At 44.2% G+C, this 261,785-nt stretch overlaps 11 protein-coding genes and 3 long non-coding RNA genes across 16 annotated transcripts; 7 read left to right on the top strand and 7 right to left on the bottom strand.

The window, feature by feature from the left end:
* Positions 1–15,671: 15,671 nt before the first annotated feature.
* On the top strand, positions 15,672–38,990 carry lamb3 (laminin subunit beta 3). Its single transcript, XM_007899567.2, has 23 exons — positions 15,672–15,736; positions 16,234–16,295; positions 17,692–17,855; positions 23,439–23,565; positions 24,551–24,624; positions 25,267–25,452; positions 26,158–26,221; positions 26,904–27,097; positions 27,569–27,689; positions 28,403–28,591; positions 28,991–29,146; positions 29,740–29,936; positions 30,510–30,621; positions 31,596–31,965; positions 32,463–32,632; positions 33,877–34,085; positions 34,479–34,670; positions 35,285–35,429; positions 35,694–35,901; positions 36,474–36,615; positions 37,347–37,523; positions 38,016–38,166; positions 38,745–38,990. The coding sequence occupies exons 2-23, from the start codon at positions 16,271–16,273 to the stop codon at positions 38,879–38,881; spliced, it is 3,510 nt and encodes a 1,169-aa protein (XP_007897758.2). The 5' UTR covers positions 15,672–15,736; positions 16,234–16,270; the 3' UTR covers positions 38,882–38,990.
* Positions 38,991–42,545: 3,555 nt separating this feature from the next.
* On the bottom strand, positions 42,546–55,100 carry LOC103182509 (calcium/calmodulin-dependent protein kinase type 1D-like). The gene is made up of 12 exons (XM_007899568.2): positions 55,038–55,100; positions 54,341–54,459; positions 48,605–48,736; positions 48,409–48,483; positions 48,014–48,152; positions 47,582–47,705; positions 47,216–47,291; positions 46,615–46,727; positions 46,164–46,242; positions 45,557–45,644; positions 43,199–43,635; positions 42,546–42,645 (listed from the first exon to the last, which is right to left on the bottom strand). Exons 2-12 carry the CDS (start codon positions 54,427–54,429, stop codon positions 42,546–42,548), a joined length of 1,452 nt encoding a protein of 483 aa, XP_007897759.1. The 5' UTR covers positions 54,430–54,459; positions 55,038–55,100.
* A 16,187-nt stretch (positions 55,101–71,287) lies between these two features.
* LOC103182510 (specifically androgen-regulated gene protein) lies at positions 71,288–79,509 on the bottom strand. The gene is made up of 4 exons (XM_007899569.2): positions 79,341–79,509; positions 76,395–76,566; positions 74,041–74,245; positions 71,288–73,588 (listed from the first exon to the last, which is right to left on the bottom strand). The coding sequence occupies exons 2-4, from the start codon at positions 76,479–76,481 to the stop codon at positions 72,210–72,212; spliced, it is 1,671 nt and encodes a 556-aa protein (XP_007897760.1). The 5' UTR covers positions 76,482–76,566; positions 79,341–79,509; the 3' UTR covers positions 71,288–72,209.
* A 5,301-nt stretch (positions 79,510–84,810) lies between these two features.
* On the bottom strand, positions 84,811–92,714 carry yod1 (YOD1 deubiquitinase). Its single transcript, XM_007899570.2, has 3 exons — positions 92,665–92,714; positions 90,101–90,314; positions 84,811–88,297 (listed from the first exon to the last, which is right to left on the bottom strand). Exons 2-3 carry the CDS (start codon positions 90,306–90,308, stop codon positions 87,594–87,596), a joined length of 912 nt encoding a protein of 303 aa, XP_007897761.1. The 5' UTR covers positions 90,309–90,314; positions 92,665–92,714; the 3' UTR covers positions 84,811–87,593.
* Positions 92,715–93,139: 425 nt separating this feature from the next.
* Positions 93,140–111,120, top strand: LOC103182513 (6-phosphofructo-2-kinase/fructose-2,6-bisphosphatase 2). The gene is given in 15 exon segments (XM_042342091.1): positions 93,140–93,324; positions 96,974–97,099; positions 97,194–97,290; positions 98,518–98,584; positions 98,907–98,981; positions 100,366–100,422; positions 100,819–100,943; positions 101,139–101,251; positions 101,254–101,345; positions 102,459–102,605; positions 103,103–103,207; positions 106,417–106,546; positions 106,968–107,030; positions 108,162–108,226; positions 110,845–111,120. Coding segments are annotated over 15 exon segments (1,362 nt in total). The 5' UTR covers positions 93,140–93,293; the 3' UTR covers positions 110,914–111,120.
* A 6,628-nt stretch (positions 111,121–117,748) lies between these two features.
* On the top strand, positions 117,749–132,005 carry LOC103182514 (membrane cofactor protein-like). Its single transcript, XM_042342028.1, has 10 exons — positions 117,749–118,188; positions 121,507–121,695; positions 122,153–122,249; positions 122,812–122,885; positions 123,134–123,316; positions 123,792–123,977; positions 124,313–124,501; positions 126,189–126,266; positions 127,062–127,091; positions 130,338–132,005. Exons 1-10 carry the CDS (start codon positions 118,119–118,121, stop codon positions 130,385–130,387), a joined length of 1,146 nt encoding a protein of 381 aa, XP_042197962.1. The 5' UTR covers positions 117,749–118,118; the 3' UTR covers positions 130,388–132,005.
* A 9,688-nt stretch (positions 132,006–141,693) lies between these two features.
* LOC103182520 (C4b-binding protein alpha chain-like) lies at positions 141,694–146,713 on the top strand. Its single transcript, XM_042342250.1, has 7 exons — positions 141,694–141,772; positions 142,463–142,651; positions 143,192–143,288; positions 144,074–144,147; positions 145,601–145,783; positions 146,206–146,391; positions 146,688–146,713. Exons 1-7 carry the CDS (start codon positions 141,694–141,696, stop codon positions 146,711–146,713), a joined length of 834 nt encoding a protein of 277 aa, XP_042198184.1.
* Positions 146,714–146,822: 109 nt separating this feature from the next.
* LOC121850432 lies at positions 146,823–148,152 on the top strand. The gene is made up of 4 exons (XR_006085596.1): positions 146,823–146,914; positions 147,019–147,036; positions 147,537–147,566; positions 148,012–148,152. It is a non-coding gene; the product is annotated as an uncharacterized LOC121850432 (long non-coding RNA).
* A 2,206-nt stretch (positions 148,153–150,358) lies between these two features.
* Positions 150,359–182,924, top strand: LOC103182519. Its single transcript, XM_042342251.1, has 21 exons — positions 150,359–150,755; positions 152,253–152,441; positions 154,480–154,576; positions 155,139–155,212; positions 155,457–155,639; positions 156,389–156,574; positions 157,416–157,445; positions 158,362–158,433; positions 159,051–159,080; positions 160,292–160,370; positions 161,235–161,322; positions 168,209–168,509; positions 173,139–173,330; positions 174,009–174,105; positions 174,419–174,492; positions 175,393–175,578; positions 176,328–176,471; positions 180,069–180,212; positions 181,054–181,098; positions 181,375–181,456; positions 182,636–182,924. Exons 1-21 carry the CDS (start codon positions 150,659–150,661, stop codon positions 182,736–182,738), a joined length of 2,493 nt encoding a protein of 830 aa, XP_042198185.1. The 5' UTR covers positions 150,359–150,658; the 3' UTR covers positions 182,739–182,924.
* Positions 182,925–185,579: 2,655 nt separating this feature from the next.
* LOC103182516 (membrane cofactor protein) lies at positions 185,580–193,054 on the bottom strand. 2 transcript variants are annotated; one of them, XM_042342029.1, is made up of 10 exons: positions 192,785–193,054; positions 192,269–192,475; positions 190,582–190,678; positions 189,469–189,542; positions 188,695–188,874; positions 188,047–188,229; positions 187,548–187,730; positions 186,765–186,950; positions 185,990–186,086; positions 185,580–185,676 (listed from the first exon to the last, which is right to left on the bottom strand). In XM_042342029.1, the coding sequence occupies exons 1-10, from the start codon at positions 192,846–192,848 to the stop codon at positions 185,595–185,597; spliced, it is 1,353 nt and encodes a 450-aa protein (XP_042197963.1). In that variant the 5' UTR covers positions 192,849–193,054; the 3' UTR covers positions 185,580–185,594. The 2 variants fall into 2 exon arrangements, with proteins under 2 accessions (XP_042197963.1, XP_042197964.1); XM_042342030.1 differs by having other exon boundaries at positions 192,269–192,469; positions 192,785–193,053.
* A 1,563-nt stretch (positions 193,055–194,617) lies between these two features.
* Positions 194,618–196,806, bottom strand: LOC103182521. 2 transcript variants are annotated; one of them, XR_488325.2, is made up of 4 exons: positions 196,376–196,806; positions 195,754–195,850; positions 195,224–195,673; positions 194,618–194,871 (listed from the first exon to the last, which is right to left on the bottom strand). XR_488325.2 is itself a non-coding variant. In XM_007899584.2 (4 exons), exons 1-3 carry the CDS (start codon positions 196,393–196,395, stop codon positions 195,334–195,336), a joined length of 426 nt encoding a protein of 141 aa, XP_007897775.1. In that variant the 5' UTR covers positions 196,396–196,806; the 3' UTR covers positions 194,618–194,871; positions 195,224–195,333. The 2 variants fall into 2 exon arrangements, 1 of the variants encoding a protein (XP_007897775.1); XM_007899584.2 differs by having other exon boundaries at positions 195,224–195,642.
* Positions 196,807–196,811: 5 nt separating this feature from the next.
* On the bottom strand, positions 196,812–203,166 carry LOC121850433. The gene is made up of 3 exons (XR_006085597.1): positions 202,980–203,166; positions 197,550–197,712; positions 196,812–196,992 (listed from the first exon to the last, which is right to left on the bottom strand). It is a non-coding gene; the product is annotated as an uncharacterized LOC121850433 (long non-coding RNA).
* A 27,626-nt stretch (positions 203,167–230,792) lies between these two features.
* Positions 230,793–232,157, top strand: LOC103182522. The gene is made up of 3 exons (XR_488326.1): positions 230,793–230,932; positions 231,538–231,658; positions 231,895–232,157. It is a non-coding gene; the product is annotated as an uncharacterized LOC103182522 (long non-coding RNA).
* Positions 232,158–235,508: 3,351 nt separating this feature from the next.
* On the bottom strand, positions 235,509–255,646 carry LOC103182523 (mucin-5AC-like). The gene is made up of 5 exons (XM_007899586.2): positions 255,397–255,646; positions 244,463–244,591; positions 243,655–244,007; positions 237,266–237,409; positions 235,509–236,216 (listed from the first exon to the last, which is right to left on the bottom strand). Exons 1-5 carry the CDS (start codon positions 255,473–255,475, stop codon positions 236,037–236,039), a joined length of 885 nt encoding a protein of 294 aa, XP_007897777.1. The 5' UTR covers positions 255,476–255,646; the 3' UTR covers positions 235,509–236,036.
* Between the last annotated feature and the right edge of the window lie 6,139 nt (positions 255,647–261,785).

Below are 261,785 nucleotides of genomic sequence, written 5' to 3' on the forward strand. Positions count from 1 at the left end.
CATCTTTGCTTCGGAGTGTCAGCCTGGACTGTGAGCTCAACGTCCAAATGTGAGAGATAGTCACTTCTTGTTTCTTATGGTTGTGCCCATCTAATGCCATTCCACGAGAACATCATGTACTCAAAAGTTTCCGGTCAATTCTGGCATCCATTCCAATCGGATTCCTCTTTCAGTTCCTTATCAGTAGCAGTGAGGCTGTTTCACAGAAAGTGCTACACTGAGCAAGGCTGGAAGAAATCTTTGCCCGCTGCACTATTGTATTGTGAATCTCTGCGATAATCTCCCTGTGTTGGTAGAGAGCGGATCAGGAGTCGACTGAAGAATTTACAGTCAGTCAAGTCCTTAAAAGAAAGAGATTCAGGAGTTCAGAATGCACTGAGTCCTCCTTCACAAGGGCACAGAAATGGACACATGAGAAATCAGAGATAAGAGGGAAACTGGGTGAAACCTACTTTAAGTTATCAGTTTATTCCTGAGGCAAGTGCAGTACTGGACAAGCCAGCACTTCACAAGGGCAACCCAGCTGTCGACCCCACAAACGACCCCACAGCTACTCCAAATAGGATCGTAAATAGAATGGGTAAACTCCCAATGCAGTCTTACTAATGGGTTTACGAGGAGACTGCAAACTCACTCGCAAGAACAAGTCATCAATTGGGCTGTCAAGAAAATCCTCCCATCCTGAATATCGTAGAAGCCAGGAAAGAAAATCAGAAAATACATCAGACAAGTTTTATACAAGTTGCAAAGCTTTTTCCCTCCAGTGTTTGAATGGCAATTTAATGCATTTTCATGTATCAAACCATTTAATAATACTACTAATAATCCTTGTGTTTGATATAGTGCCCTCTCACGTCTTTGAGACGTCTCAAAGCGCTTCACGGAATATACTGTGAAGTGAATTGACTGTATTTTGTGGGCGAAACAATATTATAATATATATTATAATATTCATATTAAATTGTAATATTCAATATTGGAAGTGAGCCCTAGGAGGGGAAGTGGAGTAAGTACAGTGTAACCCTCCTGATTGGAAAGAAAGGGCAGTGTGGTATTATCCTGTTCTCCTGTTTCTCATCACTTTCCAACGCAGAATTCCCTTCCTCCTGTAGCTCAATCAATGCACAGCAGAGACTAACAAATGGCTATCTTACGATTAACATCTCATCTCCTCAATTCTCCAAGTTACAGTAAGGCACTGGGGACAAGGAAGTTTGTGAGTGACGAAATGAATTCCTCACTGACATGTGGTAAATCAACAAAAAACCAACCAACCAATCAATCATTCAATTTTTGTTGAGGCGTCAACAAGAAAGTCTGCACAACAACAACAACAACAACAAGATTCCATTTATAAAGCGCCTTTCACGTCAGGAGGACGTGAAAACATCCACTAGAAACTTCAACTCTGTTTTACTGCAACAATGACAACCAAGTTTTGGGATCAGGGAGGGTGGAGGGCAGAGAGGGTAGGAGGGTGGCTGAAGGCACACTGTTGAAGAGGAGGCTCTTGAGGTGTGCCTTGAAGGCGACAAGGGAGGGAACGAGGCAAAAGGAATGTGGGATGGAGTTCCAGAGGACGAAGAGGATGAAGGCCTGACCGATGATGGTGGGACCTGTTGGGCAGGGGGACATGGAGCAGGTCGGAGCTTGCTGAGTGGAGGGAACGGACAGGTTGATAAGGGGTTAGCGGGTCGGAGAGGTAGGAGGGGGAAAGGGCATGAGGGGCCTTGAAGGTGAGGACGAGGATTTTAAACTCGATCCTCTGAACCAGTGGAGCCGGGCTAGGGTGGGGGTGATGGGGTCACGGAGACTGGTGCGGGAGAGGGCACAAGCTGCAGAGTTCTGGATGAGATATCTCAACGACATGAGAAGGCACTACACCAAATGCAAGGATTATTATTGTATTGACTTTGTGAATTTTCACACATATAAGAATCCATATATCCTTATACTTGTTTCATGGTTAGGGTTTGAGACTCAACCACTAGAGCAACACGTTTGAGCTGGGAGCGGATGAGTTACCAGTTACGTGAAATGACAGAGGAGGATAATGCAATAATGAGTAAGTGGTGTCACAAGCGAGAAAACGTTGCCTTCTGAGAGACGTAATGAATAGTAGAAGCTCTTAGTAATACACGGTGAGCGAGTCACCACAGGCAAACATCTGACTGAATTCAGGACTTTCCTAATTGCTCAGTGGGAAAGTAAATGTCGCACTCGTCTATCCAAATCAGTGAGATGTGATCCCTGCTCAGGGCTGCCTGCCGATAATAATAATAATAATAATAATAATCCTTGATTTGATATAAAAATAATACTTGCATTTGATGTAGCGCCTTATCACATCTTCGAGACGTCTCAAAGCGTTTCACAGAACATACTGTAAGGTGAATTGACTGTATAATTGTGGGCGAAACGCGGCAGCCAATTGCGCACAGGAGCGTCCCACAAACAGCCGTGGATTGAGTGACCAAATTTTTATCTTTTTTTGAAGGAATTATTATCCCCCAAAAAGCAATCCACAAATCGACCAACAACCGGGTTCCTACTTGCTGCTGGGTAAACAGAGGTTTGTGGAGTAAGGAAACTTGCCCAATGTTTCGCCCCCTGCCTGGGAATCAAACTCAGGTCCTCTCGCTTGCAAAGCAAGCGATCTAACCACTGAGCTACAGGAACTCCTCACCTCACTGGCAATGACAGTTCAGAAAGGACAACTGACCTAAGGTGGGCTGTGGGACACATTGGTCGATTTCGAGATGCTCACACTCAGACATAAACCGCTTCATGCCCTTCATGGCATCTCCCTGCCTCGCCGACCTATTTACATCCCACTCCTCCAGCCGCCCCCCTCAACTCCAGCAGGCCTGGAAGGAGACATGGGAGGGAGCGAGGCGAAGGGACTTTGGGATGGAGTTCTAGAAAGGTGGGGGGCAGGGAGGCTGAAAGCTCGACATGGTCGACGGTGGGGCCGGTGGACAGGTGACGTGGAGCAGGCCGGAGGAGGGCAGATCAAACCTAAAAAGTAAGGAATATGATGATTGTTAATAATAAACTTGTGATGGAATTTCCGCTGTGACAGTTAATCATGAGACACACGTAGTTCCCGAGGCCTGTTCATTAATTGTTCCACATACACAAAACTATTTCCATAGCACGTACTGCCTGCCCTCACCGCCAACGCCAGCTACACCACAAGTACTCCCGGAGTGATGCAAACGCACACACAAATTGCAGAAGAAATTGCACAAACCCGGGAGCAAATTCTTCGTGACAATGACTGATAAGGACTGTCCGAGACAGATAAGCCGAGGTTTCCTGTCTGTAAATTGACCCGTGAACAGAATATTAAATAGGAAATCAAACAGAACCTTTACCCCCGAATGGTACGTTGCAATAATTTGCTGAACAGCCCAGCAGCATATCGTTTTGTAGAGCATTTCTTAATCCTCTATGATAATAATCCTTGCATTTGATACAGCGGCTTAATCACGTCTTCGAGACGTCTCAAAGCGCTTCACAGAATATACAGTAAAGTAAATTGACTGTTTTTTGTGGGCGAATTGTTCCATGAGAGGATTATGAGGAATAATTTGAAAGTAGGCACTTTTCCCGACTAACTGTATACCTGGAGATTGTCTTAAATTGTTGCAAACTGTACCTAAAAGTTCTCCACGTCGCTGCCCCTCGGGAAGGATGCTACAGGAATGCAAGTTGTTGTTGCAAAAGTGTAAATGCCTATGTTTTATAAGGAGAGAACTTAAGTGTTTTTTTATATAGCGACCCACATTGTATGGAAATATGTTGAAATAATAGTTTTACAGAAATGATTGATTTGAGGGGCAAACACAGCAGACATCTAACCCACAGCAAAGTCCGACAGACAGCACTGATTTTTCTTTTCTGTCAGCCGGGTGTCTGACACACGCGGAAACCCATCACCGTGATTAGGAGCATCCAAACCGAGCTGAGAATTCCCTGCATCCCACCTACACACGGAAATCCCAGAGAGAGATTGTTGGAATGGAATGCGCTCTCTCTCTCTCTCTCTCCCTGGAGGGATGCATCCTGCTTACTTAACTCCGCAAAGTATTTGGCGAAAAGAGAAGGGAGTTTCTCCCAGTTGGTCATTTATCTCATGGCTGTTCGTGGGACATGACTCTGTGTAGCCACTTTTGCCTACAAAACATAGTCACCTCACTTTACATTAAATCTTATGAAGCACTTGGAGATGCCGCACTGACGTGAAAGGCGCTATGGCAAATGTAAGGATTATTATTGTTTTATTATTATTATTTTATTATTTTTATTATCATTTTTAATCACTGGCTCAAACCTCACCTCCTTCTAGGTCCTCTACAGCTAATTTTCCACACTGCAAGGTCTGATCAATAGTCCTGCCTACATGATCTCGCCCTCTAATCAGCTTTTCGTACCAAATATCAGATTGCATCAAGAAGGTGGTGACTTTTGATTGATTAACAATAATAATAATAATCCTTGCATTCGATACAGCGCCCTATCACTTCTTTGGGAAGTCTCAAAGTGCTTCACAGAATATACCTTAAAGCGAATTGACTTTATATTTTGTGGGTGAAATACATTAACACACAAAAAACAATGAACTCACAAATCACCCACAAATAGCTCTGTTGACCTGCTGAAAAAGCCATCTGATTACATCAGAAACCCACAGGTAACGGCGAAAGATTTAACTCCTGATTATTCACAATCTGAATTTCTCACTCGCAGCCGTTAGAATACAATGGATTTGTAGCATCAGTGCTCCTGCTTACATGCAAAAAATACAGTCACTGCACTTCACAGTAAATCCTGCGAAGCGCTTTGAGACGCCCTCCCAACATGAAAGGCACCGAATGAAACATTGCCTTAGGTTCTACCTGTGACCAAGCCGAATACAAAGTAGAAGAATAATAATTCTTGCATTTGATATAGCGCCTTTCACATCGGCAGGACATCTCGAAGAGCTCACAGCGCTTTTGCTTTAAGTTGAGGCGTGCTCTCAATTTATTATACTGAAAACACAGTGGCGGATAAGTTACAGACACAGAATTTCAGCTACAGAGAGTGACTGCGAGAATATTTTCAGCCTCCATAAAACTCCCAACTCCCCCATACCCCCATTCCCCATAAATGTTTACTTTGTTACACCGGTTTATGGATAAGTCCCTGGACTTAGCTGGCAAACCAACTCACAACACGCTTTGAACTAGATCAATACGTTTTTTATTTTAAAAAAATCTCATGGCATAGCAAAAAAAATACACAAATTGTGAAACACACCGCGTGTAAAATTCACAGTATAAAATGTCACAGTATATCAGAAAGTGTATGGGCTTATACAAAACAAAATGCTGCACAGCAGCAAAGTAAAATGTTCAGGGTCTTTGAGGTGGGAGAGATGGCAATTGAAAAACATTCCCAATCCTCAGAGATAAGAGTCTTTTGCAGTTCCGATGCGAGTCCGCGGTTTGTCACGAAGCATGCTTCCTATATATTCCGTTTCTCACAGCCGGGCACTGCTCGCTCTTTTTCTCCACTCTTTCCTCGTCTTTCTTTAACTCTTTGGGGAGCTTGGCCTCTGGCTCGCTCTCGCTTTCGATCTCGTTCACGTGGGATATGAAGGGCTGGCACACGGTTTCCACGAGTCCTATCACCACACCAAAGAATGTCAGCACACTTCCCACAAGATAAAGCTTCAGCATCTTTCGGTTGGGTTTCTGGCTCAGGAGCTCTTTGGCGAAAGGGATGATTTCGTTCATGGTCTCCATCTGGGCTCGCACCTAAAATGAACATTAATATAAAAAAAAAGATTATTAAAAACTTGAAGGAACGAGAGAGAAGGCGCAGGAACTCAAAAGTCCGCCTCAGTAAACACATCTCCGCTTTCGCCATTCAACACAAATCTTTTTTATGCGCAAAAGGTTAAAAGTTAGGTCTGCTTTACTGCTCATTCGAGTGGGCTTTGCATTTACGTTCCGACAATTAAAATGACAGTAAAAATAGAAATTAACAGTGCTATTAAAAAGTGCGATTTCACCGCGGAAACCAGTTAGGGCAAACAAAAGAATTATCCTTTCTAGGAGCTGCAGAGTTATGATCACTGCACAAAGGTAGCAAATACTGAATGGCCTTACCCTGTTTTCTGTTCTCTTGTGTTAAGAGCATGCAACGCAATGCAAAGACCTTGCGGTAGTTTCAAGGGCTCTGTGTGTTGCTCTGGTAACTTTCAGCCAGGCAAGTCTCTGAGTGAGTGAGCGCGGTTAGAGGAGAGCTTGCCCTTTTTATGGCATCGTCCCCCTCACCCCCCTTCCCTCTCTCTCTCTCTCTCTCTCTCCCACACACACACACCCACAAACACACACAGAGGCCCTCCACGTCGCCACGAATCATGTCATTTCAATGTTTAGGAACTGCTGCCAAATCCGCTGGCTGATCACGCAGCCTTTTCATGTTTCCACCGTGCATTGCGCAAGAGAAGCTGTTTCTCCTCCCAACTGCAGGGAGCAGGCGGAGAATTTCCGGCAGGGGGCACATGATAATGAATAATAATAGATAATAATGATAGTAATAGTAATGATAATAATAATCCTTGCATTTGATGCAACGCCTTATCACGTCATTGAGACGTCTCAAATACTGTTCACAGCCCTCACAGAACGAGTCACTCTCCGCAGCGATAACAGTGCGATTATCAGAGAAACGGAGAATAGTTACAGCACAGAGGGAGACACTCAGCTCACTGTCTGTCTCTGTGAAGTTGCCCCTTTCTCTCCCCCCCACGACCACCCTCCTCTAGAACGATCCACTGTAAATTCCATTTCCCTTGCTCTTTCCTCCACCGCGCGCCCCCCCCACACCCCACCCCCCCACCCACCCACACGCACACCCCATAATATTTTTTCCTTACGGTAATTACCCAAATCATTTTTAAATGTCACCGTGAACTGAGGTTGAAGCTCCGCTTGTAGTGAGGCCTCCTCACAGTCTCACATTCCATGATTCCTCTGGGATGTAATTTGTGGTGTGGCTTAAGAATTCCCCACTTCCCCTCCCCCCCCGCTGCCCCCCAAATAGGGGTTCATTTACTTAACCTCAACAAGGAATGCCGCAAATTAGTGGGTAAAAATATTTCTTCCAACCTCCCGGCTCTTTTGTTACAGTCGTTAATAGAAGATGTAGGTGAAGTGGAGATTATGGCTGCATTTGAGAGGAAACTCGATGCAAATGTGGGGGAGAAGGGAATAAAGAGACATAGGAGAAGAGGAATAGCAGGGTGGAGACTTGACGGACTAGTTGGGCTCAATGGCCTGATTCTGTGCTGTAACAGCATATGTAATTCCATGTGAAAATAGAACGTTGATGTGCTATTAGCCACCTAGTTATAGGACTGTCCTTACGATCAGGGTTAAGTTTAGCGGACGATTTTCCTGGCCTCCCCTGACTGTTCATGTGCCGTTTGATTGTGACCTTCATTTCTCTTTCCGTTACTGTCCTGCACTCCTGAGATGAATCGTGTTGAAGGGACATACAGTTCCGTAGACTGACTACGTGAAGGCAAACTTGTTTACCCTGGAAGTGTTTGTGTGTGCGGGGGCCGGGGGAGGTGTGGGGAGAGTTTGCGGTGGGAGAATGAGTCTGCATGCGATCATATGGCAACAGCTCTCTAGCCTATGTGCCGCTTCCAATTTAATTCATTTCTGCGGTTCAATTCCAAACCCCAAGAAGAGACGCAAGATCCCACAACACCCCCAACCGCCTCCAACCCCCCCCCCCCCCCACCCCCGATTCGCACAAGGACCTAACATAGCTTTCGGAGAACAACTACCATTCAGTTTAGCCCTCGCCCATCAGAATGCAATTTGTATTTATATAGCACCCTTCACGCTGGATGTCGTCTCAGAGCGCTTAATACATTAAACTCCTGATAACCTGGTTTAATTTGTCACTACCACTTAAGTCATCGCTGCTGTCAATATCCCGGGGCACATCTATTTGTGTATTTGTACCTACACCTAACTTCACTACCCTAGAAAACTCGTCACTGAGCCCTTGGAATCAATGATGAGTTTAACTGCTACTTCAGGGGATCAGAATTCTAAATGACAAACACCAGGGGTCTGGGGAAAGCGAAACGATAAGGTTCTTAGCTCTCAATGTCAGTGGTTTTTATTGTGGCCAATGTTACGTGTAGAAAAATAAACCCCAAAAGGGCACTGCAACAACAGCACAACATTTTACAAATCATTAAACTTTACCTGTGAAGTGCTTTGAGATGCTCCCATTTTCTCACCGCGCCCCACCCCCCCCCCACCCCACGTGAAAGGCACGAGATGAAGTGCGAGGATCAGTATTTATTTGGATTAGAATTTTTTTTCGTTTTATTTTTGCTCCACCGTTGTGCATGCGAATTCGGCCCTCAATTTGCACTCAGCAAACGTCCCGCGAGTACGTATGATTTCAAAAACATTTCAGCGAGTTGAATTGCGGTTCTTTATCTGCTAGACAGAGTGCCGCACTCTAAGGGCGTAAAGCATTTAAGCCAAGCCGAGCGATAGCGGGCACTAACGTACCACTGTGTCAGAACTCTTTAAACATCTGTAGCGGAAATTTTGTTCAGGTGTTACCGAGACGTTCCCCTGCTTGAAGGGTGCTACGTAAATGCAGGTGGTCGTTGTTGCTTAGGCACACGTTAACAACACTGGCTTCTTCTTGATTTTTTTCAGTATTTTGGGTGCATTGAAGAAGCCCTCAGCAATCTAGGTTAAAGTTGACTGGCTGTAGGATAAATCACAACAGTGGAATTTAGTACCAGTGTTCTTTTGCTCTTCCACTCTTTCACCCTTTCAAACCGGGAATTGTACATGAACCCACTCACCTAATGGGCAACAGGTTCACAAACCTTCAGCTTTTTCGGATAAATCGTTCGACCACTAAACACAAAGTCACTACACTTTACGCGTCATCCTGCAAAGCGCTCCGAGACGTCCTCTGGGTGCAAAAGGCGCTGTGTCAACCGCAAGGATTATTATTATTACATCAAGACGAGAAGCGTTTCAGAGGCTTTTGAGGGTTCCGTCTTGTGATATTTCTTAACTGTGTTTAATGCAATAAGAAATCTCATTATAATTCCTGTTGAGCTCCAGGAGCTCCGTTCTGGAGTAGATCAGCAACTCTGCTCCTGAAGCTGATGAAGGAACTCAAAACTACTCAGGTTTCATTCTCCATTACCAAGTGTTGCTCATACAAATAATAATAATCTTTGCATATGATACAGCGACTTATCTCATTAAAATGTCTCAAAGCACCTCACCGATTTTTCTTTGAAGTGTAGTGACTATATTTTAGGCAAACGCGGCAGCCAATTTGCTGACAGCAACATTCCGCATTGGCCAGGCAGTGGAATGACCAATTTATTCACCAGGACACTGGGAATGTACCTGATTCTTAAACAGTTGCTTTACCCGCTCTTGTCCCTCATCAACACGTACCTTGTCCTCAAAGCCAATATAGTGACTGCTTCCACAGTGGGTGGGTTTCGCGTACCCATCTCACTGTGAGGTGAAAAGGTCCCAAATGCTTGGCGAGTTCGAGCATTGAGCCTTAAAACCGTGTACCTACAGTCGCTGAACTATGGAGTCCCGTAGTGTAGTGGTTAGTGCGCTCGCCTCGCTAGCGAGAGCGCTTGGGCTCGATTCCCAGACGGAGCGAAAACTTAGGCAAGTTCCTTACTCCACCCGCCTCTGTCTACTAGTAGTAAGTAGGAAGCCCGTTTTTGGTCGATTGGCGGATCGCTTTCCGAGGGTAATAATCCCTCAGAAAAAAAGTGGGATTATTCAATCCACGACTGTTTGTGGGACGCTGCTGTGCACAATGGGCTGCCACGTTTCGCCCACAAAATACATGGCCAATTCACTTTACAATATATTCGGTGAAGCGCTTTGTGACGTCTCAACAACAACAACAACAAGATTCCATTTATAGAGCGCCTTTCACGTCAGGAGGACGTCCCAAGGCGCTGCACAGTTGGGTCATGACCCGAGCAGGGGGGAAATGGTCAGGGTGAGGGGAGGGAAGGGAGGGAGAGAGGGGGAAATGGTCAGGGTCAGGGGAGGGAAGGGAGGGAGCGAGGAGGAGGAAGAGAGTCGAGAGGGGAGCTGAAGGCACGGTCAAAGAGAAAGGTTTTGAGACCGGCCTTGAAGGAGGAAAGGGAGGAAGCAAGGCGAAGGCACTTGGGGATGGAGTTCCAGAGCCTGGGGGCTGAGAGGCTGAAGGCCCGGCCACCGATGGTAAGGCGGTTGGGGCGGGGGAAGTGGAGCAGACCGGAGCCAGAGGAACGGAGGGTACGGGCAGGTAGGTAGGGGGATAGTAGGTTGGAGAGGTAGGAGGGAGCAAGGCCGTGAATGGCCTTGTAGGTGAGGATGAGGATATTGAAATCAATCCTCTGGGGGATGTTGTAAGGCCCTATATCAAATGCAAGGATTATTATTATTATTAATTGTGCCCGGATTCTACAGCGCATGAACTGTGACTTTCTCCCAATTTCCTGATGTTACCATTTAGCGCTATACCATGAGGAAATGGGTTACCCTTTCACCCAGTTTGCCATGGAACACAAGTTTGACATTTGTACATACAATGTGCTTGTTGTACAAGATGCAAAGCGAATGGGTTACCTTTGACCCAATTCAGAAACACATGAACTGTTATTCGATATGGGGTATCAGATGTGAGTGAAATGACTCACATTCCCGACCGATGGACAGATGGTTCCTACATTGATTTGGACATAAGCACGTTCGCCTCTCGAAACCGCATTACGGTATTCAATTGCATTTTGTTTCTCTGAGATTACTGGCAGATTACACTGTTTGAACGCACTGACCGTTGAATAAAAACACCAACCAGAGAGTTAGCAAAAAGCCTGTTGGTGTACAAAGGAGTTATTATGGTTCACCTTATAACTGGGAGTTTTGTATGGAATGGTTGCAGCATAAAAATCAGGTCAGAGATGTAGAGATTCCCTACTGGAGGCTGCCTGCCAGCAAACCAATCTGTAAGGCTGCTTTCTTTCAGTCCTTCAAGTGTAAACAGGTCTTGTCGCCTGTCTGCTGGAACAAGGAGTGTCAGCTCCCAGTTTACACTGTTGAAGTGACTTGTTATTGTTAATACTTCACTTTGGAACTTGCATCGGTTCAGGGCTGTGGAGAGCTCTGTGCACAGTTAGCGAAGAGCCAATGCACACAGCCAGTGTCAATTAACTCAATTGCCGGTCGGAAATGAACCTATAAATCATAATAATAATAATAATAATAATAATAGTAGTCCTACACTTCACAGGTCATTCTGTAAAGTGGATTGACTGTGTAATTTGTGGGTGAAACACGGCAGCCATTTTGCGCACAGCAAGGACTAGCAACCAGCCTTGGAGTGAGTGACCGATTTTATTTGGGGGATTGTTGGCCAGGGACACCGGGAGAGAAAACTCCCTTCTCTTTTCGAATAGCCCCGCAGGATCTTTAACGTCCACCCGAACAGGCAGACGAGACCTCGGTTTAATGTCTCATTAGTGAATCATCAAAAACAAATAGTCTCAGTCGGTAGCACTTTTCCGCTGCGTCAGAAGTTGTGCGTTCAAGTCCTTCGTTGGGACTTTGTGCTCAGAGTCAATGCAGCGCTGGGGGAATGCTGCACTGTTAAAGCTGCCATCCTCTGGGTGAAATGCTAAACCAAGGTTCCATCTCTCCAGACTATGTGCATCTAAAGTCCCGAACTGGATCTTGAACCACAACCTTAATAATAACCATAATCCTCGCATTTGATGTAGCGCCTTATCATGTCATTGAGACGTCTCAAAGGGCTTCACAGGATAGAACGTAAGGCCATGTTTGACTGTGTGCTTTGTGGGTGAGATGTGGCAGCCAATTGCGCACAGCAGTGTCCCACAAACAGTGAGTGACCGACATGGGGCTTGAACCCACAAGCTTCCTACTTAGAGAAATGACAGCGCTACCAACTTGAGCCAAGCTGGCATCCAAACCCGCTGGTTATCATGGCCAAACAAACCTTGTTGTTTATGGTGCAATGAGAAATTAAGGAATTGAAAGGAAGCAGAAGTCCACACGTTTCCTATAACCCCAGAGTTAGGTTAAGGGTCAATCAACATAGGATAGATAAACCCACGAAGGACAAATGCTGAACCATTAATAATCAGTCAATATGCATTTTTTATTTATTTTTTCCCTACTTCTGAAAATAAGCCCGAACTTTGGCCCTCAACTGTGCTGAGAAAAACAGTCAACAATTTTTTTTTCTTGACTCCCAGTGAATTTGTGTGTTTACCAGGGTGAGAGATGGCAGTCCTAGGATCTGTATTTAAAAGTCCCTTTAACTCCGACATCAGGGTCAAGCGGTACCAAGTCAGGTATTTCACGAAAAGGCACACACAATGTAAACCCCACGCTGCTTTGCCCACCCCCCCCCAGTTCAGAAGTCACATTGCTCCAGTTTAGTTGCATCTCGTCCACAAAATATTAATAATAATAATAATTCTTGTGCCAGCACTTACTCACCGACTTTTGCATTATTCTCCTCTGTCATTTCATGTGACTGGTGACTCATTCATTCTCACTTCAAGGTCTAGTGCTGAGTCTTCTAACCCCAACCACAAAAGAAGTAGAAGGATGTGCCGTCTGATTTGGATGAAAATTCACAAAGCCCATAAAATAATAATAATAATCCTTGCGTTTGATATGGCGCCTTATCATGTCATTGAGACGTCTCAAAGCGCTTCACAGAATATATTGTAAAGTAGATTGACTGTGTACTGTGTGGGCAAAACGCACGGTCAACACCATTTTACAGTGTATCCTGTGAACATAGGAACAGGATGAGGCCATTCAGCCTCCCGAGTCTGTTCCGCCATTCTATTAGGTCACGGCTGAGACATCTCGACGACGACGTGATAAGACGCTAGCTAGATCAAATGCAAGGATTATTATTATTATTTATCTTCACTTCCCACCGCACCCGTTTTATAATAATCTCCCTCGGGGGACGTTTCCCCCAGTTGGTTGTCTTTGGCTGTTGAGAAGCAAACTGGACATTACCCCAATCGCTTCAGAGGGAACAGGCACCAAATCCCACAGCTGTCGACCATCCAGACCAGAAGCCTCAGATTTAAATGTGTTCACCTCTCACAAGGCAGTAGTGCCTTGGATTAAGGGGGGAAATCAGTCAATGGTTCCTACTCATCATCGCTGTCCAGAACCATTTCTGAACCTGGATGGGAAGGTGATGACACAATCCGTCTCCACGTTTGTCGAACGTTGCCGCGTGTAAAATGGCGGCTGCGTTCGCCCACGAACACGCGCTCACGACACTTTGCAGTAACTTTGAGACGTAAAACAGGAGCTATTACCAAACACGAGAGCTATCGGGAACTCCATCTTATTAAATGGCTGGAATTATTAAGTTTCTTGAGCGCCCTCTTTTGTTTGAAATGTACTATTGCAAACCTCTGGAACTCTCTTCAAAACAGCGCGACGACACCTCAAAATAACAATCCTTGCATTTGATACAGCTCTTTATCACGTCTTCGAGACGGTTTCTTAGCGTTTCGCAGAGTACACTGTAAAATGTAGTGACTGTGCATTTTGAGGACGAAATTCACACGTTATTATCCTCACCGCAAAACAATATCCTCAAATCCTTATCCTCAAATAATAATATAATGTGCAGGGAGAGGAGAGGGGGCACCCAAGACTGATATGGGGTGAAGCCGTTTCCTTACTCCACATACCTCTGCTTACCTAACAGTAAGAAGTAACCGGGTTGTTAGTCGATTGGCCGATCGCTTTCCGGGGGTAATAACCCCTCAAAAAAAAATTGGTCACTCAATCCACGACTGTTTGTGGGACACTGCCGTGTGCAATTGGCTGCCGCTTTTCTCCCACAAAATACAGAGTCAATTCGCTTTACAGTATATTCTGATATTGTGAGACATTGAGACGTCTCGACGAAGTGATGAGGCACCATATCAAATGCAAGGATTATTATTATTATTAAAGTAAATTGACTGTGTATCGTACGGGCAAAACACACAGTCAACACCATTTTACTGTGTATCCTGTGAACACAGGAGCAGGATTAGGCCGTGTAGGCCACTGTAACCGTAAATCACTATTCCTCCATTTGCTACAATATCTCACCAGCCATTCTTCCCAGTGAACAACATGCTCGAACAACAAATGAATAACCACCTTGTGTGGCTCCTCATTCGTAGACACTTAGTCATCTTGGTTGCCTGGGTGAACGGCTCAGATGACAAATTACTCACACGCTCCAAGGTTCTGATACATTCCTTGAACATTTTCAAGGCTGAGACTGATAGATTCTTGAAAAATAGAGGGATTAGGGATATGGGGATAGGGCAGGTAATTAGAGTTAGGTGAGAAGATCAGCCATGATCTTATTGAATGGCGGAGCAGGCACGAAGGGCCGAATGGCCTACTCCTGCTCCTAATTCTTATATTCTTATGTTCTCATGAATGTTGGTTAATAGGAGCAGGAGATGGATCGTACAGAGATGAGGGTGGTCTCTGTTTAGGTCGTGTCCTTGAATTGTTTGGTTTTCCATCACCTACTCAAGTAAATGTCCCGGGTGAAGATCAAAGAAGATCCCGAAGATCAATTTCAAGGGCTGTAGATGCGGAATGAGTTGCACAAGAGTGGGAAAGAGCTTTTTTGGTTGTGTAGTCCCATCATAATAATGCTCGTTTCAAAGGGTACAGCAGTAATTAGTGGGCATCAACTAAGTTCCATGAAGTAGATTGTAAATAACCAGCTGAAAGTTCCCACTCACTGTAGTTACCCAGCATCAGCTGATTTGCTGTGACCCGACACAGAGTTTTTCCTGGAGAATATTTCCAATTACGTTCTCGTATCTTCGCAGGAACCTTCCCCAAACAAGTTGTAACGTTTGTAAAAGTGGTTCAGATTAGCCCTAATAACAGGGCGGTGGCTTGTTTTCATGAGTAAAGAATTATTAGACACTAACACTTCCTGGGACGCTGTCTGGACAAGTTCTGCAGCCAACTCACGGCGAATCATAGCCATAGAAATAGTCAACAACAGAACCCAAACACACTGAAATCATCTCGACAGTAAACTTTACACAGAGAAGGAAAATAATTTTTTAAAAAATGATTAATACAAAGTTTTGAGCAAACCAAAATTGGCCAGAAACAAAGATGGAAAGTTTTTTTAAAAATTATTATTCTAATCCTGTTCTGACACGATTGAATAAGGAGCAGAAGCCAATTTCACTGTATTTAAAAGGAAAGTTGACTTTTAAGGAAGGGTGTTCATGATTTGTTTGCCAATCAATAAGAGAAACTTTGAAATAAAGACTACTCGAAACAAAATTGTCGAAGTCTTGTATTCTACATTCTGTACATTTCATAACTCGTTCAGCAAAGTATTGTAAAAGAGGACCAAAGGGTATTTCAGAGCACTAAAAGTTTTGTAATACATTAACGTAAGTCGCATCCCAAGGGGAATGATACAAACGGGTGTTGTGTGGGTGGGAGGAGTGTTTATTTCTGAGACATTGTGTTGTCACCTGCGGACTCATTCAAGGCAAAACACTCCCAGGTGAGGTTGGCAGTTAAAAGGGAAAATCCGTAACCTGGAGTCAGACACAGCGCTGACACAGGTAAGAGCAGCCATCAAGAGAACAAGTTCCACTTGGACTGTTATTATTATTGGCAACCGCTCTGGTTAACGCTCGCAGAATGAGCGGGAGAGAATGTCTGATGCATTTGTGAACTTAACAGGAGCTTTGCTTTAAGAACGAAATCACTAAAGTATAAAATTGTACCGGGGTTTTTGGCAGTTTGCTGAGTTACGGGGCAATGATAAAATTGTTAAACGTTTACACAAAAAAGGTGAACGTATGCTTGGATTAGATGATCGAAAGTGTGAGGAAATGTTTTTGTCTCTTTTGCCTCTCCCCGGCGTGGAGGGCACTATATAAATCCAAGTTGTTGTTGTTGTTGTTGATTTGCGATCGATTTCAATTTCTAGTGCGATTAAAACTGTAATCGTTGCCAATAAGAAACTGAACTGATTTTTACAGAGTCAACAAAGTTGGCTTCAATGGGTGACAGAAAATCATTGAAGTTATTAAACTAAGTCTTTCATTTCCTACAGATTTTCCATTTATAAGCAATTCACTTCCAAAGGATAGATGTTTCTATTGCTCCTGAGTCTGGGTGAGTTTTGCCTTATTTTAAAAATATATATATAACAAGCACAGAATTGAAAAATGAAAGTCAATTTGGACAATAAAGAGTGTAGTAAAAATTTAGGACAAAACGATCTTACAATTAAGACTAGAGGAAATTTCAGATCTTGGGTGGGTTTATTCAGTGTATCGAGGGTAACACAGTGAGTGTGTTGTATGATATTTTTTAGGGTGGGGAAGGGAAAAGCTGGAGTTGAACGGACTCCAAGGTAACATGTCTGACAAATCCAGTTAAGTCTGCAGTAACAAAGGCAATGCTGATAGCTGAGTAGCCAATCTGTTCCATCAACGAGCCATCAGCTGAAGCATATCACTGCTGGTTGGGTGGTCCTCGAAATACAAAATTACATTTGGATAGCGCCTTTCACGTCGGGAGACCGTCCCAAATGTACTTGTGTTGATGGGCTGTGTGATTGCCCCTTTTTTTTAATTCCCAAATTGAACGCGTGAGGAAACTGCTGCAGTGTCTGATTCCTGCGTTGATCGGGCAGACACTGTGTTTATTCCATGACCACAACCCTTACATTTTCCTTAGCGCCTCATCCTTACAAGGCAATGTCAGAACGCTAGAGCTGTGCCCATTAGCACAGATGTGCTGGAAACCAACTTGCCTGTCGTCAGTTCCTACAAAATGTAAACCTCTTGGAGCCAAAAAATTCTCCTGATCTTAGCTTTAAGACCAGTGACTTTATTATCATTATTATTTCTAACAATAATAATGATCCTTGCATTCGACATCACACCTTGTCACGTCGTTGAGATGTCTCAAGGCGCTTCACAGGATATGGAGTCCTGTAGCTCAGTGGTTAGAGCACTCGCCTCGCAAGCGAGACACCTGGGTTCAATTCCAGGCAGAGGGCGAAACCTTGGGCAAGTTTCCTTACTCCACACACCTAATAAAAATCCCTCCAAAACAAAACAATAATAAATTGATCATTTTCAATCCACGACTGTTTGTGGGACATTGCTGTGCACAATTGGCTGCCGCGTTCGCCCACAAATATACGGTCAATTCACTTCACAGCATATTCTGTAAAGCGCTTTGAGACGTCTAGAAAATGTGAAAAGCGCTATATCAAATGCAAGGATTATTATTGTTATCTTATTATTATATTATTATGTACTGTAAAGTGAATCGACTGTATATTTTGTGGGCGAAACACGGCAGCCGATTGATTTAAAACATTTTAATTTTGTCCGTTCGCTTACAAATTATGAGGGGAATAGGAGGGGGTGAAGGCTCGGGTGGGTGGAGTGTAAACAAGAGACGTGGGTATTATTATCCCAGTTAAACACGGTCCATTATTTCACGGTTAGTTCTCCTTTTGGATCTCCGTTTACTTTTCCATCCTTTTTGCTTTCAGCGGCTGCCAGTTGCGTGGCTGTGCAGGGAGACTGTTCTCGGGCAGCCTGTTACCCTCCGTCAGTCGAGCTGCTGTTGGGAAGAGCCAGTCAACTCCGTGCTTCATCGACATGTGGTCTACACGGTTCACAAAAATACTGCAGCCCAACCTTCATCTACGGACAGGTCAGTCCTGTTATTACAGCAATGCCCAATCTCTTGTCTAGCAGTTGGTCTTGAGCACCATCATTGATCAGCACCTCGTTGATCTAAATACAGGGCACGTACGATAGAGTGCTACAGGCACTACATAATGCAAGTTGTTGTTGTTGTGGCATCCTGGGTGCCACTGTTCTGAGGGTTGAAGACAAAGGCCAGGCAATGGTTGTGGAACGTACCGTACCCTTAGTCCAGTCCAGTCATGCTGATTAGTCAGTTACTGTCTTGTCTAGTTTCTCACTGTTCGGGGTTCTCAACTGAGCGATTACTAACAGTAGACAGGACCTTGGGTGTGGCTTCCTGTTTAATCAGCGTAGAGGTGAGTCTTAGTGATTTACCTGAAAGGCATGTTTTATATTCTGGCGTATGCTCCAGCTTAACCCTTTTAGGACCACAGCAACATGGATTTGAATTGAATCTACAGTATTAATAATAATGATCCTTGCATTTGATATAGTGCCTTATCACGGCTGTTGAGACGGCTCAAAGCGCTTCACAGAATATACTGTAAAGTGGATTGATTGTCTATTTTGTGGGCGAAACGCGGCAGCCATTTGGTTTGATGCTTTCAATTACAGGAACCTTCTGGTTAATTATATCCATGTATTCTGATCGTATTTGAAGGAATAATGACAAAAAAAAATACGTGCTCGTGGAAGCAATTTAGCTTGCATTTTTAAAGATGTCTATTCAAGTTGAAGCAACTCAAAATGCTTCCCAGTAATTGTTGCCAAGTGTAAGGACCGTTTTTTTAGACAAAAGGCAGCAGCCATTTACCCTCAAACAACCCTGAGCTGAACAAGCAATTAACTTGGAGGTCTTTTTTGGCCAGGACTACTGGGAGAAACTCCCTTTCTCCTTTTGAATAGACCTTTAACTCCGACTCAAAGGACAGGCAGCCTGTCAGGGACCTCGGTGTAAAGTCTCGCTGCCTGTGACAAATGAAGGAAATTTCCTTGAAAGGGTCACTTGAGGAAAAGCTTAGCGGTGAGGCAGAACTTAAATGTGCCACTCTTCTCTAAAATTAGCTTACGGAGCAGATCGTGTTCTCTTGCACGCTTATTTGTCAAACGATTGGCTGACCCTAAATGATGCTCAGCCAGATGTGCCTCAGTTTTGTCACAGTGCGAACTTGTGCAACTCGCCGCTGTGTTGAAACTGATATATTTCAGCCACTTACAGTGGAACACAAGCCGTCACCTTCAGCGGGGTGATGTTCCTTGCACCTATATATTTAGAGAACTTGGGAAACGTGTGCTTATAATAGGCAGGGAGTGACCGAGATAGCTTTTTGGTAGAGGTCAACACCCAGCCATTGTATGGCCACACTGTCCCATAAAGGAGTCTCGTAGAATAGTGTTTAGCACCCTCATCTTGCAAGCGAGAGGACCAGGGTTTGATTCCCAGGCAGGGCAAAAAGTTAGGCAAGTTTCCTAACACACAAGCACACACTTCTGTTTACCTGGCAGTAAGCAGCAACCCGGTTGTTAGTCGATTGCCGGATGGCTTTCCGTGGGTAATAATCCCTGTTTGTGGGGACACTGCTTTGCGCAATTGGCTGCCGTGTTTCGCCCACAAAATACACAGTCAATCCAGTTTACAATATATTCTGTGAAGCGCTTTGAGACGTCTCAATGATTTGATAAGGCGTTGTAGCCAATGGACCAAGGGGGGAAATAAAGTTACAGCATTGGACCACTAAGTTATAGCATTGGACCACCTAACAGCTGAAAGTAAAGCTGCGCAGGGAACTTTGGTTCTACCACCAGCAGAGCTCCTGGTCAATCCTGGAGTTCCCCAGGTTGGAACAAACATGCTCAGTGGTAATGGAAAGCCACAGAGTATGAAACAGGACTCGATTGGAGCAAAGCCAGTGCGATGCTGAGAACAGGTTATGCCAAAGTCCTTCGTGACTGTGAATGTTTAACAGTCCAACACACCTTGAACCTTTGGCTTTAATCTGATCAACATATAGATCTCCTGGGCAATCGGGCAATTGCTGACTTTGGCGTGCTAAAGGTTATTCATATCCAGCCTGATATACCATGAAACAGCTGCTTGCTTTTCAGAGGAGAGCGCTGCATTCTTTGCCAGCACAATTGCCACTTTAACACAGTTCTGTTAACCTCCTATTAGCTAAAAGCAGATGATTAGACATTTTAAGGCTAAATAGAATTAAAATAGACCATTGCAGCACAGAAGCAGGAATCAATGAATCCACATTTATACTCCACGCAAGCTTCTGTCCCTCCTCGCCAACTCTCCCATAGCCTTCTTTTCTCTGCACTTTCAAAGTATGTGCTGAAAGATGTAATGAGCAAAACGCTAGTTACCATGGTTCATCTTTTTTGTTAACAAAAAATGACTTTTTGTAATGGCCACTACAGTATCTCGTTATTTTAAATTATCGCTTAACTGTGGTTCACCTGATGCAATCACTTCTACGGTTGAGAAGGCAAGTCAGTTCAGCTCGGATTGTTTCAGCTATGGATCTCAGTGTGGCATTGCAGCCATTTCGTAGCAGAACATCAATAATGTCACAGAAACTCACTTCTAAGCAACTAAGTGAAGGCTCTGACTATTCATTCCTAGGTCAGGAGATTTTGCCCCAAATTTCCCTCCTCAGTCGCAAGCCCTATGTTAGGCATTTGGGGGAGAAATTTCACCAGGGATTAGATTTGCTCTGTTTCAGAGCCAACAGAATTTGGCAAATTCTTAAACGCAGCCTTGATTTTGAAGTTGGTCTCTTTAATGAAAGTTGAGACTGAATTCAACACGTTGCCAAATCCTGGACACTCTAAAATGGTACTTTATAGAGTAGGCCCAGTGGAATCTCTCCCCATGTAGTGTTTGCAAGGAAATTATTGGAAATAATAAATAATAATTCTTGCATTTGGTACTGTGCCATATCATGTCCTCGAGTCTTCTCGAAGCTCTTCACAGGATTATTCTGTAAAATGGAGTGACTGTGTACTTTGTGGGCGAAACGACTGCAGCCAATTATTCACAGCAATGCCTTGCAAATAGCCACGGAGTGAATGACTAACTTATTTGGGTGGATTATTGGCTAGGACACTGGGAGAGAGAAACTCGCTTCTCTTTTCGAATAGGACCACGGGATCTTTAACGTCCGCCTGAACATGCGGACGGGACTTCGGTTTAACGTTTCAAGATCCTCATCCTCACCTACAAGGCCATTCATGGCCTCGCTCCCTCCTACCTCCCTGACCTACTATCCCCCTACTTACCTGCCCGTACCCTCCGTTCCTCTGGCTCCGGTCTGCTCCACATCCCCCGCCCCAACCGCCCTACCATCGGTGGCCGGGCCTTCAGCCTCTCAGCCCCGAGGCTCTGGAACTCTATCCCCCAGTGCCTTCGCCGCCTCCTCCCTTTCCTCCTTCAAGGCCGGTCTCAAGACCTTTCTCTTTGACCGTGCCTTCAGCTCCCCTCTCGACTCTCTACCCCCTCCTCGCTCCCTCCCTTCCCTCCCCTCACTCTGACCATTTCCCGCACTGCTCGGGTCCTGACCCAACTGTCCAGCGCCTTGGGACGTCCTCCCGACGTGAAAGGCGCTCTATAAATGGAATCAGGAGTTTGTTGTTGTTGTTGTTGTTCATCCAAAGGGCACCTCCGACAATGCAACACGCCACCCCCAACACTGCATTGACTCAGAGGCGAGAGCTCTAGCACTGCACCAGGCTGACAAATGCTGAAGTGTTACTGAGGCTTACGATTCCACTTGTATGATTTTACTGTCAGGGCACAGCAAACGGGCAACAATCAGGAGTTTGCATTGAAACTGCTTTGCTGCAGCAGAAAGAAGGTCAAACCCGGTGACAAGCATAGGATTTCTTCACCCCAAAGTTTAAAGGGGGGAAAAAAAAAATTTCCAGCCAAAAAAAAAAAAAAAATTCCACTTTATTCAGCACTTTTCGTCGGAGAAAAAATTCTGGCTGCAAATTCTGTCTGAAACCATTTCATTATCAGCAAAACTGAAACCTACTGTAGATCAAAGGGGAGTGAACTGAAAAAGTTTAACTTCTAGAATTGGGTAATGACTTCAAATTCTAAATTATTTATGGGATTGATAATTATAATAATAATAATAATAATAATAATAATGATAATAATAATAATAATAATAATAATGATAATAATAATAACAATCCTTGCATATGATGCAGCGCCTTTCATGTTGGGAGGATGTCTCAAAGCGCTTCACAGGATACACTGTAAGGTTTAGTGACTGAGTGTTTTGTAGGCGAAAGTTACAGCTTTTCCATTTCCACATCAACAGCAACAAGAGCTTGCATTTACATAGCGCTCTTCCTGCAGGGCAGCATCTCGTTCTCGCATGTTGATAGGAATGTGCAACATAGGAATGTGCAGAGCTGGAAAATACCATTAACTTCGCACCTTCCGGTCTCATTTTCAAATACCGTATCTCCCTTTTTCATGTATGTCCCAATCCCCCGGTTTGGATACTCTTCAGCACAGCACAGCAGGTTTCTGCGTGTGTTAGTCAACCAAAACAACAACTTGCATGTATATAGCGCCCTTCGCGCCCGGAACTCTTTAAACAACTGCGTGACCAGGAAAACTCCAATGTCCTTGGCCATCAAAAACCGAACCTATCCAGATTTCTATAGAAACAGCCCAAACTAGTCGTCTCCTTTCCCCTCTGCTGTTCCACATGTTGAGCAACCTTCTTGTGGACGCCCTGACCACACTGAACCTGCTATTGGAATCGATACCACTTAGGAGCGATCCTCTCTTTACATAAGGCTTCACAGGATGTACAGCAACCGGCTGAAAGAGAGCGAGGAAGATAAATCAGTGACACAGTAACTTCCCACCAATGAACCACTTTGCAGAGGTTTGGTGACCCTGTTCCTTCTTTTGTGCTGCAAAATGTCAGCCACAGGAGAAAGCTGATGATACAGAGATTATAAAAGGCCGATTCCACTGAGGCAGTATGGGCCACACAGTGTTAGTTCCATTTCCTTAATTCGTGATATGTGGGACCCTGCTGTGCGCAATTGGCTGCCGCGTTTCGCCCACAAAAGACGCAGTCAATTCACTTTACAGTGTATTCCGTGAAGCGCTTTGAGACGTCTCGACATTGTGACGAGGCGCTTTCTGAAATGCAGGGATTATGACTATTAGAGGGACACAGGAATATCCTTTCGAGAACCATTCGCTCCCGTTTGTTGGAATACGTTTGACAAGGTGTCTAATGTATGAAAAATGTAGGTTTCAGGCAAATAAATCGAGGAAATTGGGACTTTTGGACTTCTAACACTGAGCAAATAGTTGTGCTAGTTTAGTTTATGGTGTAAGGCTAGTTGGCATCAACGAATTCCTATTTGCTGTGTTGCACATATTCACTGGCTGACAGTTCAAGGACCAGAGTATCAATTTTTGTTCTAATAACTAAGGCAAAAAACGTTCGGATAGAATGTTCCATCTGTTAAACGTGGAGATCTGAAACAAGTTCTTTTCTAGCTAACGACAGTGAAATCATTTTGGGTTTTTTTTTGTCTCTTTCAGTGGATGTTGCAGTGCTGTGTGTGCGACTCGAGAAACAGCCTAAGCTCCAACACGCAGCGAATCAGCCACCGGATAGAGAACGTGCTTCCGTCAGGTGATGGAAAGACCTGGTGGCAATCGGAAAACAGTAAGATCAGCAATCTCATCCTTTTCGCAAGTGTATTATCGACCCCCTCGAAAAAAATAGCACTTCAGGTTAAAGGGATAGTGGCACTGAATTGAGGAAACAGCCAGTCGTGGCCAGTCAGTGTAGTGGAAGGCATTACGCCAACTTCGCAGGTGAACTTAAATCACTTTCAACTTTCATTTTTTTATTTGCGTTGTCTTGGCCGATTTAACTTACCTTGTGTTTGGAGATGGGTTCCACAGGTTTCCTGAATAACAGCCGCCTTCAAAAACTACATCAGGAAAGCAGCATTGTTTTATTTCTCTACCCAGAGGGGAATTAATGACTGGGACTGGGGTTTAATTGCCAGGATCCGGTGGTGCGGGTCAGTTTGTGTAACAGCTTGTTGCTGTGATGGGAGGTCGGTAAAGTGGCCAATGCCTGGCACAGCCTGGCAAGCTTCCCACTTGGCCAAAGGGGACTTCTTCATCCGAACCTCTCTTGTGATCTTGTGACCAGCTCAGGCATGACGAATGCGCATTTTGTTGAAGAAAGTTACGGATAGAATTATAGCACAGAAAGAGCCCATTCGGCCCATCGAGCCTGTGCCGGCTCTTTGAAAGAGCTATCCAACTAGTCCCACCCCCCCGTTCTTTACCCATAGCCTTGCAAATACCTCATCCTGACCACATTGGAGCGGTAGGTGGGCTGAACGATGGTTGAAGACTCTCACTCCTGAGATGGGTCAGGACAGCTGGAGAAGGGTGCCATCTTGTCCACCTGCTGTTGGCTGGGAATGGGAAGGGATTCACAGAGCAAGTGGTCAGCCTTAGTTGGGAAAGAGGAACAGCTTAGCGTCTAATAGATTGGAGGAAAGGGGAGAATAGATGGGATAATGGAAGAAAAATGTTAGTGATATTAGTAATCAAGCAAACTTCACTCGATAAGTCCTATATTGCCAACTATCAGCCAACACTTGTTCTCCCTTGCCCCTTTGCTGTTACAGATCGGGACCAGGTGACTATACAGTTAGACATGGAAGGAAAGTTCCAACTTAATGATGTCTTTCTAAAATTCAAGGTAAGAAGCATTTTTTATTGATTGTCGATGAAGAGGTATTAGTCCTCTTCGATTTATTCCTTAGTTTCTTCACTCTGATCAACAAAGTCTTCGTCCAGGAGACTGGGATAGTCCAGTCTACAGGGATTTCTATCAGCAATGCCCACATCTCCCTGTGATCTTCCAGCTCAGCGTGAAATGAAACCCATGGGGGTATTGCCACTCAGCTCCCGTTACCACTTCAAGCCAAAGCCCTATTGGGTAGGATGGTCCTAGCTGGACAAGCAGCAGGAAACTTGCCAGGCAGTGCTCTCACTGGCAAGCTATGTGGTTTTAGCCAGTCAGTCTCAAGCAGTTACCCCAAAGCAGACCCTGGGAACCCCAAGCCTTGGCTCTTGCCAACCTACCCCTAATACTCGCCGGAACAAGGCGAGCAGGGTGCGTCCATCCAGGGAGAGGGTGCGCATTCCATTTCCAGACACAGAGGTTGCCATCTGTAGGCGGCATATATACATGGAACTATCAGTCTGGTTTGGAGACTCTTAAGCACGGTGATGGGTTTCCTCATGTGGTAGATTACAGCAACTGTAGATTTTGACCCTCCTGATTTCTGTGACACACTTTTTAATGTGCTTTGCTCTTCTTCTCCGTTCGTTTCCCCAGACTTCACGCCCCGCTGCCTTAATGATTGAACGCTCCACAGATTCCGGACAGACTTGGAAACCGTACAAGTATCTCGCTGAAGACTGTGCCCTCTACTTCCCCCAGATCAGCACAAATCATCCGCAGAACTTCAACGATGTGTTCTGTGAGTTCATGCCCCTCAGGCAAGATGCCTCTGATAAGCAGGTACAGCCATCAATATTGCTTCACAAGTCAACATATTTCAATGGTATCAAAACTCCACTGATAATCCTGTACAAGAGATCACTGGATTGTGAAACTTGGCAGATATGAAGGTTCTGGGATTTGAAACTGAGGGATTTTTGAAACACCCTGCCCTGGTTGAGACCAGCTAGCTAACTGAGCACAGAAATCTCACCTATTCTTAGCCTATAGCTCCAAACCCCCCATCTTAGCGGTTCTTTAAAAGTGTTTTATCTTAAATCTTAAGATCGCGCAGAATTGTGGAAAAGAAACAATCGGGTTCAGTATCATTTTGGAAACCGGTGTTACGGAATCCTGAAAAGGAAGCCAGGTCCTGATGCACTCGTCTCCTGTGGGTTTTGGTTTGGTTCATCCTTGGAAATTCACGTCGGGAGGACATCCCGAGGCGCTGGACAGTTAGGGACTTGGACCCGAGCTGGGGGTTGGTATCAGGAGGGGTGGAGGGCAGGGAGGGTTGGGGTCGGAGGGTGGCCATGCAAAGGGATGTGGAGTGAGCGAGGAAGAGAGAGGGATGGGAAAGGCAGGAGAATGGGACTGAACAGTTTGCTCTTTCAGAGAGCTGGCATAACCACAGTGGGCTGAATGGCCTCCTTCTGTGCTGTAAATTTCTAATGGATCTAAGTGAGGCTGTTTGTGACTGTCGAATCTTTCCATCTTTCATTCCAGCTGACATTTAGCCCACTCAAACAGGCTGATTTCATCGGAGCCTACAACAGCGACAAGATCAACAGTAAGAGACGCCTGGGGATCATTTTGTTTTGAAAACGCTCTGTGGGTCAAAATTGCACCCGGATCTAGATTCACTCCGTTAACGTAACGCTTCCGAAAGCGCAGATTTCGGCAGATAGTTGAATTCGTTTTTATCGTCTAAGCCAGTCCTCGAAAAGAACTTGACAGGCAAACGGCTTTCAAGGGCTTTGAGACGTTTCGAAGCAATAAGGCGCCACGTCAAAATGCAAGGCATGTTATTAGCAAAATTAATAACCAGTGTAGTTGTGTCCTGCACACTCAGCACACACTTTGTTTGAATGTCTCGGGTTACAGCCTTGATCCTTCAATTGTGGTTAAATGCCACTGTTTAATCTGGATTGCCAATGTCAAGTTCACAAAACCATGATGTTCGGTTGGTGCTTTCCTTTTTTGGCAGTAGGGATATCTGGAGCATTAGTGCCCCCTGTTGGACAATTAAGAATAAAAATAATAATAATAATAATCCTCGCATTTGATACAGCGCCTTAACGCGTCTTCGAGGCGTCTCAAAGCGCTTCACAGGATGTACTGTAAAGTGAGTTGACTGTAATTTGTGAGCGAACGCCTTTTTAACTGTTAATTATCAAATAATTGAACCCCCTCAACCTCTCTCTCTCTCTCTCTCTCTCTCTCTCTTTCTCTCTCCCTCTCTCTCTCCTCAGATTTAACACCATTTACAAACCTGAGAATTAACTTTTTGAAACCCCAGAAGCAATCCGACTCTTTCTATCTCCGCAACGCTGACGCGTACTATGACGTGTATGAAATGAAGGTGCAGGGCAGCTGCTTCTGCAATGGACACGCAGATCGCTGTGTTTCACAGTCGATTTTTAATCCCAGAGGACCCAGGCCATCGGTGAGAATTTCACTTGTATTGTTTCAAGATCAAACACGTTTGCAACATGTCTCCGTTAATCTTTGCCCCACACCCTTATATTACATATACACCGTGTATCTCCACGTTGCAACGGGTGGGTGTTTATAGATCCCGTGGCACTATCCGAAAAGAGAAGGGAGTTAGCCAACAATTAAAGCCCTCTCCACCACACACACCCCCACCCCACCCCCACCCCGATAAAATTGGTCATTCACCTCCTGGCTGTTTGTGGGACGTTGCTGTGTGCAGACGGCCTGTCGCATTTGCCTAAAAAAATTCAGTCACTGCACTTTACAGTAATATCCCGTGAAGTGCTTTGAGACATCTTGACAATGTGATGAAGCGCCGTATCACACATAAGGATTATTAATACAATAATAATAATTATTATTATTATTAGCTATCTCCTCCAGTACTTTGTCTGAAATTCACTGTTTCATTTTCCTTTAGGTACCAGTGCAATGTGGTTGCAGGCACAACACAGCAGGCAAGAACTGTGAGATGTGTATGGACTTCTACAATGACCAACCGTGGAAACCAGCGAGTGACCACAATACCAACGAGTGTAAAAGTGAGTGATGGTCGGGGAGCAGCCTAGTCTTTGGGATCTACCGACTCTCACAGAGGGGATTGAGGCTCACTTCGGAGTGGCTGGTACATCAATATACAGTGGAACCTCGATTATCTGCCTCCTTGATTATCTCCCGCAGTAAGGGAAGCCCCCCCCCGCCCACCCACCAAAAAAAAATCACTCAGCTCTCTGATCCCTTCCACAGATCACTCTGGGTTCGGAGCTGAATTGACTGTAATAAACTGACTTCATTCGTGGAGGCCCTATAATGTGCTCTCAGAGAGAGGGAAGGCATCAGATCATGAGAAAGGAATGGGCGATGGAAGCCCTTTGTGTCCCTTTGATCTCATCCTTCCAGAATACTCAATCCGCAGTCTTCCCATTAAAGCATGACTCTGTTTCTTAATACCACCGACAACAATAACTAGTGCCCTTCGTGCAGGAGAATGTCTTGCAAGGGACAGGGTCAGACGTTGAGCCAAGGGAAGGGAAAAGGGGGCGAAGGGAGATGATCAAAGAGTCCAATGATTTAACCTGGCTTCTATCTGGCTTCTTGATAAGACTGGTTGTTTTCTGTGGGATTGTAATTCTCGGCACAGCACTGGAAGGATTATAGTGGAATACCATACGCTCTTCGAGTGATCTATTTCAAGCGGTTTGCGACTCCCCCCTCCGTTTCGCCCCAATTCACTCTCTCTGATTCTCTCCTTCAGAGTGCAACTGCAACAATCACTCCCAGAAGTGCCACTTTGATGAGCAGATATTCAGAGCCAGCGGAGGGAGCAGTGGTGGGGTCTGTGAAGATTGCCAGCACAACACAATGGGAAAGAACTGCGAGACCTGCAAACCCTTCTTCTACCGCGGGCCACAGCGAGATGTCACAGCCTTCGATACCTGCATTCGTAAGTAAACACCACACACAGCAACTTGTATCTATATTGTATCTCCTTCATGTAGGATAATGTGACCCCCGAAACAACAACAACAACAACAACAACTACAACAACAACAACAACAACTTGCATTTATATAGAGCCCATCACCCAGAGCAGCATCCCAGAGCTCTGGGCAACAACAACAATAATAATAATAATTAAGATTGCTCTTAAGACTAAGATCATGAGAAATTTGGGGCTTTAAACATCCCAGGGCTGTGCAATAATAATTATAATAATAATAATAATAATAATGTTTGTTCTTGAGTTTCGACAAGGGATCAATATGATCCCAAATGTTGCCGAGCCTCATTTGAACTGGATTCCCCGGTGACAAATACTTTTTGTTTCCTTGGTGCCGTGTAGCTTGCGAGTGCGACCGCAGTGGATCATTGAGCGGTGGGATGTGTGACCAGCAGACCGGCCGGTGTCAGTGCAAGGAGAACGTGGAGGGTCAGCGGTGCGACCGTTGCAAAGCCGGCTTCTACGCCCTGAGCTCCAGCAACCCCCAGGGATGTCGGGGTAAGTGCGGCTCCGTTTGGGAGAGTTCCAGGGAACGGGAGCAAAGTGGCTGAGAGCTCGCCCACCGATGGTTGGGTGGGCGAATTGGAATCAGCCGCAACAACAACAACAAATTGCACAAATTGTCGGGAGGACGTTCCACGTAGCTGGACAATGAGGGCTTTGTGCCCAGACTGAGGGGTTGGGATCAGGGAGGGGTGGAGGGCAACGGGAGGAAAGATGATCGAAGGCACAGTCACAGAGTTGGCAGTGTGCAGGGGAGCGATCGATCAGAAGATTGTTTAGATCCATCCCCCCCCCAGTGAACCCAACACAAATCACACGCCTTTGTCGAGGTGGTTACGATCTGGAATGCACTGCCTGCAAGGGTTGGTGCAAACATATTCGCTTGTGGGTTTCGAAAGGGAATTGGATAGGGACCGAAAATTTGCAGGGCTCGGGGGTAAGAGCAGGGGAGTGGGACTAGTTGGAGAGCCCTTTCAAAGAGCCGGGCAGAGGCTCGATGGGCTGAATGGCCTCCGTGTGCGCTTACAAGATTCTATGATTCCATTATTCTCTGCTCGTGTTTGATGAGACGTTGTGTTATTTTGCAGGCTGCAGCTGCAGTTGGATAGGATCAAGGTCCGATGGTGGGTGCAACCAGGGCAATGGGCAGTGCGACTGTCTGCCCAAAGTAACAGGCCCCACCTGCGACAGATGTGCGCCCGGCTTCTGGAACCTGAGGAGCGGAAGCGGCTGCCAAGCGTGCAACTGCGACCCCAGCAAATCTACCAGCCATCAATGCGATCAGGTACGGAGAGCCCCCTCCATGTGCTCTCTCTCCCCCAGAAAGTGCTCTTAACTGATTCAAAACAGGGTCAGTCAACAACGACGAGAAATTAGACTTGTTCCAGCGCCCATCATGTCGGAAAGGCTTCCCAGGGAACCTGGGAGTTGTTGTCAGGAGGGATGGAGGACAGGGAGGGTAGGGGTGGGAGGCTAGTCGAAGGCACGGTCAAAGAGGAAGGTCTTTTTTAGATGGGACTTGAAGGAAGCAAGAAAAGGGGTGAGGGGAAGGGATTCAAGGGATTGCGGGATAGAGTTCCAGAGCGTGACAGGGTTTGGGAGCGGAGCGCTGACGGCGCTGAGGGACGTGGAGAAAGAGCTTTGAAGCGGGATTAATAATAACGGGCGCCTTAAGAAAAATAGCAACGGTGCAGGCGCGGTGGGCCAAACGGCTTCTCTCTGTGCTGAAGCTTTTCTGTTTGCGTAAAGCAGGTGCAAGTCTCAAGTGGCTCACCAGGTACATGTGCCAATCGCTGAAAGTCTTGCCAATGCAACGTCACAGTGTGTGTTGATGTGTTTGCAATGTCGTTGTGTCCAGGTCACAGGCCAGTGTCCCTGTAAGTCATTCTTTACCGGAAAAACCTGCAGCGTGGAAGTACTGAGGGAATGTCCAGACAACTATTATGGTGACCCAGCCACACAATGCCATCGTAAGAATATCACTTACCCCTCTACCCCATTCTCCCCCACCCACACGCCCCACCGCCACCCCATCGCCCCCACCTCCGTTTAACAATACATATGCGTGTTTATCCGGAGATTTTAATCTCCCTGTAATAATAATAACAATAATAATCCTCGCATTTGATACAGCGCCTCATCACGTCTTCGAGACGTCTCAAGGATATACTGTCAAGTGGAGTGACTGTGTATTTTTGGGCGAAACGCGGCAGCTACTTGCTCACTTGCGTAAAATGAATGAATTGAAAAAATGTGACGTTTCACAGCGCGTTCAACAGGGACAACTACAGTCACAGTTTACATTTATATATAGCGACTTTCATGTTGGGCGGACGTCTTAAAGCGCTTCCTGGGAGCTAGCGATGACTGGGTGTGGGGGGGGGGGGGGGTGGGTGGAATGTGGCCCACAGAGCAGTCGTAAAGATAGGTCGTAAATCGTGTATTGAAAAAGGGGATAATTATACGATAATTATATGATAGTTGGCATTATCCTATATTTATCCCTTGTTTTGTTCCATTTGAATGGTTCATACAAGTACCACTTACACTCATCTACTACCTTTCACGTTGGGAGGATGTCTCGAGTGCTCTACAGTTTAAGCGATAATTGAGGCATAATGTCCCCTCCGCTTCACAATCGGCGTCCGCGCCTTCAGACACTACGCCCCCCCCCCCCCAAGCTTTGGAGCTCGCTCCCACCCATCCCTCTGCCTCGCCCCGTCTCTTTTAGATCGCCCATGCAGACCTTCCTCTTCCGCCCTCCTCCCCCCCCACCCCAACCCCCACTGCCACCGGCTCAGGGTCAGGCCCCGCCAGCGTTAAGCGCTCCGAGATGCCGTCCCGCCTGAAGGGGCACTGCGTAAATTGCAAGTCGTTGCCGTTGATGTGAAGGGCAATGTCGCCTCAGGTGCTGGTCTCTCTGACCCCTTTGCTCTCCTGACAGGCTGCAAGTGTGATCCGACCGGCACCCAGACCGGTGGGTGTGACAAGAGAACAGGGGAGTGTCTGTGCCGCTTGCCGTTCACGGGCAGACGTTGCGACGAGTGCCGACGGGGCCGGGGTTACTGCTCCGTGTACCCCGGATGCAAGCAGTGCCACCCCTGCTTCCAAATTGTGGACAGCAAACTGAGCATCCTGGCCGCTCGTTACAAAACCCTGATAAACATCCAACTGCCGGGCAGAGTGGGGCCCAACTACGACTCTCAGATCCGGGACATTGAGAACAAACTGAAAGAGGTGAAGGCTGTCATCACCAACCCGGCCATGAGAGAAAGTGCCATCAGAGAGGCCTACGACAAATTTAACAGACTCAGGTAAAGAGGACTGGCTTCCGGCCTCCTGCTTGTCTCCGTTCCACCATCGGTGGCCCGCGCTTTCAGCCACCTCGCCCCGAACCTCTGGAACACTCTTCCTCTGTCCTCCTCCAGCTTGCTCCCTTTCCTTTCCCATCTTCAGGTCGCGCCTGAAGACATTCCTCTTCGACCCCCCCATTGCGTTTGATATAATGCCTTTTATGTCCGGACAACTCAAAGTGCTTCACAAGGATTTACTCTAAGGTGCAGTAACTTAGAGCAAACTTGAAGTGGATGACCAATTTTATCTTGGCGGACTGTCGACCAGGACACCCGGAGAAACTCGCTTCTCTTTCCGAGCAGTACAATGGGATCTTTACTATCCACCTTAACCAACAAACAGGACCTCAGTTCCATGTGTTACCCTTGTACAACCACCCAGTAAATTATTTCCATTTTTTTTTGGTACTCTTAATGTCCTAAGTCACTGTGTTTCCTTTTGTTTGTTTTGACCACAGAGAGGAGGCCAGCTGGATCAATCCTAATGTCAATATTAAGGATGAAAGTTTCCAACTGAACCGCAGGATGGAAATCTTAGAAAGTGACATAAGGTTCATCAACAACCAATTCCAGACTAAGAAGAGCCAGGTGGACCAGATACTCCGTGAGGGTGGGCTAGGCACACAAGGTAACTATACCCAGTCCTCGCTGAAGAGACTAGGCCAGAGTTATACCTGGGTGTCTGACACGTGTGGAAACCCATCACTTACGATTCTCCAAACCAAACTGAGAATTCCCTGCATCCCACCTTCACGTGGAAATCTCAGAGATAGATTGTTGGAATGGAATGCGCTCCCTCTCTCTCCCTGGAGGGATACATCCTGCTTACCTAATTCCAGAAAATATCAGGTGCAGGTTGGCAAGAATCAAGGCTCTGGGGGACCTCAAAGTGTACTTTGGGGTAACTGCTTGAGTCTAGCCAGCTAAAACCACATAGCTTCCCGTTGAGCGTGCTGTTTGGCAAGCTTTTTCGCTGCTTGTCCAACTAGGACCACCCTACCGTTAGGGCTTTGGCTTGTACGGTGAACAGGAGCTGAGTGGGATGATTCCCTGCCTCCAGTTTACATTCTGATAAATAAATGGTAATCAGAGTGTAATTAACGACTGGAATGGTCCAAGAATTTTTCGGACGACTTGATCATTCTCTTCATGTTCTGGCTACGCGCAAATTGGCCCCTGTGTTTATCTGCAAAAACTCAATCATTTGAAACACTTCGTCACCTGGAATCATCTCGAAGCACTTTTACAGTGATTCCCTATGAAGTGCTTTGAGATTTTTCCCAGGTGTTATGCCAAAATGACGAACCTTTCACAGTCGCTCGCGCAATGAATAATCGCAAAACCTAGTCACAGATATTCGGCGGGCAACAACATTCCCACAAACAGCAATGACCAACTCGTTTGGTTTTTTTTGGATGTGGGAGAAATACTGGACACAAAGCTAAATGATTAACCAAGGCACAGGATATTGTGGGGCTGCCTTAAACGCATGTCGAAGACTGGGTACAGTTAACTTGACATTGTGTATGTACGAGTTTCGGTTTCAACCAGGCCCCAGACAGGGAGAGGACACCTGAACCAGTGCCTCACAGCGGCTTCCGCGGTGCAGTGCAGGGAGATGACTGGGAACAATTGCGCAGCAAAGTGTGTGGGTACCTGAGGACGCAGAAAGTGTCGATTCTTTCAGGAACAAATGAGATAGATTTCTGTCAGGAAATAATATCTCAGGCTACAGTATATAGTTTGGGACACGACATGTCAAGCGACTGCCAGGGTGGTGGAAGGCGAACAGGATGGACCTTGGTCTTCTGTCACCAGCAAATTCTTACGGTCTTATGTACTAACAATTTCACACTTGACCGTTACCTCCAGATGCGTATGACAGTATTCTCTCATCGTATAACCGTTCGGGGAAAGCAAAGGACAAGGTCGCTGGATTGGAACCCACCATCATTATGTCCAGAAAAGCTCGATTGAACGCCACCCGAATGATTGAAGAACTAAATCCAGATAACAGCAACAGACTGAAGAAACTGAAGCAAGATATGAAGTCTCCCGACTTGACTCCTCTCGGCAACAAAGTAAGAGTCCTCTTAAGTATTCGAACGTATCAGCTGCTGCAAAGAATACCGATCAAGAGAAGTCAGCAAAAGGTGTGGCTTTGGAGGAGCGATGCTTCAAGTGCTTCTGCAATTGGTGATGGTGAATCTAAAATGAGAATTCTATCATTTGTGCAATTTGTGTCATGTGTTAAACTCTGTTGGCTTACTCAGGTGGTGTACACTGTACAGTACAACAGACTCATTTAAAAATCAGCTTGATTCTTTGCTGTGAGGATAGTAAAATGCGTATTGTGAAGGGGTGAAATCGGATGAGGTGAGAGGATTTCTTCATCTGGACCAAGCTTATAATCTTGTGATCATAATATGTTTTTCTTCCCCCTCCCCCCACCGTCGTCCACCTCCTTCCTCCAGGTTTGTGGTGGTTCCAGGAACGAGCCATGCACTCCAGAGACATGTCCAGAGGACATCTGTCCCAAGTTCTGCATTGGGGCCAACTGCTCTAAGGGAAGCCTTCAACTGGCAGCGAAAGCCATTGAGGCCGCTGAGAAAACAAGCTCGTCTCTACCCAGAGTCAACAGCAGAATCGCGCAGCTCTCAAAACAGGTATCTACATGGATCGCGACATCGCAATACTGCAGCACTTATAGACTGTGCCAATATGTGACTATGACTCAATTTCCTAGCATTCCTAACCCGTGATCTTACAGAGAAAAAAAAATCCGGTCGCTCAATCCACGACTGCTTGCGGGACACTGCTGTGCACAATTGGCTGCCACGTTTCGCCCACAAAATTCAGTCAATTCACACTAGAAGCGCTTTGAGACGTCTGAACGACGTGATAAGGTGCTATATCAAATGCAAGGATTATGATTATTATGATCTTCACCTTAAGATCTAAGTTCAGCTTCAATTTGGGAGCTGATTTTTTTTCAAGAACTGCAGGGAAATGGTTTCGCAATCGAGAACAAATTTAATAGTTTTTCTCAGTTTGGCGCAATCCAAAATTTTAAGACGGTCTCTGCAGAATCCATGCTGGAATTCATTTGTTTGCCTGCAACTACAGTCACATAACGCTTTACAGAAAACTCTTGCGAAAAATGCATTGAGTTGTTTCAACACTTGTAGGGGTTATGTCAAATGCATGAATTATTATACAACGAACAGTTGTAGTTTCAATGGTGGGGATGGCTTGTAACCTAACCTGCATTTATCTCCAGCTTCAAACGACAGAACAAATGGCCCAACGGATTAAATTAAACTCCCTAGAATTGTCAAATCGGGTCAACTCAGCCAAGCGTCTGATTCAGGCGAATATTGCAGATGTCAAGTATCTCATCGGCACAATAAGGGACTTTCTGACGTGTAAGTAATGACCATTCCAGCTGCATAAAGGTTGGCTTCAATTCATTCAGGAAGTGTCAGCCTGGCTCAGTGGGTAACATTCTCGCCTTGTGAGTCAGAAGGTTGTGGGTTGTTGGGTTGAATGCACAAGAGAGTGGACTATGTACGAGAGGCAACCTGTTTTAGTATGATGTGAATTATAGCTGAAAGTTCGTTCGCGCTGCTTTGCTACTGCTTTCTTGCCGTCCAAGCTGTTCGAATAACATTGCTTTTCAACCTATGCAGCGAGCCAGGTCGACCCGAAAGACATTCAGAAAATCAGCGAGTACGTTCTCTCGCTCAGCCTTCCCACAGACGACTTCACGATCAACAGTAAGATCAGAGAGTTACGCAGAGTTGCGGCCAATCTTCCAGACGTGAGCAAGTTCCTGGCCGACACTAAGGAAGACGTTGAGAAGGCGAAGAGACTTCTCGAGTTTGCAAACAGTGCCAGGTATCAGCTGAATCTCACTGCAAGTCAGTTGGATATTCTGGGATAGTCTGGGAGAAAAACGGTAGTGATGTAATCTTGAAGTGTTCTTCGGTGCTCTTCAGTATATATTCCTCCCACGCCCTAAACAATTATAACAATCTTTAACAAGATAGCACCTTGTCATGTCGTTGAGACGTCTCAAACGCATCACAGGACATATTGACTGTGTACTTGTGGGCAAAACATGGCAGCCAATTGCACACAGCGGTGTCCCACAAACAGTTGTGGATTGATTGACTGAATTTTTTGAGGGGAGAAATTATTACCCCCGGAAAGTGTTCCACCAATCGTCCAACAAACCTGTTGGGTAAACAGAAGCGTGTGGAGTAAGGAAACTTGCCTAAGGTTTCGCCCTGCCCGGGAATCCAACCCGGGTCCTCTCGCTTGCGAGGTGAGCGCTCTAACCACTACTCTACAGGACTCCACAGTGTTCTGAGTGTAACTAACAGTAATTGTCCTTGAAATGATTGATGATCCGATGCACATTTGAGTTAAACTGTCCCCTTGCTTCCTCCCTTGCTGCTGTGATCCAGGGACCAAGCCACGGACGTAAAGAATAAAATCAGTGAAGTGAACAATGCCCTGAGAGACACAGATGATGCCCTCAAGCAGGCAAACACGAGGATTAAGAATGCCAGAACGACGATTGATGACACCGCGGATAAAATCGAGGAGGTAAACTACAGCCCAGTACTTACACATTACCGTTGATTCCCTTGGGCCACAATGGAGATAACAAGAGCTTCTGCCTCAACATAAACCAAAACGATAAGATTTGGGAAGGGCTATGGGAAGGTGATCGAGTTAATAACAAGCCACATCAAATGGAAATATTATTATAACCATCGCAGCAAAGCTCCTCTACAATAAATCCTTCGAGGCGTTCTCCCGATTCGAAAGGCGCTCTATCAAATGCAAGGATAATTATTATTATCCATGTGCTCTGGATGCATCAGAAATGACTATTTAGTCCTGTGGATTGGTTAGCGTGCTCGCTTAGCAAGCAAGAGGACCCGGGTTCGATTCCCAGGCCGGGCAAAACCTCAGGCAAGTTTCCTTACTCCACATGCCTCCGTTTACCCAGCAGTAAGTAGGTACCTGGTTGTTAATCGATTGGCCAATCTCTTTATGGGGGTAAAGAATAATAACCATAGTAATAATAATTTGGTCACTCAATCCACGAGTGCACAATTGGCTGCCGCGTTTCGCCCACAAAATATACAGTCAATTCACTTTACAATGTATATTCTGTGAAGCAGTTTGAGACGTCTCAACCTTGATAAGGCTCTATATCAATTGCAAGAATTATTATTATTATTTAGCATCATAGGTCATTGTACAATATAAACCGTAACCAAAGTCTGGCAAAGATTCGGTTCTTTTATCCTTGATGTGATTTCTTTCAGATTGAAAACCTCCAATATCCAGTGGATAACGACTTGCAGGATATAATAGGTCGGTTGCAGGGTGTCAGTCAGGCAATCGATGACTTAGAGAAACAAAACAACCTGAACAGGCTAAAGGCCAAAGATGCAGAAAAGAAAGCCAACGATGCAGAAGACATGGGTGATGAGGCTGAGCAGGTAAATACAACCACACAAAGCCATCGCATTGGAAAATGAATGACTATCTACAGCCAAGTTTTGCCTTTAAGATTTCCCTTTTACCAGGCACGTCCAAGCATATTTTCTTAGACAGATAACACGGAGAAAGGGGCAACAATTCCATCATTTTCTCCTGCTGTCGCCGCGTGAGAAATCGGCCATGCTCCCGCCCTACAAAATTGGGTTGAGCTACAAGATGCACAGTCACTACACTTGACAGTAATCGCGTGAAGCGCTTTGCGACGTCCTCCTGACGTGAAAGGCGCTGGCTGGTAGCTCTTTCAAAGAGCCGGCTCAGGCAAGATGGGGTGAATGGCCTCCTTCTGTGGCATAAGATTCTACGATTGTATGATACGGAATGCAAGCGTTATTATTTATTACATTCGGAGCGAGGGATAAGTGCGAGTGTGAGTTTGTTACTCAAGGTTGGGGGATCGCACCTCTAACTGACCTGTATTTCCGTCTCCCCAGAACATGAATGAACTAACCAGGCTCTACAGAAAGCTGAAGAATACAGTACCAGTTGCACAACCGGGTAACCTCACGGATCGCATCAATGCTGTCAAGCTTGAGGCCGCTGACTACATCAAAGAGATGCAGGAGATAGTGCAGAAAATTGCAGGTCGGTTGTTGAAAATGATTTGCCTTATGTTTTATATATATATATATATACACACACACACACACACACGCTCACTCACTCACACAGAGAAGTAAAGAAACAATCAATTTATATCCTTTGATTCCGCTTTATGAAGCAGTAAAGATGATGAAGGTCCATATCCGTACACTGATGGAAAATTTTGTTTGAGATATGCTTCAAAAGTGCTTGGGTAATAATTTAGGGGTGCCAAGTTGCCACTGCAGGAGTCACTGTTCATGAATTCCTGGCTCGAGTCTTGAGGATGGTGGGGAAGTGTTCACACACTTCGCGTACAGCTCTATTGGCTTCACAATGAACTATTTCCGCCTTGTGAGCTGCACACTCGAGAGCTAACAGAGCTCATTACCAGTGAGCTGGAGCACGGAGCTCGATTCCAACCAGAGTGTCAATGGTTTGAAATATCTGTGGCATTGGGGTGCGCGACCCAATGAGCCACAGAGGGATAATCACTATAATTTTTCCCAGCGCTTGTGCAAGGAAACATTTTGCACATCGTGGGTTGTTCCTGATGTTCGGAAATGTATTCTTATTTTCAGAAGTCGAACAAAACCTGGCAGAGGGGAACAAGAATTTGGAGAGAAGATCATCCACACTGGACAATTACCAGAGTCGAGTCAAAAACATCACAGACTATATACGTGAAAAAGCAAGGGCATATGACGGGTGCATATAGGTGATCCTCAGGAAACTTGGAAGACATTTAACTGTTCTTTTCACATTCAACATACCTTCTTCCGAGCTAAAGCTAGATTATTAATATTAAATAATATTCATTCAAGTTACACGTGCATGTTATTCAAGGCTCCTCAAAAACTATTTAATCAGTGCCGGTTAGACCTAGGAAATAGTCCGATTCAATTCAAACAGTATTCAAGTTTGTTACATTAACCCATCTTTCATACATGATGGGAATAAGCATCCACAAAGCAGACACTCCACTTTACAGCATAACCCGTGAAGCGCTTCGAGATGTCATCCTGATATGAAAAGCGCTCTGTCAAACGTAAGGATTATTGTTATTATCATACAATTTATTTGCAATGGGTTCAATTTCAATAAAATGATTTGAAGGTGAAACAGTTAAGGCTTACCAGCCGATAAGAACATTGGTTTAAGTTGGAGATTGTCTCAAATGTGACCAATGAATTTGTCTAAAGATTGAATCCAGTAAAAATGTATCATACAGCATGCAATGTCCAACTTGGAATTATCTGCAGCAAAAGAGTTTCCAATGGATGCTCACAAGCACATGGAGATACAGATTAACACGGTTTCACAGGTCCAGAATTCCACCTAGACGCAGCCTGAGAGACCGTTTTGTCTTTCACAATTTAAGAATTGTGGGGAAAAAAATCTTGAATCCAATTGCTTTGGACGCAAGTTTTGCCCACTTCTGTTTGTTTAAAAAAAAAGGGCCGGCTTCCAGATGAGGAATGGATTTAACAATTTTCCTTTTAGAAAATAATTGAGTCCAAAATGGTTTTGGAGGTCAGACCTTCTGTTGCTTTTTGAAACTGAATTCGGAAAGAACTTGCCTTAAAAACGCCTACAATAAAAGACAAATGCAATCGAATGTTCCCTTTTCCACACTTTAATCTCGACATCTACAGAAGAAGCTCTCAAAAACAATGAACAAAATAGTTGCCACGTTTTGACTTATGCAATACCATGGTCTATTTGCACCATAGAACGCAGTCATTAAGCTTCATTTCAAGTTAAACTCTACAGTGCAGGAGAGAATGGAGTGTTGTGACTGCAAACATAATCCCGTTCTGCATAAAATAGTCAACGGGATTGTTAATAAAGTGCTGTTTTCTCGTCTACGCAACCCCGGCTCAGGTTTCCGAAAAGTGTAAACTTAAATCAACTACGAGCGCAAATCACCAAGGCAACAAAGAATATAAAGTACCTTCTCTTCACTCCTCCTCCTCTTCCGCACCCCCCACCCCCAATTCAATTTTTGTTTTACAATAACATCTTTACATCTCTGCAGAGCCAGCGGGTTGTCCTTTCGTTTAAAGGATTCAAAAAAAAAAGGTTAAACAAACCAACTGGTGAAGCCACACAGACCAGAAGCCTATAGGTTCGATCTGCGTGGCTTGTGCTGTGTTTGCCGAGCTCAGTTTACCCGCGGCATCACAGTTGGAGCTTAACATATTGGCATTAGCAACCCTATGGGCAAGGGCGGGCATAGGAAGGACATACCAACGCGCCAGCCAGTCATTAGACTGTGCTGTAATGTGTGGCATCAAGTCCCAGCCCAGCAAAAAAAAAAATCACCAGCTTCAGGAGACGAGGAAGGGAGGAAATTGGCAGAACAAAAGGTCAGCACTTCCTGATTAGTTACATTAACCTGAACCGTCATCTGCTTCCTTCTTCGTGCAGAAGAAGCAGAGCGGTACCCGTCACAGTGCCGTTGCTATGACAGGTTGCTAAGCTACGCTGCTGCCTCTTAAGATGTGTCATAGTGCCAACCGCAAGCCGTGTTTCGTTGGGCGACGAGCTGAAGCATTAGCCCTGTGCGCATTTCATTCAGAACTCAACGTGACACACGTATTATATATATATATATATATATAGGAAACGCAGGAACAGGCGTAGGCCATTCAACCCCTTGAGTTGAAGCCCCGCCATTCTATCAGATTGTGGCCGATCTGGGACCTCATCTCCAAACGTCAAATTTCAGATAAATTTACCCCCCAAAAGAAGATTCAAATTTCAAATAAAAAATAATAATTCAACGCGAGGGACTGAGGACGATCGCACTCCTGACTCATAACCCGGTCACTGCCAGTGACATGCTGCGCCGGTCAAGGGGGGGAAAAAAAACACGATTTAAAAGCAAAACCGAAAATGTACGCACATTGCACAAGTAAAGCCAACTTCTCGCAGTAAAACAAGCAAGATTATATATATTTGTATATAATATATATATATATATACACATTTTTTTAGGAAAAGGGAATGTTTGAAAACGAACACAGTACGCGACCACTTTAAGTTGTTTGTTTACATGGTTTAGCATCAAGTCTTCTGACACCTTGCGGTTTAACCCAGGTCCAGTGCAGGAGCTGAGAGGCTGCCATTTATTGGAAGGGTCTATTCCAAAAGCTTAATTCTATGGAGAATTAAAACTTATTCTATGTTCTTCAGTGAGGGCTGAAACTCAAACACTGCAGTGGCGGCTGTGGAGGTGCAGTGCTTTCTTTTGACAACACTGCACGTTCGTTCGTTCCTCCTGTTGATGAAATCTCTCTCGTCTCTGTTGAGGGATTTCAATCCTCTTTCTCTTTCTCGCTCACTCTTTCACTCTCACCTTCTTCCTCAACGCTGGATGCAATTACTGAGCAGCCGACCCATTCCACCTGGAATAAGGAGCAGTCAGTTTAATGTAAGCGTCAGTGGGTTATGCAAAACCTCATCGGACCTCATGCAAAGTGATCTTCTAACATGGCATCGGCGTAAGGTGAACACCCTCCCTGCTGACCTTTCCCACACAGCATTGCGCTGTTTTTTAAATGGATCCCAGCATCCTGGCCTCAATGAGAAAGTAAACACAAAGGGAAACTTAAGTCGAAGTTTCTGGTTGTACAAATCCCCTAGCGTAGTGGTTAGTGGGCTCGCTTTGCAAGCGAGAGGACCTGGGTTTGATTCCCAGGCAGGGCGAAACCTTAGGCAACTTTTCTTACTCCCCCCGCCTCTGTTTACCTAGCAGTAAGTAGGAAACTGTTAGTCAATTGGCGGATTGCTTTCCAGGGGTAATAATCCCTAAAAAAAAATGCGGTCACTCAATCCACGACTGTTTGTGGCACACTGCTGTGCGCAATTGGCTGCTGCGTTTCGCCCACGAAATGCACAGTCAATTCACTTTACGGTATATTCTGTGAAGGGCTTTGAGACGTCTCGATGACGTGACGAGGCTCTATATCAAATGCAAGGATTATTATTCCAAAAAGAGCGCGGAATTTGTTTAAGTGTAGAGTGCTCCATTAGAGGAGCTAGCACCTGGATAGGCTCTTGGAAAAAACGACCTCTTGCGTGTATTTTCTATGATTCTAATCTCCTAGAATCATAAGGTCGATAGGAAGGACAACTCATGGGTCTACTAAGCAGGAGCTTCAAATGACCCCGAATCGGGGGGGGATTTGTGGTATGGGGTATACGGGGAGATGCTAATACTGTGATTAAAAACGTAGACAAAATTATCCTTCGGAGTTCAGGACTGGTGCAATCATTTGTTTAGCCGTCTCGAGCCACAGCTCCAAGAAAAGAAACGTGTTCGAGCAACTCACCGTCAATTGAAGGGAAACAAACGCAGTCCCCCCGGCAAAGGGGGTTCACATGACCAAACATACCCCCGTCTGCCAAGTGGTGCCCTGAGTGGCACCGTTGAGGCAATGACCTTTGCCCGGAATCGTAGCTCGATAAGCCACCGTCCTGAAAAGAAAATAATATTGAGTTCAATATTATTTCTCCTATCGCGGCTCTTGGATTCAACATAGAATCATAGAATGTTACAGCAGGGAAGGAGGCCATTCGGCCCCATCAAGCCTGTGCCGGGTCTTTGAAAGAGCTATCCGAGTAGCCCCACTCCCCTCCTCATTCCCCATGTAGCCTGGCAAATTGTTTTCCCTTCTAGTGTCTGCCCAATTCCCTTTTGAATGTTAATACTGATTCTGCTTCCACCAACCGTTTCGGGCAGCGCATTGCAGAGGTCGTAACAACTCGCTGCGAAAGAAAAAAAAAAAATTTCTCCTCCTCTGGTACTTTTGCAAATTATCTTGAATCTGTGACCGCTCGTTAACGCGCCACCCGCCAGCGGAAACGGCTCCTGCTGACCCTACTCTAACCTGGAGGGACCCAGCCCGCTCCTTCCTGCCACCGCAAGGGGGCGCTCTGCTGCCATGGCACGGTTGCCTTCCAAGAAAAGCAACACGCTGGAGCCTCCACAAATCTCACAATCTGAACGATAAAGTTACGGGACACTTACTTATTTTTAACACTGATTCTATTTGATTGAAGGCCATTCGTCGCAGGGTTACAAACCAGGTCTTGATTTGGCCCTTTGCTGGACTCCTCAAGCAGCTTCCCGTTGACCGCACAGTTAGTGGGCTTTGACAGTCCATTGCTTCCTTCCGCATTGGGAGACGCAAATTCTGATGGGTTTTGGGCTGGCTTCTCGTTAGTCCTAAGGTGCTTTGAGGGCTCCGCTGGTACGGAGCTCGTCTCGGTGATCGGCACTGGGTTGTGGGTCACCAGTGACCCGTTCTGTGGGGGATTGGAGGGCGCCTTCTGGTGCTCTTCCTGTGAGGCCTTCCCGCCGCTCAGTGAACAAGTCGCCTGTTTGGCTGCTGCCAACTGGTTCTGGTTTGACCCCGTGTGCAACTTCCTCATGTGGTTCACCACGACCGCGGCATTGAACGCTCGCTGCGAGCGGGGAGAAAGGGCAGAGCGCAGTCAGACTCACAAGAAAGAAAAGAACCTGAGAACGTGGGAAGTATCTCAAAGCGCTTGGCAGGTAAACACTTTCCAAAGGTACCGAGCGAACGTGGAAAGCACAACTGACCATGTGGGCGGTTAGACACAAGTTGTGAGTGGAGCAAAGCGCAAAGAAAAGGAAGGCAAATAATAACAATAATGATAATAGCAATAATAATAATCCTTGCATTCGATGTAGCGCCTTATCGGGTCTTCGAGACGTCTCAAAGCGCTTCACAGAATATACTGTAAAGTGAATTGACTGTGTATTTACGGGCGAAACGCGGCAGCCAATTGCGCACAGCAGCGTCCCCACAAACAGTCGGGGATTGAGTGACAAAACTCTTTTTTAAAAAATGGTTTTAAAGGCATTATTACACCCGAAAAAGCGATCCGCCAAATCGACTAACAACCATATGAATTGGGATTGGAATGAATCAATAAAACGATGGAACAGACGATTGATGACGGTCCCAATGGAACATAGGAACACAGGAGGAGGCCATTCAGCCCCTCGAGCTGCTCCGCTCTTCCTATTAGATCATGGCTGATCTGTACCTCAACTCCCTATATATTAACATAAATAATTAATTATTTATTATAATATAAACGTACTCAGGTAAATCTATAAATATATTCCATACGGTTCTTGTGGTTGCCCTGAGCTGCACCGCAATCGCACCGAAAACCAACGACTTCATAACTCTCCTCACCTTAAAGGTTGCGCCTCATCCTGCTGTGAGTGAGCTGTCGAATTGCAATAACGAGAGCAGTTTGCAACAGCACAAACCGTTCGTAAGAGACGCCTGCTGCGTTGACAGGAGTGGGCAGATGTCTAGCCGGATAGCTCATTATTATGAGATTACGTGGGAAGATTTCGAAAGAGCCACAAAAGATTTCTGGGGGCGATTAGCCAAAATGAAGCTCTCGGGTTATTACTGCAAAACATTGGAGTCGCTTCGATGATTTGACGTTCTGAGATGTCCCCAAATCTCCATTTCGAGGCAAATTGGCTTTTGGATTTCAATCCTCCGAGCTTTTCGTCATGTCCTACCAGCAAAGTGCCCCAGAAAAAAACTTTCTTTTGTTTCCTGAAAACACTGAATCTTTAATAGACACTGGAGAAGCAATATCCTTTTCACAGCCTCCCACTGCTTGGGTCTTCAAAAGCTCTTTATAGCTCAGGAACGGTCAAACGATTTCTCGAGATTATTTTGCACCGTTTCCAGGAAGTGGAAAGATGATTGGAATATCTTCTGAATTGAATAATAAACCTTGCGTTCGACTCCTAAAATGAAGCTCTAAGCAGGTATTTGCTGCCCAGTCTAGTGACTATTTGTGCTGTGCGCAATTGGCTGCCGCGTTTCGCCCACAAAATACGCAGTCAATTGATTTTACAGTATATCCCGTGAAGGCGCTTTGAGACGTCTCGACGATGTGATAAGGCGCTAATTCAAATGCAACGATTATTGTTGTTATTGTCATTTTTATCGGTTGGAAATCACAGTAATGTCCCCCACCCCAGAAAAAAATACCTGATAAGTGAGTGACCTGAATCATCTGAAGGTTTGGTGGCCAGGACATCAGAAGAAACCCCCTTCGCTTATCAAAATTTTTTAGGGGAATTTTAACGTCTGCCTGAACAGCAAACGTCTCATCCAAAGGACAGAGTCTCCGAAAAATACAACACGGGGCTAGGAACTCACAGAGTGTCGCTGCCTGAACCAAACGCACACCAATAAAAGTTAAAAGAATTAACGTGGTTTCTTTTATATAACATGAAACAAAAAATAGCCTCTTGGGTGACAATTGCAGCAGATGGTTTGGCGGGATTAACAGGAGGTTTTAGGTACTTCGCAGGGGAACTTACCCTCCACTTGCTCTTTGCAAAGTTCTTCTGGATCTGAGCGCTGACAGAATTGTAGATATCACAGTGCTGAGCTGTGTTTGCTGCAATCCTGTCGATGGTCGAAGGGGAAGAAAGTGTGAGTGGTAGACCGCAGCCAGCCCAGTGCGACTAGTACTTATTATTGTAGTTACTGACTAACCCGTGCCTCGATCCGGGACTTACACCACACAGGCAGAGTGGGTTCCTGCACCTCAGAACAAGCGCCCAGAGGTAACAGCAAGCAAGCTCGGAGTCAATCCATGGATCTTTCCATGATCCCCTCACCAAGCATGCCAACTCCCTCACTCTTTCTTCTATATTCAGAGAAGGTATTTCGCCCACAAGATGCACAGTCAAAATATACTTTACAATGTATTCTGTGAAGTGCTTTGAGAAGTTTCATCGATGTGATAAGGCACAGGTTATTATTATTATCATTAACATTAATGTACATCAAACCACGTTTCACCCACTAAATGTGCAGTCAATTCACTTTACAGCACATCCCGTGAAGCACTTTGAGATGTCTCGGAGACATGATAAGGCTCGATATCAAATGTAATTATTATTATCGATTACTGCTATTTACCAGGGATGTCGCAAAGCTTGTTCACAGTTGAAGCGCTTCTCTGGGACCTTCTCAAGCAAGTGCCTGATGAAATCTTTGGCTGGGGGAGAAGAGAAGAGAAACAGGAGGTTAACCCAGCGGACGCAACACCCTGTCCTCAATTAGCATTGCCGGCTGGTTGTTTGAGAAGCCTGTCAGCACTCTGCTTCGTTTCAATGGATTCTTATGGGCTGTCAAGGAAACCGAGGCCTGGATGGGGTGTTTGCTAACACTTCAACAATGCTCAATAGCGCAAGTGGGATGAAAACACAGGGATGAGCAATCCTTGGAATCTTGTCAATAGGATTGACAGGGACAGAGATCAAGTCTTGAATAGGGCATCACAGGTAATTGTCAATCAAATGCAACCCCTGTGTGTTTTGTAGACAACGCAATCCACAATTAGTAATTTAATCCTATAGCGCTCGTATACCTGAGGTAGAGATATCATCCCAGAACGGGGAGTCAAACTCGTATTCAGCATTGGAAATTCGATAGAACAGCCTGGACTCTGTGTCTTCATAAAAAGGAGGGTAACCGCACAACCTGAGATAATAAAACAACGTGGGTAAGGCCAGTGCAGGAGGAGGGAATGAACATACTGACACAGCGATCTTAAAAAGATGACAGAAGGTTCTTAGTTAGAACCATAAGATTTTAGTACATTACAGGACAGAAACAAGACATTCAGCCCATCAAGTCGGCCCTGTTATGTAATATTAATAATCGTTGCATTTGATGTAGCGCCTTATCACGTTGTTGAGACGCCTCAAAGTGCTTCACAGAATACACTGTAAAGCGAATTGATTAGATTTGTGGGCAAAACCCGGCAGCCAATTGCTCACATCGGCATCTCACAAACAGTCGGTTAATATTCTCCACACGAGTCATTTAATCTAATCCCACCCTCCTGCTAACTCTCCACATCCTTTAATGTTCCTCGGTGCTTCTTGTGGAGGACATTGGCTTTCTCCCTTTAGTGCAGCAGAATGATCACAATATTATTATTATTATTAGATGACAGCAATACTCACAGAATGTAAGCGATTACTCCAATAGACCAACAGTCCACGGTCTTGTTGTACGGCTTCTGGGCGAGAACTTCTGGGGCTAAGGAAAGGGAAACCCAGCTTTAGTCTTTTTTAGGGGGGAGCTGCTTTGCATCGAAGCAAATAGAAACAAAAGCAGGTGTGGCATACACTCCGACACACGTAACACGGAAAACAGGAAATATACAAGGTGTGAGAAAGTCTTGGCACCATTTGCCACCAGGTAACGTGGGTTGTTTAATTCTACAAGACGATGCAGTCTCCACTTCGAACCCCGGCTAAACACTCGAACGCGTGTCTCGTTAACTACTCAGCCACTGAAACTCCAGTTCAGAAGTCCCTCACACCTACCCACGTAGCCTGGTGTGCCACAGGCTGTAGACATGATGCCCATCTCCTCCGTCTTAGAAAGGCCAAAGTCACTGATCATGATCTTGGAGTTTTCATCAGTGTTGAAGTACAGCAGGTTTTCAGGCTGGGAGACAAACAGAGAGCTTTAGAATGGGTTTCATTGCCAGCAATTCCGAGCTGCCTATACAAATCCGTCACCAATCTGTTTTTTTTTCTTGCTTTTAATGCTGTTCCCAAATTGAGAAAAGGCTCGATTATAAAAAGAAAACGACTAAAAGTTCGAAAACAAAACCCTGGCTACAAAACTGCTTTGGGGGATTGTAATCTTAGCCCTGTTTTTTTTGGTTCTCTCTCTCCCAACAACTTTGTGTCAAATTCGCTATTGATTTGCTTTCCACAACCGCAGTCGGAACCCGAAATCATGTTTAATACCTTCAGATCTCGGTGCACGACCCCGTTTTTGTGCAGGTATTGCACGGCTTTGAGGACCTGTTGGATCAGATTGCTCGCGTCCTTCTCCGTGTAAACTCCTCTCTCCAGAATCCTGTCGAACAGTTCGCCTCCAGACACCCTGCAGACCAGGGCACAGTGTGTGTGAAAGCCAGGCCGAGCCAACTTGCCAGTTACTCAAACCCCGGACACCAGTAATACAGTAAAACTCAACAACAACAACAACTTGAGAGAGTGCGACGCTTAAATGATTCCCACTTCCAATTAGAGTGGAGCAGCGAGCCAAGGCTACCAATTGCCAACAGAGCAAACCTTGGGTGTAATCGTGTGAGGTGTAAGGATTGGGAAGAGGGTACAGAACATTGGCAGGTACTCACAGCTGCATGGACAGGTAGAAGTGGGTTGGAGTCTCGTAGACATCTTCTAGAGATACAATGTTTTCGTGTTTTATCCTGAAGCATGGGGGAAGGGAGGGGGGGGGGGGGGGGGTGGAAAAAGTGACGTTGAGTCTCATAATGAAAGCATAATGGAAATAAATAAATTGAACCAGAAAATGTACAGAATTGGGCTCACTTTCGGAGAACTGCGATCTCGTTCTCCAACGCCTTGTTTTTTCCGTCTTTGTCCTTCTTTTGGACGCATTTCAAGGCGACCAGTTTTCCACTCTCTCTCTCTTTCGCCAAATACACTTCAGAAAATGCTCCACTGCCAGAATAGAGGAAAGGAAATACTGTACGTGAAAAAAAAATCACATTTTTTAATGTTCCACGTGAAGCACAGTCACTAAAATCCTGCGAGACATTTCGAAATGTCCTCCTGACATGGAAGGCGCTGTATTAAAATCAAGTGTCGTCATTATTATTAATATTTTTAGAATTGTCATTATTATTATGTAGCAATCCCACCTATGCAATCAGCTGAAAAGGAAAACTAGTGTGCCCTCTGATATGCCAGGCTCCTAGTATCAAGACACTGAATAACAGACATCTAAGTAACGTGCAGGGAAGGGTAAAAGAGGAATTCAGAGAAGTCTCAGCAATAAAGGTTAAACTTTTTGGAATAGGTGTGCAATAAATCCTTCAGTTCCTCTAGCGGCCAGTGGATGGTGCATTGCAAAAGACCAATGAACCCCAAATTACCGTCCCTCCATACAAACCCCCTAACTATTACAGCACCAAACTAGAGGGGAGAGAGATCAAATAGGAGCGTCGACACCACTGACAATGTCTTCTCCCTTTTTTTGCGTCTGTGCGCAGATCGACATCATTCGATTCCACTGGCTTTCAAGTGACATCTTCAAATCCATTCGGAAATAGTAACAGCCAATGTGTCAGGGGTAATATGAAGCCTCAAGTGGATTAAAGTATTGAGCTTGTGCTGTGAAGCTGTGAGCTTTAATCAGCCCAGTCACATGCTGGAACATGCTGCAGTGCCTGTCGTCTCCAATGAAGCTGCCTCCTCCTTCACTTAGCTCAGAAATGCCGGCAGAAGGCGGCTTGTGCCTCTAGCTTTTCCCTCCGGTATCCCTTGCCCTCTACCCCTCCTGTTCCCAACCGTCAGCTTGGGTGCACATCCTGGACTGTCCAGCGCTTTTGGGACGTCGTCCTGCCCTGAAAGACGCTGTACAAACGGCAATGATTGTTATTGTTGTTGTTGTTTGACTCTGGCGCGGCTCCGATGTAGTGTAAAGGCTAGTGCTGGTTCTTGTACCATAAAAAAATAATAATAATAATAAATAATAATCCCTTGCGCTTGATTTACAGTATATTCTGTGAAACGCTTGGAGACGGCTCGAAGACGTGACAAGGCACTGTATCAAATGCAAGGATTATTAATTATTATAGGAAATCATTGCCCGAGAAAAGGCATTGAGTTCACTCCTTCAACAGATCACCTGCAACCCTACAAACACACAGTCACTCACTCCGCTTCAAAGTAAATCCTGCGAAGCGCATTTGGGACATGTTCTCCTGGTGTGAAAGGCACTATACCAAATACAAGAATTATTATTATTATTATTATTATCATCATCATCATCATCCAACCCATCCTGTCAGATGCTCTACTGCTACATATTCAATCGCTGAACAAAAGTTCCTTAAATTTTCGCTTAAACCTTCAGTCATGATTTAATGCATTTGAAAGAAATAGATGGCCTTCAACGCAGACGCTGCCTATTCATCTCCTACAGGCAAAACTTGCAGCTACTAGTGAACAGATTGAGATGCTTCCTGTTTGTTTCACGCATTCCAGTCACAGGGTGAATGAATTAGCATCCGTGGCGGAATGGGAATCTCCTCCCTCCCCCCCACCCCACACCACCCCACCACCACAGTGCCTTGGGTTAAAGCCACATTTCAACCGCAAAACACGCAGTCGATTCACTTCACAGTATATTCTGTGAAGCGCTTTCAGACGTCTCAACGATGAGATAAGCCGCTGTATCGAAGGCAAGGATTGTTATTAATATTATTATTATATTTCGCTCGTAAATACTTTTTGAAACACAGTCACAATATTGAGTTGAGTTCTCTTCCCCGTGTTTGTTTTTTTATTCACGCACACGCAGCCATCCGAACTATTCAGAGGTGATAGAGACCGGAGTAGGAACATTTCTGTGAAGATATGGTGTATCTGAGCGGGGGGACAGAAAAGGTATTTATACACCAGGTCTTAATTGGACTGTGTGAAGCTCCACTACCAGGGCTGGGTGAAGCGCTGATTAATCTAATTCAATTTCCTTTTAATCTTTCCGTGCCGACAGCTCCTCAATGCCCCAGATTCTCCTACCTTTTCTTAAGTAGGTTCAAGGAGGATTTTGCTCCACTGGGGTACAGTTTCCAAAGCCCATCCTTCCCGACAGACCTTCCCCCAAGAACGAGGAATAGCAGAGAACGGGGAGTGAAACTTATTCATTTCCGATTCATTATAATTCATTCAATCGCTCAACGGTGGACAGTAAAGGGTTTGAGCCTGAAGTCAAGATGGGTTGGAGAGCAAGAGGGATTGGGGGGCGGGAAGATGACCGAAGCTCTCGGCCAAAGAGGAAGGTTTTGAGATGGGCCTTGAAGAAGGTAAGGGAGGGGGCGAGGTGGAGGGGCTCCGGCAAACCATAACCAGAGTTAAAAGAGGGAGTGTCAAACTGAAAACAAAATGCAGCCCACAATCAACTGGTGCGTGAAAAGGGGGAAAAAAGGACTATTTATTACAAATCCAGGTTGATTGTCTAAGAGCATAAGGAAGCCTTTGATCTATCTGAACCTTTGCCTGCTGTTATTTGAAACCTTTTAAGCACCGTCCGCTACTTTTACACACTTGTGCTAATGGAAATTAGCAGGATAATCCCACTCTTATCAGTATGAATGTCACTTTACATTATATTCTGTGAAGCTGTGCATTCTGTGCATTTCTCTCGCGATTTTACTGCATAAGTTGTAAATCTTTTCAGGGAATGGTTTCCGAAAAGATGTTGGCATGAAAGGCGACAGGATTGGGATTTTACAGCTTAAGAATCGACTCGGTTTCTCAAAAGGATTAAGGGTTGTGAGCGGCAGGTAACACTGGTGTGAAGTGCGTCTAAATCTGTTAGGCTCCCGATACGCCACTCACTCACTGATCACTCAGATAACAAAGTGATATCACACAGGTCAACTGCGTCGGAGAGAAGCAGCTATCACCAGCGAATGTGTTCTTCTTACCCGACCACCCATAGAAATGTTCATCAGCTCTCTTACCAGGATAGCTATAATCTTTGCATTTGCTGTAGCACCTTAAATATCGTGAGGCTGTTTGACAGGGCTTCACGGGTTTCACTGTAAAGTGCAGTGACGGTGTATTTTGTAGGAGTGGCGGTAAGTGCATAACTGCACTGAAAAAAAATCCTTCTAAAAAAGATAAGGCTGTACGTCAAATGCAAGGACTATTTGATATTTCGCCCACAAAATATACGGTCCATTCACCTGACAGTGTATTCGGTGAAGCGCTTTGAGACACCTCGAAGATGTGATAAGGTGCTATGTCATATGCAAGGATTATATTATTATATAACGATCCTTACATTTGATGCAGCACCTTTCACATGAAGACGACATTTCAAAGTGCGACACAGGTCATACTGTAAAGTGAAGTGACTGTGTATTTTGCGCACGAATGTGGCAGCTGATTTGCGCACAGCGATGTTCTGGAAACAGCTACAAAGTGAATGACCAATTTTATTTGGGGGAATTGTCGGTCAGGACAACTTTCAGATTTTGTTTCTCTCTTACCCACTCCCCCACACACCCACCTCCCCCCCAAAAAATAACCTTCAAAACAAAACGGCTCTCATTCACTTTGCAAGATAAAAAGAAGTCAGTGTAAAAATTCGGTCACTCATAGAGTTAAATCCAAACATCAGAGCCTGGAGTATTGTGGCTTGTTATGGTATGGGCTGGTGTTGACACCGAAGAACAGTTATCTGATGAAGGGTTTCAGATTAAATCAAAAAATGCTCTAGAAAGTGACACGACGGCCCGAATGGCCTTGTTCCGTGCTGTAATTTTCCACGGTTGAGAGCCAACTGATGAACAGTGAGATTAGATTGTAGATGTGTGATGTCCTTGCCCCCATCAACCGGATATGTGCAAGTGGAGCTTCCTTATGGCGTCGAGTTGTGCAGAGTGTTTGTGGTATCGGCTGGTGGAGACAATGAAGGATTTGCACCAAAAAGAGATGTTTCCGCAAGAAAATGAATTCAAGCGACTGCCAGGATGGGTGGAAGGCGAACTGGATGGACCTTGGTCTTCTAAATTCTTACGTTCTTATGAACGGCCTCTCACCTCTGATTTAATGCCCCCAAAACCACACTCCTTTACCTCTTTTAGATCACGGTCACCCCATTCCCCCCCCCACCACCACCGGCTCCGCCATTGCCAAGCACTTCGAGACACTACCCTTTGTGAAGGGCGCTGTATAAATGCAAGTTGTTGCTGTTATTGAGGACCAATCTGAATCAACTGCCAGAAAGGTATTGCTCTCCTGTGCAGCGCTAATAATAATCACATATTAAGCCGCATTATTGTGATAGAATTCAGAACGGGGTTAAGTCTGGCTTTCGTATTTGATGCAGCAGAAATTGAGGACCCTGAGCGATGTGGTTTAACCTCAGTTCACCCTTGTCGTGATGTTACATCACAGGGCGGGCAGAGCATCGATATAACAAATCTAACCAACGGAGCCGATTAAAGCTGACAGCAGGCAGGGCCATGTGCACGGCTGGGAGACACAGAAGGACCCAGGTGAGATGCTTAACATCCAGACAGCCTGCAACACATTTGCATTTATATAGCGCCTATCACGCAGGGCAGTGTCTCGGAACGCTAGGTAAGCAGCCATAAAAACATGTAAAATTCCAACACCAACCAATTGCATTTACACCGCAGCGTGTTTCACTTCGTTAGGACGTCCCAAAGAGCTGGACAATGAGGGCTTTCTACCAGAGCTGCGGGTTAGGATCAGAGATGGGTGGAGGGCAGAGAGGGTTCGGGGGGAGTGGGTGGAGTGGGGGGGGGGGGGGAGGGAAGATGACCGAAGGCACGGTCTCGAGATGGGAATGGGAGGCAAGGGAGGGGGTGAGGCGGAGGGCTGGAGTTCCAGAGGTGGGGGTGGAAAGGTTGAAACCCCGACCAACCGCTAGTGGAGCGGGCAGAGTGGGGGAGAGATATTACACGCAATACAAATTTTTTTTAAAAGCTGGAAGTCCAAATGTGTTTTATTTATGCAATGAACAAAAAAGGTGTATTTTGTTTGAAAGAGGTAAAAAAAAAAAAATTTAGGCGGTGGGTGGAAGGGAATCTCACAAAATAAGAACCAAGTAGAGAGTGACTATAATGTCAGCTGTCATAAATTACTCTGAAGACAGATTTCAACACGTTCAACCAGAGTAACGGGGGAGAAATTCCATCTGGGTTCCAGATATGTAGCATTTCAGATCACCCACAATGCGACGATTTCTTCATGACAGCCTTAATTAATTTTCAGACTTTTTTTCCAGGAAGTTCTTTCAAGAAATTTAGCTTCCGAGATACTCGATCTCGACGACTGTTTGTGGGTCACTGCTGTGCGCAACTGGCTGCCGCGTTTCGCCCACAAAAAATATATACGACCAATTCACTTTACAACATATATTCTGTGAAACACTTTGTCACGCAGATGTCACAAACTATACATTGTATCCTGAGATAGTAATAAGAATTAATCTTCTCTCGTGCGCTCTCAAAAGCATATAACATGTTGGTAACAGTGGTTTTATGGACTGCATATAATACTTACCATCCGAGGACTTCCATGACTTGGAAAACCTCTTCGATATTGGCTGTTTGCTTTTTCCAACAACAGTTGTCTTTTTCCTTACGTCCCATGATTTCTGAAGATTCTCAAAAGGAGCAGTCCTGGAGAACAGAAAACAACATGAATAACAACCTGCATTTACACAACGCCCTTCACTCCGGGTCTCGGAACGCTTAACACTGGTTGAGCCTGAAAAAAAGGGGGAACGGGTGGGGGGGGGGGAGAGAGAGAGAGCTGGAGGTGGGGTGGGGGGGGGGGGTGGGAAACAAATGGACATCATTTGGGAATAAACAATGTATAAATAAAAGGAGGAAAAGTGCCTTAGATATTTCATGTGACACAAAATGTGCTGATGGAAAACTGTCCAAAAATCCCCACAGAGGAATTTTTTTTTCATTCAAAAGAAAAGCCAAAAACTTGAAATGGCAAAACTAAATCTCACGTCACAAATTTCCAGAAAATGTAAATGACAATTGTGAAAAGAAATCCTCTGGATTTCTCTTAAAGGAAACAGAGATTTCAGCTCGTTTAAACTCTCTTCCCTCCCTCTCTCCCTCGCTCTCCCTCTCCTCACCATAAAATAGTTTTTAGCGGTAAATAGACTCGGCGTGTCAGGATAATAGGGTTCAATTGGAATTAAATAGTTTGGGTCTGGAACAAAAAAAAAGAGGTTTCTTACGAAGAACTGATTCTTGCGATTTCTTCTCCGAGTCTCTCCTGTTTCGAGCTCTATCAGAATATCAGATCTAAAGGGATTACACACAGAGAAATCTGGGGCAGCAATTAAGTCAGAGAGGCGAGCCTTAAATGAGAATATTAAGGGAGAGAGAGGGAGAAACCAACTGATGAAAATAACTGTACAGTAAGTACACTGATGGTCTGACACAGAGAGAAAGGGGTGGCGGGGGTGGGGGGAAGAGAGAGAGGGAGAGAGAGAGAGAAGGAATTCAGACAAGTCTGGCTTCGATCACAAACAGTCTCACACTGAACACTTAACCCTGTTCGAATAATAATAATAATAATAATCCTCGCATTTGATATTTTTAAATACTTTTTATATGTTTGAATTCAAATCGTTTGGCTCTTGAAAGAGATCTTCAAGCTCTATCCTTTCCTGCTAATACAGCATCTTCTCTTGTGTGTTTTTTTTAAAACTATTTCAGGTCCTTTGAGATGGGTCCGAATTAACCCTCACTCGCCCAGTTCCTGAGTCCGCTTGAAACCAACAGAATTTAGTTACAACCCAAAAGTGGGTCCGTGGGTTAACTAGAAACCTGTGTCTGGTCAAACGTTATCGCACATCGCTAACTCACTATCTCCGCAGACTGAGAAAGCGTTAAACAATCGCTTCCAAAGCAACAAGGGACGACAGTTGCCAAAAGAAATAGATGTTTTCAAAAAACAAATGAACATTTTTTAAACAATTAGATTTTTTTTCTCTCTCGCGCAATCTTAGAAAAATCCCCCCCACCACCCCCCCCAAAAAAAACATGCGCAGAACACTTTTCCGGGATTTATTGCCCTTTTGGGTTTGCTGGCGATTACAATTTTTAACGTACCGTTAGCCAACCCCCGAAAAAAAGAAATCAGGTTAAAAAAAAATGTTTAAGAGCGTCTTAAAATACAAACGAGACTTACTCGACTTTACTTGCTCGGCTGCCTCAGAATGACAGCAAATCCTATTTTTGTTGGCTGCACCGGTACAGTAGTTTAATCTCATCGATGAAGTGCTCCAGTCCACAAACTGCTGCGCTCTGCACTGCACTGCAATGCATTTAGCATTAGGTGTGAAGCCAACTCAATCACACACGCTGGAGAGATGGTATCACTAAGGAACAGACTCTGCAATCATCAATTTCGTGGGGACAGTGTAAGTGGTTGGTTGGAGATGGGCTTTGCTACTGTTAGTTAGTTAGTTAGTTAGTTGGTTGGTTGGTTAGTTAGTTAATTAGTTACCTGGCAACAGAGATGCTCAAAGCGTGATGCCAGCGGTAATGCGAATCAATTTGCTGTCTTCCCGTGGTATGTTATAGGGTGAATGGTATGTGTGTGTGTGTGTGTGTCATAGAAGGTGCCCTCTCCAAACGGTCCTGCTTGACTGAACTGAAGATCACCGACTGATGGCTTGAGTTCTGCATTACTGTACTCTGAATGAAATAGAGACGGGGTGGGGGGGTTGGGGGGGGAGATGGTGTTGGTGTGATTTATCAGCTGGATGGAAATTACAATAAAAATAACAATGATAACAACTAACGACATTTTAGTAGCGCCTTTCACATCGGGAGGACGTCCCAAGCCGCTGAATAAGGCATTTTTTTTTAAAAAGATAGTCCCATTCAAGCTCGCTCCTTCCATGGACATTGTGAAACCTATTCTACCCTTTGCTCCTGGATGGGTATGAATAGATTGAACTGCCCCCATACTACCGGACGGGCACATATCACTGACCGGAGATTTTCAGACTATGTGAATTCAAGTATCATTGAAGCAAAAAGTGCAATTACAAGGAGAAACACAAGTATAGATGGGATAACAATACAACACACAAGTGTATCCTGACGCATAGATATCCACAAAGCACGCAGGCACTGCAATTTTACATGGGCGTGAAAGGCGCTGTACTAAATGCAAGGGTTATTATTATTACCTCCTCCCTACCTCTCTCCCTGACTCGGGGTCAGATTCCCCCCCACTGTCAAGCGCTCTGGGATTCTACCCCACTTGAAGCATGCTATATAAATGCAAGTTGTTGTTGATTAAAACTTAGTGAAGAGCATTTTCCCCTCACACAGACCCACCTTTGCCTGGCTCCGATGGAATTATATTTACATAAACTAACAGCTATCTACAAGAACTAAATTCCGAGATGCAAAGATCCAAATATTTTTCTTACCTCCAGTCCACGTTATTGAAGCATTAGTGCAAACATATAAATATATCACTGGGTCAACTAATACATCAATACGGTATTTTCACAGCGATCTCAGATCCAGAAATCACTTGTACTGTTTATTAATAATTCAAATATTAATGTGCAATGGCTGAACATAGATATTTGGCTCAAGGTTAATTTGAACACATAAAGGAATGGAGTAGATTATTGTTGTCCCTGATGTTTCAGAGATGCAGTAGTTATGACAACACAGTGACTGAACTTAAGCCACAAAATCCCTTTATTTAATCCCAGTTGACCTCCAACAAGCCTTTGCTGCACATGGTCTTGAAATAAGTACAGGTGCTGCCTGAATAATATAGTGTTGATTTCCATCAGAGGCTGGCCAAAATGGGTCTGTGTGAGGGGAAAAGGTTATTCACCCGGTTTTAATCACCACAATACAATGCAGTAAACATTATCTTTTGCCATACTTCATTGCTGGAATCTAACTGGAATCTGTGGTACAAACCATACAGTCAATTCACTTTACAGGATATTCTGTGAAGCGCTTTGAGACGTCTCGAAGACGGAGCTATATCAAGTGCGAGGATTATTATTATACACATATTATTATACTTCTCAAAGAAAATCCGTTATGTAAGGTTTATTACATTAAATTCTCTTTAGATTCACTAAAAATGATCATACCATAATAACTGTCACAATATTACAAATTGCATTTATATAGCGCGAGGGTAGAGTCCCAGAACGCTTAAATATTATTATCTCTTCGCAAAGTTCTGAAATCAAGAAGCACTTTAATTGCAACATGATGTTTACCAACTCTGATCTTAATTCCACTGAGAACATATCCATTCAGAACATCCTAAAAAGCACGAGGGATTTTGCCGTTCATGAAGCCATGAACTGATCTGAACCCCTGTGGACTGACTGCTCCGCAACCTGAAAGCCAAGAGTCGTTTTGTTCATTTTAGCAACAACATTAAATAAAAGGCGTTCTATTGTTAAACGCACTTTAATTCTTTAGACTACCTAACGCCGTAAAATCACAGAAGTCATATTGAGGACATGGTATTTAATGACAGTCAAAATGCACCTTTATTTAAACACATATTTTAATATTTCTTTGAGACGTCTCGAAGACACAATAAGGCGCTCTACCAAATGCAAGGATTATTATTATTATTATACTGTCGATTGAACTAAAGTATAACATTTGGCGTAACTGATCATAAAAGGTCACTCTTCAATACTGACCTTTTTTCCTATTGATTTGCTGTCGATTTCCGGCCTTTCATGTTTTATTTTAGGTTTCGGGTTTTTTTTCCGTTTCTGACGAAAGACACCAAAGAGCAATGAATCCCCGTCAATCAATGTCTGGCAATTTAATGTGGTGCCTGGTTCTGCCCAGGTGGGGGCAGTGGACACATGTACGAGCCAAGGATAACGAAGGGGAACAAGACATTTACCAATATGTAATGTAACTAGGCAACAAGCAACCATTTTGGATCAAAGCAAGTTGTTTATTGTGCACTCAATTTGGGCTTTACCGATTGCTAACTTTCCGATGAGTTTGGAGAACGGGGCAAAGAGATTGGACTTAAAAGAGATTCTCCGAGGAGATACTCATTTCTTCACTGATGTTTGGGACGGGGGCTACAAGTGGAGCATAAACCAATTGGGCCAAATGGCCTGTTTTCCGTGCATTAAGGTTCTATGTAAAGAAACATACACAGACAGTGTATGTTTTATGCCTTGACAATGTACTGTTTAACTGATCTAATTACTGGATGTTTTGACTTCCTGGTAATTTCCCAACTGCGTTGAATTAATGGACACAATATCGGGAATATGCATAGTCCTCAATTATGATATAGAACTGAAAGAGTTGGTACATCGATAAATAATAATCCTTGCATTCACGTCGTGAAGACATCTCGAGGAGCTTCAAGGGACGTACTATAAAGTAGTTTGACTGCATTTTGTGGGCGAAATGCAGCAGCCAGTTGTGCACACAACAATGTCCCAGAAACAGCCGTGGAGTGAACGACCAATTTTATTTGGGGGATTGATGTCCAGGACACAGGGAGAGAAAAACTCCCTTCTTTTTTGATTAGTGCCATGGGATCTTTAAGGTCCACCTAAACAGACAAATGGGACCTCGGTTTAACATCTCATCCGAAGGACGTCACCTCCAGCAAGGCCAAACCATCCTCCAGGACTGTATTGGAGCATTAAACCCACAACCTTCTGACTCAGAGGCGAGAGTTCTACCACTGAGCCAGGCTGACACACTTATATAGCTCTTTCAATGTGGAACATCATCACAAGTAGAATGATTTGCAGGAATGTGTTGGTGCCCGAACGAATTAGAAGGTAGGAGGAAAGTGGCCGAAAGGATGGAGGAAGAGGTAAGTTTTTTTAGAAGGTGCCTGAAAGCAAGGAGGAGGATTCTAGGAGCCGTCTAACCTGTACCAATCAGTAGTCCGTCGAATGCGAACATCCTCGAGATGTAATACAAATAGTCAGGGTTAATACTCAGGGATCATCAGTGTTAATTGACAGTTTGGTTCTGATTTGTAAGCTCCTGGCAGAGAGCTGCAGTGATGTAAATCGAGTAGAAGAAAATTCATTCCATGAATTGTTGTACAAAGGTAGCAAAACCAGAATAGAACAAGAAGGGGAGGCTATATAACTCGGGGCTGCCTATCAGCACAATGTAATGCAAGTCATGATAAAAGAATTGATATAATGTGGGAGGTGTTGGTTTAACTCAATCCGACACATCTCTCTAGAAAATGATATTAAGAGGATGGCTCAAAAGCACTTCACATGATATATAGTAAAACGTAGAGACGGCAGAATGAACTCGATATGGTAAAATGTTCAGACACACTGCGCTCACAATGAAAGGCATCTAAAGCCCCTACACGTGGAAGCCGAATCTTTCAAATTCCAATCTAAGTGGCAAGACTCCAAAAAAAAAGAGATGAAATCGAGAAAGCACCTTTATGGGGGGGAAAAGAGTTTCCAAAAGTCAGAAATGCAGATGTGGGTTTATGTTTCACTTCCTGCCACAATAATGAATATCTGTGATTGCAAAAAAAACAACACAAAAAAACCCCCTCCCAACCTCTACCCACCTGACTGATGACCCATTTCGCCACCGCTCACCAGTAAGTACAGTGTAACATCAACATCTTTTCAAATCTGCTGTGGGTTAAGGAGGTACTCTGCCAGGATCACAGTGTCGTACACAAACGTGACGTCTGTTTCCAGCGCTTACGATCGTACTTAACAGACAAGGAGTAGAGTGAGGGCCTGTGGCAATCAGAGTGCTCGCTACCCCATGTGAAGGGGAGCGATATAAATGCAAGTTGCTGTTGTTGTCATGGTCTTGTGTTGTCGCTCTTACGCTCTACAAATGAGTGATTTCAGGATCAGCAGGGCAAAACCGCAGCAGCAACAACAACACCTTGCATTTATATAGCGCCCCTCACCCCAGGGTGGCGTCCCAGGGCGCTTGACAGCTGCTTTTGAAAATGGGCGCATGAATTACAGGATCTCAATGAGAGAGACCAATAATAATAATCAATAATTGATCAATAATAATAATAATAATAACCTTGCATTTGAAAGCGTCATTGAGATGTCTCAAAACGCTTCACAGGATATACTTTAAAGTGGATTGACTGTATTTTGTGGGCGAAACGCGGCAGCCAATTACACACAGCAGCGTCCCACAAACAGTCGTGGATTTTTGAGAACTACCTGATTATCAGAATACACTATGGCACGTGTTGGTACTGCATTGATCTGCTGAGTAATCACATAGCCCAATAGACCGTCTCGCTTTCCAGACTCCTTTGAGTCACGCCATTAAAAGCCCTTAAACTGTCCCTTCTGTTATCTCGGTACAGGTTGAGCTTCTGCCTTTGAATCATTGTGAACCAAGCCCTTGACGTGACGTGACAGCGGAATGTGAGGTTCACTCGAATCTGCTGAGTCCAACGAACTAATTGCCCTTCGTGCACCCACCACTTTGCAAAAGTTCAGCCTCCAATGTGACGTTCACGGTGAGTTTAAAAGCTGGTTAGGGTGGGTGTTCTGGAGGGACGAGAACAAATGGGCCGGAGAGCCTTTTTCATCCAAAACGATCTTGTGATCTATTTTAATTCCTAATCCTTGAGTAAACATTTGTCATTATCAGGTATTCACCTGCATCTGCATTGACAGTGTTACCTTAGCTCAGTTAGTAGATATTTTGCTTCCGCTTTTGAAGGGTCATGAGTTCAAACCCTATGTAGGAACTTTCAGCTCACAGTTTAGGCCCTACAGTGCAGTACGGACAGAGAGCTACATACTGTCCTTTGGAAGAGATGCCCCATCTTTCTTCCAGTGACCTGAACAACAATTCTCCCGCTAAATCAATCGTTCACTTCATGGCTTGTTCGTAGAAACCTCCCTGCTTTTAAACTGGCTGCCACGTTTGCCAACAAATACGCAGTCACTACTTGCGACAACGATTAGCTGAGAAGCCCTACAGTAAAGGCAAAGTTTATCATCCACGCAGTCCACTGGCAATTTACCTTCAGGAGGAATGCAGTAAATATTTCCCTCAACCCACGATATTTACGATTGTTTAAATTGTTTCTTATCAACTCAGATTCCAAGACCATTACGTGCTTCTTGACAGGTCACAATATATATTTGAAATACTGTACATAGTTAATGATATGACGAAGACTCGCATGTGTTAATATGCACAAGTTCCTCTACAGCTCAGTTTCCATTGCAACATCCGAATTCCTAGTCCATCCCAAGTTGTAGCAAAGGCAAATTCCAAAGAGTCAGAAGGAAACCTCAAAACAATACCAGGTGTTATTAAATCCTGTTGTATTGCCTTCGGTGGGCAAGGCACACGTATCTTATTATGTTGGAGCTATCTCATGGAGTTGGTGAGTGTTGGGAGTGTCAGGGATGGAATGAACAAACATTGAGCAACAGCGCAATACACACCGAGTGACGTCAGCCTGAACTATTTCAGGATTGTTTCTCTGAGGTCTTTTAATGTGATTGTGCTTGGCTCATGACCTTTAATCATATTCCTGACACCTGTGATTCAAAGGTGGATTTTATTGCGGGAAGCATCCACTGGCTCCACTTTGCATTGGCCAATGAGTGGAGGAAGTTCCTTCAGCGATCCAGTACTTCCTTTATTCCACTTGTGCTTGCAACATGATAACACAGCCCAGCAGCCTATCACATACAATAGTGCGTGTGAAATCCTCTACATACCTCCATTGACATCATGTCTCTGACCAGTGCTAATGACGATACAGGTTGATTATCAAGTCAGGTGCTATTGATAAGAACTAAATATTCTTCACATTTTTGACAATCCAAACGGATTACAAATTAACAGGTGATTGCCATGACCTTACTGCTCCATCCCTCCTTTCTCTCTCTCTCTCTCTCTCTCCCTCAGTCACTCTGAGATGGTTGACCATCATTGGGTATCCAAAGGAAAGCACTGTAAACATCCCAATATCCGAATGTTCTGTATTTTGGGAGATTATTGACAACTAATATCCTGACCTATTTATACTCCCATACTCTGTCCTTCCACCATAGGAACATAAGAACAGGAGTAGGCCATTCAGCCCCTTCAAGCCTGTCCCGTCATTCTATTAGATCATGGCTGATCTGTATTTCAACTCAAATTACCCGCCTTTGATCCATACGCTGACCTAAAAAAAATCTATCCACCTCAATCTTGAATATTTTGAACGGGAATTTTATTTTATTTGAAAAAAATTTTTTTTTAATTTGAAAAATTTCTCTGGTGCTTTAGTGGTCTGGTTTACGGTGCATTGCCTCTCGTAAACCATGTGCCTGTGGTTGAGTGGATGCACGGTATGTCAGAGTGGGGGAGATAAAATCAATCCAACTGTAGTCAATCAATGGCTAGGCTGCTCTAAAGTCAGAAACCTTGTGAGTTCAGCGTTACAATTTACTGTGGGACGTGTGTCCATTTCCAGTTATGAACCTTGATGGATAAAAGGGAAGAGAAACGTTTTAATGAAGCTCGGTGGTGTTGCTTGGTCTGCCTGGGTCAAGCGTTCTTTCTGACTCGGAAGTAAGATTGCTACCACTGAGCCAGGCTGGCACACAATTTAATGAATTCAATTAATTCAAGAGCAAATGAGGAGGTCAAGAGAATTTTCTCACGGCCAGAGTAGTTAGGATGCGGAATGCCCTGCCAGGAACAGTAGTTGAGGCAAAATCTATACTGCCCTTCAAGACTAGATCAATACCTTGAAAGGAATCAGTTAGAGGGGTATGGGGATAGGACAGGGAAATGGAACTGAAAGGATTGGTCTTAAGGGAGCGGCACATACCAAATGATAAAGCCGCAGTATTAAATGCAAGGATTATTATTGCTATTATCTTACTCCGGAGCTACATTTTAACCAATATCGATTTGCAAGGAAATAAGCACAATCCCCTTTGTAAAATATTACACTGTGTATAATATAAACTCGGTAAAATTCATTCTCATAGCAGGTGTGGTTTATAGCTGGGTGCTTTCTTAAGTGAAACTCTATTATCAAATTGATAACACATCCATTATTGCTCCAACTGATTTATTTATCTGCAGATGAAACAAGATTAATATAGCGAACAGGCCTGGATCAAAGAGCAAGCTACGAGTGCTTACTAAGTTGTAAAGGTTGCACATGAAAACGTAGCAACCAAGCAACAGTCTTCCCAAAATACCCCGCAGAACAGATTTCCGCAACACAATTCGCATCTGTCACAACCTTCGGGAACCACTTACAAAATATCGTACAGTTACTGCGCGTTACAGGAAAATCCTGGGGAGCGCTTTGAGACGTCCTCCTGTCTACGTGTGGGTGCCGGTGGGAGCTGAAGAGGGTGGGGAAGGGAAAAGGTGACCAGAAGAGAGGTTGAGGAAGTAAGCTTGAGGCCGGTTACTAGACTTGAAGTCGATGGTTTTCGACTTCAAGATCCTCGCCCTTGTCTTCAAATCTCTCCACTCCTCTGCACCCCCCGACCTCCTCTCTCCTCACAATAGTGCCCGTTGCCTTTGCTTCAACGGGTCTGGCCTCCTCTTTGTCCCCCGAGTCTCCGCTCCACCATCAGCCACTACGCCCCGAGGCTCTGGAACTCCCTTCCTCACTCCCTTCGCCTCACCCCTCTCTTCCTATTTTCAGGTCTCTGCTGAAGACCTTTCTTCTCGACCGCGCCTTTGGTCACCTTCCCTCCCTCCCTCCGGCTCGGCCCCCGGGATCCGTTACTGCGCTCCGAGATGCAGTCCGGCGTGGAGGGCGCTATATAAATCCAAATTGTTGTTGTTTTGCTAAAAAAGCATTTCCCTTTATCAACCCCCAAACACACAGATGGAGTGGGCCCAACGAACACCTTTTGTTTTAACAGTCCTCTTGATCACACAGCTCGTTGCTAAGGGAACACGATAGCGGAGTTCATCTCTGCTGAGCACCCAGCTACATGTTCTCGCCAACACCTGGGTGCCACCAGCTGTGCCTTGGTTGGAGGGCGAGACTTCGAGTGCATCATGTGAAAATGATCATGGGTGATAACTATCACATCACATCCCGCAAATTCTCTTTCTCCCACCCTCATTCCCCCAAACCTCACCCCCACCTCAGCGGAAGGCAAATAGCGCCGAAGGTTAAGAGCTGCCACCACCCCATTGTGGGAGATTTTCTTTGGCCACACTTTCTACCCTTCTTCTCTCCTAAATGTGGAGTCCTGTAGCTCAGTGGTTAGAGCGCTTTGCAAGTGAGAGACCTGAGCTCAATTCCAGGCAGAGGGCGAAACCTTGGGCAAGTTTCCTCACTCCACACAGAGCCTAATAATAATCCCTCCAAAAAAACAATACAATAATAAATTGGTCATTTTCAATCCATGACTGCTTGTGGGACACTGCTGTGCGCAATTGGCTGCCGCGTTCGCCCACAAATATACAGTCAATTCACTTTACAGTCTATTCTGTGAAGCGCTTTGGGACGTCTAGAAGACTTGAAAAGCGCTATATCAAATGCAAGGATTATTATTATTATTATAACTCTCGCTGGCTTCCAATGGGAACCCTGTGCCCACTTATGTAAGCGCAAGGACTAACCTTTCAAAACCAGCCCATGCATTGCTACAATCAATAAGAGCGCTCAGTGAATCGATGTGTGATTATATGGCGTGATGCTTTTATACAACATTTGAAACGGTGCGTATCCAGCAACTCACCAGATTGCTCTTGTATGTTCAAATAGACATTTTTAGTGGCTCTTACAACCATTTTGACAGGGTCGTAACCGGTCACATTTATGACTACAGGCTGTTAATGTTTAATCGGCTCACTGGTTTAAAGATGTTACGATTTGCAGAAATGTCCTTCACCCAAAGTACACCTGGAAACTGGAATCCAAACATCAGTAACTGTGCAAAGAGAGGCAAGATGTGGTAGTTAGTAAGACAAACACGTCCAGTTCCTGTGCTGCAGGCACAGCCTGGCATCAAGAATGCATTTCTTCCAAACCGAAGTGTCAGAAATATCTTCATTGACAATAAATAAGGGTATCTATTTTTAACCCACTGTTTGTTATCCCTTGTACCTGAGGCCTGGAACACCACCTCGTCTTATTTAGCTCGTACGTCCATTTTCACCTTAAGATTTAAGTATTGCGGGAAAATTATTAAATGCAGTCTTCACTCGGAGTGCGGGGTTTTCCGAGCAAAACATTCGGTTAACAGCTTGAGAACTCGAAATTCAAAAGGGAATTGGATAGGTACGTAAAAAGGAAAATAAAAATCGCAGGGCTACGGGGTAAGAGCGGCAGAGTGGGACAGGTTGGATGGCTCTTTCAAAGAGCCGACACAGGCACGATGGGCTGAATGGCCTCTTTCTGTGCTGTAAGATTCTATGATTACCTTCTAATAAGCATTCCTGCAATACCCTTCAATAAGTGCCTATTATCTTGTGTACACGCCCTTCCTGACTGATAAGTTCTGGTTGGAACTGGATCTTTTTACAGCTCTGCTTAAGACTCTCTGTTTTTTTTGTCCCAATCTACAACACCTTCAGTGGCGAATGCGATTTACGGCGGATTAAAGATCAGAGATTTCACGGATGTTCAAATGGTCAAAATGTTGTTTATCGGTTTCGGGAATAACTCATGCTTTTATTGCACGCCTACTGACAGGTGATTGGGAATCTTGTCAGCACCTTTACATTCATTCTGAGAGCCTTAATTACTTTCCATTGCTTCATGTAGGAGTTAAACATTAAAGCTATTTATGACAAACTGTTGTATTAGGAATCCATTGAAACCCATTCAGAAGTCCAGACTATTGAGAATGCACGTAAGGGTGTGTAAGGTACAGATACGTTTACATTTACCCAGCGCCTTTCAAGTCGGGAGGACGTTCTCAAAGCACTTTCCCTTGTGGTTCTCTTTTCCAAGGGCCCAGAGTGGAATCTCAATTCCCAACCTCCTGACCCCGAGCCTGAAATAAGCTGCCACATGAAACATATTATGGATCAGACTTATAGAATTATAGCTTCTGCTTGTATCACATCTACATATTATATCAGCACCACTACAGCAGCTGCAACATTTGGTCACCGTCCAGAACATTTAGATGAAATACAAGAGCTCACATTCTTCTAGGGCAATGCTAATAATAATCCTCATGTCGTATAGGAAATGTCACGCCAGGAGAATATCTTAAATGGGCGTTTACCTGCAAAATCAGTCACCACGCTGAATAGCGATTGTCTGGCAAACACTCTTGAGATCTTGCAACACAATAAGGTGCTATATATATATATATATATATATAAGCACATTTTTTCTTTTCAATGATAAAAGATCACATGTAAAGAAAGCTCTGTTGCAGAGTCTATTATCAAATGTAACTTGCTTCCTCAACGGACTGCAAACAGATGGTTAGTCAGCATTAGGGTTAGGGTTTAGGATGGGATTGTTAGCTTTGACTCTTTTTGACTATCTGAGCTTAAGAAACTAAAAGGCCGTGAGTGGAAGCTTAAAGTATGAAAGACACAGTTGCTGACTTTACTCATTAACTGCACAGGTGTATCTATAAACTCAGACGAGGTGCTAAACTCTGCTATCAGTTAAAGTTTAAGATTTGCATTTGTCAGCAGAGTGTCACACATGATACCACCGCTTAATGACAAATTCTCTGCAAACTATTGAGAAACTATTTCCTCGACTGACCCTCGAGGAGACGCACCCTGGAAGGAATTGACGTTTTGAGTCAATAAGGAAAACGCATGGAGTAAATGGTGGGAAGTCTTTGGTTTAAAACGGTAGTAAAAACAACTACAAGCACGAAAAGGGGGAAGTAGAGATATTTCAATGTAACTCATCTCGTCCTTGTTGTCTGGAGGACAACCGCTATTATTTAATTGCCATAAACTGGTCGATTCGGTGACAGGGATAAGAAAGAATCAAAATCCACCCACCCACGTAACTGTACATAAATGCACGGGATATAGCAACTCTCCTCTTAGTCATGGAAACATGTGCTTTCAGCAAGCCCAGGGTCCAGTATTTGCACAGAACTGAGGTATGCGCTAATGTCAGTCTCTGAGGACGTTTGCGGACAATTATTAACACAAAGTGTTCATTAGCAGTAAAAACCACTAGATTGTCGGATCTGGACTAGTCCTGGCAGATTGTTTCCAGCTATACTACTACACAGAGCCACCAGACATTCCCTAACCTTAGAACTTGGGCTTTTCTGGCTTTAACCATTAACCCAGCGCCTTGGGACGTCCTCCTGATGCGAAAGGCGCTATACAAATGCAATGTTGTTGTTGTCTTAAAATTTAAGGCAGTGAGACATTTTGGAACAGTCTTAAATCCAGCCTTACTTTGGAAATTGAGTTTCCACATTTCCTTTTGGATACTGTAAAAAAAAATCATCTTCCAACTTTCTGTTTTCCAAAACTCCACACAACCTTAAAACGTGATGGGTTTAAGCTTAAGAGCACAAAATATTTCAAGCCTCTGGTTTGGTATGTAACACACAACCATCACATGCTTTCGCCCACAAAATATACAATCAATTCACTTTGCAGTACGTTCTTTGAAGCGCTTTGAGTCGTCTCGAAGACGTGATAAGGCGCTATATCAAATGCAAGGATTTATTATTGTGCTCGGTGAAAAGAAGCATCGACTGAGTAAGCAGATGTGTATGTGGCATGCGGTTGGGTCAACACAGAGAGAGATGATAAGAGGAACATTAATACCATAATCATTCTGGTTACATCAGGAGAATGGATTCCTGAACTCAGGAGCCATTAGATAGAGCAGAGTGAGATGTGAGGAATGTGCACTCTCTTTGGGAGAGTGCTGAATTTCCATGGCAACTATCAATCGAGAGCAATTTAGCCGAATTCCAATCGACAGAAAAAATTCATATGGGTGGAAATGCAAAGATATCTTTTGGGGGCTGTCGATAATTGATTTTTTTTAAAAAAAAACAACCAAAGTAAAAAAAAACAATTAATATAAAATATCACGAGACAAGTCATCCAGTGTTTATAATGGTCCACAGAGATACTGAGGTACATGAAGTATTGATGTTCAGAAAGTTTTTTTTTATTACTTGGCCTGTAACATTCGAGTCGGGTGCAAACCTTTGGAGTAGATTTTTTTTTTTAAACGGGTCTTTTCCAAATGTCTGTGTTCTCAATTAATTTGTCTTGTGTTGTCACATGTAATTCCAAAGCGTTTTATTTCCCCAAAGCTTTGCCTGTTACTGTGTCCTTGATTTTTTTTTTTTTGCATGTCGCTCTGCGCAGATACGTGTTTACAAAATATTGACTTCAGATTAAAGTTTAAACAGGTGTTAGTTAGCAAGTGTCCCACGATAACCTTTGGGTCCTCCCATGCCCCTGGGATGCATTCAGGACCAACTCCTCGCGCAAGAACATCATGTGACAGCAACGACTAAATGCTTTGGAGCGACATTGTTTGTTTCAGGTTTAGCAACCAGCTGAGAGAAAGAGGAAGCAGAGCTGGTTTATATCCAACTCTCACTTCACACAGCGCAGTGGAACGTCAAATGCACTCTGTGCACCAATTGTCAATCAATGATAAAAATAGAAGTCGCTGAACCGGTTCTGACGAAAAGTCACGAACCTGAAACATTAACTCACTTTCCTCTCTCCGTAGATGCTGCCCGACCTGCAGAGCGATCCCAGCGACTTCTGTTTTTACATTGTGCAGTCCTGTAGCTCAGTGGTTAGAGCACTCGCTTTGCAAGTGAGAGACCTGAGTTCAATTCCAGGCAGAGGGCGAAACCTCGGGCAAGTTTCCTTACTCCACACAGAGCCTAATAATAATCCCTCCAAAACCAAAAACAATAATAAATTGGTCATCGTCAATCTACGACTGTTTGTGGGACATTGCTGTGCGCAATTGGCTGCCGCGGTCGCCCACAAATATACAGTCAATTCACTTTACAGTCTATTCTGTGAAGTGCTTTGGGACGTCCTCCCGACGTGAAAAGAGCTATATCAAATGCAAGGATTATTATTATTATTATCATCAGATTTCCAGCAGCTGCAGTATTTTACCTTTTGTCAACCGATAATGACTGACGGTATTGATGTGGAGTTTCGCTCTTTTCAGTTCTAGCGCTGACCTGAACAGAGTTCAACAGCAACAACTTGCATTTACATAGCGCCCTTCACGCTTCAGTGGCGGTGACTGAGAACGAGCCAGGGGGAGAGCTCAGAAGTATCAAGGCGACAGATGTGTCTGCTGTAGACTGGTCGTGCCTGCGTGATGAGTCAGATCTCCATTAGAAGTGACCACAGCAGCACTAAAGGGCAAATACTTCACACTGAGTAGAACATGAAATTACAAAACAACTGGTTTTTCCAGCCTTCTCCACCCTTTGGGCATCAAACAAGAAGTTAAAGAGCTCGATCTACGTGAAAAAAAATTCCATGACAGTCCTTCCATTTGCTGATAAAGTCCCTGAAAAAAAAACACATCCCCTTCATCAATGAATAATGCTAAATTTGTGTACATTATTTCACCTCCACTGATTTCTCACATTTCTGCAAAGCATCAGCAACCGTGAAACAGGTACACAGCCTATCCCTCTCGTGCAAGGTATTTCCAGCAGGGCGTGACCTGTTACATATCTTGGAACCAGTCTTAATGTTTGAACAATTCGAGACTCATAACATTCAATCTCGGTCACGCAGCGATACAGCCATAATCAGCCCAATTCTCTGATGCATTTACTTATCTTGGAACTGTCGAATGTTAGTAACAATAATGTACGTGTTAACCGTCCTCTTTTTTTTTTTCTCCACCCCATCACTATCTTATGCGCTGCTATTATGTGAAGAATAAAGTGGAATTAACCAAAGGTTTTATTACCTGACGAATGCGCCTAAATAATTTGAGATTTTAAAGAAAACAGAGCAAATTGGGATTCCAGACTAAAGAAATGACTACAGACATAATTGACCAAATCGACTTGTGCTATTGTTCTGGTCTGATCAGAACAGCAAAGACTGATAGGTGGGCAATTGGAGTTGAGGTACAGATCAGCCACGATCTAACAGAATGGCGGAACAGGCTCGAGGGTCTGAATGGCCTATCCTTGTTCCTAAATAGAATTAGGATAAGATTGAACTGAATGATGCTGTACAATGGGCGAGTCAGTGAGTGTTAATAAAGTGCTGTATCAGACAGACAGGCAACCAGACAGATAAACTTGGGAAGTGAGAATGTAGAAAAATTTAGAGAAGTGGGATCGAAATATCGGTCATGATCTGCTAACTGCTGAAAGATGTTCAACGGGCTGCATCATCTCCTCTGTTCCTATACATCACCTGGTGGGTAAATCCACAGGGTGAGAAAGGCAGCAGTATTTATTTGTTTTGCCCTTTATGGAAACCATCCTTCCTAAACGGCAAATAATAAATCACCAACCAGAAATGATCATAGAAAAGGTTTATTAGTAAATATAATTTAACAAACGGTATACAATGAATATTTTATTTAAAAAAATATGAATACTTGGAAATTTGCGATAAAGACACAAAGTACCTGTTTGGAACGCAAGCAATGGCTGTATATCATTGGATTGTAAATAAAGGGATCATATCAGATTTGTGCCATACATGTGTAGCAAATTGCCCACTAATGCAGGTGTGAATGAGTCAATCTATTTACAAATATGCAAAATATGTAACTGAAATCTAAGTATGTGTTTTTTTTAATAATAAGGGAAGAAAAACTTTATATACAAGTGAAGTGAAGAGGCTATGGCCTGAATTCTGAATAGCATGGGATACCAACATTAATGTTGATGGAAAGTTCCATTCGCTGCATAAAGTATGTCACAAGAAGGAGGCAGTGTATAATTACACGGGTATCGTAGTTAAAAAAATACGCTTGCTCTGGCTAAAATGCAATTCTTCCTATTGAGCAGACGCGATTTACAGCAGAATATATTGGAAAGAGGGTCTTGTAAGTCATGTTCAGAGCAAAGTCTGCAGTCATAAACAGCCGAGAGGTATGGAATAATTCACGGCAGCTTGGGTTAGCAAGATGTGCAAGCTGCCAACAAGTCAAAGCTGTAGCAAACCGTATTTAACTAAAGACATGGAATAGTTCTAACGTTTTAAAAACTAACATTTCAAACCAAGTTCAAAAGAACCACGACTCAGTTTCAGCACTTAGTGGTTTCTTTGGGTTTATTTCCCCCCCCCCCCCCTCAATGGCTTCTTAAAATATAGCAGTCAAGCAAATTATGGACCCATTGAGAGTCACTTTGCCACAGTTTATTTCCAGTGGAGCAGCTAACACTTCAAGTCAGTTGATTCCCACATAGTCCTTGTAAACTCCAATGCGTTATTTACTCTTTCAGGAGGCCGAGTTTCCTCAATGCTTCCGCACGGTCCCTCTTGGTGGGTCCTGGAGGTGTGTTCTGTATGTTAAGTGCCTTGGGCTGAGGCTTTTGAAATTTGCCCGATATATGATTTATTGTTATTGGGAAGGACCTTCGGTTTGTTTGACCAGATGCTGCTGGTTCCAGTCTAGCTCCGTGCCTAAGCGACGGATCCGTCTCTGAGCAGATCGATATGGGCCTGGGTCGGAGGTGCAAGCTCATGTCAGGAGAGATAGAGCTGGCGACTGAAGTGCGAGGAGGGCCGGTCTGATCGGTTGTGCCAATCTGCTTTAAGCCGCTGGGTTTTGAGTTACTGGGCTGCCACGGTGGTGTATTCCTGGTTTGCACGGACCCTGGAATGTCAAGCACTGATCTGGAGACCAAGTTAACAGCAGCAAAACCAGATCTCATGCTGGGCTGACTGTCATGAGCTGTGCTAACCCGCTGGAGACTGCTGGATTTGGTGGGTCCCAATTGCCACTGGGGTGGGGACTTCAGGCTTCTTCCATTTCCGGCAGCTGAAATGTTCAAACCAGAACTCGCGTTGGGCTGACTGCCGTGAGGTGTGCTGAGCCGCTGGAGACTGCTGGATTTGGTAGGTCCCAATTGCCACGGGTGTGCGGGATTTACGCCTCTTGCAGGCACGCTCGAGGAGCCATTGCCAACAGGCGCTTTGCCTCCACCAACAACAACCGGGCGCTGTATGCTAAACCTTCTTTCGCCGTGAGGTTCCGGTGAGCGAGTCGTTGAGACCTTCTGACCGATTGGTGGGGTTTCCATTGACGTCAGGCTACTGTGACCGCTGGGGTACAGCTTCTGTCCGTTCAATCCCAGTTTGTGTATAACCTCGCTTCTGGGCAGCTGCTGTTCTAGCGAGAACTTTGAGGCAGAACCAACATCAGGCGAATCGTGCTCATTACTAGACAGGGCGACTTTTGGCATGACCTTCACACTACTCTTTGAGTTCGGATGCGAGCCAGGGAGCGGGTCACCTTGCTTGTTGTAACCGCTTTTGAAGCTGATGTTGGCTGGAAATTTCTTTGGTTTTGGAGCAGTGGGTGGACCTTGCTTGGCCGTAGACTCCGACTGAGGATGGAATGATATCAGTTGGGACCTTGGCCTGTTATCTCCAGGGACAATAGCGCTCCTAGAAGGCTCTGATCGGCGGCTGGGTGCCACTGTGTTTGTGTTTTCAGCGGGTTTCGGGATATATTTTGGCAATGTATTCGCCCCGGATTGTGTTCGTCCTGCGTTTTGAGACGAGGAATCAACTTCGTTGTTGTGTTTGTTGTTGTGCGGCAAAACTACTCTTGGGAGAATCAGCCTTTGGGTATTTCCATTTTGATCTGTTGAGGAGACAGAAACAGAAGAGTTAAAGCAATGTTACTTAGCATTTACGGAATCAGAAATACTGAATGCTCGAAATGATGGTTCACTCTTACATTTATGTAGGGTCAATTTTACCATTGTAAATTTGTAACAATTCAAACAACAACTTACATTTGTACAGTGCCTTTCACGTCGGGAGGATGTTCCAAGGCGCTGGACAGTTAGGGGTTTGGACCCAAGCTGGGGGTTGGGATCGGGAGAGGTGTAGGGCAGGGAGGGTAGGGGTAGAGGGTGACCGATGGCGCGGTCGTAGATGAAGGTTTTGATACGTGCCTTGAAGGAGTCAAGGGAGGGAACGAGGTGAAGGGACTGTGGGATGAAGTTCCAAAGGGTGGGGGCAGAAAGGCTGAAAGCCTGACCCAGAAACACAGTCACTTTTGTTACATCATCCCAACAAGCAGATGCTTACCTGCAGTTCGATTGTCCAATGTCCCAAGATCTGTTCGGGTCAGTTTCACCAGCTCCTTCCTACTTTTAGGGGTCTCTTCAACGCTTTTCAAATCCTCAGCAGGAGCCCATTCACTTGGGTCCTCTTCTAGTGACTCAATGGTTTCCTCCAGAAACATGAGGCATTCCCTCTCTTCAGCCGTGAGAAAGTCGAGACTCTCATTGCTCTGTTGAAAGATAAGAAACCCAAATATTTAATACCAGTCTGCTCTGGGAAGAGAAAACTAAATGCCCTGAGAACATTTGATACCTGCTCGTCAAGAATCCCAAACAATAAAGACATGATAGAGAATTGGGTGGCGAGCATTGGATTTGTAATGTAAGGGTATAAGGTTACTTAGCCCTCAACTTCTACACTGCCTGAAGTTTGCCTACTCTGCCTACCAACTTCAAGGAAAACTGAAAGATCAGTGTATACTCTACTTTGAATCCGCATTTGGGAATCACTTGTGAGCAACTGGGAGACCAAAAGGTAAAGGTAGGAGATTCATAGCTTTAATGACGTGTTCTACCAGTTACCCAGTGATAGGTACAAACAACACAAGCCTCTGACCAAATAAGTCTCAGATGAAATGCAAACGCCCTCAATCTACTCATCGACAGAATCAGAAATATGCTGGAAATTTGGTTTCGCCCCTTACAAGTGCAACAGATCATTCCAGGATGTGGATACATCTCTAATGAAAGGGCAGCACAAATCAATGCCTTCTGTACTGCCGAGCAGGAATGCCGAAGATGAGAAGGTTTCTTTGGAACCCGCCCTTACTATCCCACAAGTTCTCCTTTAGAGTTGAACATTCAGTCCTTCCAGTTACACTGGTCATTGCTGTGAAGTGGCCCTAGTAATTAGAAAATGGTTTAAACATTTTGTACCACTGCAAAATTGCCATGTAATTACATCAATTAATTTTTTTTGTGGGTGGGGGAATGTGTGTGTGTCAGCAATCCCAACCCCCAGCTCAGGTTCTGTCCAGTGCCTCCCGAAACAAAAGGCACTATACAAATGTAATATTGTTGTTGTTGAGCAACAAAATCCCTGGCTTCTATTATGCACTTTGCTTTTGTAGATTTTTTTAAGACTGACCAGCGTAACAATCAAAAGCTCAAACAATTTGCATTATTCAATTTGAATATTTTCAAGTCCAAGTTCTGGACTAAGATTCCAACGTTTTATATATTTTTTAAGAGCGATCAGTTCTGGCATTACTGCATCTGGAAACCTGTCACATTCCAACCAAAATTTATTTCGCACTAGATTTTAAATGCCATCATTCCTTTGCAGTGCGCGCCCACTACAGTTTAAAACTGAAATAATTCCACTTTTCCATATGCAAAACACGAGACGAAAGTTAATGGCGGCATAAAGTTTAGTTGCAATGGACTGTGACACTGCTTGTTGTGTCACAGTTTCAATAAAAAGCTTTGAGTTTTTTTTTTAAAAAAAACCTTTCCTTCTTTTCCATGATCTGAGGCACAGCGCTCCATTGTAAGGCTAAGGTCTTATTTACACCACACTGTGACTAACGCCCAGGTTACACCTAACAGCTCCCTAAAGCAAAAGGGTGCAACTTAAATAAGTGTAATGCATCTCGCTCAGGTTAATCAACCACAAAGTGGTACTGATTTCATATTTTATTTTGCAGGTTTTCTCATGAATAACTTTCCACTAGGTTACGGTTTTGCTTATCCTATTTTTTTTTGCCGCATTCAAAATGATAACAATGATCCTTGCATTTGATATACAGCCTCTTCACATCTTGGAGACATCGCAAAGTGCTTCACTGAACAGACTGTAAAATGTATTTTGTGTACAAAAATGCCATCCTCCTTCATCGGTGTAAGCAAAGGAATGGAGAAATCTTGGGGCAAAACCATTATCGTCCATTTAGGGTGAGGTTTGATAAACAAAAACTAGTTCAAGCCGAAAGCAAGTGAGAAATCACTTTGCAAATACTTTACTTGGATTTTTTATTATTTTATTGCATCATTTTTGCATTCCCGAAATAGTATTTCATACGGATCTCAGTTTAACGGAAAAGTATCCAAGTAAAGAATGCATAATAAATAATAATCCCGGCATTTGATATAGCGCCTTATTACATCATTGAGACGTCTCCATTACTTTAGAGGATATACTGTACAGTGGATTTACTGTATTTTGTGGGCGAAACTAGCATTATTTAAAGATAAAAAATAACATTGTTAAAATTTACTCATTGCAGTGCGAGCATCATCTCAGTGCCTCCACCCGGTGCAAAACCATTAAAAATATGGAGTGCCATTAACTTCCTCGCCACAAACAATTCAATAACTTACGATTGTGCTGGCTACGCTACCAGAACTCCCGACACTAGCAACGGAATCCATGGGAGAGACACCAGCCCCCGTGTCACTGATGGGCATCGCACAAGGAACGTCTTATCGGGATTAATCAGGATTCAGACGGGATGTTTCTCCAGGATACGTTCAAAAGAAAACTCCAGTCAAACTGCAATCAGAAGGAAAGTGCTCGATAAATACACAGAGAAAGGACCTTCACTCATTTATACATCCAAACAAGCAATAATGTGCTCTCTCTTGCAATTATTGATCATCCTCCTCTCCCTCGCCCCAGTAGTCATTCTGTAGTGTATATGCAAAAGTAGGAAGCACTCTGGGACTCTACTCTGTGTAAGGGACACTTCATAAATGCAACTTGTTGTTGTGGTTAGAGAGTTTCAGCTGGCTATTCAACTGTAGAGAGCATTCATTGTACCTGCGCTGCATCCACAAATACACAGTCAATTCACTTTACAGTGTGTTCTGTGAAGCGCTTTGGGACGTCCTCCCGACGTGAAAAGCGCTATATCAAATGCAAGGATTATTATTATTATTATCATCCAGCCTCTCACATCTACACTTTCCAATGATCCCTTTCCGAGCCCAAGGATGCTTCAGCCAATTATCGAAATGCAGGCCAATTACTCCCCCAGCTGAGGTAAACTAACTCAGCACAGGCCAGGGATTAGTCTGAGCTCTCTGTGGTTTTACTAACTGAGTCATTGAGGGAGTTGCATTTCATATTTATTTTACAAAAGGGAAGGCAGAGGGTTAACAGTGACAGAAGGATAACAGCCAACGTAAAGATAACAAAATGACTTATTTGCTGGGCGTTTTTTTTTGACTAAAGCTCCGTTGCCCAAAAGGGGCTCCGAAAGGACAGGATTACACAAATACATCCCAGAAGTGACCAGTTTTTGTCCAGAAATGACTTGCTTCAGGAATTTGGAAACCCCCAAATTTTAAATTGTGGCAAATTCATAGTGCGGCCACTAATTAAACACGAAGCAAACCCAATTCAGCGTCATCCTGATGTGAGCCAACCTTAAGTTAATACCATTTTGCTTTGTGCCAACAGAATGACGCAGATTTTGTTTTGGTCAGACGGCTGTCTGACACGTGAGGAAACCCATCACCGTGCTAAAGATTATCCAAATCCGACTGAGAATTCCCTGCATCCCACCTACACGTGGAAGTTCCAGAGAAGATTGTCAGAATGGACCCCGCACACTCTCTCCCTGGAGCCAGGGGGGAAAAGTATTAGGCACAGAATGGCAAGAGCCAAGGCTTGGGGACCCCAGAGTGTGCGTTGGGGTAACTGCTAACCAGCTAAAATCTAATCAGACTGCTGCATGGGTATCAAGGGATATGGGGCAAGGGCGGGTAATTGGAGTTCAGGGACAGATCAGCCCTGATCTTATAGAATGGCGGAACAGGCTCGAGGGACTGAACGGCCTACTCTTGTTTGTATGACTGCAATACCAGGTCGAACAGCGAGAGTAGCGACCAGTTCACCTCAAGCCCCTCCTCTTCGACCGCACTTTCGATCATCCTCCTTCCCCCACCCCCAGCTCAGATCCGGAACACTGATTGCCCAGCGCCTTGGGACGTCCTCTCGACGCAAAAGGCGCTATATTATTATTATTTTATTATACTATACAAATGGTATGTTATTAACGGGGAATTCCAGGGAGCTGCTGATCACGTGTCATCATCGACAGGATCAATACAGAGCAACAGAAGGTCACGTAATTGGTTTGATTTCCACCAAATCATGTGACTGAATTGGTTCAGACTCTATCTCAAAAACAAGACAAAAAGCTTACCCCATTACATTGCTCATAGGACATAGGGTTCAATGCTCTTTAAACACCCTACCCTCAAAGCCCAGGTCTAGTCATTTCAGGCAATGCAATGGTTCGGGCTTATTGACAGACTGAATGTTATTTTAAAAAAAGTTTTAATTTGCAAACAACAACATCATTAATTCAACATTAATAGGAAATAAGTGAAACTTGGACATTAAAAAAAATTAAGACAGACATCAGAAAAAGTCCCCGACTCTTAAAAGAGAAAATTAAATAATCTTTAAAGTGACTTTTTTGAAGTGGTGGTCTCTCTGAATTTTACGTTTAGTTAAGCCCCAATGTGTTTATTTTTTTTTGAAGTTGCATTTAAAAGATTTAAAAGATTAGAAAAGTCATTTAAAAAAGAGTCTTGTTTCCAGAAAAAAATTGCTGTGTGATTGACATGGGTCAGAATCGAGGAGTTTGAAGGGATATGGGAGAACACAGAGGATTGGGGGGGAATTTGTGTGTGTATTTTTTTTGCAATTTCACCCAAAGGGCAAAATTTTCAACAATGAAGACGAGATGTGAATTCACAGCCAAATAAGTCACAGAGAGAGAGAGACACGCATCTGGGACATTTAAACCTTTCTTGAAGCAACCAGGCAAACAGGTTATATTCATTGCTGACAGGAGGGTGTGAAAACGAGTATTTCACTGACTCTGGGTTAAAGCAAGAAAAGAGATTGATTACCTGTTACGCTCAAACAAGACTGTGGACACACAGAGCTCTCCACTGCATTCATTGCTAAACTTTTGAAGGTTAATCCCAATCAAAACACAACCCAAAGGGTATTGTCTGTGTTCAGAGAGATCCCACGATCTATGTAGTACCACCCAACCCTCCTCTGGCTTCCAACCAATACATCCAACTATATATACATATATATATAATAATCCTTGCATTTGATATAGCGCTTTTCACATCGGGAGGACGTCCCAAAGCGCTTCACAGAATACACTGTAAAGTGAATTGACTGTATATTTGTGGGCGAGAGAGAGAGATTTATATAATAATATTTATATAGTAATATAGTAATATTTATATATAGAGAGAAAACAATCCACAAAAACAAAGTGCAGCAAATGTACTCACCTGTGGAGCAGGGGAAATGATTAATCCAATCAATTAAAGGGTCAAAAATTAAAATAAACTTTGCAACGTGGTTCCTTGTTCCCTGTTTAAAACCGAGAGCTTTTGCCACAACCAGACCAGCAACTCACTCAAACATCTGCTCTTGCTTTCAATTTATGACTTTCGGATGAGCTGAGCCTCAGGTTATGAGCCAATAACCAAACTCTCTTGTGCCCAACCTACAAGTCATGGAACAAATCAGCTCCAACTATGTCCTACCTGCACATGTCAAGCCAATCACATTTCCATTTATTTTAACCATAGGGCCAATTGGATCCACTTATCTCCTTCCCCTATTGCTAGACCTTTCCCCACCCCCTCCCTCTACTCTCTCCACCCTCCCACTCTCTCCCCCCTCACCTCCTCTTTCCCCCTCTTTCTCTTCCCCCCCCCCTCTCCACACACACCCCCCTCACCCCTCTCTCACCCGTCTCTCTCCCTCCTGATAAGGCGCTATACCAATCGCAATGATTATTACGGGTCAATTAGCATCCGAAAGAAAAAGTTACTGCTTTGGGCAAGGCTTCACTAATTATTAGGATTTCCAATATTTATGTTTTAATTACATAATGGCGGTTAAATAGTGATAGCTGGTGATAATTAAGGAATTGAATGAGTTTAGAGAATATTACAATGATGACCTTATATTTATTTGTTAATTGGGATTATGCATTAAAGATTACCTGGAGTTTTGCACTTCTCACCAGCAAGTGAAAACATGTGCTCCAAATCTTTCTTATCTACCTTCTTAGCAGGTTCACCATTACTCCCTAACTCTTGTAATATCTAATAAACCCTGTTAATGTTTAATGTTTACAAGCTCAATCTAAAATGTCTACGTAAATGCTATATGCCAGACAAGTATTGTAGATTAGGAATTACAGTAAGGCACTCGTAAACAAAAAAAAGTTAAATTGAGGACGAAATACATTTTGACAATCAAGTAAAACTGATTTTTGCAACAGGTTAAATATTAATGATAATCCTTGCATTTGATGTAGCGCCTTATCACGTCGTTGAGACTTCTCAAAGTGCTTCACAGAATGTATCGTAAAGTGGATTGACTGTATTTCTGTGGATGAAATATCTCAAGAGCATTTCACTCGAAGTAATTCTGGTAATTCAGATGTTCTACAGATTTTCATGAGGCTACCTTTGGAGGATTGTGTGCAGTTGTAGGCATCCAACGCACATAAACACATACACAGAGTAGTGGATACGTGGCGCAGAATCCCATCACATTTTGTAGTATGAATAAGGAAGCACATTTCAGGATTGTGGAGCAAGAATGCTGCTTTGAAAAGCTATTGAATTATTACTCTCTTCTAGGCGTTTCTCTAATCAAGTGACGTATTGGAATATAAATGACAACAGTACTATCGCCACCCTGTTGAGTGAGTGACAAAATTAAAACATCTTAGTCATAAGGAAGATGCCCACACAATTATCATCTGCACTTTGGTCTTGTTGATTCACTTTCCGAAGGCACCAACTCTTGTCTTTTGTAAAGAAGCAGGAAATAGATGGACATAATGCAACTGCAGTTTAATTAACCTTTAGGATTTGGAATGCTGTAATGTAGGTGTCAATATTGATTCTGTCTGTCACAGCATTACAAAAAGTGTTCCAAAAGCTTGCAGAAATATTAAAGGTGTGAAGAGCTCTTGTGCCAAGAGCCTCTGGATATTAAATTCGCTCACTTCTTTAACTAAGCGGCCATCACTGTACATTAGTATTTGTGATTGTTTTTTGCATTGAACTACCCAAAGGCAGTTTGTCACTGCACAATAAAAACTTTATTACATTGACTGATTCACGCTTCGATGAAAACAAAGAGGCATTAACGTGGTTGTGGTATTTGAATGGCTGCTTCATCTTTCACCTCCCCCACTGTCTCCCACTATCAGCTCAGGGGTCTAGTCAACAACGTCAAGTGACCTGGGACATCCTCCCGACGTGAAGACACTGTATAAATGTAAATTTGTATTGTATGCTCAAACTTTCCATCGATTCACACACTCACACACACAATAGCAGAATAGGTTCAGACTGAAAATGTGATGATCACAACAACTTGCATTTATATAGCGCCCCTCCCACAGGGTAGCGTCCCAGAGCACTTGACAGTGGCAGAGCACGATGCCAAGCTGGTGGGAGGTGACCATATAGCATACAGTACTTATATATTCGTACCTTCTGAAGTACTGAAGTTTTAAATTCCGTAGCACAAAATCGACCCCTCGGGTGCTCTCCTGAAGTCAGAGCCCGTCTGACCCTCGAGCAGAACGGCAACACAAAATAGGGAAAGAGAATGTCTCTCTGGTAGAAATGTTGACGGTGATTCAATAAGCTCATGTGACTCGGCAACATTCCATTCATTCATTTCTTTATTTTTGGAAAACAAACTCGAGCTTGTGAATTACATAATATTAGTAAGCAAAAATGGGTAAAACAAGTTCAACACTCAAGGCTTTTTCTCCTCCCCAATGGCATAAATACATAAGTACTTGTAGCAGCAGTAGATTGTAAACAATTCATACAGTTAATGTTGAAACATCATACCTGCTACACAAAGCAGTGTGTGACGTCTACTTTAGTCAAAAGTACACTACTATCTGAAATTCTAATCAAAACCATACTAATCTCTCAATTTTACTGCAAGACACATCACATCGAATAGATCACTCTTCGTCATTTATCAGTGTGCGTCAATGAATATTCATTTTCTAAAACCAAAAAAAAGCAAGTAAACTCATCAATTAATAGACCTGAGAAAGAGGAATTTGAATTTCTGCACATCAAAACAATATCCTTTTCCTAAAGTCTCAACACATGAATATGCAGTTCGCTTTAAAAAAAAACAATGTTCAATAATTTAACTTTCATGAATTTTAATGCATATACAGTATTGAATGGAAATGAGAAACTTTGGCTTTGGATATTAATGCAAAACCAAGTTTCTAATACTTTTTTTTAAAAAGAAACACACATTACAACAGAGTGGGAATCAATGTAAAATAATTTACTGTGTATTTATTTTGCAAAAAATTAAGTCTATATTATTTTCATACACAACTGGTATATTTTTCTCCAATCTCCGCAGATGCTAAATTGTCTCTATTCTATTCTCACTCCGAACCCCACTAACCTAACCTATCTGTCTACGAAAATCACCAGCCTTTAAGAATTTATGTTTATAAAGATCAAAAACAGCAGCAAACGCTGTACTATAAATACTGTTCAACAACACCAAAGCACCAAGGTCTTAAAAGCAAACGAGTAGTGAAAGACTTCAAGACTTAATGAATATGTTGGGACTCCATTCTGTGGGCTCCAAACTGAGATTTGCAAAATTGGTAGTGAATAGATAATCATTGGTCTGAAATCTTAAAAGTCTGTCTCAGCAACATCAACATAGAAACATGATCAGCGACTGTTCTGTTGTGAAACATATTCGTCTTGGTATAGCAGTAATACACTACCGTAAATATTGATTCCAATTAAGATAGAAATCAGAACATTCTGCGTATTAGCTATGGAGTCAGGCAATATATGGGTCTCCTAAAATTTGTACCTGAAGCGTAACCTTTGGCATTTTCATTGAATTCATGACCACAAACTAATGAATTCTTCCAGCTCCAGATTGAGAGGTGACCAGTGAGCTGGAAAAACACTGAACTATTAGCATGAATTTGTAGCATCATCATTTTGCTTGTAATTACAGTGAGATTACCAATATATTCCTTCGCAGATTAATTCCAATTTTGATCATAATGTTGAGTTTAAAATCTCAAGTTACGTTTCTGATTACATTTTTCACAAAGATTTTCAAAATAAGGCAACACAACTGCAAAACCTTTTGATTTGATGAAAATTACGAGCTTAAACGTTCCGCTGCATTACACAAGGTGAACCCTTGGGAATTGAGCTTTCTTTGATACATAATCACTGAAACAGAAGAGAAAAATTATTTTCGGCGTTTACATTAGTGTCTAGCATAATCGTATTGCGTATTCGAACCTTAACCTTTGAGCAATTTCCTACAGATCTTCCAATCACATGTTTGCCACTCCTTGCAAAACATCTATTAATCACCATAGCAATGGAATAAATACTCAACTGTTACACCCTATATACAGTTCTTCGTCTTAAGTGAAATTTAATTTGTTTCAAAATCAGTTAATTTATTTTTTAGATAAACTTAAATAGAACAAACTAGAAATTCATAGAAATAGCTTGGTCCATTTTGACTACGGTAGTGGCTATAAATGGTAGCAGCTAAATTGCTTATATTTGTAGCTCTGAACTGACCACAATAAGGCAGATGTTTTACAATACAACTATAGGCAATCATTAGAGTCACAACATTTCTCTTAAATTAAGACTTTTTCCCCCCCCCAAAAAAAACCAAACTACTAAATTAAAGTTAAAGCAAAAATAGCAGATGCCTTAATTATCCCAGATTAATATAACACTTCAACTAGAAATAGTGTCTGGTCATTTTGCGGTAGGTAGTCAAATTTAGTTATAAATCTTTTTCTTCGCTAGGAAAGCCACAGTAAAGCACCTTTTTGCTACCTTTTTTGACAATTACGTAATGCCATTATTGGAACCTGCAATTATTCTTCCCCGTTTAAATGTCAGTCTGTTCAAACAGCATTTTAAGAATTACCTGGATTCCTTTCTTAAGCAACTAACTCACTTCTTAACAGGTTTCACAGTATTTTAAGTAAGTGTCTTGTTTAAGGCCTGTATTTATTAGGTAGTAAGGAACAATCTACTGGGATATAAATGTATTTCTCAAAATCAAGGCTCCACAATTATGTTACTGGAGGATCAATAGCTGGTAAAGGTCTTGATCCCAGTAAACATATCCCTGGGTTAACATCACAGAAATCAAAACATATCTGCCCCTGTTTTACACATCCAGAGGTCATTGGGACCAATTTGTAAACAGTCTGCATAAGAAACCTTCTATATCTCATAGCCTAACATACATAATGTGTACACACTTGTGCTGAAATACATTCATTGCTCACTCATTGCTAAATTTTCAGGTCTAGGCTAAATTCCCAGTTAATTAAAAACATATTCTTTTACTGTGGTTTTTTTGCTTAATAAATCAGAATTTCTTTCAATCAAATGTACATGTGGAGTCCTGTAGCTCAGTGGTGAGAGCACTCGCTTTGCAAGCGAGAGACCTGAGTTCAATTCCAGGCAGAGCGAAACCTTGGGCAAGTTTCCTTACTCCACACAGAGCCTAATAATAATCCCTCCAAAAAAACAAAACAATAATAAATTGGTCATTTTCAATCTACGACTGTTTGTGGGACATTGCTGTGCGCAATTGGCGGCCGTGTTCGCCCACAAATATACAGTCAATTCACTCTACAGTGTGTTCTGTGAAGCTCTTTGGGACGTCCTCCCGACGTGAAAAGCGCTATATCAAATGCAAGGATTATTATTATTATTATTACATGTCATGGTACTATGCTCAAGAGTTGTTTTAGGGAAGAAATTACTGCTCAAAATGACTAGTAGTGAAAGTGTGAAATGGGAAGTGCGTTAAATATCATGATAAAGGACGCCACGTGTACGAGTGAGTTTCCAGTTTTGAAAGGCATCTTATGACTCAGAGGGTATTAATACGGTAACTTTATGTCTTGTAGGAAATCCCTAGCTATATATTTCCTTTATTTCCATGGTGGACTTTCACAGAGTATTATGCTAAATTGTTTACCAAAGTTTTTAAATACTGATTGCTCAGTTAAGTCACATTTATTCACTACAACGTCTTTTTACCTGATACCCTAGCTTTCCAACAGAAAACCAGTCATTTAAACAGTGACACCAGTTCTGTAGCTCGTCTTACATAAAACTACCACCGTATATATTCACGCATATTCACGCTGCACTCATCCGCCAATACAGGCACCAAGCAAAACAATTCCTGAACAAGGTTGTGACGTCTCGACGCCAGTCATGAATTTAACATTATTGGCCTCCTGACTTTTGGGAATTTGATGTCATTTTTTTTAAAAATGTAAACTGGGCCTCTAAGTAAACTGTGGCTACATAATGAAGATAAGATGCGTTCACTGAACATGAGCTTCACTCTTCAGGAAAATTCTACGGGCTGTGAAGCAACACGTGCAGAAAACTGTCCATTCAATTCTATCCTACCTTTAACTTTCAGATATTGATCGGACAACATATTTCCAGCATTTTTGTTTTAATTCTAGAAATTAAATGATTGAGGTATGGCGCCGCCTGCAGGCTCTTTGTAACACTGCAGCGATTTTTAAAAAATCATATCCTGTGTAATAATAATAATAATAATAAAACTATCGCTGGTACCAATTTAGGGCAATTCATGTATTTAAACAAGTCAACACTTATCTGGTTTTGACCTTCACCCATTTTCTTTTACTATTAAAAGTACGATGCATTTTAAAGGAGTTGTCGTTGCGAACTCGCACTTCAAATCGTCCCCAAAGGTAACCGGGTGGCTCGGAGATTGTTTCAAAGCCACAAGTTTGAATCCAGCCCACGTGTTTAAGATTAAAGTCTCATCTGCCTGTTATCTAGAAGGGTGGAAGGGACCCAAACTAAATGAGTTTGAGGAATTTGAAATCAGTTCTCTCTGTGGGTCTGCTGTAGGACAAAACTGGCTTACACTGGCTCTTACAATCACAGAGGTACCTGACAGCTGGATTGGGGGTGGAATGTGCGGCACATACAATGGATAGGATCGCTTCTGAGGTGGGAGATAAGGCACATTCATGGGGTAGAGCCATTGAGTTACAGTGTCGCCATATCCTTACAGACTTGTAAGTGTTGGATGCTAATAGTAGATGCCCCCAAATGAAAAAGCATTTCCACTTCCCAGTCTAACACCCTTCACCTTAATGAGCACAAAAAAAATCACCAAAAGCTCTGCTACAGCAAAAAAAAATGGACATCTAGATATGTTTACACTGCAACTTGTGCAGTGTAGTTTTCTCCATTTTTAATTTGAGTTTCTAATCAAACTAGAAAATTAAATATAATTTGCAATCCCAAATGTGGCTTTGTGATGATACCATACTTTTAGAATAACATTGTTACATGTCTTTCAGTAAAATTATGACAGAAAATGAGCTGAACAGACACCACTCACGTGCCACCAAAATGACCAGAAACCTTTCTGGTTTTGGAACTTTGTACTTGATGGAACTCACACAAAATAACCTCAGAGGCACTGGACAGATTCTGAATGATGTGCCAGAGATAAAGGATTTAAAGCTGTAAAAATAGGCACGTCAAAATGATAATGGAAACGTTCTTAGATTGCTGCTTACAAATCTTTATCTAACAGCTCTGCTCCTTTAAAATACACGCGATGATCATAAATATTTTAAGTTAAAACATGAAATGTAACAGCCGCAAATATTGCAGGAACAACAGTGTGCAACACTTAAGTGATACAACCCTGATATTTCATTCAGTTGCTAAGGCGATTGAAAATATATAAAACCATGATGGTGACTCAATTAAATGATCCTGCTTACAAATGTAGAGAGAAATCAGTAGCTAAGGTAATTTCAAGGTATGCCTGTGGTTTCCATGAGCTGATCACAAAACTGTTATAGAAGGGCACTTAAAAATTTAAGAAAATCTGTATTACCTGGAACACTGAACTCACTCAGCGAGTGGAGAAATGGGCCTGTTTAAGAAATTGAAAAATCTACAATAATCCACCCAGATTTATTTTCTTCATCAACAAAAGTCTCCAAAGTGTTAATGGCTACACTGCAAATGGAGTTTGCTTAAAATATTTATAACATTATATTTGAACAATTGTCCATCTAAGCTGGAAAGGAGTTCAATTTCACCATTAAAAAACACCAGAAACCTATATATTAGTTTCTAATTCCCAGACAATAAATATGCCACAACATTAACAGTTAACATGTTCTGTGACTATTAAGGCAGAAACCTTCTAAGACTCAATAAAATAAACTCAAATGAGTGAAGTCATGCTTTTTATATATAAAAGGCCCTCACAAAGTAAACAGGGGGCTCAAAAATGAGGGCCAAGCTTTTAAAATACCAGTCATTTGATCAGCTCATGGTTTAATCATCCCAAATGCACACGTTCCGTTTCACTCATAAAACTCAACAGCCATCCCAGTACATTCTGGTAATATGAGGTAGATGATGTTCATGTGGCTATCACACCTCCCCAAAGTTGGTGTGTCCCGTTTCTTTAGCATGATCCCTAGCTTCTACCTGGCCCACCAACCCCCTCTGGCACACCATGCATCGTAGCGTGAATCTGTTCAAATCGGTAAACTGACGTTTTTGTCTAGCTTCATCTGCCAACTCCAGGGCCTGAGCAAGTACAACATCATCCGAGGTGGAGAATATGGTCTGCGGGGGCGATTCAGGGTCTGCAAAATGGCGCTGGAGAGGGTCATAATGAATTCCATCGTAAATGAGAAGGACGCGCTTGGTGTAACCTTCGTCCTCCCCAAACCTGTCTACTCGGACGGTCTGCGTGTCCACCACACAGATCTCACACTGGTAAAACTTGGACAGAATGGAGATTTCAATAGCTCCTCCCCACGTGTCATTCTGTTGAATCCAGTTGCAGTATTCCCAATTGCTTTTCCCTAGTACAGCTTCGGAGTAGGCATCAGAGTTACGTGCCACAATCTGTGCGATCAGGTTACGCATTTCCGGAGCACAGTTAGGCTCATGAATCCCTCCTTCCACAACATAGTGGATGCTGGTGAAGAGACAGGAATTATCTGCAGGAACAACATGTCGGTTCAGCAGTGGCAGGGTCTCCAATATTGAATGCTTGGCACTGGAATTTGACACAGCACTTTGGGTATTCGATTTGTCCTTTTCTTCTTCCACAATCAAAGTGTCTCCTATAAGACAAATAAGTAAATGTGAGGCACCCTAACAATTTGTTTAGGCAATTGACAGTGCTAAGTATATCAGCAAACCACAAGGTAGAACAGCCAACCACATGAGAAGCCTCCACGGTCTTGCCCCTCCTTACCTCTGAGACCTGCTTACCTCATATCAACCTGTCCCCTCCCTCCGCTCAGCAGGCTGTGGCCTGCTCCACGTTCCCCGCCATCGGCGTTTATTTGTTGGCGAATGTCTACAGCTTTTCTGCCCCACCCTATGGAACTCGCCTCACTCCCTTCCTTGCCGCCTTCAAGGCATGACTCAAAACCCTCTTCTTCGACCACCCAACTACCCTTCCTGCCTTCCACCCGCTCCGACCACCACCTTGGGTCCAAATCCCTGACTATTCAGCGCCTTGGGATGTCCTCCCGACCCAAAAGGCACTATACAAATGAAATTTTGTATTGTATGACGTGAACTAAAGTTCTGTTTTACCAATTGATTTAAGGTATTGCGACACAGCTATTTTCACAGCAGTTATGGAAACAAATTGTATCCTTTACATATTTATTTTGGTCGGATGGCAAAGGGAGAACTGCTCCATGGGAGATCAAGTAGGCTACAGAAAGCTGCTTCTTGCTTAAGAGCAATTTGTAGCCATTTTTTCAATAACTAGTAGATCATGTATGCGCATCTGTCATCCCATGAATTCATAAAATCTTATTCATATTAAATAATGTAGAATTAATAGAGTTTACACCTAACACATCTTATCACAGACTGTCATTCTTGTCATTCCATTACTGTCTATGAACAGTCTATGAAACTGGGACAGACTCCAAAGTAAGCAGAAAACGCAGCTGTCTTTTCTACTACATATTTAAAATGGTTATACTGACAGCAAAGCAAGAGCACTATACCACTGAAGCATGGACAATTCGGCATAGAAGGCCACCATTTAGTCCACAGGAGCTATTTGATCTATAGACATTCGCCTACAAATACACAGTCACCACATTTTATAGTAATTCTGTGGAGCATTTTCAGAGGTTTCAACAATGAGGTAAGGCAATACATCAAATCCGAGGATTAATTTAATCCCATTCCTTGCTCTTTCAACAGTTTAAATTTTTTTTTCTAATTTAAGTAAAGGTGAACGCCCTGGATAGATATGTTCTTTTATCAGTCAGTTGGCCCATTTAAACTTATTCCTTGCCACTTATCTTGAATCTTGGACCATTCAAATTAATTTATCTTTTGAGACAGATGAATAACCTTGGCAAAACCTTCCAAGATTCATCTCAAGTGTTTTTTTTTGCTGATTCCCCAAATCCAGCAAAAATTTAAGATATCAATCTACAACAATACAACTAAAAACAACTTGCATTTATATAGCACCCCTTACGCAGAGTAGCATCTCACTTACAACAGCACCAGAGAAGGAACAGTAGGAAGAGAGAGAGGAAGAAATTAAATGTTGTTCTCTGAGTTTGATCATGCAGAGACTATATATTTATATATATATACACACACACATATATATTTACACACACACAGTATATCTATACACACATCCACTTACTACAAGCGACAAAAGAAAACAGGCCAAAATGACCAATCCGAAATTTGGTAAGAAAACTGAGCCATTAACATGTTACTGTCCTTTACAGACTTTGCTAAATCCCTGTCTTGTTTCATTACTCCTGCAGACTTTGATGATTGCAGCTATACTGCTTGATATTATTATATTATTATTATTGATCTGTATCAAGTACCATTATTATTTTTTCTCTGTGGTGTGCATTCAGTCAACTCACCAGATTTGATAGGAAACTCCTGAAGAGGTACATCTCCATTACGAAGATCGAGACTGGATGGAGGAAAACCCACCAGGATTTTCTGAACTTCACATGGAATTCCAGTGAGTTCTTCTATCTTATCTTTCAATTCTTGGACACTGGAAACCAAAGTCAGCCCCTGCATCAGGTGAGTCCCATTCTTTGCTTTACATCGCAAACGCAGCATCCTACTCTGTAGGGAACACAAGAATTGCTGACATTATACAATGGACTATTGTTTTCTTCTTACATTCCTTCATCAATACCTTCTGGATGCCACGACCAACAAACAAACAAACCACTTTAGGTAACCCACAAAAAAACTTCAAATGTACAATCAAACTCAAAATTGTGAAGGATTCTGTGTGTAGTTTCAGTTCAAAATGTTGACTTCTATAAAATTTAACAAAAAACAGCAATGTAAACAGTGTATTGCTTATGTTACAGTCTATACAAAACAATGGTTTGAATCCATTCAACAACTGTATTGTAGAATATGCTGATTTGCTTTCCAGACTGATTGAATAAAAGCTACATTATGGATATCAACATGTGAAAGAATTTGACACAACATAATTTTACTTGAACCTTTACTTGTAATTTGCAGAATACTGACCACATGGAATTTTGAGATCCATTAAACAATTCTTTTCCAAATTCCAATGCGTTAGTCAGACCGCACGAAAAAAAACACATAAAAATAAAAATCTCCTACCAAAAATATATATTTAAAAATATTTAATTGGCAATGTACTCTCAGGCAGTCTCTCATCTTCTCTCAGTGTGATTTATTTTATTTACAGCTTTCCATAAATTAAATTTTGCTCAGATCTCTCCCCCTCTTATATTGCCACTGCTTATTTTGGTCTGCCCACTAAAATCAGTCACTACTGAATCTCTACCATTTGAACTTTTTTTCAGTTTCTCGAGATCAGTCTTCAAATTAGAACCAGCTTGTCCTTCATTTTCTTTCTTTGTATTTATTCCTTATCTTAAGAGCATCTTTCATTATAGATCTTTCATGTTTCTTTTGTCGCTCATACTTCAGGGCCATACGTATATTCAATCCAATTCTTCAATACCCACAAAAACACAAAAGGTGTAAAAAGGAGCAATTCAAGACAACAGCTGATCACAAAATTGTTTTTTCATCTCCTAATCAACGGTGGTGGAATCAAAACCATTTTTCTTAAAAAATGTATTATTTATCTGATAACCAATTACCCTTCGGGGAGTGGAGGGTGGGGGGGGGGCAGTGAAGAGTGGAATTTAAATGGAGTCTCCTCCCATTGGGGCAAAGCTAACTCCAAAGTGACGTGTCTAACATTGGACAACCAGAATCAACGTGATTCTCTGTGGCGGTTTTCCTGAGACAGGGGGGTCCACAATACTTTTAAAAATGGCAATGGGGCTTCCCCCGGTGTCAGACACCTGGTTGGCCACACACAAAAAAAATTCGAATACAATAAGTAGGAAGGTGGACCCCCAAACCAACAATCACAAACACAATAATAAAACACACCATCAAATCCACACGGATACATTGGCCGGCACAGACACGATGGGCCGAATGGCCTCCTCCCGTGCTGTATTAATTCCGTGATTATTCCAATCTTATCAATTGATATCCATGTTTTACATCAGTCCCATCTTCTTAAATATCTATTGACTCTTACACTTAATCTACACTTTGTTACACACATCATGGAAACAGACTATTCAGCCCAACTGGTCCGTGCCGGTGTTCACACTCAAGAGCTCCCATTTCCCTCACCTTTTTCCCCCTTCCCCTCCTATGCATTAAAATACTCCCTTATAAACATTCCGAGAGCTAAAACAAGTTCCCAAATGAAACTGGCCGCTCATTATTTCGTGGCTGCATTGCGGGACAGGTGCACGGGGGCGACCGGGCTGCCACCTCTCCCTGCAAAATACGCGGGGTCACCCCCGCCCCCATTTCACAACCATTCCTGTGAAGCGCTTGGAGGTGTCCTTCCGACCGGGGCGATAAGGCGCTCTACCCTACCCTACCACATGCAAAGATTATTATTATTATTATTATTAGGATTATTGTGCATTTATGTAGGCAGTCAATCAATCAATCAATCAATCAATCAATCAATTCGATCAATCAATTAATTAATTCATTAAATCAATCAATCAATTAATGATTTCATTCATTCATTCATTCCCTGTCTCAGGATGTGTGTGTGTGTGTGTGTGTGGGGGTGTGGGGAGGGGAGGAGGGGTAATAAATCTGCTCCTTGCACAGATGGTCAGTGCAGGGCGGCGCGATGCCCACCAGACAGACACTGTCTCCATGACTACCGGGCCTTGCCCGACCCTCCCTGACAACCCGCCTAACTGCAGCCCCCACCTCCACCCCGGGGGCTGCTTCGGGAGCGGGACTCGCCACGGAAACCCAAGGCTTCGGCGCTTTTACGAGACTGTTCCCTCCCCGATCCCTCGCCGACGACGTTACGGCCAACAACACGCGCTCATTACCCACATAAAAAGGGGGAGAGGAGAGAGAGAGAGAGAACCTGTCGGGATGAGCTCCGCCGTTCAACGATACCTGACCGCAACCGCCGCCTCGCTGACAGGGCGCGTCTAGTGCGCATGCTCAGCGGCGTCAACACACGCACACACACAGGGGGCGGGGTCTAGGCTGTGGTCACGTGTCGAGGAGCGGTGCACTCACAGAGCAAGGTTGGTGGGGCGTTGGTCACGTGCTGAGGATCACATGACTCACAAGGTGAGGCGGGGGCGTTGATCACGTGCTGAGGATCAGCGGGAGGTCGGGCCGTCGGTCACGTGCGAAGGATCGGAGCGTTCCCCCCCCCCCCTCGTCACGTGCCGCGTGTGGCGGAGTCGGCGGAGGAGGAGAGGGAGGGGATGTCCCGGTGACGTCACAGACTGTAGCGTTCACTGAGCGCCGGGTCTCCCTCTCCCTGGTGTGGCCCCGCCCCCTCCTCCCCCTCCTCCTCCTCCTCACCTGTCCTCCCTCTCTCCCTCTCTCTCTCTCTCCTCTCTTTTCAGGCGGTGATTAATCTGACCTCTCGCTGTGTGTGTGTGTGAGGGTGTGTGTGAGGGTGTGTGTGTGGGTGTGTGTGAGGGTGTCGTGTCTCTCTCCCTCCATTTGTCCGCGACCGATGCGCTTTCGCCCCCCGGGATGTCTCAGCACTCCACGGCGGTGCGGAGAGGTAAGCGGTTCAGGTTATTGAAGGGGAGTGGGGGGGGAGTGGGGGGGGAGTGGGGCAGAGCATCCGAGCGGCCGCTCCATGTGGATGGGGGGGAAGGACGAGGGGATGGAGGGGGGTGTGGGTGGGGGGGAGGCAGATGGGTGGGGGGGAGGCAGATGGGTGGTGGGAGGGGGTGTAGGAAGAGGGAAGTGGGGGGGTTGTGTGGAGGAGGAAGATGGGGTGGAGGAACAGATGGGGTGAAGGAAGAAGAGGGGGAGGAAGAGGGGAGGTGGGGGGGGGAGACTGCCTGTAAACAACTCAGAAAGCTTTTGACACTCCCAAGAGGAGGGGGGAAACGGGGTGGTGGGGGGTGGTGGGGGGTAGGAAGTTGTGGGGGGATGTGGGGGTTGAGCTGTCACTCTTCATCTTAATGAAGAGGATCTCACGTACTCGGCGTTTGACCTGTAGCGGTGGCACAGCGATGGCGAGTGATGGCAGTGACAAGGTTACCGTGTACTGGGGTCAGGTTTCACTGCAGGTGGGGAGGATCCTCGCGTCTTTGGTGGCAGCGACTCTCCCCCTCCCCACCGCCCCCCCTCCCCATCCCTCCCCCTCCACCCCCTCCCCATCCCTCCCCTCCCCATCCCTCCCCCACCACCCCATCCCCATCCCCCCCCACCCCCTCCCCATCCCCTCCCCCCTCACCCCCTCCCGTCTCCCAGCTGCGCAACGTGTCCATTTGCCCTGGGATCCGAGAAGGCGAATCCTTCCCTAACCCCCACCCCCTCTCCCCACCCCCTCCCCCCTCTCCCCAACCCCCCCCCTCTCCCCCCCCCCCCCCTCTCCCACCCCCACCCCCCTCTCCCCACTCCCACCCCCCTCTCCCCACCCCCCCCCCTCTCCCCACCCCCTCCCCACCCCCTCCCCCTCTCCCCACCCCCTCCCCCTCTCCCCACCCCCACCCCCCCTCTCCCCACCCCCACCCCCCTCTCCCCACTCCCACCCCCCTCTCCCCACCCCCACCCCCCTCTCCCCACCCCCCTCTCCCCACCCCCCTCCCCCCCCCCTCTGCCCCCCATCCCCCCTCTCCCCACCCCCCCTCTCACCCCCCCACCCCCCTCTCCCCACCCCCCCTCTCCCCACCCCCTCCACAAAGTTTCTGGTGATATAAATGATTTCTATCAAACGCAAGGATTATTATTATTATTATTATGATGATGATGATTATAAATGGACAAGAAAAAGCCCCCCCCCCCCCACCCCCCCCCCTCTCTCTCTCTCTCACACTCACACTCACACACCAGAGCTGTCATCTGCATAACATTATTTTTGATTATTTTTTGCATGTCAGGGTTTTGCCAACACCGACTGCGCCGGGAGACATTCGCCCCGACAGCAAAGGGAGCGAGGAACGCACGTTGACAGTTATTGGCGCAGAATTAATGATCGGATCCGGACACTTTGTTCGCATTCCTATTTTTTTGGGGGGGCGGGGGGGGGGGGGGATTGAAACCCAAGCGAAAGGGCCCCAGTGCTGCGCGACATTGCCACGCCAAGGTTGTGAAGCGAGTAGCAGTGAACCAAGAAAGACCAGTTTGGTGAACCGTTCTTAAGGGAGTTAGCGCGGAGGAACGTAGGCGCAGGAGGACGCCGTTCAGCCCCCTCGAGCCTGTTTCGCCATTCCATAAGCTCAGGGCTGATCTGTGCCGCCAGTCCAATTACCAGCGTGAAGGGCGCGACATAAATGCAAGTTGTTATTGCACAACTAGCTGAATTGTATGAAGAAGAAAAGACTGATAGGCACAGGCAGGTGTGGGTAATTGCAAGGGTTTTCCTTACGTCTATTATTGGAAAATTCCGTGCTTGATTAAGTTATAAAACGTACACTATTATTTGTCAATCAACGCACGATACACCTATGTGAGTTAGCATAAAGGACTCGCCTCACAGGCGAGAGGACCCACGTTCGAAGCGCTCAATAGCGGGGTGATCCTGTAGAAGCATCGTACTGTTTCTCTTCCCTCCGGTGATACACCTGACTTTTATGTCGGTTGCAGTTTCACAGGCATCGGCAAGGCCTCTGGGTTGGTGTCACAAGTACTGCACTCATATTTCATGTGTGATTCCATGTCAGTGCATGTCACCATTCAACACTTCAGGCCTGAATTTCTGTTCTGGTACCAGGCTGAGCAAGAAACGAAATGAGAAATAATAAGAATAATAATCCTTGCATTTGATATAGCGCTTTTCACGTCTTCTATACGTCTCAAAACGCTTCACAGAATATACTGTAAAAAGAAATGAAATGAGAAATAATAAGAATAATAATCCTTGCATTTGATATAGCGCTTTTCACGTCTTCTATACGTCTCAAAACGCTTCACAGAATATACTGTAAAGTGAATTGACTGTATATTTGTGGGAGAAAGAGTGAAAAAGTCAAAAGAGAGAGAAAGCGGCAGAGGTTGATTGTAGAGCTCGATATTGTGTTAATGATAGAGCCAGAGTATTTCCATTAAGTCATCGCTGCCGCGTTTCACCCAGAAAATACACAGTCAATTCACTTTGCAGTGTATTCTGTGAAGTGCTATGAGACGTCTCGAAAACTTGATGCGGTCAGCCAGCACTGCAGAACAACTGATGACCCATCGCCCCCTGATTGCGAAACCTGGCTCCGCCACTGATAGGATTTCTCAGTCCGCAATTGATGGAATGTGAATGGGCAAATAATACTAAATCCTGCCATTTGACAGAGCCCCTATAACACGAAAACACCAACAGAACAAGCAGAACGGGTCTCCATCTTAGATGTATAATAGCGGTTAATCCAGTGCAGTGAGGTTGTCACGCAAACTCAAGGCTGGAGGCTCTGGCAATTGGTATATGGGCTCCATTCCATAAACAGTCTTTTTCCCAGAGGTCCTACACACCTCCTCTCAGCTGTGTTGATGATACTTTTGGGAGCTAAACTGTCTTTCCTTTGCTTGGCTCTCTCGTTTGCGTATTCAGTCAGTATATTTATCTCTGCGCCTGAGCATTTTATCTTTCTACCGTTCCTTGGTTTTGCATCTTGATCTGTTTGTCGTTCAATAGAGACAGGGTTTCTTGACCTTTGCAGGCATGGAGTTAAAGCTCAGAAATATGTCTCCCTTTACACGACTTTCTGCATAGAAAATCCTTGTGGTGCAAAAACACGTCCGAGCATATTGTTGCATTACACATGAAATATTATAGCTGGTGAAAATCTTGCTGCTGCTTTTTCTGTGCCTTTGCTCTTAACAGTGTGGAGTCCTGTAGCGTATTGGTTAGGGCAATCTAGAGAGCAAGAGGACCAGGGTTCAATTCCCAGGCAGGGCACAACCTGAGGCAAGTATCTTTACTCTACACGCCTCTGTTTACAAGCAGTAAGTAGGAACCCGGTTGTTAGTCGATTGGTGGATCGCTTTCAGGGTGTAATAATCCACCCAAAAAATAATAATAATTTGGTCATTCAATCCACGACTGTTTGTGGGACACTATTGTGTGCAATTAGCTGCCGCATTTCACCCAGAAAATATAGCCAATTCCCTAAACAGTATATTCTGGGATTGCTTTGAAACGTCTCAATGATGTGATAAGGTGCTTTATCAAATGCAAGGATAATAAATATGTTATTTTATCACTCATGCAGCATGGCCTTCACACATGACCAACTGGCCGACCTTGATTGTAATGATCGGACTGCCTGCTCGAGGAAAGACTTATGTTTCTAAGAAGCTCACCCGCTACCTCAACTGGATCGGAGTCCCCACCAAAGGTAAGTGACACACCATGTGCTTTGTCTTAAGATATTTTTATTCTGTCACTTCCTACTTGATCCTAATCTTGTTTACCTTTGCTTTCACCTTCAGTTTTCAACCTGGGTCAGTATCGACGTAATGCTGTGAAATCGTACAAGTCCTACACTTTCTTCTCTCACGACAATGAAGAAGCGATGCAGATCCGAAAGTGAGCCAATGGACCTAGGATCTGACTTGTGCTGCCCTCAATACACTTACTAACCCGTCCCACACAGTGGAGTGACCAATTGCTATTAAACAGCAAGCATTACTATTTTGTTAAAACTACATATTGTTTTGTAGGCTGTACCTATCTCATACAATCATAATAATCATCCTTGCACCTTGCACATCAGAAGGGTATCTTAAAGCGCTTCACAGGGTTTCAGGTGAACATAAGTACAGTGACTCTGTTTTCTGGGCGAATGCGGCAGTCAATTTGCAGACAACAATGTCCCACAAACAGCCACAAAGCAAATGATCAAAGGATACTGGGAGGAATTTTTTTTTTTTTTTCCGATGTTACCATGCAATCTTTAACGTCTACCTGAACAGGCACAAATGGGACCTCGGTTTAATGTCTCACCTGAAGGAAGGCAACTCCAACAATGCAGCACTCCCACAGCTCTGTGTCTGCCTGGACTGTGAGTTAAAAGTCCTGATGGTGGGGTTTGAACCCGCAAACTTCTGACTCAGAGGCAAGGGTGCTGTTGCAGGCTGACACCTAAGGTGCATGGAGCTCACTTTTCATATTATGCTTAGTTTTATATGAGCTTGATAACCTGGGAAAATCACCAGAAGCTTTGGGGTAGTTGATGAACTGAACTCTTAAGTAGAAAATGGATGGCAGGACCTGTAAATCATGAGCAAGAGAGGCAGAAGCATGTGATTGGTTAGTGGAATGATCGTGTATATGTTTTGCCCATTGCTGCAGATGTCTAGTGCTTTTATTGTATCTCTTACATCAGAAATTACACAGTTAGGAAGAAACGGGAGTAGGCCATTCAGCCCCTCGAGCCTGTTCCGCCATTCTGTTAGATCGTGGCTGATCTGTACCTCAACTCCAATTACCCGCCTTTCCTCCATATCCCGTAATACTCTGACTTAACAAAAATCTATCCACCTCAGTCTTGAAAATTTGAATGGATCCAGAATCCTCAGCCTTTTGGGGGAAAGAGTTCCAGATTTCCACTCACCTTTCGTGTGTAAAAATGCTTCCTGATCTCACTCCTAAATGGCTTAGCACTGTTTTTAAGGTTATGCCCCCTTGCTCAGGATTTCCCCCCGGGTAAAATTGCTGACCAAAATTCAGATTCCAACCTGGACAAAATCTAACCTCAAGCCCTGCTGACTGTTTGGTTTAAATCTTTATTAACCAACGCTTTGTTGTTCACAGGCAGTGTGCCATTGAAGCCCTCAAAGACGTGAAATCCTACCTCACGTTGGAACAAGGACGGATTGCAGTAAGTTGGTGCCATTGTTTAGATTGTAATCAGTGTTTCATTAACCACTTAGTCTAAATGTTTGTAAGCTGACCTTGTGTGACTTTTCATTTACTGATGCTTGGTGTGATCTGAATGTCGTGGGTAATGACAAGTGCCAAATGAGGATTAACTGAGGACATCCAGCTCCTATTGAAAGCTATTGTTAACCTGTTTTGCAAAGGATTATGCTAGCCTTTAAAAGGATCCCAGGGCACTATTTGTATTTAATTGAAATATAATACGTGGGTCAATTGATTGCGAATGCCTTTTCTCTTCGTTTTCCATTTCTTCTCCACTTCAGGTATTTGATGCCACCAACACCACCAGAGAGAGGAGGCATTTAATCCTGGATTTTGTTGAAAAGAATGAATTCAAGGTTAGAATTTGGCGGGGGAGGGGGTGAGGGAGGAAGGATAATATAAGGAGCAACACCATTTCACAGAACATACTGTGAAGAATATCTTCACAGAATGTACTGTAAAGTGACTTGACTGTATATTTTGTGTTTCGTCCACAAGATATCCAGTCAATTCACTTTACAGCATATTCTGTGAACTGCTTTGAGACGTCTCGGCAACGTGATAACGTCAAATGCAAGGATTATTATTTCCCATTTGTCGGTGCTCCCAACGTTAATTTTGCTATGAATTCCTGGTGCGTGAATGGACATCTCAGATTACAGTAGAGCCCTGTTATAACATGGTAATTGAAGAAGAGGGTGTCCATAAGCACCAACCAGCACTGTAACAGGCGACTTGAGCAATTGGTGTTCGTCTACCGCAATGCTATCATATGACCATTGACGTAACTGCACAGGAAAATGGCAGAGTTCCAGGTTGTCAGGTCACTGCTGATGATGTTACTTCCTACGTGCAGCATGGCCATGTTTAACGTGCGGAAAGCTAGCCAGTCCACTCGTCCAGGCCAAACGTGGTTCCATAGCACACGTGCATAATAACTAAACCAGTGTTATCTAGGCTGTTTGTGGGGACGCTGCTGTGCGCAATTGGCTGCCGTCTTTCGCCCACAAATATACAGTCAATTCACTTTGCATTATATTCCGTGAAGCGCTTTGAGACGTCTCGAAGACGTGAGAAGGCGCCATATCGAATGCAAGGTTATTAAGGATTATCATTATTAAACTTGGTTACCTTCTGTATGATATGTGCCGTGATGTATTGTTAGGTTGGGAAACTGGTAACCAGTGAGCTAAATAGAATAAATAGCACCGTTTATATTTTGGAATATCTTCCGGCATGGCTACAGTTTTGCAGGAATGTGTGGAAAATAAGTGTTTTCGTCAATATTTCAAACTCAAGTCCTACAGTTATATTTACTTGACAGTTATTTAATTGCTCATGCTGAACTTGTGACTACAAGTTCTGACGCAAAAAAATGCTGAAGTAGATCTACATACCATGAAACATTATACGCGCATCTTAAATAGCGCAGTTAAATATCGTCCTCCTATTCCTATCTTACTGTTAAAAATTAACCACAGTAGACAACAGATGTTCAGACATAAGCAATAATATAGTTACTTGCATTTGTCTAGCACCTTTCAAGTAAAAACAAACACCTCAAAGTGCTGTGCGAACTATAATTGATTAGAAATAAAGTGAATATTGTGTTAGAGACAAACGCATCTGCTAATCTGCGCCAACAATGTCCTATAAACAACCATAAGATGAGCATTTCATTGAGTTTTCATTCAGTAATTGGGTTCATTGATTCACTGTTGGATCATTTTCTGTTTTCAGGTCTTTTTTGTTGAATCTGTCTGTGATGATCCAGAAGTTATTGCTGCAAATATAACGGTAAGTTAAAAATCACAGCTGAAGTCATCTCAAATTCAGTCTGATAAATAACAATCCTTGCATTTGATGTGGCGATCACATTGGGTGGATGTCCCAAGGCGCTGGACAGTCAAGGATTTAGACCCGAGCTGGGGATCGGGATCAGGAGGGATGGTGGGTGGGAGGGTGACCGAAGGCACGGCCGAAGAGGAGGGTCTTGAGACGTGCCTTGAAGGAGACAAGGGAGGGGGCAACCTTTCCTCCCTCTCCCCTTCCCCAGGAGTACAGTCACCAGTTGGTAATTGGGGCAGAGTATTTGCATATTCGCAGAAGAAACGAGTGGAGGAACTTGATGCAATGATTTAATCCCGGTTGGATATCCGGTCAATGATTGACATCTCACATCTGTGAATACAGGAGGTGAAATTAACGAGCCCGGACTACGAAAATATAGACAAAGACCAAATCATGGATGATTTCCTCAAGCGAATTGAAACCTATCAAATAACCTATGAACCTCTGGATCCAGATGATTATGACAAGTAAGCGTTTGTTTCCTTATTTCTGGCTGTCGCTTGGCTTTTCGTCATTTAACATTTTGCACGATTGGATTTGCCGGATGTTTGTCCGTTTGCCGATACAACAACTTGCATTTACGCGGCGTCCATCAGGCCCGGGCAGCGTCTCGGAGTGCGTGTACTTATATCTGACGACTGAGATTGTGCTTCTAATCGCAGGGATCTGGCCTTCATTAAAGTGATTGATGTCGGCCGCCGGTTCCTCGTGAACAGAGTCCAGGATTACATCCAGAGTAAAATAGTCTATTACCTGATGAACATTCATGTCTATCCCGTGCCATCTTCTTGTGTCGTCACGGAGAGAGTTTGGACAACCGACATGGCAGGATCGGTGGGGACTCGGGCTTGACACATCAGGGACAAAAGGTACAGCAGGAATCTGCATTGCTTGCGTTTGTTGCACCTGCTGTAGAAGGCGTAGGGGTCGTGTTTGAAAGGATCATGGAGTGAATTTTAAAACGCTTTGCATTGGAATTTTTTCTTTTGCGGGATCAGGAGGGGTGAGAGGGTGACCGAAGGCACGGTCGAAGAGGAGGGTCTTGAGACGGGCCTCGAGGGAGACTTGGGAGGGGGCAACCTTTCCCCCTCCAGTTTGGGATCAGAGCCCGAGGGAGAAATGTGCATCGGGTTATCATATGACCGAAAAATGATTTGTTAACGTCTGATGGATTCTTCAACGAGAACGCTGCTTTTGATGTGTTGTGTCCACACGTTTCTCTCCTGTAGCCAGTGACTCGGGCTAGGGCAGGTCTAAAGGCATTTATTGCATGTGTTGTTATTGTAGGGCATGGTTCAATACTCGCCCAAGCGGCCATTCTTCGTGCCATAGCCCAGACTGCGTGTCGTCAGGCAATTCAACTGTGGTTACAGCCCAGGCCAACCCTGCCCTTCCTAGCCAAAGAGGGCTTGGGCCATCTTTTGCACCACCACCACTGCTCCAGATTAGGTAACTCAGCTCGTGCTGGGAACGAATGGTCAATCCAGTTTCCCATTATAAGTGTTATAGCGCACAATGTACTAAGCTTTCCAGCACACCCAGCATCACCGGCTACCTTTTCCTTTTGAGTGTGGGATAGAATATTACATGGCCGATAGTTTCAGGACTGAAGGTGCATCCTGGACCTACTAATTGTAATTTTCTTTTGTCGGCCGGGTGTCTGACACATGCGGAAACCCATCACCCTGCTTAGGACTATCCAAACCAAACTGATCCTAATTGAAAGAAGTAAAGTTTCTTGAGATCAGGGCTGGTAAATAGCAGTCCCTTGGGGCTAAGGTACACGAGCTTTCACGAGCATGCTTTACTTGCTTCACCTCGATCCTCGTGCTCTCTACCTGTTTTGCCTATTTCAATAATAACTCGTCATACATTTCACGCCTCGAAGCGAGTGTTTGCTTGCAGGCAGGCGATGTCCAGAATAAAAGCGCTGCTTGTTGGAACTGATGTTCTGTCAATGTCTCTGGTACAATATCTTTCAGTTTGCCAAAGCTTTGTACAGTTTCATCAAAGATCAGGCAGTTACCGACCTTAAGATCTGGTGTAGCGAGATGAAACGGACAATCGAAACAGTGGAGCATCTCAATATACCATACGAGCAGTGGAAAGTCCTCAATGAAATCGATTCAGTGAGTAGCAAAAGCTTGTGCTTTGACTATGCTTTCAGTCATCACATACACCTTACAGCACCCTCTTCAGTTCGCCCTCCTCCCAGGCTTGGGTGCCCAGGCCAGCTATATTAATAATAATAATCCTTACATTTGATATAGCGCCTTATTACGTCGTTGAGATGTCTCAAGCTTCACTGAATATACTGTAAAGTGGATTGACTGTATTTTATGGGTGAACATATATTTTATTAAGCGCTTTGAGACATCCTCCTGACGTGAAAGGTACTCTATGAACGGAAACCGTATTGTCCTGGGAAGCCCAAAAGTACAACCTAAGGAGATGAAGTAACTCTTTAAAATCCAGCTTTGGCTTGGTGAATTTTTAAACGCATCAGATTCAAGAATTGTTGCAAATACGTTTGAACTCGAGTGATTTTCTGGCCAATTCGCTGCTCTTATTGTATTTGGAAAAATCTCAACCACGAAAAAAAAAATCATTTAATTTCTCACACCAGGGAGTCTGTGAAGAACTGACGTACGTGGAAATTCAGGACAAATATCCAGAGGAGTTTGCATTACGGGATCAAGACAAGTACCACTACCGATACCCAGGAGGAGAGGTACAGGAACTGGCTCTGCACACATACAGTAAACCCAAGGTTGAGTGCATGCTACTGTTTGGTGTGATATATTTTTTGCACAATGAATGGTCCTGATGGAATGTTGTGCATGAGACACGGTCACAGATGTGCAACCAACGTCAGGTCCTAAATTTACACTATGATACAGTTGCACATTCAGCGAGTAGATTGTACTGCTGTCCCACTCTCCCAGTTAAGTTTAAGATCGTTCGCCATCCATTTCAGCAAAATCAAGAAGCATTTCAATACATAAAGTTGCTGCAAGTAGTTTGAATTTGTAACAACCTATTGAACAATTTTATAAATAGGCTTGATAGCGCTTAACAGCTGGCTTGAGCACCCAGCCGGGCTGTTGAAAAACAGTCAATGAAACTCATTGACATAAACTCTTGGATCCCATTAAGGTGACCCATGTTGAAGTTCCCACATACATAAGGGACTGATGGCCAGTTGTTTATACACGCAGCTCAAAGCTGGATTTATTGAGATGAGCTCTTCATGAAACTCATCCTCGTAAGCACAGCATAAACACTAGTTTCCACATAATAGAAGGTCTCTATGCACTTGACAAATGTGGTACGCATCGGCTGGGGAAGATGAGACATTAATGAACGGTAAATGTATGACTGAAATATTGAAAAGAACAGGTTAATGTTATGATCATTGGAACCCACTCTGGTTCTGTTGAATAACAAGGAGAAGCCCATAGTTAGTTACCCAACTCTGTCACTGGGTGGTGATCTAAGTAGGTGGTTCAGCGACAGGCATCAAAGCAACGCCCAATTGTTCTTTGTGCCAAATCAAATCCACGTGAAAGACACAGTATAAAACAGGCCTAATTATGAAGCGTTGGAGTTTGGCTGGTGAAACAACATGGATTATCTTGAGTACGACGTGTTGGCACTGTTTGATTAGGGTTTTCACAATCTGGAATCTAACAGATTCTTTTTCCCCCTTTTCCCAAGTGTGTAAAAAAATATATAATACACAGGTTCGGCAGATTCATTCACACTCCCATCAACAATGCCCCTCCTTAAAAGATCTTGGGAGGGGCAATTTTAATTATTTTTACTCCCCGCTCTTTAAATGCTACTGTGGGCTTGGTGCTTGCGCAAATGAACAGCTCTGTAAGTGTCTTTAGTTATACGATACAACACAAATGTACTTTAATATAGTGCCTTTCATGTTGGGAGGACGTCTTGAGTGCGCTTGACAATCTGGGCTTGATATCTGAGCTGAGTGTGGGAACTGAATGGGCTGGGAGGTTGAAAGACGACCGAAGGTGGGGTCAAAGAGGAAGACCTTGAGATGTGGGGGTAGGACGAGAATCAGAGGGACTGCAGCAGAGAGTTCTAGGGACTGGGGGCAGATAGACTTCAAGCCTGACTGGCGATGGTGGGGTGAGAAGGACGGGAGACACAAATCTGAGTGTAGCTGACCTTATACCCGTTTCCTGTTTAAATTGGCTTTAATGTGGTGCTGCTGAACGTCTGTGTGGTATCACTGTTAAGTAGGAAAGGTGCGTGGTGGACTTTGCTCAATCTGGAAAGAATTCTGTTATCTTTATGACTGGAGAGGAGACGTTTTGCAATGTCTGGTGATTGTTCTGTGGACTCTGGGTATTTGCACATAGCATCATTGTCGTGTTTGTATGTACCATGGCCTGGATGCTCATCCACACGAAACTGCGTATCCCCATTACAACCGATCCTTGCCAGGCTTCACTGGATCCCAATCACCAAACGGATTGACTTCAAGGTCCTTTCACTCATTTTCAAATCACTTAATTCCCTCGCGCCTCCCTACCTGTCCGACTTGCTTCTCCCCCACTTCCACCCACTGCTGGCTCCGGCCTCCTAATTGTTCCACGCGCCCTCCGCTCCACCATCGGGTGGCCATACCTTCAGCCACTGTGCTTTACAGGAGTAATTTTGTTGTTGTTGTTGTCAGACTCTGCCACGGTCAAGTGCTCCGGGACGCTACCCCGAGTGAAGGAGCGCTATATAGGTGCAAGTTGTCGTTGTTGTCATTCAGAATAAAGGAGGAACCTTCCTGTTGTGGTGATTCCATTCATGGTCAACTGCGCTATTCTTTGACGAGTGCTTAGAAAAAGTTGTAGTTTTTGTGGATTATTTACCGGTTAAAAACGTCTAAACTACCAAGATATTTTATGAAACCCGGCACGTCAATCAACGTAACCATGGCGATCTGATATCCGATGATCTCTAATTACTCCATAAGGAAACAGGAAATATGACACACTGGCTTGCTGATGTCAACCTTACATACTTGGAAGCCTACTTTTCTCTGAGTCAGAAGATCTGGGTTCAACCCTCATGTTATGACCTTGAGTCATAGAGCTTAGTGTTGGGCGAAGCTCTGCATTGTCTTTATTGTCTAATTTACTTTACAGTTTATAATAATAATAATAATAATAATCCTTGCATTTGATATAGCGCTTTTCACGTCGGGAGGACGTCCCAAAGCGCTTCACAGAACACACTGAGCGCTTTGAGACGCCGTTTGAGATGTTCTTATGTTCTTATGTCTTGAAGACATGATAAGACGCTATATCAAATGCAAGAATTATTATAAAACCAAAACAGAGAGAGCTGGGAAAACTCAGCAGGTCAGGCAGCATCTATGGAGAAAGGAAAGTGAGTCAATGTTTCGGGTCCACAACCCTTCGTCGTGGACCCTTTTTTGTTTCAGATTCCAGCATCTGCAGTATTTTGTTTTTTGTTCATGCAAGGATTATTATTATTATCATTCGGATGAGATTCTAATCCAAGGTCCCATGTGCCTATTCAAGTGGACATTAAAGTTCATGACATACTTTTTTTTAAAAAAGAGAAGGGAGTTCTTCTCTCCTGGTGTCTTGGCCAACAATTCCCCCAGATAAAATTGGTTGTTCACTTGATGGCATTTTGCGAGACATTGCTGTGTGCAAATTGGCTGCCATATTCACTTACAAATACTTACAAATTCACTTCCGCCCACTAGATACACAGTCCATTCACTTTATAGTATATTCTGTGAAGCACTTTGAGATGGTGCTATAGCAAATGCAAGGATCATTATAAATACATAGCCACTATGCTTTACAGAACAAAAATGCTGTAAAGTGCTTTGACGTACTGTATATCAAATGCATTACTCAATAATTCTATCTATCTGTTTGTGTGCAGTCGTACCAGGATTTGGTTCAGAGGTTGGAGCCTGCAATCATGGAACTGGAGAGACAGGGAAATGTTCTTGTTGTGACACATCAGGCTGTCATGCGTTGCCTTCTGGCTTACTTTCTGGACAAGAAAGCAGGTACGATATTAAGACAATGAATAGTCAGTCACTTGCGCAGTCGTCTGAATTAATTTATCTGCCAACATGGCACAATGTCAAACTATTGCCAAGAGCGTAGGAAATATGCCAAACTACGTAGGAAATATTGTGCAAATGGTATCAAATTGTGTAACTAAACGTATACAGTGGGTATGGTATTGTGCAGCTCCTTGGGACGTTTTGATGATGCAATAAAGCGCTGTATCAAATACAAGAATTATTATTTATATTCTGTGAATAAGCTTTGCAAAGTCTTGTGGAAATATATATATATATATATATTGTCTATGGGGAAATTGACTAGAATTAAAAGTTTGACCCAAATGACTGGCAAATTCTAATAAGGGAAGCCACATTATTTGAAAGAGTTATGTAATCTTTGTGGTTTATTTTATTGCAGAAGATTTACCGTACCTAAACTGCCCGCTACATACAGTCGTGAAGCTAACACCAGTTGCCTATGGTTAGTTATAAGTCTGCTTGCTATGTTGAAATTGCAGCCCAGCCCTGTTTTATCCTGGGTTAGTGAGAGTGACCACTTATTTCTTTCCGTTCCTGACTCAAAACTGTTTTCTGCCATTCAATAGTGCCCGGATTCATTTGCAGCGATAACAAAATGCACTTTAATAACTTGATTTGCCTTCATATTCATGTGGAGTCCTGTAGCTCAGTGGTTAAAGCACTCGCCTCGCAAGTGAGAGACCTGGGTTCGATTCCTGGCAGGACGAAACTTTGGACAAGTTTCCTTACTCCACACGCCTCTGTTTGCCCAGCAATAAGTAGGAACCCAGTTGTTGGTCGATTGGCGGATCGTTTTTCCGGGGGTAATAACTCCTTCCAAAAAAAAATGAAAATATATATTGATCATTCAATCCACGACTGTTTGTGGAACACTGCTGTGCGCAATTGGCTGTCGCGTTTCGCCCAGAAAATACACAACCAATTCACTTTACAGTATATTCTGTGAAGCGCTTTGAGACATCTTCAAGATCCTCTAATTCAAGATCCGCATCCTCACCTACAAGGCCATTCACGGCCTCGCTCCCTCCTACCTCTCTGACCTACTATCCCCCTACCTACCCGCCCGTACCCTCCGTTCCTCTGGCTCCGGTCTGCTCCACATCCCCCGCCCCAACCGCCCTACCATCGGTGGTCGGGCCTTCAGCCTCTCAGCCCCTCGGCTCTGGAACTCTATCCCCAGTGCCTTCGCCGCTTCTTCCCTTTCCTCCTTCAAGGCCGGTCTCAAGACCTTTCTCTTTGACCGTGCCTTCAGCTCCCCTCTCAACTCTCTACCCCCTCCTCGTTCCCTCCCTTCCCTCCCCTCACCATTTCCCCACTGCTCGGGTCCCGACTCAACTGTACAGCGCCTTGGGACGTCCTCCCGACGTGAAAGGCGCTCTATAAATTGAATCTTGTTGTTGTTGTCTTGAAGATGTGATGAGGCGCTATATCAAATGCCAGAATTATTAATTATTATTATAGGATTATTATATATTCAAATTGCAGTGTGTGTCAGCACATTGAGATGATGTTCGTAATCATTTTTCTTTCTTCAATTGTAGATTTTCGTTTAAACCTCTCTTTTTAATTGAAGGTTGCAAAATGGAAACATTTAACTTACATGTTGAAGCAGTAAGCACGTACCGTAAACGGCCATTGGTAAGTAATAGAGTATCGTATAAGTGTCAGTGGTTTCAGGGATTTTTTTATTGCAATGAAACACAAAATATCTCTTCTTTTACTTGTAAAACACTCATAATGAACGAAAATACCGGTTGTCTTCTGTGTAGCCTCTCTGAAGCACATCTTTCGAATATCCTGGATTATAATTGATATCAAGGCAGATTATTAATTATAATAATCCTTACATGTAAATTTGCGTTGCATATAGTGCCTTTCATGTCAAGAGGATGTCTCAAAAACATTACACGATATATTGCGAAATGGAGTGACTGTGTATTTTGTGTGGGTTTGTGCCGCACAATCATTGCTATGACATTGAACTTCAGAAAGCTACTTGTGTTCTTTCATATCTTGGTTCTCACGTATTGCTGAAATTGCCTAAGTTAATTCCGCCGATGTGTGGAGATGCAATATCGCCTTATCACGAGGCAGGTTCAGACAATGAAGCCCATTCAGCCCATTTGATCTCATTCTTCAGAATTCAAATTAGCTCTTCTAATTACAATGTTGTGGTTGGGTATAGTTCTTGGCACTGAAAACCTCTCCTGCTAACCTGGTATCCAGCCAACGATTACCCACTGTGGAAAGAAATAGTTCCTGATGCGAGCAGGGCTCCCACTGCCTCCTCATCCTCCTTGACCTCTCTGCTGCCTTCGATACGGTTGACCACTCTATTCTCCTCCACTGCCTCTCCCCCTACCTCAACCTTCATGGTTCTGTCTTTGAATGTTTGGCCACTCAATCCACGACTGTTTGTGGGACGCTGCTGTGTGCAATTGGCTGCTGCGTTTTGCCCACAAAATATACCGTCAATTCACTTTCCAGTGTATCCTATGAAGCGCTTTAGACGACTCAAAGACGCAAGAATCTCAAATGCAAGGATTATTATTATTATCTAAACCTCAGAGACGTCTCATTTTGAGGCTAACAAGTTTTACCAGATCTGATTGTTCCTCATGGTCCATCCCTCTAACACTGGGGATCAGCCTTTTTGCTCTCTTCTGCCACACGCTCCCGAGACACTACCTCGCACAAATTCAACCCAAGTTCCAAGTTTGCCATTACAGACCAAAGCGCTATACTGCTTCTGAATGACTTTTGTGGGGATTTGAACTCGATTGATTTGCCGATGCAGTCACCGCATCCTGTTTGCTTCACTTGCCAGTTACCGTTCCTGCATGGAATGGTGGCAAGTCAGGTAATACCCTTGGGTTGTTTCTAACCTCCCCCTTGGCAAGTTCCATCTTGCTTTCAACCACATCGCCTTCGTAGTGCGGTTACCAATCTGCCCCCATCTGCAAACCTTCACTTGAATTGAATCGCAGAATTGTTTCTGTTGTGTACTGTTTCTATGGTGAATTTCAACTCGCGTTGCATCTTCTATTTAAGTGTAAAGTAAAACATGGAACAAGCCTTCTGTCTCCCAGGTAAATCCAATTCTATTATTTGACCTTATTCACAATAATTCCTATATGCGTCTGATGCAGTGATCCGAACATCAAAACATGTCAAAGCACTTTGCAGGTAATTGCTGTCAAGTGTAGAGAATGTGGAGATGTAGTTGTTGGTAAATTAAGATGCCTTTGGGAATCCCAAAAGCTAATTTTCCTCTTTTCCATCAGATGTCAAGTAAATAACCCAATTGACTGAGTGAGAACACATCTCCTAAAGGGGATTAATAGATGTGCTCACTGCAAAATTAATTGTTAGTGTCATTCCCGACATGAAAGGCGCTATACAAATGTAATGTTGTTGTTGTATGTGCGCAATTGGCTGCCTCGTTTCGCCCACAAAATATACAGTCGCTCCACTTTGCAGTATTATCCTGTGAAGCGCTTTGAGACGCTTCAAAGACGTGATAAGGCGCTATATCAAATACAAAGATTATCATCATTATTATTATTAAATTCAAAGGTCAATCATCGCTAAAGTGTATGTATCCGCTTGTATGTATATGCATGTTTCTGGCCCAGGCGAGTTCTCATTCTTGACTGTGGACTTTCTCCGGTTTAGGAGTTATTTCCTGTTTACTAAAATGATCTCTCCCTCGTGCAAAGGTGTTTTTGAGAAAACAGTCTTATCTTTGATAAAGCAACCACCCCCCTCTCCCTCCCCCACACACATGCACAATTTGCAAGAGAAGGCTGTCGTCTGAAAAATGCTTTGCACGAGTGAGGGATCATTTTAATAAACATTTCTCATCTACTTTTGAAACAGAAATATGCTCAAGTCTAGCGACCATCATCAGTGATAGACTGCTCGAAGAGCTGGGCACCTTTTCTGCATTTCCAAAGCAGACCGAAAAGAAAAGGTTAATTTTGCCGTCCCCAAAAGGAAGAACAAATGTTGTGCGCAGTTGGCTGCCGCGTTTCGTCCACAAAATGTACAGTCAATTCATCTTAGTGTATTCTGTGAAGCTCTGAGACGTCGCAATGTCGTGATAAGGCACTGTATCAAACGCAACGATGATTATTATATTTTTTTTGCTGGTTTGTAAGTCATACGATGCTACGATTGAAGGCTTTTGTGTGGCTGAGAATGTCGTGGGTCCTCAATGTAATCTTTTACTCGTGATGAATGTTTTTCTTTCACAGAATGTGGCCATCGATCGCAGCCGGGAGGAGGCACTGAGCACTATCCCGCCTTATGTGGCCAGTGATTGAATTCTCTTCAGCGGTTAGTTTGGCGATGGCGGTAAAATCGCGTCCAGCCCGTCCCGTCGAAATGGGAACGCTGAAAATTGATGTTAGGGTGTATGTCTCGGACTGTATAATAAACAAAGCCATCCAGATTTGCTCTGGGCGGAAATCATTCAGCCGTTCAAGCTAAAAGAAAAATGATAGCTTGAGAGTAATCACACCTCGCTGAACAGGGTGAGGTTGGCTAAAGATAGTATCTCTTTGGCAACAATGATAGATACCTACTTTTAGACTCTGATGGAAAAACAGCACCAGACGCTTCATCTCAGTCACTTTCTTTAATTTTCCAGTGCACTAATGCTCCTGTGACTAGCAGTGAGTCAAGTAGGAATATATTTTTTTTTGCCAGTGAAGCTATTTGTGTTTTTATTAGGTCATTCTCATTGGTTTTTAAAAAAAATCCCGATTTCACACGTCATATCGCCTTTGTTTTGTCGGTTATTGTAAAATTATTTGTTTAAAGGTGGTTCTTTCATTTGTATCCGGTGCTGTGATTGGTTGTGTGTCCTTGCCCTCCTTTACTGTTTATTTTGTGAAACTTGTTCAGCAAATGATAAGACGTATCAAGAGATATCCTCAGCTTATCTGAGATGAGCGCTGAGGGTACGTCTCTGCTTTATTGACTGTTTCCCTCTGAGGGATTTAAGAATCTTTGGCAACGGCAAAGGTCGTAGATGAGATAAATTCATACGTCTTGTCAAAACAGAGAAAGTCGGGCTTCTTCTGCTGCATTTTCTCTCCTGAAGAACTAGTAATTTCTTCTCAAAGGTGAATGAGTAGTTAATTGGCTTGAAACTAATATTAAATGTGTGAAAGGGAATGGGAGAAATTTTTCACAAAGTACTCATTGTATCTGTGCTACTGGCCCCTCCTGTTTATTACTATGAGTTCACTCCCGGTTCATATCCCTTCATGTTTTTTTATTCCTCAGGTTACCCAGTTTCCTTTTGAACGATTCTTTTGGGGGAGAAATTCCACTGTTGTCTCGATTCTCTCTCTTTTTGTTTAGCGTTTCAGAGCACGCAGAACGTGCCAAAGTTGAACACAGTTTTGACTTTGAAACTGCTTTAACGACTTAAAAAAATTGACGGGGGGGGGGGAAAGGGGATTCACAATCAAGCGTTGAAATGCTAGGTACCTTTAGACTTTCTACTCTTATTAAGCCACCCTCAATAGCCATCCGCAGTAATCAATTCCTCACCCTCTGACTGAAGATACCCGACCTTGACTCTTCCGCTAGCAATTCTCTGCTCTTTAACTATCTTTAAATCCCACTTTAAGACTTACCTCTTCGACTGCGCCTGTGATCATCCCCCCCCCCAACCACTTTCTGCCTTGCTAGGCATCCAACCCCACCACTGTACAGTGCTCCGAGTCACTATCTTGCGTGACGGGCTCTATATAAGTGCAAGTTGATGTCTTTGAGATTCTACCTCGCCTCGCAAGCGAGAGACCTCGGTTCGATTCCCAGCCGGGCGAAACCTTGGGCAAGTTTCCTTACTCCACACACCTGATCGTGATCCCTCAAGAAAAAGACAATAATAATTTGCTCAATCAATCCACGACTGTTTGTGGGACGCTGCTGTGCGCAATTGGCTGCTGCGTTTCACCCACAAAATACACAGTCAGTTCACTTTACAGTGTATCCAGTGAAGCCCTTTGAGACATCTAGAAGACATGAAAAGCACCATATCAAATGCAAGATTATGATTATTACCCCTTTGTCCCCGCTTGAGTTTTTCTCTATTTACTTTAGCCGTAATCCCTTCAGAATTTTGAACGCAAAGGAAAGATATTAGGTTCAAGCCATTAATCTACTCTTTGACCACCACAGAGAGTGACCTCTCTTATGTTCAATGTGCCTGGTTTTTATTCTCAGTAGTTTTTAAAAATATTTTAAAGGTTGTATGGTACTAAAGCCTTGTTCACACAGCACTTGTTTTTTGATACCAAGGTCCTGGGATAAAACAGAACCTCTTTTAACAAACATAGTTTGTATTGAAAAAGTTAGCACGGTTTCAGTATGTTTGACTGGGATTAAATTGCTGGAAACATTTCAGTAAACTTCTGCTTAGATTCCAATTGCTGTTTAAACTCTTTTAAGATGTAGAGACGTTTAGTTGTTAGTGCAGCTTGGCCGAAAAATCCGCACCTTTCTTTATTCACCTCCCCTTGGAGTAAGAGAACTGCTGTGTAAATAGGCCTTAATACTGCCTTACTATTTATAATGTTTTATATTTTATTATAAAAGGGCAATCGATTTTTTTTTCAGAAAATGTATAAGTAAATGTAGCGAAAATTACTGTTTTGTTAAAATCGAGTGTTGTACTGAAGGGAATGTTATTGTATTTTTTCCTGATTATTATCCAGTGATCGTAATCAGTAAAAGAAAACCTACTTGTCCCTCGTCCCCTCTGCTCCACCATCGACAGCTGCGTTTTCACCCACTACGCCCCGAACCTTTGGAATTCTCTCCCCCAATCCTTCCGCCTTGTCCCCCTCCTCCCCCTCTTTTAGATCACGACTGAAGGCCTTCCTCTTCGACCGTGCTTAGGGTATCCTGCTCCCTCCCGGCTCGGTGTCAGGCTCCGCCATTGTTAAGCACTCTGAGACGCTGTCCCGCACAAATGGCGCCATATAGATGCAAGTTGTTGTCGTCGTGCTAGCAAAACAACTCGGTCAACCATGTATGGCAATTTGATTGGTGACCAGATCAGCCTCAATGGGCTGACGCGATGAGCCGCGAGGTTACCGGCAGCAGAAAGGGATCTCATTTTTGTCTGGCGCACAATTCGTCCCATCGGAGCAAAACGCTTTCAGGATAATCAGACTGCATTTGGCACTTTATAGTCTTTTAATACATTATTTGGGAGACATTTTCGGGTATTGTAAGAGCACAGCTAAAACATAACGGTTGATAAATGGTTGATATTGAAATAGCATATTCCCCGTAACTGCACAATGTTTAGGAATTGCGCTCAAATCTCATCATTACAAACATAGGAGGTCCTGTGAAACAGTGCTTTTTTTTTTTCAGGGGGTTTATTTTGTTTTCAGTTTGTGTTTCTCTTCTGACTTTGATGGAACTTCATCCAAGGCCACATTTATGTGGTTGTTTGTCTTTATAAGGAGGTTTGACTATGTTTAACCATGTTAACGAAAAACAAAACACATGACGACATATGTGTTGCCTTTCTCTCAGGTCTTTTTTTTTACCAAAAGCGTTGCCACAATGTAATATCAAAGAAGCACAGCTGCCGTGCATTTAATCCTTTCTAAAAGTGGTGTTTACTCTAACTGTGCCTCCTTTGAAATGAAGTGCTGCCCAGCCATTCATTTGGTGCAATAATTATTTTTATCTGGATGACGAGACAAAAAGCACAGCACACCACTGAAGGTTAAGCAGCAGAGGATACCATATGAGTCATACTGGTGACTTTGGTTTCAACCTTCGTAGGCAGAAGGGAGGATTAAAGGTTGATGTTTGTCAGTCTTGAGGAAAAGAGTTAGTTTGAGTTGAGTTCTGAGTGCAATGCGGAGAGGAGGAACTGAATATATGACAATATATTTTGAGACGTCACCAAGACGTGTTAAGGCGCCATATCAAATGCAAGGAATATTATTGTATTTCGAGCAGGTGAGGGAGGAAAGTAAGATAGGCGAGTTCAGTGCCGTGAATTCAAATGTAAAAGCCGGTTGCTGTTCTCTCCCTGGAGTATAAATCAAAACAAAGATTACAGAGAAGTTTGTGCAGTTGTTTATATTTCACACAAGTCTTCACCCATCCCTTACTCCCTCCCATACCCATCTATTTCACTAACTCTTGTAAGGTTATATTTGTGAAATCTCTTACACCCTTGTGAAATTCTAGCTTCCTCTTGAATGCATGTATTCTGTGTGATTCAACCACTTCTTCAGACAGCGATTTTCACAATCTTGCTATATGTTGCACACAGTAGTTCTGCCTAAATTCTTTTTTAGATTCCCCTAATTGCAGGGATTGGCATTTGTTTGTTCCCGGGATTACAGAGTCCTCAACCAGTAGACACAGCCTATTTATGTTAACCTTACCGAACCCTTTTATGATTTGAAAGACTTCTAATCGGTTTCCCCCTTAAACGTCTCTTCTCTGGGGGGAAAAAAGACCTAACAGCTGACTGCTGCGGAGATGTTGAGCTGAATAGCTAAAAAAAAACCATACAAGGGTCACCAGTCTATATTGATTCATATTGTCTGATGGGAAAGAAGCGTAGACAGCCAAAAAGGTTGTTTCCGGTATTCGTTCAATGTGATTTCACTCTTTGGTAGTTACAAAATGTCATCTTTATACGGGGTGGAATATGCAATCATAAAAACCAAGAGATAACCAGAGATGAGTAGGTATTTGTGGAGTCCTGTAGCGTTAGGTGGTTAGCACGCTCGCCTCGCAAGTGAGAAGACCCAAGTTCGATTCCCGGGTGGGGCAAAACCTTAGGCAAGTTTCCTTACTCCACACGCCTCTGTTTGGCCGAGCAGTAAGTAGGAACCCGGTTGTTCGTCGATTGGCGGATCACTTTCCAGCGGTACTAATCCCTCCAAAAAAAAAAGGAAGAAGTTTGGTCACTCACTCCACGACTGTGTGTGAGCCACTGCTGTACACAATTGGCTGCTGTGTTTTGCTCACAAAATACAAAATCTATTCTGTGAATCGCTTTGAGACACCTCAACGACGTGATAAAGCGTTCTATCAAATGCAAGGATTATTATATTATAATTATGTATTTTATGGGAGGTGGAGTTGTTTTTTTCCCCCCCAGGAGAGAACTTGATTGATCTCTGGACCTTTTCACACTCCTTCCTGTCTATTTATCTTTGTAGATCTTCATGTCTACTGTAGGAAACAAGAGTGCAATGCACGCAAATATCAATCATTTCTCTGTTTCTCGATGTACAGGTTGGGTTTATGTCTTGATAAAATGGTCTGATTACATTTGCAAAAAATTACGGCCACTGATTTTACGAATCTGTGTACAATTAACACGATGCTATCTTCCAAACTGTGACGTCAGAGGTGTCAAAGTACTGTACTGTGATAATATTTTGTAACATAGCTCGACCCTCTTATGAAACCAACGCACAATAATGACCGACTCACTTGGGAAAAGGAAGACGATTAGCACTTTACACGAACAACGTACAGATTCCTAATGTAATGTATGATTTACGATAAGATCTTAACGTTTACGTTGCTGTATTTATAAATGTAATAATGAAATATTTTTTAAAAAATGATCTTTGTAGTTTTTAGATGTTTGTGCCCTGACGATTATTTGAATTATTCTGTGAGTTATAATTTTAATGTCCGGAAAAAAAGTGAAGGGGGGGGTGGGGGGGAGAAAGGAAAATTCCATGTTTAAAGGAATTCTGACAGTTATCCAAATGGTAGCCTTATTTTGTTTTGTGCACAGGAAAATTACCAGTGAGCTTGCAAAGTTATTATTACGTTAAGCAACGACGATCAGACACCCAGGCGTTAATTAGAATAACTCTCAGGTTTGTGGTGAAGAACAAACGTGCTTTTACTCTTCTGAATCGTCTTGTCAAATTGATTTCGGTGTGTATTGACGACTCGTGAGAGTAACTCTTGTATCATCTGAAAGCATTAAATTGTCTTGCGTGGACAAGAAAATACAGTCTGAATTTCTTATGATTATGTGTCAGAGCATTAATCCTTTTAGCTTGCTGGGTCCCTGTGATCGTTCCCTGTTCCTTCACTCTGTTTGTCACACTCTTGGTTTTCATAGTTAGAGCAATGTCAGTTTGGAAATCATTGTATAAAGCAACAGGGCCTTGCTACAACAACAACTTGCTGGGAGATGGAGGGGGAGATGGAGGGGGAGATGGAGTGGGGGCGGAGGAGGGGAGATGGAGGAGGGGAGATGGAGTGGGGAGGAGGAGGGGAGATGGAGGGGGAGATGGAGGAGGGGAGATGGAGGGGAGATGGAGGGGAGATGGAGTGGTGAGGGGAGATGGAGTGGGGGAGGAGGGGAGATGGAGTGGGGGGGAGGAGGGGAGATGGAGTGGGAGGAGGAGGGGAGATGGAGGGGGAGATGGAGGAGGGGAGATGGAGTGGGAGATGGAGGAGGGGAGATGGAGTGGAGAGGAGGGGAGATGGAGTGGTGAGGAGGAGGGGAGGGAGTGGGAGAGGAGGGAGATGGAGAGGGAGATGGAGAGGGAGATGGAGAGGGAGATGGAGAGATGGGGGGAGGAGGGGAGATGGAGAGAAGGGAGGAGGGAGATGGAGAGGAGGGGAGATGGAGAGATGGGGGGGTGGAGGGGAGATGGAGAGAAGGGGGGAGGAGGGGAGATGGAGAGGAGGGAGGAGGGAGAGAGAGAGGAGGGAGATGGAGGGGAGATGGAGAGGAGGGGAGATGGAGAGAGGGGGGAGGAGGAGAGATGGAGAGATGGGGGGGAGGGGAGATGGAGAGAAGGGGGGAGGAGGAGAGATGGAGAGGAGGGGAGATGGAGAGAAGGGGGGAGGAGGGGAGATGGAGAGGGGGAGGAGAGGGGGAGATGGAGAGAAGGGGGAGGAGGGGAGATGGAGAGGAGGGAGGAGAGGGGGGAGATGGAGAGAAGGGGGGGAGGAGGGAGATGGAGAGGGGGAGATGGAGAGGGTGGGGGGGAGAAGTGGAGGTGAGGGGGGGATGAGGGAAGCGAGGGAGGGAGGGAGGGCGGAGGGGAGCGCGCGTGCGCAGTTGCAGGAAGCGGAGAAGGGGCGGGAAGCCGAGTGACGGTTGGGCGCGTGGCGGCCCGCGGGGGGGAGAGGGGGAGGGGGCGGTGATGCAGGTGCGGCTCAGGTCAGTTCACATCTATATAGCAATGCGCCGGGAGGGAGGAGAGGAGAGTGGCGGTGACGAGGGAGACTGAGGCTGAATTTATTTGAGGAAAATTTATTTGAGGAGAATTTATTTGAGGAGAATTTATTTGAGGAGAATTTATTTGAGGAGAAGAAAAAAGAAGCGACACTTATTCCCACCCCCCACCCCCCCAACCGTCGATAAAGCGCGAGGGGTCGTTGCGGAACCGTCTGAGTGGAATCGATATCGATTTGGGGGCAATATATATCGATATCCATATCGAGTCCGTTTGTCCGTCGTGTGTCTCACCTGTCGGTCGGGCGGGCGGTCGCCATGAAGCTGCGGAGAGGTTTGCTGGTAACTGCGTGGCTGCTGTGCGGAGTCTGTGCGATTCTGGTCAGGGGTAAGGACGGCTTTAACCCCCACACACCCACCCCCCCAAACACACTCACACACACCCACACACACCCCCAAACACACTCACACACACCCACACACACCCCCAAACACACTCACACACACCCCCCAAACACACTCACACACACCCACACACACCCCCAAACACACACATCCACACCCCCCAAACACACACACACACACCCACACCCCCCAAACACACTCACACACACCCACACACACCCCCAAACACACACACACCCACACCCCCCCCCCAAACACACTCACACACACCCAACCACCCCAAACCCACACCACCCCCCAACACCACTCACACACACCCCACACACACCCCCAACCCCACACACACCCAAACACACTCACACACACACCCAAACACACTCACACACACCCGAACACACTCACACACACCCAAACACACTCACACACACCCAAACACACACCCCCAAACACACTCACAACACACCCACACCCCCCCAAACACACACACCCACACCACCCCAAACACACTCACACACACCCACACCCCCCCCAAACACACAACCCACACCCCCCAAACACACTCACACACACCCACACACCCCCAAACACACTCACACACACCCACACCCCCAAACACACTCACACACACCACACCCCCCCCAAACACACCACCACACCCCCAAACACACTCACACACACCACACCCCCAAACACACACACCCACACCCACCAAACACCACTCACACACACCCAACACCCCAACACACACACACACACCCCCCAACACACACACACACACACCCACCCCCCAACACACACACACACCCACACCCCCAAACACACTCACACACACCCAAACACACTCACACACACCCAAACACACACTCACACACACCCAAACACACTCACACACACCCACACCCCACAAACACACACCCCCCCCCAAACACACACACACCCCCAAACACACTCACACCCCCCCCAAACCACACACCACACCCCCCAAACACACACACCACCCACACCCCCCCATACACACACACACCACAAACACACTCACACACCCCCAAACACACACACCCACACCCCCCAAACACACACACACACACCCACACCCCCCAAACACACTCACCACACCCCCCCAAACACACACCCACACCCCCCAAACACACTCACACACACCCACCCCCCCCAAACACACTCACACACCCCCCCACCCCCCAAACACCCACACCCCCCAAAACACACTCCACACACCCCCCAAACACACTCACACACACCCTCACCCCCCCAAAACACTCACACACCCCCCCCCCCCCCCAAACACCCACACCCCCAAACACACTCACACACACACCCCAAACACACTCACACACACCCCCCAAACACACTCACACACACCCACACCCCCCCAAACACACTCACACACACCCACACCCCCCCCCAAACACACACACACCCACACACCCCCCCAAACACACACACACACCCCAAAACACACCACCCCCCCCCCCCCAAACACACACACCCACACCCCAAACACACTCACACACACACCCCAAACACACTCACCCACAGCCCCCCCCCAACACACACCAACCCCCAAACACACTCATACACACCCACACACCCCCCCAAGCACACCCACAACCCCCAAACACACTCACACACACCCACACCCCCCAAACACACTCACACACACCCACACCCCCAAACACACTCACACACACCCACACCCCAAACACACACACACATACTCACTGAAACAATCACTCACTCTCTCACACTGACGCACACACTCACTCACACTCTCACACACTCACTAATACACTCACTCACTAACTCTCACACTCTCACACTCACTAACATACTCTCTCACTCACTAACACACTCACACTCTCACACTCACTAACATACTCTCTCACACTCACTGACACACTCACTCACACTCACTGACACACTCACTCACTCACTCTCACACTCACTAACACACTCACACTCACTAACACTCACTCACACTCACTAACACACTCACTCACACTCTCTAACATACTCTCACACTCACTAACACTCTCACACTGACACACTCACTAACACTCACACTCTCACACTCACTAACAGACTCACTCACTCTCACACTCACTAACACTCTCTCACACTCACTAACACACTCACTCTCACACTCACTAACACTCGCTCACACTCACTAACACACTCACACTCACTAACACACTCACACTCACTAACACACTCACACTCACTAACACACTCACACTCACTAACACACTCACTAACTCTCAGACTCTCTCACACTCTCACTCACACACTCTCACACACGCACCCTCACTCACACACTGTAATGTAATAATTCTTGCATTCAACACAGTGCCTTGCCCAGCCGTTTCCAAGTGCTTCATGTGATATATTGTGAAGTGCAGTTGCTGGGTACTTTGCTGGGGCAGCCCAGCCGTGCCCCCTCCCTCCCCCCGAGCAGCCATGGCGTGAACAACCAATTTTACTTGGGAATTGTTGGCCAAGACACCGGGAGAAACTCCCTTTTCTTCAAGTAGTACTGAGGGATCTTTAACGTCTGCTGGTTTAATGTTTAATCTGAAGGACGGTGCCTCTGACAATGCAGAGCTCTCTCCCCAGCCCACCAGCCCTTTCCCAGCATCCCATTGGAGGGTCAGCCTGGACCACAAGCTCAAAATCCTGTGTGGACCTTGAACCCACAGTCTTCTGACTCGTAGGCAAGAGTGCTGAGTTTTCATGGCATTTTGCCGACAAACATACAGTGTGTCAGAGGCAAAGAGTGTTATATTGAGTCCTGTAGCTCAGTAGTTAGAGCACTCGCTTTGCAAGTGAGAGACCTGAGTTCAATTCCCGGCAGAGGGCGAAACCTTGGGCAAGTTTCCTTACTCCACACAGAGCCTAATAATAATCCCTCCAAAACCAAAAACAATATTAAATTGGTCATTTTCAATCTACGACTGTTTGTGGGACATTGCTGTGCGCAATTGGCTGCCGCGTTCGCCCACAAATATACAGTCAATTCACTTTACAGTGTGTTCTGTGAAGCGCTTTGGGACGTCCTCCCGACGTGAAAAGCGCTACATCAAATGCGAGTATTATTATTATAAACCATTCTTTGTAATTCTCTGAATTTTTCTGCCTCTAATTGTGCACTAAACAAACGTTTGGATTGATGACTTATGAGGGTAAACCAGGTCTTATACCAAGTCTTCCTAATTGAGGGATGTTTTGATGTGACTGGAAGAATCGTGTTGAAATATGGTTGAATCTATAATTTGTTTCAAAAAAGGTGATTGTGGTGAACCCCCAAGATTGAAGAATGGATTTCCAGTTACTGATCTTACTCAGACCTCATTTCCTGTGGGTACGAGAATTCGTTACAGGTGTAACGAAGGTTTCAGCTTGGCTGAAGGAAAATCCCCATTTATCACTTGCCAGGCTAATTCATCATGGACAGCGATTGAGACCGTTTGTGAAGGTAACTGATAAGTATCTTATTTTTTTCCTCTAAGTTTTCAGCTCTGTTGACACTGTTCTGCAGAAAACGGCAGATGTTTATGTACAGTTCCATTTTCTGCAATACCACTATTTTAAGCGAGATTCTGTCACAGTGAGTTTGGGGAGGTTGTTCAGCCATAGCTGAACCTTGATCATCTCTAATTGTTCTCCCACATGAATTGCTCATGGCGAGAAGGGGGGTCCAATTCCACCATCTGTTGATCTGCTGGAGATGTCCGCCAACCAGCTTCCACTGTTACTACTAATGATATGTGAGTCTCCGTTGAAGTGGTTGATGTACTTATTTGAGACTAGATTTCAGGAATCGTGATGACTAACTGGAATTTTGCAAGTTGTGTGGTTTCTTTTGTATTGCTTTTCTCTGAATTGAATTGCATTGAAATCTCACTTTTGTTTCTTATTTATTTTCTATGAAGCAAAAAGCTGTGGTGCACCGCCAGATCTTGAGAATGGATATTATAATACAACATCTGTTGTTTTTGGAGGCATAGTTACATATTATTGTAATGAAGGGTGAGTATTCACCCCTGGTCCTCACTACTCTGCTGCAAAAAAAGCTCCTTACACGATGAGCGTCACTGGTCCCTGCAATTTCATGGGTTTATTACAGTTCAGGGTGTTGATCAGAAAACGTGGCTCAAAAAGGTTAAATTGGAAGAGGAACAGAACTAAAATCAAGATCTTAACTTGGTTTCTGTTATAAAGGTTGGTCAGATTTGGAGTCCTGTAGCGAAGTGGTTAGTGCACTCAGCTCGTAAGTGAGAGGACTCAGGTTTGATTCCCGGGTGGGGCAAAATGTTGGGCAAGTTTCCTTACTCCACACGTCTTTGTTTACCTCGCAGTAAGTAGGAGCCCAGTTGTCAGTCGATTGGCCTTAGCCTTTAAGCTGCTTACCTCTCTGCAAGCCAATCAGAAGGTGTGGTGGGTGAGGGGGTTAAGAGTGGAACAACAAGACTGCTTCTCTGTTTGTAATACAGGTCTTGTATAGTGAACTTAAAAATATAACTTTGCCTGCTTCCTAAGAGGCAACTATTACAGCTTTGATTTCTCGTAAATACCTTCTCCTTTTCTTTAGATACAATTTGGTTGGTGAAGATACCCAAAATTGTGTAGCAGGCGGTTGGGATGGCAGAACCCCAGTCTGTGATCGTGAGTTATGTTTCCATATTCCTTGCAGCAGCTGAAATGTTTTTTCATACCAAACAAATGAACAACGTTTAATGAATTTATAAATCTGGAATGTTTGTTTCATTTGATTTCCATAAATATTTCCAATATAACAGCACAGGATTATTTGATATAGTTCCTTAATCATTATCAAACTGGTTTATGGAATGTGGAAATTGAATTCTAACTTCTAACTGGAGATCAGTCATTGCTGAATTATTTTCCCCCAGCTGTGACGTGTGATGATCTTCCACCAATTGAAAATGGACAAACTCCATCACCACCTGAAGCTAACTGGGAATATGAAAATGCAGCAACGTTTACATGTAGTCCTACATATACATTGATTGGTGAAAACACAATTTATTGCCGGGCGAATGGTACATGGAGTGATATTCCTCCAAAATGCAAAGGTACTGATTATAGGATTGGAAATAGCCATTTCTGCTGACGTTGGGAAGTTCAAAATATACATGTTACTTTATGCAATTCTGCTCTCAAACAGCTGGTCATCTAACCATATGTGAGATGCTCTAAATATGAAGGATTTTCTTTTCATTTCCATTGTAGTCATCATTTTAATTTGCCTATTTCTGGGTATTCTGAGTAAATAAGAAATAAAACATAAATAAGCCTTGGGATGTCCTCCTGACGTGAAAGGCGCTCTCCACATGGAATCTTGTTGTTGAGTAAATCAGAATAAACCTACTGTTATGGAGAAGCAACAGTGTTAGAATAGCAATTGTTGGTTTATTGACGTTTATTTTTCATGGAGCTTCTTACTGTAATTGGATATGCCCAATTTGGTGAATTTACTTGCAATATTTTTCCTTCTGAAACCAACTTGTCCTTGGCTCAAAATAAAGTAAGGCACTACTCTTTTGATAGTTGTTCAATGTGTTCGTCCCGATCCTCCAATCAAAAATGGAAGCATAATAGCAGGATTTGGACCCACGTACGAGTATCGTCAGACGATTATCTACAAATGCGATGAAGGTTTTGAAATGGTTGGCAAAGATACCATTGAATGTCGAGAAAATAGTACATTTCCGCCAGCACCTCTATGCATTCCAGGTAACATAGCTTTTCTTCAATGTAAGGACGTAAGAGAACCTGAACTTTCCTAAATGTTTTATCGCTTTAACAATAGAATGATCACAAACTAGTTTAAATTTAAAGAACTTGATAAATATACAGTATGTCAGAGGCAAGGAGTGTTGTCAGCCACTCTTTGTAATTCTCTGTTTGAATTTTGCTGCCTCTGATTGTGCACTAAACAAACGTTTGGATTGATGACTTATGAGGGTAAACCAGGTCTTATACCAAGTCTTCCTAATTGAGGAATGTTTTGATGTGACTGGAAAAATCGTGTTGAAATATGGTTGAAACTATAATTTGTTTCAAAAAAGGTGAATGTGGTGAACCCCCAAGATTGAAGAATGGATTTCCAGTTACTAATCTTACTCAGACCTCATTTCCTGTGGGTACGAGAATTGATTACAGGTGCAACGAAGGTTTCAGCTTGGCTGAAGGAAAAGCCGCATTTATCATTTGCCAGGCTAATTCATCATGGACAGCGATTGAGACCGTTTGTGAAGGTAACTGATAAGTATCTTATCTTTTTCCTTTCAGCTCTGTTGACACCTGTTCTGCAGGAAACAGCAGATGTTTATGTACAGTTCCATTTTCTGCAATACCACTATTTTAAGTCAGATTCTGTCACAGTGAGTTTGGGGAGGTTGTTCAGCCATAGCTGAACCTTGATCATCTCTAATTGTTTTCCCACATGAATTGCTCGTGGCGAGTGGGGGAGTCCAATTCCACCATCCCTTGATCTGCTGTAGATGTCTGCCAACCACTGTTATTACTAATGATATGTGAGTCTCTGTTGAAGTGGTTGATGTACTTATTTGAGACTATTTGAACTTACTTATTTGTACTTATTTGAACTTTCCTAAATGTTTTATCGCTTTAACAATAGAATGATCACAAACTAGTTTAAATTTAAAGAACGTGATACGGTGGTTGTTGATGAAGGAGAAGGTAGGGGTGGAGCACATGGGGTTATAAAACACTGGCACGAACTGTTTATGCTGCGGAGTGGAACTTTGGCCCTGCTGTATTATTCTATGCAAACACTTTTTGTCTTTTTGCAATCTGCAAAAGAGCCCCATTTTCTTTCTCTCTCTCACTGTTTTGTTATGACTCTTTAGCTCTACTTCTGTGCTGTTACGAAAGTTAGAATTGAAGACTTCCCAACAAAAAACCCAATCATCACAATCCAATAGTGATGTTAGGCAGTACATTTACTTCACATTTTGCCTGTCCTATTCAATGTTTTTGTGTCTTCTGTATTATTTTCTGCTTTCTCTCAAAAATTATGGGTTTCTACAGAATCAAAGAAAGGGGGGGAGGAGTGTGGAAGCAGCAATTCTGCCCAAACCTGCATTTATTCTGTTGATGTCTACCTCTTCAGGACATCATATGTTTAAATGTTGATTGGGTTTGTGGACTGTTGTACCAGAGTTTAGTTTGGTGTTATTATTCCACTGAGTTCATGGCACAATTTATGCAACTGATTTTTTTTTCTTTCCAAGCTGCAAACGATACCACGACTTGTGATTCTGCTACCTCCACCAGTAGCATATTTCTATCACTAAATTACCAAGTTCTGTGTTTTTTAGAATGGTCACATTTATTGAGAGTTTAATCAGTTTTTCAATTCCATGTGCAGGTATTACCTTTATGCATTACGATGCAGAATAACCTGTTTGTGCAAAGCTGCAACTTTTGTTTTCACAAGCGTACGGATCATGTCTAAAGGAAAGGAAATACTGTTACATGTAGATTTTTGATGTTGTAAAAATATTTTGTGGCAGCTTAAGTGGGAATATAGCAAGTGACAAAAGCATTTCCTGATTTTTATTTTACCTGTGAGCCTAGTTCCTTGCTGTTGCATTCAAATAATGCAGGACTACTCCCGGATTATACTCTGTGGGATGGTTGCATTAATTATTTGCATGCAGGAGTTAAACCTGGTATCCTTAGTCCCCGTATATTCTGTGAGAATGTCACTATAACTTGAATAAGAAAAATATCTTGCGCAATCTTCACTGCTTTTACAGTTTTTTAATAAAGAAAAACAATCCAAACAAAGTTCAGTTTCACAGGAAGAATTGCAACTTCTTTATTTGGGGATTGTCAAGGTTGTCATATTATGCTTTTTTGCCTTGCCTTGTGATGAATGAGGTTGTGTTTACATGTATACCATGTTTATATGCATAGAAGCAAGAAGTACTCCTCCTGTGACCGTTCCTGGCGGAGCTGAGGCAAAAACGAGTCCTCATCCAACAAGTGAAAGCAGTGAGTGTGCAACTGTTGCATTTCAAGTTGGTGTTTTTAATGCAAATTTGATCACCGCATTCTTAAATTTAAGCCTACTTTAATTGAAGTTCTGCTTATGATGTGGTGCAGTACAACCATGGTCTTGATTTACGACCAAGAGAAGGGAAGAGAAATCTCTTCTTGATTCACTAGAATTATTCCAGTGATGAGGTACATCAACAATGAAGGGTTTTGAAGTTCGGGCTTTTTTTAAAAATAAACTTTTACAATTTAAGAAGGTTAAGGTGTCTTAATAGTTATCTTCAGGAAGATTGTAATGGTAAATAATTATTTCCACCGATTGTTCGGTGGAATAAGAGGGCACAAATTTTAAGATGATCACTAGAGAATTGAAGGAAGTTGTAGAGGGATGGTCGGACTATGGAAATGCACCACAATTCATTGATGGCTAAGGAGCTGCTAGTTAATTTAAATTATTTTCGTTTTCAGTCTTTAATGTATCAGAAAATGTTCGATCATAAATAAGCCCCAACTTCATTAACCATTTGGTTGTGTTTGTACAAATGGCTGACTTTTCTTTCAGCATGGTGCAGCATTTGTCATCTCCATGAAAGAATAAATTTGTAGCCAAATGTCATAAGTGCATTTGGTGCACTATTACTACTTATTTAAAATAACATCTGTGTGAGAGAAGTGGAGGTAGAGCAAGGAGGAGTGTCAAGTGAAGCTTTCTGATTCTTTTAAGTTGCATGTAATCAGCCAAACACTGTTTTTCTTCCATGATCAACTAATTTTTATTTTCTTTGATTGCAGCATCACACATCGACCGATCCTTTATTTATGGTAAGTTAAGCTATCTTTATTTATGGTAAGTGTTATTCTGGCTCTGTTGGTTTCACTCTCGACTCCCGATCTGAAAGTTGTGGGTTCATGGCTTTGGGTTCAAAGTCTCGTCCAGGTGTCTTCCAAATGGTCGTTCACGATTGACTTCTTGGGAGTATCAGGAGGTAACCTGCCAAACATCCAGTCCAGGCAAGCCCGTGCCAAAGTTCCAGTAGCTCCTGAGCTGCAATCCTATGGCACCCAGTCCTCCCAGGTGAATGACTGAATTATCTTATTTACCGCAACAACTTGCATTTTTAACACCCTTCACGTAGGGTGATGTTCAGATATACTACCCATAAAATGTGCATGTTTTGCGCATGTTGTGTACATCATTTGTACTATTTCTTCATTTATGAATTGATCTGTGTTTCATTGTCCATTGCTGTGAATGGGATAATATGCCTTTGTTGCTTTAGATGGAAGGAGGGGGTGAGATTTTTCATTGTATATCTGTTTGCATAACTGCATCATTTCTTCTCTGAGCTTTCAAAACTTTACTTGGACCGTTCAATGACTCATACAAGGTCTTTCAACTTGCATTGCATTTAGTTTTGTAATGCAAGTTGAGATATCTCGTTGGAGTCTAGCATTTAGTGTTGCATTCCATAAACTTTCCTCATAGAGTTCATTATATTTATTCAAGGAAATCTCAACATTTTTGAGCTTTAATGTGACCCTTAATTTTTCATCAGCAAGAGCATGTTAAAAACGAGGCCATGGGTTAGAATAACTTATGGAATGGATCAATATATTTGTAGAGTATTGTGTAAACCTGTTGTACAGCATTTTGCTTGCACTGCTTTGTCTACAAGAGATGTCTTAGCTGAGGAGCGAGAAAAGTTGAAAAAAGTTACAGCGCTTTGGGATGTCCTCCCGACGTGAAAGGGAGGACAATAAATGTAGTGTTGTTGTTGTTGATCTGCCTAATTATCGCTTTTTTTTNCTCCCTTTTAAACTAACCAGTCTAGTTGTTTTTTCAGTTGCTTCACCTTACAGCTATGCTCACAAACTTTTGTTTTATTGCTGTCCGAGTGTTAGTCTTTCTCCATAGTCCTTTTATGAAAAATGTTTATGGTTTTGTTTTATTTATTCCAGTTTAATTGAATTTTCATCCTGCTTATCACATGTTGTTGCGTTTTTAGAGTTTTGAAGTAGCTGAGAATGTTCCTATGATTCCTCAACCCAAAAAAGTCCAAATGGCATCCACTAAACAATATCTTTAATTGCACTTTTTTTTAAAAAAAGGTATACTTTTGCGATTGTAGTTTTGAATAGTCTTTCTGGTGAAGTGGTTGATTGACTTAAATATTATGGCCATGTTCAGAGACTGAATTTTTGGTCTCTGTTCAGTTTCTCTCCACCTATCAATTGCTGTGTTGACTTTGCCCACAAATATGCAGATAATCCACTTTATAATATGCTCTGAAGGGTGGAGTTCTATAGCTTAGTAGTTAGAGCATTTGCCTCTCAAACGAGAGGACCTGGGTTTGATTCTCCCGGTGGGGTGAAACCTTAGAAACATTTCCTTGCTCCATACGCCTCTATTTACTTAGCAGTAAGAGTGGAAAAAATTGGTGAACGTAACCACCGATGGAAGCCCAAATCTGACAAGCAAAAATGTTGAGTTACCGAAAAAAATTCAAGATTAAGTCAAAGAAACAAATCCAGAACAGAATATTGTTTTTCTGCACCGCATTATCCACCAAGAGGTCCTCTGTAAGAGTATTCTAAAAGTAAGCAATGTCGTGGACATAGTTACGAAAGTGATCAACTACATTCAAGCAAGAGGCTTAAACCACAGGCAATTTGTAACTGCTTAAGGAATTGGAATCCGAGCACACGAATGTTCTGTATAATAATAATAATAATATTATTTTACATTTGTGTGATGACTCGCTGCCGGGCCGGGGTCGTCTGACGGCGGCGGCTCTGGTTGCTGGAGGCCGGTGTTGGCGGGGCTTTGAGGCCGCGGAGTTGGCGGTTGGAGCTGGGGTTGGGTGTTGGCGGTGGCGGGGGCTGGGGGGCCGGTGGCGGGGCTGTGCCGGGCCGGTGGCGCCGGGGTGGGGCCGGTGGCGGGGCGGCGGGGTTTTTGAGTATCACACAAATGTAAAATGGCTTCGTTTAGGAAAGGTCTTGAAAAGATTTTGGGAAGTGAGAGCAGAGATTGATTTATTTTTGGACATGAAACAAAAAGATTTGTATTTCCCACAGCTGAATGATGCGAATTGGCTCTCTGATTTCGTATTTGCCGTTGATATCATTGGCCACATGAATCAACTGAATTCAAAACTGCAACAGAAGGAGGCCTTTGGGAATGATTTGTATTGCAGTGTCAAGTCATTTATGAAGAAATTATTTCTTTTATTGCGTTGAATAGGAAACGGGCAATTTGCCCACTTTCCAACTTTGCAGTAGATTACTGTTTGCGATCAAAGCCTTAAAAAGTATACATTGACACTACTTGACTTACATGCTGAATTTTCTCGCCGATTCCAGGATTTCAATTTGATCGAAAATTACTTGTCTTTGGTCACTCACCTTTCTCATTTGATGTTGATAAAGCCCCATTTGACCTCCAACTCGAGCTTATTGACCTGCAATGTAATCCATTGCTTGCGGAGCAATTCAAATCCGTGCTGCTTTCTAGTTTTTAAAACCTCTCTTAAAGAATATATCTTGCAAAAAACAACAGCGCATGCCCAGAGGACGCTTGTGCTTTCCTACAAACACAATATTTTTATATGCAACTTGTTTTGTCTGCAGAACAAGTCTTCGCTGAGGAATAGGAAAATTGTTGATGGGCCTAGTGTTTTTAAAATCTCTCTTTAAAAACTGGTTTGTAGCTTTCAGATATGTGTTTTTTAAAAAGGAGCTATTTTCACTCAAGTGCTTAAAAAATAGTGTTTTTTAACAAAAGTCAGTTGAGACCTCGCTTATTTCTTTTATTCCCTTTACTACAAATTCAGAGTTTGGAAGTTTTTAAGTGAAATTAATATTTGTGCACGCTAATGCCAAATATTGGTTGCTTGTGTTTGTATCTCAAATGTAGTTTCAATAAGAATATTGGTGACTAAGAATAAAGTTGGCTAAACATTTAGTTTTAAAACTGTTCCAGTTATTACTGTCTGACTATCCTCCATTATGTTCTTGTGGTCATTTTAATAGTTCATATTATAATTTTGTTTTCTGCCATCTTCTCCTTAGGTCACAACCTGCTCCTCGTACTATTGCTTCTACTAGAAAGAATACTATGATAGAGCGTCTATCTGAAACATTTTCCAACTCTATTTTAAATTATTGCAATGCAAGTATGCACTTTTCACCATTGTGATTGTGTCAGCTCGATTACTGCCCTAATGAGATGTTAAAACAAATGATGTTGTTTGAAAAGAGATTGGGGTGTGTGGCGGTTGACCCTGTGCTCCAGCTAACAAACCTTAAGATAAAGCTGGTCATTCACTTGGCTGTCTATGGAACAATGATGTGTTCAGATCAGCTGCTGCATTTTCCCACAAATAGTCACTACACTTTGCCAAAACTTTGTGAAGCACTTTTGAGAGATTTAGTGTTATAAGCGATGTATTCTATTAAATGAAGGATTATCAACAATGTTCAGGTATCATGTGAATGTTAAAGAAAACCTACTTATTTATTGCAATTCCAACAGCAACTTTATTTTGTCTTGTAATTCCAGCAGCTGAATTTGATCATTTTTAACAAATGGGTTTAACTGGAAAAGTTAGTGAGATTCCACTAAATTCTAACTAGTACTAAATGCACTCCTACGCATCTGAGTAAACCTCTGGCCGATTTGTACTTTATAATGTTTTATAATTTTCAGAATGCCATGGAACAGTCTATCTATTGTTTGGCTACAGTTGAGTGTGCTGCACCAAGCAGTGTTATTCTGTGTTACTGATTTCTATTCAATCGTGTAAAAGTTATTTTGTCTATTAATATGGAAATTTGATTCATGTTGAGATTCTATGCAGTGATGTTGCGAGGGGGCGGGGGGGCTCAGCAGGAGGGAATCTTATTTTTCTTTATTGCATAATTAATTTAATTAGAGTAAAAATTGTTTAATTTTAATGTAACTTCAACCAAAGATCACATTTATAATGGATTTTATAACACTAATTGTGTTTACCATGCTTACAACTCTAGTCTTTCAACCAAAATCATTGCCAGATTGTTAATATTACACAATCATGGACCCTGTACATTTAATATTTCAATAAGGTCTTAACTTTAAATATGCTTCCTTAAAAATAAGTATCCACTGAATAAATTACTGGAGTCCTGTAGCTCGTGGAGCCCTGTAGCTCAGTGGTTAGACCACTCGCTTTGCAAGTAAGAGACCTGAGTTCAATTCCAGGCAGAGGGCGAAACCTTGGGCAAGTTTCCTTACTCCACACAGAGCCTAATAATAATCCCTCCAAAACCAAAAACAATAATAAATTGGTCATTTTCAATCTACGACTGTTTGCGGGACATTGCTGTGCGCAATTGGCTGCCGCGTTCGCCCACAAATATACAGTCAATTCACTTTACAGTGTGTTCTGTGAAGCGCTTTGGGATGTCCTCCCGACGTGAAAAGCGCTATATCAAATGCAAGGATTATTATTATTATTACTGCAAAGTTGTAAATTTTACATTGTAGTAATTACCACAATGAAAAAATTAATTTAATAAAACTATTTTAGTAATTTGTGTTTGATTATTTGACTTCTTCTATGAATTACAATTTAATATAAATATGACAATTACCCACTTACAAGTTAGAAAACTTGATCATGTGCTTTTACTCCTATGAATCAATCTGTGGGTAAACTCCTGTATATCTGCAAACATTAAATCATCTTCCATGTAAAAGTACAGTCTGACTTTCTTTTGGTTATGCACCTTCTACATTTAGAACATTTATCCCTTTTAGCTTGCCGTGCAATCACTCTTACTACGAAAACTAATAGGATAACAACTCAAATAAAATGCAATGGGTTTGTAGGATCAGCTGTGCTTCGATTCAATTCACCACGTGGTGAGTTACCATCAATTGCCCTTCATACTGTATACGCTCAGGGCAAATTGAAAGGGTGGGTCACATCAGTGTAATGCTCGGGTTGGTAAATGACTGCTTCACTGTCGTCACGCCTGCCGTTTTGCTGCTGCTCTTGGTTGATAATCACCATTGGCAGGAAGGCAATTGTCGTTTTGATCAGATTTTGGGGTTTGTTGCATACAAGAAAAGTCAAAATTCCTCGCTCCTTTTTAAGCTGGTAAAAGGGCTTTGACGTCAAACATTGTTTTGACGTGGTCGTTACTTATGTGCCCTGTCTGTGGAAACAGTGACTTGACACCTGCGAGGAGGTTTTTTATTTACACTTTATTGTGCAATATGACATTTACCAAGATTGCTTTTACAGCTTCCCTATAGTTCTGCTCGATTTCCTGTTGTACAATAGGCAACATAAAATATTTATGTCGATTTTTAACCTGAACTTTTTGACAGGACATACATTTCCTCATCTCTCTGAGTCGAGCAAGCTACGATTTGCAAATGTAGCTTACTTAATGCGTAGAGATGAGGAAATGTATGTCGTGTCGAATTCAGATTAAAATCGACGTAAATATATTTTGGGAGTCATCCTGATATGCGCAGTGCTCATTTCTTCTACGTTACATGGCTGCGTGATGGAAAGAGCCCTGCCCGAAGAAATAATCTGCACCCACAACGTACACAGTCACTACGCTTTGTGGTACCCGTGAAGTGCTTTGAGACGCCTGGAAGACGTGTTAAGGCGCTATATCGAATGCAAGGATTATTATTATTGGGATTATTATTGTTGGGATTATTATTATTGTGCAAGAGGGCGAACTTGTTCGGTTTGATTTCCTTTTTTCCGGCGCCACTTCGTTGTTGCACAAACGCTCGATCGCATTTGGTGCAGCGCCGCATCAGGTCTTCGGGCACAGCCGAGTCCCACAAACAAACGGTCGTGGATGGAGTCCGAGACCAATTTATTTGTGCACAGCTCCGGATTTGGCAGAGGGCGGGGGAGGATTTGCTGGAAATTAATACAGGTTTGCAGCTTAAAAGTCAACCAAAGAATAGCCCCAAAAGTAGCCCAATCCGCACAGTACAGCGACCAAACGAGAAGAAAAAACGCCCAATTGGGCGTGAACCCGCCCAACATTGGCTGGTGGGGGGAGGAGAGGCGAGGAGCGGGCGGAAAGGGGAGCAGTGCGCGTGCGCGGCCGGCGCCGGCCAATCGCGGAGCGAGTGTCGCGCATGCGCCCGCCGCCTGAGGGCGTGGAAGCGCGGGAACCGCACGTGCGGACGGCAGTTACTGCGAACACCACAGGGCCGAGAGAGAGAGAGAGAGAGAGGCTCTTCTGGTGGGGGTGACCCCCCCCCAACCGCCCCCCCCCCACCCAACACCCCCCCACCCAACACCCCCCCACCCAACACCCCCCCAACCCAACACCCCCCCAACCCAACACCCCCCACCCAACACCCCCCCACCCAACACCCCCCACCCAACACCCCCACCCAACACCCCCCCCAACCCAACACCCCCCCCCCAACCCAACCCCCACCCAACACCCCCCACCCAACACCCCCCCCCAACACCCCCCCACCCAACACCCCCCCACCCAACACCCCCCCACCCAACACCCCCCCCAACACCCCCCAACCCAACACCCCCCCAACCCAACACCCCCCCAACCCAACACCCCCCCAACCAACACCCCCCCAACCCAACACCCCCCAACCCAACACCCCCAACCCACACCCCCCCAACCCAACACCCCCCCCACCCAACACCCCCCCCACACCCAACCACCCCCCACCCAACCCCCCCAACCCACCCACACCCCCCACCCCCCCCCCACCCAACACCCCCCAACCCACCACACCCCCAACCCACCCAACACCCCCCAACCCCCCCCCCCCAACACCCCCCCACCCAACACCCCCCAACCCAACCACCCCCAACCCAACACCCCTCAACCCACCCAACTCAACCCAACACCCCCCAACCCAACACCCCCCACCCAACACCCCCCCAACCCAACACCCCCCAACCCAACACCCCCCCCACCCAACACCCCCCCAACCCAACACCCCCCAACCCAACACCCCCCCACCCAACACCCCCCCCAACCCAACACCCCCCCCAACCCAACACCCCCCAACCCAACCACCCCCAACCCAACACCCCCCCCACCCAACACCCCTCAACCCACCCAACTCAACCCAACACCCCCCCAACCCAACACCCCCCAACCCACCCAACACCCCCCCCAACCCAACAGCCCCCCAACCCAACACCCCCCCCAACCCAACACCCCCCCAACCCAACATCCCCCAAACCCAACCCACCCAACTCAACCCAACACCCCAACCCCCCCAATCAACACCCCAAATCCCCCCCACCCCAACCCCCCCCCCAATAATAATAATCTTTCCAGTTGAGATAGCGCTTTTCACGTCCTCTCGCCGACTCAAAAGCGCTTCACAGAGTAGACTGTCTGTCTGTCTCTCTCAATCAAATGCAAGGATTATTTATTATTACTGTTATTTGTTATTGTAATAATAAAAAGGCAAGCGAGAGGAGGCACGAAGCGCGGAAAGGCCCTGGAGCCTGACTCCTCGAATCGCACCTGTCGCTGAGGAGGAGGAGGAAGAGGAGGAGGAGGAGGAGAGCCTGTACAGCCGGGGAGACGTGTCGTCGCTCGCCATGAAGCTGCGGGGAGATTTGCCGCTAACGGCGGTGCTGACGTTGCTGCTGTGGGGAGCCTGTGTGATCCAAGCCAACGGTAAGGACAGCTCTCCTCCCATACCTCCCCCCACCTTCACTCACACACAGCCTGATAAGGCACCAGATCAAATGCAACAACAACGACAAATTACATTTATATAGCGCCTTGCATGTCAGGAAGGATTATTATTATACATTGCGTAGAAATATGTCGTGTTCGTATTGAGATTTTTTTGAATGTTACGGCTCTTGCATCACATGCAAGAATTATTGTAGATTATATGATAATACTGCACCTTCATTTTGCCAATCTCAAAATGGTGAAGGGCTTGAGTGCTGCTCAGGCAACTCAGCAATCAGTGGTGGCACCGGTTTACAGGATGATATTCGCCTGAAAAAACCTGAAGCATTTATCAATGTTAATGGTGGACACCAAGGAAGAAGTGGGTGGAATTCAGAGATAGCCAAAGGTGCAAGATCAAACACTCACTCACACACACTCTCACTCACACTCTCACACCCGCACCCTCACTCACACACTGTAATGTAATAATTCTTGCATTCAACACAGTGCCTTGCCCAGCCGTTTCCAAGTGCTTCATGTGATATTTTGTGAAGTGCAGTTGCTGGGTACTTTGCTGGGGCAGCCCAGCCGTGCCCCCTCCCTCCCCCCGAGCAGCCATGGAGTGAACAACCAATTTTACTTGGGAATTGTTGGCCGAAACACCGGGAGAAACTCCCTTTTCTTCAAGTAGTACTGAGGGATCTTTAACGTCTGCTGGTTTAATGTTTAATCTGAAGGACGGTGCCTCTGACAATGCAGAGCTCTCTCCCCAGCCCACCAGCTCTTTCCCCAGCATCCCATTGGAGGGTCAGCCTGGACCACAAGCTCAAAATCCTGTGAGGACCTTGAACCCACAGTCTTCTGATTCGTCGGCAAGAGTGCTGAGTTTTCATGGCATTTTGCCGACAAACATACAGTGTGTCAGAGGCAAAGAGTGTTATAAACCATTCTTTGTAAATCTCTGAATTTTTCTGCCTCTAATTGAGCACTGAACAAAAGTTTGGATTGATGACTTATGAGGGTAAACCAGGTCTTATACATAAATTGAAGAATGTTCCAATGTGACTGGAAGAATCGTGTTGAAATATGGTTGAAACTATAATTTGTTTCAAAGAAGGTGAATGTACTCATCCGCCAAAACTGAAGAATGGATATCCAGACATTGATCTTACTCAGACCTCATTTCCTGTGGGTACGAAAATTGATTACAAGTGCGACAAAGATTTCATCTTGGCTAAAGGAAAACACACATTTACCTATTGCCAGACTGATTTATCATGGACAGCGATTGAGACCGCTTGTGAAGGTAACTGATAAGTATCTGATTTTTTTCTTCCAAGTTTTTAACTCTGTTGACACTGTTCTGCAGAAAACGGCAGATGTTTATGTACAGTTCCATTTTCTGCAATACCACTGTTTTAAGTGAGATTCTGTCACAGTGAGTTTGGGGAGGTTGTTTGGGGAGGTTGTTTAGCCATAGCTGAACCTTGATCATCTCTAATCCCACATGAATTGCTCATGAGGGTTGGTAATTCCACCATCCCTTGATCTGCTGGAGATGTCAAGATGTAAATTTGGGCTTCTGTAGAATGAAAACTCCCCAGAAATTCTGCCCAAACGTGCATTTATTTTGTTGATATAACGAGAACATCTTGTTTTTTCTATTAGGCGCTCTGAGATGCTACCCAGTATGAAGGGGGCTGTATAAATGCAAGTTGTTATATATTGATTTGGTTTGTGGTTATTGTGGTAGGTGTGAATCCATTACCTGCTATGTTGTGTTTTATAATTATTCTTCCGCTGAGTTTAATGAGCAATCATACCTCTGTATTTTTCTTTATGGAGTCCTGTAGCTCAGTGGTTAGAGCACTCGCTTTGCAAGCGAGAGACCTGAGTTCAATTCCAGGCAGAGGGCGAAACCTTGGGCAAGTTTCCTTACTCCACACGCCTAATAATAATCCCTCCAAAGCCACGTTCGCCCACAAATACACAGTCAATTCACTTTACAGTGTGTTCTGTGAAGCGCTTTGGGACGTCCTCCCGACGTGAAAAGCGCTACATCAAATGCAAGGATTATTATTATTATTATTATTTATCAGGTGGTCACCAAGGTCCCACTAGTGCTCCTTCTAAACACGGTACCGGTAAGTACACTTATATTATTAACCTGTTAAGATGTATATTTATAGAAAGGTTTCCACTGCTTTGAATGAGAGTTCAATTTTTTTGTTCACTCCTGGGTACAGGGTTTCCAGGTTCTACTGGTAAGCATAATGCTGTTGCTTAATGAAGTATCATCAGCTTGCACTGGGTTGGAGTGCAAAATAAGATGTTAGATTGTTTAGGACGACACTTTTCAGAGGCAAGGATCATGTGAAAAGCACGAAAAGGAAATTCTAGATCATTCTGATTCCACAACCGATTGCCTCTGTCATTGGCTTCCATGCTGATGCCATTGGTTCATCACCGATCATCACCAGCATCCTCATAAAAGTAGTATTTGTCACCCATATGAAAGAATAAATGTTGTGACCGAATTTTGTGCATATATTTAGTGTAATTTACTTCTTGTTTAGGTATGCAGCATACCTAAACAAGAAGCAAAATTGCACTATAGGTATGCACCTGTGAGAGAAGTTTGGGGAGGGGAGAAGCAGATGGATCAAAGTGCAAGTAATTCTTTCTGGGAATTTATCAGTTGCATGTAATTAGACAGCCACTAATATTTGTGTGATCATCGAATTTTATGTTGTTCAATTGCAGGATTAAAACGCAAGTTAACCCTGGGTTTGGGTAAGTAAAGCTATCTGCTTTATTTTGTTGGTTGGCAAAAATATGTATTAACGGGTTTCAAGATTATATTAATCAAATTAATTTTTTTTTACAAATTGTACTTTCCAAATACACAGGCTACTTACTCTGTATTATTTTTTAGCCAACTTGATGTTGTAAAGATGTGCACTTATCTAATTTCACCGTATTTCATTATGTAGCTAGATATTATTTGCCAAGAGACTCCCAAATTGTACGAGATTTCCTTGTTTAAAATGAGTGTTACAATAATCCTTGTACTGTGCAATATTCTGGATCCAAAAGCTTTGCATGTATGATGTTTCCAATATACATTGGTGCAAATGATACAATTAATTACTTATGAGAATGCCTTTCTGCAGCAACAAAGCTGCACTTTATGCACATAATTGTGATTGCGAACTGATGATATATTTCTTTTATTTAGGATTGTTCTTTGGCTTTGCAGCTTTGATCTGTATCATTGTGGCAATAGTATACTGGTTTTACTTTAAATAGAATGAAGGATAGGCAAACAACTGCTCCTCATCCGGTTGTGTGTATACCATACAAGTACTATTTTTGGTGGAAGATCGAACTGAAATATTTTTCAACTACATCTTGTAATTACAGCAGGTGAATTGAAATAAAGTTTTTTTTTAATGTAATATAGGTTTTCAATTTGCAACCAGTTACAGTGTGGATTGTATTTAATTAAGGCTTGTTGCCCATAAAATACAGAGGCAATCCACTTTACAGTATATTCTGTGAAGCGCTTTGAGACGTGTCAAGACATAATAAGGTGCGATATCAAATGCACGGATTATTATTATTTGAACACTACATAGTTATGAAGGAATCACTCTTGAGTTCAGTATGTAATAAGTTTATGTCATTTTTTTGCACAAGTTCTCTGTAAGGATGTGAGTTCGCTCAAAGTGCTGATTGATATGCATTTTAAGATGTATGACTATATTGAATAACTTGTGAGGTCCAATATTGGAATATTCCTCTTTTTTTTAAAAAATGCAGACAAATATGCTTCAGAGAAGTCATAATGTCAAAGCTTCTGTTAGGTTTATTCCAGGTTTTTACCTTAATTTCTTTTAGTTATCCAGTCGCATTCTAAATGCTTAAATATCTATGAATTTACAAACAGAATTCTGTTGGAATGCAGTGATTTGGGTCCATCAAGTCCGATGCAGCATTATAAACAGATTGTTTTATTGTGGCCACAGGTTAGCATTTCTTGGCCATCAGTGATATTGTGCAGGAAGCGAGCAAGTGCTCTCCTCAGCATTTCTGGCAGTTTCTATGAGGCCTTCTGTCTCCAGAATGATATGCTGCAATGTGCTATAACCTTGTCCTGAGAGAGTATTTTAAATCAAATTTGCTGTGAACAATGTTTCTGGCCTGCTGATGATCAGATTGATGTAAATCTCTTTGCTTTAAAGGGGAATAATAAAGAAACAATTCAAGTGTATTTATAGCTTCTTTAATTTTTTTCATTTTATTTCAATTTGATCTCTCACCACACTAGACTCCACAGGCTCGGCTCCATGACTCAGAGGATCAAGTTCAGGGTCCTCGTCCTCACTTTTAAATCTCCAAGATCTTGCCCCATCCGATTTCTGTAACCTTCTCAAACCCTCTCCGCCTCCGTTCAGCAGACAATGGCCTGCTTCACGTCCACACCCAGCCAATTGCGCACAGCAGCGTCCCACAAACAGTCACGGGTTGAGTGATCAATTTTTTTTGGGGGGTGATTATCACTCAAACGTACTAACACACACACTCAAATGCACTCACACACACTCAAATGCACTTACACACACTCAAACGCACACCCACACACACACTCAAACGCACTCACATGCGCACACACATACACACACTCTCAAACACACTTACAAACACACACTCTAACACACACACACTCAGAAAACATTCAAGACACTTTCAAACACACTCATTCTCACTCACTCACTCACTCACTCACACGTACTGTCTCTCTCTGTCTGTTCAACATCAGTTTTTTTAACTCGCTGTGTGCTGTTAGTTTCTTAATCCTCAATGACAATCCTTGCATTTGATAGAGAGCCTTATCACAACAGCAACCTGCGTTTATACAGCGCTCCTCACACAGGGCGGTGACCCAGAGCGCTTGGCAGTGGTGGAGCGCGATTCCGAGGAGGAGGGAGGCGACCGTAAGCACAAGCAAAAGTTAGGGCTGAAGTCTTATGCGTAAATCCGGGAAAGCTCTCCTGTGACTGGAAGAATCATGTTGAAATATGGTTGAAGCTATAATTTGTTTTAAAAAGGCGAATGTGGTGAACCCCCAAGATTGAACGATGGATTCCAGTTACTGATCTTACTCAGACCTCATTACCTGTGGGTACGAGAATTCGAACCTGCCAACCAGCTTCCACTGTTACTACTAATGGTATCTGAGTCTCTGTTGGAGAGGTTCGTGTATTTCATTACGTCTTCAGTCTTCATCCTTGAGCTAGAAAGTGCACAGCCGAGTCCCACAGACAAACGGTCGTGGATGGAGTCCGAGACCAATTTATTTGTGCACAGCTCCGGGATTTGGCAGAGGGCGGGGGAGGATTTGCTGGAAATTAATACAGGTTTGCAGCTTAAAAGTCAACCAAAGAATAGCCCCAAAAGTAGCCCAATCCGCACAGTACAGCGACCAAACGAGAAGAAAAGACGCCCAATTGGGCGTGAACCCGCCCAACATTGGCTGGTGGGGGGAGGAGAGGCGAGGAGCGGGCGGAAAGGGGAGCAGTGCGCGTGCGCGGCCGGCGCCGGCCAATCGCGGAGCGAGTGTCGCGCATGCGCCCGCCGCCTGAGGGCGTGGAAGCGCGGGAACCGCACGTGCGGACGGCAGTTACTGCGAACACCACAGGGCCGAGAGAGAGAGAGAGAGAGAGAGGCTCTTCTGGTGGGGGTGACCCCCCCCCCAACCGCCCCCCCACCCAACCAACACCCCCCCAACCCAACACCCCCCCACCCAACACCCCCCCCACCCCCCCAACCAACCCCCCACCCAACACCCCAACAACACCCACCCCAACACCCCCAACCCAACCACCCCAACCCAACACCCCACCCCCCCAACCCCCCCCCCAACACCCCCCCACCCAACACCCCCCCACCCCCCCCCCAACAACACCCCCCCCACCCACCACCCCCCCCACCCCCACCCCCCCCCCCCCCAACACCCCCCCAACCCAACACCCCCCCCCCACCCAACCCACCCCCCCAACACCCCCCCACCCAACACCCCCCACCCAACCCAACCCCCCCACCCAACACCCCCCACCCAACCCCCCCCACCCAACCCCCCCCCAACCGCCCACCCAACACCCCCCCCACCAACAGCCCCCACCCAACACCCCCCACCCAACCGCCCCCCAACCCAACACCCCCACCCAACCGCCCCCCAACCCAACCCCCCCAACCCAACACCCCACCCCAACCAACACCCCCCAACCCAACACCCCCCCAACCCAACACCCAACCCAACCCCCCAACCCAACACCCCCCCAACTCAACATACCCCCCCAACCCAACACCCCCCCAACCCAACACACCCCCAAACCCAACCCACCCAACTCAACCCAACACCCCAACCCCCCCAATCAACACCCCAAATCCCCCCCACCCAACCCCCCCCCAATAATAATAATCTTTCCATTTGAGATAGCGCTTTTCACGTCCTCTCGCCGACTCAAAAGCGCTTCACAGAGTAGACTGTCTGTCTGTCTCTCTCAATCAAATGCAAGGATTATTTATTATTACTGTTATTTGTTATTGTAATAATAAAAAGGCAAGCGAGAGGAGGCACGAAGCGCGGAAAGGCCCTGGAGCCTGACTCCTCGAATCGCACCTGTCGCTGAGGAGGAGGAGGAAGAGGAGGAGGAGAGCCTGTACCGCCATGAAGCTGTGGGGAGATTTGCCGCTAACGGCGGTGCTGACGTTGCTGCTGTGCGGAGCCTGTGTGATCCAAGTCAGGGGTATGGACAGCTCTCCTCCCATACCTCCCCCCTTCACTCTCACACAGCCTGATAAGGCACTAGATCAAATGCAACAACAACGACAAATTACATTTATATAGCGCCTTGCATGTGATATATTGTGAAGTGCAGTTGCTGGGTACTTTGCTGGGGCAGCCCAGCCGTGCCCCCTCCCTCCCCCCGAGCAGCCATGGAGTGAACAACCAATTTTACTTGGGAATTGTTGGCCAAAACACAGGGAGAAACTCCCTTTTTTTCAAGTAGTACTGAGGGATCTTTAACGTCTGCTGGTTTAATGTTTAATCTGAAGGACGGTGCCTCTGACAATGCAGAGCTCTCTCCCCAGCCCACCAGCCCTTTCCCCAGCATCCCATTGGAGGGTCAGCCTGGACCACAAGCTCAAAATCCTGTGTGGACCTTGAACCCACAGTCTTCTGACTCGTAGGCAAGAGTGCTGAGTTTTCATGGCATTTTGCCGACAAACATACAGTGTGTCAGAGGCAAAGAGTGTTATAAACCATTCTTTGTAAATCTCTGAATTTTTCTGCCTCTAATTGTGCACTAAACAAAAGTTTGGATTGATGACTTATGAGGGTAAACCAGGTCTTATACATAAATTGAAGAATGTTCCAATGTGACTGGAAGAATCGTGTTGAAATATGGTTGAAAGTATAATTTGTTTCAAAAAAGGTGATTGTGGTAAACCCCCAAGATTGAACAATGGATTTCCAGTTACTGATCTTACTCAGACCTCATTTCCTGTGGGTACGAAAATTCGTTACAGGTGTAACGAAGGTTTCAGCTTGGCTCAAGGAAAATCCCCATTTATCACTTGCCAGGCTGATTCATCATGGACAGCGTTTGTGACCGTTTGTGAAGGTAACTGATAAGTATCTGATTTTTTTCTTCCACGTTTTCAGCTCTGTTGACACCTGTTCTGCAGGAAACGGCAGATGTTTATGTACAGTTCCATTTTCTGCAATGCCACTGTTTTAAAGGAGATTCTGTCACAGTGAGTTTGGGGAGGTTGTTTGGGGAGGTTGTTTAGCCATAGCTGAACCTTGATCATCTCTAATCCCACATGAATTGCTCATCAGGGTTGGTAATTCCACCATCCCTTGATCTGCTGGAGATGTCCGCCAACCAGCTTCAATCTTCATCCTTTAGCTAGAAAATGCTGGCTCAATTCTCAGTCAATAATTGTATAAACATAAGAGCGTAAATTCCTATCTTCATAAGTATGCACCTCCATGCGTGTGGAAATGGTATTTTAACACAACTAAAGGCTTATTTGAGACTAGACTTCAGAAATTGTGATGACTAATTGGAATTCTGAAAGTTGTGTGGTTTCTTTTACTTTGCTTTCCTCTTGAGTTGAATTGCACTGAAATCTATTTTTGTTTCCTATTTTCTATGAAGCAAGAAGCTGTGGTGCCCCGCCAGATATTGAGAATGGATATTATGAAGCAACATCTGTTGTTTTTGGAGGCAGAGTTACATATTATTGTGATGAAGGGTAAGTATTCATCGGTGATTCTCATCATCTGCAGCAATATATCTTTACCTGTTCAGCAGGACTAGTTCCTGCCATTTCAGGGATTATTGTTAAAAGAGTCAGGAAATCGCTCAATTTACGGGGATGAATTAGGAGGAGAATTTAATTTAAACTTAATAGAATTTAAACTTAGAATGCCAGTCTGCAGCTTGTTTCTCTTCTAAGGATTGGTCAGACTCACCTGGAGAACTGTAAGGTTGTGTGATCACTTGTTGATGAGAAAAATACTGCTGCTTTCTGGGATGATACAGTTGCAAAATCAGGCTAATTCTGAGATGGGAGAAATTTAATGCAAGGAGGGTTAAGTAATTCAGGGCTGACTACATTTGAAAATGAACGTATCTTGTTTGAAATTTGCTGGTGGAGATTTTAAGGTGTAGTGATTGATGCTTACAATATGATGAAGGGGATTGATCAAGTTCTGCATAGTGGCAAAGGAATTAAACATGAGGGAAAACAAATTGGAATTTGTGCAGTCAAAGAACTAGATAACCTTTTTTTTTTAAGAAGGGTGATAGATTTACCAACACAGATTATCGGAAAATCTTTTTCTGGAAAGATGTGGATATAGTGAGAAAGCAGGAAGTTGGGATTGAGAGTGAAAAATGAGATTGCCTCTTTGAGTGTAAATACTAATCTAGCAGGATTAATACAGTGGTTATAAAACTAACTGTTGGCTTGTTTTCTAAGATCAAATTGTTATAGCTTTGGTTTCTCTTAAATAGATTCTCCTTTTCTTTCTCCAGATACGATTTGATTGGTAGATCATCCCAAAACTGTATAGCTGAGGGTTGGGATGGCAGAACCCCAGTCTGTGATCGTAAGCTATGGTTCTATATTTTTTGCAATATCTGACATGCTTTTCTATTACAAAAAAATGAACAACATTTAAAGGTATTGACCACATCTGGATATTTGTTTTGTTTGATTTCCATAGATATTCAAATGTGTATTAAGGCAAATGTAAGAATATTGAATATTCCAGAACTACATATCAATTTATTTTGTATTGCTCTGAAAGGACTCTGGTTCCCTGTTCAGGTCCTTTTCATAATCCAACCAATAAAATAATTGGCTCAATACTAACCTTTTAGGAATACCTCTGTTTTTACTGAGAATTTACTGAACAGGGAGCCCGGTTGAGCATAAGTTCATGTAAAGCATGTGTCTACGTATGACTTATGGTTCACCTGATTCTGGGGCTGACTGTCCAACCTATTGCATCATCGGGTTGTCACTTCCCATGTGCTGTGTATGCACGCTATGCTCACAAAGTGTTACAAACATTAACTTCCAAAGGAAGTAACGTCAGCAATGATTCTTGTGTGTGACAGTGACATCCTTCCTATGTAACTACCATCATTTTTAACCGCCCAAAAGAAAACATCCTGATGAGATAACTTGCTAAGTATACCAAACAATATATATATATAACTCATGAAATCACTAATTGTTTAAAAAAAGGTAACTTTCTACTGGACCAATTTACATTGTCCACAAAATATAGAATTCTAAAATGTCACACAACTGCCTATTTATTCCCATTTAATCATTTTACTCCACACGCCTAATAATAATAATCCCTCCAAAAAAAATAATAAATTGGTCATTTTCAATCCACGACTGTTTGTGGGACGTTGCTGTGCGCAATTGGCTGCCGCGTTTCACCCACAAATATACAGTCATTTCACTTTACAGCATATTCTGTGAAGCGCTTTGAGATGTCTAGAAGACATGAAAAGTGCTATATCAAATGCAAGGATTATTATTATTATTATTACTTAGCTTGTGCTGTGTTCTCTGATGGTCATATCGACCCGTCCGCTCCCTCCACTCAGCAGGCTCTGACCTGCTCCGGTTCCCCGGACGGTCCGCCCCACCATTGGTGGTCGGGCCTTCAGCCTCTCTGGAACTCCATTTCACAGTCCCTTCACCTTGCTCTCTCCCTTGCCTTGTTCAAGGCAGGTCTCATGACCGTTCTCTTCGACTGTGCCTTTAAACACCCTCCCTCCCCTGCCTTCCAGCCCTCCTGATCCCAACCCCTGCCCTCCCTTCCTCCTGATACCAACCGCCTGCTCGGGTCCAAATGCCTGACTGTCCAGGGTCTTGGAACGTCCTCCCAACGGTGAAAGGCGCTATACAAATGTAACTTGTTGTTGATGTAGTTTATTGATGCAGCAGTGAGTCGTGCCACTAACCTGACTGTGGTCTTAAAACTTAAAAGTAAAGTTTTGAACAGTCTGTTCTAACATGAGTGAATTATTATCCTCCAGCTGTGAAATGTCCTGATCTTCCACCTATTGCTAATGGGAGAACTCCACCACTGTTTACGGATTTCTGGGAATATCCAAACTCAGCTACATATAAATGTAACGCTGGATTTACATTGATTGGTCAGAAGACAATTACTTGCTTGGTGACTGGCAGGTGGAATCATAAACCTCCGGAATGCAAAGGTACTAACTATAGAATCACAATTAAACAACAATCTCAGCTAAAGTTGTGAATTTCAAAATATCATTGAATAATTGTTATTTATTCTATTCTGAAGTTCAGCTACCAAATTTGCTGCTACACGGTGGTTGAAGCAGATTTCAAGAAGGCAGTGGATTTTAAGGAGAGGGTCAAGTTCAAAGTGCATGGTCTAGAGACTATCCTTTGGTCTTTGACTCTGCCCCCTGTCACTTTTAGCACTGTCACTTTGATCTTTTCCGATGCTTCTTGAATGATCTACATGCTCCCTTTCGGCGATGTCATCCGCAGACATGGGGTCAACTTCCCCATGCATACCAATGACACCCAAATCTACTTCTCCTCCTCCAGACAAGTGCAAACTTGTCCTTCGCTCCATAAACCTATTACTTTCCTCTCTTGACAGTTGTTGAATGTTGGCGTCCCGATCCTCCAATCAAAAATGGAATGATAAAATCAGGATTTGGACCCAAGTACAAGTATCGTGAGGCGATTATCTACCAATGCAATGAAGGTTTTCGAATGTTTGGCAAAGATATGGTTCAATGTAGAGCAGATAATACATTTGAACCAGCACCTCTCTGCATTCCAGGTAACTTTTTCTTTATCGTGGTGGTGGGGTGCAGAAAATCCTCTGGAATGAGCAGTTTTATTAATGTCTTCTCTAAAATATTTATGTACAGCAGGTGTAGTACTGTCAGGCAGTGCAGTTAATCTACATTTTACATCTACATTGCCACGCAAAAAGATGCTCTTGTTGCTTTATGCTAATCTGTTTTCTCTCAAGAATAAATTTGGGCTTCTATAGAATGAAAACTCCCCAGAAATTCTGCCCAAACGTGCATTTATTCTGTTGATATAACTAGAACATCTTGTTTTTTCTATTAGGCGCTCTGAGATGCTACCCAGTATGAAGGGGGCTGTATAAATGCAAGTTGTTATATATTGATTTGGTTTGTGGTTATTGTGGTAGGTGTGAATCCATTACCTGCTATATTGTGTTTTATAATTATTCTTCTGCTGAGTTTAATGAGCAATCATACCTCTGTATTTTTCTTTATCAGTTGGTGACCCAGATCCCACTAGTGTTTCTCCTGAATACAGTACCTTCAGCAGTAAGTACACTGATATATCTAACCTGTTAAGATGTATTTTTATAGAAAGGTTTCCACTGCTTTGAATGAGAGTTTAATTTTTTTTTGTTCACTCCTGTGTACAGGTTATCCAGGTTCTACTGGTAAGCATAATGCTGTTGCTTAATGAAGTATCATCAGCTTGCACTGGGTTGGAGTGCAAAATAAGATGTTAGATTGTTTAGGACAACACTTTTCAGAGGCAAGGATCATGTGAAAAGCACGAAAAGGAAATTCTAGATCATTCTGATCCCACAACCGATTGCCTCTGTCATTGGCTTCCATGCTGATGCCATTGGTTCATCACCGATCATCACCAGCATCCTCATAAAAGTAGTATTTGTCACCCATGTGAAAGAATAAATGTTGTGACCGAATTTTGTGCATATATTTAGTGTAATTTACTTCTTGTTTAGGTATGCAGCATACCTAAACAAGAAGCAAAATTGCACTATAGGTATGCACCTGTGAGAGAAGTTTGGGGAGGGGAGAAGCAGATGGATCAAAGTGTCAAGTAATTCTTTCTGGGAATTTATCAGTTGCATGTAATTAGACAGCCACTAATATTTGTGTGATCATCGAATTTTATGTTGTTCAATTGCAGCATCAAAACAAAAGTTAAACGTGGGTTTGGGTAAGTAAAGCTATCTGCTTTATTTTGTAGCTTGGCAAAAATATGTATTAACGGGTTTCAAGATTATATTAATCAAATTAATTTTTTTTAACAAATTGTACTTTCCAAATACACAGGCTACTTACTCTGTATTATTTTTTAGCCAACTTGATGTTGTAAAGATGTGCACTTATCTAATTTCACCGTATTTCATTATGTAGCTAGATATTATTTGCCAAGAGACTCCCAAATTGTACGAGATTTCCTTGTTTAAAATGAGTGTTACAATAATCCTTGTACTGTGCAATATTCTGGATCCAAAAGCTTTGCATGTATGATGTTTCCAATATACATTGGTGCAAATGATACAATTAATTACTTATGAGAATGCCTTTCTGCAGCAACAAAGCTGCACTTTATGCACATAATTGTGATTGCGAACTGATGATATATTTCTTTTATTTAGGAATGTTCTTTGGCTTTGCAGCTTTTGTCTGTATCATTGCGGCAATAGTATACTGGTTTTACTTTAAATAAATGAAGGATAGGCAAACAACTGCTCCTCATCCGGTTGTGTGTATACCATACAAGTAATATTTTTGGTGGAAGATCGAACTGAAATATTTTTCAACTACATCTTGAAATTTTTGCAATGCAAGTTTGTACTTTTCGCCAATTATGATGGGATTATGCAGGTGCTTTTTGAGAATATCCACATATTTATTGTAATTACAGCAGCTGAATTGAAATCAAAGTTTTTTTTAAATGTAATGTAGGTTTTCAATTTGCAACCAGTTACAGTGTGGATTGTATTTAATTAAGGCCTGTTGCCCATAAAATACAGAGGCAATCCACTTTACAGTATATTCTGTGAAGCGCTTTGAGACGTGTCAAGACATAATAAGGTGCGATATCAAATGCACGGATTATTATTATTTGAACACTACATAGTTATGAAGGAATCACTCTTGAGTTCAGTATGTAATAAGTTTATGTCATTTTTTTGCACAAGTTCTCTGTAAGGATGTGAGTTCGCTCAAAGTGCTGATTGATATGCATTTTAAGATGTATGACTATATTGAATAACTTGTGAGGTCCGATATTGGAATATTCCTCTTTTTAAAAAAAAATGCAGACCAATAAGCTTCAGAGAAGTCATAATGTCAAAGCTTCTGTTCGGCTTATTCCAGGTTTTTACCTTAATTTCTTTTAGTTATCCAGTCGCATTCTAAATGCTTAAATATCTATGAATTTACAAATAGAATTCTGTTGGAATGCAGTGATTTGGGTCCATCAAGTCCGATGCAGCATTATAAACAGATTGTTTTATTGTGGCCACAGGTTAGCATTTCTTGGCCATCAGTGATATTGTGCAGGAAGCGAGCAAGTGCTCTCCTCAGCATTTCTGTCAGTTTCTATGAGGCCTTCTGTCTCCAGAATGATATGCTGCAACGTGCTATAACCTTGTCCTGAGAGAGTATTTTAAATCAAATTTGCTGTGAACAATGTTTCTGGCCTGCGGATGATCAGATTGATGTAAATCTCTTTGCTTTAAAGGGGAATAATAAAGAAACGTTCAAGTGTATTTATAGCTTCTTTAATTTTTTTCATTTTATTTCAATTTGATCTCTCACCACACTAGACTCCACAGGCTTGGCTCCATGACTCAGAGGATCAAGTTCAGGGTCCTCGTCCTCACTTTTAAATCTCCAAGATCTTGCCCCATCCGATTTCTGTAACCTTCTCAAACCCTCTCCGCCTCCGTTCAGCAGACAATGGCCTGCTTCACGTCCACACCCAGACCGCCCTGAGCTGATGGGCTTTCAGCATTTCCGCTCCACCCTCCGAAACTCCATCCTGGAGTCCCTTTGCCTCACCCCTTCCTCACAAAAATAACAAATTGTGTTTATGTAGCACCTTTCGTGTCGGGTGGACTTCCCCAACGTGTTACTGCAGCCCTGTCCCATAGGATCGATTAACAATAACACCTGCATTTGATATAACGCCTTATAACTTCGTTGAGATATCTCAAACTGCTTCACAGAATGTGAAGTGCATTGACTGTGTATCTTGTGGGCGAAATCGGCAGCCAATTGCGCACCGCAGCGTCCCACAAACAGTCGCGGGTTGAGTGATCAATTTTTTTTGGGGGGGGGGTGATTATCACCCCCTGGAAAATGATCCGCCAATCGACTAACACCCGGGTTCCTAGTAACTTCTCGGTAAACTAGAGGCGTGCGGAGCAATGCGCAAACGGCTGCCGCATTTCGCCCACAAAATATGCAGTCAGTTCGCCCCAACAGCGTGTCCCGCGAAGCGCTTCTGAGCCGTCTCGGACGACCCGCTGTGTATCAAATGCGAGGATTATTGTGGCAACAGCCACAATAATAATAATTATTATTATTACAATTGCCTATAATTATTAGAAATAATAGCCGTTCAATTTGGTTCAATGATATTGAACCTCCTTATAATTATGATAATTGTGAGTAAAACTTATTACGGACAATCGCAATGAACGGCCCCCGGGGAATCGAACCCCCCACCGTGACGACCCCCCCCCCCCCCCACACACAGGCGACTTCGCCAGACGAGCGCTCTTGACCGCTGAGCTACAGGATCCGGTGTGTGTGCGCGTGCGCGCGCGGTTTTCCCCCCCCCCCCCCCTCCCCTCTAAGAACCACGTGACGGGTCGACTGAGGTGACGAGCGGAAAAAGGAGCGCGCGTGCGCAGCAGGGCTTTGGTGCGGGCGGGGGTGGGGCGTGGCGTTCCCGCGCGTGCGCACCCCCTGCGGGCGGTCGCGAGCGGCGGGCGGGCGGGCGAGCGCGCGCGCGCACGCACGACGGTTGGGCGCTGCCTCCTGAGGCGGTTTGTTTACGGCTCTCAGCGGAGGAGGAGGAGGAGGAGCGGCGGCGACGGCGACGCACATTTTGTCTGGTTTCGGTTTTTTTTTCTCTCCCCCACCGACAAGCGAGAGGCCGCCGCTCGAGGAGACGCGGAGCCTGAGGAGAGAGAGAGAGAGAGAGAGGAGAGAGAGAAGCATCGGGAGCGGCCGCTCGGAGACTGCAAGGCCCCGGGCGGGTGGGCGGGTGGTGGGGAGGGAGAGCGGGAGATGGAGGGCGGTGCGGCCACGAGGCTGTCGGGTGATCTGCTGCTCACGGCGGCTCTGCTGCTGCTGCAGAGCGGGGCCGGTGTCATCCTGGTCAGCGGTAAGGAGACAGCGGCTGCTCACTCACTCACTCACACACACACACACACACTCAAATACACTCACTCACTCACACACACACACACACTCAAATACACTCACTCACACACACACACACACTCAAATACACTCACTCACACACACACTCAAATACACTCACTCACTCACACACACACACACACTCAAATACACTCACTCACTCACACTCACTCACACACACTCAAATACACTCACTCACACACACACACACACACTCAAATACACTCACTCACACACACACACTCAAATACACTCACACACACACACTCAAATACACTCACTCACTCACACACACTCAAATACATTCACTCACACACACACTCAAATACACACACACACACACTCAAATACACTCACTCACACACACACACAAATACACACACACCCTCACACACACACACAAATACACTCACTCACACACACACTCAAATACACTCACTCACTCACTCACACACACACTCAAATACACTCACTCACACACACACACACTCAAATACACTCACTCACACACACACACTCACTCACACACACACACACTCACATACACTCACACACACACACTCAAATACACTCACTCACTCACACACACACTCAAATACACTCACACACACACACTCAAATACACTCACACACACACTCAAATACACTCACTCACACACACACACACTCAAATACACTCACACACACACACTCAAATACACTCACACACACACTCACTCACACACACACACTCAAATACACACACACCCTCACACACACCCCCCCCCCCCCACACACACACACACTCAAATACACTCACTCACACACACACGCACTCAAATACACACACTCTAACGCACTCAAATACACTCACACACACACGCACTCAAATACACACACTCTAACGCACTCAAATACACTCACACACACACGCACTCAAATACACACACTCAAACACACTCACACACACTCTTAAACACGCACTCGCTCATTTATGAACGCACGAGCGCACTCACTCACACACACACACACACACACTCAAATGCACTCACGCACCACACGCACACACACTTTCTAACACACACACACACACACTCATAAACACTCGAGACACTTTCAAACACACTCATTCTCACTCACTCACTCACCCACACGTTTTCTCTCTCTCTCTCTCTGTCTGTTCAACATCAGTTTTTTTAACTCGCTGTGTGCTGTTAGTTTCTTAATCCTCAATGACAATCCTTGCATTTGATAGAGAGCCTTATCACAACAGCAACCTGCGTTTATACAGCGCTCCTCACACAGGGCGGTGACCCAGAGCGCTTGGCAGTGGTGGAGCGCGATTCCGAGGAGGAGGGAGGCGACCGTAAGCACAAGCAAAAGTTAGGGCTGAAGTCTTATGCGTAAATCCGGGAAAGCTCTACTGTGACTGGAAGAATCGTGTTGAAATATGGTTGAAGCTATAATTTGTTTTAAAAAGGCGAATGTGGTGAACCCCCAAGATTGAACGATGGATTTCCAGATATTGATCTTACTCAGACCTCATTTCCTGTGGGTACGAGAATTCGTTACAGGTGTAACGAAGGTTTCAGCTTGGCTGAAGGAAAATCCCCATTGATCACTTGCCAGGCTGATTCATCATGGACAGCGTTTGTGACCGTTTGTGAAGGTAACTGATAAGTATCTTATCTTTTTCCTCTAAGTTTTCAGCTCTGTTGACACCTGTTCTGCAGAAAACGGCAGATGTTTATGTACAGTTCCATTTTCTGCAATACCACTATTTTGAGTGAGATTCTGTCACAGTGAGTTTGGGGAGGTTGTTCAGCCATAGCTGAACCTTGATCATCTCTAATTGTTTTCCCACATTAATTGCTCGGGGAGGGGGGGGTCCAATTCCACCATCTGTTGATCTGCTGGAGATGTCTGCCAACCAGCTTCCACTGTTACTACTAATGATATCTGAGTCTCTGTTGGAGAGGTTGGTGTATTTCATTACGTCTTCAGTCTTCATCCTTTAGCTAGAAAATGCTGGCTCAATGCTCAGTCAATAATTGTATAACATAGCATAACATAGGAGCAGGAGTACGCCATTCGGCCCTTCGAGCCTGCCCCGCCATTGAATCATGGCTGATCTTCTAATCTAACTCCAGCTAATAACCTGACCCTGCCTTATCCCCATTTCCCTTAAACTCTTTTGCAGTAAGAAATCTATCTGTCTCAGTCTTGAATATGTTCAAGGACTGAGCGTCACCAGCCCTTTGGGTAATGAATTCCATACATTCACCACCCTTTTGAGTGAAGAAGTTCTTCCTCAACTCAGTGCGAAAGGGCTGCCTCTGATTTTAAGGTTGTGACCCCTGGTTTTAGTTTCTCCAACCGGGGGACACAATCTCCCACTATCTACTCTCATGGCCTTTGATGATCTTATAGGTTTCTATAAGATCCCCTCTAATTCTTCTATATTCTAGAGAATATAGGCCCAAATTGGTCAGCCCTTCCTCGTAACTCATCCCCTTCATCCCTGGCACTAACCCAGTAAATCTACGCTGCACCCCCTCCAAGGCAAGTACATCCTTCTTTAAATAAGGAAACCAAAACTGCACACAGTATTCCAGGTGTGGTCTTACCAGGACCCTATACAGTTGCAGCAAGACTTCCCTACTCTTATACTCTAATCCTTTCATAATGAATGCTAACATACTGTTCGCCTTCCTAATTGCTGCTGCACCTGCAGACTAACTTTCTGTGATTGGTGTACAAGGACACCCAAGTCCCTCTGGACACTAACACATTCCAATCTCTCCCCTTCTAAAAAAATAACCTGCCCTTCTGTTTTTTCTACCTATGTGGATGACTTTGCACTTCCCTACATTATATTTCATCTGCCACCTATCTGTCCAATCACCTAACCTTGGGCCGAATGGCCTATTCCTGCTCCTATAAGTTATGCTATGTTATACAATTATTGACTGAGCATTGAGCCAGCATTTTCTAGCTAAAGGATGAAGACTGAAGATTTACGATCTTGCAATCCATGAGGACTGTTCCAGAACCCAAGGAATTTTGGAAGATCAGACATAAGGCCGCCACTATCTCATAAGCTCCTCTTTTAAAGCCCTGGGATGCAAGCCATCCGGACCAGAGGATTTGTCACTTTTTAGTGCTAACAGTTTCCCTAGCACCAATTCTCTACGAATGAAAATTTCCCTAAGTTGCTCCTTGTCCTTATCCCTTTGGTGCATCTCTATTGTTGGCAGACTTGTGCCTTCTAGGGTGAAGACAGATGCAAAGTACCCATTTAGGGACTCTGCCATGTTCTTATCCACCATTACAACTTCTCCCGTCTCTGACTGAAGTGGACCTATATTTACCCACACTGGCCTATTCCTCTTAATATATTTGTAAAAACTTTTACAATCATAGATTTAATGTTCCTAGCTAGCTTACCCTCATACTCTTTTTTCTCGCTCTTAATGAGTTTTTTAGTTTTTTTTAGTTTAAACATAAGAGCGTAATTCCTATCTTCATAAGTACGCACCTCCATGAGTGTGGAAATGGTATTTTAACACACCCAAAGGCTTATTTGAGACTAGACTTCAGAACTTGTCACGACTAATTGGAATTTTGAAAGTTGTATGGTTATTTTTATTTTGCTTTGAATTGAATTGCACTGAAATCTCATTTTTTGTTTCCTATTTTCTATGAAGCAAACAGCTGTGGTGCGCCGCCAGATCTTTTGAATGGATATTATAAAACAACATCTGTTGTTTTTGGAGGCATAGTTACATATTATTGTAATGAAGGGTGAGTATTCACCCCTGGTCCTCACTACTCTGCTGCAGAAAAAGCTCCTTACACGATGAGCGTCACTGGTCCCTGCAATTTCATGGGTTTATTACAGTTCAGGGTGTTGATCAGAAAACGTGGCTCAAAAAGGTTAAATTGGAAGAGGAACAGAATTAAGCTCAAGATCTTAACTTGGTTTCTGTTATAAAGGTTGGTCAGATTTGGAGTCCTGTAGCGAAGTGGTTAGTGCACTCAGCTCGTAAGTGAGAGGACTCAGGTTTGATTCCCGGGTGGGGCAAAATGTTGGGCAAGTTTCCTTACTCCACATGTCTTCGTTTACCTCGCAGTAAGTAGGAGCCTGGTTGTCAGTCGATTGGCCTTAGCCTTTAAGCTGCTTACCTCTCTGCAAGCCAATCAGAAGGTGTGGTAGGTGAGGGGGTTAAGAGTGGAACAACAAGACTGCTCCTTTGGGTGTAATACAGGTCTCGTATAGTAAACTTAAAAATATAACTTTGCCTGCTTCCTAAGAGGCAACTATTATAGCTTTGATTTCTCTTAAATACCTTCTCCTTTTCTTTAGATACAATTTGGTTGGTAAAGATACCCAAAATTGTATAGCACATGGTTGGGATGGCAGAACCCCAGTCTGTGATGGTGAGTTATGTTTCCATATTCCTTGCAGCAGCTGAAATGTTTTTTCATACCAAACGAACAACGTTTAATGAATTTATACATCTGGAATGTTTGTTTCATTTGATTTCCATAAATATTTCTGATATAACAGCACAGGAATATTTGATATAGTTCCTTAATCATTATCAAACTGGTTTATGGAATGTGGAAATTGAATTCTAACTTCCAACTGGAGATCAGTCATTGCTGAATTATTTTCCCCCAGCTGTGACGTGTGATGATCTTCCACCAATTGAAAATGGAAAAACTCCACCACTACTTCAAGAGAACTGGGAATATGAAAATGCAGCAACGTTTACATGTAATCCTACATATACATTGATTGGTGAAAGAACAATTTATTGCCGGGCGAATGGTACATGGAGTGATATTCCTCCAAAATGCAAAGGTACTGATTATAGGATTGGAAATAGCCATTTCTGCTGACGTTGGGAAGTTCAAAATATACATGTTACTTTATGAAATTCTGCTCTCAAACAGCTGGTCATCTAACCATATGTGAGATGCTCTAAATATGAAGGATTTTCTTTTCATTTCCATTGTAGTCATCATTTTAATTTGCCTATTTCTGAGTATTCTGAGTAAATGTGGTGTCCTGTAGCTCAGTGGTTAGAGCACTCGCTTTGCAAGCGAGAGACCTGAGTTCAATTCCCGGCAGAGGGCGAAACCTTGGGCAAGTTTCCTTACTCCACACAGAGCCTAATAATAATCCCTCCAAAACCAAAAACAATAATAAATTGGTCATTTTCAATCTAAGATTGTTTGTGGGACATTGCTGTGCGCAATTGGCTGCCGCGTTCGCCCACAAATATACAGTCAATTCACTTTACAGTGTGTTCTGTGAAGCGCTTTGGGACGTCCTCCCGAAGTGAAAAGCGCTGAATCAAATGCAAGGATTATTATTATTATTAAATCAGAATAATCCTTCTAATATTGAGAAGCAACAGTGTTAGAGTAGCAATTGTTGGTTTATTGATGTTTATTGTTAATGGAGCTTCTTACTGTAATTGGATATGTCCAATTGGTGAATTTACTTACAATATTTTCCTTCAATTTGAACTTTTATAATTTTTATTCTAATCCTGAAACCAGCTTGTCCTTGGCTCAAAACAAATTAATGCACTACTCTGTTGACAGTTGTTGAATGTTTTCGTCCCGATCCTCCAATCACAAATGGAAGAATAATAGCAGGACTTGGACCCAAGTACAAGTATCGTGAGACGATTATCTACCAATGCAATGAAGGTTTTCGAATGGTTGGCAAAGATAGCATTGAATGTGGAGAAAATAGTATGTTTCCAAAAGCACCTCTCTGCATTTCAGGTAACCTACCTTTTCTTTAATGTAAAGATTTAAGCAAACTTGACCTAAATATTTTAACCCTCCAATAGAATCATCTCAAATTGTTTTAAAAGCTTTTATTTTTGCAGCCTGTTTAGATGAGATGTATTCAATGAGTTTGCAGACATTCATGTTATTCCGGTGGCATTTCCTGGCAATTTGTCATCTGACCCTTTTTGGAATGTGCCACTTTACTGACTCCCAGTGAGTTTCCTCTGTCTCCAGAATAACAAATCTTCCCACTGGATTGAGATATCAATGGCAAGCTATGCGGTTTTAGCTGGTTAGACTCCAGCAGTTACCCCAACGCACACTCTGGGGGTTCCCCCAAGCCTTGGCTCTTGCTAAACCCCGCCTAATACTTTCTGGATTAGTAACAGTTAGTAAATAAGTTGTACGTTATACCCAACTACGAAATAGCTGCACTCCACACCATTGATAGGAATAGGGTGGGTCAGAGAGAGAGAGAAAAATTCCTCTGGATTGAGGAGTTTTATCAAATGGTCTACCTAAAAATTGTCATTGTAATGGCGTCAGACAGTGTAGTTAATGCACGTTTTAACTGCTGCTCTAAAAGTTGTCATCTCTGCTTTATCCATTTTACTTCGTAAAATTAAGTTTACTCCTTTAGAATGAAAACAGTTTCACGGATACCAGGATTTATTCTGTTGAATATTTTGGATTCTGATCAAAACATCTCAATGTTTTAAATATTGATTACTGGTTTGATTACTGTAGAAGGTTCTTAATATTGCTTTAATTACAATGAAAAGCAGTGAGTTCTTTGTGATATTCAAGCTATTCACGGAATTTTCATTTCCAGATGAAGCCTCCACTGTTATGCCCACCACAAGTAAGTAACATTCCTATTAATCTACTAAATTGTAAGTTTGTAATAACCAACAGAGTCTAGTCTTTCATTCCCACCCTACCTCCGCGACCTCCTAACCCTCTACCTATCTCTCCGCTCAGTCGGCTCCGGCCTGCTCCACGTCCCCCGACCCATCTGCCCCACTATTGGCGGGAGAGCCTTCAGCCACTCTACCCCCAACTTCTGGAATTCCATCCACCAATCACTCCGCCTCATCCCCTTTTTAGCCTCCTTCAAGTCCCACCTCAAGACCCTCCTCTTCGACCATGCCGTCGGTCACCCCCCTTCCCCTCCCTTCTCCCTCTCTGATCCCAGCTCGGGTCTGAAATGCTGTATTCTGTACAGCACTTTGGGACGTCCTCCCATTGTTGTTGTTGAAGTAATTAGGTTGTACAACATTAGAGTGCAAAATAGACAGTTTAGATTGTTTAAGAGTGTAATATAATAATAATCCTTGCATTTGATATAGCGCTTTTCACGTCGGGAGGACGTCCCAAAGCGCTTCACAGAACACACTGTAAAGTGAATTGACTGTATACCTGTGGGAGAACGCGGCAGCCAATTGCGCACAGCAATGACCCACAAACAGTCGTAGATTGAAAATGACCAATTTATTATTGTTTTTGGTACAGAGCATAGGATATGCACTCGCTTACCAGGTATTGGGGCTCACAGACACTATATATAGTATATATAGTGTATATAGTATATATTATATATAACATATATACATACACACACACGTACCCTAACCCCTGATGCTCTTATTGCTGTGTGTTCACTCCGATTAGCGTGTGCTCACTCCCATTGGCATGTAGGCTCACTCCCACTGGAGTGATGAAGCGCTATATCAAACATAAGTATTATTATACTTATTTTTATTATTAATACTACATAGGAGGACCGGCTGAACCACCAGTCACTGTTCCTGGTCGAGCACCAACTGATCAGAAGCCCTCTCCTACAAGTGGTTAGTTAATGTGTGATGCCTCAATGAAAATGTAATTGCCACGGTATGTGGGAATCTGCTACAGACTGTTATTAGCCAAGGGGTAGTTTCTGGTGACATCTATAATTTGGAGTAGCAATTTGATATTTTTCTTGAATTTTCTTTTTGTTTTCAAACTCCACATCCATGCATTGACCTATCTTGCCTTCTCTCACCTCTGCAACATTGCCCAGCTCCGCCACTACCTCTCTCCTCAGGCCGCTGAGGAACTCATCCACGCATTCATCACATCCAGGCTCGATTACACGAACTCCCTGCTTGTCCAGTGCCTTGGGACGTCCTCCCGACATAAAAGGAGTTATACCCATGTAATTTTGTTGTTGCTGTCAGTCTTCCCAACGCTTTCTCCACCCCCCCCCCCCCCCCCCACAAACTGCAGATATTCAAAACTCTGCAGCTCGTGTCCTCTCCCACACCAGGCTCCGTGAACCCATCACTCCCATCCTTGCTCAACTCCACTGGCTCCCCATCCCCCAGAGAATCAAGTTCAAAATCTTTCATGACATTTTTCAGTTGCATGTAATCAGCCAACCATTAATGTTTGCTTGATCGACTAATCTTATGTTGTTTGATTACAGCACCAAAGAAAGATATAGGTCTCATTCTTGGTAAGTAAAGCTCACTTTTTTTCTTGTAGATTAGGAATAAATGTGCATGAATGCAATTTAGGATTGCAATAATTGATCATATTTTCTAAATACAGAAGCTACTGGTACGTCAGTTTTAGCCCATATGTTGATGTAAAGGTGTGGATTGATCTAATGTAACAACACTTTATTATGCAGCTGAGTGTTTTTTTTTGTTGTTTACCAAGAGAAGCCCTATTTGTATTAGGAAAGGATGCTTGTCTGTAATTTCTCTTGATTTTCTGGACATTTTACAAGTTGACATATACTATTCGGCTGCACACATTGTTCCCTGAAAGACTTGAGGCTTTGATTCAGGCAATATTCAGGCATTAAAGTGTAAGCTTTTGCTGCACGTGTGGATATTTGAAAGAGTTCTGGGTTGGAAGGGACTTCTTTGGGAACATTGATTTAGGATGTCATCCTTCACACCCTGGTTCTGAATTCTTAAGAATGGTGATAGGTTTCCGCTTGTATCATGCACCAGCTGACCAGAAACAACATAAAGAAATTGTATTTGTTTAGCGCCTTTCACACCTGGAAAATGTCCCAAGGTCAATCAGGGATTTGGACCCGAGCAGGGGGTTGGGATTAGGAGGGGTGGAGATTAGGAGTAAGAGGGTGACCGAAAGCACGGTTGAAGAGGAGACACGTCTTGAAGGAGGCAAGGGAGGGAGCGAGCCTTGAAGGAACTGTGGGATGGACCTCCAAACTGGGGGCAAAGAGGCTGAAGGTCCGACCGCCGATTGTGGGGCGGGCAGGTCAGGGGACGTGGAGCAGGCCGAGGCTGGAGGAACAAAGCATATCACATACTTTTAAAGTGAAGATAAGAGAGAGTTTGATGTGTGGAGAGAAATCCTTGTTTGCAGAGAATCTATAATAAGTCACTGCACTTGTTGGATTAATACAAAGGGATTTTCAATTGATCAATACAATTGGTAGCACAGTTGTTGATGAGTCAATAGTTGTAGGTTCAACCCCCCCCAAATTTAGGATTTGTGCTCCAGGTCTGGGCTGATAATCTAGTGTGATACTGGGAGAGCTGCATTGTTGCAGGTATTGTCCTTTTCCTTTTGGATGAGATATTAAATTGAGGTTTCCTGTAAGTTCAGGTAAATTATCCATAAAATCTGTACTTGCGCATATTGTGACTATATCATTGAACTAATTACATCATCATTTTTTTCTTTAAGGTTTGGTCCTTGGTCTTGGTGCTGCTTCCTTTGTTGGCTTTGGAATAGCTTACTGGTTTCTTTCCAAAAAAAAGAGAGGGTAAGATTTATTTTTGCATCGGTTTCCATACCCTTATTACTTTCTGACTTGAATGATTTCTCAACTTTGCATTCCATAACCCAATGTTTCTACCTTTTTGACCCATTACGTTTTAACCCGACCTAAATTATGTGTCGAAAAACAGCTCAGACTCAACTACCTATCATATGGGTTGTGATCTTCATGCTGTTCAAGAACGCTCCTTATTTAATTTAGATTTTTCCAGTCAACAGAGTTCATCTTGATTTTTACCCAGAGTGAGAAATCACTTCTTTCCTAGTCACGAGGTTCTCAACCCTTCTATCCTCCTAGATTTCACCATATCTACAGAATAAGATTCTTCAATTAAAAGTGGTTTCAATTCCGTTTTCTAGATCCATCCTGAAAGTAATTCTCCTTGATGTCTTTTGCCAAGTGTGACCGCACCAGTGAAATTTATATTGAGCTTCAATTGTATCCTCGATTATTCATTGGCCAAAGCTCACAAAAAGGATCAAGGGATGGGAATGTGCATGGTCACATCCCACCACTTTACATTATATCCTCAGATGTCTCAGCAACATAAGGGGTTATATCAAATGCAAACATTATTAATAATATATGGGGTGTAGATATCTATTGTGATTTCTTTTGCTGGTAAACTTACCCTGTTGGTTACGGAGTTGGGTAAGCATGTTTCCCCACTGACTGCTACTTTCACAAACTAAATGTGTGTTGCTTTGTTACTGCCTGTGCATTAATCTTTCACCATAGTCAATTTTATGTAGATTATAACATCTACAAAAATCTTTTACTGTTTTATTTTATACTATTCCACTGTAATTGAACTTTCATCATGATTATCGCGTGTTGTTACCTTTTTAGAAATTCTGAGACAGCCGAGAAAGTTCCCATGAGTTCTCCACCCAAGGATGTCCAAGCTGAGCCTTTTAGTGATGAACTCAGGGAAGTCCACTGAGCATTGCCTTTAAATACACTTTTTAAAAAAAAACACACAAAGGTATACTTTGCAATTGCAGTTTTCAATGGTCTTTCTGGTGAGATGGGTGATGGACTATGCAGTATATGGGCATGTTCAGAGATTTGCTTACTTGGTCTGTTCAGTTTTCTCCCATCTACCAAGCATTACAAATTACTGGCTGCCTCTTATCAGGTTGAAAAGTTTTCCATTCTAGCCATTCACCACAATCACAGTATTTCTATATATGCAGGAGAAGTCTTTGCAGAGTGGGGAAATGGTTGATGGGCCTAATTTTCAGTTTCTACTCTTCCCCCCCCCCCCCCTTTTTTTTGTACCTTGTACTCCTTTACTCATCCAGAGTGCAACTTTAGGAGCAGAAACCTTCTTTGGCCTTCATGTAAGCCTGTTTGCCTAGGGTTGCATTATATTTTTAATTTGCATTTCCAAGGAATGCTTTTGGCAAGCTTTGATGTCCTGTGACTCAGTACAATGATGCGGGTTTACATTCCGATTCCTCAAAAATGAGCTGCTGTTAGCAAGTGCAATGCTGTAGCCTCCCCATAGTAAAGTCCAGGAAAGAGGCACCTGCAAGCTATTTTAGTAGATGCTTAAAAAACTACTTTTTTTTGCCTGTTCCTCAGGTGAACCTAATGATCCCTTGATGCTCTTCAAAAAGAGGAGAGTGTTTCTTCAGCTGCCCTGGCTAATGATTATTTGGCCCCATTGTTTATTCACCTCATGGTTGTTTGTGAAACGTTATGCAAAATGCCTATCATGTTTGCCAACAAAATCAGCTGCTCCCTTTGATACAATTGTAGTGCTTTTAATCTATTTAATTATCTGGAAGTTATGGGAAAAAAGGGACATTCTCTTTTGAAATTTCCAAAGGTAGAATTCGTGGAGACACGTATTCATTTTATTTCCTGTACTTTCCTTGGCGAGATCCAAACAGTTTGCAGAAAAATACTTTGCTTTCTGCTTAGCAAGCTGGATATCAGTGTCTCAGGCATGGATCATGGAGTTAAATTGCTGTTTGATTAATGTGCCCCAGAACACTGAGCACCCATATCATCTATTGCCATGGTTGAGTGATTCCTATTAAAATCTGTTTGATAATCTATAATCTAAGCATTTTTTGGCCATACATTCATGTGCAGTGGTAAATAAAATCTAACGACAATCTGGAGGAAATGTACAGACCATCAACCTAACCTGAAGTTTGCTCATGCTTTGGTGGTGGATTGCTTTAGTTTGACATATTTAATTGCTTTTTCTTAAAAGGTCATTTTCCCTGTGTTACTGTAAACAGTGGTCATACAACTACACAACTACTAACTTTTCACAGTACCTCAGTTAAATGTAATGACTTATTCCATATTTGTGAAAATGCATTCCCTGTTTTATCACTTATTGTCTTCTAACTCCTTCAGGGTAACATAGCTTGTCTGGATCATCTATTAATATTCTACTAGAGGTTTTCAAGATAATGTTTGCCTTGAACTTGGTTTTTCAAGAACAATTCCAATTTAACATTTCTTCAAGTTGGATGAAATCGCACTTCGTCTTTCCAAGTCCCTTGTATTTTCCTTTGTCCAGGCCTCCTGATGGGTTTATACACCAACAACAACTTGCATTTATTTAGCGCCCTTCACGTCGTGTAACTTCCCGGAGCTCTTTTACTGTATAACACATAAAAGCAATGTTATACAGTAGCAATGCTTTCATAACTCCAGTTCCTTTGAAGTCTGAAGGTGAGAACGCTGCATGGAAGCGGACTTGTACAGCCTCCAGAGATCACCTGTGCCAAATCATGTTTTGCACATGTGCATGGACATCTTGATGTCATTTGCAGTGCTTGCGTGATGATGTTTAAGCTGTCCGTAGAGGCACAGGATATTACAACAACAAAATTACATTTTAAAATTACAAGGCGCTGGGTCGATTAAGGGCCAACTCGCTGTTTCAAGTCAAACCTCTGAGGAGGAGGCAGTTGGAGACGCCCAAATTGGGTTTCGCTTGATCTAGAACAGCCAACTGATTGCCTTTAGGGACACATTTAAGTGCTAAAAAGGTATGAAACTCCTCTAATAATGGGTGCATTGAAAATTCCCAGGCCTTCCAAGTGAAGAAGGAGCGAGTCCACAATGGTTCAAACTCTATTTCTGAATTGAATCTCTCAGAAGGCACTTTCTGTAGTAGATTTTTATGGGAAGGCCTCAGTGGTATTTCACCCTGCATGAGCCCCCACTTATACCCAGCTTGTGGTGCATAATCATGGTGAGTGCCAACAGATATGCAGTTTGACTGCATTATTTGTCATTTTACAGACTTTGTTTTTGTTTAACTAATATGGAACTAGCCAGTCTGTAGTTCCGGGTATTTTTCTATTTTTTAATTAAAAATTATCCTGTTTTCCACTTGAAATCCTTTAGGAATCTGATTCTATTTAAAATGTTAGGTGCAACATTGCTATCATTTGCATTTTGTTTCCTTTATTTTTAGTTCTCTACCCATTCCAGTATTCCTCTAGTTGTTGTTGTAGTTGTTCACTAGCCTCTATGATGATCTTCTATGTTATTTCAATATGGTGTACTTTGTAATTTTTTTTCTTTTCTTTCCACAGGTAAAAAACACGAACTGCTCCCTTCCTGGCTGTGCATTTTCTTTGCCTAATACTTTGGTAGAAAATTTGATTTGAAATGTTTTCAACTATGTCTGTAACCATTTTCAGCACATTTCATCAAATTAATTTTGCTGGTATTTTGTGCAGGTGACGTTTGAGAATATGCCTTTTTTTTTTGTAAACCAAACAGCTGATTGAAAACCTAAATTTTTAAACTTGATTTAGGTTTTCACTTAAGAAAAAACTTTACAACCAATAGATTGCATTTGAACTCTTGCATTTGGGCCGGAGGAAAGATTAGGCAAGTTTCCTTACTCCACATGCCTGTTTACCTAGCAGTGAGTATGAACATGGTTGTTAGTCAATTGGTGGATCGCTTTTCTGAGGGGTAATAAATCCTTCAAAAACATAATAATTTTGTCAATCAATCCACGACTGTTTGTGGGACACAGCTGTGCGCAATTGGCTGCCAGGTTTTGATCACAAAATATACAGTGAATGCACTTTACAGTATGTTCTGTGAAGCGCTTTGAGACGTCTCAAAGACGAGATAAGGCGCCATATCAAATGCAAAGATTATTATAAGGACTCATTCTGAATGTAATTTGCTTAATTAAATATTTGCCTTAGTTTTGATATACCCTTGCTTGAAGATATGAGTAGGTTCAAACAGCTGATTCCTGTATATTACTTCAATCCACGACTGTTTGTGGGACACTGCTGTGCGCAATTGGCTGCCGCGTGTCGTCCACAAATACACAGTCAATTCATTTTACAGTATATATACAGTGAAGCACTTTTGAGACGACTAGAAGACATGATAAGGTGCTATATCAAATGCAAGGCTTATTATTATTACTGCAAATTGACTGTATATTTCACCCACAAATATACAGTCAATTTACTTCACAGTAGATTCTGTGAAACGCGTTGAGATGTCTAGAAAGCATGAAAAGCACTATATCAAATGCAAGCATTATTATTATTACTGTGCACTATTTATCATTTCCTGTTGTGGAATGATTCGCTCTGATTTTCTGGTTCGCGTGAAGTTGGGAGTTTAAGATGTGTGACTGTATTTTGAATGACATATTGTGAAATCCTATGTTGGAACATTTCACCTTTACTTTTATCTTGACTGTCTTCTGAATGCTTTGAATATCCATGATATTGTCTTCATGTGGTAATTGTTTTGGAAATCTGTTGTTACTTATCAATAAATCTTGCAGATGTCCTCCCATCGTGCATGTGTAACTCCAGTTTTGATTCAGAGAAGCAGTGGACCATCTGGGTGGCCTACTTTGCGATGTAATTTGTGGAAGGCGCTGTGTAACGTACAATTTGCAGTATATAGTGCATTCCAAACTAGATTTGAAGTGTGGTTTGCAAACCATCTAACTTGATTCATTTTCAAAAATGACTAATTGCACTCTATGAAAACCAAAGCGGGGGAGGGAAAAACTGGTTTAGAGAGCGAAAGCTGTTTTTCTTTCCAACCCTGTCCTTTGCTATTTTTTTTTTAAAAAAAGCATGTAAACCAACTGCACATATGGCCCCTGTATTCAAGCTTTTGCAGCCTGTCTTTTTTTAAAAATTTCAGCCGCTTATTAGAACAAACCTCCACTGGATTACCAGAAGTAAATGTAATAACTTTTTCAGACCCATTGTATGTTGATGGGGAAATGGAGCTTTCTTGTCTAATTTAATATGGCCAATGTTCATGCCTGCTGATCTGTCTTAATTTTGTTTTAAAAAATCATTTTGTAACTTTGCCTTCAACAGGACAACAAAGAAATGTTTAGTGTATTATTAGTTCAATTTGATCTCTCACCTCTGTTTTCCAGTTTAACTAGAAAAAAGTGCCTGAATTAGTGTTGCTTAAAGTTGCATTTTGATTAAGTTTTTATTTTTTTATTGCGCTTACGAGTGTGCAGGTTAATTGGTTAAGTATTAGTGGAACTAAATAAAAAATGAGAATTGGTTGGAGAAGCCTAAGTAGGTCAAATTTTTATTTAAACTTTTTGAGCTGTCTCCACTGTTTATTGAATCTTAATGAATTGTGAAATCCATCTACACTTTACATATGATGAATTAAATGTTTGCAATTAGGTAGCTTGCAACAGAAGGCAGAATACTAACTAACTTGCACACCATCATTGTAAATCCAAATTAGAAACCAATTTCATTACTGCTGGCTTCAAATCATTTTTTCTTTCTCACTCCCCCCGCCTTAACTGAAATTTACTGTGATTTTTTTAATATAAAAGATGTGGCAACGATTTTAAAAGTTCTGCTTGAAACTTCATAATACCTTGTGTGGGATCTCGCTCCGCAGAAGCTTCAATCTTCCAGCAAAGGAAGATGCTGAATACCTTCCAACTTGTTCTCAGCTGCCCTGAATCGTCGCAGCTGTATCTGCCGCTGGATTAAGGATAAAGTGGAACCGTCTCCTTCAGAAAGAAAATATCTATTCTACTTTTATGAACTGATGTATTCTAGTGTTGTCAGGCTGAGGATTCCAATGGTTTAATTCCAATGCTTTAACTCGGGTCGACAAAGGACCGAGCGCAGTGATTCCTTCCCATAGTTTGAATATTGTTCTGAGAGCATCAGCGCATGTACAGGACAAGTAACGGGTGTCCCGTGCCGTGGTTTGGGGAGGCAGTGGGGGTAGGGGAAACAAGTCTAAAGTTTTATTAATGCCGTTTATGCTAATGAAATTGGCTCCTAAGGAAATTGGATCGTTCTAAGGATCTTGAATGAGTATTGGTGTAGTATTACTGAAGCCAAGTGCCTAAGGAAATGTTTGTTTTCAAAAACAATAAAGAGCAATTCATCATGAAAAGGCTTTTTTTTCGACACTCAATACGTGTACTGGTTTACAGTGTTGCGTCGTAACCTGCAGTGTTCATGAAGGACACTTGGGGGCACGTTAGGTATTTCAAAAGAAGTCATTCCCTCCCCCTCTCCCAAACAGGCACATTCTTGGCAAAGAAACTGCTTGTTTCTTTGTTTATTGTGGGGGCTCAAAACTGTCTTCACTGTTAAAAGAGCAGGTAATGTCCTAAGCTTTAGCTCCATACCGTGACTTCAATGCCGAAATTCTTGCGATGATCTATAAGCTGGATTGATTTCTGTGACCTTGTGGAGCTGCTACATTTTATCTTAGCCAAAAGGATGGACCATTAATGAAGTGCAGTTGATTCCACTACCGTCCCCATCACATTATTTGGGTTTCAGTTTAAACTATAATCTCAAAAATCCCACAATCTGACTCCAGGTGATAGCGCTACAACCTGAGCCAGACTGATACCTAATGGCTAATGTGATCATTGCCTTCGCACCACAAAACAAGCGCAAATCTACTTCTGTTCCTTTGACTGCTTCTGGTAAAACTTTAGTGATAATAATAATCCTTGCCTTTGATATAGTGCTTTTCACGCCTTCGAGACCTCTCGAAGCGTTTCACAGAATAGACTGGAAAGTGAATTGACTATTTGTGGGTGAAAATTTTAGGAACGACTAGAAACATTCTTTGCTGATTGCAAAATTTCTATTACCAGTACATGCTATTTTAATACTAAGCATCAATGAGCTATTCAGCACATTTGGGAAATTAATGCCTGATCAGCCAAGAAGTATAAGTTCCCATTCAAGTCTTTTCAACTCAAATATTATGAAATAATATAATCAGAAGCGTGTTTATATACATATATAAACGTAAAAGAAAATCAAACGGTGGTGAGTGCAGTATAAAACCACTAATTCTACTTTAAATTGATCAGCACAAACCTAATGTGTCTTTCAAGTGTTACTCAGAACAGTGACTGCAACTACTTTTACTGCTGCTTCGAAGCTATTTTTTTTCTCTTTTTAAATTTGGGTTGAAGCCAGGGGCTCGATTTTCATCTTCAGTGCAAACTTTTATAAACCACAAACCCAATGAAAGTGGAGCAAAGGCACGTAGTGTGTTGGAAGATATTGTCTGGGTAACCAGTCCTAAGAAGTGTTGTTTTTTTGTTTCCTGGCTCGTTGGGGGAAGGGTGTAGTTTGCAGAACTTTCTTCGTCTCACACTCTCTTCTCGTAACTCTTAACCTTATCTATTATTTGCAAACCGTAAGTAAAACAAGCCCAGTTAGGCGTGTGAGCCGGTTGGTCAATGAGTTGGGTTTTTTTTTTTGGGTGCTGTGTGTCCTGACAGATGAGCTAATCGAGAACGAAAGTTGCAGCCTGTATCCTGTTACACCCATTAGTTTACCAGAAGCCAAAGAGAGAAAAAAGGACATCATATCGAGGGAGAAAAACACACACACAAACAAACGCATGCACACACAGCTTTGCATTTCAGACACAAGGAACCCCACCAGAAAGGAATATCCATCTGCATCGAGTGTTATTCTGTGTGGGAAAAGCACTTTTTGGAATCGGAAAAGCAGGGGTTTCCGGAGACACAATTGGGGGAAAGAGGAAAGAAAAACACACCTCTTGAAATGTGGGAGAAGATTATTATAGTGGCCACTGTCATCATTTCTCCCTGTACTGGCCAACATTCTGGTAAGTGGAATAGTTCTCAGCAACATTTACTGTGCAATTTCTTTTATTTTTTTTTCAATTTCGGAGTCCTGTAGCTCAGTGGTTAGAGCACTCGCTTTGCAAGTGAGAGACCTGAGTTCAATTCCAGGCAGAGGGCGAAACCTTGGGCAAGTTTCCTTACTCCACACAGAGCCTAATAATAATCCCTCCAAAACCAAAAACAATAATAAATTGGTCATTTTCAATCTACGACTGTTTGTGGGACATTGCTGTGCGCAATTGGCTGCCGCGTTCGCCCACAAATATACAGTCAATTCACTTTACAGTGTGTTCTGTGAAGCGCTTTGGGACGTCCTCCCGACGTGAAAAGCGCTATATCAATCAAGGATTATTATTATTATTATTATTATTTCGAAAAGAAAGGCAATTTTCATGATTATATGTTAAATATGAAAGAAAAACCTACAAGTCTTTGCTGGTTATTTTTTTTTGAGCGTTTCTAGATGGTGAATTATTGTTTCGTGAAGCTATTTTTTGATGGTCATCGTCTTAACCATTTCATGGGCGCAAATTACAAGTGATAATTGCAATACAGTTAAATGTTTAAAAAAAAGTGCGTGGAGCTAGGGGAGAATAAATTCTTGACTTTGGTGTAGCACCTTATCACTTCGGATAAGTCTGGTAATGTTTCGCAAGAGTTTTTGTGAGAAAAACAATTTTCAGTCGAGTGAAGTGAATGATCTTTTTTTTAACTTTTTCTGGGAATATGTTAAATACATGATCTGACAGGACAACTCAGTTTTCGCGCAGCAGCGTCCCACAAACAGCCCCAAAGTAAGTGAACAACCAATTTTATCTGTGGGATTGTCGGTCAGAACTACAGGAAAACAGAACTTCCTTCTGTTTTCAAAAAGACCGGATTTTCCACATGAGCAGACAGACAGGACCTTGGTTTAACATCTCATTGGAAAGACGACAGACTTAACTTTATTCCCCACCATCTCAAATGATTCCTTTAAAATTTTTCTCGGGCCGTTTAAGAAAGTTCAATGCGCTGTTTTCACACATGTTGGGTGCAATGACCGACTAGTTAGGAACATTAAGAAATGAACCGCCAATATTAGAATAAGTGCATTTAACCATGTGCTCAGAATATCGGTTGACAGTTTATTTAAACAAAACAATTCCAAACAACAACACGCATTTATATAGTGCCTCTCACGTAAGCCAGGGTCCCAGAGCACTCGACAGTGGTGGAGCAAGATGTCAAGTCGGGGGTGGGGAGGGAGAAGTGACCGTTAGCACAGTCAAGGAAGAGGGAGGTGTGACCTAAAGATGGGGAAGGAGGGGGTGCAAGGCGGAGAGATAGAGGAAGAGTGTTCCAGAGTTTAAACAATGCGATGAAGAATGGGAGCTATAAATTGGACTTACATTTGTTCATTCGTGTCAAAATGTAACATTAAAAACATTCTGCAGGATACTGAGTGCACTATTCAAGTAATACTGAATAAAATGCAGTGACGGTTGAATAAAATCCAGTGACGGTTGAACAGTGGGATCATGTGCCAAAATGTATTGCATCACTCGTGTTTTGCCACCAATGCTCGATGTATTTTCTTTGGGTGCTTGCCAAAAGGTAGTGTCTGTAACATTATGATCACTTACTGTCTCCCGTCTGACCCACCCTATCATCGGTGGCCGGTCTTTCAGCCTCTCTGCCACTACATTCTGGCTCTCCATCCCACAGTCCCTTCGCCTCGCCTCCTTCAAGGCGGTCTCAAGACCCTCTTCTTCAATCGTGCCTTCGGCCGCCCTCCCACCTCTCTGCCTTCCCTCACCCCTACCCCACCCCTCCCCCATGCTCGGATCCTGACACCTGACTGTCCAGCGCCTTGGGACGTCCTCCCGAAACGAAAGGCGCTCCGTAAATGTAATTTTTTTTGTTCCTGTTGTCTGCTCTGGAAAAACAGAGCTGTATATTAATAGATTTGAGTCTGGAATCCTTACTAAAAATAAATGTGTTTCAAAAATAATGTGTCAGGATATCTTGGTGCTTCAGTGGTGCTCTGTGCATTGTTGTGAACACTGATTGCCAAAGCCCTAATGGGGAGGGTGGTCCCAGCTGGACAGGCACGAGGAAAGTTTGCCAAAACAGTACCATCAGTGGCAGGCTATGCAGTTTTAGCTGGTTAACCTCCAGCAGTTATCTCAACTCGCACTCTGAAGTCCCACAAACCTTGCCTCTTGCCAACCCGCGCCTAATATTTTCCGTATTTATGTAAACAGGGTGCGTCCTTCCAAGAAGAGAGTGCACTTTCCATTCGAACAATCTGTCTCTGGGATTTCCATGGGTAGGTGGAACGCATGGAAATCTCTGCTTGGTTTGGAGACTCTTAAACAACTGTGATGGGTTTCCGCATGTGTCAGGCACCCGGCTTACCCCCCAAAAAACAATAAATCGTGAACTAGAAGCGTAGAGTTCTGTGTCTGTTTTCTCCAGACAGCTCATTAACAGAACATCTTCTGGAAGGAATCCAAATGGAAGTTGCCCATCCCTGACTGGATGACACAGAATTGCTGTTGTAACACTAACACTCGAGCAAATGACTCAAATTTAGCTGTCAGTAAGGTGTGGATTCAGATGAAATAGCACAGCCTTGTAATCCTACAACTTTTGCAGGGAATGGATGGGATTTTCACAGCTATTCTCTGCGAAAGACGCAATATGAACTGGGGCTAAACTATTTGATCCCACAATTCTGCAGGTCAAGACCAGATCTTTGGGTCAGGGATTAAAGTTTCTTAAATCCAATCTTAATTTGAAAACCAAATCTTGTTTAGAACGTTTGAAAAACAGTTTCCAAATAAAAACTGAATTAAAGAATGCTCTACTAGACTCTCGCCTGGAGGACCCTGCAAATTGCTTCACAGGAGTTTCTGCAATGTGTTGTGTGACTGTGTACTTTGCAGATGAATGCATTGACATTTAATGCACACAATAATTGGAACTGATTTACATGATATTAAAATAACTACAATAGCTACGTAAACTTCACACATGAAAGGCAGGAAAGTTAATAATAGAGTGGTTCCATTATACAGTACAGTACTTCAAGTAAAGCTGTCTATTTTCAGCTTGGAGTTATTGCAAGAACGCAGACGTTACCCATAAGAAGGACATTATGTAATTGCAAATTGCTATTGCTAATTGCTATTGATTAGCCCCAAACACATGGATAGTTGATTCCACATTTATCTTTCAGTACGACATCTAAAAATGGGGAACTGGGTGGCCAGCCTGGTTTAGGTTCATAGCACCCTCGCTTCTGGTTCGTAGGTTTATGGGTTCATATTGTCCCTTTGAGCATAGTCTACGCTGACACGCCAGTGTAGTGTTTGGGAAACACTGGATTGTCGGATGAGATGGTCACACGAGGACTGTTCAGGTGGACATTCAAGATCCTATGTCGCTAATCGAAAAGAGAAAAGAGTTTTTTTTCCCCTCATGTTCTGGCCAACAACACCCCAAGTAAAGTTGGTCATTCAACTCACGGCTGTTTGCAGAAGAGCCTGTGCGCACATTGGCTGTTGCGACAATAATTGTTATTGCAACTGCTTTAAAAAGTTTGTGGTGTGGAGTCCTGTAACTCAATGGTTAGAGCCCTCGCTTCGCAAACGAGAGACCTGGGTTCAATTCCCGGCAGGGTGAAACCTTGGGCAAGTTTCCTTACTCCACACGCCTGATAATAATCTCACAAGAAAATAAATAATAATAATTTGGTCACTTCAATCCACGACTGTTTGTGGGACATTGCTGTGCACAATTGACTGCCGTGTTCGCCCACAAAATATCATGCAGTGGATTGGCACATGAAACCACTGTGCTCTGTACCTCCTGTAATAATAAAATCCAATTTCTCCTTTAGTCCAACACTTTTGCGAGAGATCATTCCCTGCCCAAAGAGATAATGTGGAGTCCTGTAGCTCAGTGGTTAGAGCACTCGCTTTGCAAGCGAGAGACCTGAGTTCATTTCCAGGCAGAGGGCGAAACCTCGGGCAAGTTTCCTTACTCCACACAGAGCCTAATAATAATCCCTCCAAAACCAAAAACAATAATAAATTGGTCATTTTCAATCTACGACTGTTTGTGGGACATTGCTGTGCGCAATTGGCTGCCGCGTTCGCCCACAAATATACAGTCAATTCACTTTACAGTGTGTTCTGTGAAGCGCTTTGGGACATCCTCCCGACGTGAAAAGCGCTATATCAAATGCAAGGATTATTATTATTATTATTATTATAATCTACACCCACCAAGTATGCAGTCAATTCACTTTCCAGCATATTCTGTGAAGCGCTTTGAGACGTCTAGAAGACGTGAAAAGCGCTATGTCAAATGCAAGGATTATTATTATTATGTAGCTTTGATAAATGGAAATAATATTGTGGGATACAGTGTACAGTTTGGTCCAAGACATGTGCATGCAACTGCCAGGATGGTGGAAGGCGAACAGGATGGATCCCGTTTCTTCTTTCGTCCAGCAAATTCTTATGTTCCTATGTGCACAGTTGCAATAGTTTCCAATAACAGTAACGTTCCTGTGCAAAAGTGTGTATTAATGATTGTAAAAACAGATGTGTCATTTGCAGCTTCATGTGCCCATGCTCCAAGTCTGCCATTTGCCGAACCGCTGGAACACTATTTGTTGCTGCAGAATTTTTTCGTCGGCACCAATGTTACCTATCGCTGTTTGCCGGGTTATGAATTGAATAGCACTGAACCAACTCATATCACCTGTCAAGCTAACTTCAATTGGTCTAAACCATTGTTCACCTGCATACGTAAGTATTCAACCTACAGCTTCTTTTTTTAAAACCCACTTTCTCTGCAGATTTACAATTGCCATTTGTTCCTTACCAATATTGGTATGGATTGTCTTATGAATTTTTGGAACATTTTTAAGTGTGTAAGGGAAACGAAAGGTCAGTGGGGGGGACGTTCGGTGATACACAAGTTGATCGAGAATGGATTAATTAAGTAAAGACATTGCATTCAAAAATATGTAACTCTTGAAAGATTAACGGTTTGAGAACTGGTAATAGAGAGTTTCTCAGTTGTGGACGTGTACACTTCCCTTGGTAACTCGTATCATGTACTGAACAGTGGAACCAGAGGACACGGCCTGCGATTGAAGGGGGGAGTAAATTCACAACAAATCTGCAGAAACACTACTTGAGTGAATAAGTAATAAATGTATGGAACAGACTCCCGAGGGAGACGGTTGAAGCAGAACGTGTTGTTTCTTTAAAGAACAAACTAGATAGATTTCTGTTAGAGACTAATATCTCGGGATAGAGTATATAGTTTGGGACATGACATGTGCTGGCGACTGCCAGGATGTTGGAAGGTGAACTGGATGGACCGTGGTCTTCTTTCGTCCAGCAATTATTATGTCCTTATGGAAGTGTAACTGATCTAAATCCTGGTTAAAATGCTCCACATGCTTCCTGTTTGTGCAGCTAAAGACTGTGGATTTCCGGAGGATATACCGAATGGCACCTACGTAGCTTCTAGTCATTCATTCGGCTCAATTGTGACGTACACCTGCGATGTTGGGTGAGCATCAAGTCAGTGTCTTTCTCTGTTGCAGAACCCAACTGAAAAGCCCAGATCACAATTCATCTCAGTTTGGTTTGGATACTCTTAAGCATGTGGTGGTGGGTTTCCGCATGTGTCACACACCTGGCCGACAAAACAAAAAAAATCTGTGGACTGTGGGTAACCAGCCAGTGTTCAATTTCTGAAGCCAAAATCTGTAAAGAAGCCTGTAACTTTACCCCAAATCAAGTGGTTAAAAAAAATGACATTGGAATTTTTGCACGTTTGTTCCCTGTTATTTTTACTGCAAGTTTTTGGTTCTTTTCCACAGGTTTGTTAGTTTCGGCAGAGCAGTTAGACGGTGCACACTTCAAGGTTGGACTGGAAACCTTCCAATCTGCCAACGTGAGTAACTCGGATTAGAAAACATATCAATAATACATGGAAGAAGGTTGCAAGAAATCCAGCCCTCTTTATTGTTCTCGGAAAGTATTTTTTGTTGTCTTTTGAATAATACTAAGCCTTAGAACTCTGCAGCTCGTGTACTGTCCCGCACCAGGCTTCGGGACCACATCACTCCCACCCTCGCTCGCCTCCACTGGCTCCCCATCCCCCAGAGGATTGATTTCAAGATCCTCATCCTCACCTACAAGGCCATTCACGGCCTCGCTCCCTCCTACCTCTCCAACCTACTATCCCCCTACCTACCTGCCCGTACCCTCCGTTCCTCTGGCTCTGGTCTGCTCCACGTCCCCCGCCCCAACCGCCCTACCATCGGTGGTCGGGCCTTCAGCCTCTCAGCCCCCAGGCTCTGGAATTCCATCCCCCAGTGCCTTCGCCGCTTCCTCCCTTTCCTCCTTCAAGGCTGGTCTCAAACCTTTCTCTTTGACCGTGCCTTCAGCTCCCCTCTCGACTCTCTTCCCCCTCCTCGCTCCCTCCCTTCCCTACCCTCACCCTGACCATTTCCCCCTCCTCGCTCCCTCCCTTCCCTCCCTCACCCTGACCATTTCCCCCTCCTCTCTCCCTCCCTTCCCTCCCCTCACCCTGACCATTTCCCCCCTGCTCGGGTCCTGACCCAACTGTGCAGCGCCTTGGGACGTCCTCCTGACGTGAAAGGCGCTCTATAAATGGAATCTTGTTGTTGTTGTTATTTTTGCATTTGATACAGCGCCTCATCACGTCTTCGAGACGTCTCAAAGCGCTCCACAGAACGTACTGTAAAGTGAATTGACTGTATATATTTTGCGGGCGAAACGCGGCAGCCAATTGCTTTCACCAGGACACTAACGTGTTCTCTTTTCACAGGTGTTCGCTGTCCTGCTCCTGATCAGGTTCAAAATGGCAAAATAAAGACAGGATTTCGTCCCCTTTATATGTACCAGGATTCCATCAGGTACGAGTGTGATGCAGGTTACCAGTTGTTTGGCTCCAGTGTCATCACGTGCACAAGCAATTCGACCTGGGATCATCAACCACCCACCTGCCAGCGCAGTAAGTCTCCAGCTGCTCTCCTTCTAAGTACAGCGCTGTGACATCTGGTTATGTGACGTGTGAGCTTTTCCCTGCGATTTTATAGCACAGATTAGTTGCCGTAGTATAAGCGGTTAGCGCTCTTGCCTCGCTAGCGAGAGGACCCGGGTTCGATTCCCGGGCAGGGCGAAATCCTAGGCACTGTGAAACGTTCCAGCATGCCACCCAACACGAAGGGCGCTATATAAATGCAAGGTGTTGTTGTCGTTATTACTCCACATTGCAAATAAATACCACCACAGCGTTGGGTGTGTCAGCCTAGACTGGAAGAATGGTTCTCAACTCCTGCTGGGAAACTGCATCGTTGAGCAAATAACCCAGCGCTGTACAGAGCAGTCGAGAGCTTTTCCATTCCCCATTTCCTAGCTGTTGGGTATATTATTTTTCTGAGGGAACAAAAGGTGACAGAGCTATGTGATGCACACATTCTTTCATTGATTCCGCACTAACTCCACCACTGCAGGTCGCATCTAAGTTACACGGAGTAAAATGCCTCTTATTGTCCTCTCCACCACTCACAGTCAGGTGTGAGATCATCAGTCACAGGAAGAAGGTTGAAAAAAACGTCAAATGAACAGATTGTGAGGTTTCAATTCCTTCTTTGTTCAGCCGTTGGTTACTGTCGCACAAAGAAAAGAAAAAATCCTGCATAAATTTGTTTTCTCCGTCTTTTCACTATGAATCATTCCCGTCCTCTGCCCTTTTTATAGTTTCAAACACAAGTCACTTAAATGAAAGCCTCGTCAGTACCTTTGCCACGACAGCTATCAACAGGATAATAGATCAAACCACAGCTCAGTTCCAGCAATCCAGAGCGACAAGTACTGTGAGCGTCAACAGCACACCTGACAATTGTGAGTACTTAACTCTCAAAGAGTAGAAGGTGGCAAGAAGATTACATAGTTACATGGACTGAGTAATGTGGCTTGGAAATAGGTCATTTGGCTCAACTATCCTTCAGTAATTATCCTTGCCTTTGATGCAGCGCCTTATCATGTAGTTGAGATGTCTCAAAGCGCTTCACAGAATATACTGTAAAGTGAACTGGCTATTTTTCTACAGGACAGAGAAAGTGTGGTTGAGAAAGAGGGGGAAGACATTGGGAAAGAATAGCTGGAGACTGGAAGTCACGAGATGTGAAGGAAGTCTGCAGTCTAAACCAAATAGGCTATTTTCTAGTTTTTTTTATTACCATTATTTATATTGATTATTGCCAGTGAGTATGTAGGGAGGATATTTTTGGGAATCACAGCACNAAAACCGAAGGTGGTAGAATATAGGTCTTCACGAAATAATGTGAAATTTATTATTTCAATACCGCAGTATCTGAACCTCTACCATGTTGTTTAATATTCTTGAGGGTAAATGCTGGCTGCACAACAACAAAGAAGATTTGTCCATTTCCTTCCTGCAGAAAAGGATGGTTTGTTAAGCATAAGATATCTCTGATCACAGCTGAGTTTGTGTTCCTGTATTTCAAGCCATTGNAAAAAAAACTGCCCTTGACCTTCAACCAAGACCTGTGAGCAGCACAACATGTAAAACCGTAGCTCAGCTAAAAGTGTCGCAAAAAAACTTATTCCACAATACGCAGGCAATCCACTTTACAGTACATTCTGTGAAGCGCTTCGAGACGTCTCAACGACGTGATAAGGCGCTGTATCAAATGCAAGGATTATTGTTATAAGTGGTTTGGAGTTATCTTGACTGTTAATGAGATTCTCTGTGAAGCTTCACAGACTGGTGTATTTAATGACGTTTAGGGTTTTCACATTAGGTTGCATCATCAAAAAGTGGACCAGCACAATTTGTTTTTATTAGTAGGTCAAGTAATTTAGAAAATGTTTGTGTAGTAGCACCAGAGAACGGTTACATGACTGGGAAATTGTGTCCAAAAGTTTCAGTCAGTCTTTGCTACCGACCTCAAGGGAAATCCAATTATATTTGGATTCAGGCAAGTCGGAGGGTTTGGCAACTGTCCGTCCATTTTCATTGGTGTCTTACATTTTTTTTGGTTATTTCTGTCTTCCACTTTGTTTTGTTTTGTTTTGCGATTAACCAGTTTAAATACCAGGTGCTGCTAAAAACAGGACACAATAATAATAATAATAATAATAATATAATAACCCTTGCATTTGATATAGTGCTTTTCACGTCTTCTACATGTCTCAAAGCGCTTCACAGAATATGCTGTAAAGTGAATTGACTGTATAGTTGGTGGGCGAAAAAACTGAAGGGGAAAGGTGCACAATAAGCCGATCAACAGCTAGACAATAATACTTGCATTTGGTAAATAATATAATAATAATCCATGCATTTGATACAGCGCCTTACAACGTCCTCGAGACGTCTCAAAGCGCTTCACAGAATATACTGTAAAGTGAATTGACTGTATATTTTGTGGGCGAAACGCGGCAGCCAATTGTGCACAGCAGCGTCCCCACAAACAGTCGTGAGTTGAGTGACCAAATTATTATTTTGTTGAAGGAATTATTATCCCCAGAAAAGTGATCTGCCAATCGACTAACAGCCGGGTTCCTACTTACTGCTCGGTAAACAGAGGCCTGTGGGGTAAGGAAACTTGCCCAATGTTTTGTCCTGTCGAGGTAGCACCTTTCGTGTCGGGAGGACATCTTAAAGTGCTTCACAGGTTATAATGTAAAATTAAGTGACTGTATTCTGTAGGCGAATGCGGCAGCCAATTTGCACAGAAAAATGATCTGTTTACCAAGCAGTAAGTAGGAACCCGGGTGTTTGGGTGACGACTTACTGCTCGGTGAACCTAATAGGCAAGAATTGAGTTCAGCCTAACATTTAAAGGGTCAATGTGTCATTCTCCCCAGGATGGTGGGAATTCAGAGATCCTGTGAATGAGAATTGCTCTGCCTCCTGCCAGTTCTATCGTGTGTCATTCTAACCAGTATCCATGTAGCACTGAATTCCCATCGGTAATTTAAAGCTGAATAAGGTTGTTTCTGAGATAACCCATGGCACTGTTTGTTTCTTCACACGTGTTTTCAATGAGCGCAGCTTATTTCTCTCTCAAGTTCCATTGCTCACAGATGTTTTTGGGAGTGCTGTCACGAACCATGGTCTGTAGTATTTATTTTCCATCCTAGCTCCCATCGTTAGGTGTGCTCATTGACTTGCTTTTTACAAGTCCCATACATTCAGGTCAAAAATGCTTTCTTTCAGGTGTTAAACCACAGTATAACTTTTAGTTTTTTTATTGACGAGGCCCAGGAGCAGTTCGTTGCTGAGGGAATAGGAAGGACTGTTTCTCAGGTATTAAGAGTTAAAGAGTCTTTCTCCACGCCTGCCACTTAATGCTGTTCTTTTCACTTTACCAGGAATGTTCCACATTTCCCTACGCCTTTAATGAAGGGAGGAATCAGATTCCTCCATAACATTGGCAACCCTGAATCCACAACGCAGCAGTTTTGCGAATGGCCTTTGCCGTCTGGAGTGTGTTTTATATATTTAATTGCGGCCTCCCTCCCTCCCTCATTAAAAATAAACGTACAAGTGATCTGCACAACTCTCGACACAACATTCTTGGGATGCCTTCATGGGAAAGGCCAGAATGACATTGAAACACTGCCTGAAGACACCCATTGGACACGATCCCTTCTGATATTCTGATTATAAATTGGAATTTATTTCTGTCTCAGTCAATACTGCCCGTAGATGTTTTAGCGAGTGGTCTATGTGTCCCCTCCCCCATCCGCACCCCTCACCATGGCATCTTGCCACTGTTTCCTGGTTCCATAATAGTAATTTTCCATCCCTAAGCATAGCCAGGATGCCTTAACTGGTTTTAAATTTGTTCCATATTCTCAGGCCAATATCCATTATTTTATTTTAAAACACCCAATCATTTGCTCCTAGACAGACGTAGGGTTGGTCTGTTAAATCTGAGCTGGATGTTTCTTTTACCAGAAGAATGGGGAAGTAGACTTGAATGACAAATAAATACCACCACAGCGTTGGGTGTGTCAGTCTAGACTGGAAGAATGGTTCTCAACTCCTGCTGGGAAACTGCATCACTGACCAAATAACCCAGCGCTGTACAGAGCAGTCGAGAGCTTTTCCATTCCCCATTTCCTAGCTGTTGGGTATATTATTTTTCTGAGGGAACAAAAGGTGACAGAGCTATGTGATGCACACATTCTTTCATTGATTCCGCACTAACTCCACCACTGCAGGTCGCATCTAAGTTACACGGAGTAAAATGCCTCTTATTGTCCTCTCCACCACTCCAGTCAGGTGTGAGATCATCAGTCACAGGAAGAAGGTTGAAAAAAACGTCAAATGAACAGATTGTGAGGTTTCAATTCCTTCTTTGTTCAGCCGTTGGTTGTTGTCGTACAAAGAAAAGAAAAATTCCTGCATAAATTTGTTTTCGCCGTCTTTTCACTATGAATCATTCCCGTCCTCTGCCCTTTTTATAGTTTCAAACATAAGTCACTTAAATGAAAGCCTCGTCAGTACCTTTGCCACGACAGCTATCAACAGGATAATAGAACAAACCACAGCTCAGTTCCAGCAATCCAGAGCGAAAAGTACTGTGAGCGTCAACAGCACACCTGACAATTGTGAGTACTTAACTCTCAAAGAGTAGAAGGTGGCAAGAAGATTACATAGTTACATGGACTGAGTAATGTGGCCTTCAGTAATGATCCTTTCCTTTGATGCAGCGCCTTATCATGTTGTTGAGATGTCTCAAAGCGCTTCACAGAATATACTGTAAAGTGAATTGACTGTATATTTTGTGGGCGAAACGCGGCAGCCAATTGTGCACAGCAGCGTCCCCACGAACAGTCGTGAGTTGAGTGACCAAATTATTATTTTGTTGAAGGAATTATTATCCCCAGAAAAGTGATCTGCCAATCGACTAACAGCCGGGTTCCTACTTACTACTCGGTAAACAGAGGCCTGTGGGGTAAGGAAACTTGCCCAATGTTTTGTCCTGTCGAGGTAGCATCTTTCGTGTCGGGAGGACATCTTAAAGTGCTTCACAGGTTATAATGTAAAATTAAGTGACTGTATTCTGTAGGCGAATGCGGCAGCCAATTTGGACAGAAAAATGATCCTCAAACAGCCGTAGAGTGAGTGATTTTATTTGGGGTTTTGTTGGCCAGGACACAGGGAGAAACTAACATTAGACTGACTGTACATGCCTTAGAACTCCCTTGAGATGGCTGCACTTCATTATATTTCTTGCTCATAAAAAAAACTCAAGTGGTAGGTTTCAGAGAAGCAGGAAATTATCAGAGCCACAAATATGCATAGTACGTTCTTCTGATTCTCGGTCTCTAACCCTAAAAGGAAAACAACGCTTTGAATTTCACAAATCACTAATGCATGTTGTCGGGACAGGAATTAGGTTAAAGGAAACCTTCCTAATATACTATTCTCTCTCTCTCTCCCTCGCAGATCCGGTTTCCTCTTCTGACAATCAAATGTATAAATATTATTTGGGTAAGAGCACTATTTGGAATAAGCTGTTGTACTTATTTGGGTGTGGGGGGGGGGGGGTGATTTTTTGTGTGATTTTCTTGCGAGACAAGTGCTCTAGCCAACATGTTACAGGGGCTCCCAATACATTTATTATTAATATAGAGTAGTTGCCTGGATTGACGTTAAACACATACAGAATTGATCTTATTTTCTCCTCATTTTTAAAGTGGTTCAGTCGGGGTTATAGCTTGAATTATGATCTTGACACTGTTATAATCAACATCTTTTGGGTTGCAGGAGGAGGAGGCGGCTTCATTGCTTTAATTGCTGCCGGATTCTTTGTTATATTCCTCGGGAAGAATCATTTTCGAAAACATGGGTGAGTTTGGAGTTCCTCTCGCCTACAGTACAATACAAACTTATGTTTATAGAGCGCCCTTTACGTCGGGAGGATGTCTCAAAGCGCATAACAGACCGGGCACTTCATTATTTCTACCAAGCTTCACGTTGCTTGTCCAGCTAGGACCACTCTGCCCATTTGGGCTTTGGTCTGCAAGGTTTCACGGGTAAGGTAACTTTACGGCTGGAAAATTCCCTTTATATTAACTTTATAATTCCTCACGCTTTGTACTCTTGTATGGCTAAGAGGTAACATGCTAATGATTTGTTGTTTGTTTTATTACTCAGCTCTTATAACGCAATGAGTAAATTTGCAAAGGTCCCCCAGGACGTGGAACAATCAGAACTCATGGTCACCTCCATCAGAGATTGAGAATGTGTTGATATTGTGGCAGGAAAGGCAGAGACTGAAACATTTCAAGCAGAACCACTCTCATTGTCAGGGGGACAGATTGCGAGATTCTTAGGTGGAATGGATCCAAAGAACTCAACTTCCTTATCTTAGTGTTTCTAATGTATTTTGTGCACCTTTGGAAACTACTTTGCATTCTATTTATGGTGACTTGACTGAATGCCTGGCTTACTTGAGTTTCAAAGTGATGTGCTCCCAGTTTCCATGGGCCCTTGTGCCAAAGCTTTCTATACTCTTAATAATTCTCTGCGTTTAAAAAGCTTTCTTTATAACCTTCTCCCTTCCACTCTTCCATTGCGACATTCCCAAGTTTATGTCCTCTTTGTTGCAGCTGACGTATCCGTTCATGAAAAAATATATTATTACAGGTCTAACGGACCTTGCGATCCTTTTGTAAAATCTCTCTCTCTCCTCTCTATATAATATATATTATATAGCTATTTTTTAAAAAAACTTACCAGCTGTTTGCTCCTTCTGCGCCTTGGGACGTCCTCCCGACGTGAAAGGCGCTCAATAAATGGAACCTTGTTGTTGTTGTTGTTGTTGTTGTTCTCTTTGAAAATGGGACGTGAAATTAATTGAATAACCTTCTGCTGATCTCCGCTCTGATTCTTACTCCCCCTCACGCCCTCCAAATCACACCGTCTAGAAGTGACATCACACAGAACAACGCCATTCGGTTGAATGGCTTGTTTCGGTGCTGTGGTTTATGTAATTCTATGCAAATCCTCGCAATTTCCCTTTCAGGCTCAGAAGGTGCATGGTCCGTGTAAAACCTCTACAGAGAGGAAAAAAAGACTCCGAAGACAGTGGCTTCATACAAGAAAGGGCCAAGTCCGCAGAACAGTAACAATAGTCCTTGCAATTGATCTGTGCGCATTTCACGTCGGGAAGACATCTCAAAGTGCGTCACAGGATGTAAAGGGTAGTGTGTATAAAGTATAGAGTAGTGGGTAGAGCGTAGATTAGTGTGTAGAGTAGTGTGCAAAGTGTATTTTGTAAGTAACTACTAATAATAATAATATTGCTTGCATTTGATGTAGCGCTTTTCACGTGTCTTCTAGACATCTCAAAACCCTTCACAGAATGTAGCAGCCAATTTGCACACAGTTATGTCTCACAAAACAGTTATGAAATGATTGACCATTTTATATCTGGGGCAGCCTGTTGGCCAAGACACCGGGAGAAACTCCCTTTCCCTTTTCAAATTGCGCCTTGGGATTTAGAACGTCCGCCTGAACAGGCAACTGGTTTAAGGCCTCATCCAAATGATGGCACCTCCAACGATACAGCACATCCCCAGCCCTGCACTGGATTACCAGCCAAGGCTGCGTGAGTTCAAAGTCCCGACAGGGATGCTTGAACTCACCACCTCTACCTCGGAGGCGAAAATGCTACCAATGCACAAGAAAGACCTCATATAAGGATGCCTAGATACAACTCTCTGTGTTCCTGTGAGCTGTAATAATAGTAATAATCCTTGCATTTGATATAGCGCCTTATCGCGTCGTTGAGACGTCTCAAAGCGCTTCGGAGAATATATTGTAAAGTGGACCGACTGTGTAAATTGTGGCCGAAATGCGGTAGCCAATTGCGCACAGCGGTGCCCCACAAACAGACGTGGATTGAGTGACCAAATTTTTTTGTGTTTTTTTTTTTTGGAGGGTTTATTACCCCCAGGAAAGCGATCCACCAAACGACTATCCCAGAAAGTGATCCGCCAAGCAACTAACAACCAGGTTCCTACTTGCTAGGTCAACAGAGGCGTGTGGTGTAAGGAAACCTGCCCAGGGTTTCATCCCGCCCAGGAATCGAACACGGGCCTTCTCACATGCGAGGCGAACACACTAACCACTACGCCACAGGACTCCAAATAATATAATAATGCGATGGAATATAATAATAACATCCAGGTTGTTGTGTATTGGAAAACAGTGTTATACGGAAGTTTGCTTTGCCTTTTTTTAAAAAAGAAATGAAGTTCACTGTAAATACATTTTATTTCTCTCGGTTGTGACATAGTGAAGTGAAATTTTAACTACATATAAAGACTTGTATATTTCATGATTTTTTTAATTGTAATTCTTCAGCAAAATTTGTGGTAAATCTCCCTCTCTCTCTCTCTCTCTCTCTCTGTAATAATAAAAACACACAGAAAATATTTCAAAGAGTCTCCTTGTTCCACGGCTACTGCGTTGAACTCGCTAAGTTCATGACAACAGCAACAACAACAAATTACACTTGTCTGACAATTGTATTTCTCAATTCATCTTAAGGATCAGAACCCCCAATTTCGTTGACTTACGCCAACCTTTGCCCAGCATCGCAAATCATTGTAACAGTCTCTTCCTATTCCAATTGGGATAGCTTTACCTTCACCGAGAATTAGATTTGTGCAGCCCGTTGCAACCGATGTATGAATTGAAGACGAGAGACAATTTTGCAGGGTTCAATTCCAACAATCCTGTTGCTAACATGCAATATCAATTAGTTCAAAAGCTTCCTTTAATACTTCGAGGGCGGCTTTTTCAGCTGCAAGAAGTTTACGCTCTTCCGTGATCATGTTTTCTTCCTCCATGATGCTCTGTCTCAGCAAAGTTAAAATCTCTGTGTTTTTCGAGGGCTCCTTTGTGGCTGGAATCATCAGTTGAGAAAAAGAGTTAGAAATTGGAGTTAGGGAATGGACTTTGCTTCCGTAATGTGTTAAAAGGTATTGCCAGCAGTAAATCCGTCCATCCGTTGGATATTTTTTCCATTGGTGGGAGTAAATGCCAGAACAGAATAGCAACAGAAACGATCTCAGGTCATAGAATCATAGAATTATACAGCACAGAAGGAGGCCATTCGGCCCCTCGTGTCCGTGCTGGCTCTTCGAAAGAGCTATCCAAATTAATCCCATTCTCCCGCTCTCTTCCCATTGCCCTGAAAATTTGTCCTCCCCATTGGAATTTAACTATAAAATAATTCTTCTCTCTTCTCCCCGTAACCTCAGCACCCACCTTCCAATACATAAACGGCTCGAATCATGCTCAGTTGAGGAGAGGAGTCTCGGACAGGATACTCCAAAGCTCCTCCTACTGCATCAGTCCTCACTTAGTACTTACACATTGGTGGAACAGGGACATTAGACACGAGGATAGGAAATTGTCTCAATTAATACATTTTTGAGTTGAGGCAAACTTCTTAAAGGAAGATGTGCACCTCACCAGGTGCCATGTTTGCGACTGCTCTCTGTAACCTTGGAGAGTGGAAAATACTGGCTCCAGACAATTTGTAGTGACAAGATGTCAGATTACGTTCGCTAATGCAATTAATGTATGTGTGTTTTAGGAAAATGACACAAGTTGATTTGAGGTATAAAATCCATGATGCGTGCTACGTTTAAGATGTGCCGACAGACAAAAGGCATAGCAAGGATTAAAACACTAGACTAATCTTGCAAACTAAATATATATGGGGCATATAAAGGCTAGTAACCGCAAGTGCAGAATCAGCAGAAAGGTAAGAATATGTGCGCAGGGCCCAAAGCTTGCAGATAAAAATAATCATGAGATACCGGATGGCAGCCAAAGCCATCGGGGAGTAGAACCAAAGGGTCATCCTGGGCTCGGAAAGCTCCTCTTGAAATGTGAGAAGGGGTGGGGGGAGGTGGGGGTAGACAACGCAACCTTCTTCCATGTATTATTGATATGTTTTCTAATCCGAGTTACTCACGTTGGCAGATTGGAAGGTTTCCAGTCCAACCTTGAAGTGTGCACCGTCTAACTGCTCTGCCGAAACTAACAAACCTGTGGAAAAGAACCAAAAATTTGCAGTAAAAATAACAGGGAACAAACGTGCAAAAATTCCAATGTCATTTTTTTTAACCACTTGATTTGGGGTAAAGTTACAGGCTTCTTTACAGATTTTGGCTTCAGAAATTGAACACTGGCTGGTTACCCACAGTCCACAGATTTTTTTTGTTTTGTCGGCCAGGTGTGTGACACATGCGGAAACCCACCACCACATGCTTAAGAGTATCCAAACCAAACTGAGATGAATTGTGATCTGGGCTTTTCAGTTGGGTTCTGCAACAGAGAAAGACACTGACTTGATGCTCACCCAACATCGCAGGTGTACGTCACAATTGAGCCGAATGAATGACTAGAAGCTACGTAGGTGCCATTCGGTATATCCTCCGGAAATCCACAGTCTTTAGCTGCACAAACAGGAAGCATGTGGAGCATTTTAACCAGGATTTAGATCAGTTACACTTCCATAAGGACATAATAATTGCTGGACGAAAGAAGACCACGGTCCATCCAGTTCACCTTCCAACATCCTGGCAGTCGCCAGCACATGTCATGTCCCAAACTATATACTCTATCCCGAGATATTAGTCTCTAACAGAAATCTATCTAGTTTGTTCTTTAAAGAAACAACACGTTCTGCTTCAACCGTCTCCCTCGGGAGTCTGTTCCATACATTTATTACTTATTCACTCAAGTAGTGTTTCTGCAGATTTGTTGTGAATTTACTCCCCCCTTCAATCGCAGGCCGTGTCCTCTGGTTCCACTGTTCAGTACATGATACGAGTTACCAAGGGAAGTGTACACGTCCACAACTGAGAAACTCTCTATTACCAACTCTCAAACCGTTAATCTTTCAAGAGTTACATATTTTTGAATGCAATGTCTTTACTTAATTAATCCATTCTCGATCAACTTGTGTATCACCGAACGTCCCCCCCACTGACCTTTCGTTTCCCTTACACACTTAAAAATGTTCCAAAAATGTCATCCGGCCAACCCATATCAATATTGGTAAAGAACAGGTGGCATTTGTGGATTTACAGAGAAAGTGGGTTTTAAATAAATGCTGAAGGTTGAATACTTACCAACGCATTTGAACAATGGCTCAGACCACGTTAAGTTATCTTGACAGGTGATGTAGTTTGGTGCACTGCTCTCCCTTTGGTAACCATACAAGCAATAATATTGAGTTCTGTGGCCGATACGAAATGACCTCAAGTAGGAATAAGCAATTCTAGCACCTGGAAGCTCTGGAGGATGATCGCATTGAGCTGCAAACAACACACGTGTTTTTACAATAATTTTATATACATCTTAAGACGGGAATGCTATTGCTACGGAAACTGCTGTGACTGTGCACCAAAGCCACAGGAACTGTTAAAGCACAGAAGTGCTGATCCCAGACTGTAACATTGACAAATTTTCAAAGTGCTTCGCAGAGCTTCTGTGAAGCGTAGTGCCTGTTTGCAGTGTGTGCAGGTGACTGCAGCAGCTGCTTTATGCGAAGCAAATAACAATAATCCCTGCATTTGATATAGCGTCTTATCACGTCTTCGAGACGTCTCAAAGCGCTTCACGGAATATACTGTAAAGTGGATTCACTGTGTTTTGTGGGCGAAACACGGCAGCCAATTGCGCACGGCAGCGTCCCCACAAACAGTCGTGTATTGAATGACCAAATTGTTGTTATTATTTTTTTTTGAAGGAATTATTACCCCTCGGAAAAGTGATCCGCCAATCGACTAACAACCGCCAATCCTACTTACTGCTGAGTAAAAGGAGGCGTGTGTGGGGAGTAAGGAAACCTGCCTGATGTTTCGCTCTGCCCGGGAAATTTTAGCCTTTGTTTAAAGGAAGTGCTTACTTACCCAATCTGCAAGAAGGTGGTTCTTCAAAAAAGCCATTTTCTTTACACACGATGGGATTCTGACCAACAATCCTATACCCTCGATGGCAGGTAAATCCAATGCTCTCCCCGTATCTGTATCGACGTTTTAATGTCATGTGCACCATGAAGTTTGAAATTCTCTTAGGTTGAGGGCAGCCAGGAACTAAGAGAGGAACAAATTTGTATTTACGAGGGTTAAGCCCCTATGCATCTGTGTATTTACCGAAAGATCAATCAAGTTTCTTAAGAAAGAATGATAGTTATCGGATGGTTTGACGTAAATTGTTTTTGCGGGAGGTTGATGTGATGATCATCACATTGGACCGAAATAATAATCACATCAAATGTCTCGTTTCGTAGTAGTCCCCCCTCAATCCCCACCCACCCACCCACCCAGCACCCCACGGCACCTCCCACCCTCCCCACCCACAAGTGACTGGCCAAATCTTTCTTTGAATTCTCTCCTCGGGGTTACGTACTTGGCTTGCAGGCGGGCACATCCTCAAATGTACCGTCCTCTCTACACTTGATGGTGCTCTTGCCGACCATTTCAAAGTACTCATCGCACCTGTAAGTGACTGTGTCTTGATACTTGTGTTTGGATCCATATCCTGAGACTACCTGGCCGTTTGGAATCGAGTCAGGTCGCAAACATTCAACAACTGCAAGAGATCAATGTTGGCCGAGGTCAACGACAACAACAACAGCTTGCATTTACTCAGTGCCCTCACGCTTGACAGTGGTGGAGCACGGTGCTGAGCCCGGGGAGTGGGGGCTAGGGAGGTGACTGTGGGCACGGTTAAATAGGAAGTTCTCCAGGCGCGACCTGAAGATGGGGAAGGAAGGGGCAAGGCGGAGGGATAGAGGGAGAGTGTTCCTGAGTTTTGGGGCTTAGTGGTTGAGGACAGAGGTCCTAAGTGTAGCTATACATACAAGCGATTGGAAACTTCTTTGCTGAACATCAATCCACGACTGTTTGTGGGGACGCTGCTGTGCGAAATTGGCTGCCGCATTTCGCCCACAAAATACACAGCTAATTCACTCGAAGACGTGATGGGGCGCTCTTTCAAATGCAAGAATGACTATTATTATAAAACAGGAATGATTCTGACCCGACGGTAAAGTACCTTTGCATTTGGGGGCTTCAGCACTCCATTCTCCAGTCTTCGTACAGAAGATTGATTCCTCCCCTATGAGGCTGTAGCTGTCAGCGCACAAGTACCTTGCGACTGCCCCAACTTCCCACTGTTGAATGATGCTTGAAATCTTCCCATGATCAATGATGGGAGGTTCTAGGCAGGTGATCGCTGTGGATAAAAGGGATGATGAGCAGAGTGCGACGAACTGAACCTTTTTCTTCTATTTTCATTCACTTTCTTCACGAAAAAGACCAAGTACATAGTTACACAGAGTGATACCAGTACGGAAACAGGCCATTGGGGCAAACTAGTCTACCACAGTGTTTACACTCGACCCAAGCCCCTCACCCCTCCTATTCCCGTAGCATTAGAGCACTCGCCTCGCAAGCGAGACGACCAGGGGTTTGATTCCTGGCAGAGAAAACCTTAGGCAAGTTTCCTTACTCCCCCCACACGCCTCTGTGTACCCAGCAGTAAGTAGGAACCCGGTTGTTAGTCGATTGGCGGATCGCTTTTCCGGGGATAATAATCCCTTCAAAATAAATAAATAAACAAATAATAACTGGGTGACTCAATCCACGACTGTTTGTGGGAACGCTGCCGTGCGCAATTGGCTGCCGTGTTTCGCCCGCAAACTGTACAGTCAATTCACTTTACAGCGCTTTGAGACGTCTCGAAGACGTGATACGGTGCTGTATCAAATGGAAGGATTAGTATTATTTTCCTGGTGAACTGCGGTTAAGTACGGAACCTCAAACTTACGATCGCAAACGGGCTTCCTGTCACTCCAACCATCCACCTGACAGTATCGGAACATCGGCCCGATTAAAGAGAACCTGGAAAAAGGAAAGTCAAGCTACAGTAGGAGGATTATTAATCATCCCACAGATAGATTGTCGGTGGAATGTAATGCACCCTCTCTCGCTCTCTCTCTCTCTCTCTCCCTGGAGGGACGCAACCTGTTCACCCAATTCCAGAAAGTATTAGGCACAGGTTGGCAAGAGCCAAGGCTTTTTGGGGTTCTTGCCACTGATATCGTTGTCTGGTATATCAACCAGATCTGGATGAAACGCTACAGGTGTGATATAAAAAGAAAATATGGGAAAAATTCTTCCCCACATTCCCTGGAGAGGAATGCGAATTGCAAATCTAAGCGCTTGGAGAGGAGGCGCTGTATAAAACGTAAGGATTATTACTATTATCATTATTATTTGTTAGTTTTGAGCCTCCACTGGGAGCTCTCAAGATCATATACAGTGCATTCATTGCTGGCAGACAAGTAAAATCTGCTGCTTACAGCTGCAGAGAAATAATAACTTCGGAGATGTTCGATGACTTCAGGGCAAGGCTGCTGTTAGGGTTGACTGAACCCAGTCCCTGCAGAATCATAAGGCAGTGTCCTTGGCACACAGGAATTTGCAATAGGAAACTGCGTTCAAAAGATGATGAAAAATATCCCACCGGGCGGAACAAAAGTGCACAAATGGACGTGTCGTAAGCCAGAAGGTTGTGGGTTCAAGTCCCATGGAAGGAAGGAAGAGAATTCATAGTTTAGACATACACTGCAATGCAATCCTGGGGGGAGTTCCTCACTGCCAGAGGTGTAGTCCTTTGGATGAGACATTAAACCAAGGTCCCGTCTGTCGGCTCAGGTGGACGTTAAAGACCCTGCGGCGCTACTCAAAAAGAGAAGGGAGTTTCTTTCTCCTGGTGTCCTGGCCAATAATCCCCCGAATAAAAATGGTCATTCATCTCATGCTCTTTTGTGTGAAAATTGGAAAGGCAAGTGTATCAAATGCAAGGGTTATTATCATATTTATTATTATTATTATTATTATTATTATTATTATTATTATTATTATTACTGCTACTTACCCCGGATCACAAAAATATTGGATCTTGTTTCCAAAAGTAAATTGGACCGGAGAGAAATATCCATTGAGAATTTCTCCTGGGTGATCACAGGATTTGCCTGCAAACAATAGCAGACAGACAACGTTACAGAATAAAAACCTTTCACCATCTCACTTAAGCCTTTCGCAAGGTCTGTTATTTTCACCAACCAACTATGGGCTAACTTTGAGCGCTCGGGCCAACGGCAGCGTCCTCTAGTGGCATCTCACTTGAGCAAATAGCCCAGATTATCCCCGCTCGCTATACATTTATAGTAATAATAATATTAATAATCCTTAACGGGATTTACTCTAAAGTGCAGTGACTGCATTCAGTAGGCGAACGAGGCAGACTTGGGAATCGAACCCGGGTCTTCCTGCTTGCAATTATTATTAGCAGTATTTTTTAAAAAAATCCTGGTCACTCAATCCGCGACTGTTTGCGGGGACGCTGCTGTGCGCAATTGGCTGCCGCGTTTCGCCCACAAAATATACAGTCAATCCACTTTACAGTATATAGTGTGAAGCGCTTTGAGACGTCTCGATGACGTGATAAGGCTCTATATCAAATGCGAGGATTATTATTATCATTATTATTAATATTATTGTTATTATTATTAATATGTTATTCACACAATCAGGCTGGTTGTGAGAAATTCTTTCCGGCCATTCAACAGACAAACATACAATTCAAACGCAAGGGCAAAAACAGAAAAGCGATGAACAAATGAGGGTGTGGGTGATTTGGGAAACATCTGTCTCTGGCAGAGGAGGAGGAAAATGATCCTATTATTCCACATAAATTCCAGCTGCGCACATGGGTGTCGACATTCAACCAGAGAATCCAAAACAGAACAGTTAAAAGACCAGCTCGTGTCCTGACAAGACACTACGTCAGAACAGACCGGCGGGTAATTGGAGTTGAGGTACAGGTCAGCCATGATCTAATAGAACAACGGGACAGGCTCGAGGGGCTGAATGACCTCCCTCCTGTTCCTACAAGTGCCGGCGTAAGGTGAAAGTGGGAGGAACCCAGTGAACCTTTTACTCAGTTTGTCTCAGGTTCTTCCTTCCCCAACCCCCCCCCCCCCACTCCCCCCACCCCTCCCCGCCCCATCTTGAACGCAAGTTGCTTGGTTTACATCCATTCCGTCATGCGAAGTGCAAAAGAGAGAGAGAGAGAGAGAGAGAGAGAGGGATCCCATCTTATGGAAGATCTATAAATGAGCAATGTGCTAGTCTGTTGAATAAGTGGTTTGGTTCTGCTTTCCTTGGTCAGGAGATTGTGGGTTCAAGCCCCACGACGGGGACTTTGAGCTCACAGTCTAGGCTGACGCTCCAGGTGTAGCGCTGGGGGAACACTGGCTTGTCGGAGGTGCCGACCTTCGGGTGGGACATTAATCACTGAGGTCTCCTCTGTACTGTACAGGCGGACGTTAAAAAAAAATCAATGAAAAGCTAAGGGAACTTTCCCGATGTCCTGGCCAACAATCCCCTGGGCAGATCGCTCATCGATTTCATGGCTGTTTGCGGGAACATTGCTGCGCGCGAATATCCGAACTCTTTAGAGGAATAAACAAAAAGAGACGTCTCGAAGGTGTGATAAGACGCCATAATCAAATGCAAGGATTATTATTATTATTATTATTATTGCTGTAGAAGTTACGTACCTTTGCAAGAGAACCGAAACAGCGACCAGGTTGAATCGGCCCTACAATTCACAAACGGAACGGATCTTTCGGGCATTATGTATCCGGGGTTACACCTGTAAAGAACTCTGGAGTTCACGGCAAAAGTGGTCTGATTGTCGGTAATCGACGGATAGCCATTCTGCAGTCTTGGAGGATCGACGCAGCTCCCTGTTTGGTTTGCTTTGCCTTTTTAAGAACAGGAAAAAGGCATTTTAAGAACACGATTCCAACCGAGATTCTCCCCCTCCGGTCGGTCACAAAGCGCGAGGACTGAATTGCGCCCCCCACCCCCCCCCACCCCGTGCTCGGTCACTGTCAAGCGCTCCGGGGCGCTACCCTGCTCGAGGGGACGCCGTTGTTGTTCTTGCTGCTGCTCGATGTCCCCCGTTGTCTCTGTGAGGAGATACTTATTCGCTTTAAGCGCATTTGCCGCGACTGCTCAGCTAATTCTCTCCCTCGTCAACTGCGCTCCAAATCAGTACGGTCTCTTCTTACCCCTTATGGCGCCAATGCGAATCACGCAGATGAGTAAGACACTCAACGTGACTCTCTCGGACATGCTTCGTTCCGCTTTTCGACCGGTCGTCTCTCGGTTATTGCGATACTCTGCGCGAAGGACATTCAACTCGCACCGCGCAGCTTTCTCTGTGGCCGTTGTGTTCCTCTGCGACCTGTTCTGCGACCGAGGCTGAGAATCGAAAACCTATTGATATTGGAGGGCGCTTATTCAAAGCGTGTAGGGCTGTGCCAACCCCTTCTGGGAAATTGCAGAAACGACAGGAAAAAAAATAAATAATAAAAAAAAAACACCGACGTTGTTTAAAAGGTTCAAGGGCGTATTTCGCTACCAGAAAATATTTGCGATAACTTAGCAGCCTTCGAGGTGGTGGTGGGCGGGGGTGGGGGGGGCGGGTTGATATGTTAGTTCTTTTTGACAATTAAAGGCAATTTAATTGTTTGGGATGGGGCGGAGGGAATGAGGTCGCTTTTAAGATGTCGCTCTCCACTCCCCCCCCCCAACCGAACGATGAACCATTTGGAGCAATTAGAAGTTTGATGGCCAACTTGGGTTGTGGCCAAATTCGGTCACTCTCCACCCCTCCCGATTCCAACCCCAGGCTCGGGTGCAAATCCCTGACTGTCCGGCTCCTCGAGACGTCCTCCCATCGTGAAAGGCGCCATCTGTAAAGATGCAATTTATTGCTGTTGTTTTGCTCAAGTCCGGACTCGCTAACAAACAACCGAAAACTATGGCGCAGAACGGCAATTGTAGAGCGATTTCTTCCATCGATCAGATACTTGTCAACGGTTAATGATTAAATAACCCCAATCCCATTGACATGTTAAGAGCATTGCCCACATTTGCAGTTCAAGAGACTTGTGTGTGTGTGTTCACTGGATAGAACCTGATGTTTGCGGTAAACACAGGGGATGGAATAAATCGGCACTTTTTTTTCGTAAGAAGGAACGCCGAAACATTTGGGCGTTTTATTTATTTGTTTTCCAACTTTCTTCCCCCCCCCCCCCTACCCGCCCCACCTCATCCTCCCTCCACCCATTCTTTTTAAGGGCCTTTGTTGTGACCTGTTAACTCTGGCAAAGGCTGGGGTTTCGAAGCGTCCAACCAAAGACCATTGGAATCGATCGGAAAAACTTTCTACCCTTTGGTTACAAAGCAGTTTTAAGTAATAATAATAACGAATAATAATCCTAGTACACAGACTGCGAAGCGAATTGATTTGCGGATTTTGCGGGCGAAATAGTAAGTTCTTTTTACTGAACAGGGGTGAACCTTTGCAGTGACAGACACAGACACTGGGCTGGTGAAGGTTTTTATTAAAAGGGCCTAATTGAGAGCAATTGGTGCAAATAAATACATTTGCCCCTTTATGTGGTGTGATGCCTTGGACGTGCTGATGGCGCCACCCGGTGGCGGATAGGCGGCACTGCACATCACAAGGCATTTTAAGAATCAACAATAAATGACCTGAGATCTGAACACATCATTGAGGGGAAGAGAAAAGCAGAGCCACGGAGACTCATTCTCCAAGTGTGATTACCCTCACAGCCGAGGGATTACCCCGACAAAGCCTCGCTGCGATTGCGGTGGGTGGGGGGAGGTATCCTGGAAAGATGAGATCAAATAAAAGGGTCCACATTCGAACTTCACTTATGATCATAATCCTTTACCTTTGAGTTCGTGCCTTATGGCACCGCCGAGACGCCGCAAAGCGCCTCACAGACGACACTGCAAAGTGAATTGACTGTACGTATTTTGTGGGCGAAACGCGGCAGCCAATTGCGCACAGCGGCGTCCCGCAAACAGTCCCGTGGATTGAGTGACCAAATTCTTCTTCGTCTTTATTGAAGGGATTAATGATCCGCCACTCGACTGACAGCTGTGATCCATCCCCATTGCCCGTTCTGGTGGGGGCCTCTTTTATTAGTGAAAGAATAATCTTAGACCTGCAACAAACTACATGCACATCACGGTCAGATTGCATGTTGTATAACTGACTTGCTCTAGTTTCAAGTTACTGTCTCGTGGGGAAGAGAAGACATTCTTTTACACTGTCACAAATCTAAAAACAAAGAGAAGGTTAACGTAAGTACTCTGTTCTGCAGAGACTCAAATCCCAAAGGGGTTAAAGTGGCAAAGATTTTTAAAAAATGATATCCCAATAAAGCCCAAACACTGCGAAGGAAGAACGAGGCTGAGAGAGCGCTGTTTATTAACTCGCACGACGATAATAATCCTTGCATTTCACATAGCGCCTTATCAAGTCTTCCAGACGTCTCAAATCGCAAGCGATTCGACTGTGTATTGTTTTTGTGGGCAGAACGCAGCAGCCAATTGCGCACAGCAGTGTCCCACCAACAGTAGCGGATCGAGTGACCCAATTTTTTTTTTGGAAGGAAGGAAGGATTTATTACCATGTTAGAAATGGAAACTGCTGATTGTTCGGATGCCATCGTGAGGGCGGTCAGCAAACAATCACTCAACCAGCGACCCAGTCTCCATTTAGAAACGAGCTCCAGCTCTTTTACAGAGAAGCACCATTTAAGTGCGAGTTGCTGTTGCTGTGGACGATGTAGGATTGCGAACAGCAACGGCACAATTCTGACAGCAAGCCACGCATTAATTGACATTGCCGGGCTAAACCCAGCGCCTTCTGAGGCTGTCCTGCGGGTGGGCCACAACTGGCGCTGCTTTGCAGGGCGATCGCTGAGCTGGTAAGAGTTTTATTGATCTGCTGCATCGATCGAGACACGTGCGAAAGTTTCTGCACGGGAGGAATGGAGAGGTCGACAGTGGCTCCTGCAGTCCTGTTCTCCGCCCACGCTCGACCTTCCTAAAGGAGAGAACGGGAGGAGAGGGATGGACTGAGGGCAACAACAATGCAGCAGCGGCAGAAAGAACCGGCAATGAAATGCCATCAGGGTGCGCAGCGCCGTTCACTCACTCGCTCCCGCTTGCAACAGAGACAAAAACGCAAGGATTCTTCTTTTATTCTGAAGTCGTTCGATTTGCTCGCAGAGGGTTTGACCGAAACGTGCTTTCTAAATAAAGGCATCAATTAAACAGTGATCGCAAACGTGTGGTCTCTCTTCTCTCTCCAAACGTCTCTGTTCTCCCCCATTCCCCCCCTCCCCCACACACACACACGCACACACGATCCATTGAGCTCTCCAGTCGATCACACGGTTTCACCTGATGGCAATTCTCGCTGTGTTTCCCTCTGCATTGTAACCGATTTCAAATGGTGCTAGAAATCGACCAAGACTCTGAACACCAAAAGAAATCAGTCACCCTGAGCAAAGGGTTGGCGTTGGTCTGGAAGTCGAAGGTGACACCCACACACACACCCATCCGCCCACACACAGAGACACCCGCACACCCATCCGCCCACACACAGAGACACCCACACCACCCATCCGCCCACACCCTCCAATCCAAAATCCATGGATCAGGCCCGGCTGATTTTAGCCTCCGAATCCCAGGTCCCACAGCACTGTTGACTCGTACCATTGAATGAACTGCTTAATGGCTTACGCCGCAGCCAAAGCAAGGAAATGCCTCCTCACCTTAAGACGGGTTTGCACATCACAAGTTTTAACGCTCCCCACCCCACCCCACACACATCCGTCAGCTGCTTTTCTTCTTCCAAGAACACTGATTTCAAATGGTGCTAGAGTCAGCACTGGTACAATCTAAGACACCATATGAAACCAGCTTCCAGGAAAAGATCGAGTAAAAGTTCCTTTTCCTTGTCCGACGCAGGAGGTGACAAGGTTCCTTCCTTGTGGCTGAGCCGGTGGTGTTGAGGAAACAAAGCGGAGGGGGTTCACAGCAGGAGAGGAGGGAGGAAGGAGCCTAAGGCTCTCCAATGTTTCCCTCGACGCGAGGTGCGTACACCCAGGTGACGTGATGATACTTTATTCCAGTCACTTCTGTCTGGGTGGCTATGGAGCTGCCAATGAGAGAGAGAGAGAGAGAGATAGAGAGAAAGAGAGATGGGGGTGTTGGGGGACACAGAGAGAGAGAGAGTGCAGATTAAAAAAATAAATCAACAGCCCAAATAAAACATCCACGTTGGCAATACGATGTTGGAAGAACAATGAAGTCCTTCCAAGGTTATGTGTCCGAGGGAACCAGTAAGGTTTACGTTCAGGGGAAAAAGATCTCCTCGCAATCTCCATCCCTGGAAATATAAAGAACCAGTTAGCGACAAACGGCTCTTGTTGAGGCGCAATATCAAATGCAAGGATTATTATTATTATTATTATTTTCATATCTGTGCAGAAACTCCCATCAAAATTGATCCCAACTAGTCCTTGGCTTCTCTGGCTGGTAACGTAAGCAGTTTTGAGGGCAACGCACACAGGAAGTCAGGGTTTGTAAAGCACATTTACACTGAATCTACTCAGGTCTGCACTGTAGTCACAGCCAATGATGCGAGAACGATAACAATCCTTATATTTTGATATATAACGCCTTATCACGTCTTCGCCACGTCTCAGAGCGCTTCGCGGGATGTGCTGTGAAGTATATAGTGACTATATTTTTTTTGGGGGGGGGGGGGCAAAACACGGCAGGCAATTGCGCGCAGTGGTGTCCCACGTACAGTCGCGGATTGATTCACCGAATTATTATTATTATTACTTTGAAGGGATCGTTACCGCCCAGAAAAGCGATGAGGCAAACGGCTAACAGAGGCACTTGTCTGGCGGACAAATCGAGATTGCACGTTGCACTCACTCGGCAGAACGACGTGCGGTGGTATTCTGTTACAATTGCTTTAAATGTTTAACTGCTTTCCTCATCTGTATACGATTCCGACTCGGCCTCGAGGATCGGGTTTCTGGCGGCGTTGTAACTGTATCTCGCCGGCACGCACGTTAATGCCCTGATGGGCCATGCACTGAGACGTATTAAAAGGCAACCAGCTGAATAACGTTATGGGTCACAGGCATAAACGATGAAGAATGACATCAATTCATTAATCTATGAATTAATTAATCAGCGGCATTCAATGTGAAACAAGTCCGCACTGCTTCCTGGGTCCCGTGTAAAATAAAACGCACACACGCACACGCAGTTAAAATTGCTCAGTTGAGATTTTTCGAAACTTCAATCCACGACCCGTTTGTGGGGGAACGCCGCTGTGCGCAGTCGGCTGCCGCGTTTCGCCCGCAAGATACACAGTCAGTTCACTTCGCCGCGTATCCCGTGAAGCCCTGTGAGACGTCTCGACGACGTGATGAGGCGCTGTTTCAAATGCAAGGATTTATCATTATTATTATTATTATTATAATATACCGTGAAAGGATAATCTTCAGTGGGGCCCACGTTTATAAAAAGACATTGTACACTGTTCGATTGTCATCAATCTTTGAAAAGATTCGGAGTCCACGTAAAACTAGGAAGCCGTCGAGAGCGATACAAGGCCATATTGCGTCGGTATAAGCGCCTTTCGTGTTGGGAGGACGTCCCAAGGCGCTCACCCTCTCGGAGATGGGGGAGGGAGGGAGGGAAGGGGTTAAGCGTCATTGGTAACACCGTTCCTGTTAAGAAACTCGTAGCCCCAGAAGTGAATGTACACAAGGAACATTTCCGAGCCGTGACCTTGGGGTTTGTGTCATAGGAAAAAGCACGTTCACCCGGGTCACAACAAGGGCTGTGAACGATAAACAGTAAAGCTTGTGTAAATACAAGGTTCAGTCCAACTCGGAGGAAGTTTTGCAATCGGAGATTACAATTCTTCCATAGAATGAGGAAGAACTCTTCCGCCATTTCCCACAACTTCATCCAATATCCTCCATCTGTTTAATCCCCGCAAACTAGGAAGCCCGAGCATTAAAACTATTGAGTTTAAGACGTCCCGTCTTCGCTTACGACGACGACGACAGCTATAAACCGGGAACAGCAAAAGACAGCCCTGAACTCTCAGACAGAACGACTTCACAAAGTGGCCTCAAATCACTTCCTTACCAATCGACCCCGCAGGAGTCTGACCAAAAGTGACCTCTCGACAGAAAGCGGAACAGAACCGACTCGCAGAAGGTGGTACTCAGTGCAGTGTTTACTGGTGAAAAAGCTAACGGGACTCAACAGCGCTCCGGGCCACGGGGAGCTCTTCGAAGTGGCATTATAATAATAATTAATAATTAATAATAACCCTTAACAATAATAATCCTTGCGTTCGGTGCAGCCCCTCATCGCGTCTTAAGAGACGTTTCAAAAAGCGTTTCACGGGATATACTGTCGAATGGGTGGGTCTTGAGTTGGTTTTTTTCCCTCCGTGAACATTGGTTGGAAAAGTCCCAAAAAGTGTGTGGGGAGAGGGCGGGTGGGGGGGGGGGGGGGAGTGGGGGAAAGAGATGTAGATTTGCTGCTGACAGGAGAGAAAATAAAAAGAAACAAGGCACGTGGTAAGAGAGTGCCCTCGCGTTCAATGCAATGGGAGGGCGTATCTGCTGTTTACTTTTGCAGTCCGCCTTTGCCAATAACAGCCATGCTCCGCGACTCCCGCCCCTCGCCCCCACACACCACCCCCACAAAAAGAAGGCTGAATAGACGAGGAAGAGCCTCAAGATTAAGACTCGTCTAATTTCATCCCTCCCCTACAGCTCCCCCTTCATTACGAGGCCCTCATTCAACCCCACCAAAGAAAAAACGCTGTGCGCAATTGGCTGCCGCGTTTCGCCCACGAAATCTACATTCAATTCGCTTTACAGTGCATTCCGTGAAAGCGCTTTGAGACGTCTCGAAGACCTGATATCAAATGCAAGGTTTATTATTATTATTATTATTATCATCGTCATAGTTAATGTTTAACCTCCCCTCTCTACCACAGGCAAATGGGTTTCTACTCATCCCTCCCCGCTGGATACGCAACCAAATCAAAATGGAAAGGGCGGAAGGTTTACGTATAATGATTAAAAGAAAAACAAATGAACATTATCAGCAGCAGTTTAGCTGTTAACAGAGCTCAGAGCTGCCAATTGCGCACAGCAGCGTCCCACAGTCGCGGATTTGAGTGACCAAATTATTAGTATTTCTTTGAAATAAATTTTGGGTTTCGAAGCGATTATTACCCCCGGAAAAACGACCGGATTCCTACTGACCGCAGGGTAAACAGAGGCGTGCGGAGTAAGTAAGGCAATTCCTGCCCAACCTCTCGCCCCTTCCCGCTCGGAAATCGAACCACGGTCCTCTCGCTCACGAGTTAAACCGCTGAGCTACAGGACACGCCACGCAAAGGGCGGCAGAAAGTTAAAACCTCGAAGGGTGTGGGGGGAAAAGAGAGAAACGTGCGCGTCTCAAAGGCAAAAAAAAGAAAAGAAAAAAAGTGTCGAGTTAATCGCCCGATTTAAAAACTTCAGCCGCTGCCACGAAAGCAAACCTGGACTCGGTGAGAAACCGGCGATCTCGTAGGAAGCAGCAAAGCACTCCTCACTGCGGAGAGATTCTCCGCGGCTTTGAGAAACATTGCTCTCTCTCTCTCTGATCCTATTCACCACCAGAATTAAATCCAGGGCGGTAACAGGTAGCGGACGTTCAAACATGCGTGGAGCGAGCTGGCAAGGTTGGCATCGCTCTCACGATTTTTTTTTTCCTCTCTCTCTCTCTCTCTCTCTCTCGCTCTCGTTCCCCTCCAGAAACCCACAATTCCTCGGTTCTTGGCAGGTAAAAGGAGCCTCGCTTGTTTTCGAAAAAGTTTTCACTGACAGCGTCTCCTGTTTGTTTCGCAAGAAGATTAAAAAATTATACAACCAGCGGGCGGGCTCTGCCAAGAGAGATTAAACGCAAGGTTTTTCCCCCCCCCCCCCCTCTCTCGCTCTACTTCCTCCTCCTAGTCCTGTTGCGGTTTGTCTCATCGAAAAAGGGTTTGGGTGCCTTTCTCTCCCTTTCTCTCTCCAACCCTCCCACCGCCCCCCCTGTCGCGAAGCCTCCCTCCCTCCCGAGATTCAAGGTTTTAATACAAAAGGAGATTTGTTAGTGGTAAAAGTTGTTTTTTTTTCTTTACAAGTTGGTCAAATATTTTTCCCGAAGTTCAACCGACCTATCTCCGCCCCCCCACCCGCCCCCCACCGACCAAACCGAAATCATTCCAATTATTTGGTTAATGTATAATAATAATAATAATAATAAGCCTTGCATTTGATACGGCGCCTTATCACGCCGTCGAGACGTCTCAAAGGGCTTCACAGGATATACTGAAAAGTGGATCGACTGTGTATTTTGTGGGAGAAACGCGGCAACAACAACAACAAGATTCCATTTTATTGAGCGCCTTTCACGTCGGGAGGACGTCCCAAGGCGCTGTACAGTTGGGTCAGGACCCGAGCATTGGGGGGAAATGGTCAGAGGGAGGGAAGGGAGGGAGCGAGGAGGGGGAAGAGAGTCGAGAGGGGAGCTGAAGGCTGAAGGTCAAAGAGAAAGGTCTTGAGACCGGCCTTGAAGGAGGAAAGGGAGGAGGAGGTGAAGGCACTGGGGATAGAGTTCCAGAGCCTCGGGGCTGAGAGGCTGAAGGCCATCGATGGTAGGGCGGTTGGGGCGGGGGATGTGGAGCAGACCGGAGCCAGAGGAACGGAGGGTACGGGCAGGTAGGTAGGGGGATAGTAGGTCGGAGAGGTAGGAGGGAGCGAGGCCGTGAATGGCCTTGTAGGTGAGGGTGAGGATCACGGCAGCCAATTAATTGCGCACAGCAGCGTCCCGCGAACAGTTGTGGATTGAGTGCCCAATTTCTTTTGTGGGGTGGGAGGGGGCGGTGGGGAAGAGGAAAGGGATTTTTTTACCCCAGCAAAAGCAATCTGCCAATCGACTAACAACCGGGTTCCTATGTACCGCTCGGTAAACAGTGGTGCGCGGAGTAAAGGAAACGTGCTCGAGGTTTCGCCCTGGCCAGGAATTGAACCTGCGCCCTCTGGCTTGCGAGGCGAGTTCTCTAACCACTGCACTACAGGACTCTAATCTGGAACGCTTCGAGAATCGAATCGCTGCAATCGTGTCATCTTCTGGAAAAGCACTGCAAAGCAGAACAAGTCTGCTCAATGCCGACCTTCACCCGGTTTCCTGAAGACCGCAGAGAATTCCACCTCCTGGGTATTGAATGCTCCGTCAGGGCCCAGGGCAACACGATAGGATCTCGACAACATACTCAAGAACGAACGTCACGGGTTAGCGAAGCTGAGTGTGGGTGTGAGCACTGATGCCTCAAGGTCCTGCCTTCTGCTTCTTGCCCCAATTCAGTTAAACCCAAAAGCTTTCTGTTCCGCCACCTCTGATCTCCGTGTGTGATCCAGCGCACCACCCAACTACTCACCTGCCCACGCGCGCACAAAACATGCCGTAATACTGACGCCGGGGTAAGAGAGAATTCTTTTTTCTGTTTGTTTTGGGGGGGGGGGGGGGTGGGGGGGGGGTTTGAAAAAAAAAAGGAATAAAATAAAATCGAACCGTCAAACAGCGGTTTGAATTTGACGTGCTGCCAAGGGCGAGGAGTGGCGCGTTTAATCCAGACGACACTCGCACGCACGTCAGGTGTCCCCGTTTCCAAAAGAATACCTTCCCCTGCAGCGGAATCGCTGTGAACATGAAGCGCGGCAGCCGAGGGATTTTGCGCCCGAAACAGGAGGCCTTCTTGCGTGGATTTCCTGGCTTCCCACTCGCGCTCTTGCAGGCCGGGCAACACCATCAAAAGCCGCAGCGGTTAGAACGACGAATTCGTTCTCCAACAGGTTTGCCTCGGCTCCAAAAGACAACAACAACTTGCATTTATATAGAGCCCCCCACCCCCTTATGCGGGGTAGCGTCCCAGAGCACTTGACAGTGGTGGGGGGCAGGGGAGTGAGGGGTGGGGGGGGGGGTGTGTGAAGGGGAGGTGACCCTAGGCACGTTCCAAGAGGAAGGTCTTCAGACACGACCTGGAGATGAGGAAGGAGGAGTCAAGGCGGAGGGATTGAGGGAAGAGTGATCCAGAGTTTCGGGGCGCGGAGGCTGGAATTGGAGCGGCTCACGGTGGAAGTGGGGGGGGGGGGGGCACGAGGGACAAGCTTAGGAGACCGGAGCCGGTCGAGCGGGTAGTGGAGCAGGAGAGACCGACTGGCCTTCCGGTGATTTCTCCTGCCCTGACCCATCATCGCCCCGGGGGAAAACAGATCACCAGCCCCCGCTTACACTTACCTGGCCAGAGCTCGGAGACTCAACGCAGGAGGAGGGAACTGGCTCCCCACTGCCTGTCGCGAGCCGCGCATTTGGCCGCACAGGACCTGTACAGAGAGGAGGAAACTCAGCCTGAGATAGAACAGCAGATATATTTGCGTGCGCGCACTCACACTCATTCACACCCACCCACACGCAGTTACACACACACACAGACGCGTACACACGCACATGCAGATACCCACACACACATACGCGCACTCACAGACACACACACGCACGCACACTCACCGACACACCTGCACACTTGGAAAAAAAAAAAGTTGTACGAAACAAAATGTTCATATGATTCTGGACGCGAGTCAGATTAGGCTTCGACATGCAAAGAATTGGTGGGGTTGGTGGTGGGGCGGGGGGGAGGTCGGGGAGGGGTGGGGTGGGGCGGGGTGGGGGAGACGGAAGGAGGAAAGAAAGGTAAAAAGAAAAAACACCTTAGGAGCTTTTTTTTTGGGGGGGGGGGGGGGCGGAATAATACGTTTAGAAGTTTTCTCGGCTTCTCCTGGAACTCTCCAGCCAAGCCCGAGGCATTGAAAGGTAATCAAAGGTGTCAGCAGGATGTAACATTCTGTTCCTTTTCGGTTGTTGGTTGGTAGCCGGATGGACTACCCACCCAACATTACTTGTTGAGCAGCCAACAACAAAAAAAAAAAAAATTGTTGCAACGTGACTCATGTAAGCAAGTCTGTTCAGTCCCCGGAGCCATTGGCCTCGTGACTTTTCGTTCTGTTGTTAAAGGCGAACATGGTGAGACAGGAAACATTGCGAGGAAGGAATGTCTCCTTTTGAGTCCAGGTTTGAGCACCACCTCGGGACGTTTTGAGCTCACAATCCAGCTCGACGCTCCAACGCGTTTCAGGTGAGACGTTGAACTCGGGTCCCGCCTGTGACTGCTCAGGTGGGACGTTAAAAGATCCCGGGCCACTACTCCAGAAGAGAAGGGAGTTTCTCCCGGGGTCCTGGCCGACCGCTGCCCCAGATAAAAATGGTCAGTGGCTTCACGGCTGCTTTTGGGACGTTTTCCTAGTCACTACGTTCTTACTTAGCCACTGCTCTACAGTCGCTACCTTCTTCAATACATTCTGGTTAAGCAGTTTGGGACGACAACGACAACTTGGATTTATATAGCGCCCTCCACACTGGACAGGACGTTTCAACGATGCTGGTGATAAGGTTTTGCATCAAACGCAAAGATTATTATCAGGACTGTCTGATAAAGGACGCGATTCCCTTTGCACTCGTGAATTGCTTAAAATGTTCCAAAAGAAGGCAGCGAGTCCCAGGTAACGAGTACTCAAGTGTCATAACCATCTGAGGAGCCGGAGGAGATACTGAAGGGAGGCTTTTCTTCTGGAGGTCGACAACGATACTGATGTTTTACATACTTTTAGGGCAGCAATCCGGCCTTATTATCTCGCACAAAGTGCCGTTTCTTGCTGCTGAATCAACATTCCTAATCTCGGTTACTAATCTCATTCAGCTCTGCCAGTGTTTTTGGGGTCATCACTCTGGAATTACATCCAGGCATCAAAGGAGATTTGCCACACAGAGCGTTAAAGAGGGAATTTCCTCCGTGCTCACAAAAACGGCCTAACAACAACTTGCAGTGTCTTGGAGCGCTTAAATAATATTGGTTATTGGTACAGTACATAATAATCCTTGCATTCGATATAGCGCTTTTCATGTCTTCGAGATGTCTCAAAGCGCTTCACAGAATAGACTGCAAAGTGAATTGACTGTGTATTTGTGGGCAATGCGCGGCAGCCAATTGCCCACGGCAGTGTCCAACAAACAGTCGTGGATTGAAGTGACTGATTTATTATTGTTTTTTTTCTTGAGGGAATATTATCAGGCAGACATGTGAAGTAATAATAATAATAATAATAATCCTTGCATTTGATATAGCGCTTTTCACGTCGGGAGGACGTCCCAAAGCGCTTCACAGAACACACTGTGAAGTGAATTGACTGTATATTTGTGGGCGAACGCGGCAGCCAATTGCGCACAGCAATGTCCCACAAACAGTCGTGGGTTGAAAATGACCAATTTATTATTGTTTTTGGTTTTGGAGGGATTATTATTAGGCTCTGTGTGGAGTAAGGAAACTTGCCCAAGGTTTCGCCCTCTGCCGGGAATTGAACTCAGGTCTCTCACTTGCAAAGCGAGTGCTCTAACCACTGAGCTACAGGACTCCACACAATATATACATATAACAGATAACATTGATTGAGGGAGGCGTAAAGACCCATAAAAATCCAAGACGAGAATCTTCACCAAACTTAATTAGTTGTGGCAATTCACCACAGCTCCTCCCCCACTCCACCCACCCCTCACCCCCCAAAAAAAAATTGATCGCTCAGTCCACGACTGTTCGCGGGACACTGCTGCGCGCAATTAGCTGCTGCGTTTCGCCCACAAAACACAGTCAATTCACTTGACAGTATATTCCGTGAAGCGCTTCGAGACTTCCCAACCATGTGATAAGGCGCTATATCAAATTCAAGGATTATTGTTATTACGAATAATAATTCCTTCACAATGCCAGGAAAGAAAATCCCCAATATCAGTACGAATCCCTCTATCTCCGAGCTCGGAGCAGAGGGGAAAAAACAACAACATTGGAAGGTATCTGCCACGACACGTACTGATTGGGCAGGAGACCCATTAAGCATTCTCTGGGAGGGAGGGAGGTTTCGCTGTGTGCCAACAGCCAAATGCCAAACATTCAGTGCTCACAGCGTAACACAAAACAACTGCTGCACCAATCTCACCCCCTTTTCCATTCCAGTGATGCCAAGAGGAGCCGGGCTACCAAACACACAGTCACTACACTTCATCGTACATCCTTGTCCAGGGCTCCTCCCGATGAAAGGTGCACCACCAACTGTAAGGATTATTAACGCAGAAAATGCTCTCTGTGTGATATTTAGATTTGCTACGTCAATGCAAGTTGCTGTTACTGCAGCTGTACAGTGGGTGTCGATGACCCGGGGGACGTCCTCTCGACGTGAAAGGCGCCGTACGAACGCAATTCGTTGCTTAATAAGCGCTCTGCGTATTGTATCAGCCCGAAGGATGCTCTTCGCGCCGTAATATTTTGGCTCGTGCCACCACAACAACAATATGCATTTGTACGGCACCCTTCAAGAAGGATAGTGGCGAACAAACCAACCCAGAAATTAAAATAACTATTTTTCAGCTCGATGTAGCTGCCTGGCTCTTTAGCAATGGGTTCATTAGAATGTCATTCGCAGGTCTCCAAACCCTCGGGTGACGCTCCATAATAATAATAATAATAATGATGATGACTCTTGCATTTGATATAGCGCCTTATCACGTCTTCGAGTGGTCTCGAAAGCGCTTCACCGAATACGCTGCAAAGTATTTTGCGGGCGAAACGCGGCGGCCAATTGCGCCCGGCAGCGTCCCCCGCAAACAGTTGTGGATCGAGTGACCCACGATTTTCAATAAACGGACCGAGTAATTGGGAGGTAGAAAGGAAGGCAAGCTACGGGTTAAAGGATTTAGAAATCATGGTGAACGAGCACAGTGGAACTCGGGACACTGCTGTGAAGCGAACAAACACGAGCAGATTTTTTTTTATCATTATTATTATTATTATGTTCTATTCCAGAGAGATCATCAAAATCCCAGCGGATTTTTTTTTTGTCATTGTTATTTATGTTACTGCTCTCTTTTTTTTGCTGCCAATAAACAACCACAAATGACATCCGCGCAGCGCCTTTCACGTCGGGAGGACGTCCCGAGGCGCTTGGAGGCTTTTAAAAGGTAGAATTTACGAGCGCCGCAGGTTATCTTTCGGATAATCTCCAACAACGGCCACAAACAATTGTGTTTGTGCAACTTTAAGACAATGAACACAGTTCCTCTTGAGCTGGCGTTAACCCCTGACATAACTGCAGTAAGCAGCAACACTGTGAATATTTCTCCCCAGACCACTCACAGACAGACAGACAGACAGACTCGCCCCTCTCCTAATATTGCTGCTCTGAATTCCAGTCACGTCCTAACTAAAACATGAACTAAAACTAAAATTGTTTTTTGGGGGGTTTTTCTTAAAGAACAATCCTCGCATTTGATAGATAAAGTGCGCCTCATCGTGTCGTTCAGAGCGCTTCACAGAATATATGGCCAAGTCCACCGACTGCGTATTTTGTGGGCGAAACGCGGCAGCCGATTGCGCGCAGCGGCGTCCCCACAAACAGCCGTGGATTGAGTGCCTGTATTTTTTTATTATTATTATTAAAAAAAAAGGTTTATTGGAGCACTGATGCTCACTCGTCTGAATACGGCTCATCAAAAGCAGCTGAAATGTAGCCCAATGACCTCTAACCTTTGGCGTGAGACAGAACGATTGCACGTCCACAAACACCGACTGTACACAGTTACCCTCCAGGTTCGATCGCTCTTCAATACCTTGGCTCACCTCGTAGCTTCAATAATACCCATCGCCCCCTCTCCCCCTCCCACTTTGCCCTGTTATCGGACACAAAAGAGCAAACACGGAGGAAGGCAAAGGCAAAGGCACTCACTCAGCTCCGTGTTTACAGCGCTTGTTCAGGGAAGTGTTAATGCGTCTCGGAGACCTGCCAGCCCCAAGATATTTCAACAGGCATTTTTGAAACTGCGAGTCCTTTGGCACGCGGGTGTAACCCGGAGGGGCGATTAATATTCCAACGACCCTCCAACCGCCCCAACCCTCCAACCCCCACCAAAACCCGGAATCTGGTCAGCGCTCCAACAATCGTGACCCTTGCACGTCGTTGAGACGTTCGAACGGTTCACAGAATACGCCGCCAAGTATGCTTTGCGGGCGAAACGCGGCAGCCAACTGCGCGCAGTGGCGTCCCGCAAACAGTCGTGGATTGAGTGATCACATTGTGGGGGGGGGGGTGGCTGTGTGTGGGGGAAGGGATTAGTACCCCCAGAAAGCAATCCACCAATCAACTCACAACCCGGTTCTGGCTTACTGCGAGGTAAACAGAGGCGTGTTGGGGGGGGGGTGGGGGGGTAAGAGAAGTTGCCGAAGGTTTCGCCCCAAGGCTGCCAGGGAAATGGTACCCAACCTCCTCTCGCTTGCAATATGAGTCACGCTAACGACTGTGCAACCGGGGACTCCAACAGGAAAACGCCTCTAAAGTAGGACCACATTACATTCAGACGCTGACACTCAGCCTGACGTCAATCAAGGCTGAACGTTCAGGCAATTATACTGTGGGCCCTGTGATCCTTTCACTCAGTGCTCACTGCGCACGTACCTTTGTGGTTCAGTCGGCCGGCACTTATTCAGGACATGCTGGGTTGGTCGTTGCGGTTACTTTAAACCAGAATGAAAGGCTGCACGCCGGTTCAACAGGCGACGTTTCCACAGGACATCCATCGGCAGGGTACGGTACAGCTTCCCAATTAGCAAACTCCCCACTGCTCCCCCAAAGCGTGAACCAAATCGTTCGCGTTGAACGGATTGTAATCTGCTAAGAAACGGTACGGAAATCAATTAAAACAAGAACAGTTATTGGAACATGAGAATAACATAGCATCGACCAAGAAAAAGCCATTGCGCCCAGCCAGCCAGGTACCCTCCACGTATGATTCGCCAGGACCCCACTGAACAGACTATTTCATGTTATTAGATGGATAGTTACGCTCCCGGTAACGGAGCTTGGCTCCACTTATTGAGGACCCTCAAGAGCTCAGTGGTGCACAATCAAAATTCGCCACAACCCCGGTAAGAATGGATCGAGAACAGGACACTCATCTAATTTCTTGGTTCAGATCGCTCTACTGGAAGATACCACACCAATCATCAGACTCTCTTTCTCTCTCTCTCTCTCTCTCTCCCCACCCCATCCCCACCCCTTCCGTCCCCCATGTATTGAGCACCAGAAACCAAACACATAGAGACGAACGACTTGGGCAGAGAAAAATAAAAGCGTCTGCTAACCAAATGAAAGTCTGGTTTAAAGTCAACTACTTAAAAGAATACACGGTTGTCATCGTAACAACAACAGCATTTGATACAGTTCCTTTCGTGTGGTGAGGACGTCTCAAAAGTGCTTCACAGCATACACTGTCAAGCGGAGTGACTGTGCAATTTTGCGGCAGCTAATTTGCACACGGAAGCACCCTCTGAACGGCCAGCCAACAAAGCGAGTGACCAATACTGTTGGCCTTTGGCTTCCTGGCAAAGGCCTCGGAAGTGAGAATCCCCTCACTTTTGGGGGAAGGTGGTAGAAAAGCGAAAAGACAGAACCCGCGCAATTGGCTCGAGGTGGATTACGTTTAGGTCCCCACATTATATCCGACAAGACCTCTTTACATTCAATTACACCACGCTTTCTGCTGATCCCACGCAGCTGCCTTCACAGGAGCTGTTGCTAGGCGTATCAGTTCCGAGTGCGTACCTTAGAAGTTTAATGGAACGTAAAGAGTTATAAGCCAGGATTTAATGGAATAATAGTTACACCAGCGAACAGAGCCAAGTTTCCAAAGGTTAGAATCTGTTCGGATACGCTCATTGACCTATTAACTCAAACCTTGCCGACAGGCAGGCAGTTAGGAACAATAAAAAAAAAGCGAGGATTTTTTTGTTTCTTTCCCCTCTCTCTTTTTAAGAAACAACATAAGATCGTCAGTTTGGAAGCGGATTTCTCCGGACTTTCATCCAACAACTACCCCTCGCTTTGCTCTAATCTTCTTAAGTCATTGAGTTATGGCAATAACCCTTGAAACGATACCCTTAATGAACCCAGTCAAACCCACACAGGGTTGATGACAGTGGGGCAGTTGATACAGGGATGATGATAATAAAATAATAATAATAATCCTTGCATTTGATTTGGATCTGAAGCAAACACAGATTGGATCGGGTCTAATGGTGCATTCAATAGTTCCACTACAGCAACAACAGTGAATCACATTTGTAGAACGCCTTTCGCGTCGGGAGGATGTCCCAAGGCGCTGAAAACATATACCCAGATGCAACACAGGGCAGAGAGTCAGGACAGGATTTCAATGGCTGAAGGAAGTTCCTTTACTTTGCTTTTCTAATGGAAAGCTCACATTCCTCCATCACGGTTCTAGTCTGGGTCAGGAGTCTGGATGGAAAGTTAAACTCAGCATCGACGGTTCCTCCAGGCTCCGAAGCTACTAAAATCCACTTAAAACAAACAAACAAAAACTTTTGACGGATGTGATTCTCTTCGATAAGCTGTTTTGTTCCCCCCCCCCCCCCCGCCACCACCACTCCCGGAGCAAAATTGAAGACTAATAAAAGATTGCAGCGAGCAATAATACTTGCATTTGATCCAAACCATTTGATATAGTGCCTCATTATGGCCACATGTCTCAAAGCGCTTCACAAGGGTTCCTACGCAGTGCAGTGGCTGAGGATTCTGTCCGCAAACGCCAGCAGGCAGTCCGCGCACAGCAAAGTCCCGCAGACAATCACAAAGCGAACGACCGTTTCTTTTTTTTTTAAAAAAAAAGATAAATTTGTTTTTTTTTAAAAAAAACTTAAATCCATCAGATTTTACGCTCAGGATTCCCCTTTCTTTCCAATTAATGCCGGGGGAACTAACATTCACCTCGACTAGCAGTCTCACATGAAGGATGGCACCTCTGACAAGACAATAGCACGAAAGATGCCAATGTATAAAAGCTGCTTAATGTTGCATAAGTAAAAGCAATGACGCAGTTATTACCGAGCTGGGAAACGTACTGTGCCCCAATTTTTTAAAAATCTTTATTAATATACGCAGGCTTTTTGAAAATGACCGGGCAGATAGGTATGGACTTTATACCTGCTTATTTTAATGCCAAACCATCACGCGGTTAATCGTCTTCGCGGCTTCACGTCAATGTTCTACCGTCAATTTTGTTTCTAACACAAAAGTATTTTTTTTTTAAACATCAGTTTCTTTTTCCAAGTCCGGTTTAAAACAAAGTACTTTTTAACGTTCGCTTTCGTTTGCATGCTCGTGCATTTAAAACGCAAAAAAAAAAAAGATATTAATAATAATAATAATAATCCTTGCAATTGATACAGTGCCTTTCATGTCGGGCAGGTCGTTTCGAAGCGATTTTAACGGAGTCACTGTAAATTGCGATGACGTTATTTTCTAGGCGAACGCGTAATATGCACAGTATTGTGACCTTATCAGTGACTTGTGTAACCGTGCTTTTACCGATAAATATTAATAATAATAATAATAAATGTTCGCAGAGTGTAACCCGAGTATCAAAGCAAAGCTGCGACTTTTAAACCTTCTGTAAGGAAGCCTCGAGACGTTAAAACACGATCGACTAAATGAATACCGACGGAGGAAAAGGGGACAGACACGTGAGCTCCCGGCACCATAAAGCAATGCATAAATATTCGGCGGGGCGGGAGGAGAGGTGGGGGACGGGGGGGGGGGGGGGGGCGGGAGAGGAACGAGAAGGAAAGATGCCGAAAAATCCAGAGAGAGCCAGCAAAATCAGCAACAGTCGATGCTCGCCCTGGTTCGGAAGCTACGTTTACCAGGTAATCGAACTGACGTAGCCGGTTATGGAACGCTAGCTTAAAAAAAAACCAACGCAACCCATATATATATAAATAAAAAAATCTCCGGCAGTTGTTATTGCCTCAACAAACCAGGAAAAGGTTCGTGCAGACGGCTCTACCGTTTAGCCAGTCGTAGGAGAGGCTGAGCAAGCAGGCAGGCGTTCCTCATCCAATAACACAGGAGGACACCCAGATGATGATGCAGCACAACAAGGAAGTCGATCACAAGTGAGAGCTGGCTGGTCGCCAAGTTGGAGACGCAGAGAGAGAGCAAGGTAAACAACTTTCCAGCAGCAGCGTCGACACGACGGCAGTGGATCGGTGACATTTGCTCTGGCAGTTGCACAAGAGGAAAGGAAAAGCTCCCCCCTTCCTCTCCCTCCCCTCCCCACACACCCTCGACCCCCACCGTACCCCACCCCCCCCCCCACCACCACCCCCACCCCGACCCTCCCCACCAACCCCCTTCTTCCCCACCTCCCAGATTCAGTCCCTCAATCCCCGTCGTCAACCTACATCCTCCACGTTCGGTGCGGCTACCCCCGGCGCTCGCCTCCGCAGCATCACAGAAACGTCTTCGATAATGACGCAGGAGCCTTGAGCTAAAGATTACAACAATCCTTTTAAATATATTATATATATATATATATATAAAACACGTACGCTCGCACACACATCGATAGACTTATTAACTATGATACACACACACACACACACACACATTCTATATCGATTCCTATACATTGCAGGAAGTTAAAAGCAGAAATCACACGGCATAAACTTACAGCTGGATGCTGTTGCAAAGGTCTATTGCGATCTATTCCTTCGACGCAGGCCTGGCCTCTTGCTAGCTGACTGAACCCGACAATCTTGCCTTGAATATTCCAGAATCCAGCCACGTTAACCCTTCCTCCGTCCGGGCAGCAAACAGCAGTCCGCTCTCCTATACATTATGATATACATATACACACATATATATATCTCTATACACATATATATATTAAAAAAATCTTTGCAGACAACCGTGTTACGTGCTGTGACAATTTGCCACTCTTACTTTTTTTTTCGTTCTGCGGGAAAAAGAGGGGGAGAGAGAGAGAGAGAGAGAGAGAGAGATCGCAGACGGGTGCGTGCTGCTGTACGTCCGGCAGCTTCTGGGACCGACGGTGCAGGAATCTCTTCTTCACGCTTGCTGTGTGTGTGTGTGTGTCTCTCTCTCTCTCTCTCTCTCTCTTCCTCCTCCTCCTTCTTCTCTTCTCTATCTCTCTCCGGCTTCTCCCCTTGATGCAGCAGTGCTGCCTCTTGCAATGCTTACCATCGGCAATGTTCTGTGACGCAGCAAGAATTCCTCTAGGCTGCTCCCTGTGTCAATGCCGAGGAACTGCATCGTTCCAACACCCTTGTTTTTCCTCTGCTGCTGTTCCCGTCGGCAGAGGCCAGATAGCCGTGGACGGACAGCGGACGGTGGAACTCGCTCTCTCTCTCTTTCTCTCTCTCTCTCTGCTAGCGCATCGTTCATTCGTCGTCCTTGCGAAACATCCACCTCCAGCACTTTCTAAAAGCATACCGCAATACACCATTAACTCTTCAGGTCCCGGTCGTTTATATGTTCGAGCGTTTTGTTTGTTGTCATCTTAAAAAAAAACACCGCCCCCCCACCCCCCCACCCCCACCACCCTCCGAGGGCTGTCAGAAACAAATACGTCTTTATATTTCAAAAGAAAAACCTCCCAATATTTTTTGGGAACTCTCTTATTCTTACTCCCTCCCTCTCTCGCTCGCTTTGCAACGTAATTCTTTATTTCTCTCTCCTCCCCCCACCCCCACTCCCCCAAAACACCCTTTAAAAACAGTCCGGGAACATTTTTTTTTCCCCCGAGCTAAATCATCGACTATTTCTAGGGCGAGAAGGGAATTGTTATTTTTATTATTATTATTTTTTTTAAAAAAAAACAGGAGCTTTGCGTTATGGAGAGCTTTACGTGCCGCGTTCCAAGGCGGCGAAAAATATTCTGCGATCCACCCTCGTTGAGGGGAAAATCGTTAATCTCTGTAGTGCAACTGGCTGCCGAGTTTCGCCCACATAATATACGGTCAACACTTAAAGACGTTTTACAGTATATTCCTGTGAAGCGCTTTGAGACGTCTCAACGACCTGATAAGGCGCTGCATCAAATGCAAGGATTATTATTATTATTATTATTTTATTAACCTGGCAGATTCTAGCACGGGCTTCAGCGCTCGTGAGTGGAGCGAGGCAAGCGATTATCCCCTCGCTGATGTCTCCGGAGGCTAAAAGCATCGAGATCGGTGCGGTGGGGGGTGGGTGGCGGGTTGGGATTCTTGGGTCTGTTAACCCGGCTTCCTTCGATCCTGCAGTGGAGGAGAACCACTGTGGAGAATGGAACGTTTCTCAACGGTAGGGCGTGTGTTCTGGAAGGATGAGATCAAATGGGTCAAAGGGCCCTTCCTCATCCATGTCTCCCTCGTGATTTTGTGAAAATATATTAACACTAAGAACCCCTGTTGCTCGGCTGAAGTGCACTGTGAAGTGAGTGGCAAAACCTTCCTCCTTAAGGCAGCTTCAACTTTCAATGCCCAACATCGTTTTGCTTGGAGTTCACGCTCAACGCCCCCAGCAGAACACGTTATTATTATTATTATTTTTTTTTTAAATGATCCCAAGGAAAGGGAGGCGGGGAGAGGAGTAACCATAAATATTATTATCCCCTGCTTCCAGTTTACCAACCGATTCTCGTCGGTGAATGAATTTACTGCAGCAAATCAAATTCGGCTCAGCCGAGAAAACGTACACAATTTCAAGCTCGTTGTTTCTGTTGTTTGGGCGAATTGGTGCGGGGTGGGTGGGGGTTGGGGTGGGGGTTGGGGTGGGGGTTGGGTGGAGAAAAGTAGCACGTCATTCCATTGGCATGATTCTAAGCCAGTCTCGACCGACGGGTTGAAATAAGGGCGGGGTGAACGGTCAATTTCTAATTGTAAACTTTTACCTCGACCACATCCAAAGCACGGACCCACCTGGCTGGATGGAGTGACTGTTTTCTGGTGCGATGTGTCCCAGGAAGCCAAGAGGCAGCCTGCGGAGATAACAGAAGATGAGAAACCACGGCACAAGAACCTCCATGGCCCTTCCAGACTGGGCAAGACATACTCAATCGTGAGCTCCGGACCAGCCACGAACAACTCCAGAATATTCACTCACAGCACCATTCAATCAAGGACATTTTTCTTCCACCTTTACTGATAATAATAATAATAATAATAATCCTTGCATTTGATATAGCGCTTTTCACGTCGGGAGGACGTCCCAAAGCGCTTCACAGAACACACTGTAAAGTGAATTGACTGTATATTTGTGGGCGAACGCGGCAGCCAATTGCGCACAGCAATGTCCCACAAACAGTCGTAGATTGAAAATGACCAATTTATTATTGTTTTGGGTTTTGGAGGGATTATTATTAGGCTCTGTGTGGAGTAGGGAAACTTGCCCAAGGTTTCGCCCTGCCTGGAATTGGTTTTCTCTCACCCCCCCCACCACCCCGCTCCATTTCCACTCCCAGCAAGACAGATACCACTGTATCCTATTGAGCATCTTTCATCTCGATGTGGACCTTATTCGCATTCACAGTTCTCGAGCAGATCCTGCACTTGAGTTCTCTTTCGAACTGGGCTTTGCTCCAAGGTGGCGTTCTCAATAATAATAGTAATAAACCTTGCATTTGATGTAGCGCCTTATCATGTCGTCGAGACGTCTCAAAACGCTTCACAGGATATATTGTGAAGTGGATATGACTCTGTATTTTGTGGGAGAAACTTGGCAGCCAATTGCGCACAGCAATGTCCCACGAACAGCCATGGGACCAATTTTATTTGGGGACTTGTTGGCCAGGACATCGGGAGAGAGAAACTTCATTCTCTTTTCGATGAGTGCCAATGGAACCTTTAAATCCACCCGAATAAGCAGGCGGGACCTCGGTTTAACATCTCATCCGAAGGACAGAGGAGACGTCAAATTAATCTGGTTCCTGAGCCAACACTCGGCTCCTGTTAACCCTGCGAGCCAAAGCCCTAACGAGAGGGGTGGTCCTAGCAGGACAAGCGAAAGGGAGCTTGCCAGACAATCTATGTGGGTTCGGACGAGACATTAAACCGAGGTCCCGACTGCCTGTTCAGAAGGACAATAAAGATCATCTCTAGGCCACGGTGTTGCAAGCAAGTCAAATCACATCTCAGAACCCTGAGCCTCCAATATTAGGATACCAAAGCACGTTAGAGGTTTAGCCTTTATTTAAATTAAATCTGCACAGTCCTACGCCACAAAGATTTTTTTTCTGTTGCAAAGAAAAGGACAAGGTGGGAACAAAACAAGCGCCGACTCTCCGACCTAGTTCTCTCAGCTTTGGGCGATTGAAAATAATAAGTGTTTCTACTTACAATGATAGCTGCTTTTTAGCATATTCTGATCTCGAGACCAAAAAAACAGAGCCTGCCTTCGGTAATGAGGCCGATCGGTTTCTGTCCTCTGGAGCACTACGCTGAATAAAAACAAGAGTCAAAAATAAATATAGCACAGAAAGCAGAAAAGGCCAGGATTGCTACACAAAATGCCCAGCGTTCAAGAGTCATAAACTATGAGTTAGTTAGCGCCTTCAGCAGTCAGAAGAACATGAGTGTGTGTGTGTGTGTGGGGGGGGGGCGGGAAGAGGGGGAAGAGCAAGGAAAGTGTCTCCGAAATTCAATCTGCAAAATTAGCGAAGGATCTATGGAGACTTCGAGGGATAGATGGTGCTTGCTGTTTGGCACTTTCAATTCCAATTAAAACAATTAAATTCGAAGGCGCTTTTTGGAAAGTCATTTTTTTTTCTCGAGGTTTTAAAAGAAAAGTACAGCCTTTAAAACTGGCTAACAACACCGTTCCAGCTTTTTGCTGCCTTAGTCCATATCGTGAACGTTCGCACCGCAACAACAACCCTGACATCTACACGCCCTGGGGCTCCTAACCTCAGTCCTGTACTGTGCTACTCCAGATAAAGGTACATCGCTGACAGACTTCACAGGGCCTGCGTGGTCAAGATGTACGAACAGCACAAAGAAGCTGATTAAATAAACCCCGGTTCACATTCTGCGCGGAACACTGCATTGACACTCGCACTAAGCAGATAAACCTTAACTCCCGATTCATAACAGCACGAACTAAGTGCTGTACCTACAGTACACTGGAAGCGGGTGATATGTCTCCATCACATGATCGACTGTGTCACTGTACAAAACAAATGAAGCACCGTTTCTGAATGAGAAGCAAGAACGCCATAGGATTTCGCCGTTTATTTCACTATAGGATTTCACCGTTTAGTTCATTAACGTTGAGAGATTTTGCCTTGGATTCTGCAAAGTCCTTTTTCAAATAAAAAAAAAAATGTGAGTCGAGATATATTTGATAACATCTACACTTGAGATATATTTCTATTTAGCATTTATTTATTTACTGAGTCACTTACTTATTTATTTATTTATTTATGGGAGAAAATAGAGCGGGGTGGGGGGGGGGGTTGGGGGGAAGAGCCAACACCATCACGGGCATCACACGATGGGGAAAGAGCAGTGGGAATCGGGTTAGGGTACAGAGCAATAGTGAGGGAGCGATCACCAGCGCAGACACGAGTGGTCTGAATGACCTCCTTCTGCGCTGTAAGATTCAAACGTTCCAGGATTATTTTAAATAAACAAAACAAATAAATAAAACCTGTATTATTTTAAAACCCTGTAAAGAAGGCCTCAGTACAAGCAGCCCAGCCCCAACATACAACCTCTGACCCGAGGCTGCGTTCTTTAATGGTTCCGATTCTTCAGGCGGTCGGCGGTTGACAACGAGGAACATTACCTTCTGTTTCTCAAGAGCTTTACATTCCCAAGTTGCGACACTTTGCCCAACCTGACGAGCCGAGATTGTTTGGTGGTGAACAAAAAAACAGGTCACGAGATCAAATCAACAGCTGATTGCAAAGGGAAGCATGAGAACATATTAACCTTGTTTGCATTCGCTCTACAGTTCCTCCCAACAGTTTTTTTTTTTTTCCCTTTCCCCCTCCTCCCTGACACCAAACAAGACACCTGTTGCTTGGTAACAGAAATCTCCTTCCACGTACTGCGCACTTTATGACACCAAACTGTAAGATCCAGTGCCGGAAAAAAAAAAGTCACGGAGAAAAAGAGTGCGTTCGAACACGAGCGTCTGAACATTTAAGGCACTGCGCACTAAGACACTACGTCCTGCAACTGCAGCGAACCATTTCTGTATTAATGTGAAATGCAACCCAATCGTGCAAAAAATAACCCCCTGTCTGCCTAGTTCCCTGCCCCCTGCCCCCCCCCCCGCCCCCACCGCCTGCCTGTCTTCTCCCCGCCACCCCCAACGCTCCTCGTCCCAGAAAACTCACGTCAAAGGAGATTGGAGTCGATCTGGATGACAGACCCCCGAACCAATTTGCCGAAGCGAAATTGATTCCTGGAAACCCGATAGAAAGGTGCATTTTTCTAACGGTTCGTATCGCACTTCACATTCACCTCGTTTCGTGCAGGTAGTCAGATCTCTGGTCAGTCGTACTGCGGCCTGACTCCCAGGTCCTTTGTAATGTTATATCGCCTTCGGAAGTACGCTGTGTTGAGAGTTTGTTCCAGTTTGTTCCTGCAACCAGACAACATGAAGGCCATTGGGTTGGTATTCTAGAAGGACCAGACCAAATAGGCTGTAACCATGTTTTTGTGAACACTTTTGAGGGGGTGGGGGAGAGGAGCAACGCACTCAGGCTAACTACCTTGGAATGATTCATAAAATGGCAAAGCAGAGGTGTACGGTCACGCATCAGAGGAATAATATGTCGCTTTTTACATCCACATTAGCCTTTCAGCGACGGTGGCTGCTGCGAAAAGGCAGCTGTCCTCGCCCAAACGATTATTTTCCAACAGCAAATCAGCGTCGGCAAACTCGCAGGAAGGGGGAGCGGATGAATCAAAGTGTCCTTGACTTGAAGCGAGTGTATGTGGGTAACAAAAGAAAAAGTAAAGGCAGAGTAATCTGGGAAATCATCCAGGAGTCTCGAAATAACATTGACGGAATGACGTTAGCACCGAGCCAGCGATACAGAGAAGACGCCGCGAGACAATAACACAGGACAGTTTAAGCTAAGCTACAGTCACGGAGCCTTTAGTCCTCCGATCTTACCCTCATGTCATGCGAAATTGTCTCATTAGAAGCCGGTGGAGAATCAACCCAAGTCGCCCTCCGTGGTGTGGCTCGATCGCTCAGAATAAATGCAAGTTGTTGCTGCTATTGTTGTTGTTGTTGTTGTTGTTGTTGCTGTTGTTGTTGAATACATTTCTCTGTTGGGAAAGAGATCAATAATAAGTGATTAATAATAATATCTACAAACTGTTGCATGGGTCACTGCTAATCAAAGGGATTGGACCGAAGGGCAGTATCGTAAATGGCTGAGATGGTAAATGATGACAGACGCCAAAGTTTTGGAAAAAGAGCAAAAGTCGCAATTATTGTGAATGTTTGTTTTCGCCTTTTTTTTCTCCACACACATCGAATTGGCAACGTACGTTAAGTGCCTTTAACTTTATGAGAGACAAAAAAAAAACCAAGCCTGGGAACAGGACACACTAGATATCGTCAACATATGTCATCGGAGACAAGAATTTACCAACAATTTCAGATTTCCTAGTGCGCGACTATTTTGACGCAGGGAAACGAATATTTTTTTTCCTGAAACGATCGATGTTACTGTACGCTGAATAGGTACATCGCAGTACTTCTTTATTTGTGTTATCACACAGCAGAATTCTCTCAAAATTAGAATAATCCCTTACGCGTGATAATAGCGACTGATCACGTTTTCAAGACGTCTCAAAGCGCTTCGCAGAATATACTGTGACGTGAATTGACTTGTGTATTCTGTGGGCGAAACGCGGCAGCCAATTATTATTATTGATCCCTCTCCAGCCGTTTACACTGAACCTATCACCCCCATTCTCGCCCAACTCCACTGACTCCCTTTTCCCAAGAGGATAGGTTTCAAAGCCCTCCACCGTCTTGGTTATCCCGACTTCCGTCGTGGATGGAGTGACCAAATGATTGCTATACTTACACGTTTTCCTTCGACGTCTAAATGGAGAATTACAATATTGGGGTTGAGCGGAATCCAACAGCTATTTCGAAAGCAACTCGGGTCCAACTCAACGTAATTTCCAAATCCAACCCCTCATGTCCATGTTTGATCCAATTTTACAGCCTAAGGTAGTTGCTGCTCCTGTACTCTCTCTCTCTCTGTCTCTCTCTGACACATGGCCAGGGAATGGTTTTGTCATAAGGACGTTAAGTGAGGCCGTACCTTGCGTTTTTGCGAAACAGATCCTGGCAATAAGCGTTGGGACTAAGTACTCCGGGAATCGCGTTGTGTTTGAATCTGCCTTTTTAGCCCATATTTATGGTAACACTTGTTTTAATACGTGGCAATTTCAGTGGTTTTGCATTTTTCTCTAAGCTGCCAGTTGCGTGGCTTTTGTTATATAACTGGGTAAGTTATGTAACAAAATATTTCACCCACAAAATACACGTTCAGTTCACTTTACCCTATATTCTGCGAAGCGCCGTACGTACAGGGCGCTGCGTCAAATGCGAGGTTCGTTGTTAAGCGGTTCGACTCTTGACGCCGAGCTTTGTCAGGATTAACGCAAAGCCACGCAAACCCTTGAAAAAATTTAAAATAAAAACAGCCCGGATCATATAACAGACTGTGAATCTCTGGTGATTTAAGGCTGGCCATAAAGACCAGCCCCCCCCCCCCCACCCACCCAAATACCTTCGAGCCTTGCGTCATAGTATTATTAGCAATACGAGCAACTAGTATTGCTCGTCCCATAAAAATACTGCACAGCTACCGATTCAGAAAACGGCCACAGGATGAAAAGTACTGAACCGATCGCCCCCATTCTCCCCCGGCTCCACTGGCTCCCTTTCCCCAAGAGGATAGAGTTCAACATCCTCGCTCGCCCGCCCGCCCACCCTTGCTCTCAAAGCCCTCCACCGCCTTGCTTTTCCCCCTACCTCTGCCATCTGCCAATTCGGCACTGACCCGTCCGCTCCCCTCTACTCAGCGGGCTCCGGCTTGCTCCACGACCCCCTCCGTGCCCGCCCACCCCGCCAATCGGGTCTTCGGTGTTTCTGCCCCCACTCTTTGGAACTCCATCCCGTAGCCCCTTCCCCTCCTTACCCCGACCTTCTGATCCCAAACCCCAGGTTCCGGTCCAAATCCTCGGCCGATCGGTGCCTTGTGACGTCCTCCCGATGTGAAAGGCGCTACGCAAATATAATCCGTTGGTTCGCGAAACACACGAGTCACCGCCCGAGGTGTTCACTGCGTGTCCGGCGGAGCAGTTTGAGATGTCGTCCTGGCAATGGAAGGCGCAACTTCAAGCGTAAGAATTATCGTTGTTATTACTATTATTATTGTTATTGCTGATAAGGCGACTCTTTGTAAGCTGCGAGAATCCGGTAGCCGACATGGTAATCAACTACCGGAAAGCAAACACGCGCAGATCATAAAAATTAAAAGCAGGGAAACATGAATGCGTAGCCGAGGAGGCAATACAGTCTTACTACTATCTGCTCGTGATATCGCTATCAGCTTATGGTACAGAATGTGGTTTCACAAGTCTGTTTCTAGACATTTACTGCTTTTCCCACCGCAAAATCGGGATTAACGTACGTGTGTCTGTGTGTGTGTGTGTGTGTGTGTGTGTGTGTGTGCGTATCCACAGCAATGAAAAATCTCACATCAAACGACTCCAAAACAGGACACGCGCAAATTCGGAATAAGTCCCCCCCCCCCCTCTTCTCTCTCTCTTTAACTCTCTCTCCTTCTCTCTTCTCTCTCTCTCTCTCTCACTCTCACTCTCACGAGATAAAAAGTAGAGAAGTAAACATGAACGGTTGCCAATGAACTTCAGCCATGCGAGACAAAGCACGTCACCAGCCACGCACAGGTTCCGCGTGCCCTTTAAACGTTCCAGAACATCCGCACGTCGTCACGACCGGAATAATCGGAATAATAATCCTTGCGTTTGACGTCGCGGCTTTTCACGTCTTCTCCGAGACGTCTTCGAACACACGAAGGAAAACCCGTTCGGAGTTTTCGATTCGACTGTAAAGGTTCACTGTGGAGATGGGGAGAGAGAGAGAGAGAGAGAGAAAGAGGAGGGAGGATGGAAAACACATTATTATTAATTATTATGATTATTTTAGCAGCAGACTCGTTTCTACCCCCATCACTATCCCCCCCCCCCCCACCCACCCACCCATTTCCCTCCTTCCCATCAGATTAAATTAAACGAACCAACTAATAAATAGCTGGAAGATGTAAATCTAAGCAAATGATTTAAAAGAAAAAACACAGACCTTCCCTCTCCCCCTCTCCTCTCCCCTCCCTCTCCTCTCCTCCTCCCTCCCTCTCCTCCCGTTTTAAAACCAACATACGCAGCAATATATTTCCCTCCCAATTGTTAGAAACATTAGCCCCGGGGATGAGGGAGAAGGTGGGGGGGGGGACATTTTTGGGGATATATAAAGGGAAGGGGATTTGGGTAGGGTGGGGGGGTAGTTGTGGGGGGGGGGGGTAGTTGTGGGGGAATAGGATGGGGGTAGTTGGGAGGGGTAGGATGGGGATAGTTGTTGGGGGGTGTAGGATGGGGGGTAGTTGTGGGTGGGGGGTAGGATGGGGGGTAGTGTGTGGGGGTAGTTGTGTGTGGGGTAGGATGGGGGTAGTTGTGGGGGGGTAGGATGGGGGGTAGTGTGTGGGGGTAGTTGTGTGTGGGGGTAGGATGGGGGTAATTGTGGGGGGTAGGATGGGGGGTAGTTGTGGGGGGGGGGGGATAGTTGTGTGTGGGGGGGGGGGGGGGGGGGGGTAGTTGTGGGGGGTAGGATGGGGGGTAGTTGTGGGGGGTAGGATGGGGGTAGTTGGGGGGTAGGATGGGGGTAGTTGTGGGGGGTAGGATGGGGGGTAGTTGGGGGGGGTAGGATGGGGGTAGTTGGGGGGGGTAGGATGGGGGTAGTGTGTGGGGGGTAGTTGTGTGTGGGGGTAGGATGGGGGTAGTTGTGGGGGGGTAGGATGGGGGGTAGTTGTGGGGGGGTAGGATGGGGGGTAGTTGTTGGGGGGGGAGGGGGTTAGGAGGGTAACTGAGTGGATGGATGTAAACAGTCACTCACTTTGGTGGAAAAGCCGCAGTGTGGATGGAGCGGAGGGTCGTCTTGAGCCGAACAGAGCAGAGCATCACCTCTGTGTGTGTCTGTGTTGATCTGTATCTGTCTGTGTCTATGTCTGTGTCTGTCTGTGGGTCTATCTATGTGTGTGTCTATGTCTGTCTTTGTGTCTATCTGTCTGTGTGTGTCTACGTCTGTGTGTGGGTCTATGTGTCTGTGTGTGTCTTTGTGTGTGTCTATGTGTCTGTGTGTGTATGTGGGGGGGGGGGGGGGGGGTCTGTGTGTGTGTGTGTGTGTCTATGTGTGTGTGTCTATGTCTGTGTGTGGGTCTATGTGTCTGTGTGTGGGTCTATGTGTCTGTGTATGTGTGGGTCTGTGTGTGTGTGTGTCTGTCTGTGTGTGTGTGGGTCCATGTGTGTGTGTGGGTCTATGTGTGTGTGTGGGTCTATGTGTGTGTGTGGGTCTATGTGTCTCTGTGTGTGTGTGGGTCTGTGTGTGTGTGTGTGTGTGGGGGGAGGTCTGTGTCTCTGTCTCTGTGTCTCCACAACAAACAGATACATTGAAAAAACACCCCCAAAAATACAAAAATGTATCCAATCCATTGATGACGCAGCGGCCGCGTTCCCGCCATATTTACATTCTTAAAAATGTGCTGCACGAAAAAGGGGCGATTCCGCTCAGCTCCGCTCGTTCTGATTGGTCGCCGCCTGCTGTCAGTCGGGTGACGCGCGGGGGCGGGGCGAGCGGCCGACCTCCAGTCACGTGCGAGCGTGACGCACTTTGAAAACAATAACACGGCGGCCTCGGGCCCGCCTCTCGCCCCGCCCCTCGCCCCTTCGCCCCGCCCCCTCCGCGCCTCACACACCACGTGATGCCGCCACGGGAACGCCCCTAACGTCATCACCATCGTCATCATCACAGTTATACATAAAACCATCAGAATAATCACCACCGCCACAGTTATAATAATTATTAATAGTTTTAATAATAATCAGAGCAATAATCCTAATCACTAATAACCATAATGACCACAACGATAATAATAATTATTATTATGAGAATAATCAGAAATAGTCACAACAATAATAGTGATTATTATTATGAGAATAATCAGAAATAGTCACAACAGTAATAACAATCATTATAATAATAATAATCGTAATGAATTTCGTGTTGGATATTGCGCCCTTATCACGTCTCAAAGCAGTTATAATAATAGTAGTCATAATAATAATGATAATAATAATCCTTGCATTTGACATAGCGCCTTATCATGTCATTGGGCGCAATCGGCTGTCGGGTTTCGCCCCCCCCCCCCCCCACAAAATATACAGTCAATTCGCTTGATAGTATGTTCTGCAAAGCGCTTTGAGACGCATCGAAGACGTGATAAGATACTATATCAAATGGAAGGATTATTATAAGACCATAAGACGTAGGAGCAGACCATTCGGCCCCTCGAGCCTTCCCCCGCCATTTAATAAGATCGTGGCTGATCTTCTAACCTAATTCCATTTACCCGCCCTATCCCCATGTCCCTTAATCCCTATTATTATTATTATTATTGAGACGTCTCAATGTGATCTGTGCAAACAGGGAGCATAGATCTGCAAACTCTGATCCACACACACACACACACGCACACGCACACGCCTGCTTGCACCCGACAAGGCATTCAAAGCCTAAATACTGCCGCGTTTCGCCCACAACACAATACAGTCATTCCACTTCACAGAATATCCTGCGAAGGGCCTTGAGACATCTCGACGACGTTTAATGAAGGGTCTGGGGTGTGCCGCATTGTAGGAGGTGCCGTCCTTGGGATGAGACGTTAAACTGAGGTCCCTCGTCTGTCTGTTCATGCGGCTGTTAAAGATCACCTTGTGCTATTCGAAAAGAGAAGGGAGTTCTGACCAATTCCCTCTAGTTAAATTGATCATTCACCTCCCAGCTGTTTGTGGAACACCACTGTGCGCAATTGGTTGCTGCGTTCACCAACAAATACACAGTCATTCTGCTTTCCAGAGAATTCTGTTAAGTGCTTTAAGCTGATTCGCCGTTCCAGTCAATATACACAATGCAAGCATTATTTTATTGCATAAAGCAAAGATTACAGCGCATTCATATTTCTTGAGGACAGTTAGATATTCTTTATTTTCGATGACATGCGTACACATGGACAAATTCTACAGATTGAAGCGCTCAAATTGTGCTTTGCATTGAAATTCATTAAGAATGACTTACGTTCCTGCGATAAACTTCTCTTTTTCCAGTTGCAGCGATCACGGCAAATGGTTTGTCTTCAATGCAGTGGTGTTTTGTTTTGATACCACATGTCCACATGTAGGGGTTTGGGAGAAATCAGAGCGATGAGTCAACCTTAGTCACTTTCATGCAAATTACACTGACATTCTCAGAGCAACTTTGAGGCATAGTTAAATATTTTACAGGCAATAACATTGCAAAGTGAAAACAGGAGGCAAATAGATATTTCCGACTATTATAGTGAGTACGTGGGTGCAGATTATAATAATGATATTCCTTGCACTTGGTATAGCGCCTTATCATGCGGTCGAGACGTCTCAAAGCTCTTCACAGAATATCCTGAATTGACTGCATATTTTGTGTGTGAAATTGATTGTTTCTTCGGGTTTTAAAATAATAAGCATTACGATATTTTCTGCACCATCACCACTTGATGAAATTAATGTCAAATAAAGTTGAAAACTCTTTTTGACATTAAACATCTCTTCCCCCACACACTGGGGCTCTATCCCGCAATCCCTCCGCCGCACCCCCTCTCTTGCCTCCTTCAAGTCCTGTCTGAAGCATTAGTTGAGTTACAGATCACCCATGATCTAATTAAATGGCGGAACAGGCTCGAAGAGCTGAATGGACTCCTCCTATGTTCCTATGTTCCTAAAGACCTTCCTCTTCCACCGTGCCTTCGGGCAACTTCCCCCCCCTCCTCCCCATCCCCTCTGCCCTCCACCACTCCTCGCCCCAACTCCCAGCTCAGGTCCAAAAAGCTCTGGCTGTCCAGCGCCCTGGGACGTCTTTCCAACGTGAAGGGCGTAATACAAGTGTAATTTGTTGTTGTTGTTGTTGTTGTTGAAAACTGGCGCAGCAATAAAAAGCACAGAGCGATTGCGAAATCCCCATCTGCCAGCAATGTCGACAGCAATGTTCCAAAGCAATTCTTTTCCTCAGTGAACGGCAATGAAATGTATTGCCGTATATTCCGTGAAGCGCTTTGAGACGCCTCAAAGGCAGGATAAGGCGCCATATGAAATGCAAGGATTATTATTGTTATAAAAATATCATCAACAGAAAAGCAACCAGGGAGATATTGGATGAAATGTTTTGTCTTCCTGAGATCGAATACAATAATCCTTGCGTCTAATGTTAATCACGTCGTTGGGACCCTAATAGCGCTTCACAGAATATATTGTAAAGTGTTTTAATAAATTTAAAATTTCAAAATAAATTGAGGTGTTGCATTTACTATCCAATACTAAGGACTTTGCGATGAACCATTTTTTAGTGCAATTAGTTTTGCGTTACCACAATAGGTTGCACTTGTTTCAGAGGGTTTTGGAGGAGAGAAGTGGGTGGGGCGGGTGAGGATTTGGGGGAAGAAGCTGTAGAGGGTGGCCGATGGCTCAGACAGCAATGGCCAAGCAGAGCAAGTGAAGGACGAGCAGAAAGACCAGAGGCCGAAGGTTAGAGTGAGAGGTTAGAGGCAGGAGTGCTGGACTAGTGGAAATGGCGTAAACAGGAAGGGGTGAGACTTTAAAGGGATTTGAAGATCAGGGTGGGGAACTGGGAGAGAGTCGTATCTGGTGAGGTTGAGGCATTGGGTGAGCACAGCCTGGAGTGAGAAGGATGCAGCTGCAGAGTTTTGAATGTCAAACACACTCTTTGGGGAGCATCTGAAGGACAAGGCCATGTTTGAGTCTGTTTGTCTTGTGAGGTTTGACATCACCCGGCACTTGTCGCAAATGGACTTGGAGCTACATGTATAGACATATGGAAAAGCTCCCCAGGCTCTCCACACATCGCCCCCCCCGCCCACCCGGCACCAACCCATCTGTCAATCACATTAAACCCACGTGCGGCAGTGGGATATATTAATAAGAATAATCCTCGCATTTGATACAGCGCCTTATTACGTGTTCGAGACGTCTCAAAGCGCTTCACAGAATATACTGTAAAGTCAATTGACAGCAGTGTCTCACAAACAGTCGTGGATTGAGTGACCAATTTTTTCTAAGGGATTATTACCCCCATAAAAGTGATCCGCCAATCGACTAACAACCGGGTTCCTACTTACTGCTAGGTAAACATAAGCGTCTGGAGTAAGGAAACTTGCCCAACGTTTTGACCTGCCGGGAATTGAACCCGGGTCTCTCGCTTGCGAGCCGAGTGCTCTAATGACTGAGCTACAGGACTCCACAGGGTTGGAAAGGGTGTGTGTGTGTAATGGAGAGGTGCGGGGATGAGGGGGTGGGGTGGCAGTCAGATGATGTAATGAATCTTTCATAAAAATCCCTTCCAGGACCTCTGGGTCTCGTAGCTCCGCAACAAAGACAGTAACACAACTCACACGGCAATTTGCTCCATCTGTTCTGTGAAGTGAAGGCTGCCAAACAGAGACAGAGACCGAGGCAAAACCAAGCAGCAAGGTTAATTGAAAGATAATACGAATGATTGACAGGAATATTGCGTACTGGTAACTGGGTATGTCGGCATGATTTAAACTCAGGATGGATGGTCAAGCCTGGCTCAATTGGTAGCCCCCCGCCCCCACCCCACCTTGGATCAGAGGGCTCGTGGGTTCAAGCCCCACGTCAGGGAGAAGTGCCATCCTTCAAACCAAAGGTCCTGTCTTGCCCGTTCAGGTGGACGTTAAAGATCCCGTGGCAAACTTCGGAAACAACGACAACAACAACAACAACAACAAGATTTCATTTATAGAGCGCCGTTCACGTCGGGAGGATGTCCCAAGGCGCTGAACAAGGCTTCCAAACTTCGGAAACAAAACTTGGGAAAGCAAAACAGACCTTGCTGTTTCTACGCCGAGAAATGTTGGCAAAGACCATAGCAGCAACATTTGACACCTGTTTCAGCGCTAAGTACCACAAAAATAACCAGGGGTATAAAAAGGCACGTGTTTGTTAATAATAACGGAAGTCGCTGGGAACCCTCAGCAGATCAGGCAGCATCTATTTAGAGAGGAAAGTTAATGTTTTAGGTCGATGACCTTTTGTCAGAACCTTTTTACGTCAGATGTCCAGGACCTGCAGTATTTTGCCTTTTGTTTATAGGTTTATTAAAATATTTTGCTCATAACCTTTCTGTTTGAGCGAGGCTATTCCGCTTACAGATGCCTTACAGCAATATTAATAATCCTTATATCTGATAGAGCACCTTATAATAATAATAATAATCTTGCCTTTTGATAGAGCGCCTTATCACGTCTCCGAGTCCAATTTATCGCATCGCTGAAACAGCCGTGAAGCGAACCAGCAATTTTGTACTCGGAGGATTGTTGGCCAGGACACCGGGAGAGAAACTCCCTTCTCTTTTCCAACAGTGTCGCGGGATTTGTAACATCTGTCTAAACAGGCAAAAACGGGTTGATTTCTTAACCGAAGGACAGCAATCAGTACTTCCACAGCACTGTGTTACAGATAGCTGCTAAGTCCTTATGAAAGGCCTGAGACTTGATCTGCTTGCACTGCATAGCTCGCAACCAACTAATATTACTGTCAAGGATCCAAGTTCACTTTCAATATCAGAGCAATTTTATACAGTAATTGCTCTGTCTCTCTCTCTCTCTCTCTCTCTCGCTCTCTCTCCAATAGCTTCACCTGGCTAATGGCGGAGCTGACTGGAATTAGCTTTCAGTGTTATCAGTCAGGGGTGCAAATGAATAACATTGAAAATGTTACTTAAAAGCTTTGAAGGTTTAAGAGGTCCTTTGTAAGGAAGAGGCTGAATCAAACTCACCGGCTGCGTTGGCACTGCAGGGGGATGAACCACTGACCGGATGCTTAAGTAGGTCTCGGTAATCTGTCCGCCAGCACAGATCACTTTGCGTCTGTGTGTTCACGGGCTAAGTGAGGGCCTTATTGTCAAAGCCATTCTGTGCAAGTTTCTCAGCAAATCTCTTTCCCCCCCCCGCCCCCCCAGCTCCCCACCCACCCCAACCCACCACCACCAAACAAACCCTACAGCATAAACTGGGCAGAAAGCAAACTCGTCGATTTCAACAGAACAATTTTTGCATCTGTCACACATTATTCTGTGCTATCTGGGGGCTCCATTTGGGTAACTCATACCTCCACTGAGCGACATCGCAATTCATTCCAATATATAAATATGCAGTACTGATTTCTTTTTATTTCAAGATCGCAATCGTAATATTAATCATTTTACGGCAAACATCTTCTTTTTTTTTGCGGCCAGCGTTCTTTCTTTCAAATACAACGTGAAACCATTGGGAGCAAGGATAATAACTTGTCGGTTTCTCTCCCTTGCCCGAGAAAGATCTAAAAAAAACTATAAGTAACAGATATATTATATACATATATCTCGCCCACAAAATAATCCGATTTAACTTTACAGTATATTCCGTGAAAGCGCTTTGAGACGTCTCGAGGACCTGATAAGGCGCGGTATCAAATGCAAAATGCAAGGATAATTCTTATTATAAACAGGACAACGTCAATAATAAAGTTGAAGTTGCTGTTACAATGGTCATCCACAGGAGGACAGCACATGAACCTGAGTCGCTCAGCTTTAACAACCACACGCACACGCACACGTACGCACACATATAAACACTGCGTTTGGAGTTGCTCTGACTGAGAGAAAGTTGAAAGATCGAATGTGCCTTTAGGCTAGGTTATAAAAAGCTGGCAACAAACAGATAGATTCTGCAGAAACTAAGCAACATAAAGCAACAAGGAGGAACGCATCAATGGGTACACAAATGAGAAGCATTTGACTTTTCTTGGATTTACTGCAACATCATAAGATTGGTTCAGATGAAGAAGACCCTTTAGCCCATCTGGACTCATCCTTACAAAATACCCATCCTATCATCTCCCCATCACAGCATCGAGTTGTTTTTTAAATGACTGATGTGGCCTCAACTGACCTTCCTGTCAACCCTGTTCCAGTGGTTAATTACCCTCTGGGTAAAGAACTATTTCCTGGTCCTTGTCCTGAAATTGCCCTTTGCAACGCTAAAGCTCTGTCCTCTTGTTCAACTGTCTCAGTGGATCCAAAATTGCTGTGCGCAATTGGCTGCCGCGCTTCGCCCACCGAATATACAGTCAGTTCACTATACAGTGTATCCCGCGAAGGGCTTTGAGGCGTCTCAACGGCGGGATAAGGCGCCGTATCAAATGCAAAGGTTATTATTATTATTATTAAAAGTATTGTTCCGAGTTTGCTTTCTCAATCCTAATTAAAATCTTACACGTCTCTATAAGGCGCCCAACTTTCCCGACTGACGAGCCCGAGCTTGTCTGATCGCTGCTCAGAGATCCTGCCTCTGACACTGGGAATTATCTTTATTGTTCTCCTCCACACTGCCTCTAAGGTCTTGGCGACCAAATCCGCACACAGTTCTCCAGTGAGGCCTGACCAGAGAGCACCGTGTAGTCCGGGTATGAAGTCTGAACTCAATCCAGATTTGGCAATATAGCCCCGCATCCTGTTTGTCTGGTTTATTACAACCTCACGCTGTGTTTTTTTTAAAACATGGTGACCGATGAGTCAACCTACTCACGTAAGGTCCCTTTCAACATCCCCCTTGGCAGTCTACAGTAGTTGGAAATGCAAAAACGCTGTACTTATCGAACCAGAGGAGGAGAATGGGTGTTAAATATTAACAGATCTGACAGATTGTTGGAATGCCAGTAAGGAATGAAACACGAAAATTCACCGTTCGGTCTGGAAACGCTGAGCGCAGTTGCGTAATCCTGTGAAAAATCTCCACGAGCAGCAAACATTTCGTGTTCTACGTGGGACTGGGATAGAAAGGGACAAATATTTGTACAGGTAAATGAAAGAAGCCACGGAAAACACTGTTGCAGAGTTTAAAGAGAAAACAAACGCTAATCAATTTTCACAAAAAAGCCTTTGGACATTGATTTGGTCTGTTCCTCTAGTGCTTATTGATCTTCGAGAGCCGGCAGAGAGATGGCTGACTTTGTGCCTGCGTTCAGGCATAATTCCCAGCTTTCTGACACAGCCCCACTGCACTGGATATGCAAATCATTTCACCCGCGGCAAACGAAAAAAAAATAAAGGAGAGTTTCGAAGCAAATTATAACTGGGAGCTTTTGATGAGGGAAGCATCATTATGTAATAATAAAAATAATAATCCTTAGGGGTTTTGGACCCGAGCTGGGCAGGAGGGTGGGGTGGGGGTGGGAGGTTGAGATCAGGAGGGGCGGAGGGCAGGGAGGTTAGGAGTAGGAGGATGACCCAAGGCCGAGTCGAAGAGAAGGGTCTTGAGAGAGGCCTTGAAGGAGGCAAGGGAGAGGGTGAGGCGAAGGGACTGTGGGATGCGGTTCCAGAGGGCTGAAGGTGAAGAGGATGGATCAAGTGTCTCAAATACCCTCGCGAAGTTTCTGTGAAGTAAACGACTGTGTATCTTGTAGGCAAACTCGAATGGACCAAACAGGCAATCGTAGAGTGGAAAATGATTTGCAAACTCGGACCAGGCGTGTGGGTCAGAAAGCTCGGATTTTAAAAGGAGTGAAGACGGAGAAACCCGATCTAGTGATTTTCCTTTCATTCGCTTAAAAAAACCCAAGGTGTTCACACTGGATCAAAATGTAATCTGTTAAATGTATTGTTCCAAACACAGTGTGAGGTAAGAAGTAGACTTTAAATCAGTGATTAGGGATTAACCCTGAATTAAATTCACCGCATAGGTATGCAAATCTGTGTTATTTATGAATTCGGATTACACTTCACCTGCTCTCTCACTAAAATCGCATGTTTTATACTTGCAGTTTGAGGAAAGCTCAAATACTTCTCGAAAGAAAGAACGATGCCAAGCCACGCATTCCGTAACATGGAAGAAATATGTTTTTCTCTGTAGTTTTTGTCATTGAAAAGGGGTTAGAATTAGGCGCAACATCAAATAAAAGGATTAGTATTAGTATTATTATGCTTTGATTATCTGACTCATGGGCCATGTAGCGAGGGAAGAGTATAAACCTGTTTCATTTATGATTTCTTTGGAAATTCAGGGTGAGGAAATCAGGAGTCCTGTAGCTCAGTGGTTAGAGCACTCGCTTTGCAAGCGAGAGACCTGAGTTCAATTCCAGGCAGAGGGCGAAACCTTGGGCAAGTTTCCTTACTCCACACAGAGCCTAATAATAATCCCTCCAAAAAACAAAAACAATAATAAATTGGTCATTTTCAATCCATGACTGTTTGTGGGGACGCTGCTGTGCGCAATTGGCTGCCGCGTTTCGCCCACATATGTACAGTCAATTCATTTTACAGTATATTCTGTGAAGCGCTTTGAGACATCTAGAAGACGTGAAGAGTGCGATATCAAATGCAAGGATTATTATTATTATTATTATTATCAGACATACACTTGAAGCAGCAGAGGTCAGCAGTAGTGAGACAGATGTTTTTTGTTACAATAATCCCCAATTTAAGGGCAATTGGCCGAGACCACAAAGATCTTGTCGGCGGTTCCACTCTCCCATTCAGAATTTGATGGCATCTCGGAGATTAGGAACATAAGAAGATAAGAATTTGCGAGGCAAAGGAAGACCAAGGTTCATCTAGTTCACCTTCCACCATCCTGGCAGTGGCATCTCATGTCCCAAACTATATGTTGCATCCCGAGATATTATTTCCTGATAGAAATGTATTTTGAAAGAATCAACACTTTCTGTTGCTGCCGTCTCCCTCGGGAGCCTTTTCCATGCGTTTACTGAAGTAGTGTTTCTGCAGATTCGTTCTGAATGTAACTCCCACCTCAATCGCAAGCCGTGTGTCCTTTGGTTCTACTGTTCAATGCAAGATAAAGCAACTTATCACGGTCTACGCTATCTGATTCTTTGCTTAAAACTGATTGTGTGTGTGTGTGTGGATACTTCACTCTCTTGCAGTGTCCCAGTCAATCCTGTTACTGAACGGTGATCAGCCGCTCAGAAGGTCAAGCATTTGAAAAGAAACGATTGTTTTAAAACCGTATTTATTATATATACAATAGAGGTATAGACAATGATTTTTTAGGGGGGCGGCGGAGGCAGTGGGGGGTGGAGATGGAGGGGAGGGATGGGGGGGGGGAAATGACTTTATAGGAAAAGCATGCATTTCAGCAAGATGGAAAGACTTCTCTTTTACAGATTAGAACATTTTGTAGAGCTGTGCATTTTGTACTTTAGAGCGCGCTAAAGTAAAGTCTGTAGCTATACTTTAGAGACACAGAGTTGAATGAGGTTTGCTGCCAGAATGAGCTGTGCTTTTTCCTGTCTGTAGTTAATCTGAAAAATGCCGTTGAGATTTACTGAGATGGGCCACTCTTCTTGAAGAAAATAATCCCCCAATCCGCAAAGCACCTCACCACCCCAAGCTTGGCAGCTCACCATTCAGAAATATTTATACAAAAAAATCCCTTGCTATAATACTCTTGGGCATACCCCATAGCGATATATAACCAATGGTTATTTCATTGCTAAATGCTCACATTTTAGGAGAAAATCTTCAATAAAGGAAGAGATAGGTTTTGTTAAATTATTGTACGTGTTTTCTATAATTTCCCATGTCCTTGAGCAACACATTACTGGGCACTATTCAAGGTATCACATCTTATATCACATCTTATGTCTTATATGAATGCAATCATGGAATCTTACGATTATACATCACAGAAGGAGGCCATTCGGCCCAGTGTGTCTGTGCCGGGTCTTTAAAAAGAGCTATCCAACTCAATCCCGCTCCCCCGCGCTCTCCCCATAGGCCTGCAAACTTGTCCTCCCCAAACAATTATCTACTTCTCTCTTAAAATAGTATACCTCAAATCAGACTTGCTTCCATGGACAGAATCCCACGCTGCACGTCAGTTTTCAGGATTAGATTCTCTATTTTTTTTTAACCCCCAACGTTTTATTTGAAAGGGAATGAAATTCTGCCTCTGTGAGGACAACGGGGACGAATTTCCACCTGGATTTAGCCCCGCGAGACAGTTTTGGCTTAAAATGTAACGTGGCTCAGAATTCTAAGTCACCTTTAGCTTCAGCCCAGGTTTGGGAAGAACAATATTCTGCGATTCTTAAATCCTTTTCACCAAATGTATGCTTGGACAAAAATCTATTGTTCTAAAATATTTTTCCCCTTTTTCCTCCAATTGCCCCTGAACAATGTTAACCTTCCTCAGCCTTACAGGTCGGTCTTTGTTTACCCACTAATACAAAACATGGCCTTAAGTCTCTTCTCCCCCACCCTCTGGAACTCCGTTCCACAGTCCCTTCGCCTCGGCCCCGCCCTTGCCTCTTTCCAGGATCGTCTCAAGACCTTCTTCTTTGACCGTGCCTTTGGTCACTCTTTTACCCCCACCCCTCCTGATCCCAACTTGGGTGCAAATCCTTGACTGTCCAGCCCAGCGCCTTGGGACATCCTCCCAGCGCGAAAGGTGCCAGACAAATGTAATTTGTTGTTGTTCATGTTAGACGATCATCTAATCACAGTGGAATTCCTGCTCACAGGACCACAAGATCAGTTTGGATGTAGAAGGCCCTTTGGCCCATCCGATCTCATCCTTCCAAGAACACCCGTCTACCCTCACAGGATCGGACTACGTTGGAAATGAGTCCAATGTCCTGGCCTCAAACATCCTTCCTTTTCCAGTCGTTAATTACCCAATGGGAAAAGAAAAAACTTCTGTCCTGAAATTGCCCCTCACAACCCCAAACCTACATCCTCTTGTTTATTGTCTTATCTGTCCTCAATACAAGAAGGAACAGGGTGGGTTACTGATAGCTCTGTTTATTCGAAGGAGCCAAAGAATTCCTTGCACCCAATCTTTCTATATCAAGAGGTGTTTACTCGACACGTTACAATTATATTAACCTTCTTGCTTTGTTTTTTCAGTGAATACAATACTGAAGTCTACACATAAATGCTTCATTGGCCTTTATAGTGATAGTTCTGGTGATAGAAAAGAGCCGGTTGGGACCACTTTTCATTGCCCTCTTTTCATTCATTGCAATTGAACAGTACGTTACAGTAAGAAGCCATTTGGTAAATGTTTCCGTGTCAGTCTACAAAGTAACATGACGGTGCAATGGGTGCGAGATCAGCCAACACGTATAGATATCGATGCCCTTTTCGTCTGTGGACTCACAATAATAATGGGATGCATCAATTTGCACAGAATATTGAAATCAGTAGCTATGTACAAAATACGTTTCGATCTGCGCCACTTCCCAACAAAGCATGTGTCCACCCATTCAGTGGTTCCAGCGTTTGGTTTCCATTGCTCTCCATTGGAAAGCTCTGCACTGATGCTTCCTAAAATGTGCAAATTTAGCTTTTAAAACAAACGCACATCGGATTGAATTGTGTGTGTGTGTGCGCGTGGGTGTGTGTGGATGGGCGGAGGGGAAGGGGAGAGGTGGGGGCAAGGTTGTAATTTGAAGTGCTATGTAAATGCACTCATCCAAGTTAGGGACCGAGTGCTGATGGACGGAGTATTTCATTGCTTTAAATAGAATACAGAGTACACCCCCCACCCCCAAAAGATGGTTGGCTTTTCCTTGCTCCTTCAGGGCACTGAAATGTACCCTGAAATCTCGGTGGGTCTGTTGGGGGTTAGGGGGCGGGGGGCAGGTGGTGGGTGTGTATATGAGAGGTGAAAGAACGGCCCTCGGATACTTTCCCTGGTGCTTTTCGAGGAAGGCTTCAATTTCAAATTGAACGACCCCGGGGTTCGATTCCCCGAACCAAACCAGAGCCACAGACGTAAAACGGGTGAAATCTGCAGCGATTCGCAAAGCCTCCTCGCCCGCCTTACCAGCGGCGAGGAACGCGTTGGGAAACGCCGCGGATTTCGCCCGTCGGAGTGGAGCCATAAATTAACGAATCGGGAAGCTGAGCTTTGACGTCATTTCCAATCCCCCTCCCCCCCGGATTACACTTCGGTGTCTGTTTCGTCCATTTTTTTCTGGTGCCCGTTCCCGGTTCCCGACGCCGTGCTCTGGTTCTCCCCGTTCAATTTCGGCTTGCTCTGCGCGTCCACCGACGGCTCCCTGGGTACGTCAGACATGGCCGTGTTGCCGTGGCAGTCGTTCTCTTGTGGCCCCGTTTCCACCTTTTTTTTTTGTTAAACAAAACAAAAACGAAAAAAAAGAACATTTGTCACGGGATAGCGTCGTCGCTGCTCCTACGGGGGTGTTGCATCACAATCGGTCATTCTGACCTGCTGAATTCGTGATGAGTTTAGCCGCGCTGGAACGGGGGACACGGTGGGGGTGGGGTGGGGGGGGGGTCACCACAGCTGTCCAGCGCTTCCCCATTCACCGTCACGCGAAGGAAAGCCAAAATGGCCAGCTTCCGGGTGATCGTGGCGCGCAGGAAGTGACATCCGCGGCGGTCCGATGACCCCGAAGGCAGACGTCTCGGCCAGCGTTTTCGTGCCTGTGGGGTGGGCGCGCGCTTCCAACGTTTGGCCATTTTGGGTCAGTAAAACCGCTTCGACTCTGTACCCTTGGAGGCAGTGAAAGCAATCGCTCGCTACGCGACTCTTCTCCTGGAGGCGATTCCGCTCTAAGTTCGAGACAGCATTAATGTCCTGGGGTCCGGATCACTGTTGCAGGGGAATGGGTGCGTTCATGTGCAGACCCGATGTTGGCCACCAGGGGGCACTCGCTGCCCACGAACGCGAGCAGTGCCAGACTGCTTTGAGTTGGTTGTAAAAGGTTGGTTCAAGATTGGCGAGGAAGCAACCGGTTTCATTTACACCCAAAAAAAAAGTTACAAAGTGTGGATTTAAAAAAACAAAAGACATTTCGGCCTTGTTTTACAGGGATAGTTGGAGCTGCGGCAAAATAATAACAATCCTTGCATTTGATATATCGCCTTATCGCCTCTTCGAGACGTCGCAAAGCGCTTCACGAGGAATATACTTTTTGACTTCAAAATAAATCAGTATAACAATGATAAATAAGTGTTAGATAGCGATCTGAGAACAGCGCTGAGTGGACAGTTGGTTCCTACTTACCGATAGGTAAACAAAGGCATGTGGAGTAAGGAAACTTGCCTCAGGTTTCACCCTGCTTGGGAATCGAACCTAGGTCCTCTCGCTTGCGAGGCGAGCGCACTAACTGCTACGCTAGGGGACTCCACAAATTAGACACTTACCAGTCTGACGGACTTTGGGCTCCAGCTTTGCTTGTTCTTGAAGTAGTACGCCAGCAAGATGACTATGCCAAGCAGGCATCCGAGGACGATTAGTGTGGGGAGCACTTTCGGTGATTTTATTTCTTGGGCACTGTGCGTCCTGATCTGGAAAAATAAAGGGCCATAATCTGAATACAGACAGACATTTTTAATTTAAAGTATTGGTCACCAACCTGTGGCCCAGGGGCCGAAAGTGGTCCTCGGGACCATCAAGAAGTATGCTCCACACTCCGAAGTGACTGTGTGTTTTGCAGGCGAACCAATTTGCGCACGGCAATGTCCCACAAACGTGGGATTTTCATGGGAAGGGAGCAGGACGTTGGAGGGAAGGGTGTCAAGGAAGTAGGGGAGGAGTGTGGTGGGGAAGACAGCTTATGTGTCTACGTGTGGGAGGGGACAGAATGTGGGTTTTCTTTGTCGTTGATGCTAATTCTGTGACAACATCTGTGAGGAATGTCAAGGCTCCATGTGTTTAACCAATAAGGTTAATGGTTCTCCCTCCAATCAGTTAGAGCGCTATGCAGGCATTTACAAAGAAATAAGTAAAGAAATGGGCAAAGGGGATGAGAATGGCAAAAACGAAAATTGTCGGGTTATTGTATGCTTGGCAGATGCCTGCTTGGCGCAGTTGGCAGCACTCTCTTGCCTCTTGCCCAGAAGGTTGTGGGTTCAAGCCCCTACAGTCAGGACTTGAGCTCACAGTTTGACACTTCCCATTGCAGCCTCAACCACCCTTCCTGGCAACTCCGTTCCAGCCGTTAATGACACTGTGTGGAAAGGAAAACTTGCATCGCAGCTGAGTCTATTCATGTTCTCACACCCAATGTCCACTCACATACTCGCTCACTCAACACATATTTCCACATGATTCAATGCTCTGCCTCTCCCACTTCTTCCACACCACGATGACATTTCCTATTTCCTGCACCAGCCCCATTGAATGATGTTGCCAATTCATTGACAGTTTCTCCTGAATTACAACCGCGGGAGTTCTGTTCTGTCCACCTGGGATCTTTCCAAGAGGGAGTCGAATAAAGGTCGAGAAAGAGAGAGGGAGAGGGGAGAGGCAGGAAATGAATCCATTGATCCTCTGGTTTCCTCTGGTGAGTGCAACTTGTAAGAATATGTGAGATGTTGAACACTCACCTCTCTTATCCCTTCCTCAGTGCAATGCTCAAACTCTGCCTTTGTGCCATGCTCCAAGATCCTATCAGTGCATGAAAGGTGCTATACGAATACAGGTTGTAGTTGGTAGGGAGCTGGGAAAGGACCCGATAACGCATTGTATTCTTCTACTCTCTCCAAACCAAAGATTTTGCTTGAATGTATTTTTCATCTATAATCACCCTGGCAAAATAAACAACAGCAGCAGGGAGGAACCGGGTAGGCAGAGAAGTATAATATTGTCATTGGGACAGGAAATGTGAAATGCGTGTGTACGGTGAAGAGGTGTCTATTGGTGAAGGAGGAAAAGGAAAAGGATTTGGGTGTAGTTATTAAAACATACACATGCACACCATCTCCCCTCATGGAGAGCATCCAAGCTAAGGCGCCTACAAGCTTAATTAAGTTACATCTCAAAAACACAGTGGACCTTCAGTCGAATGACGTTAATATTGGAACAGGAGAAGGCTTTGAGCTCATTGAGCCTGTTATTAAGTGCTCTGGGAACATCATCCTGCGAGAGAGGCATACCATAAACCAAAGTTATTGTTGTTATTTGGCTATGGCAAATGATTTAATTCCCATTTCTCAGCCTTTTCTCTTCCCCACCCCCCACCCCCACTCAACACCTCTTACTCCCTTCTAAACATCCCAATTTGATTTTTGCCCGTACGACATTCAAGGGCCATGCGTTGAAGTGTAAAGAAATGTTTTTTTTTACGAACGACAGAAGATCTTTAACATCCAACTGACTAATCCTGGCTAACCCCCTACCCCCAGTACTGCACCGGAGTGCCAGCCTAAAGTGAGCTCAAATATCTGAACCACAACCTTGAGACTCAGAGGCGAGACTGCCACTGACTGAGCCGAGCTGGCACAAGACACATGCTGCGCTTTTAGCCGAGCAGAGAGCAATTGGCATTGAAAATGACAAAACAGGTCCCTGTCTCCTCCTTAGCCTGTCTTGCCAATCAGCTGAAGGAAGGCTCGTGGGGAAACGTTTAACGCAGAAGAATAGCAATCTTGCAGAGGCATTTCAAGCGGGCAATCCATCACAGGCTGAAATGATGCAGTCTGAACGACTCTACTGCTTGGCGGTGGATATAGTCCACTAGTATTGACCCGAAGGCAGCTCACACAGCTGGTCTGTCAATTGACCTGGTAAATTCCGAGGACATTTTTGCAGGGGCAGGTCATTTCAAAAGCGTCAGCACAAGAGAGGAGCCTGGTAATTATATTTGAATTCCTTAATGGAGCATACTTAAGCTAATTGTTCCATCAATTGTGGAGCCATTAAAAATTCATTCACAGGCTGTCATTTGAACATCAACTCCCCCTTAAGATGCCTCCTCATGTCAACAGACCGCCTCTCCGCCACACAGAGGGATATCCAGGGCAATTTAAATAGCATCGGAGAATTAGCGAAAGGTGGAAAGGCTCTCAGGCACGGCAAATGCTTTCGTTTTCTCTGGTTTTAGTCGAAACAGATCACCTATTCGCACAGCATATCCCATTGTCTGGGGAACTGATGTCTCACGCGCTGGAAGGAGAGTCAGAAAATGACAAATTGCCCCAGTTTCACAACGGTTTAGTGAGTGAATTGGCACCGGCCCACAGTCTTCTACAGAACTAATGTTCACGACAAGCTGAATGTTAGACCAAGATTCATACGCCTGCAGAGGGCTGAGTTGAGTTGCGACTGAGAATTCCAACGGCTTCTCCACTAATCTGAAAGACTCCCAAAGACGTCTAAATTACACTTGTATTCGGACAAATGCATCGAGGTGCTCATTCTCATGCGGTCCAACACATTCAGCCTCGAAACAAGGCTTTTCTGAAGGAAACGAACAGCCACTCGTGCTCACAATTGCTTCCACGTGCATTCCCACCCAAAACCTTCATCCAGTGTCTTTATCAACATGTGATTGTTATGGGACATCCCATTAAAGGCCAACTTAAAACCACAGAATCTTACAGCACAGAGGGAGGCCATTCAGCCCATCGTGCCTGTGCCGGCTGTTTGAAAGAGCCATCCAACTAGTCCCACTCCCCCGCTCTTACCCAATAGCCCTCCAATTTTTTCCTTTTTAAGTGCCTATCCAACTCCCTTTTGAAAACTACTATCCAATTTGCTTCCACCACCCTTTCAGGCAGACTTCACTGGGAGGACGTCTCAAAGCGTTGATATGAAGTTTAGGCCAGGCTTAAGGTTGGCCTCGCTTCAAAAATGCAGTGGTAATTTGTTTTACAATATTCCTTTCCACTGGCAAAGCCTTTAGCATAGCCTTAGGATCACATGGAAATCATTTTAGTCATTGCCTTCAGGGAGTATTTGGCTGCAGTTTTACTGCTAAGCATAGATGGTTGACACTGCAGGTTGATGGAAATCAAAAGTCCAGTAAAACCATTCAAAAGGTCCATGGGAAAAAAAGACATTTGATATGAACCTATAATCAGTTGTATCTGACTGAAGCGAGTGAGAGAAAATGAACTCTTTCAAAGAGAACACAAAAAACCTCTCAGTACACAGGATTTGATCTGAATGTTTTCACCCACAGAAATATTTTTATACACAGTGGAAATCCTTACTAGGTTCTTTTGTGTAGCTTTTTTTTCTTGAAGCCTGACAAAGGTTCACCTCTGTGGCCGAGACGTTTTGTGCTTGGAGGGCGATTAGTTGCCTTTGGAGTATTATTGCCACGGACTGGCGAGGACAATGGCCAATTCACAATATTTGCATCTCAGTCTGTTTAGCCATTCCTTCTGCAACTCAGTCTGAATTCAAATACAAGAACGTTCTCCTATGATAACATTTTGCACAATGGTATTTTAGATTATAATTTCTACAAGCTCTGCTACCTGCACACACACACACACACACACAGAACCACATAGAGTATTCCATGCATTCATTGCTACCACTAAATAAGACACATTCTAATGTTCATAGACAGGGTACGTTTGGTTGGGGGTTTATCAAACACTGATTGCAGCATAAATGTCTTTTCGCTGTCTCTTTCAAATGGAAATCAGCCTGGTTCATTTGGTGGTGGTCTCGCCTCTGAATCAGAAGGTTGTGGGTTCAAGCCTCCATGTCATCTCACAGGCTGTTACTCCAATGCAGTGTATGTTAAGTACTGCATCGTTGGAGATGCCATCCCTTGGAGGAGATGTTAAAAGGAGGACTCATCTACCTGTTCAGACAGATGTTAAAAATCCCATGGCATTACTGTACTTGAAAAGAAAAGAGACTTTCTCCCGGTGTACTGTCCAACAATCCCCCCCAATAAAATTGGTCAAATCACTGCATGGCTGTTTGTGGGACATTGCTGTGTTGCAAATTGATTGCTCCGTTTGCCTGCAAATACATAATCACTACAGTTCACAGCAAAATCTTCGAGGTGTCTCGACGACGCAGAAAGGTGCTGCATCAAATTAAACTATGATTATCATAAATGCGGTTCTAAAAATTGGAGCGAAAAGATTGCCTCTTTCAGTGATCGCCGTGCGATGACCTTGGGTCTTGAATCAGACGAAAGAACAATGACAACTGCAGTGTAACCGAGAGAGGACAAGGGCAGTTTGTTTGTGGACGACAAGAGCTTTTGCATTTCATCAGAACTTTACAGCACGGTTACATTCCTTTCCTACGCTGGAGTCCTGTAGCTCAGTGGTTAGAGCACTCGCTTTGCAAGTGAGAGACCTGAGTTCAATTCCAGGCAGAGGGCGAACGAAACCTTGGGCAAGTTTCCTTACTCCACACAGAGCCTAATAATAATCCCTCCAAAAACCCAAAACAATAATAAATTGGTCATTTTCAATCTACGACTGTTTGTGGGACATTGCTGTGCGCAATTGGCTGCCGCGTTCGCCCACAAATATACAGTCAATTCACTTTACAGTGTGTTCTGTGAAGTGCTTTGGTACGTCCTCCCGACGTGAAAAGCGCTATATCAAATGCAAGGATTATTATTATTATTATTATTACGCTGACCTGCCACTCAATATCGGGGTAGAATTTGCGGCGTTTCAAAACTGTGGCCGGTGTTAATATTTAAAAAGCTGCAAAGTGTACCTCATTATTTTCTAATGTGCAGCAGATGTGAGGTCTTTAACATAAATACCTCCGGAGCTTGGAGCTATTTTAAAAATAACCGTGCTCACTCACACCGTGAGAGTTATACTCGTATCACGGAGGGGAAATGTTTACCAGCTTTTGTTTGACAATTGTCTACCAGAGTCTTGTGAGATGAACTTTCTTTTAGTTTCCGAGTGTATTTCAGTAGCAGCGTGTTAAAAATCAGGAAGTGCTATTTGAGGCTATTTCAAAAAAGGATATTAAACATTTACTTCTTGAAAGACATCAACATTCAACTGATCTATTGTTAGTGTGCGGGAGGTGAGGAAACCCTGGAGAGACACTTTTCCTGTTTTTAAAGCAATTTTTGTTCCCTGAAATTAATGTGGCAGAAGGTTCAGGCAGCAAGAAATTATTTCATTCTTTTCAGCCCATACATTTTAGAGAGCATTTTGTTCCACAAATCACATTTTTGTCCTGTTGTCATCACAATAATGGTCTCATCATTCAAACTGAAGCACTATATCAAGTGCAAGGTTTATTGTGTATACATTTGTATGGCTCCTTTCAACTAAAAAGGCGCTATACAAATGCAATTGGTTGTTTGTTTTATTTATCACACAGGTCCTCAGATTACTATAATAATAATCCTTGCGTCTGACACAGCGCCTTTCAGGCTGGGTGTGGGGGGGGGGGGGGGGGGACACGTCTCAAAGCGCATCACAGGATTTTAACCGTAAAGTGGAGTGACTGTGTATTTGTAGGTGAGGATTACTGAATGAGCGCCTACATTGACGTAAACCAGAGCTGTTTCACCATCAACTACATGGGCCTCATAACATTGCCGTCCTTCATGTCGACAGGCAAAAGGTTTGATAACATGGTTGAGTTTTTAATAGCATTTAATAGCATAATTTGGTCGCTCAATCCACAACTGATTGTGGGACCTCACTGTGCACACTTGGCCGCCGTGCTTCGCCCACAAAATCCACAGTCACTGCACTCTACAGTATATTCTGAGAGATGCCTCGAAGACGCGATAAGGCGCTTTATCAGATGCACGTATTATTATTATTATTATTCACGCAGTGATAACTCAGCCACTTACCAAAGCTTTGCTTGATTTATCAGTAGTGATCGACGATTCCTCTGATGTTACAGTTGGCAGAGTCGAGACAGTTTTGAACTGAGTCGGGGCAACAGTTGAAGGAGGTGATGAGTGGATGATGGGATCACTTTCCTTAACAGTTGCCGAGCTGGTGTTGGCGGTGGGGCTGGTGATGGCTGAGCTACTGATGGCAGTGCTCAGAAGTGTTGTCTCGTTGTCATGGCTTTCCGAGCTTGGTGACGCTGGGTCGGTTGTAGTCACTGACCCCACCGGGGATGTACTTGTAACGGCTACACTCGAGCCAATTGGATCGTCAGTTACCAACACGCTATTAGTCGGCGCAGACGTGATTTCTGTAACACCAAAACAATGCAATTGACTTGTTAAGAGGAGCCCTGCTCACGCTGAAGGCTACTTTATTCACGGACCGAGGGCTAAACAAATTCCACAAAGCAGCAGGAGCAGGCGGAGGTTTAAAAGCCAAGCAACAGCGGCAGCAGCTACAGCAGCAATGCTCCGATACGTTGGACTTTACTGAACGTACGACTAAAATCCAAACCAAGGAATGATTCTAATTTATTAGGAAACGCGGTAAACGGACAAGCGATCATTATTACCGGTGATGGCTGTCGTATCACCAAACATTGAGATCATCACTGTTTGAGTTCTGGCTTATGAGGACACGTAAACCAGGCACGCAAACTGGCCTAGCTCGCTGTGATTCAGGTGATATCACAACCCACATGGGCGTAGACTCTCGACAGGCACTGAATTAACTAAGAAATGAGAGTTTGAAGACCGTTCCTACCTGCGTTCGCAGAATTACTTGGTTCCACAGTTGACACGCTTTCGCTGCCTGTCGTGCTGATCACAGCTGTAGAACTGATAGGAGCTTCGGTGGTGGATTCATTTGCCGAAGCATAGCAGCTCCATTGGACTATGGTTTGAAAAAGTAACACACAGATTGTTAGGAAGACATCAAGTTATCAGGCTTTGCCTTGCTACACCAGATTTTGTCCTGGCCAGTAATAATCTCCCCATAAAACTGGTCATTCACTTCATGGCTCTTCGCAGGACGCTGTTTCAAGCGCTCCGGCAAGCCACCCCGTGCGAAGGGCGCTATATAAATGCAAATTGTTGCACTCAGATTAGCTCTCGCACTTGCCTACAAAATGCGCAGTCACTACACTTCACATTGAAAACATGCAGGGCGCTTCGAGGCGTCTCGACGGTGCTAAGATTATCGTTTGCACAGACTCTTTGTCACCTTGTTTACAATCACCAGAGGCTACAGAGGAGATGAACAAAAAATATCGCTTCTAATACAGGAAGACCAAAATGTCGTGATATCTACTCTATTATCTAAACCACCCCCCCACAAAATATCGTCATTTATTTACGACTTATTAGGCATTGTAATGGTATCACAACTTTTTGGGTCACCCTGCGTAAAACAAAACCCCACGACTGAAATGTGGCTGAGCCGTTTGGCCGTGAGCAACGGCATTCAGAAGCATCGCGAAGACAGCTGGAAGGTGTCAGAGGTGTCTCTCTCTCTCTCTCTGGCCCCTGGTTATACCAGAGAGAGACAGACAGACATCTGTCCATTTTGCTCGTCTGCTAACACTGGGATTTAAAACAATGATGAAGTTACTTTAAGGAAGGCAAGAGGAGAATACATTTCAACTCAAGAGAGTTCCAATCCAGGCTTGATAAATGGCCCTGTGCTTTTTTTTTTCGTTCGAGGATCGCAGAGCATATTAAAATCCCGAGCGGCTGAAACAAAATGGGACGGAGACAAGAAGCCATGATGTTAATATCAAGCACTTTCTGGCTGCAGATTCGGAACGTAAAGTGGTCCCAGCCCAAACCTTAAGGAAGTGACTGATGGCATCATAAATCTCAAGACTATTTTGTTTGTTCGCCGTGAACTTTCCCTCACTTTCCACTGCCAAGCTTCACCCGATCAGTACAGTCCCCCGAACCGAGGAATGTTTGAGCATTTTCGGTTTATGTTGCTGCAGAATGTTTTGACTGATTTTGTTCCGCTTTCTGCTGCTGTAATATAATAATAACAACAATCCTTCCATTTGATATAGTGCCTTATCACGTCTTCGAGACGTCTCAAAGCACTTCACAGAATATATTGTAAAATGAATTGACCGTAAATATTTTGTGGGCGAAACGCGGCAGACGATTGCACTCGGCAGTGTCCCGCAAACAGTTGTGGATTGAATTCGCCAATTTATTATTATATTTTTGAAGGAATTATTATTACTTACGGAAAAGCGATCCGCCAACTGACTACCAACCGGGTTTCCACTTGCTGCTAGGTAAACAGAGGCGTGTGGAGTAAGGCAAACTTGCCCAATGTTTTGCCCTGCCCGGGAATCGAACTCGCTCTCGCGAGTGCTCTAACTGCTAAGCTACAGGACTCCACAGCCTTTTAGCCTCAATTCCCATTGTGACAATGTGCAGTGGACCTCACAGAAACATTGAGTGAAGTACGCTGAACTCTGACACAAGGCACACATTGACCGAGTGCCTTGTTACCGGCGTAAAGACCACAATTATTTCCCCTCACAATGCAGGTTTTATGCAGTTCTGTTCTCGAAGACATTGCAGAGAGAGTGTATTGTGGGTACATTTTATCTGCAATTCCTATACATTGTTTTTCGCGCATTGAAGGCTGAACATGGGTCCCTCTACCTTACCCAACACAAACAAATCCACGTCAGTGGTACTACAGAAACATCGACGGGAGAATGAAGTTTGCCCGAGAGAAATCCTTAGGGATTTTATTTCACGGGGAACTGCATTCACTTCCTTTTATTTACAGTGTGTGTAAGAAAATGAGTACCACAAGGGAGAGAATTCAGGGCCTGTCAGACAGGTCAAACATTGTTTAACTCAAATGTAGGCAATCTCATCAAAGGCTTATTTATAACTGGTTTGGGCTTTGTTTTCCGGTCAGTGTTGGGAAAGAAATATCAAAGTTGTTTGGCAAGTGAGGCTTTATTTCCTTCTCAAAATAAAATTCACAAAAATTAACAGTTTCGAGCACAAACAACTCCTGGAATTTTAACCAGAGGAAATTGATCCTAAAAAGGATATAATCTGCACCTTATTTATAGAAACATACTCAGATTTTCCCGCTCAAAGATAAGCCTCCCAGCCCCCGCCTCCAAAAAAAATCCTACTTAAATCCGAGGTGAGAGCTGTGGTCATTGATGCATCTCAAGGGGTCAACGTGACTGAGCTCTGAAACCAAACACATCTGTCACTTAGACGTCCACTTTCTGCGTACATATGTGTGTGTGTATACGTATGTGTACATACTGTATATGTGTATGTATGTCTACGTGTGTATATGCATGTGTGGGTGTATAAGTATGTGTGTGTATATACAAATGTGTGTCTGTGTATATCTGTGTGAATACAGCAACAATAACATTATATTTGTACAGCGCCTTTCACGTCGGGAGGACATCCCAAAGCGCTGAATAATCAGTGTTTTGGACACTGAAGGACGGGATTGGGGAGGGTGGAGGGTAGGGGTGGGGGGGAAGCAGGGTGATCAAAAGCACGGTGTAAGAGGAGGGTCTTGAGACAGGTCTTGAAGGAGGCAAAGGAGGAGGCGAAGCAGAGGGATTGCAGGATGGAGTTCCTGAGGATGGAGGCAGAGTGTATATGAATGTATGTATGTGTGTGTGTGTATACGTGTGTGCCTGTGTGTGTATATATATGTATCATAATTATCTGCATAAACCTCTACCAACAAACCCCGGACTTGTTCGGTATGTTTTCAAAGAGGAGGGGAGGGAGAGGGTGACCTACGTTACCTGGGTGTCTGAATGCACCGAAAGCTCTCAGGCCATACAGGTGAGTGAGAGCCTGTGCTACCAACAGCTGCTGAATGACTTCAATGCAGGAAGAGAGCAGAGAATGAGGGGAAGGAAGTAGTGGGAACGATGGCTGAAAAACACGCTCATGCTGTTGGCAGGCTGAGGAGCTGCATTGCCATACTGGTCGCCCACGGGCAGAAATAGCTTTATCCCTGGCTGATTAGTAATTGGGATTCATTGTCACCATTGCTTAGCCCACGGGCCCGCCCATCCACTAAGATTTCTGCAATGCTATTTCTATTCCTTACACAGGGACTGGAGAAGATGCGGTGTTTACACTCCCAGCAGGTGTTTCCCCGCTTGCAGTTAAATAATGAGCGTTGCCCATTGCCTTCAAGCGACAAACAATAGAGCTTGAGATCAAACCGAAATAGCCTGTGGATCCACGTCCGTAACAACGCTGAACCACTCACGTGAGGGCTGAACATATGTTGGGCCTTCTAACGTATGGTAATACATGCCGAATTAGCAAATAGTTTGTTACGTCTGATTGGCACGGACACTGTGAGCCAAACAGCCTCCTTTTGAATATGTTTCTGTGTATCGACGAGCTTTGAATGGTTTGCCAGCCTTAGCCATTGGCTTGAGTTGGATATCATCGTGCAACACTGCTGCCCTCTCTATCTACCTTTGAATCCCACCTTAAGACGTACGTCTTCAACGCAACTATGGTCACCTCCACCTTCACCTTCTCCCTTTCTCAAACTCTCATCCCACCAATGTGCAGCACTGTGAAACACGACCCTGTGTGAAGGGCACCATGTAAATTCAAGTTGTCGCTGTTGCTGGAAAAGTAACAAGAGGTATCATTTCCCTGTGGGCAACCATTATAATGGGTGATGATCATCACAGACTGATTGAAATATGATGTGATAGTTACTTCATACTCCATTTCGCCCACGAAATCCCCAGTCAATTCACTTTACAGTATATTCTGTGAAACATTTCGAAACATCTCGACGACACGATAAGGCGCTATATCAAATGTAAGGATTATTATTATTTTGCACCTCTGATGTAAAGGATGTGCTATTCCTGCTCGCAGAGTTAATGCATGAGTTTACATTCAAAGTGGAGGGAATAAAAAAGGATCCTCACATGGGTTGACTGGGTAATATGTTTCCCAGCTGGACTCTGGAAAATGTTACTTAATTGTACTGATGTAATGTCTTCCTCATGCTTCAGTAGTTTCAGCAAATGCTTGGCAACCCTCAGCCCATTGATGAGATATAATAAAGCCACAGATGGTCCTTGGAAGAGACTATTATTCTGCAAGAAATGCCTGCTGGATAAAGCCCGAGAAAACACCTCCGAGTCAACACAAGTGACTCCCAACGTGCCTGTGAGTATTACATAACCGAAGCCGAGTGTTGAGCTTTGAAAACATTCAACGGCCCCAAAGAAATGATGTACAGCACACTCTGTGTGTGTGTGCGTGTGTGTGGAACTAATTTTCCAGATTATTATGAGCTTGCCAAACATTCAGTGTCCAGGTTTACAAATGGTGAGGTGCTGGAGGGAATCTGGGACTGATACCCCAGCTCAAGTCTTTGCCCACAAAATACCCTGTCAATTCACATTACAGTATATTCTGTGAAGCGCTTTAAGACATCTTGAAGACGCGATAAGGCGCTATATCAAATGCGAGGATTCCTACAACATTGGAAGTGGGAGAGAAGCGAAGATAAAAAAAAACAACAAAAAACAGACAAAAATCTGTTGTTTGCAGAAAGGAATCCCAAAAGGAAACTGTTTTTGCCACACTGGGCATCTAGTTAATTTACGGTCGTTGCATAAGTTGCTATTTATTCAATAAAAACTAAAATTTTATTAGAATTTATCCTCGGGAAAGTGCTTCCAAGCAATTTGGAGCAAGCGCATGTTACATTGCATTGTAAAAAGAGTTTCTTTGCTCGTTACATACGCCATTCAAAATTGCAGATGTTAACAATTATGTTCAAATAAAAGGCTCCAATTTGAGGGGGAGTGGAATTGAAATTTTCTCCAATGATCCATTTTCTGAGCTGTTTTCTACTGTTTTTTAACTTGATTGTGCTTCCTGCAAAAAAACCCTTCTGGCTAATGTCGCTGATATAAATGTCTGGTATATCCTTAGGCAATAGCTTACGGTCATTGAAATAGCACAAAACAGTAGAGATTACAGGCTTGGGAACCCGATAGAGCCATTGGAACACATTCCATTACTTCGGTCCGCCCACTTTATCAGCCGTTCTGCCCCCACCTTTGGAACTACACCCTACAGTCCCCCTTTGCTTTACTTCTTCCCTCGTCTCCTTCAAGGACTGTTTCAAGACCTTTCTCTTTGACCATGCCTTTGGTCACCCTCCTACCCCTACCCTCCTTCGTACCCCTACCCTCCTTGGGAGGGTAGGAGTACGAGAGTGACCAAAGGGAATTGAGCTTTATCCTGTAATTGTTGATCGGTTAAGCACAGGAAAGTGATGCTTTGAGAAGCAAAGAACATTCATATAGAGCCTTCAAATATCTCAGTGACAATTAACATATATTGAATTATTTTGTGGGCAGACGCACAGATACTGCACTGGAGCGTCAGCTTAGAGTGTGAGCTCAAGCTCAGATGTGAGGTTTGAACCCGAACTTATAATTATCAACAATAATATTACAGTAAATTCTAAAAGAATTAATAATTTGGTCAATCCACAACTGTTTGTGGGGACGCTGCTGTGCGCAATTGACTGCCGCGTTTCGCCCACAAAATATAGAGTCAATTCACTTTACGGTATATTCTGTGAAGTGCTTTGAGACGTCTCGAAGACGTGATAAGGCACCATATCAAATGCAAGGATTATTATTAATAAAATACCAATGGCCCAAATTCCACCCAGTCATTGGTATTTTATTAATAATATTAAGGCCACTTTATTGACTTTCAATTTGAGAGAGCAGAAGTGTAAAAATTCAAATTTCCAGCCTTAATTTAGAAAAAACGGTTTCATTTTAAGAACTGCGGGGAAAAAAAATGATTCTGATCATACTGCAAGTTTTCAGGTGAAACAGTGTCAAACATATTTAAAGTGTTAAACATATTTAACACTTTGCTGAGTCGGACAACAGAACCAGACGCTCCCACAGCTCCCACCCAACAGTGGGGCAGAGAAGAGGGCAATTAATCCCCAACAATGGGGAAATTCACAGCAAAGGGCAATTTATCCCAACCTCAGAGAAAAAAAAGCCACTGCTTCATCACCACCAATTTGCTCCGGTATTTCGGATCGAAATCATTAATAAAATGCTAATTTGTGAAAATTATAAGCATTTTTTGTGAAATAGACTCAGCCCCTACTATAAGCACTTCAAGACTTCCTGGACTTGTTGAAGCGGAATATTTATTGTGGCAGAAAGAGACTTTAACACAACTAGTTTGAGCTAAAATCAAACCCCTGGTTTGCTGAACCACTGCACCCCTCCCTGATCGCCCTCTTAATTCAGTCTATCAGTTTGTACATCACTGCTTAATTTTCCCAAGCCAACTTTTCAATGCAGGAGTCTGTGCCCGATTCACAATGAAAATAATTTTGGGCTGCGATCGTTTTATATTGTTCCAAATATGTACCAGTGACCCAAACGCACAGCTGTCCAGAATATCTGTTGTCTGGATCTGTCTGACTGACAGAAATCCAAGGGCGGCAACTTGGTCTAAGAGAATATCGCAACGCTGCACAAAGTTCGCACCAGGAAATGGGTGTGGAACCTTAGGTTGATGTTGGAGCGTCTGTGCCTGTGGAACTGTCTGTGGAGAGGGGTGGTGGGGGCGTAGTTGAGTGAACAAACTCGGACTGTTGGGGGTGGGGGTGGGGTGGGTGGGGAGAGGAAGAGACAGGGTGATGGAAGTTGTGTTGGTGAGGTTATATCCTTGAAGGATGACTTCACACAGTTGCCTCACCCCAGTGCGAGAAGCAGCCGAGTGGAGAAACACTGAGCAAGATCTGAAGATACACTGGCAAAGTGTCAAGTCAGCAACAACCGTTAGGGCAGAACACTTGAAATTCCACCTAGTCTTAGTCTGTAAGATCACTTTGCCGCGAGATGTAACGTTACAGAATTGTTAGTCTCAAATCTAGTCTGAAATTGGAACATAATTCTAAATTTCAAACAGAATTCTTCCACGATTTTGAGCAATCTCAAATTGGAAGCCAAAGTGGTCTTAAGGGCTAAGACTGGGTGGAATTTTGGAGCTCTGGAGGTGGACACGCACGCATGTCACCCTCCCCCCGCCCCCACCCCAACGCCAGCTTGTATGTGGAAAGGAAACTCAAGCGCAGATTGATAGTGCAACACGAGAAAAACGTGTCACGAGCACATTGCATGAGCGGAAGGATGACAGCTCATGTTATAGTGATAATAATCCTCGCGTTTAATATATAGCGCCTTATCGCCTCTTCGAGACGTCTCAAAGCGCTTCACAGAATACACTGTAAAGTGAATTCACTGTATATTTTGTGGGGGGAAGCACGCCAGCCAATTGCGCACAGCAGCGTCCTGCAAACAGTCGTGGATTGATTGAGAGACCAATTTATTATTATTTTTTCGCGAAGGTAACTCAAAACTACACAGGCAAAGATAAGATTCACTTGGATCAGCAGCTGCATTCAAGTGAAACCCACTCATCTGCCAGGAATGTGAGTGTTCCTAGGGAAACACTTGGTGAGCTTACTTCACTTAATTTGATGTTTTGAATTTCAAACAAAGCGATTATGGCAATTATGACGTTCCTAAACACATTCCGTCCCCCTGCGATCACCGAGGAACATAAATATGACCCCAAATTTAGGGTTGTAGGAGCCCCGTCCCAATCCAGTCTTCGCCCAGCACATTCCGGCAGAGGCAGAGAGAGACAGAGAGAGTGAGCGAGGAATTGAATGGTTGAGTGCTAAACAGGCCATTCGGCCCATCAGGTCCACGCTGGTGTTTTTCTTCAAATCAATCACCTGGTCTGATGACCCTCTCCTGCTCACTCCCCACATGCTCCCCCTTCAAGTGCTCTGACTGTCAAGGAGCTCTGGGACGCTTCCCTGTGTGAGAAGCACTACACAAATGCAAGTTATTCTTGTTGCTGTTGTCTGCTTCACCTATGATTTGTGGCTGTGGTTATGGAGGAGTGTCTGGAGGGGTTAGGATGGAGGGAGAGGGTGGGGCAGAGAATGGTGGAAACAGATGAAAAATAAAGCAAAAGAACAATAAATTAACGGAGTGATTGCGAGTTGCAGTATGTGATGAATTTTCTCACCCCACTGTTTTATTTCACCGCAGTCCTTTGTCGTAAAGGAAAACTAAGCTGGATGATCCTTGTTCGATGTGCACTCAAGCAATCATGCAGCACCGAAGACCCCCAAAAAGTTTGATTTTAAAGGAGAGATAATATTAATCACAACAGCCTTTGCATTTGATATAGCGCCTTATCGTGTCTTCGAGACATCTCTAAGCGCTTCACAGAACATACCGTAGAGTAAGGAATTGACTATATTTTATGGGCAAAACGCAGCAGCCATTGGCACACAACAGTGTCCCACGAACAGCCATAGCTTGAGTGACCATGTTATTATTATTAGCTGGAGATCAGCTGGACAGACTAAATTCTTCTGAATCGACTCTCCCAGGGACTACAATTTGGTTTTGATAAAGGTACGGCTGCTTTCTCTCTAACTCTGTGCTCAGACAAACTGCCCCAAATTACTTCAGCATCGCTCGCCCATATGGTTACAATAAGAACGGGCAACCTTGCTCGGTAACCTTTTCCATCACCATTCGTCAGCGCGGATCCTTTCAGCCTCTCCTTTGATGTCTTTAACCACCGTTGCTTTCCGGACGATTAAGAGAAATTCAATCGAAAAAATCGTGGTCATCGATGAGAGTTTCGGGGAAACAGAACTCAACTCGTTCAAGCTGTTCATGAGTCAGTGGTGCAAACAAGCCTTTTTTTTTTAAACGAGGCAGGAGGACAAACAGAGACAAGGAACATTGAGCCTAGTTTTGCTGTGTGACCGACTACTGTACTGCGGTGAAATAAAACAGTGGGGTGAAAAACTGTGGTATGTCTTGTTAATTTATCATGTAGTGCAGTTCGCACTCCAGTGCCTCAGCCAACTTCCTTCCACCTGCAACGGATTTGAGAACCAGTGACCCCATTTCTCCAGAAAGTCCTTCCAGTACTTCTCTCACAGATGCGATGTGAATGGTCCTAACGATGTTCCTTTTGCAAAGCACTCTGCAACAGGAATATGAGCAGCACTGGCCCCATTGTACTCCACTGAGGCAATCAGCTGGATTAAGCATCACCCCGCCACCAATCCCACCTCCCTCCCCACCCGGATTCCGACACGGTAAATCATTTCCGTTAACAGTTACATTAACAATATGATGCAGACAACAGCTGCTATATTATTGCTCCAAGGGAACTGTGCTTTATGGCCATCCGCTAGCAATAAGGGAACAATGAATGAAAAGGTGGATGAGTGTGAGTAGTTTGACTTAACTACGTGACTGTTCTGGCAGAGGGAGAACTTAAGCACTATAAGCAAAAACAGATTTACTAAGAGTTCCTGACCTATTAGATCATATCCCTCTCTCACGCGGGCTTAGTTCTAGCCCAGTCAACAGCCACCGTTGAGAATTTTGCCGTCTCTTGGATGTTCTTTCACGGTGGAATCGGGACTAACGCACAATTCCAGGGTTTAACTCATTCCTAAGATAAATGACCAAATGTCTCGCTGCAGTGAAGTCTTTATTTTCGTTCATTCATTCCTTCGTCCATTCGTTCATTCATTCATTCATTCGTTCATTCATTCATTCATTGCCATGTAGTTATTGTCACCAATGGGGAAATCAAAGTGAAATCATCCAACTTTACATGCCTGCAAAACACACAGTCACTATAGTTTCTGGTAAAAGTTGTGAAGCATTGGACGTGGAAGACGCTGGGCCAAATGCAAGGATTATTATTATTATTGTTGTTATAATTACTATTGTTATTTCTCACTAAGTTACTTCAAATCTCTTTCTTTCCTCCATTACGTTTCAGAGAATTCTCAATGCTGTTACTTTTAATGCAACAATGTACCTGGACTTTTGCAAATAATTCCAGCGCCTTGGGACATCCTCCCGACGTGAAAGGCGCTTTACAAAGGTAATTTTGCTGTTGTAATTACAAACATTTCAGAGCAAATGGATTAAGACAATGTGATCAATAATATGCTCAACTATTACCTGAATTACACTTGTCTGTAGCAGTTATTAGTCTCTTAGTTCATACATGTATCTATATACATATATTTTGTTGGCTTTAGGATACGTTTGGAATTTTTCTTGCTAAGAAGTCATTTGTCAGCAAATGACACCCTTTCAAAGTGTACGCAACGGACAGGATATTTTACACTATTTCAAAATGAAATGTTTAAAAGAGAAAAGCGTTGTCTGAAAAAAAAAATCCCTATTTTGTTCCCTAACGTGTTCAGATTAAAATGATCAACGATAACCAATTATATTTTCCCCCTAATGAGACTGACAATCCCCACCTATCGAATTCTTGTACTTTAACAAAATAACCAAGTCAGTTTTTACACATCTGGCTGGAGGCAACTCATCATTTTTTAAAAGTTAAAATAGCAATTCTGATTGCATCTGCATCGATAGTTAATGTTACGAATGAACTATTAACGCAAGAACCACAAACTAAACATTCGTAAATATTGAGACACAAGCGCATTCCCGGTGATCTTTAGACATTTTTTTTTAAGCTCTCAAAACATTTCTGCCTAACAAAATAGGTCTTTCCCCATACGATGATGATTTTACTTACGTATTAAAAGCAGTGCACACAGCACCGAAGAAGATTGCTGTCTTCTTGAACTTTTTCCGCAGCTCTCCATGCCAAACATCAGGAAGTTCTGCCTGCAATTCTTGCTTATAGGTTCTTGCTGGTTCTGAAAATGCTGCTTACTCTGAAATTGGTGCCTTGGTTTACACGTGGGCTGCTTATAGTATGGTGTGTGTGGTCTCAGTCGAGATTCAATGATTTATACTGAACCACAAGCTTTCCCTCCACCCACCGCCGCCCACCCCTCCTCCCCTCCCTCCCATTCTCCCCACTGCCTCCAGTGACAAATGCATTCAGGAAAACTTGGTTCTTTTCCCTGCATTGCTCTGAACAGGGGAACAAATTGGATGCGTTTGAAATGACTGGGATAGCTGTAATACCATCAGGAAACAGTAAAACAAATAGAGTAACATTGGATAATAATGGTTCCCTTTGTAAAATACAGTCACCATGAAACACATTTTCCCTTCTATTCTGTGTCAGTTCTCTTTCCGTGGGATATGAGTAGTGCAGTCAAAACCACTTGAGTGCATACCTGTTAACTCTTGCCCTGTAAGTTTAGAACCTTAAACTCTTAACATTAGAAGGACTGATGCTTTGATTCCAGCTCGTTTGAAAGTGAGAGTAGTAAACTTGTACTCGTGAGTGGCAAGGCAGGAGAGATAGTTCAAAAAGGTTGAGGGGCAGATGGAAGGTGTCAGAAGATGATTCAAACATAGGCAAAAGTTTGTTGCAAGTAAGTCGGGCTCTTACTACTTACTATTCTTGAAATCAATCGAAAAGGTTTGTCATTTCTTATCATAAGAACCTCCAGACACTCAGACGTGATTTAGAGCAAGGCAGGCAATGCAAAGGGATGCCTGGACGAAGGTGAAAAGTGGTGGCAAGATATCAGTTGCACGGGGGGGGGAAAAAAATGGCAAGTGAAAGAAGTTTCGGCTAGTGTTCCTTTTAGAACGTCGATAAGTATAATCCTTACATTTGATAGAGCCCCTCATCATGCAATCGAGGTATCTCAAAGCCCACCACAGAATATTCTGTAAAGTGAATTGTCTGTATAGTTTGTGGCTGAAAGTTTTAAGGTCAAAAGTGACCTATTCATTTCAGTGTAGTCTTTCTTAATAGTAAAACAACAGCCCCGAATCATCATCTACTGATTTGGGAGCCTCATGTATGATTATTTATCAATGTTATGACAGATTATTTGCAAACTGTGTAAGGTATCTTAGCTGCACAGGAAGATCTCACGCACTAATATTTTATTGAGTGGCGTTCTGAGTCCAGGATTGATACAATGAGTTAATCACACTGCTACGTATTTCACTGTGTTTTGAATTCAGTCCAATTTCAAGTTGATGAAAGAGTCCTCTCTTTGCTCGCTGTAGAGCTCCTAAGGGAAATTAACTCGGGCAGCTTCAACCTCGTTCCTTAGTGGGTGTGGACCCACAGAACAAATTGTCCAATGCTTAGCATAAATATGGAACCCCACCAGAATAACTGTTCTGGAAAGTGGGAAACTTTGAAGCTGTTACAGTAAGGGGTGTATCTGCTAAGGTTAGGGTAAAGGCACAAGTTGGGACTGGTTGGATGGAGCTTTACGTTGCATCCACTTTACAATCTATTCTGCGAAGCACTTTGAGACGCTTCAACAATGTGAAAAGGCGCTAGATCAAATGCAAGGATTATTATTGTTGTGCTTTTGAGTCCACAAATCCAGGCCGCCAAAACGTGGTTTCCAATCTGCCTAAAGATTACGCAGTCTCTGCCAGGTACAAATTGATTTACAACTTCCACGCTGAACACACGCAAAGGCACATGTTACGGAATTGCAGTCGCCCCTTTTGTGGTACATCCCCCACAACTTCCCCTCACCCCACCATCCTCCTTACTCCTGTTCCCCGCTCTTGTGGTGCAAACAGGCTCAATTCTGTTAGAATGGTCTCCAACACTGCAGGGACTGCTTCTAAATCAAGCAGCGCTGAGGTATTCTTAGTCTCGAGTGCTCTATTTGACCTGTGGATGTTTGGCACTGGCATTTGGTGCCAAAGTGGAAACGCATTCAGTTTCCTCAAGACGGACATCCCTTACCTCCGTGAGCCAGAGCGCAGCCCAAAATATAAATACTCTTCATTTTTTCTTTTTACAAATACTCTTATTTGTTTTGTGTGTCAGCCTGGCTCAGTTGGTACTGGAGCACTCTCAGACAGATGGGACCTCGGTTTAACGTGTCATCCGAAGGACGGCGTCTCTGACAATGTGGCCCCCCTCGCTCCCAGCACGGCACTGGTGTGTTTGAAGTCCTGACATGGGGCTCGAATCCACGCAAACTTCTGACTCAGATGCGAGAGCACTACCAACTGAACCAAGCTGACAAACCAACGTTGAAGTTAAGACTATTCTCAAAAATTCGACACAATCTTGAAAGTTGAAGACAATAGTCTTAAACCTGAGCACACACGAAATGTTGGGAGTCCAAGTTGGCACAAATAGCATGTTTGCAGGAAGGTTGTTTGTACAACTTGATATCTGGCATAAACTTCACAGAACTCACAAGGGGATTGGAATGAAAAATATGCATGGAGCCCATCAAAGTCATCTTGTTGTCTTTTTCCATATCCAGTCTCCACTGAGACCACTTCCTTTTCCCTCCTACCTTGGCAACAGCCCAATATCCCTCATAATTTTCTATTGAATCAGGAATCTTTTCCATTTCTTTTCAAATATTGCAACCAGGGCCTGAGATTCCTTGTTGCAGTATGTCCCATAAAGTTACAACTTTGGTGTCACATTTCCCAAAAGATTTCCTGAATTTAGTAGAAAGAAACAAAATCCTCCGTTATCCAACTTCGTGGATTCCCTTCTGAAATTCCACCTCAAAATTGCACCTATGAAACTGTTTTAACTTTACGATTGGGAGATAAGGTTTCTATTCAGAGAGTAGATGAGGCATGGTCCACTGTGGGTTTCAAGAGGAAAGCACACAGGCATATGAAGGAGAGAGGCTTGAAGCAATATGGGGTTAAGGTGGGGCAACAACAACAACAACTTAAATTTATATAGCACTCTTCACGTGGGGCAGCATCTCCAAGGGCTTAACAGTGGCGGAGCCTGATGCCGAGCCGGGTGGAGGAAGGAGGTAACCGTCAGCATGGTCAAAGAGGAAGATCTTCAGTCGTGATCTAAAAGAGGGGAAGGATGGGGCAAGGTGGAGGGATTGGGGGGGAGAGAGAGTTCCAAAGCTTGGTGGAGAGGAGGGGACGAGGGACAAGCTGGAGTCCAGAGTCAGCTGAGTGGAGGCAGCGGGTAATGTAGTGGGGAGAAAGCAGGTCAGAAAGGTATGGAGGATTGTATGAACAGCTTGCCCTGAGAGTCAGTGCAGACTCGATAGACCGAATGGCCTCTTTCAACGCTATACAATTCTATGATTCCAATTGGGTATATCCCAGATTTGTGGAATATTCTTAGATTCAGTTTTAACTTGAATGTCCGGATTCCTGCAGGTTGATAGAAACAAACCAGCTAAGACCCCAAAAATTAAAAATTTCCATTAAGTCCGTGTGATCTTAAATTTTAAGACAGAAAAAGTTCCGAGCGAACTAAGGCTCAGTGAAATTTCAGGCTGAAGATTTTAAAAGACATTTGAAGTAACCATATGTCTTGGCCTTTGTGTTGAATCAGTGCTCGCTGAACCGGTTTCAGAATTAGCTCCTCTGAAAATCAGCATCTCCTCTCCATATATGTTCCATTTACCATTGTTAGTGATCAGCATATGGTGGTCTTTGGTGATCTATTGAAATAGTGGTCTCGAGCGCAGATTACCTTTATGCCAATGACTTTTTCCTTTACACACACCCCACCCTCCCAAATCTAACAGTTGTCCTTTTTAATCAGTTAAAGTCAATAATCCTGCTCCAAGTAGCAGCCACGTGATTAAATTAGGATTCTGAAGGTGAGATTAAAGTCAAAACGGATTGCTGAGCTAACTGTTAAGCCCTTTGAGAACACAATCCTAAGAAAGAAGAATTGGGTTTCCTGTGTGTTTCACCCTAAATTAATGAGTAAGGAGGCTGCATTGACGAAACTTGTGTTTACTTTAGCCTTTCCCAAAGAACCTCTTCCTAATACATCACTTGACCTTTCGAATGAGGATCTCCATTTCCTGCGAGGAAAATTTGTCTGCAACAGTTTCTGAAAAGACCCTTTTCTAAACATTAACTGCCTTTTCAACATGTACTTGAGGCCCTATTCTCCACCTGGTCCATCACGTGATCATTCTTTTAGTGCCCAGTGCCAACATGCTACCTATTAGTTATAGTTTCTCCTCATCCCCCACTTTCTGCCTCCAACACACGGGAACCATCACTGGAGCTAGCTGGAGAAGACGATCAGTGTACATTCGAGGGTCAGTGAGATTTATGATCCAGTTGTTGACTTTCCGTGCACCAGAATCATTATAAGGCAGGACAGAACTAACAATCTCCCAAATAAAAATTGGTCACTCACTCCACAGCTGTTTGTGGGACACTGTTGCTGTGTGCAACTGGCTGACATTTTTTTTTGCTAACAAAATACACAGTCAATCCACTTTATTACAGTGGATCATGCGAAGTGCTTCGAGACGGCGTGATAAGGCGCTGTATGAAATGCAAGGATTTTTACTATCTATTCATCTCCCCTCCCGCCCCCCCCTCCCCGCTTAATTGTTTCTCTATTGACCTACCTCACAGCTGTTCCGCATACCCAATCTTTGGATGCTGAGGAAAGAGAGAGAAATCCAAGGACTGGATCTTTCGGAGCGAGTGTGTAGAAAGATGATTAGTCCATTGACATTCGGCACTGGTTAGCAGAGCTCTGAATAGGTCTCTTCCACTTGGAATCGAGCACAGGCAAGAGTGACTCAGAGTGATGAATATAATGATCGTCTTCAGCTCTGACTGTACCACAACCATTGCATTGTGTCTGTAGTATGACTTCATCTTAGTATGACAAAACCTCTTCAACTACGGATATTCTTAATATCTGTAATATCCTGGGGCTTTCACTACTTAGAAGCGAATGCCAACTTTATGCTTGGAAAGCAGGTTTCTCACCATCAAAGGAATCATGTAAGGCTATAAAGTCAGGTGTCAGCCTGGTTTGGTTTGGTTGGTATTACTTCCTCCTCTGCGTCAGACGGTTATGGGTTTCAAGCTCCACTTTTGGACTATGAGCTGGAAGCCGAGGCTGGCACAGCACTGCAGTGCTGGGGACGTGATGTATTGTCCGAGGTGCCGTCTTTCTGACGAAGGTGTTTAAGCGAAGGTACCATCTGTCTGTTCAAGTCCGCCTTAAAGATCCTGTATTAAGAGTACAATTATCACATGCAGGATCTCAGGGTACGTTTGTGAGCTTCTGAGCTGGGAATCTCTGCATCGCATTTTTCTAACATAATTGCTGTTTAAATTGGAACATAGTTTAATTTACTCCATTAAGTCCCACAACCCCCCACCCTCCATTAAACTTACTACAGATTTCCTGTAACCACTGGCTTATCACCTCCATCTTCCCATCCTGTCCTGAGAGGCAGACTGGGCAACCCACCCATGTCCACTCTGATGATTGATAGCATTATTATGGAGTACACAGTCACTGATGGAGGGAGGAAAGCTGTCTCTTACTTATTCAATCAGTGCTCATTTTCAGTCATTTCCTTGCATTCTTTCCTCACCAGGCTGAGACATTTCTATTTTACTGAGGCAACTTCCCTTATTGCAGTCACTCAAAGAATCGTCTGTGTAAACTCAACCTCATATTCTAATTTAAGGAACAATGCTTGCATTCTTCTGCAGTTCTTTCTCTATATTTTTAAATAACATTTCACGAGCATGTTAGCACTTTTTTATAAAAAAAAACACCAAAACGAGATGTCTCTTGTTAAAGTTGCAGTCCTCCGAGCTGGGAGAAGCACATAAGGAAAAGATTAGAATATTTTGCTGGAACAGAATTAATCCAAGCACCAAGCAAGATATTGTGGTGGCTGAATATCGAGGCTACGCTTTGAGGCTTATTTGTAGATTTTGGTTTAAAAACTATTTTAATGCACAGAAAGATACATTAAAAAAGATTTCAGCACAGTACGTGTCTGTGCTATCTGCTAACTTTTTCTAAAGTCACCCCTTTACTATTAATCCCACTTTCTGGCTCTCATCCCTCACATCTGTAATATGTGTCATTGAAAAATAAAACAGGCCCACGTCACTAAATTAATTTGCAACTTGTGTCAACTGGTCTGATTGCGAACTCGCTCCTAACATCACCCCATTCTAATAAAATCCTACATTTGATGTGGCTCCTTCCACATCGAGGGGGCATCTCAAAGCACTTCATAGGAT

The sequence above is a fragment of the Callorhinchus milii genome, unplaced genomic scaffold (assembly GCF_018977255.1).
Source record: "Callorhinchus milii isolate IMCB2004 unplaced genomic scaffold, IMCB_Cmil_1.0 Scaffold19, whole genome shotgun sequence".
Lineage (NCBI taxonomy): Eukaryota > Metazoa > Chordata > Chondrichthyes > Chimaeriformes > Callorhinchidae > Callorhinchus > Callorhinchus milii.

Coding starts and splice junctions, on each gene's coding strand:
- lamb3 (XM_007899567.2), top strand. CDS start 16,271: ATGTTTCTATTGCTCCTGAGTCTGG. Junction 17,856..23,438: donor CAACCTTCATCTACGGACAG/GTCAGTCCTGTT, acceptor TGTCTCTTTCAG/TGGATGTTGCAGTGCTGTGT. Junction 37,524..38,015: donor TGGGTGATGAGGCTGAGCAG/GTAAATACAACC, acceptor CCGTCTCCCCAG/AACATGAATGAACTAACCAG.
- LOC103182509 (XM_007899568.2), bottom strand. CDS start 54,429: ATGGGACGTAAGGAAAAAGACAACTGTTGTTGGAAAAAGCAAACAGCC. Junction 48,737..54,340: donor GTCATGGAAGTCCTCGGATG/GTAAGTATTATA, acceptor CTATTCTGGCAG/TGGAGCATTTTCTGAAGTGT. Junction 47,706..48,013: donor TCGTGCACCGAGATCTGAAG/GTATTAAACATG, acceptor TTTGTCTCCCAG/CCTGAAAACCTGCTGTACTT.
- LOC103182510 (XM_007899569.2), bottom strand. CDS start 76,481: ATGCCCATCAGTGACACGGGGGCTGGTGTCTCTCCCATGGATTCCGTT. Junction 74,246..76,394: donor GTAGCGTAGCCAGCACAATC/GTAAGTTATTGA, acceptor ATCTTTCAACAG/AGCAATGAGAGTCTCGACTT. Junction 73,589..74,040: donor ATTGGACAATCGAACTGCAG/GTAAGCATCTGC, acceptor TCTCCTCAACAG/ATCAAAATGGAAATACCCAA.
- yod1 (XM_007899570.2), bottom strand. CDS start 90,308: ATGCTGCGTTTGCGATGTAAAGCAAAGAATGGGACTCACCTGATGCAG. Junction 88,298..90,100: donor GGAGTTTCCTATCAAATCTG/GTGAGTTGACTG, acceptor TTTGTCTTATAG/GAGACACTTTGATTGTGGAA.
- LOC103182514 (XM_042342028.1), top strand. CDS start 118,119: ATGAAGCTGCGGAGAGGTTTGCTGGTAACTGCGTGGCTGCTGTGCGGA. Junction 123,317..123,791: donor TATTCCTCCAAAATGCAAAG/GTACTGATTATA, acceptor CTCTTTTGATAG/TTGTTCAATGTGTTCGTCCC. Junction 126,267..127,061: donor TCATCCAACAAGTGAAAGCA/GTGAGTGTGCAA, acceptor CTTTGATTGCAG/CATCACACATCGACCGATCC.
- LOC103182520 (XM_042342250.1), top strand. CDS start 141,694: ATGAAGCTGTGGGGAGATTTGCCGCTAACGGCGGTGCTGACGTTGCTG. Junction 142,652..143,191: donor GTTTGTGACCGTTTGTGAAG/GTAACTGATAAG, acceptor TTTTCTATGAAG/CAAGAAGCTGTGGTGCCCCG. Junction 144,148..145,600: donor CAGAACCCCAGTCTGTGATC/GTAAGCTATGGT, acceptor ATTATCCTCCAG/CTGTGAAATGTCCTGATCTT.
- LOC103182519 (XM_042342251.1), top strand. CDS start 150,659: ATGGAGGGCGGTGCGGCCACGAGGCTGTCGGGTGATCTGCTGCTCACG. Junction 154,577..155,138: donor ACATATTATTGTAATGAAGG/GTGAGTATTCAC, acceptor CCTTTTCTTTAG/ATACAATTTGGTTGGTAAAG. Junction 155,213..155,456: donor CAGAACCCCAGTCTGTGATG/GTGAGTTATGTT, acceptor ATTTTCCCCCAG/CTGTGACGTGTGATGATCTT.
- LOC103182516 (XM_042342029.1), bottom strand. CDS start 192,848: ATGTCCGAGAGAGTCACGTTGAGTGTCTTACTCATCTGCGTGATTCGC. Junction 189,543..190,581: donor CAATATTTTTGTGATCCGGG/GTAAGTAGCAGT, acceptor TCCTTTTTCCAG/GTTCTCTTTAATCGGGCCGA. Junction 185,677..185,989: donor ACGTACACCTGCGATGTTGG/GTGAGCATCAAG, acceptor TCTTTTCCACAG/GTTTGTTAGTTTCGGCAGAG.
- LOC103182521 (XM_007899584.2), bottom strand. CDS start 196,395: ATGTGCAAACCCGTCTTAAG. Junction 195,851..196,375: donor ATGTGCAAACCCGTCTTAAG/GTGAGGAGGCAT, acceptor GCCTTTATTTAG/AAAGCACGTTTCGGTCAAAC. Junction 195,643..195,753: donor TCTGTTGCAAGCGGGAGCGA/GTGAGTGAACGG, acceptor TCTCTCCTTTAG/GAAGGTCGAGCGTGGGCGGA.
- LOC103182523 (XM_007899586.2), bottom strand. CDS start 255,475: ATGTTTGGCATGGAGAGCTGCGGAAAAAGTTCAAGAAGACAGCAATCT. Junction 244,592..255,396: donor GTGTGCACTGCTTTTAATAC/GTAAGTAAAATC, acceptor TTCAAACCATAG/TCCAATGGAGCTGCTATGCT. Junction 236,217..237,265: donor GCCCAAAGTCCGTCAGACTG/GTAAGTGTCTAA, acceptor CAAAAAAAAAAG/GTGGAAACGGGGCCACAAGA.